The sequence below is a fragment of the Neolamprologus multifasciatus genome, chromosome 10, assembly GCF_963576455.1.
Source record: "Neolamprologus multifasciatus chromosome 10, fNeoMul1.2, whole genome shotgun sequence".
Classification (NCBI taxonomy): domain Eukaryota; kingdom Metazoa; phylum Chordata; class Actinopteri; order Cichliformes; family Cichlidae; genus Neolamprologus; species Neolamprologus multifasciatus.
Genome location: NC_140448.1, coordinates 10,772,169 through 11,060,526, shown reverse-complemented (window position 1 = coordinate 11,060,526; position 288,358 = coordinate 10,772,169). Strand labels below are relative to the sequence as shown.

At 39.5% G+C, this 288,358-nt stretch overlaps 1 protein-coding gene and 2 long non-coding RNA genes across 6 annotated transcripts; 2 read left to right on the top strand and 1 right to left on the bottom strand.

Moving 5' to 3' along the window:
* Nucleotides 1–163,653: 163,653 nt before the first annotated feature.
* abr (ABR activator of RhoGEF and GTPase) lies at nt 163,654–287,511 on the bottom strand. 4 transcript variants are annotated; one of them, XM_085173636.1, is made up of 23 exons: nt 286,423–287,511; nt 238,621–238,793; nt 229,729–229,827; nt 227,731–227,916; nt 221,720–221,827; nt 220,434–220,494; nt 216,056–216,108; nt 215,250–215,390; nt 214,823–214,944; nt 211,904–212,072; nt 209,515–209,634; nt 209,170–209,245; nt 208,957–209,061; nt 206,390–206,464; nt 200,550–200,647; nt 200,319–200,450; nt 169,300–169,359; nt 168,779–168,888; nt 168,468–168,607; nt 166,635–166,769; nt 166,374–166,479; nt 166,060–166,213; nt 163,654–165,014 (listed from the first exon to the last, which is right to left on the bottom strand). In XM_085173636.1, the coding sequence occupies exons 1-23, from the start codon at nt 287,237–287,239 to the stop codon at nt 164,925–164,927; spliced, it is 3,330 nt and encodes a 1,109-aa protein (XP_085029762.1). In that variant the 5' UTR covers nt 287,240–287,511; the 3' UTR covers nt 163,654–164,924. The 4 variants fall into 4 exon arrangements, with proteins under 4 accessions (XP_085029762.1, XP_085029764.1, XP_085029765.1 ...); XM_085173638.1 differs by lacking the exon at nt 286,423–287,511 and adding an exon at nt 264,791–268,583; XM_085173639.1 differs by lacking the exon at nt 286,423–287,511 and adding an exon at nt 255,518–259,989.
* Nucleotides 173,881–180,220, top strand: LOC146509634 (uncharacterized). The gene is made up of 2 exons (XR_014876281.1): nt 173,881–179,053; nt 179,200–180,220. It is a non-coding gene; the product is annotated as an uncharacterized LOC146509634 (long non-coding RNA).
* On the top strand, nt 186,040–196,059 carry LOC146509633 (uncharacterized). Its single transcript, XR_014876280.1, has 2 exons — nt 186,040–189,197; nt 190,245–196,059. It is a non-coding gene; the product is annotated as an uncharacterized LOC146509633 (long non-coding RNA).
* Nucleotides 287,512–288,358: the final 847 nt, after the last annotated feature.

The following is a 288,358-nucleotide window of genomic DNA, read 5'->3' as shown; positions in this document are numbered from 1 at the left end:
TCATTTAATTTTGCTTAGCAAAGTACTTGTAACTCTAATAATTAGTAAGAGTATATTTCTTATCTTCTATTGGTCATCTGACCTGATAAACTTCAATGAACATTATAACACAGGAGTGATTGTCTCTAAAAATGGGCTCCTGCACACTTGCAACATTTTTCCATCACAACTTATGGATGATGAATGATTTGATTAAAGCTGTGAAAACATTACTGATAAACTTCATGTGATATTACATTAAAGCCAATTTCCTATTAAAATCAGGGACTTTTGAGCAGTAGTGTGTACTGTATGTTTGTATGTAACTGTGTCTGACCTGGATTTTATCACCAGTTTCAAATAAGAATTTTCTTTAAAGTCTGTCTTTAAATACAAATGAAGTTCAACTTTAGCAAGGCTGATGGTAAACTGGCCCTAACAAGTCCACTTTATTGCGTGCTCATTGACTTTCTCGTATCAGAGATTTTTAACGTGTCCACTTTATACATGCTTATTAATCTATCACGCTTATCAGTGGCTCATGGTTGCTTAAAGCCTATGTCTGAACTTGAGCACAGAGCCAGAGCATCATTCAATCCTACCTGCTGCCTATCTTGGCAGCAGCTCAAGGATGACAAACTCCACTTTCTCTGCATCAAGACAGCTCATAACGTTTTAACAGTCTCTCCTGATAGTCTCATATCATCTGCTCTAATCAATAACCGTACACTATAATTACAATGTAGACTACAGCTCAAAAGTCTGAGGTGAATTAGAAATGTCTTGTTTTCTGAATAGACTCGAATTTAGTCTCATATTGAATCACAGCAATTAATCAAAAGAGTAAATAATCATATAAATGCTTAATATTAACACTGATCACAAATCATGAATGATTTTAATAGAATATCTACAGAGGTGTTCAGAGACCCATTTTCAGCAATAATCCCTCCTGTGTTCAGTGGTACATTGTCTTATCTAATGCAAGTTTAACACATTAAAGCCAAACTTATCATTCAAAACAGCTTTTTAAGAGATTTTAGCACAAACTCAAACTATTGTGGTGATTAAAGAAACAATAAATGTGTCTGGATCATCCCAGGTTTTGTTTTTAACCTCATTAAACCAAGTTTACATTTTCCTCTAAAGGGGCTGCAACACCCAGCTGCACAAAACCTTCACTTTTTTTAACAGTTTCACTCTTTGAATATTTTTCATTTCTTACCATCAGAATTCTCCAAAAGATTTTTAGAAGAAATTATTTTCTTTCATGCATCACCAACTGAACTTTTTATGTAAACATCTCAAGTTCCAACCTAACCTCATTTAATTTTGCTTAGCAAAGTACTTGTAACTCTAATAATTAGTAAGAGTATATTTCTTATCATCTATTGGTCATCTGACCTGATAAACTTCAATGAACATTATAACACAGGAGTGATTGTCTCTACAAATGGGCTCCTGCACACTTGCAGACATTTTTCCATCACAACTTATGGATGATGAATGATTTGATTAAAGCTGTGAAAACATTACTGGTAAACTTCATGTGATATTACATTAAAGCCAATTTCCTATTAAAATCAGGGACTTTTGAGCAGTAGTGTGTACTGTATGTTTGTATGTAACTGTGTCTGACCTGGATTTTATCACCAGTTTCAAATAAGAATTTTCTTTAAAGTCTGTCTTTAAGTACAAATGAAGTTCAACTTTAGCAAGGCTGATGGTAAACTGGCCCTAACAAGTCCACTTTATTGCGTGCTCACTGACTTTCTCCTATCAGAGCTGTTTAACAAGTCCACTTTATACATGCTTATTAATCTATCACACTTATCAGTGGCTCATGGTTGCTTAAAGCCTATGTCTGAACTTGAGCACAGAGCCAGAGCATCATTCAATCCTACCTGCTGCCTATCTTGGCAGCAGCTCAAGGATGACAAACTCCACTTTCTCTGCATCAAGACAGCTCATAACTTTTTAACAGTCTCTCCTGATAGTCTCATATCATCTGCTCTAATCAATAACCGTACACTATAATTACAATGTAGACTACAGCTCAAAAGTCTGAGGTGAATTAGAAATGTCTTGTTTTCTGAATAGACTCAAATTTAGTCTCATAATGAATCACAGCAATAAATCAAAAGAGTAATTAATCATATAAATGCTTAATATTAACACTGATCACAAATCATGAATGGTTTTTAATAGAATATCTACAGAGGTGTTCAGAGACCCATTTTCATCAATAATCCCTCCTGTGTTCAGTGGTACATTGTCTTATCTAATGCAAGTTTAACCCTTTAAGGCCTACCATAGAACCAAGTCCGCCAGAGCTTTTTTTTTTTTTTTTTACATTTTGTAGAGCCATTTTTATGGAGCATTTCAAGTTGCTATACATTAATACAACCATTACAGCCTAAATTTTAATAATATGTACGCATTAATTGCATTGTAATTACATAAATTGCAAAAAATTGTAATAAACTACAAAAAATTGAAAATCGTTTTGTTTTTTTTAAAGATATATTTCTAGTTTGAGGCTTATCCCTCAAAATTGTAAATACAAAAAAGTTGAACAAAATAGTTTCCCACCGCAGGAAATTTATTTTGAGTGTCTTCATAGTTTTACTTTTGAAATACACCAATTTTTTATACACTGCAGGAAAAACGCAAATAAAGTGCAAATTTGCAAAAAAGCAGCATATGCATCAAAATAAACTATTTCCAGCAGTGCAATATGAGTCCTAAGCATCCCAGAAACGACACAGAAAGTCATAAAGTCAAACATAACTCTTAAAAACACCAGTATAGGCTCATGAGGCCCTGATGGTAAAAAACTGCATTTCCGTTACTCAACATGTAACACAGTGATCAGCAGAGAAGAAAGAAAATAACCCATTTCAACATTTCTAGTTCAGATCAAAATTATTGTTCTGATTAAGGAAACAGTAAATTTGGCCACATTATTGTCCTGATCCTCCAATTTTCCCTTTCCAATGTGACTAAATAAAATTCAACTTGTTTTTTTTTTAATAAAAACAGATGCAGACCCAGATATTTCTGGCAGTAAGAATCCTCCAACAACCTTTCAAGAGAAAATTTTTTTGTCTTTCTTCAATTTTGAGACCAACTGAACCCACAAACCTTAAGCTCCAGACCCCAAACTAACCCAATTTAATGTTTCCTTAATCAGCACAGTAATTTGTAACTCTTTGTGTGTTATGTTTACTCACAGTTTTGATGCTTGCTTCCTTGACTTGATCCACGATTAGCTCTGCACCATCGCTCTGCTGTTTTTTTCCTCATGCTTCTCCTTCATGCGTCCTGTCCTCAAATATAATCCAACCTGCCTCCTCGTTTCCTCCTTGACTTGTATTAGCAAAATTTCCAGTTAAATTAGGAGAAGTCCAGAAAAGTTTTCCTGCTTCAAAAGCTCTTCCAGTTGGCTGTCTTCTTGTCCTCCTTCAAATGTGCATTTTTCTACATTTGTATTTATTTGACTTCATATTGCCATGACAACACAACACAGAGCATCATGGTAGATTAAGGCAGGTGGTTCTCTCCTGTGCAGAAATGCTGCTGTTCCATAGTGATGTAAAAGTATGTTAATAATCTTTAAACAGACACTCACTGATCCTGTAAGAGCAGGAATTTAACTACAAACCCTCACAGTCCCCATCAGTATCATTCATTCTGCTCTGCCGCAGTGGTCACAGTGGCTGATTTATGTACGTTAAGCCCCATAGAAATCCATTGATGTTCAGTGAGTCCTTTTGATACATATTTAGACCTTGATAATTTTCAGGGTGCACGAGTGTTATATCTCCATGTCATCCTAAACATTTTACCAACATGTAAAAGGGATACGTCCATAAGATTTTGATTTGTTTAATTTTAATTTAAACTTGTTTTATTCTGAATAAATGTGTAAGATGGCCCTCAGGCCTCTAAATCCACGTCCAGGTTTGGGTGACTACTTGGATTAGGGGAGTATTATTTAGAGCAATGTTTGTCACTTTGGTTAATTGCTCAACTCGGGCCATTTTTGTTCAGTCTTTTTCTAACTGAACTTTCACATTTAACATGCTAACTGAAGCCTGTAGAGTCTGAGATGTAGCTCTTTTATTTTCTGTATTGTACAGTCGGACTTAGGGGTGAATTTGCTGGGATTGGTGACTGTGTTGCATGTTTTGAATAATCTTCTTCAGAGTAGACTTTACGTGTAAGCTGATAGTGAATGAAAAAAAAGTATAAAAAGCTGCTGTGGTTTTAACGTTCCAAGAGAGGTAATGCACATAATGCAGAGACGAGCGCACGGAGGATATCCAAATTCTAGGAAGGCAGCCTGCTGCTGTACACAGGCGGATTCTTCTCAGTCATATTCTTAACAACTTGACTGTTTTCTCAAACCACTCAAAGAGTGCTGTTTCCATTCTGGGAAGTCTACTCATTGGTGTAGGTGGCTCTTCAAATTATAAGGAGCTATATATGAGCAGCTATATTAGCTTTGTCTTAACATATGTTAAATAGTATAATTTCCTGTTTTAAAATGTATGATGGCTCAAAATTCAAACCTTAAAAATTAAAACCCTGAATCATCACCACTTGTGTGAACTACAAGGGTGCCATCATTTTTCTTTTCAATCCATTAAGTGCCACATTTTACACACTGACCAAGAAAGGAAGTAAGCTCTTCATGGTGACCCCAGAAATTTTAATGTATCACTTTCTAGCATACGGCTGACACTGCTCGACCTCTTACAGTGCAGTATAAGAGTCCCGCCACAAGGAGACACTAAAGGCTTTCAAACCAACAGTTTCTGCTTCCAAAGCGGCACCAACCGTTAATAGTGGACATTGGTTGCACACAGATGTTTTGCTTTGGCACAAGCTTAAACAATTGAGTTGAATTAACACAAGTTATTCATATTCAATAAACCTGTGCAATTTGTCTTGATAAAATATGATTGAAACGTATTTTGGTGAAGTAATTTGAGCTTCTGGAATATTTTAATCCTTCACAATTTTCACACTTTATTCCAACACTATTCAGATCAGAATCAGAATCAGAATCGTGTTTATTGGCCAAGTATATGTGCAGACACATACAAGGAATTTGGTTCCGGTAGATGGTGGCTCTCAAGCACAGCAATGTAAATCACTCACTCACTCACACACACACACACACACACACACACACACACACACACACACACACGTTTCTATATATACATTACACATACATACACAAAGCTGTGTAAACCAACTATAAATAACTAATCTAAACTTATATACATAAAATACAGAAATGAATGAGGTGGAATGAATACTACAGAATGTACATAAGGTGCAGTTGCAGTCTGGCAGTGGGAGCAGTGTGACAGGTCAACTGTTTAGAAGGGAGATGGCGAGGGGAAAGAAACTGTTCCTATGTCTGGTGGTCCTGGTCTGCAGGCTTCTGTACCGTCTGCTAGAGGGCAGCAGATCAAAAAGTCTGTGTCCAGGGTGTGAGGGGTCTGTGATGATTTTTCCTGCCTGTTTCCTGGTTCTTGAGAGGTGCAGGTCCTGGATGGAGGGCAGGGGGGGTGCTGATGATTCTTTCTGCTGCCCGTACAGTCCGCTGCAGTCTGCCCCTGTCCTGTTTAGTGGCTGCACCATACCAGACTGTGATGGAGGAGCACAGAACAGACTCAATGACCGCAGTGTAGAACTGGATTAGCAGCTCCTGTGGAAGACTGTACTTCCCCAGTTGTCTCAGGAAGTACATCCTCTGCTGGGTCTTTTTGAGGATGGAGTTGATGTTGGTCTCCCACTTCAAGTCCTGGGAGATGGTGGTACCCAGGTACTTGAAGATCTTCACAGTCGACACAGGGCTGTCTGATATGGTGAGGGGGGGCAGGGTTGAGGGATGTCTCCTGAAGTCCGCTGCATCTGTTGCTGGCTGACCTCCTTCCTCATCTGTCTCCTCTTCCATCTCGCTTTGGTCACCCACTGCTGCGCTTGGCCCTGGACTGTCTTCAGAGATAGAGGAAATTAGGACAGGAGGGCTAACGGAAGGCCTCTGTCCTATCACCTCATCCATGAGGGCAAACCAGGGCCAAGTAGCAGCAGTGGGCTTCCCACTGACTCCCTCACCTGACCCTGGACACTTGCAATCCTAAAGGCAGAGGAAATCAGAAATGACAGACAAATATAAACAATACAACTTTTAGTAAATGTACATTTATTAAATTTCATTCTTAAAAATTATCTTCTTGACAGCACACATACTTTGTATCTTTTCTTTAAGTTGTCCCACTTCTTTTCGGCCTGCAACGGGGTGACTTTCCCTTGGAGGCCCATCTTCTCGAGAATAGTCCTGATCGCACACAAAAAAATAAGAGAAGAGAGAAAACCATAACAACTATGATAATCCCTAAATCCAAAAGTTTTCACAGCAGAACACAAGAGGAATATCGTCTGGACATCACAGGTTCTGTACAGAATGAGGGTTATTGAAACCGTACTCAGATGAATATGATGTGTAAATTGATTTATTCGTGTACCTCCATCCCACAGTTGCTGAATTTTTTACCCCGGTGAAGAGGTGATCATTTTCTCCTCTAGTTTTAATGAAGTCTGCCGTTTGCTCTTTGGTCCCTATAAACATATCACAAAAAAGTTGATTGGGAAAAATGTAAGCGCCAATGAAAAACCGCAGGACCCACCATACAAGCTAGTTTACGGACACTTTTTATGAAGATTGTTTAAATAAATATTACAAGTCTATGCAAATTCACAACCCTAACAACATAACCGCTATAAAAATTTAACTTTTGTACCACCAGATTTTCATATACTTACATTTAAAAGTGTATTCGTCTCCTGGTTTATCTTTTTGTGTCGCCATCGTTACGTGAATGAAGTTCTGTGCAATGAATTCTGGGCCGGTAAGCTATCGAGCTGGTGGGGTGACAGACGTCACCGAAAACATCGAAGCACTTTTGCAAATATGCGATATCTTGACAAACCGAGCAGATATTTGAAGTTTACACACCCACATTCTCGCCTGAAAATATGTTAAAAGTTTATTTTGTGACCCAGAAAGATTAATAAGAGTAATTTTAAAACTTAGTAGCGGCCGCCATTGCCAGAAACTGGAGCTTGGCTGGGCCGCGCTATGAATTCTGGGATATGGTGGGCCACGAAGGACACACCCGACCCATCCTTCAAATTCGGGGAAAAGGAGGACGCATTTGTCGGCTGCATTTGGAGGAGTCTACGAATTTGGACAGCCTTCTGTGCGTCGCTGTGACGTAATCGTCTACAAATACGGCCTCAGGAGGATGCAGCCCATCAATTTGGACACAACCTCTGTCTCTCCCTCCCGCTCTGTTCCTGTGCTACTGTGACTGTAACTACCGCCCCTCCCCCCTCTTCCCAGCGCAAGCACAAGGCTCACGTGCGGGGTGAAGCGGAAAAAAGTGCGAGAGAGAGGGTGAGAGAAAGAGAGAGAGAGGGAAAAAAAACACGGCTTGCGATAAGGAGCCGCATTGCTCGCGTCAAATATCCGGCTCTAAGAGCCATTTTGTTCGGGACTGACCCATCACTACTTAGTTCATATATTATGAAAGTTCATATGTATTGAAATCAACTCCCCACACCTAACATCTGCACCTTCCGTAAAATTTTCGTCTGGGCTCTTAGCTTTTAGCTGCTCACTTTTCTATAAAAAAAACCAGTAAATTTTACTGAGAGACGTTTAAATAAGATTTTTAAAGCTGTGGGGTTATTTTTAAGTAAGATGAGCTGAGAAGGAGCAGCATGCACGCAGAGGACCGGTGATATGAAAGCTAGGCTAATAATGGCTAGCTAGCGAGTTCATAAACCTGATGCTAAACTGAGAGAAGGCACAAAAACAGTTTGAATAAGAGTAAACATTTGTTCACCAATTCAGTGTAATACCTAAAAGAATCACAGAAATGTCAACAATAATCTCTTGAGCTGAAGCTTCGCCAGCTGCACCCGTTTGCTCAACATATTCCAAAAAAAACATGCATGCCATGAACAGCCACCGCACTACCTGCTGCCTAGTGATGTGCGGATCGATACTGAAATATCGATTCTTCCGATACCAGTCATATATGTTCTATGGTAAATGGTCTGTATTTGTATAGCGCTTTACTTGGTCCTAAGGACCCCAAAGCGCTTTACACTATACACAATCATCCACCCACTCACACACACATTCACACACTATAAAAAACAACTTTTTTTGGGACTGTACTGCGGTGGCCCTGAGAGGCCAAACGGACTGCAACTTAAAAAAACACCAGCAATAAGAAAAGCCCTACAAAAGCACACAAAACACAACGGAAATAGGAAAAACTACAACAGAAATAGGAAAAACAAAGCAGAAATAGGAAAAAAACAGATTTCCAAAAGCACAAGGGAAGTGTTTCTGGGGAGACAATAATCCGACGGAACAGTTGCAGGAACCAAAATATGCTAAGAATTGCGCTGGGAGACACTTAAAAGAAGTGGAGGATCTATCGGTTTTGGAAAGAAACAGAGGAAAGAAAAGATGAGAGGTAAGTGTGTTAGCCTGACTATTAGCCTAAAAATCCATCATCATATGAATGATGATAAAACACGCCTACCATGTTTTGGGTTCCTGCAACTGGTCCGTCAGGTTATTGTCTCCCCAGAAACACTTCCCTTCCTCTTGTCTTTTTCCTATTTCCGTTGTGTTTTATGTGCTTTTGCAGCATTTTTCTTACTGCTGGTCGCAGTCCGTTTGAACTCTCAGGGCCACTGTACTTTAACCTGTGTCTGACTTTCTTTCAATGCTCGATCCATCGCAGGGGGTTTGCATGCCTCAGTGACCCTAAAAGCTAGATCATCATCAGCGGAAACTTAGCCTTCAGGTGTTGGTCAGGTCTTAGGGTAGAGGCCTGACAAAGTGCAATCCAATTACATGACAAAAACAGTTATCTGGAGCACCCCACCAAATCAACCGCCCTTAAGTGTTAAGTCCCCAGTTTATCATTTCTGCAAAGAGATATTGCTGCTCAGTTTTAACAGATGTTTTTAAATTTTTTGATTTTTGCTGCTTTGAGAGCCATGAAGAAACTAGCATTTTAATCTTTTCTTTTTTTCAGTTTTATTGGAGAGAAGGCCAGCATTTCCTTAGCAGATGTCTTAGAATGAAGCCATAACATTATAGGACATAGGAGAGTGAAAACATTTTGTTTTGTGTGCGAAAATGTGATTCGGATGTCGTATAATCTAATTAATGATATCGTCATTTCTTCCATCCATCATAACATTTTGACTTTGTAGTAACAAAAACATTTAATAAAGACACCTGCTTATCGGTTCCACTTGCATTTTAGCTACAACTAGCTGATTTCAGGTCATACACCAGGGGAGGAAAATGGTAGCGCAGTATACAACCTGGATATTGAAATTACATTTTTTTATTGCACAAAAGGACAAGAGAGATTTCTTTCATTAGAAACCACAGCATTTTTTATCATGTAGAGAAAACTGAGACATACTGTTGAAATTGCACTTCTTTTTCCAATATTGAGATAGCTCAGAAGTGAAATGTGCAGTTCAACTACTTTACACCAGAGATTTTCACTTGTGCATGTATGTAGCCCTCAATGTAAAAATCTGGCTTAAACAGTGTAAAGACAGTGTATGGGATGGAATTCGTGAAACATCTGTGTACATCATATTGGATTCAGATGTGTAAATCCACAAAAAGCAGTAAACCTCAGATCAAGATCAGCTGATCACAGACTGTATACAGGTTTCAGTTCAAGGAGACAGATTATTGTAAGTAGCCTCTTGACAGCTTAGTATTGACATATGTTTCTCTCTCTAAATTACATTGGAAATACAGTAAAGGCTCACAGTCAGTGTGACAGGAAACAGAAGCACAGAGTTTTAGAAACCCGTGCAATGTGAAAGCCCTTTTTTCTGACAGTTGGAGCTACCCTATGAGCAAGCACTTGGGGATGGTGGGATGGGAAAAAAAATCCTTTTAAGAAACCTTTGGCAGAATGAGGCTCAAGAACGAGCAACTGGTTGGCGATGACAGAAATGACAAAATAAGAAACAAATCAAGAGCATACGAGGACAGGACAAAACACATGATGGGAGGAAGAGGACCAACGTTACTGACACGCAGTAGTGATATATTAACACACTGAGAGTAAAAGACAGAAGTGCTCAGTGCATGATGGGAAGTTAATCAGCAGTTGTGGCCTATAACAGCATAACTAAAGGATGGGACAGGGTCAGCTGATCCAGCTGTAGTTTTAAGATTGATCAAAAAGGAAAGTTATGAGTTTAATGTTAAAAGACGAGAGCGTTTCTGGTTAAACAGGACAGGAACAGGAAAGCTGAAGGCTCAGCCTCCCATTAGACTCATTAGACCTCACCAGAGTGAACAACTTTCTCTGCAGCAACACAACTCATAACTTTTATTCACACCCTGTCCTGATACTTCTGTTTCATCTGCTATAAACAATAACTATACACTATTATTGCAATCTGGACTACAGCTCAAAAGTTTGTAGAGAATTAGAAATGTCTTATTTTCTGACAACAGTAAAAATCTTTTTGATGTTTTACTAAATTATTCAGAAGCGTAAAGAAATATAAATAATTAATGGTAACACTTATCATAAATCACAAATGAGATTTAGTGGAATATCTACTAAGTGTTGTTTATACAACGTCGGTCTCTCCGATTCTTTTTGTCTTGGTAGAGATCACGCAGAGATGTTTCCAAATTTCACACAACCCATTTTCCTTACAGATGCATCTGGAGATCAGCACACTGCATCCTGTGCAGTCCTACTCTAAAGGCTGATCTGAAGAGTTTCACACAACCGTTACAGTTATAGTCTCTGGTCTCCAATTTCTACAGTAAACACCCCACAATGGAAAAACACTGGTAAAGTGGCCAGGGGTGCTGACACCCTGACCCCCATCTCCTTTTAAATCAAATCAAATCACTTTTATTGTCACATCACATGTGGAGGTACACTGGTACAATACATGCGAGTGAAATTCTTGTGTGCGAGCTTCACAAGCAACAGAGGTGTGCAAAAATACAATACCATAAGAACAAGCAAAATATAAGAATGGCTAAATCTGAGAGTTACATGAATAAATATATGTACAATATAAGAGTGTATGCATATTACTGAATGTGTATACTAAATATGTTTTTCTATGTGTGTATATATGTGTGTGTGTGTGTGTGTGTGTGTGTGTGTGTGTGTATATACATATTTTACAAATGAAATAGAGTAAACAAAATAAAATATATAAAATATACAGAGGTTGGTAGTTGGATATTGTGCAAAACAAGTGACATTTATATACAGTGTGGAGTGCATAATGTTGAAGTTCCAGTAGTGAAGGTGAGGTGTCTATGAAGTGTTCAGCAGTCTGATGGCCTGGTGGAAAAGGCTGTCTCTCAGTCTGCTGGTACGGGACCGGATGCTGCAGAACCTCCTTCCTGATGGAAGTAGTCTGAACAGTTTATGGCTGGCGTGACTGGAGTCCTTGATGATCCTCCCCGCTTTCCTCAGGCACCGCTTCCTGTAGATGTCCTGGAGGGAGGGAAGCTCACCTCCAATTATCCATTCAGAACACCGCACTACTCTCTGGAGAGCTTTGCGGTTGTAAGCGGTGCTGTTGCCGTACCAGGTGGTGATGCATCCAGTGAGGATGCTCTCAATGGCACAGCGATAGAAGGTCCTGAGGATGCGGGGGCTCATGCCGAATCTTTTCAGTCTCCTGAGAAAGAAGAGGCGCTGCTGCGCCTTCTTCACTGTTTTGTTTATGTGTCCTGACCACGTAAGATCCTCAGCCAGATGTACACCAAGGAACCGGAAGCTACTCACTCTCTCCACAGCAGCGCCATTGATGGTGATGGGGATGTGTACTCTGCACCTCCGGAAGTCCACTATCAACTCCTTTGTCTTTGCGACGTTGAGGGTGAGATGGTCGTCTTGACACCAGTGGGTCAGGGTGCTGACCTCCTCCCTGTAGGCCGTCTCATCACTTTTGGTGATAAGACCCACCACTGTAGTGTCATCCGCAAAGGGTCCAGTGAGTCGGGTAGTGCAGAGCAAACGAAGTCCCTGACCAGCTTCTTGAAGCATTTGCTCACGATGGGGGTCAGGGCTACAGGTCGCCAGTCGTTCAATGAGGAGATGGTGGCGGATTTGCACAGGTCTGCACAGAAACAGAGAGTGAGCAAAGGCAAGAACTGATGGAAAATGTGACATGATTGTGGCATGATACGTTATCTTGGTAATGCAATGATCTGGTTGTTTAGAAGCCAGCATGAAGACCTCGTGAGGAACAGGCGAGTAATCAGCTGATTGTTCACAAGTGACTGAGGGACAGGAAGGTGGAGGAGCATCCCCTAAAAAAGACAAGCACACGGACAACAACACAGGCATACACCGAAAGAGGAGAGAGAGAAAGAAGAAGGCCAGCAAAAGAGGGCAAGGGAACCATGACATCTACAGAGGCCCATTTTCATTTGGTACATTGTGTTACCAGATGTCAGTTTGTAATGTTAGATCCCAACTTGTCAGTCAAGAAACCTTTTTCCAAAGATATCAGCACAAACCAAAATCATTGTGCGGATTAAAAAAAGTAAATTGTGTAAATAATGTTTGTAATCTGATTAAATCAGATGTGTTCCTGGTTTAGAACCATGTGATCTGTCAACATAGGAGTGATTGTTACTAAAAATGGGCCCATGTATAACTGTGGAGACATTTCCTGATGCATCATGGGTGATTTAACATAAATGATTCATTAAACACACATCTGTGAAAACATTTCTGATAACCTTTTTGTTATATTACGTTAAAGTGAATGTAAATTATTAATAAAAGGAGAATGTTTGAATCTGACCACAAACTTTTGAGCAGTAGTGTGTGTTGTATGCATGTGTCTGTCTGTATCTGATCAGGATTATGTCATCAGTGTCAAAAAAAAGGCTAATTTTTTTTAGCTGTGTCTATCATCAAAATTGAGTTGGAGTGTTTTAACTCTGACAGCAAGCTCTCCCTAACAAGTCCGCTTTATTGCGTGCTCATTGATTAAATTAAACCACTTAAATTAAAGAAACAATAAATGTGTCTGGATCATCCCAGGTTTTGTTTTTAACCTCATTAAACCAAGTTTACATTTTCCTCTAAAGGGGCTGCAACACCCAGCTGCACAAAACCTTCACTTTTTTAACAGTTTCACTCTTTGAATATTTTTCATTTCTTACCATCAGAATTCTCCAAAAGATTTTTAGAAGAAATTATTTTCTTTCATGCATCGCCAACTGAACCTTTTATGTAAACGTCTCAAGTTCCAACCTAACCTCATTTAATTTTGCTTAGCAAAGTACTTGTAACTCTAATAATTAGTAAGAGTATATTTCTTATCATCTATTGGTCATCTGACCTGATAAACTTCAATGAACATTATAACACAGGAGTGATTGTCTCTAAAAATGGGCTCCTGCACACTTGCAGACATTTTTCCATCACAACTTATGGATGATGAATGATTTGATTAAAGCTGTGAAAACATTACTGATAAACTTCATGTGATATTACATTAAAGCCAATTTCCTATTAAAATCAGGGACTTTTGAGCAGTAGTGTGTACTGTATGTTTGTATGTAACTGTGTCTGACCTGGATTTTATCACCAGTTTCAAATAAGAATTTTCTTTAAAGTCTGTCTTTAAATACAAATGAAGTTCAACTTTAGCAAGGCTGATGGTAAACTGGCCCTAACAAGTCCACTTTATTGCGTGCTCATTGACTTTCTCGTATCAGAGCTGTTTAACAAGTCCACTTTATACATGCTTATTAATCTATCACGCTTATCAGTGGCTCATGGTTGCTTAAAGCCTATGTCTGAACTTGAGCACAGAGCCAGAGCATCATTCAATCCTACCTGCTGCCTATCTTGGCAGCAGCTCAAGGATGACAAACTCCACTTTCTCTGCATCAAGACAGCTCATAACTTTTTAACAGTCTCTCCTGATAGTCTCATATCATCTGCTCTAATCAATAACCGTACACTATAATTACAATGTAGACTACAGCTCAAAAGTCTGAGATGAATTAGAAATGTCTTGTTTTCTGAATAGACTCAAATTTAGTCTCATATTGAATCATAGCAATTAATCAAAAGAGTAAATAATCATATAAATGCTTAATATTAACACTGATCACAAATCATGAATGATTTTAATAGAATATCTACAGAGGTGTTCAGAGACCCATTTTCAGCAATAATCCCTCCTGTGTTCAGTGGTACATTGTCTTATCTAATGCAAGTTTAACACATTAAAGCCAAACTTGTCATTCAAAACAGCTTTTTAAGAGATTTTAGCACAAACTCAAACTATTGTGGTGATTAAAGAAACAATAAATGTGTCTGAATCATCCCAGGTTTTGTTTTTAACCTCATTAAACCAAGTTTACATTTTCCTCTAAAGGGGCTGCAACACCCAGCTGCACAAAACCTTCACTTTTTTAACAGTTTCACTCTTTCAATATTTTTCATTTCTTACCATCAGAATTCTCCAAAAGATTTTTAGAAGAAATTATTTTCTTTCATGCATCACCAACTGAACCTTTTATGTAAACGTCTCAAGTTCCAACCTAACCTCATTTAATTTTGCTTAGCAAAGTACTTGTAACTCTAATAATTAGTAAGAGTATATTTCTTATCATCTATTGGTCATCTGACCTGATAAACTTCAATGAACATTATAACACAGGAGTGATTGTCTCTAAAAATGGGCTCCTGCACACTTGCAACATTTTTCCATCACAACTTATGGATGATGAATGATTTGATAAAACCTGTGAAAATATTACTGATAAACTTCATGTGATATTACATTAAAGCCAATTTCCTATTAAAATCATTGAATTTTGAGCAGTAGTGTGTACTGTATGTTTGTATGTAACTGTGTCTGACCTGGATTTTATCACCAGTTTCAAATAAGAATTTTCTTTAAAGTCTTTTTTTAAATACAAATGAAGTTCAACTTTAGCAAGGCTGATGGTAAACTGGCCCTAACAAGTCCACTTTATTGCGTGCTCATTGACTTTCTTTTATCAGAGCTGTTTAACGTGTCCACTTTATACATGCTTATTAATCTATCACGCTTATCAGTGGCTCATGGTTGCTTAAAGCCTATGTCTGAACTTGAGCACAGAGCCAGAGCATCATTCAATCCTACCTGCTGCCTATCTTGGCAGCAGCTCAAGGATGACAAACTCCACTTTCTCTGCATCAAGACAGCTCATAACTTTTTAACAGTCTCTCCTGATAGTCTCATATCATCTGCTCTAATCAATAACCGTACAATGTAGACTACAGCTCAAAAGTCTGAGGTGAATTAGAAATGTCTTGTTTTCTGAATAGACTCAAATTTAGTCTCATAATGAATCACAGCAATAAATCAAAAGAGTAAATAATCATAGAAATGCTTAATATTAACACTGATCACAAATCATGAATGGTTTTTAATAGAATATCTACAGAGGTGTTCAGAGACCCATTTTTCGCAATAATCCCTCCTGTGTTCAGTGGTACATTGTCTTATCTAATGCAAGTTTAACACATTAAAGCCAAACTTATCATTCAAAACAGCTTTTTAAGAGATTTTAGCACAAACTCAAACTATTGTGGTGATTAAAGAAACAATAAATGTGTCTGGATCATCCCAGGTTTTGTTTTTAACCTCATTAAACCAAGTTTACATTTTCCTCTAAAGGGGCTGCAACACCCAGCTGCACAAAACCTTCACTTTTTTTAACAGTTTCACTCTTTGAATATTTTTCATTTCTTACCATCAGAATTCTCCAAAAGATTTTTAGAAGAAATTATTTTCTTTCATGCATCACCAACTGAACCTTTTATGTAAACGTCTCAAGTTCCAACCTAACCTCATTTAATTTTGCTTAGCAAAGTACTTGTAACTCTAATAATTAGTAAGAGTATATTTCTTATCATCTATTGGTCATCTGACCTGATAAACTTCAATTAACATTATAACACAGGAGTGATTGTCTCTAAAAATGGACTCCTGCACACTTGCAGACATTTTTCCATCACAACTTATGGATGATGAATGATTTGATCAAAGCTGTGAAAACATTACTGATAAACTTCATGTGATATTACATTAAAGCCAATTTCCTATTAAAATCAGGGACTTTTGAGCAGTAGTGTGTACTGTATGTTTGTATGTAACTGTGTCTGACCTGGATTTTATCACCAGTTTCAAATAAGAATTTTCTTTAAAGTCTGTCTTTAAATACAAATGAAGTTCGACTTTAGCAAGGCTGATGGTAAACCGGCACCCAGCCATGATGAATTCTGCATTATTAAGTGATAAGAACAAGTAATCTGATGTCCTGTAATCATTATGACGCTATAATTTGAGATACAATAAAAGATACAATAAATAAAATAAGTTTTTGTACAAAGTATCGGTATCAGATCAGTATCGTCGATACTACCCTGAATTTTACTTGATATTGGATCGGAAAGAAAATCAGTGGTATCGCACATCACTACTGCTGCCACTCCTCCATTGGCCACAGCAGCTGCGGCTGCTGTTCCAACTAAGGTGAAACCAACAGCCCCCAGGACAATAGGAGCAGAGATCACTGCTGTACCTGAGACCAGGAAGAAACATTTGCTTACTGATCATCAGGATGCTTCACAATGAATACATGTGTTGATATGTATGACTTTACCTATGAGTTTTAGAGATAAAAAATAAATAAATAAGCAAATAGGTTTGTTACCTGCCCGGCTGTGATGGCTAAGGCTGTCACTGAAACACAAGAAAGAAAACAAAAGATCTTACCACAGCTCAGTCTGGAAATAAAACATTTTCTGTAATGCTAGAATCATGAACTCATATGATGTAGAGATGATTTGAAAAAGGCAGCTGTACTCACATAGACCCAATGTTCCACTCAGGGTGAGGAACCTAAGATTGGACTGTGTCTTAAACAGAAGTGTGAGCATCAGCTGTTATTTCCTGGATGATGAAACTGAATGGGCGTCACTGGGTCTGTGAAGTAAATAAACTTCCTTTAGTCGTCAAAGAACAAGTGATTGTGAGGCTGGATCTCAGGGGGTTTTGACATATTTATTTATTTAATGTTTTTTATTATGTATTTCACACACAGGTTTTATTTAAAGGATTTTTCTTTCTATTTTAATCCTTATGTTAAATCACTTGCTTAAAATAAACACAAACAAAAAGGAGGTTATGATACGGAGCGTGTATGAACGTTATTTGGGTCACTGAAAATGTGTCTGTATTATGTGTGTCCTTTCTTTGGGGTGTGTATGTAACAGAAGAAAGACCACAGGTACCAATTAGTGTAGAATTTCCTCACATACCTTGATTCTAGTTTAATCTTGTTAAGAAAAATAGTGAGAAACAGAAATGGAAATAAAATGGGTGAGCATAAAAGGCTTATCACAGCAGACACAAGAGCAGAAGGTGAGATGAGTTATAAAAACAACCAACGTTTGAGAAGCCCTGGACAGGAGATCCTATGAAATGGCAGCACTGGAGATCATGACAAGACACAGTTTCAGGAAAGTTTATTAAACTGCATTTAATCCCAAGACTTCGTGAATTGTCTTTTTTTTAAATAACTTGGCTTACCCTGTTTGGTTTTGTTAATATTGGCAATAGTGCGAAGTACTATTGTTGGGTTCGAATATATTTATTATATAGGCCATCCGGTTATGATAAATGTCATGTTTTGAGTTGTTAGAATCTGATGAGCATTATTTTATTTTATTTTTGTTGTCTAGTTTCCCCCCTGAGAGATTACCACCTTAACATGGTCAGGCGGTGTGATGGCTGCAGTTACAGCCACACAGTGGTAACATTAGTGTAGAGGCTTACACACAACACCACATTCACATTTGTCTTTCTTTAAATATAAGGTTTAATTTACAAGATAATAAATAACTGGTTTTGGTCTCAGTTAGGTTTTTGTGTGTTTTACCCCTTTTTGTGATTTTTAAGTTTCCCCCTTTGTCTTGTTTAGTGAGGTCAGTTTGTTTGAGGTATCAGTATGAGTTCTGTTATTTTGACCTCTTTTATGGGCCCAAGATTTTGATTTTTTTGCATAATTTAACCAACTATGTTGTTGGGTTAAATAAAAAACAACTTTTTTTGGGACTGTACTACGGTGGCCCTGAGAGGTCAAACGGACTGCAACTTAAGAAAACACCAGCAATAAGAAAAGCACTACAAAAGCACACAAAACACAACAGAAATAGAGGGAAACAAAGCAGAAACAGGAAAAAACAGATTTCCAAAAGCACAAGGGAAGTTTTTCTGGGGAGACAATAATCCGACGGACCAGTTGCAGGAACCAAAATATGCTAAGAATTGCGCTGGGAGACACTTAAAAGAAGTGGAGGATCTATCGGTTTTGGAAAGAAACAGAGGAAAGAAAAGATGAGAGGTAAGTGTGTTAGCCTGACTATTAGCCTAAAAATCCATCATCATATGAATGATGATAAAACACGCCTACCATGTTTTGGGTTCCTGCAACTGGTGCGTCAGGTTATTGTCTCCCCAGAAACACTTCACTTCCTCTTGTCTTTTTCTTATTTCCGTTGTGTTTTATGTGCTTTTGCAGCATTTTTCTTACTGCTGGTCGCAGTCCGTTTGAACTCTCAGGGCCACTGTACTTTAACCTGTGTCTGATTTTCTTTCAATGCTCGATCCATCGCAGGGGGTTTGCGTGCCTCAGTGACCCTAAAAGCTAGATCAGCGGAAGCTTAGCCTTCAGGTGTTGGTCAGGTCTTAGGGTAGAGGCCTGACAAAGTGCAATCCAATTACATGACAAAAACAGTTATCTGGAGCACCCCACCCAATCAACCGCCCTTAAGTGTTAAGTCCCCAGTTTATCATTTCTGCAAAGAGATATTGCTGCTCAGTTTTAACAGATGTTTTTCAATTTTTTGATTTTTGCTGCTTTGAGAGCCATGAAGAAACTAGCATTTTAATCTTTTCTTTTCTTCAGTTTTATTGGAGAGAAGGCCGGCATTTCCTTAGCAGATGTCTTAGAATGAAGCCATAACATTATAGGACATAGGAAAGTGAAAACATTTTGTTTTGGTGCGAACTCTTCCTCTAAAATGTGATTCGGATGTCGTATAATCTAATTAATGATATCGCCATTTCTTCTTCCAGAAAATATGCAGGGCTTGCAATCATTAAAATACTGAAACCATCATAACATTTTGACTTTGTAGTAACAAAAACATTTAATAAAGACACCTGCTTATCGGTTCCACTTGCATTTTAGCTACAACTAGCTGATTTCAGGTCATGCACCAGGGGAGGAAAATGGTAGCGCAGTATACAACCTGGATATTGAAATTACTTTTTTTTATTGCACAAAAGGACAAGAGAGATTTCTTTCATTAGCAACCACAGCATTTTTTTATCATGTAGAGAAAACTGAGACATACTGTTGAAATTGCACTTCTTTTTCCAATATTGAGATAGCTCAGACATGAAATGTGCAGTTAAACTACTTTACACGGGAGATTTTCACTGGTGGCATGTATGTAGCCCTCGATGTAAAAATCAGTTTAACATCTGTGGCTTAAACAGTGTAAAGACAGTGTATGGGATGGAAATTATGAAACACCTGTGTACATCTTGTTGGATTCAGATGTGTAAATCCACAAAAAGCAGTAAACCTCAGGTCAAGATCAGCTGATCACAGACTGTATACAGGTTTCAGTTCAAGGAGACAGATTATTATAAGTAACCTCTTAACAGCTTATTGACATATGTTTCTCTGTTTCTCTAAATTACATTGGAAATATATTAAAGACTCGCAGTCAGTGTAACAGGAAACAGAGGCACAGAGTTTTAGAAACCCGTGCAATGTGAAAGCCCTTTTTTCTGACAGTTGGAGCTACAACTGCAACATCCTCAGATTGGCACCATTAAACAGGATACATCTCTAAATTAGAAAAGGATGATGATTGAGCGAGTGTACAGTGACAGCAATAACCTAACACAGCCGTTTTCATAAAGCTAAAAACTAAACTTCTCTTTTTAACAGGAAGTTGTTACTTTGGTGCCATTACATAGTTTTTTAAAAGTATGTCCTCATACGGAGTATAAGTATGGACAAAATAGTTTTATTTTATACTATCAAGCAATAAAGAGGTCATTGTTTAACAAAAACAGTTTTATATCTCCATGTAGAGCGTAGGATCTCAGTACATTAATTTTTCTATGACTGAATTATTCATATATACGTGTGTGTGTTTTAAGGACTTGGATAATCAATAAATGGAAAAAGAATAAACCAGACAATGAAACAATGATCTTTTATGAGTGTTTATTTTTAAACCAGACAAAATGATTAAATTAGCAACTAAATATAACAGCTGCTGGCTATGCTTCTAATTTCTGGTTGATATTGTCCTATTTTTTTAGGCTGGATGTCCAAAATGGGTGAGACGACTTTAGGTTTGAATCGAGTTTAATTTGAGTACATTTGATTTATATAGCACCATTTTACAATAATAATTGTTAAATATAATAAATAAAAGACCTAGAAAATAATAGAGACAAAACCCTAACAATTAAATAATCCCCTATGAGCAAGTACTGGGGGATGGTGGGACGGAAAACCCCCCCTTTTAAGAAACCTTTGGCAGAATGAGGCTCAAGGACAAGCAACTGGTTTGGTATGACAGAAAAGACAAAATAAGTAAAAAATCAAGAGCATTCGAGGACAGGACAAAACACATGATGGGAGGAAGAGGACCAACGTTACTGATACGCAGTAGTGATATATTAACACACTGAGAGTAAAAGACAGAAGTGCTCAGTGCATGATGGGGAGTTAATCAGCAGTTGTGGCCAATAACAGCATAACTAAAGGATGGGACAGGGTCAGCTGATCCAGCTGTAGCTATAAGATTGATCAAAAAGGAAAGTTATGAGTTCAATGTTAAAAGACGAGAGCGTTTCTGGTTAAACAGGACAGGGACAGGAAAGCTGAAGGCTCAGCCTCCCATTAGACTCATTAGACATCACCAGAGTGAACAACTTTCTCTGCAGCAACACAACTCATAACTTTTATTCACACCCTGTCCTGATACTTCTGTTTCATCTGCTATAAACAATAACTATACACTATTATTGCAATCTGGACTTCAGCTCAAAAGTTTGTAGAGAATTAGAAATGTCTTATTTTCTGACAACAGTAAAAATCTTTTTGATGTTTTACTAAATTATTCAGAAGCGTAAAGAAATATAAATAGTTAATGGTAACATTTATCATAAATCGCAAATGAGATTTAGTGGAATATCTACTAAGTGTTGTTGAGACAACGTCGGTCTCTCCGATTCTTTTTGTCTTGGTAGAGATCACGCAGAGATGTTTCCAAATTTCACACAATCTTTTTATTACCCATTTTCCTTACAGATGCATCTGGAGATCAGCACACTGCATCCGGTGCAGTCCTACTCTAAAGGCTGATCTGAAGAGTTTCACACAACAGTTACAGTTATAGTCTCTGGTCTCCAATTTCTACAGTAAACACCCCGCAATGGAAAAACACTGGTAAAGTGGCCAGGGGTGCTGACACCCTGACCCCCGTCTCCTTTTAAATCAAATCAAATCACTTTTATTGTCACATCACATGTGGAGGTACACTGGTACAATACATGCGAGTGAAATTCTTGTGTGCGAGCTTCACAAGCAACAGAGGTGTGCAAAAATACAATACCATAAGAACAAGCAAAATATAAGAATGGCTAAATCTGAGAGTTACATGAATAAATATATGTACAATATAAGAGTGTATGCATATTACTGAATGTGTATACTAAATATGTTTTTCTACATGTGTGTATATGTGTGTGTGTGTGTGTGTGTGTGTGTGTGTATACATATTTTACAAATGAAATAGAGTAAACAATAAAATAAAATATACAGAGGTTGGTAGTTGGACATGTGCAAAACAAGTGGCATTTATATACAGTGTGGAGTGCATAATGTTGAAGTTCCAGTAGTGAAGGTGAGGTGTCTATGAAGTGTTCAGCAGTCTGATGGCCTGGTGGAAAAGGCTGTCTCTCAGTCTGCTGGTACGGGACCGGATGCTGCAGAACCTCCTTCCTGATGGAAGTAGTCTGAACAGTTTATGGCTGGCGTGGCTGGAGTCCTTGATGATCCTCCCCGCTTTCCTCAGGCACCGCTTCCTGTAGATGTCCTGGAGGGAGGGAAGCTCACCTCCAATTATCCGTTCAGAACACCGCACTACTCTCTGGAGAGCTTTGCGGTTGTAAGCGGTGCTGTTGCCGTACCAGGTGGTGATGCATCCAGTGAGGATGCTCTCAATGGCACAGCGATAGAAGGTCCTGAGGATGCGGGGGCTCATGCCGAATCTTTTCAGTCTCCTGAGAAAGAAGAGGCGCTGCTGCGCCTTCTTCACTGTTTTGTTTATGTGTCCTGACCACGTAAGATCCTCAGCCAGATGTACACCAAGGAACCGGAAGCTACTCACTCTCTCCACAGCAGCGCCATTGATGGTGATGGGGATGTGTACTTCTCTGCACCTCCGGAAGTCCACTATCAACTCCTTTGTCTTTGCGACGTTGAGGGTGAGATGGTCGTCTTGACACCAGTGGGTCAGGGTGCTGACCTCCTCCCTGTAGGCCGTCTCATCACTTTTGGTGATAAGACCCACCACTGTAGTGTCATCCGCAAAGGGTCCAGTGAGTCGGGTAGTGCAGAGCAAACGAAGTCCCTGACCAGCTTCTTGAAGCATTTGCTCACGATGGGGGTCAGGGCTACAGGTCGCCAGTCGTTCAATGAGGAGATGGTGGCGGATTTGCACAGGTCTGCACAGAAACAGAGAGTGAGCAAAGGCAAGAACTGATGGAAAATGTGACATGATTGTGGCATGATACGTTATCTTGGTAATGCAATGATCTGGTTGTTTAGAAGCCAGCATGAAGACCTCGTGAGGAACAGGCGAGTAATCAGCTGATTGTTCACAAGTGACTGAGGGACAGGAAGGTGGAGGAGCATCCCCTAAAAAAGACAAGCACACGGACAACAACACAGGCATACACCGAAAGAGGAGAGAGAGAAAGAAGAAGGCCAGCAAAAGAGGGCAAGGGAACCATGACATCTACAGAGGCCCATTTTCATTTGGTACATTGTGTTACCAGATGTCAGTTTGTAATGTTAGATCCCAACTTGTCAGTCAAGAAACCTTTTTCCAAAGATATCAGCACAAACCAAAATCATTGTGCGGATTAAAAAAAGTAAATTGTGTAAATAATGTTTGTAATCTGATTAAATCAGATGTGTTCCTGGTTTAGAACCATGTGATCTGTCAACATAGGAGTGATTGTTACTAAAAATGGGCCCATGTATAACTGTGGAGACATTTCCTGATGCATCATGGGTGATTTAACATAAATGATTCATTAAACACACATCTGTGAAAACATTTCTGATAACCTTTTTGTTATATTACGTTAAAGTGAATGTAAATTATTAATAAAAGGAGAATGTTTGAATCTGACCACAAACTTTTGAGCAGTAGTGTGTGTTGTATGCATGTGTCTGTCTGTATCTGATCAGGATTATGTCATCAGTGTCAAAAAAAAGGCTAATTTTTTTTAGCTGTGTCTATCATCAAAATTGAGTTGGAGTGTTTTAACTCTGACAGCAAGCTCTCCCTAACAAGTCCGCTTTATTGCGTGCTCATTGATTAAATTAAACCACTTAAATTAAAGAAACAATAAATGTGTCTGGATCATCCCAGGTTTTGTTTTAACCTCATTAAACCAAGTTTACATTTTCCTCTAAAGGGGCTGCAACACCCAGCTGCACAAAACCTTCACTTTTTTAAGTTTCACTCTTTGAATATTTTTCATTTCTTACCATCAGAATTCTCCAAAAGATTTTTAGAAGAATTTATTTTCTTTCATGCATCACCAACTGAACTTTTTATGTAAACGTTTCAAGTTCCAACCTAACCTCATTTAATTTTGCTTAGCAAAGTACTTGTAACTCTAATATTTAGTACGAGTATATTTCTTATTATCTATTGGTCATCTGACCTGATAAACTTCAATGAACATTATAACACAGGAGTGATTGTCTCTAAAAATGGGCTCCTGCACACTTGCAGACATTTTTCCATTACAACTTATGGATGATGAATGATTTGATAAAAGCTGTGAAAACATTACTGATAAACTTCATGTGATATTACATTAAAGCCAATTTCCTATTAAAATCAGGGACTTTTGAGCAGTAGTGTGTACTGTATGTTTGTATGTAACTGTGTCTGACCTGGATTTTATCACCAGTTTCAAATAAGAATTTTCTTTAAAGTCTGTCTTTAAATACAAATGAAGTTCAACTTTAGCAAGGCTGATGGTAAACTGGCCCTAACAAGTCCACTTTATTGCGTGCTCATTGACTTTCTCCTATCAGAGCTGTTTAACAAGTCCACTTTATACATGCTTATTAATCTATCACGCTTATCAGTGGCTCATGGTTGCTTAAAGCCTATGTCTGAACTTGAGCACAGAGCCAGAGCATCATTCAATCCTACCTGCTGCCTATCTTGGCAGCAGCTCAAGGATGACAAACTCCACTTTCTCTGCATCAAGACAGCTCATAACTTTTTAACAGTCTCTCCTGATAGTCTCATATCATCTGCTCTAATCAATAACCGTACACTATAATTACAATGTAGACTACAGCTCAAAAGTCTGAGGTGAATTAGAAATGTCTTGTTTTCTGAATAGACTCACATTTGATTTCATGTTGAATCACAGCAATTAATCAAAAGAGTAAATAATCATATAAATGCTTAATATTAACACTGATCACAAATCATGAATGATTTTAATAGAATATCTACAGAGGTGTTCAGAGACCCATTTTCAGCAATAATCCCTCCTGTGTTCAGTGGTACATTGTCTTATCTAATGCAAGTTTAACACATTAAAGCCAAACTTATCACTCAAAACAGCTTTTTAAGAGATTTTAGCACAAACTCAAACTATTGTGGTGATTTAAGAAACAATAAATGTGTCTGGATCATCCCAGGTTTTGTTTTTAACCTCATTAAACCAAGTTTACATTTTCCTCTAAAGGAGCTGCAACACCCAGCTGCACAAAACCTTCCCTTTTTTAACAGTTTCACTCTTTGAATATTTTTCATTTCTTACCATCAGAATTCTCCAAAAGATTTTTAGAAGAAATTATTTTCTTTCATGCATCACCAACTGAACTTTTTATGTAAACGTCTCAAGTTCCAACCTAACCTCATTTAATTTTGCTTAGCAAAGTACTTGTAACTCTAATAATTAGTAAGAGTATATTTCTTATCATCTATTGGTCATCTGACCTGATAAACTTCAATTAACATTATAACACAGGAGTGATTGTCTCTAAAAATGGGCTCCTGCACACTTGCAGACATTTTTCCATCACAACTTATGGATGATGAATGATTTGATAAAAGCTGTGAAAATATTACTGATAAACTTCATGTGATATTACATTAAAGCCAATTTTCTATTAAAATCAGGGACTTTTGAGCAGTAGTGTGTACTGTATGTTTGTATGTAACTGTGTCTGACCTGGATTTTATCACCAGTTTCAAATAAGAATTTTCTTTAAAGTCTGTCTTTAAATACAAATGAAGTTCAACTTTAGCAAGGCTGATGGTAAACTGGCCCTAACAAGTCCACTTTATTGCGTGCTCATTGACTTTCTCCTGTCAGAGCTGTTTAACGTGTCCACTTTATACATGCTTATTAATCTATCACGCTTATCAGTGGCTCATGGTTGCTTAAAGCCTATGTCTGAACTTGAGCACAGAGCCAGAGCATCATTCAATCCTACCTGCTGCCTATCTTGGCAGCAGCTCAAGGATGACAAACTCCACTTTCTCTGCATCAAGACAGCTCATAACTTTTTAACAGTCTCTCCTGATAGTCTCATATCATCTGCTCTAATCAATAACCGTACACTATAATTACAATGTAGACTACAGCTCAAAAGTCTGAGATGAATTAGAAATGTCTTGTTTTCTGAATAGACTCAAATTTAGTCTCATATTGAATCACAGCAATTAATCAAAAGAGTAAATAATCATATAAATGCTTAATATTAACACTGATCACAAATCATGAATGATTTTTAATAGAATATCTACAGAGGTGTTCAGAGACCCATTTTCAGCAATAATCCCTCCTGTGTTCAGTGGTACATTGTCTTATCTAATGCAAGTTTAAAACATTAAAGCCAAACTTATAATTCAAAACAGCTTTTTAAGAGATTTTAGCACAAACTCAAACTATTGTGGTGATTAAAGAAACAATAAATGTGTCTGGATTAGGGGTGGGCGATATAAACGATATAAGATATAAACGAGATAAATTTGGCCAACGATAGATTTTGACTATATCGGTCTATTGCGAAAGCGCATGTTGATGATGTCATCAAGCTGCACCTGTTTTGGTCGAAAGCATGCAGCAGCTAAAACCATTATCATCTGCAAATTATGCCGGGCGACAGTCATAGCAAAGAGATGAAGCACTTTTAAAATAAGGGGAAAGCCAAAAACTGCGCTTCCTCCACTTCCGTAACATTGATTCATTAATGTTGAATTCTCTCGCAGCTGCTCTATTCCCATATTGTTGCAGTATATTAATAACTAACCTTGTATTGTGGATGAATAATCTCAGTTGTTCTCCTGACTGAAGTTTGGGCCGTGTATAGCATCCTGCTATGCGATTGCATTTGTCCCTGACCACCAGAATATCTCACGTTAACTTTTAATGAGTGGAAAAAAATTGGCGTTCATCCTCCAGCTTCACTGTGCTAATGTTATGCTAACATAGCTGTGTCGCTAGCAATCACGTAGCACAACATGTTTAGGTGGAATCTAGCGAGCTAACGAGCTAACTTCCTGTTAACTTCTAACTCCATTAAATGTAATAAATTCTGTTTTCATGGATGCATGGATGTTAAACTTAATTATTACACCTGGTAAAACAACAACGCTGATGATTTAATTAAAGATAAAAGAATTTAGACCATTTTTAACTCTCAGTATTCATTTGACTTTGGGAGCTGAAATTGACAGTGTTTTGGACCCAGATTACTCCACGAAGCTCCTCACTACGGCAGCCGTAATGCTCTAACAATCCATCAAGCAGTGCGGCTTACCAAAGTTGAACTAAAACATTTTTAACAGATTTCTGCACGCCCAAATCGGTTTGAGGTCAGTAAGCACAACCAGAATTCATACATAAGGAATACTCTTGATTTTTGAGAAAATTAAAGGATTTTAAGTGTTCCTTATAGTGTGGAAAATACATTATACAGAAGAAAATAATATATCGTGATATATATCGTTACTGCACATGCTTCAAATTATATCGCGATATGAATTTTAGGCCATATCGCCCAGCCCTAGTCTGGATCATCCCAGGTTTTGTTTTTAACCTCATTAAACCAAGTTTACATTTTCCTCTAAAGGGGCTGCAACACCCAGCTGCACAAAACCTTCACTTTTTTAACAGTTTCACTCTTTGAATATTTTTCATTTCTTACCATCAGAATTCTCCAAAAGATTTTTGGAAGAAATTATTTTCTTTCATGCATCACCAACTGAACCTTTTATGTAAACGTCTCAGGTTCCAAACTAACCTCATTTAATTTTGCTTAGCAAAGTACTTGTAACTCTAATAATTAGTAAGAGTATATTTCTTATCATCTATTGGTCATCTGACCTGATAAACTTCAATGAACATTATAACACAGGAGTGATTGTCTCTAAAAATGGGCTCCTGCACACTTGCAGACATTTTTCCATCACAACTTATGGATGATGAATGATTTGATTAAAGCTCTGAAAACATTACTGATAAACTTCATGTGATATTACATTAAAGCCAATTTCCTATTAAAATCAGGGACTTTTGAGCAGTAGTGTGTACTGTATGTTTGTATGTAACTGTGTCTGACCTGGATTTTATCACCAGTTTCAAATAAGAATTTTCTTTAAAGTCTGTCTTTAAATACAAATGAAGTTCAACTTTAGCAAGGCTGATGGTAAACTGGCCCTAACAAGTCCACTTTATTGCGTGCTCATTGACTTTCTCCAGTCAGAGCTGTTTAACGTGTCCACTTTATACATGCTTATTAATCTATCACGCTTATCAGTGGCTCATGGTTGCTTAAAGCCTATGTCTGAACTTGAGCACAGAGCCAGAGCATCATTCAATCCTACCTGCTGCCTATCTTGGCAGCAGCTCAAGGATGACAAACTCCACTTTCTCTGCATCAAGACAGCTCATAACTTTTTAACAGTCTCTCCTGATAGTCTCATATCATCTGCTCTAATCAATAACCGTACACTATAATTACAATGTAGACTACAGCTCAAAAGTCTGAGATGAATTAGAAATGTCTTGTTTTCTGAATAGACTCAAATTTAGTCTCATATTGAATCACAGCAATTAATCAAAAGAGTAAATAATCATATAAATGCTTAATATTAACACTGATCACAAATCATGAATGATTTTAATAGAATATCTACAGAGGTGTTCAGAGACCCATTTTCAGCAATAATCCCTCCTGTGTTCAGTGGTACATTGTCTTATCTAATGCAAGTTTAACACATTAAAGCCAAACTTATCATTCAAAACAGCTTTTTAAGAGATTTTAGCACAAACTCAAACTATTGTGGTGATCCAAGAAACAATAAATGTGTCTGGATCATCCCAGGTTTTGTTTTTAACCTCATTAAACCAAGTTTACATTTTCCTCTAAACGGGCTGCAACACCCAGCTGCACAAAACCTTCACTTTTTTTAACAGTTTCACTCTTTGAATATTTTTCATTTCTTACCATCAGAATTCTCCAAAAGATTTTTAGAAGAAATTATTTTCTTTCATGCATCACCAACTGAACTTTTTATGTAAACGTCTCAAGTTCCAACCTAACCTCATTTAATTTTGCTTAGCAAAGTACTTGTAACTCTAATATTTAGTAAGAGTATATTTCTTATCATCTATTGGTCATCTGACCTGATAAACTTCAATTAACATTATAACACAGGAGTGATTGTCTCTAAAAATGGACTCCTGCACACTTGCAGACATTTTTCCATCACAACTTATGGATGATGAATGATTTGATTAAAGCTGTGAAAACATTACTGATAAACTTCATGTGATATTACATTAAAGCCAATTTCCTATTAAAATCAGGGACTTTTGAGCAATAGTGTGTACTGTATGTTTGTATGTAACTGTGTCTGACCTGGATTTTATCACCAGTTTCAAATAAGAATTTTCTTTAAAGTCTGTCTTTAAATACAAATGAAGTTCAACTTTAGCAAGGCTGATGGTAAACTGGCCCTAACAAGTCCACTTTATTGCGTGCTCATTGACTTTCTTTTATCAGAGCTGTTTACAAGTCCACTTTATACATGCTTATTAATCTATCACGCTTATCAGTGGCTCATGGTTGCTTAAAGCCTATGTCTGAACTTGAGCACAGAGCCAGAGCATCATTCAATCCTACCTGCTGCCTATCTTGGCAGCAGCTCAAGGATGACAAACTCCACTTTCTCTGCATCAAGACAGCTCATAACTTTTTAACATTCTCTCCTGATAGTCTCATATCATCTGCTCTAATCAATAACCGTACACTATAATTACAATGTAGACTACAGCTCAAAAGTCTGAGGTGAATTAGAAATGTCTTGTTTTCTGAATAGACTCAAATTTAGTCTCATATTGAATCACAGCAATTAATCAAAAGAGTAAATAATCATATAAATGCTTAATATTAACACTGATCACAAATCATGAATGATTTTAATAGAATATCTACAGAGGTGTTCAGAGACCCATTTTCAGCAATAATCCCTCCTGTGTTCAGTGGTACATTGTCTTATCTAATGCAAGTTTAACACATTAAAGCCAAACTTATCATTCAAAACAGCTTTTTAAGAGATTTTAGCACAAACTCAAACTATTGTGGTGATCCAAGAAACAATAAATGTGTCTGGATCATCCCAGGTTTTGTTTTTAACCTCATTAAACCAAGTTTACATTTTCCTCTAAACGGGCTGCAACACCCAGCTGCACAAAACCTTCACTTTTTTTAACAGTTTCACTCTTTGAATATTTTTCATTTCTTACCATCAGAATTCTCCAAAAGATTTTTAGAAGAAATTATTTTCTTTCATGCATCACCAACTGAACTTTTTATGTAAACGTCTCAAGTTCCAACCTAACCTCATTTAATTTTGCTTAGCAAAGTACTTGTAACTCTAATATCTAGTAAGAGTATATTTCTTATCATCTATTGGTCATCTGACCTGATAAACTTCTATTAACATTATAACACAGGAGTGATTGTCTCTAAAAATGGACTCCTGCACACTTGCAGACATTTTTCCATCACAACTTATGGATGATGAATGATTTGATTAAAGCTGTGAAAACATTACTGATAAACTTCATGTGATATTACATTAAAGCCAATTTCCTATTAAAATCAGGGACTTTTGAGCAATAGTGTGTACTGTATGTTTGTATGTAACTGTGTCTGACCTGGATTTTATCACCAGTTTCAAATAAGAATTTTCTTTAAAGTCTGTCTTTAAATACAAATGAAGTTCAACTTTAGCAAGGCTGATGGTAAACTGGCCCTAACAAGTCCACTTTATTGCGTGCTCATTGACTTTCTTTTATCAGAGCTGTTTACAAATCCACTTTATACATGCTTATTAATCTATCACGCTTATCAGTGGCTCATGGTTGCTTAAAGCCTATGTCTGAACTTGAGCACAGAGCCAGAGCATCATTCAATCCTACCTGCTGCCTATCTTGGCAGCAGCTCAAGGATGACAAACTCCACTTTCTCTGCATCAAGACAGCTCATAACTTTTTAACATTCTCTCCTGATAGTCTCATATCATCTGCTCTAATCAATAACCGTACACTATAATTACAATGTAGACTACAGCTCAAAAGTCTGAGGTGAATTAGAAATGTCTTGTTTTCTGAATAGACTCACATTTGATTTCATGTTGAATCACAGCAATTAATCAAAAGAGTAAATAATCATATAAATGCTTAATATTAACACTGATCACAAATCATGAATGATTTTAATAGAATATCTACAGAGGTGTTCAGAGACCCATTTTCAGCAATAATCCCTCCTGTGTTCAGTGGTACATTGTCTTATCTAATGCAAGTTTAACACATTAAAGCCAAACTTATCATTCAAAACAGCTTTTTAAGAGATTTTAGCACAAACTCAAACTATTGTGGTGATTAAAGAAACAATAAATTTGTCTGGATCATCCCAGGTTTTTTTTTTAACCTCATTAAACCAAGTTTACATTTTCCTCTAAAGGAGCTGCAACACCCAGCTGCACAAAACCTTCACTTTTTTTTAACAGTTTCACTCTTTGAATATTTTTCATTTCTTACCATCAGAATTCTCCAAAAGATTTTTAGAAGAAGATTATTTTCTTTCATGAAAAACTGAAAAACCAACTGAACCTTTTATGTAAACGTTTCAAGTTCCAACCTAACCTCATTTCATTTTGCTTAGCAAAGTACTTGTAACTCTAATAATTAGTAAGAGTATATTTCTTATCTTCTATTGGTCATCTGACCTGATAAACTTCAATTAACATTATAACACAGGAGTGATTGTCTCTAAAAATGGGCTCCTGCACACTTGCAACATTTTTCCATCACAACTTATGGATGATGAATGATTTGATAAAAGCTGTGAAAATATTACTGATAAACTTCATGTGATATTACATTAAAGCCAATTTCCTATTAAAATCATTGAATTTTGAGCAGTAGTGTGTACTGTATGTTTGTATGTAACTGTGTCTGACCTGGATTTTATCACCAGTTTCAAATAAGAATTTTCTTTAAAGTCTGTCTTTAAATACAAATGAAGTTCAACTTTAGCAAGGCTGATGGTAAACTGGCCCTAACAAGTCCACTTTATTGCGTGCTCATTGACTTTCTCCTGTCAGAGCTGTTTAACAAGTCCACTTTATACATGCTTATTAATCTATCACGCTTATCAGTGGCTCATGGTTGCTTAAAGCCTATGTCTGAACTTGAGCACAGAGCCAGAGCATCATTCAATCCTACCTGCTGCCTATCTTGGCAGCAGCTCAAGGATGACAAACTCCACTTTCTCTGCATCAAGACAGCTCATAACTTTTTAACAGTCTCTCCTGATAGTCTCATATCATCTGCTCTAATCAATAACCGTACACTATAATTACAATGTAGACTACAGCTCAAAAGTCTGAGGTGAATTAGAAATGTCTTGTTTTCTGAATAGACTCACATTTGATTTCATGTTGACTCACAGCAATTAATCAAAAGAGTAAATAATCATATAAATGCTTAATATTAACACTGATCACAAATCATGAATGATTTTAATAGAATATCTACAGAGGTGTTCAGAGACCCATTTTCAGCAATAATCCCTCCTGTGTTCAGTGGTACATTGTCTTATCTAATGCAAGTTTAACACATTAAAGCCAAACTTATCATTCAAAACAGCTTTTTAAGAGATTTTAGCACAAACTCAAACTATTGTGGTGATTAAAGAAACAATAAATTTGTCTGGATCATCCCAGGTTTTGTTTTTAACCTCATTAAACCAAGTTTACATTTTCCTCTAAAGGAGCTGCAACACCCAGCTGCACAAAACCTTCACTTTTTTTTAACAGTTTCACTCTTTGAATATTTTTCATTTCTTACCATCAGAATTCTCCAAAAGATTTTTAGAAGAAGATTATTTTCTTTCATGAAAAACTGAAAAAACCAACTGAACCTTTTATGTAAACGTTTCAAGTTCCAACCTAACCTCATTTCATTTTGCTTAGCAAAGTACTTGTAACTCTAATAATTAGTAAGAGTATATTTCTTATCTTCTATTGGTCATCTGACCTGATAAACTTCAATTAACATTATAACACAGGAGTGATTGTCTCTAAAAATGGGCTCCTGCACACTTGCAACATTTTTCCATCACAACTTATGGATGATGAATGATTTGATAAAAGCTGTGAAAATATTACTGATAAACTTCATGTGATATTACATTAAAGCCAATTTCCTATTAAAATCATTGAATTTTGAGCAGTAGTGTGTACTGTATGTTTGTATGTAACTGTGTCTGACCTGGATTTTATCACCAGTTTCAAATAAGAATTTTCTTTAAAGTCTGTCTTTAAATACAAATGAAGTTCAACTTTAGCAAGGCTGATGGTAAACTGGCCCTAACAAGTCCACTTTATTGCGTGCTCATTGACTTTCTCCTGTCAGAGCTGTTTAACAAGTCCACTTTATACATGCTTATTAATCTATCACGCTTATCAGTGGCTCATGGTTGCTTAAAGCCTATGTTTGAACTTGAGCACAGAGCCAGAGCATCATTCAATCCTACCTGCTGCCTATCTTGGCAGCAGCTCAAGGATGACAAACTCCACTTTCTCTGCATCAAGACAGCTCATAACTTTTTAACAGTCTCTCCTGATAGTCTCATATCATCTGCTCTAATCAATAACCGTACACTATAATTACAATGTAGACTACAGCTCAAAAGTCTGAGGTGAATTAGAAATGTCTTGTTTTCTGAATAGACTCACATTTGATTTCATGTTGAATCACAGCAATTAATCAAAAGAGTAAATAATCATATAAATTCTTAATATTAACACTGATCACAAATCATGAATGATTTTAATAGAATATCTACAGAGGTGTTCAGAGACCCATTTTCAGCAATAATCCCTCCTGTGTTCAGTGGTACATTGTCTTATCTAATGCAAGTTTAACACATTGCAGCCAAACTTATCACTCACTCACTCACTGATCAGAAACAGTATGCAGCTGGAGTATTTCTGGATCTCAAGAAAGCATTCGACACAATCAATCACGACATATTAATTAATAAACTGGAACGGTACGGGATCAGGGGGGTTGTACTGCAATGGGTGAAAAATTATTTAAGTGACAGGAAACAATTTGTGAAGCTGGGTGTCCATTCCTCATCATGCTTGGACATTGCTTGTGGTGTTCCACAAGGCTCTGTACTGGGTCCAAAATTATTTATTATTTATATAAATGATATTTGTAAGGCATCTGATATATTAAAATTAGTATTATTTGCAGATGACACAAATATTTTTTGTTCTGGGGGGAATCTAAAGGAGCTGCTGGATACAATTACTTCAGAAATGTGCAAAATTAAAAAATGGTTTAAGAGGAACAAACTATCGCTAAATCTAAGTAAAACTAAAATAATCTTATTTGGGAATTCCCTTAGAAATGCACAAGTGCAGATTCATATAGATGGTGTGGAAATTGAAAGAGTACTTGAACATAAGTTTCTTGGTGTGATTATAGATGATAAATTAAACTGGAAGTCTCATATTAATCATATACATAACAAAATTTCAAGAAGTGTCTCAATCTTGAGTAAAGTAAAACACATTCTGGACCACAAATCACTCCACATTCTCTATTGTTCCCTGATTGCACCATATTTAAATTACTGTGCAGAGGTGTGGGGCAATACTTACAAATGTTCGCTATCATCAATCTTTATATTACAAAAAAGGGCCATAAGGATAATCCATAAAACTGCTTACAGAGATCATACAAATCCACTATTCTTAAAATCAAAAATTCTAAAATTCACAGATCTGGTTCATTTTCTCACTGCACAAATTATATATAAAGCAATAAATAACCTGCTTCCTGACAATATTCTAAAAATGTTTTCTGAAAGGGAACGGGGATACAATTTGAGGGGGGAATTAAATTTAAAACATCCTCGTATCCGTACAACATTAAAAAGTTTTTGCATCTCTGTGGGTGGAGTGAAGCTGTGGAACAGACTAAGTAAAGATATAAAGCAATGTCCGAGCATGGCACAGTTTAAAAAGCGGTTTAAGGAGATGGTTTTTACAGGGTACAGGGAAGAGGTAGAGATTTGATAGGGTGTTCTTGTCTAATATTTTCTTATGTGTGCGGGTGCACAGGTATGTTGGTATGGGTATATATATATATTTGTAGGTTGTGTATCCTTTGAGGTGTTACTGGGGTTATTGAAAATGTGTATATGTGCGTATGTGTATATATGTATGTATGGATAGATAGAAACATATATGTATATATATATATATATATAAAAAAAAAAGAATAATAATTAAAAAAAAAAAAACACATGACATATAATGTACTTGCAAGGAGGTATTTCTGTAGTCTATAGATGACTAGATAGTGGAAAAGGGGTGGGATTAAATAAGCTCTTGTTTCTTCCTGCTCCTTTTTGAACATGAAAGTTATTTGTAGTTGTGGCTGCTCGTTTTCTCTTTGTTTTGCTTTGTTTATTTGTCTCTTTTAATTCTATGTTGTTGTACTTTATTAACATGTTCAAAATAAAGATTCAATCAATCAATCAATCAATCAAACGTATCACTCAAAACAGCTTTTTAAGAGATTTTAGCACAAACTCAAACTATTGTGGTGATTAAAGAAACAATAAATGTGTCTGGATCATCCCAGGTTTTGTTTTTAACCTCATTAAACCAAGTTTACATTTTCCTCTAAAGGAGCTGCAACACCCAGCTGCACAAAACCTTCACTTTTTTAACAGTTTCACTCTTTGAATATTTTTCATTTCTTACCATCAGAATTCTCCAAAAGATTTTTAGAAGAAATTATTTTCTTTCATGCATCACCAACTGAACCTTTTATGTAAACGTCTCAAGTTCCAACCTAACCTCATTTAATTTTGCTTAGCAAAGTACTTGTAACTCTAATAATTAGTAAGAGTATATTTCTTATCATCTATTGGTCATCTGACCTGATAAACTTCAATTAACATTATAACACAGGAGTGATTGTCTCTAAAAATGGGCTCCTGCACACTTGCAGACATTTTTCCATCACAACTTATGGATGATGAATGATTTGATCAAAGCTGTGAAAACATTACTGATAAACTTCATGTGATATTACATTAAAGCCAATTTCCTATTAAAATCAGGGACTTTTGAGCAGTAGTGTGTACTGTATGTTTGTATGTAACTGTGTCTGACCTGGATTTTATCACCAGTTTCAAATAAGAATTTTCTTTAAAGTCTGTCTTTAAATACAAATGAAGTTCAACTTTAGCAAGGCTGATGGTAAACTGGCCCTAACAAGTCCACTTTATTGCGTGCTCATTGACTTTCTCCTATCAGAGCTGTTTAACAAGTCCACTTTATACATGCTTATTAATAGAAGGTAGAAGGACACTTCTCCAACTCCAACCCCCGACGCATGTGGCAAGGACTCCAGACCATTACAGACTACAGGACCACCAAACCCTCCCCCGCATCCTCTGATGTCTCCTTCCTCAACGAGCTCAACAACTTTTATGCTCGTTTTGAGCGAGGGAATCCAACAACCACAACCAAAGCAGACATGACGCCACACCACCAACCTCTGACTCTCTCCCCCACCGATGTAGGAGCGGTGCTGAGCAGGATCAATGTCCACAAGGCTGTAGGTCCTGATGGCATCCCCGGGCGTGTTCTCAGAGCGTGTTCTGGGGAGCTTGCAGGAGTGCTCACAGACATATTCAACCTGTCCTTGGCCCACGCTGTGGTACCGGCCTGCTTCAAATCCACCTCCATCATCCCGATACCCAAAAACTCCAACCCATCAAGCCTCAACGACTACCGCCCAGTAGCACTCACCCCCATCATCACTAAGTGCTTAGAGCAGCTGGTCCTAGCACACTTCAAATCCTGTCCCCCCCCCCCCCCCCCCCCCCCCCGGACCCCCACCAATTCGCATACCGCCAGAACAGGAGCACAGAGGATGCAGTCTCCATCGCACTGCACTCTGTCCTCTCACACCTGGACAACAACAACACATACGCCAGAATGCTGTTTATAGACTTCAGCATTCAATACAATCCACCCCTCACAACTCATCAGGAAACTGACAGACCTGGGCATCAGTTCCCTCATCTGCAAATGGTTACTGGACTTCCTGACCAACCGCCCCCAACATGTCCGGCTGGATAACCGCTGCTCATCTACAATTACAATGAACACCGGTGTACCACAAGGCTGTGTGATGAGCCCCTTCCTCTACTCCCTCTTCACCCACGACTGCAGACCTGCTGATGGTTCCAACACCATCATTAAGTTTGCAGATGACACCACGGTGTCATCAGTGATCATCATCATCATCATCATGTCATCATCGGTCCTCATCAGTGACAACGATGAGGCCGCCTACAGGGAGGAGGTGGATCGTCTGGCTGAGTGGTGCGACAGAAACAACCTGCTGCTTAACACAGAGAAGACCAAGGAGCTCATCGTGGACTACAGGAGGAATGCTGACCCACATCCACCCATCCACATTAAGGGGACGGCTGTGGAGCGTGTGAGCAGCTTCAAGTTCCTGGGAGTCCACATCTCCGAGGATCTCATCTGGACGACCAACTGCTCCAAGCTGGTCAAGAAGGCTCACCAGCGCCTCTTCTTCTTGAGGACTCTGAGGAAGAACCACCTGTCCTCAGACATCCTGGTGAACTTCTATCGCTGCACCATCGAGAGCATCCTGACCAACTGTATAACAGTCTGGTACGGGAACTGCTCTGCCTCGGACCGGAAGGCGTTGCAGAGGATTGTGAAAACTGCCCAGCGCATCGCCAGAGCACCACTTCCTGCCATAAAAGACATCTACAGGAAGCGGTGTCTGAAAAGGGCTGGGAAAATCATCAAAGACCACAGTCACCCATCACATGGACTCTTCACCCTCCTGCCCTCTGGGAGGCGCTACAGGAGCCTCCGGACTAAGACCACCAGGTACCGGAACAGCTTCTTCCCCACAGCTGTCAGACTCCTGAACTCTGCCCCCTGACATCTGACCCAAATTAAACTCATGGACTGAACATACACACACCCACAACCACCTACACACACACACAATGGACAACTGTACCCTCAAACACACAATAATAACATGGACTGAACCACCACTCACAACCACTATCACTTTATATAGCCTCTGTGGAAATTATCCACATATCTCACTTATCTTACCTGCACTACTGTATAGTTCTGTGTAAATACTCATTCTGTACATACGATAATTTTTAATCCTACAACTGTTTATAACTTGCATAGTTCACATTTCTGTATAACTGTATATCTCAGATTTCTGTATAGTTTTTTATTTCATATTTATATCCTGTTCATAGCCTGTACATACTTATAGTTATAGAATAATCATAACATACTTCATACCGTGTACATTATAACATACCATAATAGACCCATTTCTGTAATATACTTACATATCTATATTATTGCTAATATATATTGTAATATATCTATATCATGGCTAAAGCACTTCTGGATGGATGCAAACTGCATTTCGTTGCCCCGTACCTGTGACATGTGCAATGACAATAAAGTTGAATTCTATTCTATTCTATTCTAGTCTCATATCATCTGCTCTAATCAATAACCGTACACTATAATTACAATGTAGACTACAGCTCAAAAGTCTGAGGTGAATTAGAAATGTCTTGTTTTCTGAATAGACTCACATTTGATTTCATATTGAATCACAGCAATAAATCAAAAGAGTAAATAATCATATAAATGCTTAATATTAACACTGATCACAAATCATGAATGATTTTAATAGAATATCTACAGAGGTGTTCAGAGACCCATTTTCAACAATAATCCCTCCTGTGTTCAGTGGTACATTGTCTTATCTAATGCAAGTTTAACACATTAAAGCCAAACTTGTCACTCAAAACAGCTTTTTAAGAGATTTTAGCACAAACTCAAACTATTGTGGTGATTAAAGAAAGAATAAATGTGTCTGGATCATCCCAGGTTTTGTTTTTAATCTCATTAAACCAAGTTTACATTTTCCTATAAAGGGGCTGCAACACCCAGCTGCACAAAACCTTCACTTTTTTAACAGTTTCACTCTTTGAATATTTTTCATTTCTTACAATCAGAATTCTCCAAAACATTTTTAGAAGAAATTATTTTCTTTCATGCATCACCAACTGAACCTTTTATGTAAACGTCTCAAGTTCAAACCTAACCTCATTTAATTTTGCTTAGCAAAGTACTTGTAACTCTAATAATTAGTAAGAGTATATTTCTTATCATCTATTGGTCATCTGACCTGATAAACTTCAATTAACATTATAACACAGGAGTGATTGTCTCTAAAAATGGGCTCCTGCACACTTGCAGACATTTTTCCATCACAACTTATGGATGATGAATGATTTGATAAAAGCTGTGAAAACATTACTGATAAACTTCATGTGTAACATTAAAGCCAATTTCCTATTAAAATTAGGGACTTTTGAGCAGTAGTGTGTACTGTATGTTTGTATGTAACTGTGTCTGACCTGGATTTTATCACCAGTTTCAAATAAGAATTTTCTTTAAAGTCTGTCTTTAAATACAAATGAAGTTCAACTTTAGCAAGGCTGATGGTAAACTGGCCCTAACAAGTCCACTTTATTGCGTGCTCATTGACTTTCTCCTGTCAGAGCTGTTTAACAAGTCCACTTTATACATGCTTATTAATCTATCACGCTTATCAGTGGCTCATGGTTGCTTAAAGCCTATGTCTGAACTTGAGCACAGAGCCAGAGCATCATTCAATCCTACCTGCTGCCTATCTTGGCAGCAGCTCAAGGATGACAAACTCCACTTTCTCTGCATCAAGACAGCTCATAACTTTTTAACAGTCTCTCCTGATAGTCTCATATCATCTGCTCTAATCAATAACCGTACACTATAATTACAATGTAGACTACAGCTCAAAAGTCTGAGATGAATTAGAAATGTCTTGTTTTCTGAATAGACTCAAATTTAGTCTCATATTGAATCACAGCAATTAATCAAAAGAGTAAATAATCATATAAATGCTTAATATTAACACTGATCACAAATCATGAATGATTTTTAATAGAATATCTACAGAGGTGTTCAGAGACCCATTTTCAGCAATAATCCCTCCTGTGTTCAGTGGTACATTGTCTTATCTAATGCAAGTTTAAAACATTAAAGCCAAACTTATCATTCAAAACAGCTTTTTAAGAGATTTTAGCACAAACTCAAACTATTGTGGTGATTAAAGAAACAATAAATGTGTCTGGATTAGGGGTGGGCGATATAAACGATATAAGATAGAAACGATATAAATTTGGCCAACGATAGATTTTGACTATATCGGTCTATTGCGAAAGCGCATGTTGATGATGTCATCAAGCTGCACCTGTTTTGGTCGAAAGCATGCAGCAGCTAAAACCATTATCATCTGCAAATTATGCCGGGCGACAGTCATAGCAAAGAGATGAAGCACTTTTAAAATAAGGGGAAAGCCAAAAACTGCGCTTCCTCCACTTCCGTAACATTGATTCATTAATGTTGAATTCTCTCGCAGCTGCTCTATTCCCATATTGTTGCAGTATATTAATAACTAACCTTGTATTGTGGATGAATAATCTCAGTTGTTCTCCTGACTGAAGTTTGGGCCGTGTATAGCATCCTGCTATGCGATTGCATTTGTCCCTGACCACCAGAATATCTCACGTTAACTTTTAATGAGTGGAAAAAAAATTGGCGTTCATCCTCCAGCTTCACTGTGCTAATGTTATGCTAACATAGCTGTGTCGCTAGCAATCACGTAGCACAACATGTTTAGGTGGAATCTAGCGAGCTAACGAGCTAACTTCCTGTTAACTTCTAACTCCATTAAATGTAATAAATTCTGTTTTCATGGATGCATGGATGTTAAACTTAATTATTACACCTGGTAAAACAACAACGCTGATGATTTAATTAAAGATAAAAGAATTTAGACCATTTTTAACTCTCAGTATTCATTTGACTTTGGGAGCTGAAATTGACAGTGTTTTGGACCCAGATTACTCCACGAAGCTCCTCACTACGGCAGCCGTAATGCTCTGACAATCCATCAAGCAGTGCGGCTTACCAAAGTTGAACTAAAACATTTTTAACAGATTTCTGCACGCCCAAATCGGTTTGAGGTCAGTAAGCACAACCAGAATTCATACATAAGGAATACTCTCGATTTTTGAGAAAATTAAAGGATTTTAAGTGTTCCTTATAGTGTGGAAAATACATTATACAGAAGAAAATAATATATCGTGATATATATCGTTACCGCACATGCTTCAAATTATATCGCGATATGAATTTTAGGCCATATCGCCCAGCCCTAATCTGGATCATCCCAGGTTTTGTTTTTAACCTCATTAAACCAAGTTTACATTTTCCTCTAAAGGGGCTGCAACACCCAGCTGCACAAAACCTTCACTTTTTTAACAGTTTCACTCTTTGAATATTTTTCATTTCTTACCATCAGAATTCTCCAAAAGATTTTTGGAAGAAATTATTTTCTTTCATGCATCACCAACTGAACCTTTTATGTAAACGTCTCAGGTTCCAACCTAACCTCATTTAATTTTGCTTAGCAAAGTACTTGTAACTCTAATAATTAGTAAGAGTATATTTCTTATCATCTATTGGTCATCTGACCTGATAAACTTCAATGAACATTATAACACAGGAGTGATTGTCTCTAAAAATGGGCTCCTGCACACTTGCAGACATTTTTCCATCACAACTTATGGATGATGAATGATTTGATTAAAGCTGTGAAAACATTACTGATAAACTTCATGTGATATTACATTAAAGCCAATTTCCTATTAAAATCAGGGACTTTTGAGCAGTAGTGTGTACTGTATGTTTGTATGTAACTGTGTCTGACCTGGATTTTATCACCAGTTTCAAATAAGAATTTTCTTTAAAGTCTGTCTTTAAATACAAATGAAGTTCAACTTTCGCAAGGCTGATGGTAAACTGGCCCTAACAAGTCCACTTTATTGCGTGCTCATTGACTTTCTCCTGTCAGAGCTGTTTAACAAGTCCACTTTATACATGCTTATTAATCTATCACGCTTATCAGTGGCTCATGGTTGCTTAAAGCCTATGTCTGAACTTGAGCACAGAGCCAGAGCATCATTCAATCCTACCTGCTGCCTATCTTGGCAGCAGCTCAAGGATGACAAACTCCACTTTCTCTGCATCAAGACAGCTCATAACTTTTTAACAGTCTCTCCTGATAGTCTCATATCATCTGCTCTAATCAATAACCATACACTATAATTACAATGTAGACTACAGCTCAAAAGTCTGAGATGAATTAGAAATGTCTTGTTTTCTGAATAGACTCAAATTTAGTCTCATATTGAATCACAGCAATTAATCAAAAGAGTAAATAATCATATAAATGCTTAATATTAACACTGATCACAAATCATGAATGATTTTAATAGAATATCTACAGAGGTGTTCAGAGACCCATTTTCAGCAATAATCCCTCCTGTGTTCAGTGGTACATTGTCTTATCTAATGCAAGTTTAACACATTAAAGCCAAACTTATCATTCAAAACAGCTTTTTAAGAGATTTTAGCACAAACTCAAACTATTGTGGTGATTAAAGAAACAATAAATTTGTCTGGATCATCGCAGGTTTTGTTTTTAACCTCATTAAACCAAGTTTACATTTTCCTCTAAAGGGGCTGCAACACCCAGCTGCACAAAACCTTCACTTTTTTTAACAGTTTCACTCTTTGAATATTTTTCATTTCTTACCATCAGAATTCTCCAAAAGATTTTTAGAAGAAATTATTTTCTTTCATGCATCACCAACTGAACTTTTTATGTAAACGTCTCAAGTTCCAACCTAACCTCATTTAATTTTGCTTAGCAAAGTACTTGTAACTCTAATAATTAGTAAGAGTATATTTCTTATCATCTATTGGTCATCTGACCTGATAAACTTCAATTAACATTATAACACAGGAGTGATTGTCTCTAAAAATGGACTCCTGCACACTTGCAGACATTTTTCCATCACAACTTATGGATGATGAATGATTTGATAAAAGCTGTGAAAATATTACTGATAAACTTCATGTGATATTACATTAAAGCCAATTTTCTATTAAAATCAGGGACTTTTGAGCAGTAGTGTGTACTGTATGTTTGTATGTAACTGTGTCTGACCTGGATTTTATCACCAGTTTCAAATAAGAATTTTCTTTAAAGTCTGTCTTTAAATACAAATGAAGTTCAACTTTAGCAAGGCTGATGGTAAACTGGCCCTAACAAGTCCACTTTATTGCGTGCTCATTGACTTTCTCCTATCAGAGCTGTTTAACAAGTCCACTTTATACATGCTTATTAATCTATCACGCTTATCAGTGGCTCATGGTTGCTTAAAGCCTATGTCTGAACTTGAGCACAGAGCCAGAGCATCATTCAATCCTACCTGCTGCCTATCTTGGCAGCAGCTCAAGGATGACAAACTCCACTTTCTCTGCATCAAGACAGCTCATAACTTTTTAACAGTCTCTCCTGATAGTCTCATATCATCTGCTCTAATCAATAACCGTACACTATAATTACAATGTAGACTACAGCTCAAAAGTTTGAGGTGAATTAGAAATGTCTTGTTTTCTGAATAGACTCACATTTGATTTCATGTTGAATCACAGCAATTAATCAAAAGAGTAAATAATCATATAAATGCTTAATATTAACACTGATCACAAATCATGAATGATTTTAATAGAATATCTACAGAGGTGTTCAGAGACCCATTTTCAGCAATAATCCCTCCTGTGTTCAGTGGTACATTGTCTTATCTAATGCAAGTTTAAAACATTAAAGCCAAACTTATCATTCAAAACAGCTTTTTAAGAGATTTTAGCACAAACTCAAACTATTGTGGTGATTAAAGAGACAATAAATGTGTCTGGATTAGGGGTGGGCGATATAAACGATATAAGATAGAAACGATATAAATTTGGCCAACGATAGATTTTGACTATATCGGTCTATTGCGAAAGCGCATGTTGATGATGTCATCAAGCTGCACCTGTTTTGGTCGAAAGCATGCAGCAGCTAAAACCATTATCATCTGCAAATTATGCCGGGCGACAGTCATAGCAAAGAGATGAAGCACTTTTAAAATAAGGGGAAAGCCAAAAACTGCGCTTCCTCCACTTCCGTAACATTGATTCATTAATGTTGAATTCTCTCGCAGCTGCTCTATTCCCATATTGTTGCAGTATATTAATAACTAACCTTGTATTGTGGATGAATAATCTCAGTTGTTCTCCTGACTGAAGTTTGGGCCGTGTATAGCATCCTGCTATGCGATTGCATTTGTCCCTGACCACCAGAATATCTCACGTTAACTTTTAATGAGTGGAAAAAAATTGGCGTTCATCCTCCAGCTTCACTGTGCTAATGTTATGCTAACATAGCTGTGTCGCTAGCAATCACGTAGCACAACATGTTTAGGTGGAATCTAGCGAGCTAACGAGCTAACTTCCTGTTAACTTCTAACTCCATTAAATGTAATAAATTCTGTTTTCATGGATGCATGGATGTTAAACTTAATTATTACACCTGGTAAAACAACAACGCTGATGATTTAATTAAAGATAAAAGAATTTAGACCATTTTTAACTCTCAGTATTCATTTGACTTTGGGAGCTGAAATTGACAGTGTTTTGGACCCAGATTACTCCACGAAGCTCCTCACTACGGCAGCCGTAATGCTCTGACAATCCATCAAGCAGTGCGGCTTACCAAAGTTGAACTAAAACATTTTTAACAGATTTCTGCACGCCCAAATCGGTTTGAGGTCAGTAAGCACAACCAGAATTCATACATAAGGAATACTCTCGATTTTTGAGAAAATTAAAGGATTTTAAGTGTTCCTTATAGTGTGGAAAATACATTATACAGAAGAAAATAATATATCGTGATATATATCGTTACCGAACATGCTTCAAATTATATCGCGATATGAATTTTAGGCCATATCGCCCAGCCCTAGTCTGGATCATCCCAGGTTTTGTTTTTAACCTCATTAAACCAAGTTTACATTTTCCTCTAAAGGGGCTGCAACACCCAGCTGCACAAAACCTTCACTTTTTTAACAGTTTCACTCTTTGAATATTTTTCATTTCTTACCATCAGAATTCTCCAAAAGATTTTTAGAAGAAATCATTTTTCTTTCATGCATCACCAACTGAACCTTTTATGTAAACGTCTCAAGTTCCAACCTAACCTCATTTAATTTTGCTTAGCAAAGTACTTGTAACTCTAATAATTAGTAAGAGTATATTTCTTATCATCTATTGGTCATCTGACCTGATAAACTTCAATTAACATTATAACACAGGAGTGATTGTCTCTAAAAATGGACTCCTGCACACTTGCAGACATTTTTCCATCACAACTTATGGATGATGAATGATTTGATAAAAGCTGTGAAAATATTACTGATAAACTTCATGTGATATTACATTAAAGCCAATTTCCTATTAAAACCAGGGACTTTTGAGCAATAGTGTGTACTGTATGTTTGTATGTAACTGTGTCTGACCTGGATTTTATCACCAGTTTCAAATAAGAATTTTCTTTAAAGTCTGTCTTTAAATACAAATGAAGTTCAACTTTAGCAAGGCTGATGGTAAACTGGCCCTAACAAGTCCACTTTATTGCGTGCTCATTGACTTTCTCCTGTCAGAGCTGTTTAACAAGTCCACTTTATACATGCTTATTAATCTATCACGCTTATCAGTGGCTCATGGTTGCTTAAAGCCTATGTCTGAACTTGAGCACAGAGCCAGAGCATCATTCAATCCTACCTGCTGCCTATCTTGGCAGCAGCTCAAGGATGACAAACTCCACTTTCTCTGCATCAAGACAGCTCATAACTTTTTAACAGTCTCTCCTGATAGTCTCATGTCATCTGCTCTAATCAATAACCGTACACTATAATTACAATGTAGACTACAGCTCAAAAGTCTGAGGTGAATTAGAAATGTCTTGTTTTCTGAATAGACTCAAATTTAGTCTCATAATGAATCACAGCAATAAATCAAAAGAGTAAATAATCATATAAATGCTTAATATTAACACTGATCACAAATCATGAATGGTTTTTAATAGAATATCTACAGAGGTGTTCAGAGACCCATTTTCATCAATAATCCCTCCTGTGTTCAGTGGTACATTGTCTTGTCTAATGCAAGTTTAACCCTTTAAGGCCTACCATAGAACCAAGTCCGCCAGAGCTTTTTTTTTTTTTTTTTACATTTTGTAGAGCCATTTTTATGGAGCATTTCAAGTTGCTATACATTAATACAACCATTACAGCCTAAATTTTAATAATATGTACGCATTAATTGCATTGTAATTACATAAATTGCAAAAAATTGCAATAAACTACAAAAAATTGAAAATCGTTTTGTTTTTTTTAAAGATATATTTCTAGTTTGAGGCTTATCCCTCAAAATTGTAAATACAAAAAAGTTGAACAAAATAGTTTCCCACCACAGGAAATTTATTTTGAGTGTCTTCATAGTTTTACTTTTGAAATACACCAATTTTTTATACACTGCAGGAAAAACGCAAATAAAGTGCAAATTTGCAAAAAAGCAGCATATGCATCAAAATAAACTATTTCCAGCAGTGCAATATGAGTCCTAAGCATCCCAGAAACGACACAGAAAGTCATAAAGTCAAACATAACTCTTAAAAACACCAGTATAGGCTCATGAGGCCCTGATGGTAAAAAACTGCATTTCCGTTACTCAACATGTAACACAGTGATCAGTAGAGAAGAAAGAAAATAACCCATTTCAACATTTCTAGTTCAGATCAAAATTATTGTTCTGATTAAGGAAACAGTAAATTTGGCCACATTATTGTCCTGATCCTCCAATTTTCCCTTTCCAATGTGACTAAATAAAATTCAACTTGTTTTTTTTTTAATAAAAACAGATGCAGACCCAGATATTTCTGGCAGTAAGAATCCTCCAACAACCTTTCAAGAGAAACATTTTTTGTCTTTCCTCAATTTTGAGACCAACTGAACCCACAAACCTTAAGCTCCAGACCCCAAACTAACCCAATTTAATGTTTCCTTAATCAGCACAGTAATTTGTAACTCTTTGTGTGTTATGTTTACTCACAGTTTTGATGCTTGCTTCCTTGACTTGATCCACGATTAGCTCTGCACCATCGCTCTGCTGTTTTTTTCCTCATGCTTCTCCTTCATGCGTCCTGTCCTCAAATATAATCCAACCTGCCTCCTCGTTTCCTCCTTGACTTGTATTAGCAAAATTTCCAGTTAAATTAGGAGAAGTCCAGAAAAGTTTTCCTGCTTCAAAAGCTCTTCCAGTTGGCTGTCTTCTTGTCCTCCTTCAAATGTGCATTTTTCTACATTTGTATTTATTTGACTTCATATTGCCATGACAACACAACACAGAGCATCATGGTAGATTAAGGCAGGTGGTTCTCTCCTGTGCAGAAATGCTGCTGTTCCATAGTGATGTAAAAGTATGTTAATAATCTTTAAACAGACACTCACTGATCCTGTAAGAGCAGGAATTTAACTACAAACCCTCACAGTCCCCATCAGTATCATTCATTCTGCTCTGCCGCAGTGGTCACAGTGGCTGATTTATGTACGTTAAGCCCCATAGAAATCCACTGATGTTCAGTGAGTCCTTTTGATACATATTTAGACCTTGATAATTTTCAGGGTGCACGAGTGTTATATCTCCATGTCATCCTAAACATTTTACCAACATGTAAAAGGGATACGTCCATAAGATTTTGATTTGTTTAATTTTAATTTAAACTTGTTTTATTCTGAATAAATGTGTAAGATGGCCCTCAGGCCTCTAAATCCACGTCCAGGTTTGGGTGACTACTTGGATTAGGGGAGTATTATTTAGAGCAATGTTTGTCACTTTGGTTAATTGCTCAACTCGGGCCATTTTTGTTCAGTCTTTTTCTAACTGAACTTTCACATTTAACATGCTAACTGAAGCCTGTAGAGTCTGAGATGTAGCTCTTTTATTTTCTGTATTGTACAGTCGGACTTAGGGGTGAATTTGCTGGGATTGGTGACTGTGTTGCATGTTTTGAATAATCTTCTTCAGAGTAGACTTTACGTGTAAGCTGATAGTGAATGAAAAAAAGTATAAAAAGCTGCTGTGGTTTTAACGTTCCAAGAGAGGTAATGCACATAATGCAGAGACGAGCGCATGGAGGATATCCAAATTCTAGGAAGGCAGCCTGCTGCTGTACACAGGCGGATTCTTCTCAGTCATATTCTTAACAACTTGACTGTTTTCTCAAACCACTCAAAGAGTGCTGTTTCCATTCTGGGAAGTCTACTCATTGGTGTAGGTGGCTCTTCAAATTATAAGGAGCTATATATGAGCAGCTATATTAGCTTTGTCTTAACATATGTTAAATAGTATAATTTCCTGTTTTAAAATGTATGATGGCTCAAAATTCAAACCTTAAAAATTAAAACCCTGAATCATCACCACTTGTGTGAACTACAAGGGTGCCATCATTTTTCTTTTCAATCCATTAAGTGCCACATTTTACACACTGACCAAGAAAGGAAGTAAGCTCTTCATGGTGACCCCAGAAATTTTAATGTATCACTTTCTAGCATACGGCTGACACTGCTCGACCTCTTACAGTGCAGTATAAGAGTCCCGCCACAAGGAGACACTAAAGGCTTTCAAACCAACAGTTTCTGCTTCCAAAGCGGCACCAACCGTTAATAGTGGACATTGGTTGCACACAGATGTTTTGCTTTGGCACAAGCTTAAACAATTGAGTTGAATTAACACAAGTTATTCATATTCAATAAACCTGTGCAATTTGTCTTGATAAAATATGATTGAAACGTATTTTGGTGAAGTAATTTGAGCTCCTGGAATATTTTAATCCTTCACAATTTTCACACTTTATTCCAACACTATTCAGATCAGAATCAGAATCAGAATCGTGTTTATTGGCCAAGTATATGTGCAGACACATACAAGGAATTTGGTTCCGGTAGAAGGTGGCTCTCAAGCACAGCAATGTAAATCACTCACTCACACACACACACACACACACACACGTTTCTATATATACATTACACATACATACACAAAGCTGTGTAAACCAACTATAAATAACTAATCTAAACTTATATACATAAAATACAGAAATGAATGAGGTGGAATGAATACTACAGAATGTACATAAGGTGCAGTTGCAGTCTGGCAGTGGGAGCAGTGTGACAGGTCAACTGTTTAGAAGGGAGATGGCGAGGGGAAAGAACTGTTCCTATGTCTGGTGGTCCTGGTCTGCAGGCTTCTGTACCGTCTGCTAGAGGGCAGCAGATCAAAAAGTCTGTGTCCAGGGTGTGAGGGGTCTGTGATGATTTTTCCTGCCTGTTTCCTGGTTCTTGAGAGGTGCAGGTCCTGGATGGAGGGCAGGGGGGGTGCTGATGATTCTTTCTGCTGCCCGTACAGTCCGCTGCAGTCTGCCCCTGTCCTGTTTAGTGGCTGCACCATACCAGACTGTGATGGAGGAGCACAGAACAGACTCAATGACCGCAGTGTAGAACTGGATTAGCAGCTCCTGTGGAAGACTGTACTTCCCCAGTTGTCTCAGGAAGTACATCCTCTGCTGGGTCTTTTTGAGGATGGAGTTGATGTTGGTCTCCCACTTCAAGTCCTGGGAGATGGTGGTACCCAGGTACTTGAAGATCTTCACAGTCGACACAGGGCTGTCTGATATGGTGAGGGGGGGCAGGGTTGAGGGATGTCTCCTGAAGTCCGCTGCATCTGTTGCTGGCTGACCTCCTTCCTCATCTGTCTCCTCTTCCATCTCGCTTTGGTCACCCACTGCTGCGCTTGGCCCTGGACTGTCTTCAGAGATAGAGGAAATTAGGACAGGAGGCCTAACGGAAGGCCTCTGTCCTATCACCTCATCCATGAGGGCAAACCAGGGCCAAGTAGCAGCAGTGGGCTTCCCACTGACTCCCTCACCTGACCCTGGACACTTGCAATCCTAAAGGCAGAGGAAATCAGAAATGACAGACAAATATAAACAATACAACTTTTAGTAAATGTACATTTATTAAATTTCATTCTTAAAAATTATCTTCTTGACAGCACACATACTTTGTATCTTTTCTTTAAGTTGTCCCACTTCTTTTCGGCCTGCAACGGGGTGACTTTCCCTTGGAGGCCCATCTTCTCGAGAATAGTCCTGATCGCACACAAAAAAATAAGAGAAGAGAGAAAACCATAACAACTATGATAATCCCTAAATCCAAAAGTTTTCACAGCAGAACACAAGAGGAATATCATCTGGACATCACAGGTTCTGTACAGAATGAGGGTTATTGAAACCGTACTCAGATGAATATGATGTGTAAATTGATTTATTCGTGTACCTCCATCCCACAGTTGCTGAATTTTTTACCCCGGTGAAGAGGTGATCATTTTCTCCTCTAGTTTTAATGAAGTCTGCCGTTTGCTCTTTGGTCCCTATAAACATATCACAAAAAAGTTGATTGGGAAAAATGTAAGCGCCAATGAAAAACCGCAGGACCCACCATACAAGCTAGTTTACGGACACTTTTTATGAAGATTGTTTAAATAAATATTACAAGTCTATGCAAATTCACAACCCTAACAACATAACCGCTATAAAAATTTAACTTTTGTACCACCAGATTTTCATATACTTACATTTAAAAGTGTATTCGTCTCCTGGTTTATCTTTTTGTGTCGCCATCGTTACGTGAATGAAGTTCTGTGCAATGAATTCTGGGCCGGTAAGCTATCGAGCTGGTGGGGTGACAGACGTCACCGAAAACATCGAAGCACTTTTGCAAATATGCGATATCTTGACAAACCGAGCAGATATTTGAAGTTTACACACCCACATTCTCGCCTGAAAATATGTTAAAAGTTTATTTTGTGACCCAGAAAGATTAATAAGAGTAATTTTAAAACTTAGTAGCGGCCGCCATTGCCAGAAACTGGAGCTTGGCTGGGCCGCGCTATGAATTCTGGGATATGGTGGGCCACGAAGGACACACCCGACCCATCCTTCAAATTCGGGGAAAAGGAGGACGCATTTGTCGGCTGCATTTGGAGGAGTCTACGAATTTGGACAGCCTTCTGTGCGTCGCTGTGACGTAATCGTCTACAAATACGGCCTCAGGAGGATGCAGCCCATGAATTTGGACACAACCTCTGTCTCTCCCTCCCGCTCTGTTCCTGTGCTACTGTGACTGTAACTACCGCCCCTCCCCCCTCTTCCCAGCGCAAGCACAAGGCTCACGTGCGGGGTGAAGCGGAAAAAAGTGCGAGAGAGAGGGTGAGAGAAAGAGAGAGAGAGGGAAAAAAAAACACGGCTCGCGATAAGGAGCCGCATTGCTCGCGTCAAATATCCGGCTCTAAGAGCCATTTTGTTCGGGACTGACCCATCACTACTTAGTTCATATATTATGAAAGTTCATATGTATTGAAATCAACTCCCCACACCTAACATCTGCACCTTCCGTAAAATTTTCGTCTGGGCTCTTAGCTTTTAGCTGCTCACTTTTCTATAAAAAAAACCAGTAAATTTTACTGAGAGACGTTTAAATAAGATTTTTAAAGCTGTAGGGGTTATTTTTAAGTAAGATGAGCTGAGAAGGAGCAGCATGCACGCAGAGGACCGGTGATATGAAAGCTAGGCTAATAATGGCTAGCTAGCGAGTTCATAAACCTGATGCTAAACTGAGAGAAGGCACAAAAACAGTTTGAATAAGAGTAAACATTTGTTCACCAATTCAGTGTAATACATAAAAGAATCACAGAAATGTCAACAATAATCTCTTGAGCTGAAGCTTCGCCAGCTGCACCCGTTTGCTCAACATATTCCAAAAAAAACATGCATGCCATGAACAGCCACCGCACTACCTGCTGCCTAGTGATGTGCGGATCGATACTGAAATATCGATTCTTCCGATACCAGTCATATATGTTCTATGGTAAATGGTCTGTATTTGTATAGCGCTTTACTTGGTCCTAAGGACCCCAAAGCGCTTTACACTATACACAATCATCCACCCACTCACACACACATTCACACACTATAAAAAACAACTTTTTTTGGGACTGTACTGCGGTGGCCCTGAGAGGCCAAACGGACTGCAACTTAAAAAAAACACCAGCAATAAGAAAAGCCCTACAAAAGCACACAAAACACAACGGAAATAGGAAAAACTACAACAGAAATAGGAAAAACAAAGCAGAAATAGGAAAAAAAACAGATTTCCAAAAGCACAAGGGAAGTGTTTTCTGGGGAGACAATAATCCGACGGAACAGTTGCAGGAACCAAAATATGCTAAGAATTGCGCTGGGAGACACTTAAAAGAAGTGGAGGATCTATCGGTTTTGGAAAGAAACAGAGGAAAGAAAAGATGAGAGGTAAGTGTGTTAGCCTGACTATTAGCCTAAAAATCCATCATCATATGAATGATGATAAAACACGCCTACCATGTTTTGGGTTCCTGCAACTGGTCCGTCAGGTTATTGTCTCCCCAGAAACACTTCCCTTCCTCTTGTCTTTTTCCTATTTCCGTTGTGTTTTATGTGCTTTTGCAGCATTTTTCTTACTGCTGGTCGCAGTCCGTTTGAACTCTCAGGGCCACTGTACTTTAACCTGTGTCTGACTTTCTTTCAATGCTCGATCCATCGCAGGGGGTTTGCATGCCTCAGTGACCCTAAAAGCTAGATCATCATCAGCGGAAACTTAGCCTTCAGGTGTTGGTCAGGTCTTAGGGTAGAGGCCTGACAAAGTGCAATCCAATTACATGACAAAAACAGTTATCTGGAGCACCCCACCAAATCAACCGCCCTTAAGTGTTAAGTCCCCAGTTTATCATTTCTGCAAAGAGATATTGCTGCTCAGTTTTAACAGATGTTTTTAAATTTTTTGATTTTTGCTGCTTTGAGAGCCATGAAGAAACTAGCATTTTAATCTTTTCTTTTTTTCAGTTTTATTGGAGAGAAGGCCAGCATTTCCTTAGCAGATGTCTTAGAATGAAGCCATAACATTATAGGACATAGGAGAGTGAAAACATTTTGTTTTGTGTGCGAAAATGTGATTCGGATGTCGTATAATCTAATTAATGATATCGTCATTTCTTCCATCCATCATAACATTTTGACTTTGTAGTAACAAAAACATTTAATAAAGACACCTGCTTATCGGTTCCACTTGCATTTTAGCTACAACTAGCTGATTTCAGGTCATACACCAGGGGAGGAAAATGGTAGCGCAGTATACAACCTGGATATTGAAATTAAATTTTTTTATTGCACAAAAGGACAAGAGAGATTTCTTTCATTAGAAACCACAGCATTTTTTATCATGTAGAGAAAACTGAGACATACTGTTGAAATTGCACTTCTTTTTCCAATATTGAGATAGCTCAGAAGTGAAATGTGCAGTTCAACTACTTTACACCAGAGATTTTCACTTGTGCATGTATGTAGCCCTCAATGTAAAAATCTGGCTTAAACAGTGTAAGACAGTGTATGGGATGGAATTCGTGAAACATCTGTGTACATCATATTGGATTCAGATGTGTAAATCCACAAAAAAGCAGTAAACCTCAGATCAAGATCAGCTGATCACAGACTGTATACAGGTTTCAGTTCAAGGAGACAGATTATTGTAAGTAGCCTCTGGACAGCTTAGTATTGACATATGTTTCTCTCTCTAAATTACATTGGAAATACAGTAAAGGCTCACAGTCAGTGTGACAGGAAACAGAAGCACAGAGTTTTAGAAACCCGTGCAATGTGAAAGCCTACTTTTTTCTGACAGTTGGAGCTACCAGCAATAACCTAACACAGCCGTTTTCATAAAGCTAAAAACTAAACTTCTCTTTTAACAGGAAGTTGTTACTTTGGTGCCATTACATAGTTTTTTAAAAGTATGTCCTCATACGGAGTATAAGTATGGACAAAATAGTTTTATTTTATACTATCAAGCAATAAAGAGGTCATTGTTTAACAAAAACAGTTTTATATCTCCATGTAGAGCGTAGGATCTCAGTACATTAATTTTTCTATGACTGAATTATTCATATATACGTGTGTGTGTTTTAAGGACTTGGATAATCAATAAATGGAAAAAGAATAAACCAGACAATGAAACAATGATCTTTTATGAGTGTTTATTTTTAAACCAGACAAAATGATTAAATTAGCAACTAAATATAACAGCTGCTGGCTATGCTTCTAATTTCTGGTTGATATTGTCCTATTTTTTTAGGCTGGATGTCCAAAATGGGTGAGACGACTTTAGGTTTGAATCGAGTTTAATTTGAGTACACTATGAGCAAGCACTTGGGGATGGTGGGATGGGAAAAAAAAATCCTTTTAAGAAAACCTTTGGCAGAATGAAGGCTCAAGAACGAGCAACTGGTTGGCGATTGACAGAAATGACAAAATAAGAACAAATCAAGAGCATACGAGGACAGGACAAAACACATGATGGGAGGAAGAGGACCAACGTTACTGACACGCAGTAGTGATATATTAACACACTGAGAGTAAAAGACAGAAGTGCTCAGTGCATGATGGGAAGTTAATCAGCAGTTGTGGCCTATAACAGCATAACTAAAGGATGGGACAGGGTCAGCTGATCAGCTGTAGTTTAAGATTGATCAAAAAGGAAAGTTATGAGTTTAATGTTAAAAGACGAGAGCGTTTCTGGTTAAACAGGACAGGAACAGGAAAGCTGAAGGCTCAGCCTCCCATTAGACTCATTAGACCTCACCAGAGTGAACAACTTTCTCTGCAGCAACACAACTCATAACTTTTATTCACACCCTGTCCTGATACTTCTGTTTCATCTGCTATAAACAATAACTATACACTATTATTGCAATCTGGACTTCAGCTCAAAAGTTTGTAGAGAATTAGAAATGTCTTATTTTCTGACAACAGTAAAAATCTTTTTGATGTTTTACTAAATTATTCAGAAGCGTAAAGAAATATAAATAATTAATGGTAACACTTATCATAAATCACAAATGAGATTTAGTGGAATATCTACTAAGTGTTGTTTATACAACGTCGGTCTCTCCGATTCTTTTGTCTTGGTAGAGATCACGCAGAGATGTTTCCAAATTTCACACAACCCATTTTCCTTACAGATGCATCTGGAGATCAGCACACTGCATCCTGTGCAGTCCTACTCTAAAGGCTGATCTGAAGAGTTTCACACAACAGTTACAGTTATAGTCTCTGGTCTCCAATTTCTACAGTAAACACCCCACAATGGAAAAACACTGGTAAAGTGGCCAGGGGTGCTGACACCCTGACCCCCATCTCCTTTTAAATCAAATCAAATCACTTTTATTGTCACATCACATGTGGAGGCACACTGGTACAATACATGCGAGTGAAATTCTTGTGTGCGAGCTTCACAAGCAACAGAGGTGTGCAAAAATACAATACCATAAGAACAAGCAAAATATAAGAATGGCTAAATCTGAGAGTTACATGAATAAATATATGTACAATATAAGAGTGTATGCATATTACTGAATGTGTATACTAAATATGTTTTTCTATGTGTGTATATATGTGTGTGTGTGTGTGTGTGTGTGTATATACATATTTTACAAATGAAATAGAGTAAACAAAATAAAATATATAAAATATACAGAGGTTGGTAGTTGGATATTGTGCAAAACAAGTGACATTTATATACAGTGTGGAGTGCATAATGTTGAAGTTCCAGTAGTGAAGGTGAGGTGTCTATGAAGTGTTCAGCAGTCTGATGGCCTGGTGGAAAAGGCTGTCTCTCAGTCTGCTGGTACGGGACCGGATGCTGCAGAACCTCCTTCCTGATGGAAGTAGTCTGAACAGTTTATGGCTGGCGTGGACTGGAGTCCTTGATGATCCTCCCCGCTTTCCTCAGGCACCGCTTCCTGTAGATGTCCTGGAGGGAGGGAAGCTCACCTCCAATTATCCATTCAGAACACCGCACTACTCTCTGGAGAGCTTTGCGGTTGTAAGCGGTGCTGTTGCCGTACCAGGTGGTGATGCATCCAGTGAGGATGCTCTCAATGGCACAGCGATAGAAGGTCCTGAGGATGCGGGGGCTCATGCCGAATCTTTTCAGTCTCCTGAGAAAGAAGAGGCGCTGCTGCGCCTTCTTCACTGTTTTGTTTATGTGTCCTGACCACGTAAGATCCTCAGCCAGATGTACACCAAGGAACCGGAAGCTACTCACTCTCTCCACAGCAGCGCCATTGATGGTGATGGGGATGTGTACTTCTCTGCACCTCCGGAAGTCCACTATCAACTCCTTTGTCTTTGCGACGTTGAGGGTGAGATGGTCGTCTTGACACCAGTGGGTCAGGGTGCTGACCTCCTCCCTGTAGGCCGTCTCATCACTTTTGGTGATAAGACCCACCACTGTAGTGTCATCCGCAAAGGGTCCAGTGAGTCGGGTAGTGCAGAGCAAACGAAGTCCCTGACCAGCTTCTTGAAGCATTTGCTCACGATGGGGGTCAGGGCTACAGGTCGCCAGTCGTTCAATGAGGAGATGGTGGCGGATTTGCACAGGTCTGCACAGAAACAGAGAGTGAGCAAAGGCAAGAACTGATGGAAAATGTGACATGATTGTGGCATGATACGTTATCTTGGTAATGCAATGATCTGGTTGTTTAGAAGCCAGCATGAAGACCTCGTGAGGAACAGGCGAGTAATCAGCTGATTGTTCACAAGTGACTGAGGGACAGGAAGGTGGAGGAGCATCCCCTAAAAAAGACAAGCACACGGACAACAACACAGGCATACACCGAAGAGGAGAGAGAGAAAGAAGAAGGCCAGCAAAAGAGGGCAAGGGAACCATGACATCTACAGAGGCCCATTTTCATTTGGTACATCGTGTTACCAGATGTCAGTTTGTAATGTTAGATCCCAACTTGTCAGTCAAGAAACCTTTTTCCAAAGATATCAGCACAAACCAAAATCATTGTGCGGATTAAAAAAAGTAAATTGTGTAAATAATGTTTGTAATCTGATTAAATCAGATGTGTTCCTGGTTTAGAACCATGTGATCTGTCAACATAGGAGTGATTGTTACTAAAAATGGGCCCATGTATAACTGTGGAGACATTTCCTGATGCATCATGGGTGATTTAACATAAATGATTCATTAAACACACATCTGTGAAAACATTTCTGATAACCTTTTTGTTATATTACGTTAAAGTGAATGTAAATTATTAATAAAAGGAGAATGTTTGAATCTGACCACAAACTTTTGAGCAGTAGTGTGTGTTGTATGCATGTGTCTGTCTGTATCTGATCAGGATTATGTCATCAGTGTCAAAAAAAAAGGCTAATTTTTTTTAGCTGTGTCTATCATCAAAATTGAGTTGGAGTGTTTTAACTCTGACAGCAAAGCTCTCCCTAACAAGTCCGCTTTATTGCGTGCTCATTGATTAAATTAAACCACTTAAATTAAAGAAACAATAAATGTGTCTGGATCATCCCAGGTTTTGTTTTAACCTCATTAAACCAAGTTTACATTTTCCTCTAAAGGGGCTGCAACACCCAGCTGCACAAAACCTTCACTTTTTTTAAGTTTCACTCTTTGAATATTTTTCATTTCTTACCATCAGAATTCTCCAAAAGATTTTTAGAAGAATTTATTTTCTTTCATGCATCACCAACTGAACTTTTTATGTAAACGTTTCAAGTTCCAACCTAACCTCATTTAATTTTGCTTAGCAAAGTACTTGTAACTCTAATATTTAGTACGAGTATATTTCTTATTATCTATTGGTCATCTGACCTGATAAACTTCAATGAACATTATAACACAGGAGTGATTGTCTCTAAAAATGGGCTCCTGCACACTTGCAGACATTTTTCCATTACAACTTATGGATGATGAATGATTTGATAAAAGCTGTGAAAACATTACTGATAAACTTCATGTGATATTACATTAAAGCCAATTTCCTATTAAAATCAGGGACTTTTGAGCAGTAGTGTGTACTGTATGTTTGTATGTAACTGTGTCTGACCTGGATTTTATCACCAGTTTCAAATAAGAATTTTCTTTAAAGTCTGTCTTTAAATACAAATGAAGTTCAACTTTAGCAAGGCTGATGGTAAACTGGCCCTAACAAGTCCACTTTATTGCGTGCTCATTGACTTTCTCCTATCAGAGCTGTTTAACAAGTCCACTTTATACATGCTTATTAATCTATCACGCTTATCAGTGGCTCATGGTTGCTTAAAGCCTATGTCTGAACTTGAGCACAGAGCCAGAGCATCATTTAATCCTACCTGCTGCCTATCTTGGCAGCAGCTCAAGGATGACAAACTCCACTTTCTCTGCATCAAGACAGCTCATAACTTTTTAACAGTCTCTCCTGATAGTCTCATATCATCTGCTCTAATCAATAACCGTACACTATAATTACAATGTAGACTACAGCTCAAAAGTCTGAGGTGAATTAGAAATGTCTTGTTTTCTGAATAGACTCACATTTGATTTCATGTTGAATCACAGCAATTAATCAAAAGAGTAAATAATCATATAAATGCTTAATATTAACACTGATCACAAATCATGAATGATTTTAATAGAATATCTACAGAGGTGTTCAGAGACCCATTTTCAGCAATAATCCCTCCTGTGTTCAGTGGTACATTGTCTTATCTAATGCAAGTTTAACACATTAAAGCCAAACTTATCACTCACTCACTGATCAGAAACAGTATGCAGCTGGAGTATTTCTGGATCTCAAGAAAGCATTCGACACAATCAATCACGACATATTAATTAATAAACTGGAACGGTACGGGATCAGGGGGGTTGTACTGCAATGGGTGAAAAATAATTTAAGTGACAGGAAACAATTTGTGAAGCTGGGTGTCCATTCCTCATCATGCTTGGACATTGCTTGTGGTGTTCCACAAGGCTCTGTACTGGGTCCAAAATTATTTATTATTTATATAAATGATATTTGTAAGGCATCTGATATATTAAAATTAGTATTATTTGCAGATGACACAAATATTTTTTGTTCTGGGGGGAATCTAAAGGAGCTGCTGGATACAATTACTTCAGAAATGTGCAAAATTAAAAAATGGTTTAAGAGGAACAAACTATCGCTAAATCTAAGTAAAACTAAAATAATCTTATTTGGGAATTCCCTTAGAAATGCACAAGTGCAGATTCATATAGATGGTGTGGAAATTGAAAGAGTACTTGAACATAAGTTTCTTGGTGTGATTATAGATGATAAATTAAACTGGAAGTCTCATATTAATCATATACATAACAAAATTTCAAGAAGTGTCTCAATCTTGAGTAAAGTAAAACACATTCTGGACCACAAATCACTCCACATTCTCTATTGTTCCCTGATTGCACCATATTTAAATTACTGTGCAGAGGTGTGGGGCAATACTTACAAATGTTCGCTATCATCAATCTTTATATTACAAAAAAGGGCCATAAGGATAATCCATAAAACTGGTTACAGAGATCATACAAATCCACTATTCTTAAAATCAAAAATTCTAAAATTCACAGATCTGGTTCATTTTCTCACTGCACAAATTATATATAAAGCAATAAATAACCTGCTTCCTGACAATATTCTAAAAATGTTTTCTGAAAGGGAACGGGGATACAATTTGAGGGGGGAATTAAATTTAAAACATCCTCGTATCCGTACAACATTAAAAAGTTTTTGCATCTCTGTGGGTGGAGTGAAGCTGTGGAACAGACTAAGTAAAGATATAAAGCAATGTCCGAGCATGGCACAGTTTAAAAAGCGGTTTAAGGAGATGGTTTTTACAGGGTACAGGGAAGAGGTAGAGATTTGATAGGGTGTTCTTGTCTAATATTTTCTTATGTGTGCGGGTGCACAGGTATGTTGGTATGGGTATATATATATATTTGTAGGTTGTGTATCCTTTGAGGTGTTACTGGGGTTATTGAAAATGTGTATATGTGCGTATGTGTATATATGTATGTATGGATAGATAGAAACATATATGTATATATATATATATATATAAAAAAAAAAAAGAATAATAATTTAAAAAAAAATATACACATGACATATAATGTACTTGCAAGGAGGTATTTCTGTAGTCTATAGATGACTAGATAGTGGAAAAGGGGTGGGATTAAATAAGCTCTTGTTTCTTCCTGCTCCTTTTTGAACATGAAAGTTATTTGTAGTTGTGGCTGCTCGTTTTCTCTTTGTTTTGCTTTGTTTATTTGTCTCTTTTAATTCTATGTTGTTGTACTTTATTAACATGTTCAAAATAAAGATTCAATCAATCAATCAATCAATCAAACGTATCACTCAAAACAGCTTTTTAAGAGATTTTAGCACAAACTCAAACTATTGTGGTGATTAAAGAAACAATAAATGTGTCTGGATCATCCCAGGTTTTGTTTTAACCTCATTAAACCAAGTTTACATTTTCCTCTAAAGGAGCTGCAACACCCAGCTGCACAAAACCTTCACTTTTTTAACAGTTTCACTCTTTGAATATTTTTCATTTCTTACCATCAGAATTCTCCAAAAGATTTTTAGAAGAAATTATTTTCTTTCATGCATCACCAACTGAACCTTTTATGTAAACGTCTCAAGTTCCAACCTAACCTCATTTAATTTTGCTTAGCAAAGTACTTGTAACTCTAATAATTAGTAAGAGTATATTTCTTATCATCTATTGGTCATCTGACCTGATAAACTTCAATGAACATTATAACACAGGAGTGATTGTCTCTAAAAATGGGCTCCTGCACACTTGCAGACATTTTTCCATCACAACTTATGGATGATGAATGATTTGATCAAAGCTGTGAAAACATTACTGATAAACTTCATGTGATATTACATTAAAGCCAATTTCCTATTAAAATCAGGGACTTTTGAGCAGTAGTGTGTACTGTATGTTTGTATGTAACTGTGTCTGACCTGGATTTTATCACCAGTTTCAAATAAGAATTTTCTTTAAAGTCTGTCTTTAAATACAAATGAAGTTCAACTTTCGCAAGGCTGATGGTAAACTGGCCCTAACAAGTCCACTTTATTGCGTGCTCATTGACTTTCTCCTGTCAGAGCTGTTTAACAAGTCCACTTTATACATGCTTATTAATCTATCACGCTTATCAGTGGCTCATGGTTGCTTAAAGCCTATGTCTGAACTTGAGCACAGAGCCAGAGCATCATTCAACCCTACCTGCTGCCTATCTTGGCAGCAGCTCAAGGATGACAAACTCCACTTTCTCTGCATCAAGACAGCTCATAACTTTTTAACAGTCTCTCCTGATAGTCTCATATCATCTGCTCTAATCAATAACCGTACACTATAATTACAATGTAGACTACAGCTCAAAAGTCTGAGGTGAATTAGAAATGTCTTGTTTTCTGAATAGACTCACATTTGATTTCATGTTGACTCACAGCAATTAATCAAAAGAGTAAATAATCATAGAAATGCTTAATATTAACACTGATCACAAATCATGAATGATTTTAATAGAATATCTACAGAGGTGTTCAGAGACCCATTTTCATCAATAATCCCTCCTGTGTTCAGTGGTACATTGTCTTATCTAATGCAAGTTTAACATATTAAAGCCAAACTTATCACTCAAAACAGCTTTTTAAGAGATTTTAGCACAAACTCAAACTATTGTGGTGATTTAAGAAACAATAAATGTGTCTGGATCATCCCAGGTTTTGTTTTTAACCTCATTAAACCAAGTTTACATTTTCCTCTAAAGGAGCTGCAACACCCAGCTGCACAAAACCTTCCCTTTTTTAACAGTTTCACTCTTTGAATATTTTTCATTTCTTACCATCAGAATTCTCCAAAAGATTTTTAGAAGAAATTATTTTCTTTCATGCATCACCAACTGAACCTTTTTATGTAAACGTCTCAAGTTCCAACCTAACCTCATTTAATTTTGCTTAGCAAAGTACTTGTAACTCTAATAATTAGTAAGAGTATATTTCTTATCATCTATTGGTCATCTGACCTGATAAACTTCAATGAACATTATAACACAGGAGTGATTGTCTCTAAAAATGGGCTCCTGCACACTTGCAGACATTTTTCCATCACAACTTATGGATGATGAATGATTTGATAAAGCTGTGAAAATATTACTGATAAACTTCATGTGATATTACATTAAAGCCAATTTTCTATTAAAATCAGGGACTTTTGAGCAGTAGTGTGTACTGTATGTTTGTATGTAACTGTGTCTGACCTGGATTTTATCACCAGTTTCAAATAAGAATTTTCTTTAAAGTCTGTCTTTAAATACAAATGAAGTTCAACTTTAGCAAGGCTGATGGTAAACTGGCCCTAACAAGTCCACTTTATTGCGTGCTCATTGACTTTCTCCTGTCAGAGCTGTTTAACAAGTGTCCACTTTATACATGCTTATTAATCTATCACGCTTATCAGTGGCTCATGGTTGCTTAAAGCCTATGTCTGAACTTGAGCACAGAGCCAGAGCATCATTCAATCCTACCTGCTGCCTATCTTGGCAGCAGCTCAAGGATGACAAACTCCACTTTCTCTGCATCAAGACAGCTCATAACTTTTTAACAGTCTCTCCTGATAGTCTCATATCATCTGCTCTAATCAATAACCGTACACTATTATTACAATGTAGACTACAGCTCAAAAGTCTGAGATGAATTAGAAATGTCTTGTTTTCTGAATAGACTCAAATTTAGTCTCATATTGAATCACAGCAATTAATCAAAAGAGTAAATAATCATATAAATGCTTAATATTAACACTGATCACAAATCATGAATGATTTTTAATAGAATATCTACAGAGGTGTTCAGAGACCCATTTTCAGCAATAATCCCTCCTGTGTTCAGTGGTACATTGTCTTATCTAATGCAAGTTTAAAACATTAAAGCCAAACTTATAATTCAAAACAGCTTTTTAAGAGATTTTAGCACAAACTCAAACTATTGTGGTGATTAAAGAAACAATAAATGTGTCTGGATTAGGGGTGGGCGATATAAACGATATAAGATAGAAACGATATAAATTTGGCCAACGATAGATTTTGACTATATCGGTCTATTGCGAAAGCGCATGTTGATGATGTCATCAAGCTGCACCTGTTTTGGTCGAAAGCATGCAGCAGCTAAAACCATTATCATCTGCAAATTATGCCGGGCGACAGTCATAGCAAAGAGATGAAGCACTTTTAAAATAAGGGGAAAGCCAAAAACTGCGCTTCCTCCACTTCCGTAACATTGATTCATTAATGTTGAATTCTCTCGCAGCTGCTCTATTCCCATATTGTTGCAGTATATTAATAACTAACCTTGTATTGTGGATGAATAATCTCAGTTGTTCTCCTGACTGAAGTTTGGGCCGTGTATAGCATCCTGCTATGCGATTGCATTTGTCCCTGACCACCAGAATATCTCACGTTAACTTTTAATGAGTGGAAAAAAATTGGCGTTCATCCTCCAGCTTCACTGTGCTAATGTTATGCTAACATAGCTGTGTCGCTAGCAATCACGTAGCACAACATGTTTAGGTGGAATCTAGCGAGCTAACGAGCTAACTTCCTGTTAACTTCTAACTCCATTAAATGTAATAAATTCTGTTTTCATGGATGCATGGATGTTAAACTTAATTATTACACCTGGTAAAACAACAACGCTGATGATTTAATTAAAGATAAAAGAATTTAGACCATTTTTAACTCTCAGTATTCATTTGACTTTGGGAGCTGAAATTGACAGTGTTTTGGACCCAGATTACTCCACGAAGCTCCTCACTACGGCAGCCGTAATGCTCTGACAATCCATCAATCAGTGCGGCTTACCAAAGTTGAACTAAAACATTTTTAACAGATTTCTGCACGCCCAAATCGGTTTGAGGTCAGTAAGCACAACCAGAATTCATACATAAGGAATACTCTTGATTTTTGAGAAAATTTAAGGATTTTAAGTGTTCCTTATAGTGTGGAAAATACATTATACAGAAGAAAATAATATATCGTGATATATATCGTTACCGCACATGCTTCAAATTATATCGCGATATGAATTTTAGGCCATATCGCCCAGCCCTAGTCTGGATCATCCCAGGTTTTGTTTTTAACCTCATTAAACCAAGTTTACATTTTCCTCTAAAGGGGCTGCAACACCCAGCTGCACAAAACCTTCACTTTTTTAACAGTTTCACTCTTTGAATATTTTTCATTTCTTACCATCAGAATTCTCCAAAAGATTTTTGGAAGAAATTATTTTCTTTCATGCATCACCAACTGAACCTTTTATGTAAACGTCTCAGGTTCCAACCTAACCTCATTTAATTTTGCTTAGCAAAGTACTTGTAACACTAATAATTAGTAAGAGTATATTTCTTATCATCTATTGGTCATCTGACCTGATAAACTTCAATGAACATTATAACACAGGAGTGATTGTCTCTAAAAATGGGCTCCTGCACACTTGCAGACATTTTTCCATCACAACTTATGGATGATGAATGATTTGATTAAAGCTCTGAAAACATTACTGATAAACTTCATGTGATATTACATTAAAGCCAATTTCCTATTAAAATCAGGGACTTTTGAGCAGTAGTGTGTACTGTATGTTTGTATGTAACTGTGTCTGACCTGGATTTTATCACCAGTTTCAAATAAGAATTTTCTTTAAAGTCTGTCTTTAAATACAAATGAAGTTCAACTTTAGCAAGGCTGATGGTAAACTGGCCCTAACAAGTCCACTTTATTGCGTGCTCATTGACTTTCTCCATGTCAGAGCTGTTTAACAAGTGTCCACTTTATACATGCTTATTAATCTATCACGCTTATCAGTGGCTCATGGTTGCTTAAAGCCTATGTCTGAACTTGAGCACAGAGCCAGAGCATCATTCAATCCTACCTGCTGCCTATCTTGGCAGCAGCTCAAGGATGACAAACTCCACTTTCTCTGCATCAAGACAGCTCATAACTTTTTAACAGTCTCTCCTGATAGTCTCATATCATCTGCTCTAATCAATAACCATACACTATAATTACAATGTAGACTACAGCTCAAAAGTCTGAGATGAATTAGAAATGTCTTGTTTTCTGAATAGACTCAAATTTAGTCTCATATTGAATCACAGCAATTAATCAAAAGAGTAAATAATCATATAAATGCTTAATATTAACACTGATCACAAATCATGAATGATTTTAATAGAATATCTACAGAGGTGTTCAGAGACCCATTTTCAGCAATAATCCCTCCTGTGTTCAGTGGTACATTGTCTTATCTAATGCAAGTTTAACACATTAAAGCCAAACTTATCATTCAAAACAGCTTTTTAAGAGATTTTAGCACAAACTCAAACTATTGTGGTGATCCAAGAAACAATAAATGTGTCTGGATCATCCCAGGTTTTGTTTTTAACCTCATTAAACCAAGTTTACATTTTCCTCTAAACGGGCTGCAACACCCAGCTGCACAAAACCTTCACTTTTTTTAACAGTTTCACTCTTTGAATATTTTTCATTTCTTACCATCAGAATTCTCCAAAAGATTTTTAGAAGAAATTATTTTCTTTCATGCATCACCAACTGAACTTTTTATGTAAACGTCTCAAGTTCCAACCTAACCTCATTTAATTTTGCTTAGCAAAGTACTTGTAACTCTAATATTTAGTAAGAGTATATTTCTTATCATCTATTGGTCATCTGACCTGATAAACTTCTATTAACATTATAACACAGGAGTGATTGTCTCTAAAAATGGACTCCTGCACACTTGCAGACATTTTTCCATCACAACTTATGGATGATGAATGATTTGATTAAAGCTGTGAAAACATTACTGATAAACTTCATGTGATATTACATTAAAGCCAATTTCCTATTAAAATCAGGGACTTTTGAGCAATAGTGTGTACTGTATGTTTGTATGTAACTGTGTCTGACCTGGATTTTATCACCAGTTTCAAATAAGAATTTTCTTTAAAGTCTGTCTTTAAATACAAATGAAGTTCAACTTTAGCAAGGCTGATGGTAAACTGGCCCTAACAAGTCCACTTTATTGCGTGCTCATTGACTTTCTTTATCAGAGCTGTTTACAAGTCCACTTTATACATGCTTATTAATCTATCACGCTTATCAGTGGCTCATGGTTGCTTAAAGCCTATGTCTGAACTTGAGCACAGAGCCAGAGCATCATTCAATCCTACCTGCTGCCTATCTTGGCAGCAGCTCAAGGATGACAAACTCCACTTTCTCTGCATCAAGACAGCTCATAACTTTTTAACATTCTCTCCTGATAGTCTCATATCATCTGCTCTAATCAATAACCGTACACTATAATTACAATGTAGACTACAGCTCAAAAGTCTGAGGTGAATTAGAAATGTCTTGTTTTCTGAATAGACTCAAATTTAGTCTCATATTGAATCACAGCAATTAATCAAAGAGTAAATAATCATATAAATGCTTAATATTAACACTGATCACAAATCATGAATGATTTTAATAGAATATCTACAGAGGTGTTCAGAGACCAATTTTCAGCAATAATCCCTCATGTGTTCAGTGGTACATTGTCTTATCTAATGCAAGTTTAACACATTAAAGCCAAACTTGTCATTCAAAACAGCTTTTTAAGAGATTTTAGCACAAACTCAAACTATTGTGGTGATTAAAGAAACAATAAATGTGTCTGGATCATCCCAGGTTTTGTTTTTAACCTCATTAAACCAAGTTTACATTTTCCTCTAAAGGGCTGCAACACCCAGCTGCACAAAACCTTCACTTTTTTAACAGTTTCACTCTTTGAATATTTTTCATTTCTTACCATCAGAATTCTCCAAAAGATTTTTAGAAGAAATTATTTTCTTTCATGCATCACCAACTGAACCTTTTATGTAAACGTCTCAAGTTCCAACCTAACCTCATTTAATTTTGCTTAGCAAAGTACTTGTAACTCTAATAATTAGTAAGAGTATATTTCTTATCTTCTATTGGTCATCTGACCTGATAAACTTCAATTAACATTATAACACAGGAGTGATTGTCTCTAAAAATGGGCTCCTGCACACTTGCAACATTTTTCCATCACAACTTATGGATGATGAATGATTTGATAAAAGCTGTGAAAATATTACTGATAAACTTCATGTGATATTACATTAAAGCCAATTTCCTATTAAAATCAGGGACTTTTGAGCAGTAGTGTGTACTGTATGTTTGTATGTAACTGTGTCTGACCTGGATTTTATCACCAGTTTCAAATAAGAATTTTCTTTAAAGTCTGTCTTTAAATACAAATGAAGTTCAACTTTAGCAAGGCTGATGGTAAACTGGCCCTAACAAGTCCACTTTATTGCGTGCTCATTGACTTTCTCCTGTCAGAGCTGTTTAACGTGTCCACTTTATACATGCTTATTAATCTATCACGCTTATCAGTGGCTCATGGTTGCTTAAAGCCTATGTCTGAACTTGAGCACAGAGCCAGAGCATCATTCAATCCTACCTGCTGCCTATCCTGGCAGCAGCTCAAGGATGACAAACTCCACTTTCTCTGCATCAAGACAGCTCATAACTTTTTAACAGTCTCTCCTGATAGTCTCATGTCATCTGCTCTAATCAATAACCGTACACTATAATTACAATGTAGACTACAGCTCAAAAGTCTGAGGTGAATTAGAAATGTCTTGTTTTCTGAATAGACCCACATTTGATTTCATATTGAATCACAGCAATTAATCAAAAGAGTAAATAATCATATAAATGCTTAATATTAACACTGATCACAAATCATGAATGATTTTAATAGAATATCTACAGAGGTGTTTAGAGACCCATCTTTAGCAATAATCCCTCCTGTGTTCAGTGGTACATTGTCTTATCTAATGCAAGTTTAACACATTAAAGCCAAACTTATCATTCAAAACAGCTTTTTAAGAGATTTTAGCACAAACCCAAACTATTGTGGTGATTAAAGAAACAATAAATGTGTCTGGATCATCCCAGGTTTTGTTTTTAACCTCATTAAACCAAGTTTACATTTTCCTCTAAAGGGGCTGCAACACCCAGCTGCACAAAACCTTCACTTTTTTTAACAGTTTCACTCTTTGAATATTTTTCATTTCTTACCATCAGAATTCTCCAAAAGATTTTTAGAAGAAATTATTTTCTTTCATGCATCACCAACTGAACCTTTTATGTAAACGTCTGAAGTTCCAACCTAACCTCATTTAATTTTGCTTAGCAAAGTACTTGTAACTCTAATAATTAGTAAGAGTATATTTCTTATCATCTATTGGTCATCTGACCTGATAAACTTCAATGAACATTATAACACAGGAGTGATTGTCTCTAAAAATGGGCTCCTGCACACTTGCAGACATTTTTCCATCACAACTTATGGATGATGAATGATTTGATTAAAGCTGTGAAAACATTACTGATAAACTTCATGTGATATTACATTAAAGCCAATTTCCTATTAAAATCAGGGACTTTTGAGCAGTAGTGTGTACTGTATGTTTGTATGTAACTGTGTCTGACCTGGATTTTATCACCAGTTTCAAAGAAGAATTTTCTTTAAAGTCTGTCTTTAAATACAAATGAAGTTCAACTTTAGCAAGGCTGATGGTAAACTGGCCCTAACAAGTCCACTTTATTGCGTGCTCATTGACTTTCTCCTATCAGAGCTGTTTAACAAGTCCACTTTATACATGCTTATTAATCTATCACGCTTATCAGTGGCTCATGGTTGCTTAAAGCCTATGTCTGAACTTGAGCACAGAGCCAGAGCATCATTCAATCCTACCTGCTGCCTATCTTGGCAGCAGCTCAAGGATGACAAACTCCACTTTCTCTGCATCAAGACAGCTCATAACTTTTTAACAGTCTCTCCTGATAGTCTCATATCATCTGCTCTAATCAATAACCGTACACTATAATTACAATGTAGACTACAGCTCAAAAGTCTGAGGTGAATTAGAAATGTCTTGTTTTCTGAATAGACTCACATTTGATTTCATGTTGAATCACAGCAATTAATCAAAAGAGTAAATAATCATATAAATGCTTAATATTAACACTGATCACAAATCATGAATGATTTTAATAGAATATCTACAGAGGTGTTCAGAGACCCATTTTCAGCAATAATCCCTCCTGTGTTCAGTGGTACATTGTCTTATCTAATGCAAGTTTAACACATTAAAGCCAAACTTATCACTCACTCACTGATCAGAAACAGTATGCAGCTGGAGTATTTCTGGATCTCAAGAAAGCATTCGACACAATCAATCACGACATATTAATTAATAAACTGGAACGGTACGGGATCAGGGGGGTTGTACTGCAATGGGTGAAAAATTATTTAAGTGACAGGAAACAATTTGTGAAGCTGGGTGTCCATTCCTCATCATGCTTGGACATTGCTTGTGGTGTTCCACAAGGCTCTGTACTGGGTCCAAAATTATTTATTATTTATATAAATGATATTTGTAAGGCATCTGATATATTAAAATTAGTATTATTTGCAGATGACACAAATATTTTTTGTTCTGGGGGGAATCTAAAGGAGCTGCTGGATACAATTACTTCAGAAATGTGCAAAATTAAAAAATGGTTTAAGAGGAACAAACTATCGCTAAATCTAAGTAAAACTAAAATAATCTTATTTGGGAATTCCCTTAGAAATGCACAAGTGCAGATTCATATAGATGGTGTGGAAATTGAAAGAGTACTTGAACATAAGTTTCTTGGTGTGATTATAGATGATAAATTAAACTGGAAGTCTCATATTAATCATATACATAACAAAATTTCAAGAAGTGTCTCAATCTTGAGTAAAGTAAAACACATTCTGGACCACAAATCACTCCACATTCTCTATTGTTCCCTGATTGCACCATATTTAAATTACTGTGCAGAGGTGTGGGGCAATACTTACAAATGTTCGCTATCATCAATCTTTATATTACAAAAAAGGGCCATAAGGATAATCCATAAAACTGGTTACAGAGATCATACAAATCCACTATTCTTAAAATCAAAAATTCTAAAATTCACAGATCTGGTTCATTTTCTCACTGCACAAATTATATATAAAGCAATAAATAACCTGCTTCCTGACAATATTCTAAAAATGTTTTCTGAAAGGGAACGGGGATACAATTTGAGGGGGGAATTAAATTTAAAACATCCTCGTATCCGTACAACATTAAAAAGTTTTTGCATCTCTGTGGGTGGAGTGAAGCTGTGGAACAGACTAAGTAAAGATATAAAGCAATGTCCGAGCATGGCACAGTTTAAAAAGCGGTTTAAGGAGATGGTTTTTACAGGGTACAGGGAAGAGGTAGAGATTTGATAGGGTGTTCTTGTCTAATATTTTCTTATGTGTGCGGGTGCACAGGTATGTTGGTATGGGTATATATATATATTTGTAGGTTGTGTATCCTTTGAGGTGTTACTGGGGTTATTGAAAATGTGTATATGTGCGTATGTGTATATATGTATGTATGGATAGATAGAAACATATATGTATATATATATATATATATAAAAAAAAAAAGAATAATAATTTAAAAAAAAATATACACATGACATATAATGTACTTGCAAGGAGGTATTTCTGTAGTCTATAGATGACTAGATAGTGGAAAAGGGGTGGGATTAAATAAGCTCTTGTTTCTTCCTGCTCCTTTTTGAACATGAAAGTTATTTGTAGTTGTGGCTGCTCGTTTTCTCTTTGTTTTGCTTTGTTTATTTGTCTCTTTTAATTCTATGTTGTTGTACTTTATTAACATGTTCAAAATAAAGATTCAATCAATCAATCAATCAATCAAACGTATCACTCAAAACAGCTTTTTAAGAGATTTTAGCACAAACTCAAACTATTGTGGTGATTAAAGAAACAATAAATGTGTCTGGATCATCCCAGGTTTTGTTTTTAACCTCATTAAACCAAGTTTACATTTTCCTCTAAAGGAGCTGCAACACCCAGCTGCACAAAACCTTCACTTTTTTAACAGTTTCACTCTTTGAATATTTTTCATTTCTTACCATCAGAATTCTCCAAAAGATTTTTAGAAGAAATTATTTTCTTTCATGCATCACCAACTGAACCTTTTATGTAAACGTCTCAAGTTCCAACCTAACCTCATTTAATTTTGCTTAGCAAAGTACTTGTAACTCTAATAATTAGTAAGAGTATATTTCTTATCATCTATTGGTCATCTGACCTGATAAACTTCAATGAACATTATAACACAGGAGTGATTGTCTCTAAAAATGGGCTCCTGCACACTTGCAGACATTTTTCCATCACAACTTATGGATGATGAATGATTTGATCAAAGCTGTGAAAACATTACTGATAAACTTCATGTGATATTACATTAAAGCCAATTTCCTATTAAAATCAGGGACTTTGAGCAGTAGTGTGTACTGTATGTTTGTATGTAACTGTGTCTGACCTGGATTTTATCACCAGTTTCAAATAAGAATTTTCTTTAAAGTCTGTCTTTAAATACAAATGAAGTTCAACTTTAGCAAGGCTGATGGTAAACTGGCCCTAACAAGTCCACTTTATTGCGTGCTCATTGACATTCTCCTATCAGAGCTGTTTAACAAGTCCACTTTATACATGCTTATTAATAGAAGGTAGAAGGACACTTCTCCAACTCCAACCCCCGACGCATGTGGCAAGGACTCCAGACCATTACAGACTACAGGACCACCAAACCCTCCCCCGCATCCTCTGATGTCTCCTTCCTCAACGAGCTCAACAACTTTTATGCTCGTTTGAGCGAGGGAATCCAACAACCACAACCAAAGCAGACATGACGCCACACCACCAACCTCTGACTCTCTCCCCCACCGATGTAGGAGCGGTGCTGAGCAGGATCAATGTCCACAAGGCTGTAGGTCCTGATGGCATCCCCGGGCGTGTTCTCAGAGCGTGTTCTGGGGAGCTTGCAGGAGTGCTCACAGACATATTCAACCTGTCCTTGGCCCACGCTGTGGTACCGGCCTGCTTCAAATCCACCTCCATCATCCCGATACCCAAAAACTCCAACCCATCAAGCCTCAACGACTACCGCCCAGTAGCACTCACCCCCATCATCACTAAGTGCTTAGAGCAGCTGGTCCTAGCACACTTCAAATCCTGTCTCCCCCCCCCCCCCCCCCCCCCCCCCCGGACCCCCACCAATTCGCATACCGCCAGAACAGGAGCACAGAGGATGCAGTCTCCATCGCACTGCACTCTGTCCTCTCACACCTGGACAACAACAACACATACGCCAGAATGCTGTTTATAGACTTCAGCATTCAATACAATCCACCCCTCACAACTCATCAGGAAACTGACAGACCTGGGCATCAGTTCCCTCATCTGCAAATGGTTACTGGACTTCCTGACCAACCGCCCCCAACATGTCCGGCTGGATAACCGCTGCTCATCTACAATTACAATGAACACCGGTGTACCACAAGGCTGTGTGATGAGCCCCTTCCTCTACTCCCTCTTCACCCACGACTGCAGACCTGCTGATGGTTCCAACACCATCATTAAGTTTGCAGATGACACCACGGTGTCATCAGTGATCATCATCATCATCATCATGTCATCATCGGTCCTCATCAGTGACAACGATGAGGCCGCCTACAGGGAGGAGGTGGATCGTCTGGCTGAGTGGTGCGACAGAAACAACCTGCTGCTTAACACAGAGAAGACCAAGGAGCTCATCGTGGACTACAGGAGGAATGCTGACCCACATCCACCCATCCACATTAAGGGGACGGCTGTGGAGCGTGTGAGCAGCTTCAAGTTCCTGGGAGTCCACATCTCCGAGGATCTCATCTGGACGACCAACTGCTCCAAGCTGGTCAAGAAGGCTCACCAGCGCCTCTTCTTCTTGAGGACTCTGAGGAAGAACCACCTGTCCTCAGACATCCTGGTGAACTTCTATCGCTGCACCATCGAGAGCATCCTGACCAACTGTATAACAGTCTGGTACGGGAACTGCTCTGCCTCGGACCGGAAGGCGTTGCAGAGGATTGTGAAAACTGCCCAGCGCATCGCCAGAGCACCACTTCCTGCCATAAAAGACATCTACAGGAAGCGGTGTCTGAAAAGGGCTGGGAAAATCATCAAAGACCACAGTCACCCATCACATGGACTCTTCACCCTCCTGCCCTCTGGGAGGCGCTACAGGAGCCTCCGGACTAAGACCACCAGGTACCGGAACAGCTTCTTCCCCACAGCTGTCAGACTCCTGAACTCTGCCCCCTGACATCTGACCCAAATTAAACTCATGGACTGAACATACACACACCCACAACCACCTACACACACACACAATGGACAACTGTACCCTCAAACACACAATAATAACATGGACTGAACCACCACTCACAACCACTATCACTTTATATAGCCTCTGTGGAAATTATCCACATATCTCACTTATCTTACCTGCACTACTGTATAGTTCTGTGTAAATACTCATTCTGTACATACGATAATTTTTAATCCTACAACTGTTTATAACTTGCATAGTTCACATTTCTGTATAACTGTATATCTCAGATTTCTGTATAGTTTTTTATTTCATATTTATATCCTGTTCATAGCCTGTACATACTTATAGTTATAGAATAATCATAACATACTTCATACCGTGTACATTATAACATACCATAATAGACCCATTTCTGTAATATACTTACATATCTATATTATTGCTAATATATATTGTAATATATCTATATCATGGCTAAAGCACTTCTGGATGGATGCAAACTGCATTTCGTTGCCCCGTACCTGTGACATGTGCAATGACAATAAAGTTGAATTCTATTCTATTCTATTCTAGTCTCATATCATCTGCTCTAATCAATAACCGTACACTATAATTACAATGTAGACTACAGCTCAAAAGTCTGAGGTGAATTAGAAATGTCTTGTTTTCTGAATAGACTCACATTTGATTTCATATTGAATCACAGCAATAAATCAAAAGAGTAAATAATCATATAAATGCTTAATATTAACACTGATCACAAATCATGAATGATTTTAATAGAATATCTACAGAGGTGTTCAGAGACCCATTTTCAACAATAATCCCTCCTGTGTTCAGTGGTACATTGTCTTATCTAATGCAAGTTTAACACATTAAAGCCAAACTTGTCACTCAAAACAGCTTTTTAAGAGATTTTAGCACAAACTCAAACTATTGTGGTGATTAAAGAAAGAATAAATGTGTCTGGATCATCCCAGGTTTTGTTTTTAATCTCATTAAACCAAGTTTACATTTTCCTATAAAGGGGCTGCAACACCCAGCTGCACAAAACCTTCACTTTTTTAACAGTTTCACTCTTTGAATATTTTTCATTTCTTACAATCAGAATTCTCCAAAACATTTTTAGAAGAAATTATTTTCTTTCATGCATCACCAACTGAACCTTTTATGTAAACGTCTCAAGTTCAAACCTAACCTCATTTAATTTTGCTTAGCAAAGTACTTGTAACTCTAATAATTAGTAAGAGTATATTTCTTATCATCTATTGGTCATCTGACCTGATAAACTTCAATTAACATTATAACACAGGAGTGATTGTCTCTAAAAATGGGCTCCTGCACACTTGCAGACATTTTTCCATCACAACTTATGGATGATGAATGATTTGATAAAAGCTGTGAAAACATTACTGATAAACTTCATGTGTAACATTAAAGCCAATTTCCTATTAAAATTAGGGACTTTTGAGCAGTAGTGTGTACTGTATGTTTGTATGTAACTGTGTCTGACCTGGATTTTATCACCAGTTTCAAATAAGAATTTTCTTTAAAGTCTGTCTTTAAATACAAATGAAGTTCAACTTTAGCAAGGCTGATGGTAAACTGGCCCTAACAAGTCCACTTTATTGCGTGCTCATTGACTTTCTCCTGTCAGAGCTGTTTAACAAGTCCACTTTATACATGCTTATTAATCTATCACGCTTATCAGTGGCTCATGGTTGCTTAAAGCCTATGTCTGAACTTGAGCACAGAGCCAGAGCATCATTCAATCCTACCTGCTGCCTATCTTGGCAGCAGCTCAAGGATGACAAACTCCACTTTCTCTGCATCAAGACAGCTCATAACTTTTTAACAGTCTCTCCTGATAGTCTCATATCATCTGCTCTAATCAATAACCGTACACTATAATTACAATGTAGACTACAGCTCAAAAGTCTGAGATGAATTAGAAATGTCTTGTTTTCTGAATAGACTCAAATTTAGTCTCATATTGAATCACAGCAATTAATCAAAAGAGTAAATAATCATATAAATGCTTAATATTAACACTGATCACAAATCATGAATGATTTTAATAGAATATCTACAGAGGTGTTCAGAGACCCATTTTCAGCAATAATCCCTCCTGTGTTCAGTGGTACATTGTCTTATCTAATGCAAGTTTAAAACATTAAAGCCAAACTTATCATTCAAAACAGCTTTTTAAGAGATTTTAGCACAAACTCAAACTATTGTGGTGATTAAAGAAACAATAAATGTGTCTGGATTAGGGGTGGGCGATATAAACGATATAAGATAGAAACGATATAAATTTGGCCAACGATAGATTTTGACTATATCGGTCTATTGCGAAAGCGCATGTTGATGATGTCATCAAGCTGCACCTGTTTTGGTCGAAAGCATGCAGCAGCTAAAACCATTATCATCTGCAAATTATGCCGGGCGACAGTCATAGCAAAGAGATGAAGCACTTTTAAAATAAGGGGAAAGCCAAAAAACTGCGCTTCCTCCACTTCCGTAACATTGATTCATTAATGTTGAATTCTCTCGCAGCTGCTCTATTCCCATATTGTTGCAGTATATTAATAACTAACCTTGTATTGTGGATGAATAATCTCAGTTGTTCTCCTGACTGAAGTTTGGGCCGTGTATAGCATCCTGCTATGCGATTGCATTTGTCCCTGACCACCAGAATATCTCACGTTAACTTTTAATGAGTGGAAAAAAATTGGCGTTCATCCTCCAGCTTCACTGTGCTAATGTTATGCTAACATAGCTGTGTCGCTAGCAATCACGTAGCACAACATGTTTAGGTGGAATCTAGCGAGCTAACGAGCTAACTTCCTGTTAACTTCTAACTCCATTAAATGTAATAAATTCTGTTTTCATGGATGCATGGATGTTAAACTTAATTATTACACCTGGTAAAACAACAACGCTGATGATTTAATTAAAGATAAAAGAATTTAGACCATTTTTAACTCTCAGTATTCATTTGACTTTGGGAGCTGAAATTGACAGTGTTTTGGACCCAGATTACTCCACGAAGCTCCTCACTACGGCAGCCGTAATGCTCTGACAATCCATCAAGCAGTGCGGCTTACCAAAGTTGAACTAAAACATTTTTAACAGATTTCTGCACGCCCAAATCGGTTTGAGGTCAGTAAGCACAACCAGAATTCATACATAAGGAATACTCTTGATTTTTGAGAAAATTAAAGGATTTTAAGTGTTCCTTATAGTGTGGAAAATACATTATACAGAAGAAAATAATATATCGTGATATATATCGTTACCGCACATGCTTCAAATTATATCGCGATATGAATTTTAGGCCATATCGCCCAGCCCTAGTCTGGATCATCCCAGGTTTTGTTTTTAACCTCATTAAACCAAGTTTACATTTTCCTCTAAAGGGGCTGCAACACCCAGCTGCACAAAACCTTCACTTTTTTAACAGTTTCACTCTTTGAATATTTTTCATTTCTTACCATCAGAATTCTCCAAAAGATTTTTGGAAGAAATTATTTTCTTTCATGCATCACCAACTGAACCTTTTATGTAAACGTCTCAGGTTCCAAACTAACCTCATTTAATTTTGCTTAGCAAAGTACTTGTAACTCTAATAATTAGTAAGAGTATATTTCTTATCATCTATTGGTCATCTGACCTGATAAACTTCAATGAACATTATAACACAGGAGTGATTGTCTCTAAAAATGGGCTCCTGCACACTTGCAGACATTTTTCCATCACAACTTATGGATGATGAATGATTTGATTAAAGCTGTGAAAACATTACTGATAAACTTCATGTGATATTACATTAAAGCCAATTTCCTATTAAAATCAGGGACTTTTGAGCAGTAGTGTGTACTGTATGTTTGTATGTAACTGTGTCTGACCTGGATTTTATCACCAGTTTCAAATAAGAATTTTCTTTAAAGTCTGTCTTTAAATACAAATGAAGTTCAACTTTAGCAAGGCTGATGGTAAACTGGCCCTAACAAGTCCACTTTATTGCGTGCTCATTGACTTTCTCCAGTCAGAGCTGTTTAACGTGTCCACTTTATACATGCTTATTAATCTATCACGCTTATCAGTGGCTCATGGTTGCTTAAAGCCTATGTCTGAACTTGAGCACAGAGCCAGAGCATCATTCAATCCTACCTGCTGCCTATCTTGGCAGCAGCTCAAGGATGACAAACTCCACTTTCTCTGCATCAAGACAGCTCATAACTTTTTAACAGTCTCTCCTGATAGTCTCATATCATCTGCTCTAATCAATAACCGTACACTATAATTACAATGTAGACTACAGCTCAAAAGTCTGAGATGAATTAGAAATGTCTTGTTTTCTGAATAGACTCAAATTTAGTCTCATATTGAATCACAGCAATTAATCAAAAGAGTAAATAATCATATAAATGCTTAATATTAACACTGATCACAAATCATGAATGATTTTTAATAGAATATCTACAGAGGTGTTCAGAGACCCATTTTTAGCAATAATCCCTCCTGTGTTCAGTGGTACATTGTCTTATCTAATGCAAGTTTAACACATTAAAGCCAAACTTATCATTCAAAACAGCTTTTTAAGAGATTTTAGCACAAACTCAAACTATTGTGGTGATTAAAGAGACAATAAATGTGTCTGGATTAGGGGTGGGCGATATAAACGATATAAGATAGAAACGATATAAATTTGGCCAACGATAGATTTTGACTATATCGGTCTATTGCGAAAGCGCATGTTGATGATGTCATCAAGCTGCACCTGTTTTGGTCGAAAGCATGCAGCAGCTAAAACCATTATCATCTGCAAATTATGCCGGGCGACAGTCATAGCAAAGAGATGAAGCACTTTTAAAATAAGGGGAAAGCCAAAAACTGCGCTTCCTCCACTTCCGTAACATTGATTCATTAATGTTGAATTCTCTCGCAGCTGCTCTATTCCCATATTGTTGCAGTATATTAATAACTAACCTTGTATTGTGGATGAATAATCTCAGTTGTTCTCCTGACTGAAGTTTGGGCCGTGTATAGCATCCTGCTATGCGATTGCATTTGTCCCTGACCACCAGAATATCTCACGTTAACTTTTAATGAGTGGAAAAAAATTGGCGTTCATCCTCCAGCTTCACTGTGCTAATGTTATGCTAACATAGCTGTGTCGCTAGCAATCACGTAGCACAACATGTTTAGGTGGAATCTAGCGAGCTAACGAGCTAACTTCCTGTTAACTTCTAACTCCATTAAATGTAATAAATTCTGTTTTCATGGATGCATGGATGTTAAACTTAATTATTACACCTGGTAAAACAACAACGCTGATGATTTAATTAAAGATAAAAGAATTTAGACCATTTTTAACTCTCAGTATTCATTTGACTTTGGGAGCTGAAATTGACAGTGTTTTGGACCCAGATTACTCCACGAAGCTCCTCACTACGGCAGCCGTAATGCTCTGACAATCCATCAAGCAGTGCGGCTTACCAAAGTTGAACTAAAACATTTTTAACAGATTTCTGCACGCCCAAATCGGTTTGAGGTCAGTAAGCACAACCAGAATTCATACATAAGGAATACTCTCGATTTTTGAGAAAATTAAAGGATTTTAAGTGTTCCTTATAGTGTGGAAAATACATTATACAGAAGAAAATAATATATCGTGATATATATCGTTACCGAACATGCTTCAAATTATATCGCGATATGAATTTTAGGCCATATCGCCCAGCCCTAGTCTGGATCATCCCAGGTTTTGTTTTTAACCTCATTAAACCAAGTTTACATTTTCCTCTAAAGGGGCTGCAACACCCAGCTGCACAAAACCTTCACTTTTTTAACAGTTTCACTCTTTGAATATTTTTCATTTCTTACCATCAGAATTCTCCAAAAGATTTTTAGAAGAAATCATTTTTCTTTCATGCATCACCAACTGAACCTTTTATGTAAACGTCTCAAGTTCCAACCTAACCTCATTTAATTTTGCTTAGCAAAGTACTTGTAACTCTAATAATTAGTAAGAGTATATTTCTTATCATCTATTGGTCATCTGACCTGATAAACTTCAATTAACATTATAACACAGGAGTGATTGTCTCTAAAAATGGGCTCCTGCACACTTGCAGACATTTTTCCATCACAACTTATGGATGATGAATGATTTGATTAAAGCTGTGAAAACATTACTGATAAACTTCATGTGCAACATTAAAGCCAATTTCCTATTAAAATCAGGGACTTTTGAGCAGTAGTGTGTACTGTATGTTTGTATGTAACTGTGTCTGACCTGGATTTTATCACCAGTTTCAAATAAGAATTTTCTTTAAAGTCTGTCTTTAAATACAAATGAAGTTCAACTTTAGCAAGGCTGATGGTAAACTGGCCCTAACAAGTCCACTTTATTGCGTGCTCATTGACTTTCTCCTGTCAGAGCTGTTTAACAAGTCCACTTTATACATGCTTATTAATCTATCACGCTTATCAGTGGCTCATGGTTGCTTAAAGCCTATGTCTGAACTTGAGCACAGAGCCAGAGCATCATTCAATCCTACCTGCTGCCTATCTTGGCAGCAGCTCAAGGATGACAAACTCCACTTTCTCTGCATCAAGACAGCTCATAACTTTTTAACAGTCTCTCCTGATAGTCTCATGTCATCTGCTCTAATCAATAACCGTACACTATAATTACAATGTAGACTACAGCTCAAAAGTCTGAGGTGAATTAGAAATGTCTTGTTTTCTGAATAGACTCGAATTTAGTCTCATATTGAATCACAGCAATTAATCAAAAGAGTAAATAATCATATAAATGCTTAATATTAACACTGATCACAAATCATGAATGATTTTAATAGAATATCTACAGAGGTGTTCAGAGACCCATTTTCAGCAATAATCCCTCCTGTGTTCAGTGGTACATTGTCTTATCTAATGCAAGTTTAACACATTAAAGCCAAACTTATCATTCAAAACAGCTTTTTAAGAGATTTTAGCACAAACTCAAACTATTGTGGTGATCCAAGAAACAATAAATGTGTCTGGATCATCGCAGGTTTTGTTTTTAACCTCATTAAACCAAGTTTACATTTTCCTCTAAAGAAGCTGCAACACCCAGCTGCACAAAACCTTCACCTTTTTTAACAGTTTCACTCTTTGAATATTTTTCATTTCTTACCATCAGAATTCTCCAAAAGATTTTTAGAAGAAATTATTTTCTTTCATGCATCACCAACTGAACCTTTTATGTAAACGTCTCAAGTTCCAACCTAACCTCATTTAATTTTGCTTAGCAAAGTACTTGTAACTCTAATAATTAGTAAGAGTATATTTCTTATCATCTATTGGTCATCTGACCTGATAAACTTCAATGAACATTATAACACAGGAGTGATTGTCTCTAAAAATGGGCTCCTGCACACTTGCAGACATTTTTCCATCACAACTTATGGATGATGAATGATTTGATTAAAGCTGTGAAAACATTACTGATAAACTTCATGTGATATTACATTAAAGCCAATTTTCTATTAAAATCAGGGACTTTTGAGCAGTAGTGTGTACTGTATGTTTGTATGTAACTGTGTCTGACCTGGATTTTATCACCAGTTTCAAATAAGAATTTTCTTTAAAGTCTGTCTTTAAATACAAATGAAGTTCAACTTTAGCAAGGCTGATGGTAAACTGGCCCTAACAAGTCCACTTTATTGCGTGCTCATTGACTTTCTCCTGTCAGAGCTGTTTAACAAGTCCACTTTATACATGCTTATTAATCTATCACGCTTATCAGTGGCTCATGGTTGCTTAAAGCCTATGTCTGAACTTGAGCACAGAGCCAGAGCATCATTCAATCCTACCTGCTGCCTATCTTGGCAGCAGCTCAAGGATGACAAACTCCACTTTCTCTGCATCAAGACAGCTCATAACTTTTTAACAGTCTCTCCTGATAGTCTCATGTCATCTGCTCTAATCAATAACCGTACACTATAATTACAATGTAGACTACAGCTCAAAAGTCTGAGGTGAATTAGAAATGTCTTGTTTTCTGAATAGACTCAAATTTAGTCTCATAATGAATCACAGCAATAAATCAAATGAGTAAATAATCATATAAATGCTTAATATTAACACTGATCACAAATCATGAATGATTTTAATAGAATATCTACAGAGGTGTTCAGAGACCCATTTTCAGCAATAATCCCTCCTGTGTTCAGTGGTACATTGTCTTATCTAATGCAAGTTTAACACATTAAAGCCAAACTTATCATTCAAAACAGCTTTTTAAGAGATTTTAGCACAAACTCAAACTATTGTGGTGATCCAAGAAACAATAAATGTGTCTGGATCATCGCAGGTTTTGTTTTTAACCTCATTAAACCAAGTTTACATTTTCCTCTAAAGGAGCTGCAACACCCAGCTGCACAAAACCTTCACTTTTTTTAACAGTTTCACTCTTTGAATATTTTTCATTTCTTACCATCAGAATTCTCCAAAAGATTTTTAGAAGAAATTATTTTCTTTCATGCATCACCAACTGAACTTTTTATGTAAATGTCTCAAGTTCCAACCTAACCTCATTTAATTTTGCTTAGCAAAGTACTTGTAACTCTAATAATTAGTAAGAGTATATTTCTTATCATCTATTGGTCATCTGACCTGATAAACTTCTATTAACATTATAACACAGGAGTGATTGTCTCTAAAAATGGACTCCTGCACACTTGCAGACATTTTTCCATCACAACTTATGGATGATGAATGATTTGATAAAAGCTGTGAAAATATTACTGATAAACTTCATGTGATATTACATTAAAGCCAATTTCCTATTAAAACCAGGGACTTTTGAGCAATAGTGTGTACTGTATGTTTGTATGTAACTGTGTCTGACCTGGATTTTATCACCAGTTTCAAATAAGAATTTTCTTTAAAGTCTGTCTTTAAATACAAATGAAGTTCAACTTTAGCAAGGCTGATGGTAAACTGGCCCTAACAAGTCCACTTTATTGCGTGCTCATTGACTTTCTCCTGTCAGAGCTGTTTAACAAGTCCACTTTATACATGCTTATTAATCTATCACGCTTATCAGTGGCTCATGGTTGCTTAAAGCCTATGTCTGAACTTGAGCACAGAGCCAGAGCATCATTCAATCCTACCTGCTGCCTATCTTGGCAGCAGCTCAAGGATGACAAACTCCACTTTCTCTGCATCAAGACAGCTCATAACTTTTTAACAGTCTCTCCTGATAGTCTCATATCATCTGCTCTAATCAATAACCGTACACTATAATTACAATGTAGACTACAGCTCAAAAGTCTGAGATGAATTAGAAATGTCTTGTTTTCTGAATAGACTCAAATTTAGTCTCATATTGAATCACAGCAATTAATCAAAAGAGTAAATAATCATATAAATGCTTAATATTAACACTGATCACAAATCATGAATGATTTTTAATAGAATATCTACAGAGGTGTTCAGAGACCCATTTTTAGCAATAATCCCTCCTGTGTTCAGTGGTACATTGTCTTATCTAATGCAAGTTTAACACATTAAAGCCAAACTTATCATTCAAAACAGCTTTTTAAGAGATTTTAGCACAAACTCAAACTATTGTGGTGATTAAAGAGACAATAAATTTGTCTGGATTAGGGGTGGGCGAGATAAACGATATAAGATAGAAACGATATAAATTTGGCCAACGATAGATTTTGACTATATCGGTCTATTGCGAAAGCGCATGTTGATGATGTCATCAAGCTGCACCTGTTTTGGTCGAAAGCATGCAGCAGCTAAAACCATTATCATCTGCAAATTATGCCGGGCGACAGTCATAGCAAAGAGATGAAGCACTTTTAAAATAAGGGGAAAGCCAAAAACTGCGCTTCCTCCACTTCCGTAACATTGATTCATTAATGTTGAATTCTCTCGCAGCTGCTCTATTCCCATATTGTTGCAGTATATTAATAACTAACCTTGTATTGTGGATGAATAATCTCAGTTGTTCTCCTGACTGAAGTTTGGGCCGTGTATAGCATCCTGCTATGCGATTGCATTTGTCCCTGACCACCAGAATATCTCACGTTAACTTTTAATGAGTGGAAAAAAATTGGCGTTCATCCTCCAGCTTCACTGTGCTAATGTTATGCTAACATAGCTGTGTCGCTAGCAATCACGTAGCACAACATGTTTAGGTGGAATCTAGCGAGCTAACGAGCTAACTTCCTGTTAACTTCTAACTCCATTAAATGTAATAAATTCTGTTTTCATGGATGCATGGATGTTAAACTTAATTATTACACCTGGTAAAACAACAACGCTGATGATTTAATTAAAGATAAAAGAATTTAGACCATTTTTAACTCTCAGTATTCATTTGACTTTGGGAGCTGAAATTGACAGTGTTTTGGACCCAGATTACTCCACGAAGCTCCTCACTACGGCAGCCGTAATGCTCTGACAATCCATCAAGCAGTGCGGCTTACCAAAGTTGAACTAAAACATTTTTAACAGATTTCTGCACGCCCAAATCGGTTTGAGGTCAGTAAGCACAACCAGAATTCATACATAAGGAATACTCTCGATTTTTGAGAAAATTAAAGGATTTTAAGTGTTCCTTATAGTGTGGAAAATACATTATACAGAAGAAAATAATATATCGTGATATATATCGTTACCGCACATGCTTCAAATTATATCGCGATATGAATTTTAGGCCATATCGCCCAGCCCTAGTCTGGATCATCCCAGGTTTTGTTTTTAACCTCATTAAACCAAGTTTACATTTTCCTCTAAAGGGGCTGCAACACCCAGCTGCACAAAACCTTCACCTTTTTTAACAGTTTCACTCTTTGAATATTTTTCATTTCTTACCATCAGAATTCTCCAAAAGATTTTTAGAAGAAATTATTTTCTTTCATGCATCACCAACTGAACCTTTTATGTAAACGTCTCAAGTTCCAACCTAACCTCATTTAATTTTGCTTAGCAAAGTACTTGTAACTCTAATAATTAGTAAGAGTATATTTCTTATCATCTATTGGTCATCTGACCTGATAAACTTCAATGAACATTATAACACAGGAGTGATTGTCTCTAAAAATGGGCTCCTGCACACTTGCAGACATTTTTCCATCACAACTTATGGATGATGAATGATTTGATTAAAGCTGTGAAAACATTACTGATAAACTTCATGTGATATTACATTAAAGCCAATTTCCTATTAAAATCAGGGACTTTTGAGCAGTAGTGTGTACTGTATGTTTGTATGTAACTGTGTCTGACCTGGATTTTATCACCAGTTTCAAATAAGAATTTTCTTTAAAGTCTGTCTTTAAATACAAATGAAGTTCAACTTTAGCAAGGCTGATGGTAAACTGGCCCTAACAAGTCCACTTTATTGCGTGCTCATTGACTTTCTCCTGTCAGAGCTGTTTAACAAGTCCACTTTATACATGCTTATTAATCTATCACGCTTATCAGTGGCTCATGGTTGCTTAAAGCCTATGTCTGAACTTGAGCACAGAGCCAGAGCATCATTCAATCCTACCTGCTGCCTATCTTGGCAGCAGCTCAAGGATGACAAACTCCACTTTCTCTGCATCAAGACAGCTCATAACTTTTTAACAGTCTCTCCTGATAGTCTCATATCATCTGCTCTAATCAATAACCGTACACTATAATTACAATGTAGACTACAGCTCAAAAGTCTGAGATGAATTAGAAATGTCTTGTTTTCTGAATAGACTCAAATTTAGTCTCATAATGAATCACAGCAATAAATCAAATGAGTAAATAATCATATAAATGCTTAATATTAACACTGATCACAAATCATGAATGATTTTAATAGAATATCTACAGAGGTGTTCAGAGACCCATTTTCAGCAATAATCCCTCCTGTGTTCAGTGGTACATTGTCTTATCTAATGCAAGTTTAACACATTAAAGCCAAACTTATCATTCAAAACAGCTTTTTAAGAGATTTTAGCACAAACTCAAACTATTGTGGTGATCCAAGAAACAATAAATGTGTCTGGATCATCGCAGGTTTTGTTTTTAACCTCATTAAACCAAGTTTACATTTTCCTCTAAAGGAGCTGCAACACCCAGCTGCACAAAACCTTCACTTTTTTTAACAGTTTCACTCTTTGAATATTTTTCATTTCTTACCATCAGAATTCTCCAAAAGATTTTTAGAAGAAATTATTTTCTTTCATGCATCACCAACTGAACCTTTTATGTAAACGTCTCAAGTTCCAACCTAACCTCATTTAATTTTGCTTAGCAAAGTACTTGTAACTCTAATAATTAGTAAGAGTATATTTCTTATCATCTATTGGTCATCTGACCTGATAAACTTCAATGAACATTATAACACAGGAGTGATTGTCTCTAAAAATGGGCTCCTGCACACTTGTAGACATTTTTCCATTACAACTTATGGATGATGAATGATTTGATTAAAGCTGTGAAAACATTACTGATAAACTTCATGTGATATTACATTAAAGCCAATTTTCTATTAAAATCAGGGACTTTTGAGCAGTAGTGTGTACTGTATGTTTGTATGTAACTGTGTCTGACCTGGATTTTATCACCAGTTTCAAATAAGAATTTTCTTTAAAGTCTGTCTTTAAATACAAATGAAGTTCAACTTTAGCAAGGCTGATGGTAAACTGGCCCTAACAAGTCCACTTTATTGCGTGCTCATTGACTTTCTCCTGTCAGAGCTGTTTAACAAGTCCACTTTATACATGCTTATTAATCTATCACGCTTATCAGTGGCTCATGGTTGCTTAAAGCCTATGTCTGAACTTGAGCACAGAGCCAGAGCATCATTCAATCCTACCTGCTGCCTATCTTGGCAGCAGCTCAAGGATGACAAACTCCACTTTCTCTGCATCAAGACAGCTCATAACTTTTTAACAGTCTCTCCTGATAGTCTCATGTCATCTGCTCTAATCAATAACCGTACACTATAATTACAATGTAGACTACAGCTCAAAAGTCTGAGGTGAATTAGAAATGTCTTGTTTTCTGAATAGACTCAAATTTAGTCTCATAATGAATCACAGCAATAAATCAAATGAGTAAATAATCATATAAATGCTTAATATTAACACTGATCACAAATCATGAATGATTTTAATAGAATATCTACAGAGGTGTTCAGAGACCCATTTTCAGCAATAATCCCTCCTGTGTTCAGTGGTACATTGTCTTATCTAATGCAAGTTTAACACATTAAAGCCAAACTTATCATTCAAAACAGCTTTTTAAGAGATTTTAGCACAAACTCAAACTATTGTGGTGATCCAAGAAACAATAAATGTGTCTGGATCATCGCAGGTTTTGTTTTTAACCTCATTAAACCAAGTTTACATTTTCCTCTAAAGGGGCTGCAACACCCAGCTGCACAAAACCTTCACTTTTTTTAACAGTTTCACTCTTTGAATATTTTTCATTTCTTACCATCAGAATTCTCCAAAAGATTTTTAGAAGAAATTATTTTCTTTCATGCATCACCAACTGAACTTTTTATGTAAATGTCTCAAGTTCCAACCTAACCTCATTTAATTTTGCTTAGCAAAGTACGTGTAACTCTAATAATTAGTAAGAGTATATTTCTTATCTTCTATTGGTCATCTGACCTGATAAACTTCAATGAACATTATAACACAGGACTGATAGTCTCTAAAAATGGGCTCCTGCACACTTGCAGACATTTTTCCATCACAACTTATGGATGATGAATGATTTGATTAAAGCTGTGAAAACATTACTGATAAACTTCATGTGATATTACATTAAAGCCAATTTCCTATTAAAATCAGGGACTTTTGAGCAATAGTGTGTACTGTATGTTTGTATGTAACTGTGTCTGACCTGGATTTTATCACCAGTTTCAAATAAGAATTTTCTTTAAAGTCTGTCTTTAAATACAAATGAAGTTCAACTTTAGCAAGGCTGATGGTAAACTGGCCCTAACAAGTCCACTTTATTGCGTGCTCATTGACTTTCTCCTGTCAGAGCTGTTTAACAAGTCCACTTTATACATGCTTATTAATCTATCACGCTTATCAGTGGCTCATGGTTGCTTAAAGCCTATGTCTGAACTTGAGCACAGAGCCAGAGCATCATTCAATCCTACCTGCTGCCTATCTTGGCAGCAGCTCAAGGATGACAAACTCCACTTTCTCTGCATCAAGACAGCTCATAACTTTTTAACAGTCTCTCCTGATAGTCTCATATCATCTGCTTTAATCAATAACCGTACACTATAATTACAATGTAGACTACAGCTCAAAAGTCTGAGGTGAATTAGAAATGTCTTGTTTTCTGAATAGACTCGAATTTAGTCTCATATTGAATCACAGCAATTAATCAAAAGAGTAAATAATCATATAAATGCTTAATATTAAAACTGATCACAAATCATGAATGATTTTTAATAGAATATCTACAGAGGTGTTCAGAGACCCATTTTTAGCAATAATCCCTCCTGTGTTCAGTGGTACATTGTCTTATCTAATGCAAGTTTAACACATTAAAGCCAAACTTATCATTCAAAACAGCTTTTTAAGAGATTTTAGCACAAACTCAAACTATTGTGGTGATTAAAGAAACAATAAATGTGTCTGGATCATCCCAGGTTTTGTTTTTAACCTCATTAAACCAAGTTTACATTTTCCTCTAAAGGGGCTGCAACACCCAGCTGCACAAAACCTTCACTTTTTTTAACAGTTTCACTCTTTGAATATTTTTCATTTCTTACCATCAGAATTCTCCAAAAGATTTTTAGAAGAAATTATTTTCTTTCATGCATCACCAACTGAACCTTTTATGTAAACGTCTCAAGTTCCAACCTAACCTCATTTAATTTTGCTTAGCAAAGTACTTGTAACTCTAATAATTAGTAAGAGTATATTTCTTATCATCTATTGGTCATCTGACCTGATAAACTTCAATGAACATTATAACACAGGAGTGATTGTCTCTAAAAATGGGCTCCTGCACACTTGCAGACATTTTTCCATCACAACTTATGGATGATGAATGATTTGATAAAACCTGTGAAAATATTACTGATAAACTTCATGTGATATTACATTAAAGCCAATTTCCTATTAAAATCATTGAATTTTGAGCAGTAGTGTGTACTGTATGTTTGTATGTAACTGTGTCTGACCTGGATTTTATCACCAGTTTCAAATAAGAATTTTCTTTAAAGTCTGTCTTTAAATACAAATGAAGTTCAACTTTAGCAAGGCTGATGGTAAACTGGCCCTAACAAGTCCACTTTATTGCGTGCTCATTGACTTTCTCCTGTCAGAGCTGTTTAACAAGTCCACTTTATACATGCTTATTAATCTATCACGCTTATCAGTGGCTCATGGTTGCTTAAAGCCTATGTCTGAACTTGAGCACAGAGCCAGAGCATCATTCAATCCTACCTGCTGCCTATCTTAGCAGCAGCTCAAGGATGACAAACTCCACTTTCTCTGCATCAAGACAGCTCATAACTTTTTAACAGTCTCTCCTGATAGTCTCATATCATCTGCTCTAATCAATAACCGTACACTATAATTACAATGTAGACTACAGCTCAAAAGTCTGAGGTGAATTAGAAATGTCTTGTTTTCTGAATAGACTCAAATTTAGTCTCATAATGAATCACAGCAATAAATCAAAAGAGTAAATAATCATATAAATGCTTAATATTAACACTGATCACAAATCATGAATGATTTTAATAGAATATCTACAGAGGTGTTCAGAGACCCATTTTTAGCAATAATCCCTCCTGTGTTCAGTGGTACATTGTCTTATCTAATGCAAGTTTAACACATTAAAGCCAAACTTATCATTCAAAACAGCTTTTTAAGAGATTTTAGCACAAACCCAAACTATTGTGGTGATCCAAGAAACAATAAATGTGTCTGGATCATCCCAGGTTTTGTTTTTAACCTCATTAAACCAAGTTTACATTTTCCTCTAAAGGGGCTGCAACACCCAGCTGCACAAAACCTTCACCTTTTTTAACAGTTTCACTCTTTGAATATTTTTCATTTCTTACCATCAGAATTCTCCAAAAGATTTTTAGAAGAAATTATTTTCTTTCATGCATCACCAACTGAACCTTTTATGTAAACGTCTCAAGTTCCAACCTAACCTCATTTAATTTTGCTTAGCAAAGTACGTGTAACTCTAATAATTAGTAAGAGTGTATTTTTTATCATCTATTGGTCATTTGACCTGATAAACTTCCATTAACATTATAACACAGGAGTGATTGTCTCTACAAATGGGCTCCTGCACACTTGCAGACATTTTTCCATCACAACTTATGGATGATGAATGATTTGATTAAAGCTCTGAAAACATTACTGATAAACTTCATGTGATATTACATTAAAGCCAATTTCCTATTAAAATCAGGGACTTTTGAGCAGTAGTGTGTACTGTATGTTTGTATGTAACTGTGTCTGACCTGGATTTTATCACCAGTTTCAAATAAGAATTTTCTTTAAAGTCTGTCTTTAAGTACAAATGAAGTTCAACTTTAGCAAGGCTGATGGTAAACTGGCCCTAACAAGTCCACTTTATTGCGTGCTCACTGACTTTCTCCTGTCAGAGCTGTTTAACAAGTCCACTTTATACATGCTTATTAATCTATCACGCTTATCAGTGGCTCATGGTTGCTTAAAGCCTATGTCTGAACTTGAGCACAGAGCCAGAGCATCATTCAATCCTACCTGCTGCCTATCTTGGCAGCAGCTCAAGGATGACAAACTCCACTTTCTCTGCATCAAGACAGCTCATAACTTTTTAACAGTCTCTCCTGATAGTCTCATATCATCTGCTCTAATCAATAACCATACACTATAATTACAATGTAGACTACAGCTCAAAAGTCTGAGGTGAATTAGAAATGTCTTGTTTTCTGAATAGACTCAAATTTAGTCTCATAATGAATCACAGCAATAAATCAAAAGAGTAAATAATCATATAAATGCTTAATATTAACACTGATCACAAATCATGAATGGTTTTTAATAGAATATCTACAGAGGTGTTCAGAGACCCATTTTCATCAATAATCCCTCCTGTGTTCAGTGGTACATTGTCTTATCTAATGCAAGTTTAACCCTTTAAGGCCTACCATAGAACCAAGTCCGCCAGAGCTTTTTTTTTTTTTTTTACATTTTGTAGAGCCATTTTTATGGAGCATTTCAAGTTGCTATACATTAATACAACCATTACAGCCTAAATTTTAATAATATGTACGCATTAATTGCATTGTAATTACATAAATTGCAAAAAATTGCAATAAACTACAAAAAATTGAAAATCGTTTTGTTTTTTTAAAGATATATTTCTAGTTTGAGGCTTATCCCTCAAAATTGTAAATACAAAAAAGTTGAACAAAATAGTTTCCCACCACAGGAAATTTATTTTGAGTGTCTTCATAGTTTTACTTTTGAAATACACCAATTTTTTATACACTGCAGGAAAAACGCAAATAAAGTGCAAATTTGCAAAAAAGCAGCATATGCATCAAAATAAACTATTTCCAGCAGTGCAATATGAGTCCTAAGCATCCCAGAAACGACACAGAAAGTCATAAAGTCAAACATAACTCTTAAAAACACCAGTATAGGCTCATGAGGCCCTGATGGTAAAAAACTGCATTTCCGTTACTCAACATGTAACACAGTGATCAGTAGAGAAGAAAGAAAATAACCCATTTCAACATTTCTAGTTCAGATCAAAATTATTGTTCTGATTAAGGAAACAGTAAATTTGGCCACATTATTGTCCTGATCCTCCAATTTTCCCTTTCCAATGTGACTAAATAAAATTCAACTTGTTTTTTTTTTAATAAAAACAGATGCAGACCCAGATATTTCTGGCAGTAAGAATCCTCCAACAACCTTTCAAGAGAAACATTTTTTGTCTTTCCTCAATTTTGAGACCAACTGAACCCACAAACCTTAAGCTCCAGACCCCAAACTAACCCAATTTAATGTTTCCTTAATCAGCACAGTAATTTGTAACTCTTTGTGTGTTATGTTTACTCACAGTTTTGATGCTTGCTTCCTTGACTTGATCCACGATTAGCTCTGCACCATCGCTCTGCTGTTTTTTTTCCTCATGCTTCTCCTTCATGCGTCCTGTCCTCAAATATAATCCAACCTGCCTCCTCGTTTCCTCCTTGACTTGTATTAGCAAAATTTCCAGTTAAATTAGGAGAAGTCCAGAAAAGTTTTCCTGCTTCAAAAGCTCTTCCAGTTGGCTGTCTTCTTGTCCTCCTTCAAATGTGCATTTTTCTACATTTGTATTTATTTGACTTCATATTGCCATGACAACACAACACAGAGCATCATGGTAGATTAAGGCAGGTGGTTCTCTCCTGTGCAGAAATGCTGCTGTTCCATAGTGATGTAAAAGTATGTTAATAATCTTTAAACAGACACTCACTGATCCTGTAAGAGCAGGAATTTAACTACAAACCCTCACAGTCCCCATCAGTATCATTCATTCTGCTCTGCTGCAGTGGTCACAGTGGCTGATTTATGTACGTTAAGCCCCATAGAAATCCACTGATGTTCAGTGAGTCCTTTTGATACATATTTAGACCTTGATAATTTTCAGGGTGCACGAGTGTTATATCTCCATGTCATCCTAAACATTTTACCAACATGTAAAAGGGATACGTCCATAAGATTTTGATTTGTTTAATTTTAATTTAAACTTGTTTTATTCTGAATAAATGTGTAAGATGGCCCTCAGGCCTCTAAATCCACGTCCAGGTTTGGGTGACTACTTGGATTAGGGGAGTATTATTTAGAGCAATGTTTGTCACTTTGGTTAATTGCTCAACTCGGGCCATTTTTGTTCAGTCTTTTTCTAACTGAACTTTCACATTTAACATGCTAACTGAAGCCTGTAGAGTCTGAGATGTAGCTCTTTTATTTTCTGTATTGTACAGTCGGACTTAGGGGTGAATTTGCTGGGATTGGTGACTGTGTTGCATGTTTTGAATAATCTTCTTCAGAGTAGACTTTACGTGTAAGCTGATAGTGAATGAAAAAAAGTATAAAAAAGCTGCTGTGGTTTTAACGTTCCAAGAGAGGTAATGCACATAATGCAGAGACGAGCGCATGGAGGATATCCAAATTCTAGGAAGGCAGCCTGCTGCTGTACACAGGCGGATTCTTCTCAGTCATATTCTTAACAACTTGACTGTTTTCTCAAACCACTCAAAGAGTGCTGTTTCCATTCTGGGAAGTCTACTCATTGGTGTAGGTGGCTCTTCAAATTATAAGGAGCTATATATGAGCAGCTATATTAGCTTTGTCTTAACATATGTTAAATAGTATAATTTCCTGTTTTAAAATGTATGATGGCTCAAAATTCAAACCTTAAAAATTAAAACCCTGAATCATCACCACTTGTGTGAACTACAAGGGTGCCATCATTTTTCTTTTCAATCCAATTAAGTGCCACATTTTACACACTGACCAAGAAAGGAAGTAAGCTCTTCATGGTGACCCCAGAAATTTTAATGTATCACTTTCTAGCATACGGCTGACACTGCTCGACCTCTTACAGTGCAGTATAAGAGTCCCGCCACAAGGAGACACTAAAGGCTTTCAAACCAACAGTTTCTGCTTCCAAAGCGGCACCAACCGTTAATAGTGGACATTGGTTGCACACAGATGTTTTGCTTTGGCACAAGCTTAAACAATTGAGTTGAATTAACACAAGTTATTCATATTCAATAAACCTGTGCAATTTGTCTTGATAAAATATGATTGAAACGTATTTTGGTGAAGTAATTTGAGCTCCTGGAATATTTTAATCCTTCACAATTTTCACACTTTATTCCAACACTATTCAGATCAGAATCAGAATCAGAATCGTGTTTATTGGCCAAGTATATGTGCAGACACATACAAGGAATTTGGTTCCGGTAGATGGTGGCTCTCAAGCACAGCAATGTAAATCACTCACACACACACACACACACACACACACACACACACACACACACACACACACGTTTCTATATATACATTACACATACATACACAAAGCTGTGTAAACCAACTATAAATAACTAATCTAAACTTATATACATAAAATACAGAAATGAATGAGGTGGAATGAATACTACAGAATGTACATAAGGTGCAGTTGCAGTCTGGCAGTGGGAGCAGTGTGACAGGTCAACTGTTTAGAAGGGAGATGGCGAGGGGAAAGAAACTGTTCCTATGTCTGGTGGTCCTGGTCTGCAGGCTTCTGTACCGTCTGCTAGAGGGCAGCAGATCAAAAAGTCTGTGTCCAGGGTGTGAGGGGTCTGTGATGATTTTTCCTGCCTGTTTCCTGGTTCTTGAGAGGTGCAGGTCCTGGATGGAGGGCAGGGGGGTGCTGATGATTCTTTCTGCTGCCCGTACAGTCCGCTGCAGTCTGCCCCTGTCCTGTTTAGTGGCTGCACCATACCAGACTGTGATGGAGGAGCACAGAACAGACTCAATGACCGCAGTGTAGAACTGGATTAGCAGCTCCTGTGGAAGACTGTACTTCCCCAGTTGTCTCAGGAAGTACATCCTCTGCTGGGTCTTTTTGAGGATGGAGTTGATGTTGGTCTCCCACTTCAAGTCCTGGGAGATGGTGGTACCCAGGTACTTGAAGATCTTCACAGTCGACACAGGGCTGTCTGATATGGTGAGGGGGGGCAGGGTTGAGGGATGTCTCCTGAAGTCCGCTGCATCTGTTGCTGGCTGACCTCCTTCCTCATCTGTCTCCTCTTCCATCTCGCTTTGGTCACCCACTGCTGCGCTTGGCCCTGGAGTGTCTTCAGAGATAGAGGAAATTAGGACAGGAGGCCTAACGGAAGGCCTCTGTCCTATCACCTCATCCATGAGGGCAAACCAGGGCCAAGTAGCAGCAGTGGGCTTCCCACTGACTCCCTCACCTGACCCTGGACACTTGCAATCCTAAAGGCAGAGGAAATCAGAAATGACAGACAAATATAAACAATACAACTTTTAGTAAATGTACATTTATTAAATTTCATTCTTAAAAATTATCTTCTTGACAGCACACATACTTTGTATCTTTTCTTTAAGTTGTCCCACTTCTTTTCGGCCTGCAACGGGGTGACTTTCCCTTGGAGGCCCATCTTCTCGAGAATAGTCCTGATCGCACACAAAAAAATAAGAGAAGAGAGAAAACCATAACAACTATGATAATCCCTAAATCCAAAAGTTTTCAACAGCAGAACACAAGAGGAATATCGTCTGGACATCACAGGTTCTGTACAGAATGAGGGTTATTGAAACCGTACTCAGATGAATATGATGTGTAAATTGATTTATTCGTGTACCTCCATCCCACAGTTGCTGAATTTTTACCCCGGTGAAGAGGTGATCATTTTCTCCTCTAGTTTTAATGAAGTCCTGCCGTTTGCTCTTTGGTCCCTATAAACATATCACAAAAAAGTTGATTGGGAAAAATGTAAGCGCCAATGAAAAAACCGCAGGACCCACCATACAAGCTAGTTTACGGACACTTTTTATGAAGATTGTTTAAATAAATATTACAAGTCTATGCAAATTCACAACCCTAACAACATAACCGCTATAAAAATTTAACTTTTGTACCACCAGATTTTCATATACTTACATTTAAAAGTGTATTCGTCTCCTGGTTTATCTTTTTGTGTCGCCATCGTTACGTGAATGAAGTTCTGTGCAATGAATTCTGGGCCGGTAAGCTATCGAGCTGGTGGGGTGACAGACGTCACCGAAAACATCGAAGCACTTTTGCAAATATGCGATATCTTGACAAACCGAGCAGATATTTGAAGTTTACACACCCACATTCTCGCCTGAAAATATGTTAAAAGTTTATTTTGTGACCCAGAAAGATTAATAAGAGTAATTTTAAAACTTAGTAGCGGCCGCCATTGCCAGAAACTGGAGCTTGGCTGGGCCGCGCTATGAATTCTGGGATATGGTGGGCCACGAAGGACACACCCGACCCATCCTTCAAATTCGGGGAAAAGGAGGACGCATTTGTCGGCTGCATTTGGAGGAGTCTACGAATTTGGACAGCCTTCTGTGCGTCGCTGTGACGTAATCGTCTACAAATACGGCCTCAGGAGGATGCAGCCCATGAATTTGGACACAACCTCTGTCTCTCCCTCCCGCTCTGTTCCTGTGCTACTGTGACTGTAACTACCGCCCCTCCCCCCTCTTCCCAGCGCAAGCACAAGGCTCACGTGCGGGGTGAAGCGGAAAAAAGTGCGAGAGAGAGGGTGAGAGAAAGAGAGAGAGAGGGAAAAAAAACACGGCTCGCGATAAGGAGCCGCATTGCTCCCGTCAAATATCCGGCTCTAAGAGCCATTTTGTTCGGGACTGACCCATCACTACTTAGTTCATATATTATGAAAGTTCATATGTATTGAAATCAACTCCCCACACCTAACATCTGCACCTTCCGTAAAATTTTCGTCTGGGCTCTTAGCTTTTAGCTGCTCACTTTTCTATAAAAAAAAAACAGTAAATTTTACTGAGAGACGTTTAAATAAGATTTTTAAAGCTGTGGGGTTATTTTTAAGTAAGATGAGCTGAGAAGGAGCAGCATGCACGCAGAGGACCGGTGATATGAAAGCTAGGCTAATAATGGCTAGCTAGCGAGTTCATAAACCTGATGCTAAACTGAGAGAAGGCACAAAAACAGTTTGAATAAGAGTAAACATTTGTTCACCAATTCAGTGTAATACCTAAAAGAATCACAGAAATGTCAACAATAATCTCTTGAGCTGAAGCTTCGCCAGCTGCACCCGTTTGCTCAACATATTCCAAAAAAAAACATGCATGCCATGAACAGCCACCGCACTACCTGCTGCCTAGTGATGTGCGGATCGATACTGAAATATCGATTCTTCCGATACCAGTCATATATGTTCTATGGTAAATGGTCTGTATTTGTATAGCGCTTTACTTGGTCCTAAGGACCCCAAAGCGCTTTACACTATACACAATCATCCACCCACTCACACACACATTCACACACTATAAAAAACAACTTTTTTGGGACTGTACTGCGGTGGCCCTGAGAGGCCAAACGGACTGCAACTTAAAAAAACACCAGCAATAAGAAAAGCCCTACAAAAGCACACAAAACACAACGGAAATAGGAAAAACTACAACAGAAATAGGAAAAACAAAGCAGAAATAGGAAAAAAAAACAGATTTCCAAAAGCACAAGGGAAGTGTTTCTGGGGAGACAATAATCCGACGGAACAGTTGCAGGAACCAAAATATGCTAAGAATTGCGCTGGGAGACACTTAAAGAAGTGGAGGATCTATCGGTTTTGGAAAGAAACAGAGGAAAGAAAAGATGAGAGGTAAGTGTGTTAGCCTGACTATTAGCTAAAAATCCATCATCATATGAATGATGATAAAACACGCCTACCATGTTTTGGGTTCCTGCAACTGGTCCGTCAGGTTATTGTCTCCCAGAAACACTTCCCTTCCTCTTGTCTTTTTCCTATTTCCGTTGTGTTTTATGTGCTTTTGCAGCATTTTTCTTACTGCTGGTCGCAGTCCGTTTGAACTCTCAGGGCCACTGTACTTTAACCTGTGTCTGACTTCTTTCAATGCTCGATCCATCGCAGGGGGTTTGCATGCCTCAGTGACCCTAAAAGCTAGATCATCATCAGCGGAAGCTTAGCCTTCAGGTGTTGGTCAGGTCTTAGGGTAGAGGCCTGACAAAGTGCAATCCAATTACATGACAAAAACAGTTATCTGGAGCACCCCACCAAATCAACCGCCCTTAAGTGTTAAGTCCCCAGTTTTATCATTTCTGCAAAGAGATATGCTGCTCAGTTTTAACAGATGTTTTTAAATTTTTGATTTTTGCTGCTTTGAGCGCCATGAAGAAACTAGCATTTTAATCTTTTCTTTTTTTCAGTTTTATTGGAGAGAAGGCCAGCATTTCCTTAGCAGATGTCTTAGAATGAAGCCATAACATTATAGGACATAGGAGAGTGAAAACATTTTGTTTTGTGTGCGAAAATGTGATTCGGATGTCGTATAATCTAATTAATGATATCGTCATTTCTTTTTTTCTTTTTTTTTTTTTTTTTTTTTTGCCTGTCCCATTTGGCTCTTTTGCCATCAGAATTATTGTCTAAAGGCGAAGAAAGATGCCCAACGGATTTTCTTTACCAAATTGACCATCCCAGCTTTGCCGAATGGTCCATTTGATTCACCTTTTATTCTTTATTTTATTTTCACTTGCTGAATACGGGACAGACTTGACTGGGGGAAAGAAAAGGGAGAAAGAAAGAGGGAAAGAAAAACAGTTGAGAAGAGGGACGGGGGAGAAGGGCAAAAAAAAAAAAAAAAAAAAAAAAAAAAAAAAAAAAAAAAAAAAAAGAAAATACATATATCGATCACCTGGATCACCTGTTGAGAAAGAAAAAAGAAAACAAGCAGAAGAAAACGAGAGTAATACAATAAACCACATCACAATGATATATGGGAATATGACAGTAAATACTAAATATTAAACATTATTGTGCAGCACGTAAGATCGACAGCACAGTGTGCATTGAGGTAGGAGCCAAAAAGGGTGTAGTTTGTGTGTGTGATCACCCGTGTGTACACCTGTGAGCATGGACGCGCTTGTTTTCTTAAAAGGTTCCCTCATGTAATGATCTGCTAGAGGGTGTGGGGGGCCACTGCCCCGTCCTCCAGGGCATGAGCAGGTATGGAGGAGATCAAAACTCCAGACATCCGTTGGAGCTACCCTATGAGCAAGCACTTGGGGATGGTGGGATGGGAAAAAAAATCCTTTTAAGAAACCTTTGGCAGAATGAGGCTCAAGAACGAGCAACTGGTTGGCGATGACAGAAATGACAAATAAGAAACAATCAAGAGCATACGAGGACAGGACAAAACACATGATGGAGGAAGGGACCAACGTCTTAGACACGCAGTAGTGATATATTAACACACTGAGAGTAAAAGACAGAAGTGCTCAGTGCATGATGGGAAGTTAATCAGCAGTTGTGGCCTATAACAGCATAACTAAAGGATGGGACAGGGTCAGCTGATCCAGCTGTAGTTTTAATTGATCAAAAAGGAAAGTTATGAGTTTAATGTTAAAAGACGAGAGCGTTTTCTGGTTAAACAGGACAGGAACAGGAAAGCTGAAGGCTCAGCCTCCCATTAGACTCATTAGACCTCACCAGAGTGAACAACTTTCTCTGCAGCAACACAACTCATAACTTTTATTCACACCCTGTCCTGATACTTCTGTTTCATCTGCTATAAACAATAACTATACACTATTATTGCAATCTGGACTACAGCTCAAAAGTTTGTAGAGAATTAGAAATGTCTTATTTTCTGACAACAGTAAAAATCTTTTTGATGTTTTACTAAATTATTCAGAAGCGTAAAGAAATATAAATAATTAATGGTAACACTTATCATAAATCACAAATGAATTTAGTGGAATATCTACTAAGTGTTGTTTATACAACGTCGGTCTCTCCGATTCTTTTTGTCTTGGTAGAGATCACGCAGAGATGTTTCCAAATTTCACACAACCCATTTTCCTTACAGATGCATCTGGAGATCAGCACACTGCATCCTGTGCAGTCCTACTCTAAAGGCTGATCTGAAGAGTTTCACACAACCGTTACAGTTATAGTCTCTGGTCTCCAATTTCTACAGTAACACCCCACAATGGAAAAACTGGTAAAGTGGCCAGGGGTGCTGACACCCTGACCCCCATCTCCTTTTAAATCAAATCAATCACTTTTATTGTCACATCACATGTGGAGGTACACTGGTACAATACATGCGAGTGAAATTCTTGTGTGCGAGCTTCACAAGCAACAGAGGTGTGCAAAAATACAATACCATAAGAACAAGCAAAATATAAGAATGGCTAAATCTGAGAGTTACATGAATAAATATATGTACAATATAAGAGTGTATGCATATTACTGAATGTGTATACTAAATATGTTTTTCTATGTGTGTATATATGTGTGTGTGTGTGGTGTGTGTGTGTGGTGTATATACATATTTTACAAATGAAATAGAGTAAACAATAAATAAAATATATAAAATATACAGAGGTTGGTAGTTGGACATTGTGCAAAACAAGTGGACATTTATATACAGTGTGGAGTGCATAATGTTGAAGTTCCAGTAGTGAAGGTGAGGTGTCTATGAAGTGTTCAGCAGTCTGATGGCCTGGTGGAAAAGGCTGTCTCTCAGTCTGCTGGTACGGGACCGGATGCTGCAGAACCTCCTTCCTGATGGAAGTAGTCTGAACAGTTTATGGCTGGCGTGACTGGTGAGTCCTTGATGATCCTCCCCGCTTTCCTCAGGCACCGCTTCCTGTAGATGTCCTGGAGGGAGGGAAGCTCACCTCCAATTATCCGTTCAGAACACTGCACTACTCTCTGGAGAGCTTTAGCGGTTGTAAGCGGTGCTGTTGCCGTACCAGGTGGTGATGCATCCAGTGAGGATGCTCTCAATGGCACAGCGATAGAAGGTCCTGAGGATGCGGAGGCTCATGCCGAATCTTTTCAGTCTCCTGAGAAAGAAGAGGCGCTGCTGCGCCTTCTTCACTGTTTTGTTTATGTGTCCTGACCACGTAAGATCCTCAGCCAGATGTACACCAAGGAACCGGAAGCTACTCACTCTCTCCACAGCAGCGCCATTGATGGTGATGGGATGTGTTACTTCTCTGCACCTCCGGAAGTCCACTATCAACTCCTTTGTCTTTGTGACGTTGAGGGTGAGATGGTCGTCTTGACACCAGTGGGTCAGGGTGCTGACCTCCTCCCTGTAGGCCGTCTCATCACTTTTGGTGATAAGACCCACCACTGTAGTGTCATCCGCAAAGGGTCCAGTGAGTCGGGTAGTGCAGAGCAAACGAAGTCCCTGATCCAGCTTCTCGAAGCATTTGCTCACGATGGGGTCAGGGCTACAGGTCGCCAGTCGTTCAATGAGGAGATGGTGGCGGATTTGCACAGGTCCTGCACAGAAACAGAGAGTGAGCAAAGGCAAGAACTGATGGAAAATGTGACATGATTGTGGCATGATACGTTATCTTGGTAATGCAATGATCTGGTTGTTTAGAAGCCAGCATGAAGACCTCGTGAGGAACAGGCGAGTAATCAGCTGATTGTTCACAAGTGACTGAGGGACAGGAAGGTGGAGGAGCATCCCCTAAAAAAGACAAGCACACGGACAACAACACAGGCATACACCGAAAGAGGAGAGAGAGAAAGAAGAAGGCCAGCAAAAGAGGGCAAGGGAACCATGACATCTACAGAGGTCCATTTTCATTTGGTACATTGTGTTATCAGATGTCAGTTTGTAATGTTAGATCCCAACTTGTCAGTCAAGAAACCTTTTTCCAAAGATATCAGCACAAACCAAAATCATTGTGCGGATTAAAAAAGTAATTGTCGAAGTTTGTGATGAATAATGTTTGTAATCTGATTAAATCAGATGTGTTCCTGGTTTATAACCATGTGATCTGTCAACATAGGAGTGATTGTTACTAAAAATGGGCCCATGTATAACTGTGGAGACATTTCCTAATACATCATGGGTGATTTAACATAAATGATTCATTAAACATACATCTGTGAAAACATTTCTGATAACCTTTTTGTTATATTACGTTAAAGTAAATGAAAATTATTAATAAAAGGAGAATGTTTGAATCTGACCACAAAATTTGAGCAGTAGTGTGTGTTGTATGCATGTGTCTGTCTGTATCTGATCAGGATTATGTCATCAGTGTCAACAAACGCTCATTTTTTCTTTAGCTGTGTCTATCATCAAATTGAGTTGGAGTGTTTTAACTCTGACAGCGAACTCTCCCTAACAAGTCCACGTTATTGCGTGCTCATTGACTTTCTCCTGTCAGAGCTGTTTAACCGTGTCCACTTTATACATGCTTATTAATCTATCACGCTTATCAGTGGCTCATGGTTGCTTAAAGCCTATGTCTGAACTTGAGCACAGAGCCAGAGCATCATTCAATCCTACCTGCTGCCTATCTTGGCAGCAGCTCAAGGATGACAAACTCCACTTTCTCTGCATCAAGACAGCTCATAACTTTTTAACAGTCTCTCCTGATAGTCTCATATCATCTGCTCTAATCAATAACCGTACACTATAATTACAATGTAGACTACAGCTCAAAAGTCTGAGGTGAATTAGAAATGTCTTGTTTTCTGAATAGACCTCGAATTTAGTCTCATATTGAATCACAGCAATTAATCAAAAGAGTAAATAATCATATAAATGCTTAATATTAACACTGATCACAAATCATGAATGATTTTAATAGAATATCTACAGAGGTGTTCAGAGACCCATTTTCATCAATAATCCCTCCTGTTTTCAGTGGTACATTGTCTTATCTAATGCAAGTTTAACACATTAAAGCCAAACTTATCATTCAAAACAGCTTTTTAAGAGATTTTAGCACAAACTCAAACTATTGTGGTGATTAAAGAAACAATAAATGTGTCTGGATCATCCCAGGTTTTGTTTTTAACCTCATTAAACCAAGTTTACATTTTCCTCTAAAGGGGCTGCAACACCCAGCTGCACAAAACCTTCACTTTTTTTTAACAGTTTCACTCTTTGAATATTTTTCATTTCTTACCATCAGAATTCTCCAAAAGATTTTTAGAAGAAATTATTTTCTTTCATGCATCACCAACTGAACTTTTATGTAAACGTCTCAAGTTCCAACCTAACCTCATTTAATTTTGACTTAGCAAGTACTTGTAACTCTAATAATTAGTAAGAGTATATTTCTTATCATCTATTGGTCATCTGACCTGATAAACTTCAATGAACATTATAACACAGGAGTGATTGTCTCTAAAAATGGGCTCCTGCACACTTGCAGACATTTTTCCATTCACAACTTATGGATGATGAATGATTTGATTAAAGCTGTGAAAACATTACTGATAAACTTCATGTGATATTACATTAAAGCCAATTTCCTATTAAAATCAGGGACTTTTGAGCAGTAGTGTGTACTGTATGTTTGTATGTAACTGTGTCTGACCTGGATTTTATCACCAGTTTCAAATAAGAATTTTCTTTAAAGTCTGTCTTTAAATACAAATGAAGTTCAACTTTAGCAAGGCTGATGGTAAACTGGCCCTAACAAGTCCACTTTATTGCGTGCTCATTGACTTTCTCCTATCAGAGCTGTTTAACAAGTCCACTTTATACATGCTTATTAATCTATCACGCTTATCAGTGGCTCATGCTTGCTTAAAGCCTATGTCTGAACTTGAGCACAGAGCCAGAGCATCATTCAATCCTACCTGCTGCCTATCTTGGCAGCAGCTCAAGGATGACAAACTCCACTTTCTCTGCATCAAGACAGCTCATAACTTTTTAACAGTCTCTCCTGATAGTCTCATATCATCTGCTCTAATCAATAACCGTACACTATAATTACAATGTAGACTACAGCTCAAAAGTCTGAGGTGAATTAGAAATGTCTTGTTTTCTGAATAGACTCAAATTTGATTCTCATATTGAATCACAGCAATTAATCAAAAGAGTAAATAATCATATAAATGCTTAATATTAACACTGATCACAAATCATGAATGATTTTAATAGAATATCTACAGAGGTGTTCAGAGACCCATTTTCATCAATAATCCCTCCTGTGTTCAGTGGTACATTGTCTTATCTAATGCAAGTTTAACACATATTAAAGCCAAACTTATCATTCAAAACAGCTTTTTAAGAGATTTTAGCACAAACTCAAAACTATTGTGGTGATTAAAGAAACAATAAATGTGTCCTGGATCATCCCAGGTTTTGTTTTTAACCTCATTAAACCAAGTTTACATTTTCCTCTAAAGGGGCTGCAAACCCAGCTGCACAAAACCTTCACTTTTTTAACAGTTTCACTCTTTGAATATTTTTCATTTCTTACCATCAGAATTCTCCAAAAGATTTTTAGAAGAAATTATTTTCTTTCATGCATCACCAACTGAACTTTTATGTAAACGTTTCAAGTTCCAACCTAACCTCATTTAATTTTGCTTAGCAAAGTACTTGTAACTCTAATAATTAGTAAGAGTATATTTCTTATCACTATTGGTCATCTGACATGATAAACTTCAATTAACATTATAACACAGGAGTGATTGTCTCTAAAAATGGCTCCTGCACACTTGCAGACATTTTTCCATCACAACTTATGGATGATGAATGATTTGATTAAAAGCTGTGAAACATATACTGATAAACTTCATGTGATATTACATTAAAGCCAATTTCCTATTAAAATCAGGGACTTTTGAGCAGTAGTGTGTACTGTATGTTTGTATGTAACTGTGTCTGACCTGGATTTTATCACCAGTTTCAAATAAGAATTTTCTTTAAAGTCTGTCTTTAAATACAAATGAAGTTCAACTTTAGCAAGGCTGATGGTAAACTGGCCCTAACAAGTCCACTTTATTGCGTGCTCATTGACTTTCTCCTAGTCAGAGCTGTTTAACAAGTCCACTTTATACATGCTTATTAATCTATCACGCTTATCAGTGGCTCATGGTTGCTTAAAGCCTATGTCTGAACTTGAGCACAGAGCCAGAGCATCATTCAATCCTACCTGCTGCCTATCTTGGCAGCAGCTCAAGGATGACAAACTCCACTTTCTCTGCATCAAGACAGCTCATAACTTTTTAACAGTCTCTCCTGATAGTCTCATATCATCTGCTCTAATCAATAACCGTACACTATAATTACAATGTAGACTACAGCTCAAAAGTCTGAGGTGAATTAGAAATGTCTTGTTTTCTGAATAGACTCAAATTTGAGTCTCATAATGAATCACAGCAATTAATCAAAAGAGTAAATAATCATATAAATGCTTAATATTAACACTGATCACAAATCATGAATGATTTTAATAGAATATCTACAGAGGTGTTCAGAGACCCATTTTTAGCAATAATCCCTCCTGTGTTCAGTGGTACATTGTCTTATCTAATGCAAGTTTAACACATTAAAGCCAAACTTATCATTCAAAACAGCTTTTTAAGAGATTTTAGCACAAACTCAAACTATTGTGGTGATTAAAGAAACAATAAATGTGTCTGGATCATCCCAGGTTTTGTTTTTAACCTCATTAAACCAAGTTTACATTTTCCTCTAAAGGGGCTGCAACACCCAGCTGCACAAAACCTTCACTTTTTTTAACAGTTTCACTCTTTGAATATTTTTCATTTCTTACCATCAGAATTCTCCAAAAGATTTTTAGAAGAAATTATTTTCTTTCATGCATCACCAACTGAACCTTTTATGTAAACGTCTCAAGTTCCAACCTAACCTCATTTAATTTTGCTTAGCAAAGTACTTGTAACTCTAATAATTAGTAAGAGTATATTTCTTATCATCTATTGGTCATCTGACCTGATAAACTTCAATTAACATTATAACACAGGAGTGATTGTCTCTAAAAATGGGCTCCTGCACACTTGCAGACATTTTTCCATCACAACTTATGGATGATGAATGATTTGATTAAAGCTGTGAAAACATTACTGATAAACTTCATGTGATATTACATTAAAGCCAATTTCCTATTAAAATCAGGGACTTTTGAGCAGTAGTGTGTACTGTATGTTTGTTTGTAACTGTGTCTGACCTGGATTTTATCACCAGTTTCAAATAAGAATTTTCTTTAAAGTCTGTCTTTAAATACAAATGAAGTTCAACTTTAGCAAGGCTGATGGTAAACTGGCCCTAACAAGTCCACTTTATTGCGTGCTCATTGACTTTCTCCTATCAGAGCTGTTTAACAAGTCCACTTTATACATGCTTATTAATAGAAGGTAGAAGGACACTTCTCCAACTCCAACCCCGACGCATGTGGCAAGGACTCCAGACCATTACAGACTACAGTACCACCAAACCCTCCCCCGCATCCTCTGATGTCTCCTTCCTCAACGAGCTCAACAACTTTTATGCTCGTTTTGAGCGAGGGAATCCAACAACCACAACCAAAGCAGACATGACGCCACACCACCAACCTCTGACTCTCTCCCCCACCGATGTAGGAGCGGTGCTGAGCAGGATCAATGTCCACAAGGCTGTAGGTCCTGATGGCATCCCCGGGCGTGTTCTCAGAGTCGTGTTCTGGGGAGCTTGCAGGAGTGCTCACAGACATATTCAACCTGTCCTTGGCCCACGCTGTGGTACCGGCCTGCTTCAAATCCACCTCCATCATCCCGATACCCAAAAACTCCAACCCATCAAGCCTCAACGACTACCGCCCAGTAGCACTCACCCCCATCATCACTAAGTGCTTAGAGCAGCTGGTCCTAGCACACTTCAAATCCTGTCTCCCCCCCCCCCCCCCCCCCCCCCGGACCCCCACCAATTCGCCTACCGCCAGAACAGGAGCACAGAGGATGCAGTCTCCATCGCACTGCACTCTGTCCTCTCACACCTGGACAACAACAACACATACGCCAGAAATGCTGTTTATAGACTTCAGTTCAGCATTCAATACAATCCACCCCTCACAACTCATCAGGAAACTGACAGACCTGGGCATCAGTTCCCTCATCTGCAAATGGTTACTGGACTTCCTGACCAACCGCCCCCAACATGTCCGGCTGGATAACCGCTGCTCATCTACAATTACAATGAACACCGGTGTACCACAAGGCTGTGTGATGAGCCCCTTCCTCTACTCCCTCTTCACCCACGACTGCAGACCTGCTGATGGTTCCAACACCATCATTAAGTTTGCAGATGACACCACGGTGTCATCAGTGATCATCATCATCATCATCATCATCATGTCATCATCGGTCCTCATCAGTGACAACGATGAGGCCGCCTACAGGGAGGAGGTGGATCGTCTGGCTGAGTGGTGCGACAGAAACAACCTGCTGCTTAACACAGAGAAGATCAAGGAGCTCATCGTGGTCTACAGGGAGGAATGCTGACCCACATCCACCCATCCACATTAAGGGGACGGCTGTGGAGCGTGTGAGCAGCTTCAAGTTCCTGGGAGTCCACATCTCCGAGGATCTCATCTGGACGACCAACTGCTCCAAGCTGGTCAAGAAGGCTCACCAGCGCCTCTTCTTCTTGAGGACTCTGAGGAAGAACCACCTGTCCTCAGACATCCTGGTGAACTTCTATCGCTGCACCATCGAGAGCATCCTGACCAACTGTATAACAGTCTGGTACGGGAACTGCTCTGCCTCGGACCGGAAGGCGTTGCAGAGGATTGTGAAAACTGCCCAGCACATCGCCAGAGCACCACTTCCTGCCATAAAAGACATCTACAGGAAGCGGTGTCTGAAAAGGGCTGGGAAAATCATCAAAGACCACAGTCACCCATCACATGGACTCTTCACCCTCCTGCCCTCTGGGAGGCGCTACAGGAGCCTCCGGACTAAGACCACCAGGTACCGGAACAGCTTCTTCCCCACAGCTGTCAGACTCCTGAACTCTGCCCCCTGACATCTGACCCAAATTAAACTCATGGACTGAACATACACACACCCACAACCAGCCTACACACACACACAATGGACAACTGTACCCTCAAACACACAATAATAACATGGACTGAACCACCACTCACAACCACTATCACTTATATAGCCTCTGTGGAAATTATCCACATATCTCACTTATCTTACCTGCACTACTGTATAGTTCTGTGTAAATACTCATTCTGTACATACGATAATTTTTAATCCTACAACTGTTTATAACTTGCATAGTTCACATTTCTGTATAACTGTATATCTCAGATTTCTGTATAGTTTTTTATTTCATATTTATATCTGTTCATAGCCTGTACATACTTATAGTTATAGAATAATCATAACATACTTCATACCGTGTACATTATAACATACCATAATAGACCCATTTTCTGTAATATACTTACATATCTATATTATTGCTAATATATATTGTAATTATATCTATATCATGGCTAAGCAACTTCTGGATGGATGCAAACTGCATTTCGTTGCCCCGTACCGGTGACATGTGCAATGACAATAAAGTTGAATTCTATTCTATTCTATTCTAGTCTCATATCATCTGCTCTAATCAATAACCGTACACTATAATTACAATTGTAGACTACAGCTCAAAAAGTCTGAGGTGAATTAGAAATGTCTTGTTTCTGAATAGACTCACATTTGAGTTCATATTGAATCACAGCAATTAATCAAAAGAGTAAATATCATATAAATGCTTAATATTAACACTGATCACAAATCATGAATGATTTTAATAGAATATCTACAGAGGTGTTCAGAGAACCATTTTCAGCAATAATCCCTCCTGTGTTCAGTGGTACATTGTCTTATCTAATGCAAGTTTAACACATTAAAGCCAAACTTATCATTCAAAACAGCTTTTTAAGAGATTTTAGCACAAACTCAAACTATTGTGGTGATTAAAGAAACAATAAATGTGTCTGGATCATCCCAGGTTTTGTTTTTTAACCTCCATTAAACCAAGTTACATTTTCCTCTAAAGGGGCTGCAACACACCAGCTGCACAAAACCTTCACTTTTTTAACAGTTTCACTCTTTGAATATTTTTCATTTCTTACCATCAGAATTCTCCAAAAGATTTTTAGAAGAAATTAGTTTCTTTCATGCATCACCACTGAACCTTATATGTAAACGTCTCAAGTTCCAACCTAACCTCATTTAATTTTGCTTAGCAAAGTACTTGTAACTCCTAATAATTAGTAAGAGTATATTTCTTATCATCTATTGGTCATCTGACCTGATAAACTTCAATTAACATTATAACACAGGAGTGATTGTCCTCTAAAAATGGGCTCCTGCACACTTGCAGACATTTTTCCATCACAACTTATGGATGATGAATGATTTGATTAAAGCTGTGAAAACATTACTGATAAACTTCATGTGATATTACATTAAAGCCAATTTCCTATTAAAATCAGGGACTTTTGAGCAGTAGTGTGTACTGTATGTTTGTAATGTAACTGTGTCTGACCTGGATTTTATCACCAGTTTCAAATAAGAATTTTCTTTAAAGTCTGTCTTTAAAATACAAATGAAGTTCAACTTTAGCAAGGCTGATGGTAAAACTGGCCCTAACAAGTCACTTTATTGCGTGCTCATTGACTTTCTCCTGTCAGAGCTGTTTAACAAGTCCACTTTATACATGCTTATTAATCTATCACGCTTATCAGTGGCTCATGCTTGCTTAAAGCCTATGTTCTGAACTTGAGCACAGAGCCAGAGCATCATTCAATCCTACCTGCTGCCTATCTTGGCAGCAGCTCAAGGATGACAAACTCCACTTTCTCTGCATCAAGACAGCTCATAACTTTTTAACAGTCTCTCCTGATAGTCTCATATCATCTGCTCTAATCCAATAACCGTACACTATAATTACAATGTAGACTACAGCTCAAAAGTCTGAGGATGAATTAGAAATGTCTTGGTTTTCTGAATAGACTCGAATTTAGTCTCATATTGAATCACAGCAATTAAATCAAAAGAGTAAATAATCGATATAAATGCTTAATATTAACACTGATCACAAATCATGAATGATTTTAATAGAATATCTACAGAGGTGTTCAGAGACCCATTTTCAGCAATAATCCCTCCTGTGTTCAGTGGTACATTGTCTTATCTAATGCAAGTTTAAAACATTAAAGCCAAACTTATCATTCAAAACAGCTTTTTAAGAGATTTTAGCACAAACTCAAACTATTGTGGTGATTAAAGAAACAATAAATGTGTCTGGATTAGGGGTGGGCGATATAACGATATAAGATAGAAACGATATAAATTTGGCCAACGATAGATTTTGACTATATCGGTCCTATTGCGAAGCGCATGTTGATGATGTCATCAAGCTGCACCTGTTTTGGTCGAAAGCATGCAGCAGCTAAAACCATTATCATCTGCAAATTATGCCGGGCGACAGTCATAGCAAAGAGATGAAGCACTTTTAAAATAAGGGGAAAGCCAAAAACTGCGCTTCCTCCACTTCCGTAACATTGATTCATTAATGTTGAATTCTCTCGCAGCTGCTCTATTCCCATATTGTTGCAGTATATTAATAACTAACCTTGTATTGTGGATGAATAATCTCAGTTGTTCTCCTGACTGAAGTTTGGGCCGTGTATAGCATCCTGCTATGCGATTGCATTTGTCCCTGACCACCAGAATATCTCACGTTAACTTTTAATGAGTGGAAAAAAATTGGCGTTCATCCTCCAGCTTCACTGTGCTAATGTTATGCTAACATAGCTGTGTCCGCTAGCAATCACGTAGCACAACATGTTTAGGTGGAATCTAGCGAGCTAACGAGCTAACTTCCTGTTAACTTCTAACTCCATTAAATGTAATAAATTCTGTTTTCATGGATGCATGGATGTTAAACTTAATTATTACACCTGGTAAAACAACAACGCTGATGATTTAATTAAAGATAAAAGAATTTAGACCATTTTTAACTCTCAGTATTCATTTGACTTTGGAGCTGAAATTGACAGTGTTTTGGACCCAGATTACTCCACGAAGCTCCTCACTACGGCAGCCGTAATGCTCTGACAATCCATCAAGCAGTGCGGCTTACCAAAGTTGAACTAAAACATTTTTAACAGATTTCTGCACGCCCAAATCGGTTTTGAGGTCAGTAAGCACAACCAGAATTCATACATAAGGAATACTCTCGATTTTTGAGAAAATTAAAGGATTTTAAGTGTTCCTTATAGTGTGGAAATACATTATACAGAAGAAAAGAATATATCGTGATATATATCGTTACCGCACATGCTTCAAATTATATCGCGATATGAATTTTAGGCCATATCGCCCAGCCCTAGTCTGGATCATCCCAGGTTTTGTTTTAACCTCATTAAACCAAGTTTACATTTTCCTCTAAAGGGGCTGCAACACCCAGCTGCACAAAACCTTCACTTTTTTAACAGTTTCACTCTTTGAATATTTTCATTTCTTACCATCAGAATTCTCCAAAAGATTTTAGAAGAAATTATTTTCTTTCATGCATCACCAACTGAACCTTTTATGTAAACGTCTCAAGTTCCAACCTAACCTCATTTAATTTTGCTTAGCAAAGTACTTGTAACTCTAATAATTAGTAAGAGTATATTTCTTATCATCTATTGGTCATCTGACCTGATAAACTTCAATTAACATTATAACACAGGAGTGATTGTCTCTAAAAATGGGCTCCTGCACACTTGCAGACATTTTTCCATCACAACTTATGGATGATGAATGATTTGATAAAGCTGTGAAAACATTACTGATAAACTTCATGTGATATTACATTAAAGCCAATTTCATATTAAAATCAGGGACTTTTGAGCAGTAGTGTGTACTGTATGTTTGTATGTAACTGTGTCTGACCTGGATTTTATCACCAGTTTCAAATAAGAATTTTCTTTAAAGTCTGTCTTTAAATACAAATGAAGTTCAACTTTAGCAAGGCTGATGGTAAACTGGCCCTAACAAGTCCACTTTATTGCGTGCTCATTGACTTTCTCCTGTCAGAGCTGTTTAACAAGTCCACTTTATACATGCTTATTAATCTATCACGCTTATCAGTGGCTCATGGTTGCTTAAAGCCTATGTCTGAACTTGAGCACAGAGCCAGAGCATCATTCAATCCTACCTGCTGCCTATCTTGGCAGCAGCTCAAGGATGACAAACTCCACTTTCTCTGCATCAAGACAGCTCATAACTTTTTAACAGTCTCTCCTGATAGTCTCATATCATCTGCTCTAATCAATAACCGTACACTATAATTACAATGTAGACTACAGCTCAAAAGTCTGAGATGAATTAGAAATGTCTTGTTTTCTGAATAGACTCGAATTTAGTCTCATATTGAATCACAGCAATTAATCAAAAGAGTAAATAATGATATAAATGCTTAATATTAACACTGATCACAAATCATGAATGATTTTTAATAGAATATCTACAGAGGTGTTCAGAGACCCATTTTCAGCAATAATCCCTCCTGTGTTCAGTGGTACATTGTCTTATCTAATGCAAGTTTAAAACATTAAAGCCAAACTTATCATTCAAAACAGCTTTTTAAGAGATTTTAGCACAAACTCAAACTATTGTGGTGATTAAAGAAACAATAAATGTGTCTGGATTAGGGGTGGGCGATATAAACGATATAAGATAGAAACGATATAAATTTGGCCAACGATAGATTTTGACTATATCGGTCTATTGCGAAAGCGCATGTTGATGATGTCATCAAGCTGCACCTGTTTTGGTCGAAAGCATGCAGCAGCTAAAACCATTATCATCTGCAAATTATGCCGGGCGACAGTCATAGCAAAGAGATGAAGCACTTTTAAAATAAGGGGAAAGCCAAAAACTGCGCTTCCTCCACTTCCGTAACATTGATTCATTAATGTTGAATTCTCTCGCAGCTGCTCTATTCCCATATTGTTGCAGTATATTAATAACTAACCTTGTATTGTGGATGAATAATCTCAGTTGTTCTCCTGACTGAAGTTTGGGCCGTGTATAGCATCCTGCTATGCGATTGCATTTGTCCCTGACCACCAGAATATCTCACGTTAACTTTTAATGAGTGGAAAAAAATTGGCGTTCATCCTCCAGCTTCACTGTGCTAATGTTATGCTAACATAGCTGTGTCGCTAGCAATCACGTAGCACAACATGTTTAGGTGGAATCTAGCGAGCTAACGAGCTAACTTCCTGTTAACTTCTAACTCCATTAAATGTAATAAATTCTGTTTTCATGGATGCATGGATGTTAAACTTAATTATTACACCTGGTAAAACAACAACGCTGATGATTTAATTAAAGATAAAAGAATTTAGACCATTTTTAACTCTCAGTATTCATTTGACTTTGGGAGCTGAAATTGACAGTGTTTTGGACCCAGATTACTCCACGAAGCTCCTCACTACGGCAGCCGTAATGCTCTGACAATCCATCAAGCAGTGCGGCTTACCAAAGTTGAACTAAAACATTTTTAACAGATTTCTGCACGCCCAAATCGGTTTGAGGTCAGTAAGCACAACCAGAATTCATACATAAGGAATACTCTCGATTTTTGAGAAAATTAAAGGATTTTAAGTGTCCTTATAGTGTGGAAAATACATTATACAGAAGAAAAGAATATATCGTGATATATATCGTTACCGCACATGCTTCAAATTATATCGCGATATGAATTTTAGGCCATATCGCCCAGCCCTAGTCTGGATCATCCCAGGTTTTGTTTTTAACCTCATTAAACCAAGTTTACATTTTCCTCTAAAGGGGCTGCAACACCCAGCTGCACAAAACCTTCACTTTTTTAACAGTTTCACTCTTTGAATATTTTTCATTTCTTACCATCAGAATTCTCCAAAAGATTTTTAGAAGAAATTATTTTCTTTCATGCATCACCAACTGAACCTTTTATGTAAACGTCTCAAGTTCCAACCTAACCTCATTTAATTTTGCTTAGCAAAGTACTTGTAACTCTAATAATTAGTAAGAGTATATTTCTTATCATCTATTGGTCATCTGACCTGATAAACTTCAATGAACATTATAACACAGGAGTGATTGTCTCTAAAAATGGGCTCCTGCACACTTGCAGACATTTTTCCATCACAACTTATGGATGATGAATGATTTGATTAAAGCTGTGAAAACATTACTGATAAACTTCATGTGATATTACATTAAAGCCAATTTCCTATTAAAATCAGGGACTTTTGAGCAGTAGTGTGTACTGTATGTTTGTATGTAACTGTGTCTGACCTGGATTTTATCACCAGTTTCAAATAAGAATTTTCTTTAAAGTCTGTCTTTAAATACAAATGAAGTTCAACTTTAGCAAGGCTGATGGTAAACTGGCCCTAACAAGTCCACTTTATTGCGTGCTCATTGACTTTCTCCTAGTCAGAGCTGTTTAACAAGTCCACTTTATACATGCTTATTAATCTATCACGCTTATCAGTGGCTCATGGTTGCTTAAAGCCTATGTCTGAACTTGAGCACAGAGCCAGAGCATCATTCAATCCTACCTGCTGCCTATCTTGGCAGCAGCTCAAGGATGACAAACTCCACTTTCTCTGCATCAAGACAGCTCATAACTTTTTAACAGTCTCTCCTGATAGTCTCATATCATCTGCTCTAATCAATAACCGTACACTATAATTACAATGTAGACTACAGCTCAAAAGTCTGAGGTGAATTAGAAATGTCTTGTTTTACTGAATAGACTCGAATTTAGTCTCATATTGAATCACAGCAATTAATCAAAGAGTAAATAATCATATAAATGCTTAATATTACACTGAATCACAAATCATGAATGATTTTAATAGAATATCTACAGAGGTGTTCAGTAGACCCATTTTCAGCAATAATCCCTCCTGTGTTCAGTGGTACATTGTCTTATCTAATGCAAGTTTAACAGCATTAAAGCCAAACTTATCATTCAAAACAGCTTTTTAAGAGATTTTAGCACAACTCAAACTATTGTGGTGATTAAGAAACAATAAATGTGTCTGGATCATCCCAGGTTTTGTTTTTAACCTCATTAAACCAAGTTTACATTTTCCTCTAAAGGGGGCTGCAACACCCAGCTGCACAAAACCTTCACTTTTTTAACAGTTCCACTCTTTGAATATTTTTCATTTCTTACCATCAGAATTCTCCAATAGATTTTTAGAAGAAAATTATTTTCTTTCATGCATCACCAACTGAACCTTTTATGTAAACGTCTCAAGTTCCAACCTAACCTCATTTAATTTTGCTTAGCAAAAGTACTTGTAACTCTAATAATTAGTAAGAGTATATTCTTATCATCTATTGGTCATCTGACCTGATAAACTTCAATGAACATTATAACACAGGAGTGATTGTCTCTAAAAAATGGGGCTCCTGCACACTTGCAGACATTTTTCCATCACAAACTTATGGATGATGAATGATTTGATTAAAGCTGTGAAACATTACTGATAAACTTCATGTGATATTACATTAAAGCCAATTTTCTATTAAAATCAGGGACTTTTGAGCAGTAGTGTGTACTGTATGTTTGTATGTACTGTGTCTGACCTGGATTTTATCACCAGTTTCAAATAAGAATTTTCTTTAAAGTCTGTCTTTAAATACAAATGAAGTCAACTTTAGCAAGGGCTGATGGTAAACTGGCCCTAACAAGTCCACTTTATTGCGTGCTCATATGACTTTCTCCTGTCCAGAGCTGTTTAACAAGTCCACTTTATACATGCTTATTAATCTATCACGCTTATCAGTGGCTCATGGCTTGCTTAAAGCCTATGTCCTGAACTTGAGCACAGAGCCAGAGCATCATTCAATCCTACCTGCTGCCTATCTTGGCAGCAGCTCAAGGATGACAAACTCCACTTTCTCTGCATCAAGACAGCTCATAACTTTTTAACAGTCTCTCCTGATAGTCTCATATCATCTGCTCTAATCAATAACCGTACACTATAAATTACAATGTAGACTACAGCTCAAAAGTCTGAGGTGAATTAGAAATGTCTTGTTTTCTGAATAGACTTCAAATTTAGTCTCATAATTGAATCACAGCAATTAAATCAAAAGAGTAAATAATCATATAAATGCTTAATATTAACACTGATCACAAATCATGAATGATTTTAATAGAATATCTACAGAGGTGTTCAGAGACCCATTTTCAGCATAATCCCTCCTGTGTTCAGTGGTACATTGTTCTTATCTAATGCAAGTTTAACACATTAAGCCAAACTTATCATTCAAAACAGCTTTTTAAGAGATTTTAGCACAAACTCAAACTATTGTGGTGATTAAGAAACAATAAATGTGTCTGGATCATCCCAGGTTTTGTTTTTAACCTCATTAAACCAAGTTTACATTTTCCTCTAAAGGGGCTGCAACACCCAGCTGCACAAACCTTCACTTTTTTAACAGTTTCACTCTTTGAATATTTTTCATTTCTTACCATCAGAATTCTCCAAAAGATTTTTAGAAGAAATTATTTTCTTTCATGCATCACCAACTGAACCTTTTATGTAAACGTCTCAAGTTCCAACCTAACCTCATTTAATTTTGCTTAGCAAAGTACTTGTAACTCTAATAATTAGTAAGAGTATATTTCTTATCATCTATTGGTCATCTGACCTGATAAACTTCAATGAACATTATAACACAGGAGTGATTGTCTCTAAAAATGGGCTCCTGCACACTTGCAGACATTTTTCCATCACAACTTATGGATGATGAATGATTTGATTAAAGCTGTGAAAACATTACTGATAAACTTCATGTGATATTACATTAAAGCCATTTCCTATTAAAATCAGGGACTTTTGAGCAGTAGTGTGTACTGTATGTTTGTATGTAACTGTGTCTGACCTGGATTTTATCACCAGTTTCAAATAAGAATTTTCTTTAAAGTCTGTCTTTAAATACAAATGAAGTTCAACTTTAGCAAGGCTGATGTGAAACTAGCCCTAACAAGTCCACTTATTGCGTGCTCATTGACTTTCTCCTGTCAGAGCTGTTTAACAAGTCCACTTTATACATGCTTATTAATCTATCACGCTTATCAGTGGCTCATGTTGCTTAAAGCCTATGTCTGAACTTGAGCACAGAGCCAGAGCATCATTCAATCCTACCTGCTGCCTATCTTGGCAGCAGCTCAAGGATGACAAACTCCACTTTCTCTGCATCAAGACAGCTCATAACTTTTAACAGTCTCTCCTGATAGTCTCATATCATCTGCTCTAATCAATAACCGTACACTATAATTACAATGTAGACTACAGCTCAAAAGTCTGAGATGAATTAGAAATGTCTTGTTTTCTGAATAGACTCAAATTTAGTCTCATATTGAATCACAGCAATTAATCAAAGAGTAAATAATCATATAAATGCTTAATATTAACACTGATCACAAATCATGAATGATTTTTAATAGAATATCTACAGAGGTGTTCAGAGACCCATTTCAGCAATAATCCCTCCTGTGTTCAGTGGTACATTGTCTTATCTAATGCAAGTTTAAAACATTAAAGCCAAACTTATCATTCAAAACAGCTTTTTAAGAGATTTTAGCACAAACTCAAACTATTGTGGTGATTAAAGAAACAATAAATGTGTCTGGATTAGGGGTGGGCGATATAAACGATATAAGATAGAAACGATATAAATTTGGCCAACGATAGATTTTGACTATATCGGTCTATTTGCGAAAGCGCATGTTGATGATGTCATCAAGCTGCACCTGTTTTGGTCGAAAGCATGCAGCAGCTAAAACCATTATCATCTGCAAATTATGCCGGGCGACAGTCATAGCAAAGAGATGAAGCACTTTTAAAATAAGGGGAAAGCCAAAAACTGCGCTTCCTCCACTTCCGTAACATTGATTCATTAATGTTGAATTCTCTCGCAGCTGCTCTATTCCCATATTGTTGCAGTATATTAATAACTAACCTTGTATTGTGGATGAATAATCTCAGTTGTTCTCCTGACTGAAGTTTGGGCCGTGTATAGCATCCTGCTATGCGATTGCATTTGTCCCTGACCACCAGAATATCTCACGTTAACTTTTAATGAGTGGAAAAAAATTGGCGTTCATCCTCCAGCTTCACTGTGCTAATGTTATGCTAACATAGCTGTGTCGCTAGCAATCACGTAGCACAACATGTTTAGGTGGAATCTAGCGAGCTAACGAGCTAACTTCCTGTTAACTTCTAACTCCATTAAATGTAATAAATTCTGTTTTCATGGATGCATGGATGTTAAACTTAATTATTACACCTGGTAAAACAACAACGCTGATGATTTAATTAAAGATAAAAGAATTTAGACCATTTTTAACTCTCAGTATTCATTTGACTTGGGAGCTGAAATTGACAGTGTTTGGACCCAGATTACTCCACGAAGCTCCTCACTACGGCAGCCGTAATGCTCTGACAATCCATCAAGCAGTGCGGCTTACCAAAGTTGAACTAAAACATTTTTAACAGATTTCTGCACGCCCAAATCGGTTTGAGGTCAGTAAGCACAACCAGAATTCATACATAAGGAATACTCTCGATTTTTGAGAAAATTAAAGGATTTTAAGTGTTCCTTATAGTGTGGAAAATACATTATACAGAAGAAAATAATATATCGTGATATATATCGTTACCGCACATGCTTCAAATTATATCGCGATATGAATTTTAGGCCATATCGCCCAGCCCTAGTCTGGATCATCCCAGGTTTTGTTTTTAACCTCATTAAACCAAGTTTACATTTTCCTCTAAAGGGGCTGCAACACCCAGCTGCACAAAACCTTCACTTTTTTAACAGTTTCACTCTTTGAATATTTTTCATTTCTTACCATCAGAATTCTCCAAAAGATTTTAGAAGAAATTATTTTCTTTCATGCATCACCAACTGAACCTTTTATGTAAACGTCTCAAGTTCCAACCTAACCTCATTTAATTTTGCTTAGCAAAGTACTTGTAACTCTAATAATTAGTAAGAGTATATTTCTTATCATCTATTGGTCATCTGACCTGATAAACTTCAATGAACATTATAACACAGGAGTGATTGTCTCTAAAAATGGGCTCCTGCACACTTGCAGACATTTTTCCATCACAACTTATGGATGATGAATGATTTGATTAAAGCTGTGAAAACATTACTGATAAACTTCATGTGATATTACATTAAAGCCAATTTCCTATTAAAATCAGGGACTTTTGAGCAGTAGTGTGTACTGTATGTTTGTATGTAACTGTGTCTGACCTGGATTTTATCACCAGTTTCAAATAAGAATTTTCTTTAAAGTCTGTCTTTAAATACAAATGAAGTTCAACTTTAGCAAGGCTGATGGTAAACTGGCCCTAACAAGTCCACTTTATTGCGTGCTCATTGACTTTCTCCTAGTCAGAGCTGTTTAACAAGTCCACTTTATACATGCTTATTAATCTATCACGCTTATCAGTGGCTCATGGTTGCTTAAAGCCTATGTCTGAACTTGAGCACAGAGCCAGAGCATCATTCAATCCTACCTGCTGCCTATCTTGGCAGCAGCTCAAGGATGACAAACTCCACTTTCTCTGCATCAAGACAGCTCATAACTTTTTAACATTCTCTCCTGATAATCTCATATCATCTGCTCTAATCAATAACCATACACTATAATTACAATGTAGACTACAGCTCAAAAGTCTGAGATGAATTAGAAATGTCTTGTTTTCTGAATAGACTCAAATTTAGTCTCATATTGAATCACAGCAATAAATCAAAAGAGTAAATAATCATATAAATGCTTAATATTAACACTGATCACAAATCATGAATGATTTTAATAGAATATCTACAGAGGTGTTCAGAGACCCATTTTCAGCAATAATCCCTCCTGTGTTCAGTGGTACATTGTCTTATCTAATGCAAGTTTAACACATTAAAGCCAAACTTATCATTCAAAACAGCTTTTTAAGAGGATTTTAGCACAAACTCAAACTATTGTGGTGATTAAGAAACAATAAATGTGTCTGGATCATCCCAGGTTTTGTTTTTAACCTCATTAAACCAAGTTTACATTTTCCTCTAAAGGGAGCTGCAACACCCAGCTGCACAAAAACTTCACTTTTTTAACAGTTTCACTCTTTGAATATTTTTCATTTCTTACCATCAGAATTCTCCAAAAGATTTTTAGAAGAAATTATTTTCTTTCATGCATCACCAACTGAACCTTTTATGTAAACGTCTCAAGTTCCAACCTAACCTCATTTAATTTTGCTTAGCAAAGTACTTGTAACTCTAATAATTAGTAAGAGTATATTTCTTATCATCTATTGGTCATCTGACCTGATAAACTTCAATGAACATTATAACACAGGAGTGATTGTCTCTAAAAATGGGCTCCTGCACACTTGCAGACATTTTTCCATCACAACTTATGGATGATGAATGATTTGATTAAAGCTGTGAAAACATTACTGATAAACTTCATGTGATATTACATTAAAGCCAATTTTCTATTAAAATCAGGGACTTTTGAGCAGTAGTGTGTACTGTATGTTTGTATGTAACTGTGTCTGACCTGGATTTTATCACCAGTTTCAAATAGAATTTTCTTTAAAGTCTGTCTTTAAATACAAATGAAGTTCAACTTTAGCAAGGCTGATGGTAACTGGCCCTAACAAGTCCACTTTATTGCGTGCTCATTGACTTTCTCCTGTCAGAGCTGTTTAACAAGTCCACTTTATACATGCTTATTAATCTATCACGCTTATCAGTGGCTCATGGTTGCTTAAAGCCTATGTCTGAACTTGAGCACAGAGCCAGAGCATCATTCAATCCTACCTGCTGCCTATCTTGGCAGCAGCTCAAGGATGACAAACTCCACTTTCTCTGCATCAAGACAGCTCATAACTTTTTAACAGTCTCTCCTGATAGTCTCATAGTCATCTGCTCTAATCATAACCGTACACTATAATTACAATGTAGACTACAGCTCAAAAGTCTGAGGTGAATTAGAAATGTCTTGTTTTCTGAATAGACTCAATTTAGTCTCATAATGAATCACAGCAATAAATCAAATGAGTAAATAATCATATAAATGCTTAATATTAACACTGATCACAAATCATGAATGATTTTAATAGAATATCTACAGAGGTGTTCAGAGCCCCATTTTCAGCAATAATCCCTCCTGTGTTCAGTGGTACATTGTCTTATCTAATGCAAGTTTAACACATTAAAGCCAAACTTATCATTCAAAACAGCTTTTTAAGAGATTTTAGCACAAACTCAAACTATTGTGGTGATTAAAGAAACAATAAATGTGTCTGGATCATCGCCAGGTTTTGTTTTTAACCTCATTAAACCAAGTTTACATTTTCCTCTAAAGGGGCTGCAACACCCAGCTGCACAAAACCTTCACTTTTTTTAACAGTTTCACTCTTTGAATATTTTTCATTTCTTACCATCAGAATTCTCCAAAAGATTTTTAGAAGAAATTATTTTCTTTCATGCATCACCAACTGACACTTTTTATGTAAACGTCTCAAGTTCCAACCTAACCTCATTTAATTTTGCTTAGCAAAGTACTTGTAACTCTAATAATTAGTAAGAGTATATTTCTTATCATTCTATTGGTCATCTGACCTGATAAACTTCAATGAACATTATAACACAGGAGTGATTGTCTCTAAAAATGGGCTCCTGCACACTTGCAGACATTTTTCCATAACAACTTATGGATGATGAATGATTTGATTAAAGCTGTGAAAACATTACTGATAAACTTCATGTGATATTACATTAAAGCCAATTTCCTATTAAAATCAGGGACTTTTGAGCAAGTAGTGTGTACTGTATGTTTGTATGTAACTGTGTCTGACCTGGATTTTTATCACCAGTTTCAATAAGAATTTTCTTTAAAGTCTGTCTTTAAATACAAATGAAGTTCAACTTTAGCAAGGCTGATGGTAAACTGGCCCTAACAAGTCCACTTTATTGCGTGCTCATTGACTTTCTCCTGTCAGAGCTGTTTAACAAGTCCACTTTATACATGCTTATTAATCTATCACGCTTATCAGTGGCTCATGGTTGCTTAAAGCCTATGTCTGAACTTGAGCACAGAGCCAGAGCATCATTCAATCCTACCTGCTGCCTATCTTGGCAGCAGCTCAAGGAAGACAAACTCCACTTTCATCTGCATCAAGACAGCTCATAACTTTTTAACAGTCTCTCCTGATAGTCTCATATCATCTGCTTTAATCAATAACCGTACACTATAATTACAATGTAGACTACAGCTCAAAGTCTGAGGTGAATTAGAAATGTCTTGTTTTCTGAATAGACTCGAATTTAGTCTCATAGTTGAATCACAGCAATTAATCAAAAGAGTAAATAATCATATAATGCTTAATATTAAAACTGATCACAAATCATGAATGATTTTTAATAGAAGATCTACAGAGGTGTTCAGAGACCCATTTTAGCAATAATCCCTCCTGTGTTCAGTGGTACATTGTCTTATCTAATGCAAGTTTAACACATTAAAGCCAAACTTATCATTCAAAACAGCTTTTTAAGAGATTTTAGCACAAACTCAAACTATTGTGGTGATTAAGAAACAATAAATGTGTCTGGATCATCCCAGGTTTTGTTTTTAACCTCATTAAACCAAGTTTACATTTTCCTCTAAAGGGGCTGCAACACCCAGCTGCACAAAACCTTCACTTTTTTAACAGTTTCACTCTTTGAATATTTTTCATTTCTTACCATCAGAATTCTCCAAAAGATTTTTAGAAGAAAATTATTTTCTTTCATGCATCACCAACTGAACCTTTTATGTAAACGTCTCAAGTTCCAACCTAACCTCATTAATTTTGCTTAGCAAAGTACTTGTAACTCTAATAATTAGTAAGAGTATATTTCTTATCATCTATTGGTCATCTGACCTGATAAACTTCAATGAACATTATAACACAGGAGTGATTGTTCTCTAAAAATGGGCTCCTGCACACTTGCAGACATTTTTCCATCACAACTTATGGATGATGAATGATTTGATAAAAGCCTGTGAAAATATTACTGATAAACTTCATGTGATATTACATTAAAGCCAATTTCCTATTAAAATCAGTGAATTTTGAGCAGTAGTGTGTACTGTATGTTTGTATGTAACTGTGTCTGACCTGGATTTTATCACCAGTTTCAAATAAGAATTTTCTTTAAAGTCTGTCTTTAAATACAAATGAAGTTCAACTTTAGCAAGGCTGATGGTAAACTGGCCCTAACAAGTCCACTTTATTGCGTGCTCATTGACTTTCTCCTGTCAGAGCTGTTTAACAAGTCCACTTTATACATGCTTATTAATCTATCACGCTTATCAGTGGCTCATGGTTGCTTAAAGCCTATGTCGAACTTGAGCACAGAGCCAGAGCATCATTCAATCCTACCTGCTGCCTATCTTAGCAGCAGCTCAAGGATGACAAACTCCACTTTCTCTGCATCAAGACAGCTCATAACTTTTTAACAGTCTCTCCTGATAGTCTCATATCATCTGCTCTAATCAATACCGTACACTATAATTACAATGTAGACTACAGCTCAAAAGTCTGAGGTGAATTAGAAATGTCTTGTTTTCTGAATAGACTCGAATTTAGTCTCATATGAATCACAGCAATAATCAAAAGAGTAATAATCATATAAATGCTTAATATTAACCACTGATCACAAATCATGAATGATTTTAATAGAATATCTACAGAGGTGTTCAGAGACCCATTTTAGCAATAATCCCTCCTGTGTTCAGTGGTACAATTGTCTTATCTAATGCAAGTTTAACACATTAAAGCCAAACTTATCATTCAAAACAGCTTTTTAAGAGATTTTAGCACAAACCAAACTATTGTGGTGATCCAAGAAACAATAAATGTGTCTGGATCATCCCAGGTTTTGTTTTTAACCTCATTAAACCAAGTTTACATTTTCCTCTAAAGGGGCTGCAACACCCAGCTGCACAAAACCTTCACCTTTTTTAACAGTTTCACTCTTTGAATATTTTTCATTTCTTACCATCAGAATTCTCCAAAAGATTTTTAGAAGAAATTATTTTCTTTCATGCATCACCAACTGAACCTTTTATGTAAACGTCTCAAGTTCCAACCTAACCTCATTTAATTTTGCTTAGCAAAGTACGTGTAACTCTAATAATTAGTAAGAGTGTATTTTTTATCATCTATTGGTCATTTGACCTGATAAACTTCAATTAACATTATAACACAGGAGTGATTGTCTCTACAAATGGGCTCCTGCACACTTGCAGACATTTTTCCATCACAACTTATGGATGATGAATGATTTGATTAAAGCTGTGAAAACATTACTGATAAACTTCATGTGATATTACATTAAAGCCAATTTCCTATTAAAATCAGGGACTTTTGAGCAGTAGTGTGTACTGTATGTTTGTATGTAACTGTGTCTGACCTGGATTTTATCACCAGTTTCAAATAAGAATTTTCTTTAAAGTCTGTCTTTAAGTACAAATGAAGTTCAACTTTAGCAAGGCTGATGGTAAACTGGCCCTAACAAGTCCACTTTATTGCGTGCTCACTGACTTTCTCCTAGTCAGAGCTGTTTAACAAGTCCACTTTATACATGCTTATTAATCTATCACGCTTATCAGTGGCTCATGGTTGCTTAAAGCCTATGTCTGAACTTGAGCACAGAGCCAGAGCATCATTCAATCCTACCTGCTGCCTATCTTGGCAGCAGCTCAAGGATGACAAACTCCACTTTCTCTGCATCAAGACAGCTCATAACTTTTTAACAGTCTCTCCTGATAGTCTCATATCATCTGCTCTAATCAATAACCATACACTATAATTACAATGTAGACTACAGCTCAAAAGTCTGAGGTGAATTAGAAATGTCTTGTTTTCTGAATAGACTCAAATTTAGTCTCATAATGAATCACAGCAATAAATCAAAAGAGTAAATAATCATATAAATGCTTAATATTAACACTGATCACAAATCATGAATGGTTTTTAATAGAATATCTACAGAGGTGTTCAGAGACCCATTTTCATCAATAATCCCTCCTGTGTTCAGTGGTACATTGTCTTATCTAATGCAAGTTTAACCCTTTAAGGCCTACCATAGAACCAAGTCCGCCAGAGCTTTTTTTTTTTTTTACATTTTGTAGAGCCATTTTTATGGAGCATTTCAAGTTGCTATACATTAATACAACCATTACAGCCTAAATTTTAATAATATGTACGCATTAATTGCATTGTAATTACATAAATTGCAAAAAATTGCAATAAACTACAAAAAATTGAAAATCGTTTTGTTTTTTTTAAAGATATATTTCTAGTTTGAGGCTTATCCCTCAAAATTGTAAATACAAAAAAGTTGAACAAAATAGTTTCCCACCACAGGAAATTTATTTTGAGTGTCTTCATAGTTTTACTTTTGAAATACACCAATTTTTTATACACTGCAGGAAAAACGCAAATAAAGTGCAAATTTGCAAAAAAGCAGCATATGCATCAAAATAAACTATTTCCAGCAGTGCAATATGAGTCCTAAGCATCCCAGAAACGACACAGAAAGTCATAAAGTCAAACATAACTCTTAAAAACACCAGTATAGGCTCATGAGGCCCTGATGGTAAAAAACTGCATTTCCGTTACTCAACATGTAACACAGTGATCAGTAGAGAAGAAAGAAAATAACCCATTTCAACATTTCTAGTTCAGATCAAAATTATTGTTCTGATTAAGGAAACAGTAAATTTGGCCACATTATTGTCCTGATCCTCCAATTTTCCCTTTCCAATGTGACTAAATAAAATTCAACTTGTTTTTTTTTAATAAAAACAGATGCAGACCCAGATATTTCTGGCAGTAAGAATCCTCCAACAACCTTTCAAGAGAAACATTTTTTGTCTTTCCTCAATTTTGAGACCAACTGAACCCACAAACCTTAAGCTCCAGACCCCAAACTAACCCAATTTAATGTTTCCTTAATCAGCACAGTAATTTGTAACTCTTTGTGTGTTATGTTTACTCACAGTTTTGATGCTTGCTTCCTTGACTTGATCCACGATTAGCTCTGCACCATCGCTCTGCTGTTTTTTCCTCATGCTTCTCCTTCATGCGTCCTGTCCTCAAATATAATCCAACCTGCCTCCTCGTTTCCTCCTTGACTTGTATTAGCAAAATTTCCAGTTAAATTAGGAGAAGTCCAGAAAAGTTTTCCTGCTTCAAAAGCTCTTCCAGTTGGCTGTCTTCTTGTCCTCCTTCAAATGTGCATTTTTCTACATTTGTATTTATTTGACTTCATATTGCCATGACAACACAACACAGAGCATCATGGTAGATTAAGGCAGGTGGTTCTCTCCTGTGCAGAAATGCTGCTGTTCCATAGTGATGTAAAAGTATGTTAATAATCTTTAAACAGACACTCACTGATCCTGTAAGAGCAGGAATTTAACTACAAACCCTCACAGTCCCCATCAGTATCATTCATTCTGCTCTGCTGCAGTGGTCACAGTGGCTGATTTATGTACGTTAAGCCCCATAGAAATCCACTGATGTTCAGTGAGTCCTTTTGATACATATTTAGACCTTGATAATTTTCAGGGTGCACGAGTGTTATATCTCCAATGTCATCCTAAACATTTTACCAACATGTAAAAGGGATACGTCCATAAGATTTTGATTTGTTTAATTTTAATTTAAACTTGTTTTATTCTGAATAAATGTGTAAGATGGGCCCTCAGGCCTCTAAATCCACGTCCAGGTTTGGGTGACTACTTGGATTAGGGGAGTATTATTTAGAGCAATGTTTGTCACTTTGGTTAATTGCTCAACTCGGGCCATTTTTGTTCAGTCTTTTTCTAACTGAACTTTCACATTTAACATGCTAACTGAAGCCTGTAGAGTCTGAGATGTAGCTCTTTTATTTTCTGTATTGTACAGTCGGACTTAGGGGTGAATTTGCTGGGATTGGTGACTGTGTTGCATGTTTTGAATAATCTTCTTCAGAGTAGACTTTACGTGTAAGCTGATAGTGAATGAAAAAAAAGTATAAAAAGCTGCTGTGGTTTTAAACGTTCCAAGAGAGGTAATGCACATAATGCAGAGACGAGCGCATGGAGGATATCCAAATTCTAGGAAGGCAGCCTGCTGCTGTACACAGGCGGATTCTTCTCAGTCATATTCTTAACAACTTGACTGTTTTCTCAAACCACTCAAAGAGTGCTGTTTCCATTCTGGGAAGTCTACTCATTGGTGTAGGTGGCTCTTCAAATTATAAGGAGCTATATATGAGCAGCTATATTAGCTTTGTCTTAACATATGTTAAATAGTATAATTTCCTGTTTAAAATGTATGATGGCTCAAAATTCAAACCTTAAAAATTAAAACCCTGAATCATCACCACTTGTGTGAACTACAAGGGTGCCATCATTTTTCTTTTCAATCCATTAAGTGCCACATTTTACACACTGACCAAGAAAGGAAGTAAGCTCTTCATGGTGACCCCAGAAATTTTAATGTATCACTTTCTAGCATACGGCTGACACTGCTCGACCTCTTACAGTGCAGTATAAGAGTCCCGCCACAAGGAGACACTAAAGGCTTTCAAACCAACAGTTTCTGCTTCCAAAGCGGCACCAACCGTTAATAGTGGACATTGGTTGCACACAGATGTTTTGCTTTGGCACAAGCTTAAACAATTGAGTTGAATTAACACAAGTTATTCATATTCAATAAACCTGTGCAATTTGTCTTGATAAAATATGATTGAAACGTATTTTGGTGAAGTAATTTGAGCTCCTGGAATATTTTAATCCTTCACAATTTTCACACTTTATTCCAACACTATTCAGATCAGAATCAGAATCAGAATCGTGTTTATTGGCCAAGTATATGTGCAGACACATACAAGGAATTTGGTTCCGGTAGATGGTGGCTCTCAAGCACAGCAATGTAAATCACTCACACACACACACACACACACACACACACACACACACACACACACACACACACGTTTCTATATATACATTACACATACATACACAAAGCTGTGTAAACCAACTATAAATAACTAATCTAAACTTATATACATAAAATACAGAAATGAATGAGGTGGAATGAATACTACAGAATGTACATAAGGTGCAGTTGCAGTCTGGCAGTGGGAGCAGTGTGACAGGGTCAACTGTTTAGAAGGGAGATGGCGAGGGGAAAGAAACTGTTCCTATGTCTGGTGGTCCTGGTCTGCAGGCTTCTGTACCGTCTGCTAGAGGGCAGCAGATCAAAAAGTCTGTGTCCAGGGTGTGAGGGGTCTGTGATGATTTTTCCTGCCTGTTTCCTGGTTCTTGAGAGGTGCAGGTCCTGGATGGAGGGCAGGGGGGGTGCTGATGATTCTTTCTGCTGCCCGTACAGTCCGCTGCAGTCTGCCCCTGTCCTGTTTAGTGGCTGCACCATACCAGACTGTGATGGAGGAGCACAGAACAGGACTCAATGACCGCAGTGTAGAACTGGATTAGCAGCTCCTGTGGAAGACTGTACTTCCCCAGTTGTCTCAGGAAGTACATCCTCTGCTGGGTCTTTTTGAGGATGGAGTTGATGTTGGTCTCCCACTTCAAGTCCTGGGAGATGGTGGTACCCAGGTACTTGAAGATCTTCACAGTCGACACAGGGCTGTCTGATATGGTGAGGGGGGGGCAGGGTTGAGGGATGTCTCCTGAAGTCCGCTGCATCTGTTGCTGGCTGACCTCCTTCCTCATCTGTCTCCTCTTCCATCTCGCTTTGGTCACCCACTGCTGCGCTTGGCCCTGGAGTGTCTTCAGAGATAGAGGAAATTAGGACAGGAGGCCTAACGGAAGGCCTCTGTCCTATCACCTCATCCATGAGGGCAAACCAGGGCCAAGTAGCAGCAGTGGGCTTCCCACTGACTCCCTCACCTGACCCTGGACACTTGCAATCCTAAAGGCAGAGGAAATCAGAAATGACAGACAAATATAAACAATACAACTTTTAGTAAATGTACATTTATTAAATTTCATTCTTAAAAATTATCTTCTTGACAGCACACATACTTTGTATCTTTTCTTTAAGTTGTCCCACTTCTTTTCGGCCTGCAACGGGGTGACTTTCCCTTGGAGGCCCATCTTCTCGAGAATAGTCCTGATCGCACACAAAAAAATAAGAGAAGAGAGAAAACCATAACAACTATGATAATCCCTAAATCCAAAAGTTTTCACAGCAGAACACAAGAGGAATATCGTCTGGACATCACAGGTTCTGTACAGAATGAGGGTTATTGAAACCGTACTCAGATGAATATGATGTGTAAATTGATTTATTCGTGTACCTCCATCCCACAGTTGCTGAATTTTTTACCCCGGTGAAGAGGTGATCATTTTCTCCTCTAGTTTTAATGAAGTCTGCCGTTTGCTCTTTGGTCCCTATAAACATATCACAAAAAAGTTGATTGGGAAAAATGTAAGCGCCAATGAAAAACCGCAGGACCCACCATACAAGCTAGTTTACGGACACTTTTTATGAAGATTGTTTAAATAAATATTACAAGTCTATGCAAATTCACAACCCTAACAACATAACCGCTATAAAAATTTAACTTTTGTACCACCAGATTTTCATATACTTACATTTAAAAGTGTATTCGTCTCCTGGTTTATCTTTTTGTGTCGCCATCGTTACGTGAATGAAGTTCTGTGCAATGAATTCTGGGCCGGTAAGCTATCGAGCTGGTGGGGTGACAGACGTCACCGAAAACATCGAAGCACTTTTGCAAATATGCGATATCTTGACAAACCGAGCAGATATTTGAAGTTTACACACCCACATTCTCGCCTGAAAATATGTTAAAAGTTTATTTGTGACCCAGAAAGATTAATAAGAGTAATTTTAAAACTTAGTAGCGGCCGCCATTGCCAGAAACTGGAGCTTGGCTGGGCCGCGCTATGAATTCTGGGATATGGTGGGCCACGAAGGACACACCCGACCCATCCTTCAAATTCGGGGAAAAGGAGGACGCATTTGTCGGCTGCATTTGGAGGAGTCTACGAATTTGGACAGCCTTCTGTGCGTCGCTGTGACGTAATCGTCTACAAATACGGCCTCAGGAGGATGCAGCCCATCAATTTGGACACAACCTCTGTCTCTCCCTCCCGCTCTGTTCCTGTGCTACTGTGACTGTAACTACCGCCCCTCCCCCCTCTTCCCAGCGCAAGCACAAGGCTCACGTGCGGGGTGAAGCGGAAAAAAAGTGCGAGAGAGAGGGTGAGAGAAAGAGAGAGAGAGGGAAAAAAAAACACGGCTCGCGATAAGGAGCCGCATTGCTCCCGTCAAATATCCGGCTCTAAGAGCCATTTTGTTCGGGACTGACCCATCACTACTTAGTTCATATATTATGAAAGTTCATATGTATTGAAATCACTCCCCACACCTAACATCTGCACCTTCCGTAAAATTTTCGTCTGGGCTCTTAGCTTTTAGCTGCTCACTTTTCTATAAAAAAAAACAGTAAATTTTACTGAGAGACGTTTAAATAAGATTTTTAAAGCTGTGGGGTTATTTTTAAGTAAGATGAGCTGAGAAGGAGCAGCATGCACGCAGAGGAACCGGTGATATGAAAGCTAGGCTAATAATGGCTAGCTAGCGAGTTCATAAACCTGATGCTAAACTGAGAGAAGGCACAAAAACAGTTTGAATAAGAGTAAACATTTGTTCACCAATTCAGTGTAATACCTAAAAGAATCACAGAAATGTCAACAATAATCTCTTGAGCTGAAGCTTCGCCAGCTGCACCCGTTTGCTCAACATATTCCAAAAAAAAACATGCATGCCATGAACAGCCACCGCACTACCTGCTGCCTAGTGATGTGCGGATCGATACTGAAATATCGATTCTTCCGATACCAGTCATATATGTTCTATGGTAAATGGTCTGTATTTGTATAGCGCTTTACTTGGTCCTAAGGACCCCAAAGCGCTTTAACACTATACACAATCATCCACCCACTCACACACACATTCACACACTATAAAAAACAACTTTTTTTGGGACTGTACTGCGGTGGCCCTGAGAGGCCAAACGGACTGCAACTTAAAAAAAACACCAGCAATAAGAAAAGCCCTACAAAAGCACACAAAACACAACGGAAATAGGAAAAACTACAACAGAAATAGGAAAAACAAAGCAGAAATAGGAAAAAAACAGATTTCCAAAAGCACAAGGGAAGTGTTTCTGGGGAGACAATAATCCGACGGAACAGTTGCAGGAACCAAAATATGCTAAGAATTGCGCTGGGAGACACTTAAAAGAAGTGGAGGATCTATCGGTTTTGGAAAGAAACAGAGGAAAGAAAAGATGAGAGGTAAGTGTGTTAGCCTGACTATTAGCCTAAAAATCCATCATCATATGAATGATGATAAAACACGCCTACCATGTTTTGGGTTCCTGCAACTGGTCCGTCAGGTTATTGTCTCCCCAGAAACACTTCCCTTCCTCTTGTCTTTTTCCTATTTCCGTTGTGTTTTATGTGCTTTTGCAGCATTTTTCTTACTGCTGGTCGCAGTCCGTTTGAACTCTCAGGGCCACTGTACTTTAACCTGTGTCTGACTTTCTTTCAATGCTCGATCCATCGCAGGGGGTTTGCATGCCTCAGTGACCCTAAAAGCTAGATCATCATCAGCGGAAGCTTAGCCTTCAGGTGTTGGTCAGGTCTTAGGGTAGAGGCCTGACAAAGTGCAATCCAATTACATGACAAAAACAGTTATCTGGAGCACCCCACCAAATCAACCGCCCTTAAGTGTTAAGTCCCCAGTTTATCATTTCTGCAAAGAGATATTGCTGCTCAGTTTTAACAGATGTTTTTAAATTTTTTGATTTTTGCTGCTTTGAGAGCCATGAAGAAACTAGCATTTTAATCTTTTCTTTTTTTCAGTTTTATTGGAGAGAAGGCCAGCATTTCCTTAGCAGATGTCTTAGAATGAAGCCATAACATTATAGGACATAGGAGAGTGAAAACATTTTGTTTTGTGTGCGAAAATGTGATTCGGATGTCGTATAATCTAATTAATGATATCGTCATTTCTTTTTTTCTTTTTTTTTTTTTTTTTTTTTTTGCCTGTCCCATTTGGCTCTTTTGCCATCAGAATTATTGTCTAAAGGCGAAGAAAGATGCCCAACGGATTTTCTTTACCAAATTGACCATCCCAGCTTTGCCGTAATGGTCCATTTGATTCACCTTTTATTCTTTATTTTATTTTCACTTGCTGAATACGGGACAGACTTGACTGGGGGAAAGAAAAGGGAGAAAGAAAGAGGGAAAGAAAAACAGTTGAGAAGAGGGACGGGGGAGAAGGGCAAAAAAACAAAAACCAACAGAATAAGCAGAAAAAAAAAAAAAAAAAGAAGAAAAAAAAAAGAAAATACATATATCGATCACCTGGATCACCTGTTGAGAAAGAAAAAAGAAAACAAGCAGAAGAAAACGAGAGTAATACAATAAACCACATCACAATGATATATGGGAATATGACAGTAAATACTAAATATTAAACATTATTGTGCAGCACGTAAGATCGACAGCACAGTGTGCATTGAGGTAGGAGCCAAAAAGGGTGTAGTTTGTGTGTGTGATCACCCGTGTGTACACCTGTGAGCATGGACGCGCTTGTTTTCTTAAAAGGTTCCCTCATGTAATGATCTGCTAGAGGGTGTGGGGGGCCACTGCCCCGTCCTCCAGGGCATGAAGCAGGTATGGAGGAGATCAAAACTCCAGACATCCGTTGGAGCTACCCTATGAGCAAGCACTTGGGGATGGTGGGATGGGAAAAAAAATCCTTTTAAGAAACCTTTGGCAGAATGAGGCTCAAGAACGAGCAACTGGTTGGCGATGACAGAAATGACAAAATAAGAAACAAATCAAGAGCATACGAGGACAGGACAAAACACATGATGGGAGGAAGAGGACCAACGTTACTGACACGCAGTAGTGATATATTAACACACTGAGAGTAAAAGACAGAAGTGCTCAGTGCATGATGGGAAGTTAATCAGCAGTTGTGGCCTATAACAGCATAACTAAAGGATGGGACAGGGTCAGCTGATCCAGCTGTAGTTTTAAGATTGATCAAAAAGGAAAGTTATGAGTTTAATGTTAAAAGACGAGAGCGTTTCTGGTTAAACAGGACAGGAACAGGAAAGCTGAAGGCTCAGCCTCCCATTAGACTCATTAGACCTCACCAGAGTGAACAACTTTCTCTGCAGCAACACAACTCATAACTTTTATTCACACCCTGTCCTGATACTTCTGTTTCATCTGCTATAAACAATAACTATACACTATTATTGCAATCTGGACTACAGCTCAAAAGTTTGTAGAGAATTAGAAATGTCTTATTTTCTGACAACAGTAAAAATCTTTTTGATGTTTTACTAAATTATTCAGAAGCGTAAAGAAATATAAATAATTAATGGTAACACTTATCATAAATCACAAATGAGATTTAGTGGAATATCTACTAAGTGTTGTTTATACAACGTCGGTCTCTCCGATTCTTTTTGTCTTGGTAGAGATCACGCAGAGATGTTTCCAAATTTCACACAACCCATTTTCCTTACAGATGCATCTGGAGATCAGCACACTGCATCCTGTGCAGTCCTACTCTAAAGGCTGATCTGAAGAGTTTCACACAACCGTTACAGTTATAGTCTCTGGTCTCCAATTTCTACAGTAAACACCCCACAATGGAAAAACACTGGTAAAGTGGCCAGGGGTGCTGACACCCTGACCCCCATCTCCTTTTAAATCAAATCAAATCACTTTTATTGTCACATCACATGTGGAGGTACACTGGTACAATACATGCGAGTGAAATTCTTGTGTGCGAGCTTCACAAGCAACAGAGGTGTGCAAAAATACAATACCATAAGAACAAGCAAAATATAAGAATGGCTAAATCTGAGAGTTACATGAATAAATATATGTACAATATAAGAGTGTATGCATATTACTGAATGTGTATACTAAATATGTTTTTCTATGTGTGTATATATGTGTGTGTGTGTGTGTGTGTGTGTGTGTGTGTGTATATACATATTTTACAAATGAAATAGAGTAAACAAAATAAAATATATAAAATATACAGAGGTTGGTAGTTGGATATTGTGCAAAACAAGTGACATTTATATACAGTGTGGAGTGCATAATGTTGAAGTTCCAGTAGTGAAGGTGAGGTGTCTATGAAGTGTTCAGCAGTCTGATGGCCTGGTGGAAAAGGCTGTCTCTCAGTCTGCTGGTACGGGACCGGATGCTGCAGAACCTCCTTCCTGATGGAAGTAGTCTGAACAGTTTATGGCTGGCGTGACTGGAGTCCTTGATGATCCTCCCCGCTTTCCTCAGGCACCGCTTCCTGTAGATGTCCTGGAGGGAGGGAAGCTCACCTCCAATTATCCATTCAGAACACCGCACTACTCTCTGGAGAGCTTTGCGGTTGTAAGCGGTGCTGTTGCCGTACCAGGTGGTGATGCATCCAGTGAGGATGCTCTCAATGGCACAGCGATAGAAGGTCCTGAGGATGCGGGGGCTCATGCCGAATCTTTTCAGTCTCCTGAGAAAGAAGAGGCGCTGCTGCGCCTTCTTCACTGTTTTGTTTATGTGTCCTGACCACGTAAGATCCTCAGCCAGATGTACACCAAGGAACCGGAAGCTACTCACTCTCTCCACAGCAGCGCCATTGATGGTGATGGGGATGTGTACTTCTCTGCACCTCCGGAAGTCCACTATCAACTCCTTTGTCTTTGCGACGTTGAGGGTGAGATGGTCATCTTGACACCAGTGGGTCAGGGTGCTGACCTCCTCCCTGTAGGCCGTCTCATCACTTTTGGTGATAAGACCCACCACTGTAGTGTCATCCGCAAAGGGTCCAGTGAGTCGGGTAGTGCAGAGCAAACTAAGTCCCTGACCAGCTTCTTGAAGCATTTGCTCACGATGGGGGTCAGGGCTACAGGTCGCCAGTCGTTCAATGAGGAGATGGTGGCGGATTTGCACAGGTCTGCACAGAAACAGAGAGTGAGCAAAGGCAAGAACTGATGGAAAATGTGACATGATTGTGGCATGATACGTTATCTTGGTAATGCAATGATCTGGTTGTTTAGAAGCCAGCATGAAGACCTCGTGAGGAACAGGCGAGTAATCAGCTGATTGTTCACAAGTGACTGAGGGACAGGAAGGTGGAGGAGCATCCCCTAAAAAAGACAAGCACACGGACAACAACACAGGCATACACCGAAAGAGGAGAGAGAGAAAGAAGAAGGCCAGCAAAAGAGGGCAAGGGAACCATGACATCTACAGAGGCCCATTTTCATTTGGTACATCGTGCTACCAGATGTCAGTTTGTAATGTTAGATCCCAACTTGTCAGTCAAGAAACCTTTTTCCAAAGATATCAGCACAAACCAAAATCATTGTGCGGATTTTAAAAAGTAAATTGTCGAAGTTTGTGATGGATAATGTTTGTAATTTGATTAAATCAGATGTGTTCCTGGTTTATAACCATGTGATCTGTCAACATAGGAGTGATTTTTACTAAAAATGGGCCCATGTATAACTGTGTAGACATTTCCTAATACATCATGGGTGATTTAACATAAATGATTCATTAAACATACATCTGTGAAAACATTTCTGATAACCTTTTTGTTATTTTACGTTAAAGTAAATGAAAATTATTAATAAAAGGAGAATGTTTGAATCTGACCACAAAATTTTGAGCAGTAGTGTGTGTTGTATACATGTGTCTGTCTGTATCTGATCAGGATTATGTCATCAGTGTCAACAAAACGCTCATTTTTTTTTTTAGCTGTGTCTATCATCAAAATTGAGTTGGAGTGTTTTAACTCTGACAGCGAAATCTCCCTAACAAGTCCACTTTATTACGTGCTCATTGACTTTCTCCTATCAGAGCTGTTTAACCAGTTCACTTTATACATGCTTATTAATCTATCACGCTTATCAGTGGCTCATGGTTGCTTAAAGCCTATGTCTGAACTTGAGCACAGAGCCAGAGCATCATTCAATCCTACCTGCTGCCTATCTTGGCAGCAGCTCAAGGATGACAAACTCCACTTTCTCTGCATCAAGACAGCTCATAACTTTTTAACAGTCTCTCCTGATAGTCTCATATCATCTGCTCTAATCAATAACCGTACACTATAATTACAATGTAGACTACAGCTCAAAAGTCTGAGGTGAATTAGAAATGTCTTGTTTTCTGAATAGACTCGAATTTAGTCTCATATTGAATCACAGCAATTAATCAAAAGAGTAAATAATCATATAAATGCTTAATATTAACACTGATCACAAATCATGAATGATTTTAATAGAATATCTACAGAGGTGTTCAGAGACCCATTTTCAGCAATAATCCCTCCTGTGTTCAGTGGTACATTGTCTTATCTAATGCAAGTTTAACACATTAAAGCCAAACTTATCATTCAAAACAGCTTTTTAAGAGATTTTAGCACAAACTCAAACTATTGTGGTGATTAAAGAAACAATAAATGTGTCTGGATCATCCCAGGTTTTGTTTTTAACCTCATTAAACCAAGTTTACATTTTCCTCTAAAGGAGCTGCAACACCCAGCTGCACAAAACCTTCACTTTTTTTAACAGTTTCACTCTTTGAATATTTTTCATTTCTTACCATCAGAATTCTCCAAAAGATTTTTAGAAGAAATTATTTTCTTTCATGCATCACCAACTGAACTTTTATGTAAATGTCTCAAGTTCCAACCTAACCTCATTTAATTTTGCTTAGCAAAGTACGTGTAACTCTAATAATTAGTAAGAGTATATTTCTTATCTTCTATTGGTCATCTGACCTGATAAACTTCAATGAACATTATAACACAGGACTGATAGTCTCTAAAAATGGGCTCCTGCACACTTGCAGACATTTTTCCATCACAACTTATGGATGATGAATGATTTGATTAAATCTGTGAAAACATTACTGATAAACTTCATGTGATATTACATTAAAGCCAATTTCCTATTAAAATCAGGGACTTTTGAGCAGTAGTGTGTACTGTATGTTTGTATGTAACTGTGTCTGACCTGGATTTTATCACCAGTTTCAAATAAGAATTTTCTTTAAAGTCTGTCTTTAAATACAAATGAAGTTCAACTTTAGCAAGGCTGATGGTAAACTGGCCCTAACAAGTCCACTTTATTGCGTGCTCATTGACTTTCTCCTGTCAGAGCTGTTTAACAAGTCCACTTTATACATGCTTATTAATCTATCACGCTTATCAGTGGCTCATGGTTGCTTAAAGCCTATGTCTGAACTTGAGCACAGAGCCAGAGCATCATTCAATCCTACCTGCTGCCTATCTTGGCAGCAGCTCAAGGATGACAAACTCCACTTTCTCTGCATCAAGACAGCTCATAACTTTTTAACAGTCTCTCCTGATAGTCTCATGTCATCTGCTCTAATCAATAACCGTACACTATAATTACAATGTAGACTACAGCTCAAAAGTCTGAGGTGAATTAGAAATGTCTTGTTTTCTGAATAGACTCAAATTTAGTCTCATATTGAATCACAGCAATTAATCAAAAGAGTAAATAATCATATAAATGCTTAATATTAACACTGATCACAAATCATGAATGATTTTAATAGAATATCTACAGAGGTGTTCAGAGACCCATTTTTAGCAATAATCCCTCCTGTGTTCAGTGGTACATTGTCTTATCTAATGCAAGTTTAACACATTAAAGCCAAACTTATCATTCAAAACAGCTTTTTAAGAGATTTTAGCACAAACTCAAATTATTGTGGTGATCCAAGAAACAATAAATGTGTCTGGATCATCGCAGGTTTTGTTTTTAACCTCATTAAACCAAGTTTACATTTTCCTCTAAAGGGGCTGCAACACCCAGCTGCACAAAACCTTCACTTTTTTAACAGTTTCACTCTTTGAATATTTTTCATTTCTTACCATCAGAATTCTCCAAAAGATTTTTAGAAGAAATTATTTTCTTTCATGCATCACCAACTGAACTTTTTATGTAAACGTCTCAAGTTCCAACCTAACCTCATTTAATTTTGCTTAGCAAAGTACTTGTAACTCTAATAATTAGTAAGAGTATATTTCTTATCATCTATTGGTCATCTGACATGATAAACTTCAATTAACATTATAACACAGGATTGATTGTCTCTAAAAATGGACTCCTGCACACTTGCAGACATTTTTCCATCACAACTTATGGATGATGAATGATTTGATAAAAGCTGTGAAAATATTACTGATAAACTTCATGTGATATTACATTAAAGCCAATTTCCTATTAAAATCAGGGACTTTTGAGCAGTAGTGTGTACTGTATGTTTGTATGTAACTGTGTCTGACCTGGATTTTATCACCAGTTTCAAATAAGAATTTTCTTTAAAGTCTGTCTTTAAATACAAATGAAGTTCAACTTTAGCAAGGCTGATGGTAAACTGGCCCTAACAAGTCCACTTTATTGCGTGCTCATTGACTTTCTCCTGTCAGAGCTGTTTAACAAGTCCACTTTATACATGCTTATTAATCTATCACGCTTATCAGTGGCTCATGGTTGCTTAAAGCCTATGTCTGAACTTGAGCACAGAGCCAGAGCATCATTCAATCCTACCTGCTGCCTATCTTGGCAGCAGCTCAAGGATGACAAACTCCACTTTCTCTGCATCAAGACAGCTCATAACTTTTTAACAGTCTCTCCTGATAGTCTCATGTCATCTGCTCTAATCAATAACCGTACACTATAATTACAATGTAGACTACAGCTCAAAAGTCTGAGGTGAATTAGAAATGTCTTGTTTTCTGAATAGACTCAAATTTAGTCTCATAATGAATCACAGCAATAAATCAAATGAGTAAATAATCATATAAATGCTTAATATTAACACTGATCACAAATCATGAATGATTTTAATAGAATATCTACAGAGGTGTTCAGAGACCCATTTTTAGCAATAATCCCTCCTGTGTTCAGTGGTACATTGTCTTATCTAATGCAAGTTTAACACATTAAAGCCAAACTTATCGTTCAAAACAGCTTTTTAAGAGATTTTAGCACAAACTCAAACTATTGTGGTGATTAAAGAAACAATAAATGTGTCTGGATCATCCCAGGTTTTGTTTTTAACCTCATTAAACCAAGTTTACATTTTCCTCTAAAGGGGCTGCAACACCCAGCTGCACAAAACCTTCACTTTTTTAACAGTTTCACTCTTTGAATATTTTTCATTTCTTACCATCAGAATTCTCCAAAAGATTTTTAGAAGAAATTATTTTCTTTCATGCATCACCAACTGAACCTTTTATGTAAACGTCTCAAGTTCCAACCTAACCTCATTTAATTTTGCTTAGCAAAGTACTTGTAACTCTAATAATTAGTAAGAGTATATTTCTTATCATCTATTGGTCATCTGACCTGATAAACTTCAATGAACATTATAACACAGGAGTGATTGTCTCTAAAAATGGGCTCCTGCACACTTGCAGACATTTTTCCATCACAACTTATGGATGATGAATGATTTGATTAAAGCTGTGAAAACATTACTGATAAACTTCATGTGATATTACATTAAAGCCAATTTCCTATTAAAATCAGGGACTTTTGAGCAGTAGTGTGTACTGTATGTTTGTATGTAACTGTGTCTGACCTGGATTTTATCACCAATTTCAAATAAGAATTTTCTTTAAAGTCTGTCTTTAAATACAAATGAAGTTCAACTTTAGCAAGGCTGATGGTAAACTGGCCCTAACAAGTCCACTTTATTGCGTGCTCATTGACATTCTCCTATCAGAGCTGTTTAACAAGTCCACTTTATACATGCTTATTAATAGAAGGTAGAAGGACACTTCTCCAACTCCAACCCCCGACGCATGTGGCAAGGACTCCAGACCATTACAGACTACAGGACCACCAAACCCTCCCCCGCATCCTCTGATGTCTCCTTCCTCAATGAGCTCAACAACTTTTATGCTCGTTTTGAGCGAGGGAATCCAACAACCACAACCAAAGCAGACATGACGCCACACCACCAACCTCTGACTCTCTCCCCCACCGATGTAGGAGCGGTGCTGAGCAGGATCAATGTCCACAAGGCTGTAGGTCCTGATGGCATCCCCGGGCGTGTTCTCAGAGCGTGTTCTGGGGAGCTTGCAGGAGTGCTCACAGACATATTCAACCTGTCCTTGGCCCACGCTGTGGTACCGGCCTGCTTCAAATCCACCTCCATCATCCCGATACCCAAAAACTCCAACCCATCAAGCCTCAACGACTACCGCCCAGTAGCACTCACCCCCATCATCACTAAGTGCTTAGAGCAGCTGGTCCTAGCACACTTCAAATCCTGTCTCCCCCCCCCCCCCCCCCCCCCCCCCCCCGGACCCCCACCAATTCGCATACCGCCAGAACAGGAGCACAGAGGATGCAGTCTCCATCGCACTGCACTCTGTCCTCTCACACCTGGACAACAACAACACATACGCCAGAATGCTGTTTATAGACTTCAGTTCAGCATTCAATACAATCCACCCCTCACAACTCATCAGGAAACTGACAGACCTGGGCATCAGTTCCCTCATCTGCAAATGGTTACTGGACTTCCTGACCAACCGCCCCCAACATGTCCGGCTGGATAACCGCTGCTCATCTACAATTACAATGAACACCGGTGTACCACAAGGCTGTGTGATGAGCCCCTTCCTCTACTCCCTCTTCACCCACGACTGCAGACCTGCTGATGGTTCCAACACCATCATTAAGTTTGCAGATGACACCACGGTGTCATCAGTGATCATCATCATCATCATCATCATCATGTCATCATCGGTCCTCATCAGTGACAACGATGAGGCCGCCTACAGGGAGGAGGTGGATCGTCTGGCTGAGTGGTGCGACAGAAACAACCTGCTGCTTAACACAGAGAAGACCAAGGAGCTCATCGTGGACTACAGGAGGAATGCTGACCCACATCCACCCATCCACATTAAGGGGACGGCTGTGGAGCGTGTGAGCAGCTTCAAGTTCCTGGGAGTCCACATCTCCGAGGATCTCATCTGGACGACCAACTGCTCCAAGCTGGTCAAGAAGGCTCACCAGCGCCTCTTCTTCTTGAGGACTCTGAGGAAGAACCACCTGTCCTCAGACATCCTGGTGAACTTCTATCGCTGCACCATCGAGAGCATCCTGACCAACTGTATAACAGTCTGGTACGGGAACTGCTCTGCCTCGGACCGGAAGGCGTTGCAGAGGATTGTGAAAACTGCCCAGCGCATCGCCAGAGCACCACTTCCTGCCATAAAAGACATCTACAGGAAGCGGTGTCTGAAAAGGGCTGGGAAAATCATCAAAGACCACAGTCACCCATCACATGGACTCTTCACCCTCCTGCCCTCTGGGAGGCGCTACAGGAGCCTCCGGACTAAGACCACCAGGTACCGGAACAGCTTCTTCCCCACAGCTGTCAGACTCCTGAACTCTGCCCCCTGACATCTGACCCAAATTAAACTCATGGACTGAACATACACACACCCACAACCACCTACACACACACACAATGGACAACTGTACCCTCAAACACACAATAATAACATGGACTGAACCACCACTCACAACCACTATCACTTTATATAGCCTCTGTGGAAATTATCCACATATCTCACTTATCTTACCTGCACTACTGTATAGTTCTGTGTAAATACTCATTCTGTACATACGATAATTTTTAATCCTACAACTGTTTATAACTTGCATAGTTCACATTTCTGTATAACTGTATATCTCAGATTTCTGTATAGTTTTTTATTTCATATTTATATCCTGTTCATAGCCTGTACATACTTATAGTTATAGAATAATCATAACATACTTCATACCGTGTACATTATAACATACCATAATAGACCCATTTCTGTAATATACTTACATATCTATATTATTGCTAATATATATTGTAATATATCTATATCATGGCTAAAGCACTTCTGGATGGATGCAAACTGCATTTCGTTGCCCCGTACCTGTGACATGTGCAATGACAATAAAGTTGAATTCTATTCTATTCTATTCTAGTCTCATATCATCTGCTCTAATCAATAACCGTACACTATAATTACATTGTAGACTACAGCTCAAAAGTCTGAGGTGAATTAGAAATGTCTTGTTTTCTGAATAGACTCACATTTGATTTCATATTGAATCACAGCAATAAATCAAAAGAGTAAATAATCATATAAATGCTTAATATTAACACTGATCACAAATCATGAATGATTTTAATAGAATATCTACAGAGGTGTTCAGAGAACCATTTTCAGCAATAATCCCTCCTGTGTTCAGTGGTACATTGTCTTATCTAATGCAAGTTTAACACATTAAAGCCAAACTTGTCACTCAAAACAGCTTTTTAAGAGATTTTAGCACAAACTCAAACTATTGTGGTGATTAAAGAAAGAATAAATGTGTCTGGATCATCCCAGGTTTTGTTTTTAATCTCATTAAACCAAGTTTACATTTTCCTATAAAGGGGCTGCAACACCCAGCTGCACAAAACCTTCACTTTTTTAACAGTTTCACTCTTTGAATATTTTTCATTTCTTACAATCAGAATTCTCCAAAAGATTTTTAGAAGAAATTATTTTCTTTCATGCATCACCAACTGAACCTTTTATGTAAACGTCTCAAGTTCAAACCTAACCTCATTTAATTTTGCTTAGCAAAGTACTTGTAACTCTAATAATTAGTAAGAGTATATTTCTTATCATCTATTGGTCATCTGACCTGATAAACTTCAATTAACATTATAACACAGGAGTGATTGTCTCTAAAAATGGGCTCCTGCACACTTGCAGACATTTTTCCATCACAACTTATGGATGATGAATGATTTGATTAAAGCTGTGAAAACATTACTGATAAACTTCATGTGTAACATTAAAGCCAATTTCCTATTAAAATTAGGGACTTTTGAGCAGTAGTGTGTACTGTATGTTTGTATGTAACTGTGTCTGACCTGGATTTTATCACCAGTTTCAAATAAGAATTTTCTTTAAAGTCTGTCTTTAAATACAAATGAAGTTCAACTTTCGCAAGGCTGATGGTAAACTGGCCCTAACAAGTCCACTTTATTGCGTGCTCATTGACTTTCTCCTGTCAGAGCTGTTTAACAAGTCCACTTTATACATGCTTATTAATCTATCACGCTTATCAGTGGCTCATGGTTGCTTAAAGCCTATGTCTGAACTTGAGCACAGAGCCAGAGCATCATTCAATCCTACCTGCTGCCTATCCTGGCAGCAGCTCAAGGATGACAAACTCCACTTTCTCTGCATCAAGACAGCTCATAACTTTTTAACAGTCTCTCCTGATAGTCTCATATCATCTGCTCTAATCAATAACCGTACACTATAATTACAATGTAAACTACAGCTCAAAAGTCTGAGGTGAATTAGAAATGTCTTGTTTTCTGAATAGACTCACATTTGATTTCATGTTGACTCACAGCAATTAATCAAAAGAGTAAATAATCATATAAATGCTTAATATTAACACTGATCACAAATCATGAATGATTTTAATAGAATATCTACAGAGGTGTTCAGAGACCCATTTTTAGCAATAATCCCTCCTGTGTTCAGTGGTACATTGTCTTATCTAATGCAAGTTTAACACATTAAAGCCAAACTTATCATTCAAAACAGCTTTTTAAGAGATTTTAGCACAAACTCAAACTATTGTGGTGATTAAAGAGACAATAAATTTGTCTGGATTAGGGGTGGGCGATATAAACGATATAAGATAGAAACGATATAAATTTGGCCAACGATAGATTTTGACTATATCGGTCTATTGCGAAAGCGCATGTTGATGATGTCATCAAGCTGCACCTGTTTTGGTCGAAAGCATGCAGCAGCTAAAACCATTATCATCTGCAAATTATGCCGGGCGACAGTCATAGCAAAGAGATGAAGCACTTTTAAAATAAGGGGAAAGCCAAAAACTGCGCTTCCTCCACTTCCGTAACATTGATTCATTAATGTTGAATTCTCTCGCAGCTGCTCTATTCCCATATTGTTGCAGTATATTAATAACTAACCTTGTATTGTGGATGAATAATCTCAGTTGTTCTCCTGACTGAAGTTTGGGCCGTGTATAGCATCCTGCTATGCGATTGCATTTGTCCCTGACCACCAGAATATCTCACGTTAACTTTTAATGAGTGGAAAAAAATTGGCGTTCATCCTCCAGCTTCACTGTGCTAATGTTATGCTAACATAGCTGTGTCGCTAGCAATCACGTAGCACAACATGTTTAGGTGGAATCTAGCGAGCTAACGAGCTAACTTCCTGTTAACTTCTAACTCCATTAAATGTAATAAATTCTGTTTTCATGGATGCATGGATGTTAAACTTAATTATTACACCTGATAAAACAACAACGCTGATGATTTAATTAAAGATAAAAGAATTTAGACCATTTTTAACTCTCAGTATTCATTTGACTTTGGGAGCTGAAATTGACAGTGTTTTGGACCCAGATTACTCCACGAAGCTCCTCACTACGGCAGCCGTAATGCTCTGACAATCCATCAAGCAGTGCGGCTTACCAAAGTTGAACTAAAACATTTTTAACAGATTTCTGCACGCCCAAATCGGTTTGAGGTCAGTAAGCACAACCAGAATTCATACATAAGGAATACTCTCGATTTTTGAGAAAATTAAAGGATTTTAAGTGTTCCTTATAGTGTGGAAAATACATTATACAGAAGAAAATAATATATCGTGATATATATCGTTACCGCACATGCTTCAAATTATATCGCGATATGAATTTTAGGCCATATCGCCCAGCCCTAGTCTGGATCATCCCAGGTTTTGTTTTTAACCTCATTAAACCAAGTTTACATTTTCCTCTAAAGGGGCTGCAACACCCAGCTGCACAAAACCTTCACTTTTTTAACAGTTTCACTCTTTGAATATTTTTCATTTCTTACCATCAGAATTCTCCAAAAGATTTTTGGAAGAAATTATTTTCTTTCATGCATCACCAACTGAACCTTTTATGTAAACGTCTCAGGTTCCAACCTAACCTCATTTAATTTTGCTTAGCAAAGTACTTGTAACACTAATAATTAGTAAGAGTATATTTCTTATCATCTATTGGTCATCTGACCTGATAAACTTCAATTAACATTATAACACAGGAGTGATTGTCTCTAAAAATGGGCTCCTGCACACTTGCAGACATTTTTCCATCACAACTTATGGATGATGAATGATTTGATAAAACCTGTGAAAATATTACTGATAAACTTCATGTGATATTACATTAAAGCCAATTTCCTAATAAAACCAGCAAATTTTGAGCAATAGTGTGTACTGTATGTTTGTATGTAACTGTGTCTGACCTGGATTTTATCACCAGTTTCAAATAAGAATTTTCTTTAAAGTCTGTCTTTAAATACAAATGAAGTTCAACTTTAGCAAGGCTGATGGTAAACTGGCCCTAACAAGTCCACTTTATTGCGTGCTCATTGACTTTCTCCTATCAGAGATTTTTAACGTGTCCACTTTATACATGCTTATTAATCTATCACGCTTATCAGTGGCTCATGGTTGCTTAAAGCCTATGTCTGAACTTGAGCACAGAGCCAGAGCATCATTCAATCCTACCTGCTGCCTATCTTGGCAGCAGCTCAAGGATGACAAACTCCACTTTCTCTGCATCAAGACAGCTCATAACTTTTTAACAGTCTCTCCTGATAGTCTCATGTCATCTGCTCTAATCAATAACCGTACACTATAATTACAATGTAGACTACAGCTCAAAAGTCTGAGGTGAATTAGAAATGTCTTGTTTTCTGAATAGACTCAAATTTAGTCTCATAATGAATCACAGCATTAAATCAAAAGAGTAAATAATCATATAAATGCTTAATATTAACACTGATCACAAATCATGAATTATTTTAATAGAATATCTACAGAGGTGTTCAGAGACCCATTTTTAGCAATAATCCCTCCTGTGTTCAGTGGTACATTGTCTTATCTAATGCAAGTTTAACACATTAAAGCCAAACTTATCATTCAAAACAGCTTTTTAAGAGATTTTAGCACAAACTCAAACTATTGTGGTGATCCAAGAAACAATAAATGTGTCTGGATCATCCCAGGTTTTGTTTTTAACCTCATTAAACCAAGTTTACATTTTCCTCTAAAGAAGCTGCAACACCCAGCTGCACAAAACCTTCACTTTTTTTAACAGTTTCACTCTTTGAATATTTTTCATTTCTTACCATCAGAATTCTCCAAAAGATTTTTAGAAGAAATTATTTTCTTTCATGCATCACCAACTGAACTTTTTATGTAAACGTCTCAAGTTCCAACCTAACCTCATTTAATTTTGCTTAGCAAAGTACTTGTAACTCTAATAATTAGTAAGAGTATATTTCTTATCATCTATTGGTCATCTGACCTGATAAACTTCTATTAACATTATAACACAGGAGTGATTGTCTCTAAAAATGGACTCCTGCACACTTGCAGACATTTTTCCATCACAACTTATGGATGATGAATGATTTGATTAAAGCTGTGAAAACATTACTGATAAACTTCATGTGATATTACATTAAAGCCAATTTTCTATTAAAATCAGGGACTTTTGAGCAGTAGTGTGTACTGTATGTTTGTATGTAACTGTGTCTGACCTGGATTTTATCACCAGTTTCAAATAAGAATTTTCTTTAAAGTCTGTCTTTAAATACAAATGAAGTTCAACTTTAGCAAGGCTGATGGTAAACTGGCCCTAACAAGTCCACTTTATTGCGTGCTCATTGACTTTCTCCTATCAGAGCTGTTTAACAAGTCCACTTTATACATGCTTATTAATCTATCACGCTTATCAGTGGCTCATGGTTGCTTAAAGCCTATGTCTGAACTTGAGCACAGAGCCAGAGCATCATTCAATCCTACCTGCTGCCTATCTTGGCAGCAGCTCAAGGATGACAAACTCCACTTTCTCTGCATCAAGACAGCTCATAACTTTTTAACAGTCTCTCCTGATAGTCTCATATCATCTGCTCTAATCAATAACCGTACACTATAATTACAATGTAGACTACAGCTCAAAAGTCTGAGGTGAATTAGAAATGTCTTGTTTTCTGAATAGACTCAAATTTAGTCTCATATTGAATCACAGCAATTAATCAAAAGAGTAAATAATCATATAAATGCTTAATATTAACACTGATCACAAATCATGAATGATTTTAATAGAATATCTACAGAGGTGTTCAGAGACCCATTTTCAGCAATAATCCCTCCTGTGTTCAGTGGTACATTGTCTTATCTAATGCAAGTTTAACACATTAAAGCCAAACTTATCATTCAAAACAGCTTTTTAAGAGATTTTAGCACAAACTCAAACTATTGTGGTGATCCAAGAAACAATAAATGTGTCTGGATCATCCCAGGTTTTGTTTTTAACCTCATTAAACCAAGTTTACATTTTCCTCTAAAGGGGCTGCAACACCCAGCTGCACAAAACCTTCACCTTTTTTAACAGTTTCACTCTTTGAATATTTTTCATTTCTTACCATCAGAATTCTCCAAAAGATTTTTAGAAGAAATTATTTTCTTTCATGCATCACCAACTGAACCTTTTATGTAAACGTCTCAAGTTCCAACCTAACCTCATTTAATTTTGCTTAGCAAAGTACTTGTAACTCTAATAATTAGTAAGAGTATATTTCTTATCATCTATTGGTCATCTGACCTGATAAACTTCAATGAACATTATAACACAGGAGTGATTGTCTCTAAAAATGGACTCCTGCACACTTGCAGACATTTTTCCATCACAACTTATGGATGATGAATGATTTGATTAAAGCTGTGAAAACATTACTGATAAACTTCATGTGATATTACATTAAAGCCAATTTCCTATTAAAATCAGGGACTTTTGAGCAGTAGTGTGTACTGTATGTTTGTATGTAACTGTGTCTGACCTGGATTTTATCACCAGTTTCAAATAAGAATTTTCTTTAAAGTCTGTCTTTAAATACAAATGAAGTTCAACTTTAGCAAGGCTGATGGTAAACTGGCCCTAACAAGTCCACTTTATTGCGTGCTCATTGACTTTCTCCTGTCAGAGCTGTTTAACAAGTCCACTTTATACATGCTTATTAATCTATCACGCTTATCAGTGGCTCATGGTTGCTTAAAGCCTATGTCTGAACTTGAGCACAGAGCCAGAGCATCATTCAATCCTACCTGCTGCCTATCTTGGCAGCAGCTCAAGGATGACAAACTCCACTTTCTCTGCATCAAGACAGCTCATAACTTTTTAACAGTCTCTCCTGATAGTCTCATATCATCTGCTCTAATCAATAACCGTACACTATAATTACAATGTAGACTACAGCTCAAAAGTCTGAGGTGAATTAGAAATGTCTTGTTTTCTGAATAGACTCGAATTTAGTCTCATATTGAATCACAGCAATTAATCAAAAGAGTAAATAATCATATAAATGCTTAATATTAACACTGATCACAAATCATGAATGATTTTAATAGAATATCTACAGAGGTGTTCAGAGACCCATTTTTAGCAATAATCCCTCCTGTGTTCAGTGGTACATTGTCTTATCTAATGCAAGTTTAACACATTAAAGCCAAACTTATCATTCAAAACAGCTTTTTAAGAGATTTTAGCACAAACCCAAACTATTGTGGTGATTAAAGAAACAATAAATGTGTCTGGATCATCGCAGGTTTTGTTTTTAACCTCATTAAACCAAGTTTACATTTTCCTCTAAAGGGGCTGCAACACCCAGCTGCACAAAACCTTCACTTTTTTTAACAGTTTCACTCTTTGAATATTTTTCATTTCTTACCATCAGAATTCTCCAAAAGATTTTTAGAAGAAATTATTTTCTTTCATGCATCACCAACTGAACTTTTTATGTAAACGTTTCAAGTTCCAACCTAACCTCATTTCATTTTGCTTAGCAAAGTACTTGTAACTCTAATAATTAGTAAGAGTATATTTCTTATCATCTATTGGTCATCTGACCTGATAAACTTCAATGAACATTATAACACAGGAGTGATTGTCTCTAAAAATGGGCTCCTGCACACTTGCAGACATTTTTCCATTACAACTTATGGATGATGAATGATTTGATTAAAGCTGTGAAAACATTACTGATAAACTTCATGTGATATTACATTAAAGCCAATTTCCTATTAAAATCAGGGACTTTTGAGCAGTAGTGTGTACTGTATGTTTGTATGTAACTGTGTCTGACCTGGATTTTATCACCAGTTTCAAATAAGAATTTTCTTTAAAGTCTGTCTTTAAGTACAAATGAAGTTCAACTTTAGCAAGGCTGATGGTAAACTGGCCCTAACAAGTCCACTTTATTGCGTGCTCACTGACTTTCTCCTATCAGAGCTGTTTAACAAGTCCACTTTATACATGCTTATTAATCTATCACACTTATCAGTGGCTCATGGTTGCTTAAAGCCTATGTCTGAACTTGAGCACAGAGCCAGAGCATCATTCAATCCTACCTGCTGCCTATCTTGGCAGCAGCTCAAGGATGACAAACTCCACTTTCTCTGCATCAAGACAGCTCATAACTTTTTAACAGTCTCTCCTGATAGTCTCATATCATCTGCTCTAATCAATAACCGTACACTATAATTACAATGTAGACTACAGCTCAAAAGTCTGAGGTGAATTAGAAATGTCTTGTTTTCTGAATAGACTCAAATTTAGTCTCATAATGAATCACAGCAATAAATCAAAAGAGTAAATAATCATATAAATGCTTAATATTAACACTGATCACAAATCATGAATGGTTTTTAATAGAATATCTACAGAGGTGTTCAGAGACCCATTTTCATCAATAATCCCTCCTGTGTTCAGTGGTACATTGTCTTATCTAATGCAAGTTTAACCCTTTAAGGCCTACCATAGAACCAAGTCCGCCAGAGCTTTTTTTTTTTTTTTTACATTTTGTAGAGCCATTTTTATGGAGCATTTCAAGTTGCTATACATTAATACAACCATTACAGCCTAAATTTTAATAATATGTACGCATTAATTGCATTGTAATTACATAAATTGCAAAAAATTGCAATAAACTACAAAAAATTGAAAATCGTTTTGTTTTTTTTAAAGATATATTTCTAGTTTGAGGCTTATCCCTCAAAATTGTAAATACAAAAAAGTTGAACAAAATAGTTTCCCACCACAGGAAAATTTATTTTGAGTGTCTTCATAGTTTTACTTTTGAAATACACCAATTTTTTATACACTGCAGGAAAAACGCAAATAAAGTGCAAATTTGCAAAAAAGCAGCATATGCATCAAAATAAACTATTTCCAGCAGTGCAATATGAGTCCTAAGCATCCCAGAAACGACACAGAAAGTCATAAAGTCAAACATAACTCTTAAAAACACCAGTATAGGCTCATGAGGCCTTGATGGTAAAAAACTGCATTTCCGTTACTCAACATGTAACACAGTGATCAGTAGAGAAGAAAGAAAATAACCCATTTCAACATTTCTAGTTCAGATCAAAATTATTGTTCTGATTAAGGAAACAGTAAATTTGGCCACATTATTGTCCTGATCCTCCAATTTTCCCTTTCCAATGTGACTAAATAAAATTCAACTTGTTTTTTTTTTAATAAAAACAGATGCAGACCCAGATATTTCTTGCAGTAAGAATCCTCCAACAACCTTTCAAGAGAAACATTTTTTGTCTTTCCTCAATTTTGAGACCAACTGAACCCACAAACCTTAAGCTCCAGACCCCAAACTAACCCAATTTAATGTTTCCTTAATCAGCACAGTAATTTGTAACTCTTTGTGTGTTATGTTTACTCACAGTTTTGATGCTTGCTTCCTTGACTTGATCCACGATTAGCTCTGCACCATCGCTCTGCTGTTTTTTTCCTCATGCTTCTCCTTCATGCGTCCTGTCCTCAAATATAATCCAACCTGCCTCCTTGTTTCCTCCTTGACTTGTATTAGCAAAATTTCCAGTTAAATTAGGAGAAGTCCAGAAAAGTTTTCCTGCTTCAAAAGCTCTTCCAGTTGGCTGTCTTCTTGTCCTCCTTCAAATGTGCATTTTTCTACATTTGTATTTATTTGACTTCATATTGCCATGACAACACAACACAGAGCATCATGGTAGATTAAGGCAGGTGGTTCTCTCCTGTGCAGAAATGCTGCTGTTCCCTAGTGATGTAAAAGTATGTTAATAATCTTTAAACAGACACTCACTGATCCTGTAAGAGCAGGAATTTAACTACAAACCCTCACAGTCCCCATCAGTATCATTCATTCTGCTCTGCCGCAGTGGTCACAGTGGCTGATTTATGTACGTTAAGCCCCATAGAAATCCACTGATGTTCAGTGAGTCCTTTTGATACATATTTAGACCTTGATAATTTTCAGGGTGCACGAGTGTTATATCTCCATGTCATCCTAAACATTTTACCAACATGTAAAAGGGATACGTCCATAAGATTTTGATTTGTTTAATTTTAATTTAAACTTGTTTTATTCTGAATAAATGTGTAAGATGGCCCTCAGGCCTCTAAATCCACGTCCAGGTTTGGGTGACTACTTGGATTAGGGGAGTATTATTTAGAGCAATGTTTGTCACTTTGGTTAATTGCTCAACTCGGGCCATTTTTGTTCAGTCTTTTTCTAACTGAACTTTCACATTTAACATGCTAACTGAAGCCTGTAGAGTCTGAGATGTAGCTCTTTTATTTTCTGTATTGTACAGTCGGACTTAGGGGTGAATTTGCTGGGATTGGTGACTGTGTTGCATGTTTTGAATAATCTTCTTCAGAGTAGACTTTACGTGTAAGCTGATAGTGAATGAAAAAAAGTATAAAAAGCTGCTGTGGTTTTAACGTTCCAAGAGAGGTAATGCACATAATGCAGAGACGAGCGCACGGAGGATATCCAAATTCTAGGAAGGCAGCCTGCTGCTGTACACAGGCGGATTCTTCTCAGTCATATTCTTAACAACTTGACTGTTTTCTCAAACCACTCAAAGAGTGCTGTTTCCATTCTGGGAAGTCTACTCATTGGTGTAGGTGGCTCTTCAAATTATAAGGAGCTATATATGAGCAGCTATATTAGCTTTGTCTTAACATATGTTAAATAGTATAATTTCCTGTTTTAAAATGTATGATGGCTCAAAATTCAAACCTTAAAAATTAAAACCCTGAATCATCACCACTTGTGTGAACTACAAGGGTGCCATCATTTTTCTTTTCAATCCATTAAGTGCCACATTTTACACACTGACCAAGAAAGGAAGTAAGCTCTTCATGGTGACCCCAGAAATTTTAATGTATCACTTTCTAGCATACGGCTGACACTGCTCGACCTCTTACAGTGCAGTATAAGAGTCCCGCCACAAGGAGACACTAAAGGCTTTCAAACCAACAGTTTCTGCTTCCAAAGCAGCGCCAACCGTTAATAGTGGACATTGGTTGCACACAGATGTTTTGCTTTGGCACAAGCTTAAACAATTGAGTTGAATTAACACAAGTTATTCATATTCAATAAACCTGTGCAATTTGTCTTGATAAAATATGATTGAAACGTATTTTGGTGAAGTAATTTGAGCTCCTGGAATATTTTAATCCTTCACAATTTTCACACTTTATTCCAACACTATTCAGATCAGAATCAGAATCAGAATCGTGTTTATTGGCCAAGTATATGTGCAGACACATACAAGGAATTTGGTTCCGGTAGAAGGTGGCTCTCAAGCACAGCAATGTAAATCACTCACACACACACACGTTTCTATATATACATTACACATACATACACATACATACACAAAGCTGTGTAAACCAACTATAAATAACTAATCTAAACTTATATACATAAAATACAGAAATGAAATGAGGTGGAATGAATACTACAGAATGTACATGTACATCCTCTGCTGGGTCTTTTTGAGGATGGAGTTGATGTTGGTCTCCCACTTCAAGTCCTGGGAGATGGTGGTACCCAGGTACTTGAAGATCTTCACAGTCGACACAGGGCTGTTTGATATGGTGAGGGGGGGCAGAGTTGAGGGATGTCTCCTGAAGTCCGCTGTCATCTTTACAGTTTTAAGAGTGTTCAGCTCCAGATTGTGCTGACTGCACCAGAGTACCAGCCGCTCAACTTCCTGCCGGTATGCAGACTCATCACCATCCTGAATGAGGCCAATGACGGTGGTGTCATCTGCAAACTTTAGGAGTTTAACAGCCAAGTTCTTGGAGGTGCAGTCATTAGTGTAGAGGGAGAACAGTAGTGGTGAGAGGACACATCCTTGAGGGACACCAATACTGAGGGACCAAGCTTCAGAGGTGATCTCCCCCAGCCTCACTTGTTGCTTTCTATCTGTCAGGAAGCTGGTGATCCACTGACAGGTAGCTGGTGACATGCTGAGCTGGGAGAGTTTGGAAGAGAGAAGTTCAGGCACGATGGTGTTAAAAGCCGAACTAAAGTCCACAAACAGGACCCTGGCATAAGTTCCCGGGCGTTCGAGGTGTTGCAAGATGTAATGCAGCATGTTCACTGTATCATCCACCGACCTAGGCAAACTGCAGAGTGTCCAGCTGGTGGCCTGTAATATCCTTCAGATGGGCTAGCACCAGTCGTTCGAAGGGTTTCATGACCACAGACGTCAAGGCGACAGGTCTGGAGTCATTCAGTCCTGTGATGGTGGGTTTCTTGGGAACAGGGATGATGGTGAAGCGTTTGAAGCAGGAGGGAACTTCACACAGCTCCAGGGATCTGTTGAAGATGCGAGTAAAGATGGGAGCCAGCTGTTCAGCACAGGTTTTGAGGCAGGAGGGTGAGACACCGTCTGGTCCGGGGGCTTTCCTGGGCTTCTGTTTCTGAAATAGTCGGCTCACATCCTCAGTGTGTATTCTGAGTTTCAGGGAGGAGGAAAGGGGGGTGAGAGGTGTGATGGAGGTCGTTGAGTCTGGAATGGGGAGGGTGGTGGTGGTCGTTGAGTCTGGATTGGGGAGAGTGGTGGTGGTCGTTGAGTCTGGATTGGGGAGGGTGGAGGTGGTCGTTGAGACTGGATTGGGGAGGGTGAAGGGGGGAGAGGTGGAAGGTGTGTTGGGGTCAATGTCTGAAGCAATGTCTCTGGGGAGGGGAGGGTGAGGTGTGGGAGTCTGTCCGTCTCAAACCTGCAGTAGAATGTGTTTAACTCGTTGGCCAGGTCTTTGTTTGCTTCAACAGTGGGTGGGGGGCGTCTGTAGCTGGTGATTTCCTGCAGGCCCCTCCATACTGACGCAGGGTCGTTGGCTGAGAGACGTTCTTCCAGCTTCTGGGAGTAGATCCTTTTAGCTGCTTTGATCTCCTTGGTCAGTGTGTTCCTGGCTTGCTTGTACAGGGCCCTGTCACCACTTCTGTAGGCGTCCTCCTTGGTCTTACGAAGATGTTGGAGTTTAGGAGTGAACCATGGTTTATTGTTGTTGTATGTGCAAAAGGTCTTTGTTGGCACACACACATCTTCACAAAAACTGATGTATGATGTCACAGTGTCCGTGAGCTCATCCAGGTTATCAGATGCAGCTCCAAAAACAGTCCAATCAGTGCAGTCAAAACAGTCCTGCAGTTCCTGCTTTGCTGCGTTAGTCCACTTCTTCACAGTTTTGACTACAGATACAAATATATATTGATAAATGATAAATGATAAATGTTTACCAGTCCACATGTTTACCAGTCCACAGTGATTATTATTTGTTTTAATAAAATTAAAACAAATAATTAAAAACACTTAAAAACACTCACAAATATATTTTTAGAGATGACACATTTGTCTTAACCTGGTTATGCTGTACCATCCAGATGAAGACATGAGCCAAAGAGCCTTTAAGTTTAATTTAATGAACTTACCTTTTCCTACATATAAGAAATAATCTGGTGTGAAGTAAATCGGGTTTTGTATATCTGTAGCCTCAGATGAGCATGAAATTTCAGTTTTGACCTGCTTAACAGCAGTCTCAAATATTAAAGTCTTGGTGTTACAAAATCAATTAACGAATGCAGCAACTGAAATATGACGCCAAAGGCCACTCTTAATACAGACAGATGAGGATGTGCCTGAAATGTTTGTTAAAACAAATAACTGGACCTTACTTGTTAAGCTCAATGTTCTCAATGTCACATGGAGAAATAAATGTTTTTTCCCTAATAAATATACATTATGTTTTAGGTCTAAAGTGTCTAAAATCTGGAGTTTTGGAACTTTCCATGTGGGATAACAAAATTAAAAAATAAACAAAAAGAACCACTCCAAAAAACAAGTGATACATGTGATGAAAGACTGGCATAATTTGATTCATAAGACTTTATTTGATATTCACATACTGTAAGCAGAAAACAGCTTTAACAAAGCAAACTTTGTGGAAAGGACTAACCCCAAGCTTATCCATCTTTTCCTGTAAAGAAAAAAAAAAATCAAACCAAAGTAATAAATTACAGATCTATTCAGCTTGATATAAAAGTTATTGTTAACAGTACCAAATTTATGGAACACATGTCATGTGGAATAAAAACTGTCTCTGGCCTGAAATGGATAAAAATAAGGGTGCAAACCTTTATTGTTTTGATGGACAGAAGTGTGTGTTATACAAAACCATTTTAATGAAAAGAAAATCAATTCTGAATCAGTTCTATACACCATAACACTGTTGTTCTGCATTCAAAGACAATAAAATATTAACATAAAAAGCAAGCATAAAAAGTGGGTGTACAAGAGTTGCACATAAGCAAAATACTTGTTCAGCACAGTAGAAACTTTTCACTTCTGAGTTATCAAATATCCCTTTTTTTTCATTCCAGTGAACAAAGTCATTAAGGAATCATCTCAGCCTTCATTTAACAAGCAGTTTCCATTAGTAAGTCAAAGGTATGTGTAGCCCAGATAAAAAAAACAACACATTTACACTACTGATAAAGAAGAGTGAGTATTTATTCTCTTTATTTTAACTGTTCACATCAACAAACTGTCATATTTCCTATGACCATTGAATGCACCTCTCAGGTCACCCCACGTGAGGGCACCTAGCTCAGCGACCAATCAGAGCCTATGCAAGCCGCATTGACCCTGTCAGGCAGGAAGTGAGGTGAAGGCGCATGGTTCTCCTGGGTTTTCTCATCTCAGCAACAGGAGTGGAGGCATCTGCTACTCAAACCGAGAAACACAGGGAAGAAAGAGAGGAAAAACTCAGGATTGAGAGGAAGGAAAGCCAGCATACGTACCTGCTGGAAGTCTGCAGTCGAGTGGCTGGATGAAGGAGAGAAGCAACGTCGGCTAACCACTCACCGTTCATCTGGAGAGCTGCTGCAATTCTGACACCAATGTGTGTTCGGCTTTGTGAAACAGAGCAACAGTCAGGTTTTTGGAGGGGACAGGAAAAGTCCAAGGACCAGGACGAGATTCCGGTCGTGATAGATGGTGAGCCAACCACGTTGAGGACAATTCACCCTGAAGAAGATACACACCCACACACTCATACATACATTCCAATTACACTCACAATGACCTTTGAAGTTGGCTGTTGTCAACATAACTTGAATTCTTAAAGAATTCTTATTGTGAATTCTTATTGTGCTGTAATTCACCTTTAAGTCTCTAAAGTTGGTTACAGAAGTGGCGAGCCAGCCAGGAGCCATTTGGTTTGAGCATCAATATTGAGGCAATGACCAGTATGGATTTCATACAAAAGTCTGCTGTCAAAATACCTAATGCAGTTGTTGTCGCTGGGATAACACAGGTATCTAAAAAAAGATGAACAGGTCATTGACTTTCTGAAACGTGTTGTGGAAATTTATTAACAAAGCCTGCAGACACGATGAGCAGTTAAAACCCAACACTTTATTTCCCATGCATGAGGAGAGACGTCAGTCAGGGGGCACTGAAAGTTGTCTCTGACAATGAACAGTTCAGGTCCCTTTTAAACACTGTCACAGAACAAAAGGCTTTTACAGTTGCAGTTCACACCTTGGCTCTATACAGAAAACTCTCTATCACCTGTGTGAATCTCCCCCACTCTGGGGTCGAGTCTTCCTGTGTGAGCTTCCGTCTCCAGGGAGACATTCACCAGTTTCTCACCGTCTGTTTCCCAGCGTGAATGAGGTGTGAACCAGACATACTAAACTAAATAACATGAAAGCATTTCATCAAGACAATACATTAAAGGACAATACGCTAAAGAGAAATCCCACAACAAACGGTATGGTAAAATTGGAAGAGTCCTTTTTGTTGTTGATTCACTGTCCGACTTCTACCAAAACCTGATCGTTGAATATTCTAGCAGTTCAGCCTTAGAAGGGCCTTGAGGCGACATTTGTTGTTATTTGGCGCTATATAAATAAAATTGAATTGAATTGAATTGAAGGTTTAGAACCTCGCTTACCATACACGTACACAGCACAAGCTAACCACAGCATTGTCTATGAAATTAAAACACTCAGTAGCATGTATACTACCAAGTTTGGGAGTAATGTTACGAAGACCTACTTAGCTGAACTCAAGGAGCTAGCTAAGCTGAGTGGCAAAGACTATGGTGAGGTGTTGAAGGAGATGATGTGTCAGATTGGGGAGGATGTTGAAGCCATGCGACCTACCACTGAAGAACCTTCTCCCACGTATGTCGAGACCACTGTCGTATCTCCGCCCGCTCCTAAAGAGCAACAGTGTCACACCTTACATCCAGATGTTACACCAAGTGATATTGGTGCCACTGATCATGTCCCCCTCACCAATGGGAGGAGAGCAGCGTCGCTTTCATTAAGTGACTTGAACCCACCTGACATTCAGAAGGTCGTGGTAGAGCATATCGTACGAAGGCAAGATGTCAAACACATCCAGTCCCAGGTTAGACTCCATTCCTTCTCCGGTAAGGTTCCCAGACCTAACAACAAAACTGATTATGACACGTGGCACACACAAATTAACCTGCTCCAAAATGACCCCAGCATGTCCCCCTGCAAATATCCAGAAAGATCCATGAGAGCCTGCTCCCACCAGCAGCTGATATAGTTAAGAGTTTATGGCCTGAGTCACCACCTGTGACTTATTTGCAGCTTCTAGATTCAGCCTTTGGCACTGTAGAAGATGGGAAGGAGCTTTATGCTCAATTCCTGAACACCGTTCAAGATCCAGGTGAGAAATCATCCATTTACCTTTACCAGCTTCAGCTAGCATTAAACAGAGCCACGAAGAGGGGGGAGTCGCATGTGAAGAAGTGGACAAACATCTCCTTAAACAGTTCTGCAGGGGATGTTGGGACAACGCCCTACTCAGCGCCCTGCAACTTGAACAAAAGAAGAGCAGCCCACCCCAATTCTCAGACCTCTTGTTAATGATTGGCTCTGAGGAAGATCGACAGCAAGCAAAAACTAGTCGTATGAGAAAACACATTGGCACCACAAAGCAGTGCACTTAGTTACAGTTCCCGGGTGCACATGTTTGTCAACCAGTGGAGAAACATGAGAGTAGCATCGCTGCTATTGAGGATCTGAGAAAGCAGGTGGCGAGTCTGCAAAGTCTAACTACATTCATGTCATAGAAAAAAACAAAGTTTGCTAACAGCAAGTGATCTGCAGGGAAGCCGCACAGTAAGATGTCAAAGCAGAGCTGTTTGCACTAAAGTAAAAAGCACCATCACTTCATGCGGATACCCTCTCGGCACCAGCTGCGGTCGCAAGGCTGGAGCCGAACAAAAACACCCTGATACGGACTGTGTTTAGACTGCTCCTTCCTATTCCATGCAAGGCCACCTGGGTTGGCTGGAAGACTGTTTACTTAGCCTAGCAGGGCGAAGGACACTGTCTCAGCTGAACTCTGGACACGCACACACATACATATACACTGATATGCACACACTCATCCCCCCTCCCTTTCCAAACGCCTTCGACGCTTGTTCCCTCCTGGGAACACGGCGGGTCTGAGCCCACGCTGGAATGGTAGCGCTGGGCAGGATGGCTGCTGTGTTTGCTTCGGATTACTCCTCACCCCCCACCAAACTCTGTGGCTTGTCACGTGTTCCATAATGTTGTGTTGTGGACATTTATGTGCTTTTTTTGTGCAGAGGAGTTTTTTTGTTTCCTGTTCTCATGCTGTCCTCCTAGGAGCCCAGCATGAGTAGAGGTCTCTTTTTTTTCCTCTTGTACTTTCCCATTGTACTGTATATTTCAGTGTTTTTTTCTGTAACGCTACCGATCTCTGACCTGTATCCCCATGTGATGTCTGTGTTGTGTGTGTAAGGTCAGGGGGGTCCTATTTCACTGCAGGGCAACGTAACTTACGAATGTGGGTTGGGGTGGTGAAATACCCCATCGCAATTACTTAGGGGTCACAGAGTACCCACGGAGCATGGAGCGCCCGCAGTCCTCGCGGAGCCCGGTTTACGCGTAACGTGGGGCCCATCTGGCTAAGCGCTCGCCAGTGAGGCGCAGGAAAACCGAGGAGAAGGAGGAAGGAGGACAAGGAGGAACGGAGAGTCCGAGGTCCTGGAGGTCCTAGAACGACGACGACGATGATGATGACGATGATGGTGTGAAGTTGAGAGTTGTTGCTGCGCCGCTTGGGGGTCTCTCCAGATCCCAAGGTTTGCCATCGTAACTTACGAGTTTGGGTTGGGGTGGTGAAATACCCCCCCATCGCAACTACTAAGGGGTCGGCAAATACCCCCGAGGTGATGAGACAGGGGTAGCAAAATACCCCACCACGACATCGGTAAAGGTAGCAATATACGAGTTACTAAGCGTGTCGGGGTTGCGGACAAATAGCCAGCCAGAAAGACAGACAGGAGCGCACACCACCGACAAGGACATGTCCCGCACCAGGCCGTGGGAGCCGAGGAGGGATTCAGGCGTAGCAGCTTCAACAGCATCAACATCTGTGTCAGCATCGCAAACTTCTCGGGGAAACCGCAGCTCCTTCAGCGGAAGAAACTTAGGCGCATCGAGCACTGCTGCTGCTGCTCCTGCTACTCTAGGGCCCTTGCCCTTCGTCCCGTTTCGCGACAAGACCCCCACCCTCCCTCACTGAGCCTCCGCACAAGGTCTAGCTGCACTGCGGCCCACGAGGGCGGGGTGGGGGTCCGCGTGACCCCACTCCCTGAGCTTTCCTTTTTTTTTTTTTTCGTCCAGGCCCGGGACTGCACAAGGGTTAAACGCTGCATCGTCATACTCTCTCATGCACTCCATATTATCCATTGTTGATCTGTTGCTGTCACGGACATCGCACACGCTTATGTCATTGTCATGAGGCACTCTCACAAACAAAATCACAACGGTTTAGTAACGCAGTAACGCAGCGTGCTTGTGGGAAAGTAACAGTAATCTAATTACTTTTTTGCAATAGTAATCCCTTACATTACTCGTTACATGAAAAAATGTAATAGGATTACAACATGTTACTGCCCATCTCTGCCTGTGTCTGTTAGACCTCGACACAAAGAAGCGGCACAACTAATGTGTCTATGCGAGCTAATTTGCACCGGTGGCCCGGCCATATATTTTTAATGCACCTTCTCAGATTAATTCACTGTGTGTCGTGTCATCAGTTAACCCTTTGCGTGCCAGCTGTGGCACGAGTGCCCAAGGTTGCTGACCCCTGGGTTAGATGATCTCAGCCCTCTTTTGGGATCATACATATTGAGGAGTTAGTTTAAATAACTGAGAATCTTAAAATCGATAAGATATTTTACAGGGAGCCAGTGTAAATTTGCTAAAACTGGAGTGATGTGTTCATACATTCTAACACCTGTTAAAAGACGTGCAGCTGCATTTTGGACTAACTGCAAGCGATGGAGAGATGAGTATAGACCCTGTGCACGAGAAAATGCTAACTTCCTGTTTTAAGACCAGATGTAGGGTTATACTGTACTATTGCTGTGTGATTTATTACTATTACTGAAGGTTACTCGCCATACCAATACCAACTAGATGTTTAAATCTTAATATAAAATGAGTAACCGTAGGGTGGACATTAGGTAAGGCTGCACTTTTTGCAGTGATCTTGTATAGAAAACTATTCTGGCGTATATAAAACAGGTCCGCTGATCCGAAACCGTAGTAAAGGGACCTCTGGCTAATGCGTGGGGTTCATGTCGGGCTCGTAGCTGAAAACTAGCTTTACTTTGTTGTCTGGGTCAACTTTGCTAGTGAGAGAGGAGTTGAAAGGCTGCTCCAACTGAACTTATTGGTTCAGAGAAAAACACGGAAAAAGTGTACAGCCGAGTCTTAATAGCTTACTTACAACTAGAGATGGACCGATCCGATATTACGTATCGGTATCGGTCCGATACTGACCCAAATTACTGGATCGGATATCGGCAAGAAATAAAAAAATGTAATCGATCCATTAAATATCAAAAAAGCACCTCACAAAACTACACAGCGTAACTCGGCTCATAACCGTAGCATGTTGCAGCAGTGTGCATCACTTGATAGAGCGGCTGTGTGTATTTGTAGCCTAGCTAGCAAACCAGCATTTCATCTCCAAGGAAGTTATCCCAGAGAGAAGTAAAGCAAGTGTGTAAGTTCATCTCTGAATGTCTGTAAAGCATTCCCACGTTAAGCTTAACAACAGATATATGGAGCGACTGCCTCTCTCTCTCTCTCTCTCTCCTGCTGCTACTTCAATCGTGAAACTGCTTAATGATCAGCTGATCGGCTTTTCTGTCTCGAGTCCGTCTCTCTTCTTTGTTTTTGGCCCACTTCTCACCAGAAAGAGGAAACCAGCGGCTGAACAACAGCAGCACGTTTAAGCTTGATAAGCTGTTGTTAGAATTTATTTAATATTACTTCCTAGACCAGGATCCTTTTCTACGCAGCTGACGGCTGGTAACTGTGCAGGGGCGGATCTAGCAAAGTTTAGCCAGGGGGGCCGATAGGGCATAAACAGGGAAAAGGGGGCACAAAGACATACTTTTCTTTCTTATTCTCATTTAAAATGTCTAGCTTTTAATAAATAATTATCTGACTCTTACACCCAAAGTTTTAATCTGATGTAAAATATATAGAAGTCCATTACTGTATATAGCAACTGTTAAGTCTAATATACCCTAGTAAGCTATAGTACTTTTTCCTTTGGGAACATACCATCTGTCTGCAATTCTGTTGAAGAAAGATGTTGAATCTATTTAATTATTCTTGAAAAATAATTTATTTTTGTGCATTTTCCCCCTGCATCAAATTAAAGTTGATTACTTGATTTTTGGCAGTGGTTATTATTATATTTACATGCTTCCATCTCCCGTTTCTGCTCGGTGACGACCCCTCGCTCACAGACACATAACAGTATGGCAGTCCATTCTCCCTGCAGCACGGACTACACCACCCATGAGGCTACATTCTTTAGGGCGATGCCTGTAACACTCTGCCTATTGCCTTCATATTAAATCATTTTTGTGAATAATTTTTTTAAATATTTCTTCACGTCATTAAGCAAGCCGCAAGTAGGGGTGACATGGGCCGCGAGATTGAGACACAGACATTAGAGCAGTGGTTCTTAACCTGGGTTCGATCGAACCCTAGGGGTTCGGTGAGTTGGTTCGGCAGAGCCTCCGCCATGACATGCACGGCTCATTTTGTGCAGAGAGACAAGATACTAACACTCATTGGGCAGAGGTTCCCAAAGTGGGGGACCATTGCAGGGGGGAGCGGTATGAAGAAAAAGAAAAAATGGAGGGACAGTAACTGCGTGTTTATATGTAAGCATGTAAAAACTGCAATTAGTAACAGTATTTTGTCTCAATTTGTCATTGTTGTAGAAATTGATGTCATGTAAGATTGTCTTGTAAAACAAAGAAAACAAAAAAAAGTTTGGGAACCACTGTCATAGGGGATGGTTTGTTGAGATTTTGTCGCTCAAACTACAGGGTCGTGACCTTAAGCAGGTCTAGGTGGTGTGGAGGTTAGCCGGACAACTTGTAGGCAGTCAGTTAAATAGAACAACAGATCTTTATTAGGCATTAATACAACAAGACCATACCAGCCAGGTCTCCACGGCTCTACTCTGTCCGTACATACACGTGCGAGGTTAGGTAGTCGCTGGTGCCAGCACATTACAATGGTACGGTCTCTCCTGGACAGATACACGAGCAGCATGTAATGGCTGCCACTACACTCACACACTAGGAGTCTACAACTACTACAATAGTAGGACAACACCCCCTAGCGGTGCTATATCCCAATAATAAGGGTTGTTACATCAAGCCAAACCTTTGTAAGCCGCAAAGACCATCAAACTCAGAAGTGAGTGGTTGTTAAATGGGACAGTGTAGCCTGCAACAGGGATATTTTGGACAGCATTGTTTGAAAGAGACAGGAGGATTTTTTTTAATATCTATATTAATAATGCAGTATAACTTACATTAAATATATTATGTAGTTGTATATTGTATGTATATTATGTATATTATGTAGAGAACAGAACAAAAGGCAAAAACATCCAAAGAAGAGTTTTGAATGTTCTTCAGGAAACCTGGAGAACTATTCCTGATGACTGCCTAAAGAAATGACAAGAAAGCTGCCTGCGAGAGCTCAGGCTGTGTTTAAGGATAAAGCTGGTCACATTAAATGTTGACTTTGAAGCTCATTAGAACAGTACAAACTCTGTTTTCCCCCCCCCCCCCCCCCCTTATTTCCTGTATTTATCTTTGTTTTTTTTAAGGGGTTGCTCATGACCTTTGGACATTACTATAGCTATCAAAAGAACATCCTGGAGTGTCTTCCCTTTTTCTCTCAGCTCATTTCAGCACAGAGTTTTACTGGACCACCAGGGGGAGCCATGTGTACTGATAGAGAACTATTCCTGAGAGTTGAGCGCACTGATGTGGCTGATTCAGGTCAGTGTTACGGTACAGTGATGCAGAATGAAGTCACAGCTCACACAGAGTCTGGGAAAGGCAAGCGTCAGTGTTTTTGTCCCGTGCCTGATATTACCATCATTTTACCATGTGACAGTTTGACATGAAAACATTATGATGCCATATCCAAAAGATAATTTTGAGTTACTGCAGTTGCAGGAAGCTGGTGCTAAAGCAGACCTGTAAGCAGAGACGGACACAAGGTGAGAGTGTTTTGATAAGTTTTATTTTACTAAAAAAAAAATGGGGAGAAAGTTCACATTAACATTTAGCCTTAATATTACAGTATATTGAAATTCTTCTCAAAGGAAGTAAAATACAACATTTTATTTTCTTTTAACCTTATATTAAAAATATCAAATAGTACTCATCTAGCAGTGCTTGCAGTATTTTAAGATATGCTGCAGGCTTGATAGCAGAAAGGTTGGCTTTATACAGAGCACAGAGGGTTTTCTTTTATGCAGTTATGTATTTATTTACCTTTTTTCTTTGCTTTGCAGAGACAGCCTACCTTTTTGTTATCTGGCCTAGTTTGATTGACAAGCTGAACATGCAATGAGGGCAACTACATAAAATCATCCTACAGATTATACCAGTGCAGTAAGACACTTGGAACAGGCTTGCAATGCAACAACAAAAAACCAAACAAACCAAAAAAGCTAAATGTTCCATTCGTTGTGTTCTCTCCAAACAACCGTCATGTCACAGGGTGCCCTCTCTCCTCTACAAAGTGATCTGAAATGAATTCTGGGTGTATTTTCAGTACAGCTTACCAACCATGGACATGGTGAATAAGAAAAGTAGACTAAAAAATAACATCACTACCTGAATAAACTTCAAAAAACACACTCCTTAGAGCATTTCTCTAGTTGCACAGAACTGTACAGGCACACGTATTATATATATTTAAAATAAATAGGGCTAATTTGGCCGAGACTCAGTGAGGAGGGCACTTCTCTCTTGCTTGTCAGTACAGAGAGAAGGAAAAGAAAAATTCCAGCCATTTACTGGGATGGCCGTTTTCTATAATTCTTGTGTTCCCTTAAACACGCAAGTACACACACACGTCATGTACATCCACACTGTCATTCAGACACATTGGCCTCCTCCTACCACACACACACACAGAAAGCCCAGGGAAGGAAACAAAAATCAGGTGCTAAACATGTAAATGCCTTTATTTGTGGAATGCCTCTGACCAAGAAAACAAAAACAGAAAGTAGAGTTTGAGTCGACTGGTTTTTCAAATCATCAAACCAGAACTTGGCAAAGGGATGACAACACCCCACACGCCGAGGCATGATCCTGCGCCACTGCGCCAGGCTGTGGCCTCCAGACCCTTGTCCCCTCCCATTTTCCCCACAGTGGTCCCATAACTCCCTGTCTTCTTGCCAGTGGGAAGCGGCTGGGCTCTACAGGACACGACACATGACTATTAAGACGCCCCGGAAATCTCCTTCATGTGCCCGGCTCCATCTCCTCACAGGACTGGGTGTGGTAGGGTCGGGTGGATGTGGGGTTTAAACGGAAGGGAGATGTGGAAGGGGAGGGCTGGGGGTGGGGGATTGGGGGGCTGTACAGTTGAGACGAGCTGCCTGCTGTGGGCGAGGGAGAGCTGAGGCAGGATTACTGACTGCTGGGGACCAATGTTTGTATGGAGTCTCTCACTCTCTCTCACTCTTTCATCTCCAGGTGAAGCCCTGTGGGAGGTGGCCGGGGATTAAACATCGGTGGAGAAGTAGAGTGTGTTTCGCTTCAGCTCAGCATAGGAGATGGGAGGATGCTGCAGGTAGTAGAGCAGCACCTGGACCTAAGAGAGGAGAAAACAAGGCTGTATGAGTACAGCTTCTGCTGGAACAATTTGCGCTTGGATGAGGGTGAACATGATCATTCTGGATTTTGTGACAGAAACATTACAACCAACATATTATTTTTTTAAAATATGGAAGCAGATATGGCTCATGAGCAGGCTGCTGTGATGTGCTTTGCTTTAAAATATCTCTGAATTTTTACATTTATTTTTACATTTTTACAATTTACAGGGCAGACAACTTGCTGCTGATCTAAAAATGAGTAAGGAAAGGTTGTGGCAGTAAGCCATGGACGGAAAGTCACCTTTGACCATTATTAAAAAGAAAATCAGCATCATAAACATAGATGAATCAATCAATCTAATGTTCTTCCTCTCTCTGCTCCACAAATTCCCCTTAATCTCCGCTTTAATAACCAGTTTTATCATAAGGGCACATGTCTGGTTAATGCTGTCGCAGCTCATCAGGAAAATCACCTCCTAGTGAGAATGTTGCCACTTTGCTAGGTGGAGGGTCTCTAATTAAAAAAACAAAACAAAAAATACAAAGGAATCCATCACTAATTCACCCAGATTATACTTCGATTACATGCAGGATGAAGCACTGGCCTCATCTCTCTAACATGTTGCATTCTTAATGCAGTAAACATTTAGACTTTAAATAAGCCTCGGTGTAAACACTGGGCTTCACTGTAATGGACAGATAGGACCGTGCATGTGCACTCTGCCCCCATTTATGATGATTTACTCTGGATGTTATTTATTCTGCCAAGCGGAGCTATTTGTGAACAGGAAACACATCTCTTTGCAGAGATGAATGGATAGCCTGCAGTCTAAATACAGCTGGGGTGGGTGGGGGTCAGTGACATTGGTCACTGGGTGATGTGGGAGTGAAATTCATCTGCAGATCACAAGCAGCAGCTGTGATACGCACATACGCACCAATTTAACATCGACTACTTGTACCTGCTAGGCCAATCGATTTTTTTTAATCTCAATTAACAAAGTGCAGCTTTGTATTCAACTTTCAAAAACATCCATGCACCTGTGCCATGACGTCATGTGACCAGATGTCAGAGGCGGAGGTGATGTGCTGTCCCTTCGCGCTCTCTGACTCTGAGGGCCTGAGCAGAGTGGGGCCGAACACGGTGGCCAAGTTATGAAGGGACATCTTGTTGATGGGCTCCTTCTCAGCCACCCTGCAGAAACAACAACCAACAGGCACCGTTAGATTCTCTGTGATGAGCTTAGTCTCATGTATAAAAGTGACTGGAACAGGTTAAACATTTTTGTAAGTAAGAAGCGAATAAGTACGATTAAAGAATAACAAAAAGTGTGTGTATTTGCGAGTCTGTGTACCGTTTGAGGTGCTCCAGCAGCGTGAGGAAGGTCATGATGTTGGGGTCAGGCAGCGAGCGCAGGAGGTGCATCATGCAGTTCTCCTTGGCTGCTGGGTCTGAGAGAGCTGTGAGAGAGGGAGGAAGATGTCAGATCCAATTATGGCAAGACGGCTTTCTAACAGTTCTCATCTTCTCCAGTTGGTCAACTGTAACTCACTTTGGCAAAAGTCTAAACACACACACACTTCCTGGAATGAATGTAAGAGCTCAAAAGTCACACCTATGCCCTCCATGAAGGCGGGGTAGAGGCGGTCAGTGAGGAGAGGCTCCGGCAGCTCCCTGAAGTACAGCTTCAGCGTTCCTGCAATGGCGTTGATGTCCATGTCGCTCAGCATCACCAGGATATCTTTGGTATCTGCAAGTCAGACACAAACACTCATCACATTATTCAAGTTTTACACTTGATCTCCGCTTCCTCCGTCTCCAGGACTGAGGCGATCTCTTAACGACCCCGCATGCATTGGTGTTTGACTTTTGTTTGTCACATCAGAGTGGATGCTCAGTCACATCTCAATGAAGTAAAAGCAGCTGTGACCACAAAGACTCTTATGCAACAGGAGACCTTGAACACGATACAGCTGCTGCTCCTCATCTGTCCTGGATTGCCTGACTGTCAGTTTTCACTAATCCCTCATCTAGAGTGCTAAAGCAAAGACCTCGGTTACTAAAAACCCGGCTGCAGAATTTTTTTTACATCTAAAAGCAGCATAAGGTGCTACATTTTTAGGAAATTACTGAGAAAAAATGGGGTATGGTGGGATTGTAATGCGGGGCAGCCGGTTTTGTGTTAAACCTATCGCCTTACTGACTCTCACATGACCCAAGTTCAGGACACATACAATAAAAGACAAATGGTGATTTTTTTTTTTTTGCTGTGTGGATCATTTTATAATGTTTGCCAGTAACATCTGTAACCTGGTTGTTCATACGTGATTCCTGCTCAACAGAGTGAGCGAATTAATCGCTGTGCTGGAAAACAGAGTGAGCCCTGCAGAGTGTCCTCATACAGTCTGTCTGCGGTTTCCTGTCAGTTTCAGCTGTTCGCTGCAGTGAGACCAGTGTTTTTGACAATGTGCAGAGTGCACTGGGCGTCTCACAGATTTTTAACAGCAAAGTGCAAGAACACAGACAGATGACTCATGTATTCTGCTGAAAATCAGTATAAGCCTTCACTGATACTGAACTATTGTTCTTGTGTCTGTATCTGACCAGCTTCAGAGGAATGTTTTTTTCTTTGTTAAGCCACTTCACGCCAATCTGTGAATCACTCAAGCATAAAAAAGGCATCTAACTCAGGGGATGAACCATTGTTGTGTCTACACATAACAGACAACTTAGCAAAGAGTTTTTTATATCTTTGGCTCTTTAGGTACTTTGTTGCTAGCTGCATTTGGAAAAACACAATTTGCCCCCATTTCTTTAGTTAATCCATCTACTGTTCACTGAAGCTTCATCAGAAATGGTCTAAGTAGAAGGATGACTGTTGCTGAGGTATGCCAGATTACACAAGAATTGAACTGAAAGTCAGCAGCAACATCTTTAGGACGATGCAATACTATCAGTCATAGACTGGCCTCCCTAGATTGTGGATCTCGACATTACTGACGCAATGTGGGATCATCTTGTCAGAGAACATCCAAAGAAGAGCTTTGAGTGTCCTTTAAGAAGCCTCTTCCTACTATTCCTGGGACTTCTTAGAGAAATTACAAAAAGGCAGCTTAAAGTAAGAAAGTTCAGGCTCACATGAAGAATAAAGGTGGTCATAACAAATATTAACTTTTAAGTTTCAGAATCGTACAAACTCTGTATTTTGCTGTATCTTTGCCTCTCAATAAATTATTGCTATTTGGAATTTTCCTAGAACAAAAGAAATGAGCTGTGGCTCACGACTTTTGCACTGAAGTGTATAAATCTAAATGTCATTGCACACATTCTGCATCACAGAATGACGTCTACTGCATTGCAAAGAGAAAGAACAATAAACGATATTGTCGTGCAGTAAAGACGATGGGAGGAAGAGTGTGTCACACAGAGACAGTGAATGGAGTCTTACTGGTATCGAATGCTGATTTGAGGGCCTGGATATCAGTGGCCACCCCTGAGATCCTGTAGATTCCCACTTCATCGATCCCCCTCTTCTCCACCTCCTCAATGCACTGACGGACTATGTAAGGCACCTTGGAGCGCTCGCGCCTGTGGACACGCACAGCAGTTATTTTCTGATGACTGAACTGGGCTTGCACATCTTCATCACAGGCGCCATGAAAACAGTTGTTTCTTTTCATGAGACGGAATGTCTCATTCTATCATTTAGACACATGAGCTCTGAGCCCTTTTCAGTCCCAACAACAGGATCAAGCTTACTTTGTAACAACGTTGATTTTGACTCCAAACACGCCACTCTGTTTTTTGGACGGCGTTCTCTTTAAGCTGAGGTCTCGACTTGTAAACTTCATGGAGAATTCCACTTTAATCTGAGGAGGAACAAACAACATTAAGAAGGTAAAATGGAAACTCTGGGATTGTTATGAGTGTTTTTTTATTAATTTTATTTCTATGTCTGGTTTCTGCTATCTTATTACTATCTTTACTATCTTATTACTATATTTATATTTGTATTGTACAGCACTTTGGTCTACCAGGTGTGTTTTTAAAGTGCTATATAAATAAATAAATAAATGATGATGATCTTTAAGCTAATCATTTTAATATATGGAGAAAAAGTAAAAGAAAAGAAAAATTTGTGGAAAAAAGTTTATGGAAAAAAAAATAAATCAAGATTTCCTTTGTATATATTTAGTTATTCTATTCAAAATTCTGTCTGTACAAATCTCCGACCTTGAAGGCTTTATTTACTGGACTAGTCCAAGCTCTCAGATACTTACCCCATTCATCTCTATGACATCCATGTGCCAGTTCTTGGACTGCACAGTCTGAGGATCCAGCTGAAAGACACAACACAAACAGAAACATGGTTGTTAACATTTTTGAGAAGCCTAAATAAGGACGTGACTAAATTCATACTGGGATTTTCCCAGGAACAGAAAAATTGCTTAATCACATCATCAGTGAGCCGTCGCTCCCTTTGACAACTCGACATTTCTCAATACAACACACAGAGAGGAAGAAAAAAAAAAAGCCTGGCAACACTACCTGTACATTTCCTCGAAACCTGCTCACTTAATTCCAGCGTACCCACGGTGGGTGTTGTGACCAAACCGGACTTTGCCACCAGGGAAATTCTTTTCCCACATAAATCCTCAGGAATGTTTGTACTTGTAGTACGGAAATAGTCTGCTTTTATGCTTTTGTCTGTCTCTAAATAAAACCTGAGAAAGCCTTAAATTTCCATTCTAAGACAGAAAGTGGTGAAGTAAAAGTAACCGTCCTCGTGTGTTTGACAGAGAAATGCCGATCTAACCTCTTTACATTTCACTAAAGAAGAATCCCAGTGATGCACGCAGTAAGACATTCAAGTATGATCTGACACCTTTGGGTTTTTGTAGCTACAGAGAATTAAAACATAATTAAAACAACTGAAAAATATCTCCAAAATTATAACCACATGGACCTCAACGTTCGGTTTTATTGGAGGATAAAATAAGGAAACTGGAGACATGACTGCACTACCCGAAGCCCAGGCAAAGTAATGCTTGTAACCCCGGGCTCTAACGTAGATGCTGGACAATAAACTGAAGGCAGTAAGTTTATTGTCCCACAACTTTTTTGCTTCTGCTGCTCTTGTACGCGTTCAGCAGTCTCTCAGGCGTCGAACGAGGGCTCCAGATTGACTGAGACACTTCTCCTCGTTCACCGCACATATTCTCAAAGCGTGGCTCTCACGTCTCTCAGTGAGACAGCACAGACAGCTTGTTGTTGTTTTAAGTCTCCTGGAGTCTGCGCCCGCTGTGCGAGGCCACAACAGCTAATGCCTTTTTTATAGTTTCAGCATCTGCACTACTCAGTTATGTCATCGCAACCCTGCACAGCGATGTGCTCAACGTAGAGGAAAATTACTCTTGCTGGGTGAGCGCAGGGGTAGCACGCTCCTCTTATTGTCGGCATTAAAAGTTTTTAGTGAGTGTATTTCATTACCTCGTAAAAAGGCCATTTGGCACCGGTTTCACGCATTCCTATTATCGCTAAAGCCTGTTTTCCCAGCAGTGTTTGGGCTTCAGACGAGGGACAGGTAATCACTGCAATCGGTGCTTTACACAGCAACTGCCGAGAAGGGAACCGGGCAAAGATCCAAGGCTCACTGATGACGCCTCTTTAAGCCCCCCTGAAGTAAACTAATTGAAAAAAATAAAAATAAATATCCTACCCATTTCCTCCTTATTACTCTGCTCATTTCTAAAAATCCTGATTAAAAATGAATGTACTCAAATAGGGTTGTAAAAACAAAGAGGGTCCATTACAGCCATTTGTATACTCAGTGACCCTGTCCAAGCCTGAATCCACAACTGGGCCGTTTATTAAAAAATAGCTGAGAGGAACTTGCTCCCCCACTCGCCTGCTTCCCTGAGAAATGAGTTTGAGAGGAGGCCTGCATGAAGCAAGCTTTCATTTACTTTATAGTATTTCATTCAGAATAAAGCACAAAATGTCAGCAGGAGGGATGGCACTGCAAGACGCGGTTTGTGACTTTGCGGAGGATGAGTTCAGTCAGCTGGTCTAACAGCAGAGGGAGGATTTAAGGTTTTATTCCGAGTGACAGCTCGCAGTCAGGGAACCTTCAGGAAGATGGCAGGAGGTAACAGAGCTGAGACTTGATATGAGAGACGTAAAGACTAAAAAAAGAAGTTTGCTCCCATATAAAAGAACCCAGCTTTTATATGGGAGCAAGTGTGCGCACCGAGTATGAGGTACAGCCAGTTTACTTCCATCCGGCCGTATATGTGCACATCCCACTAACCTTGTACTCTGTGTGCTTAAACACACTAACCCTCATTTATCTGCTCTCCTGCATGTTTGAGGGTATTGAAATGAACATAACAGGAAGCATGTGGCCGCCGTGTGATTTGGTCAATTTGCAGAAACCTACAGAAAAGTCACGGTTGATTTGAGTATCCTTTTTCCTGCATGTTGCTGGACTCTAGGTCAGTCATGCAGAATACAGGCTTTGGTATCATGACTAAGAGTCTCCAAATAAAGAAGCAGGCAGACATGAGCCGGGACGTACATGCAGTTTGAACAGAGTACAGGCTGTGCTCTACTCAGACTGATCTGCAAGATCAAAGCTGATAAGTCATTCTTTTGTGCTACTAAATGGTTTCTTTTACACCGACAGGGCAGAATGTGGTTATCAGTCACACAGTATTACTCAGACTTGTACTCTGGATTTCATTTTACATTTCAAGAAAAAAAAAAATCTTGTTCCCGCCCAGTTTTGAACCGGGGGACCTTTGCATGTTAGGCAAACGTGATAATGACTACACTACGGGAACTAACTGAGAGCCCTCCCCCCTCCCCTCTGGAAATATAATCCCGCCCTCCACCCTGCTGTGGATCTGAGACTGACAGCAACAACACAGGGGGCAATCAAGGGTCTGCATCCCCTCTGGAGCTGCACAAGCCTCAACACATGCAGCGCTACAAAGAATCTTGATGCATCGGTGTACATCATGCACAATGCTCCCCGTGCACAGGGATCCCTCTTTCCTGTCCACAGGAACACTATACATGAAAGCATTTTCATCTGACAAGCGTGACCGATGCGGGTCTGTGAAAGGACAGTTGTTTGCAAAACTACGTTTCAGTTAAGTGCAAAAAGAAAATCTTGCTCAGACGTGCAAATCTGTCACCAATATGAACATTTAGTATCACATGCTGCTCAGATTTAGTACAACTAAAGAGTGGTGTTTGGACACTTGTTTGTTTTGTGTAATTATAAATTTATGTAAAAGCAAGAGCTGAATAATGCAGACCAAAGAGAAGAAAAACAGCAGCAGACGCATGAACCAAACAGTCAGGTACAAAGTGATGTGTAAAGCCAAACTAATGAAATCTCTATAGACTTAATTATCTTATTGTTGCTGTGCTTGGAGAGGTAATGCGTGCTGGCGACAACACCGCAAAAAGCATAACTTGATCTTTTGATATGCTAAATTAATGAATCGCTGTTTAATTTGTCTTTTGTGTTTCATCACACTTTTTCACCACTGCTTCTCTGCCTGATTAAATATTCATTCAGCTGCAGAAAGCTTTTTATTAGTCCTTTAATTAGAACGTGGTGCTAACTGCGCGGCTCCTTGGATTTAGCAGGATTACAGGAACCGTGTGCACAGTGACTGAACCTTTATTTCATTTTTTTTTTCCTTTTTAATTTCCAGCTAACACATCCTGCAGCAGCAAAGTTGCTCCTGCTCCATAAGCAACAGGACTATTTTTGGATTCATGAACCATAATGTTTATATGACTCTTTACTCAACAGCTGCTGATGTCAACGAGGCCATGGGAGGTCTTTGACTCAGTTGCCATGTTGCCTTCTGCCATCTCTTCCTAGTTTGGGCCAATCGGCAGGGATTTTCAACTGAATGAGAGTTGTGATTTGCAGACTAGTCTTTTATCTCTGCCAGCAGTGTGTGATTCTCATCCAGCGCCTGTAAGCAGCGACACACAGATGAGTACTACACTTACGCAACACCATCCTTGCCTGCAGCAGAGCGGAGCACTGATACTGAAACGCAGAAAAACAAAAAGGGGTGGACTATTCCTTTAATATTCAAAGTCAAAAACAAACACCTCCTTTATTTTCCTTAAAATACCCTTATGATCTGTTTTTTATGATTTCTTCATTGTGCTGCAGCATGAACGTGCTCAGGAAAAGACTGAAATCTCTTCAAATTCACGTGATTTCAGGAACTAACTTTGTTATTGACCAGTGTCATCTCTCGTTTCCACATGGAGGAGAGACACAGTCAAAGACTACTTTGTTTCATTTACTTTGACATTTTATCATTTAAATGCACTATTCCCACCGTCCAAAGTCTGTAAACTGTAGCCACGGCAACTAACCTCCTAGCTAATGTGAAAAAAAGAACTGGAGTAAGATTCAACTGAGCAACTATGCGAGTTTGTTTTCCTGAATATTTAGTAACTTTTCATCGCATTACTTTTGCTGCTCAGGCTCACAGCATGTGCTTTATGTTTACCAGCAGTGACAAATACACTTTTAGTGACCATATCTTTATAGATACCTGCATGCAAGGGGCAAAAATAAAGTGCACAACACGTGATTAATAGCACATCCCCAAAATCTCAGTCCGTAATTAGATTATTAATGCCTTTGTGTCACTGTAAGGAGATTAAAGGCTATTTGCATGCTGCCTGCTGCACAGCCAGAAGCAAGGGGGTCACTGTGGGCATCAACCTGAGAATGCTTTACTGACCTGCCACTCCCCTCCTGGAGCCCATTAACCAATCACAGATCTTGCACACGGGGGGGGGGGGGGGGGGGGGGGGGGGGATGAATTGGGGCCAATAAAGGGCCATGCCCTCCGGTGGAGACAGGAGGAGATTTATGTGGCCTATATAAAAAGGCCATTAGGGGAGTAGATGGCATTTTAGGTACACAGAAAGGATGAAACGCTAATATCTTGTCTGCACTAATCAACATACTAAAATGGAGAGTATAATTTCCATAGGGGAGCTGAAATGCTGCAAGGGTAAGAGGTAGGATGAGCGAGTGGGAGGGAAGATGATAATGGTCGGATGCGATTCTCCTCGATGGCTTAGTCTGCATTGTTCTCTGCACTAAGCTGGCTAAAAGTCCACAAAAAGGAGGGGAAAACAGAACACAACACAAAAGCTATAACCCCACATCCCAGCATCAAGGCTATTTGCTCCTTGGTTGCGACACATCAAATATATTGTGTCTAGTTCTACAGCAATTAGCGTTTTCCAGCCAGCTTCCCATCTCATCACACTGTGTCTTAATTAGGCGCTGCTTCGGGCTCACGTAGGGAGCACAATTCCCTGGTGTACTTCCGTGCCCTCACCTATCCTTTTCATTCCTCTAAACACCCAGTAAATAACATGATGCATGCCACAGATGCACAGACAGAAACAAGTAGCAATATGCCCTAAAGTCTGCTTTCCCTGGCCCCAACAATTATGATTCAAATTTCTAAACGCATATCTGCATGATTTAATTTTAAAAGCATGCACAACAGAGTATTTCAGTTGCACACACACACTGCTTAACCAAAAACTACGAATGAAGCCTTTACAGAAAACAGAACTATTCAAAAAATCCATGCGTGCCTCCGCTGTGTTATGGTTTTAGATTATATCAGTGGATAGTTAAACATCATCGAGAGCAATCACCAGCATGTTGCAATGAAACACATGACCGAGGGAAAGAAAGGGGGGGGACTGTAGAAAGACTGATAGGATCAAAAGGCAACCAAGATTAGAAAAATGACAACACACAAAAAAAGAAAGAACAAGTGACAAGAATTAAAGGATGAACCTTACAGAGCAGATGGGTGAACAGGGATTTCGGCACGGTGTGAGTGCAGGGTGGCAAGATACCAAAAAGACTTATTGCCAAAGCTGAGAAATTTGGACAGCAGCGAGACAAAGGGACTTCCTCCTCTAGTGCCTTGACATTAACACGGTGGTACCTGTGTACAGAGAAATAATGTATGTAATCACTGTTTTATTCCGCTCAGAATAAAAGAGTGGTCAGCTTTCCTCAGGCTCGTGCTGAATAATGGAAAACATGGAAGCAAAGGTCAGCCTAAATCTGACTCTTTGTTACGAACACAGTTACTATGCACACAAATTACAGCTCAAAACGCTGTTGATGCTGAAGAAGAGGAGGGCTGTGCAAGAACGTGGTCACCCCCTCCAGATAAATAAATACCTAAAAATTCCTCTGCATTACTCCGTTTCAGCTGTGTGTGCAGAGGTGTGCACTGAATCACAGAACCTTTGCTGCTCAGCCAAATGAGTCACAAACCAGAAACTGCATTTAAACTACGTCGCAACACCACGAAAGGCCAGTTGCAGACACTACAAAGAAAGGGATAATAACTGGCTGCATACCAAAACGACATCACGCAAACATTCCAGATGTGTGTCTCAGAGACAATATGGAGTAATATGACACTTAATAAACAGAAGAAGAAAAAATCGTTGCTTTTAAATGCCAAAGAGGCGTCATTATCACAACTGAACAGCAGAGGGAGACATTCTGATCGTCAAACAACATGATATAGCTGCTTTTTAGTCATCACTAGTAGCTTCTTTTTTTTTTTTTTAAAGGAGAAAAAAAGGCTTGTGGATATGAAGACTGATGGAGGGGAGAGGGCAGGGAGCAGGAAATTATTATTTCATATTATTAAACAGAGTGCTTTTAGAGCGATCGTGAATTCCTATCTTAATTAAATCGTCGCACAGTCCCGTTTCATGTCGGTTCCATTTTTTCAAATATTAACATCTTCTCACAAGTTATTCACAAGTGAGTGTAACCGATCCTGCATCAAACTCCAGTGCAATTCAGGATTAATCAAGAATATTCAATACTTTTTAAAGCTCAAATATTAAAGTTAGTAATAGAGATGCAGATTCTACCAGGATAAAAAAGGGAAATAAACCCATATCCTTATTTCTGGGTCACATTTTAGCCATCACTGTCATCACTAGCTACATTCAGTCATCTGACCTTTCAGAATAGAACAATAGTCAACTCAGAAATAAAGACACCCATTAAGAGAGCACAAGGACACAGAAAGGGATGAACTGAGGATAAAAGAGAGGGAGAACCAACAGATGGAAGTGACACAGTGATAAATAGAGGATGAAAAAAAGATTAAAGAGCAAAACCACAGCTTGTGTGTGTGTGTGTACATATGTTAACCAGAAACCTTTTGTCTGAGCAGCTTGCTGCGGACGCGGCCCCATAGCTTGGCCCCAGTGTTGCTGTGCCTCTTGTGCACAGGGGTCTGTGGCTGGCTGGACAGATTGTGCTGATTCTGATCCACGCAGCAGTGCTGCTCCAGACGCTCACACACCGAGTTCAAGTTTACATCCGATACCAAGATCTCCGTCATGCCAAAGCCTGTGAATTCCTCTCCCACCGAAACACAGGTGGAGGAAGAACACCGCGGACGATGAAGAGGATGGGAGCACGGATCCCCACGGAAGCTCTTAGTGATCAGTGAGTCGCTTCAGCAATCAAGTTTCAGAAAAAGACTCTGAAATTCACTTCAAAAGAGGAATGAGTGATGAGGAGGAGGAGAAGAAGTAGAGAACGATGCTGCCATGGTGTCCTTGATAAGCCTGATAGTAGGTCCACGCTGATGCCCCTCTCTGTGAGTTCGCTCCACAGTCAGCTGCCAGCATCTCCTCAGTGTGCGATCTGACTTCCACAACAGCAAGCACACATACAGAGCGACTGAGCGAGAGAGAAAGAGAGAGAGCGCGAGAAGAGGGAGGGAGAGGGGGGGGTGAATGGGCTCCCGCTGTCAGTGAGCAGCTCTGCTTCTCCAGATGTTGATGGACACACCTCCAAAGAGAGAGAAGGGAGGGGAGGAGGGCACAATAAACAGTCAATGAGAAATGAGGGGGGAGAGAGGGTGAGAGAGAGAGAGAGAGAAGGAGCAAAGGCTAAATGCTGGACTCTGTTTTGTTCAGTGCTTTGACCCCTTGTCAACCTTTCCCAGAGTCGGCCAGCATGCTCAGGAAGTGAGTAAACAAAGAACTGTGACGATGAGAAAGAGACAGTGAGAGCATGAAACACAGACAAGTAATACCTGTGTCGCCAAAAACATGACTTGAAACACAGAGGCAGACCTCTAAGAAGCTCTAAAGGCTCCTATGTTGTCGTATCCTTTTAAAATCTGACAAGAAATATCTTTCCTCTCTCCCCCTCTTCTCTGTGCCTCCCTCTGCAGATGACTTCTCCTCCCGCATTCTTACAGTTCTCCGATTTCCACCGTCTACTCTCTGCAAATGCGTGCGCAATTTTTCCACTACAATGCTCGACACTTTTCACCGTGCCTGTATGCTAACATTGGAAAGTCACTCAAAGACATCCACACGCACGCTCACACCCCGGGAGACACGGCCAGCGAATCTCCATGTTTATTCAACAGGACAGCCAGAGCTGGCTGCTCTTAAGAGAAGGATTCCTCTGTATAATGGATCGATATGGGGCAAGGGAGGATGTGTATGCCTGTCAAACTCCATCTCCATCCACCGTGTCCCATCCCATTTGAATTAGAGAGGGGGGGTTGTGCTGGTGGAAAAGGTTACAGACATGAGGCTGCATTTTAAAACCCCCAGACTGGTAAGATGCACCGTCTACTGGGCTGAAATGTCTTTGTGATTCAGAGACAGTATCTGCGAGGAAATAATTATAATTTAGTTACCTTCTGCTAAAGCGGTTTTTCGCCACAGTTTTTAGCAACAAATTGGACTCATCCCATCATCACAAGGCGTCTCAGCTAACAGCAGACAGCCTGATACCATACTGTAAAAACATGTGGGTTAGAATGTGTTCTGTGGTGATGATAAAACACTAAAGTGGGAGCAGGACGGCCAGCATGTCTCGCTTTGTGACCGAAAGTGTAGTACAGAGGGGGTGGTGGTGGAGGAGACCTCCGTCAACCCTCGCCACAGACTATTTTTAACTCTCAGAATTCGTAACTATGAAGCATACACACTCTATGCGTCATATCGTGGAAGGAATGTCTGGGAAAACCATGTTTTTAAAATGGGAGGGGAAAAAAACCCCACAGGGCGACAGGAAATCTTTTTGGGCAACGCACTGAAAGAATCGTACATTGAACTGTAGCTTGTTTGATTGATTTCTGCTTTCACAGCATCCAGAAGAGAAAATAAAGACTAAAACAAGCAGAAAAATAAACTACAATCAGCAAGTGTCATCATATGTGATGGGAGCTTTAAAATTAGTACAAGCAGCAGAGGCCAAGATACCCTGAGTGTCTGCAGTCTAGTCCTAAAATGATTTCACATCATCATTGAAACAATTCTAAATCTTTCATTAGAACCTCGTGGCTCGAATTCTTACTACTTTCAGATCATACACCTGCAGTCTGGTTCATGGGGAAAGCTTCAAGTTTCAAGCTCAAGCCAAGAAAGCTTTTCACACTTTGGAAAATCCCCCCAGAGCTGCTTTCACAGGCCGAGCAGCAGCAATCTTCGCTCGCAAGATCAGTCAAGTGCGTCTTTAGTCGTCCAACTTCAGTACAGGATGAGACAAAAAAACGAATTCCTCTCATTTCCAATTGAAACCCAACATCATCATCATTTATTTATATAGCACTTTAAAAACACACCTGGTAGACCAAAGTGCTGCACAATACTAATATGCACATAGTAATAAAACCAGACATAGCAATAAAAAAAAAAAAAAAAGTCAGTTACCCACAGAGTTAAAAGCCATGTAGCCTGTCTAACATGGAGAGGAAGGTTATTCCAAAGCATCGGCGCTGCAACAGAGAACGCTCGGTCTCCTCTAAGTTTCAGCCGTGACTTTGGGACCGAAAGCAGCAACTGCTCAGCTGACCGAAGAGAACGAGTGGGGACGTGGGGCTTCAACAAGTCAGACAAATAAACAGTTGCCAGACCATTTAGAGATTTAAAAACCAATAAAAGGATTTAAAACGGGTCCTAAATTCAATTGGAAGCCAGTGTAGAGAGGCCAAAATCAGAGTGATGTGATCAAATTTCCTTCTGCCAGTTAAAAATCATGCCGCAGCGTTTTGCACTAATTGCAAGCGTGACAAAGTGCCCTGCCCAACCCCTATTAAAAGAGAATTGCAATAATCTAAACGTGAGGTAATAAAGGCATGAATAACACCTTTGCTTAACTTTCGTTAAATGTCTGAGGTGATAAAATGCTGATTTTACCACCCCGTTTACGTGGTCATCAAAGATAAGTGCAGAATCAATTTTAACTCAGAGATTTGTGATCGAACTCTTTAGTTGGGAAGTCAAAGCTGCAAGAGCAACATCTGGAGTATAAGAAAAACGATTTGGGCCAAATAAAATCGCTTCTGTCTTCCGATCATTAAAATTTAAAACTTTTTTGCCATCCATGCTTTGACATCAGTAAAGCAGTCAAGCAGAGGTCGAGTTGGGAGACTATCAGAATTACTAAAAGGTAAATAGAGCTGGCAGTCATCTGCATATAGATGGAATGGCACTTTATGTTTTCGGAAAATCGCGCCAAGAGGCAAAAGGTACAGTGAAAACAATAACGGCCCAAGAATAGATCCCTGTGGCACACCCCAAAGCAGAGGGGCCACAGAGGATGAAGCCGACCCCAACTTAACACAAAAGGTCCTATTTAAGAGATAGGACTTTAACCACACAAGAGCCGAACCAGAAATTCCCACACAGTGCTGTAAGCGGGAGATCAGCAAATCGTGATCCACTGTGTCAAATGCAGCGCTCATGTCCAACAAGACCAGCACTGCATATTTACCACGGTCTGTCGCTATCAGGATGTCATTCATAACTTTTACGAGGGCTGTCTCCGTACTGTGAAATGGCTTGAAGCCGGACTGAAAGATTTCTGACAATTTAGAGTCATTCAAGTAGTCCATCAACTGAGTATAAACAATCCTTTCCAGAATCTTACTAAGACAGGGAAGCTTAGAGATGGGTCTAAAATTTGATATGACTGAACTGTCTAAGCCCGGTTTCTTAATTAAAGGATGTATGACTGCATGCTTAAATTCCCTAGGTACTTGACCAGACAAAAGACTAGTATTAATAATGTTCAGAATGTGTGGTCCGATGATAGGAAATACCTTTTTAAGAAAATGGGGAGGAACATGAGGACACCTGATTGCTTATTTTTACTGGCTTACAGTCACAAAACATGAAGCATTAACAATAAAAGCAAACAGATGTTCATAAATGAAGCCTGCTGCAAACTGTGTTATTGAGAAGGTTCATGTTGTCCGATCTCAGATTCCAGATCTCATTCAAGCTTAAAAATAACCGAATGTGAGGAAAAGTTAGTTTTAATCCATGATTAAAATTTTGCTTTAGTTTTGTTTTTCGTTTTGTTTGTTTGTTTTTTTTGGGGGGGGGGGAGAGAGCAGATTAATGGTCTATTAATGGTCTGTGTCCATGTCTGCAGAGTATAATCACAGTAAGAGAGGGGCAGCCAATTAGAAGGAAGCTGGCTTTCAGGGAGGGGCTCTTAAAGAGACAGGAGCTAAAACTATTTAGCTCCTACAGCGATCACAGTTTAATGATAAATAATATGGTGACAGGCTCAAATAAGCCTTATTTTCTTTCTTGGTACCATACAACTACAGTTTATGGCTGCAAGCAAAATTTAGCTTCATGTGTTGTGATATTAATTAGTGTGATCATCATCCAGCTTGTAGCTGTCACTTAGACGATGCTGTTCAGGAAACGTTTCACACTTTATGGATAGCGCTATCTGCTTTCCAGTCATGTCTCATCTTCACTTTGCAAATTTTTGACCTTTGGCTTCTCTTTGAAGTGTCAAAAAGCCCCAAAGTCAAAAGATACTGACAGCAGAGGAGTAGAGTAACAGCAGGTGTTCATCACCCATCACGTCAAATACATTCATGCAGCGAGCTCACACGCGCACACAGAGTTGCCAGTGTTGCACTCTCTCTTGTGTTGGCTCATAAGTTATTTATGGCTGCACACTATATGCCGACATGTTAGCACAGAATACCTGTGGGTTTACACAACTCAGCACACATCAAAAACTCCAAGCAGTTCTGCACACAGACCTCCTCCATTCCCTCCAAAACTCAAACCGACTCCATACGTGGCATTTAAATGCAAAAATAATAACAGGCTGTCGATGTACCAGAATAATATTTTTCTCAATCATGTCAAAAGCAAAACTATTTGTTTCTGTGGTTTTATTGCTCGGTTTTGCTGTGCGTAAGAACAGTGGAATAATGGCTCCCAATTTTCCTTAAAAAACACACACACACACACACAAAAAAACAGGACCTTGCATAGATAGATACGTACTGTAGAGATAAATTAACTGTATGAGATGATGAATTGTGTGGGGCTTTGAGCTTAGGAAACATGGGAATGATAAAAAGACGAAAGATGCATGCAGGGGAGGAGGAGGAGGAGGAGGGCGCCCAACGGGGAGATAAGATTAAGAATTCTTGTGAGAAGAGTAGAAAATGTAAAAGTACATGAAAGAAAAGACATGAGTAATGAGCAAAGGTCTCAATGCTAAAATAAATGTGTTTTTTATGTGAGGTGACTGTGGGGGATATGTTTGCCTTCTTTTACTCTCTCCGTCCATCTAACACCCACAAATTGTTGTTTTTATGATTTAACTGAGATATATAATAACACTGCTGGCACTCAGTCAGAGGTTCAGCACACACTTTTATTTAAAATGATCTTAATTTAATACCATTTGGCTACCACATGAAAAGGTGAAAAAGCAGAAGGTTGAGTCCCGAGTGCTTGTGCTCTGACATCATGGCCAGCCCTGGCTCTTAATTATAGATGCGCCGGGTGGCACAGCCCCTCGTAAAGCTGCTCCACATGAGCAGACGAGGGAGGGGGGCTGCTGAACGAGGCCCTCGTTTACGAACTCCACCTAGTTGTGTAGTTGCTGCCTGACAAGCACTGCGATTCTGTTGACTGTGCGATTCTAGGGCCTCTAGTGCTGCGGCCTTCAGCAAACCTCTGCCAATCACACACACCTTCAGGAGCCAGAGACAAATTAATGATCAATCGCAGGGCTGAGCCGCTCTGACATGAATATGGAGCAGCTTTGAATCCATGCCTGCCTAATGAACGCGGGGCGGTCAGTCTGTCAGTCTGCTGTTTTAGCGGGTTTAGTGTGTGCTGTGTGTAATAAGCTCCTGCTGAAGTCTACAAAACAGCTACAGCTGCTGCAACAATCTACCTTTAAATTCCAGCAGGAGCTCCTTCTGAAGAAAAATCACTATTTTCTATTGGAGATGTGGAGCAGTTTGCTTTTGGCTTTAAAGTGAATAAGAAGACCTGGCTGAGCTGGCTGCCAAAAGCTACTACAGGGGTCTGGGTGTAGTCTACCCTAGACACCCCAAAAACCACCTCCTGCCCTCTGTTTATACTTTAAACTATCCTATTAAATAAAGTAAAAAAAAAAAAAAAAGACAAAAAGAAGGTTTCACTTTCATGTATGAACAGTAACTAAAGCAGGAGAAAATTACCTTAGCTTCCAATAAACACTAAAAGTAGGGGAGTTATACATAAATAATTAATTACCAAATAAGAAGCTCAAATCTCTTCCAATGTCAGTCGACCCTTTTAATAAAAACCTGGGGAATTTTGCTACACAGCTGTACAGCTAACAGAGATTTGGACTTACAGTTAAAGCTGTATTGTATTTTTTAACATTTTCAAAGGTTTAGTGGAGTTCGTATTTTCATTAATTTCATGTTTTTTTGGTAAGGTTTTTTTTAGGACATTCACTATTTTAGTGCTTTCACAAAAACAAAAACAAACCCTTCACCAAAGTGCAGGCAGGCCATTAACCTTTATAGTTTTCTATTTTGGCTGTCACGATGGGGACACACACACACGGGTTTGTTGTTTGTTCCAGCCTGCAAACACAGCAAGAGCAGGTTACACAGGAAGCTGGCATCTGAGAATGTGCGTATGTGTACATCCATATTTTGGCCACACCTCGGTTGATCCCCAAAGCAGCTGACAGTGGAACAAAGGTGATTGTTGGGGAATATCAATCACGTGCATCTTTCTTAGGCCAGCGACCGGCTGACATCAGTGGCCGGGTGGCTGCGATAGCTAGAAACCACACTGCGAGCGGATAATTCAATCAGGGTTAATTCGATGGGTCTGCAAGTATGTTTACAGGATGATCCGCTCCACCTCTTTGATCTCTCCTGCTCTCTTATGGAGGAAGAAGGGGAAATGGGGTAAAAAAAAAAAAAAAAAGGTTTGTGTGTGTGTGATGGGGGCTTTCGAGGGTAAGAGTGAGAGTGCTAAGATGAGAGTGCAAAGGCGGGAGGAGGTTTGGCTCGGTGGGAAATCACAGCCTTAGGGTGCACTGCAGATTATTCCTGCATCTCTTTCATCTGAGCCATTGGGGGCATCCTCCGATTAACCACTCCATCACTTATTAAGCACTTTGGAACAAAAGTGGTGAAGGAGACAGAGGAGGGAAGGAAAAGGAGCAAAGAAAAGGCTTAGCTTGAATCTGTGTGTGTGTCTTTGGGCGTGGCTGAAGAGAGGTAAAGCGTGTTTTTGTGCTCTTTCAGAGTCAGCATATTCATGGTGTACATATTAATAGATTGTGGTACATCTAGCAGAAGAGTACTGTGAAGTGTGATCAGTACACGTAGATGCACAACGGTAAGGACACAGAAACAAAGTGAAGGAGAGGAAGGAAAAGAGGTTGAGAGGAAGGGTGATGCAAGAACAAATGGTGAAGCAGTAATGCTGCACTCTGCATCACAAACCTCCGACTAAACAATGAGATCACACCCTGTATACACGCAGTTCTTCATGTAATCATATATATATATAATTATATATATAATTTCTCTCTGTTTAATGCTTGTCTCTTTATTTATCCTAATGTCTGTGTCCATAATTCTTCATTGTGGTTTCACATGATCCGAGTCACTCCGATGTCCACCAATGACAGGAATGACACGGCAAAGATCTTGCAATATCTCAAACTCTTTGTGTTACATACATCCACCTGAAAAAAAAAAAGCTAAAGGCAGAACATCAGATGCAAAATCAACTCTAAGAGTAAACTGTGCCGTTCCCTGGCTCAGAGTGTATTTGTTCATCAAACACAAGATAATCATTTTTCCTCAAAAAGGCAAACAGCAAATCCTCTTTGGTGGAAATAATTACAGCAAAACAACACAGTGAACTTTTTCTTTAATTACAACTGATTCCCCTCCTACCGTCTCTAGAAAGAAATGACTGCATAAAGTCTGAGCAGAGCTTTGCGTTTGCCTGAAATAAACATAAAATAAAGTCAAAGCTGCACAAGGCAAATTTATATTTTTTTAAACCCAGAAAAGAACTTTGTGGAACAGTTCCTAACTACTAAAGCACCATAATATCAGGGGACCACATAACCCGAGGGGTCTGGGTCTATTTTTTTCCTTTTGTGGTAAGCAGGTGAGGACGTTGTGATAAGAAGTCTTTGCACATCCTTAACATGTCCACATTTTGCAGGATGGAGATCATCCACCCGTCTGAGTGTCTGTCACACCTGGAATAAGCTTGATCTTTAAAACTGCACTTTGCTAAGATGTACAGCCAGTGGAGGATGACACATTCCCCCTGTTTTGGTAACTATTCCCGATATAGAGCTTGGTGTTGGGTGTGATTTCATCATATGAGCCAACCTGCCCTTTGGTGGGATGTGGATGGGCACCCACTATGTTGAGGCTGTGATCTCAGTGTTGTGATCTCTGCTAGTCTGGAGACAAGGCTGTGTTACATCTGAACATTGTGACCCAGTTTCAGGATGAAGAGAGCGCAGCCTCACAGAACGGTGCTGCTGACCTGCTTCAATAATTCACGCTTAAGTGTATAACCGTGGCTGAATGGACGCGGCCACCTGGAAAGATTACACGGCCGGGGCAGGAAGCTGGTGGGAATTACAGAGAGGAAGAGACGACAGTATCAGAAAGTATAACAGAACTGAGATTTCTTAGTTTTTTAAAGGAAAACATGATTGTTTTGGGCAGAGGGTGGATAAGAAAGTGCTTTAAACCAGCGGTCCCCAACCTTTTTTGCACCACGGACCGGTTTATGCCCGACAATATTTTCACGGACCGGCCTTTAAGGTGTTGCAGATAAATCCAACAAAATAAAACTAGTGCCGGTACCGAAAAAAGAAGATTTATTCATAACACACGTGAAAAGACCCAGGAAACCCAAGTTAACGATAAAGACGATAACAAAATAACGCTGAAAACTGATAAAAACCCTGAAAACCATACATTTCACACCTGAGCCTCAACTCTCGTGGCCCGGTACCAAACAACTCACGGACCGGTACCGGTCCGAGGCCCGGGGGTTGGGGACCGCTGCTTTAAACAATACGCACGAGTTAGCCTGCTGCTTTTTTAAGAGGTCTGATCAATAATGAAGAGGAGGAGAGGTTTGATGCTATGCGGACGGCAGACAGCCCGGCTCATGCTTTCAGTCTCTCATGGTCAAACAGAACACCTACATCTTCTGCTGAGCAGCATGTGTGCACGTGCATATCACCTCTCTGCTGAGGCAACATTACTACTACATTAATTATTCATAAACTCTCACAGAGTCACCATTTTCCAGCACATGCTACGTTTGTTACACTTCCCACTCCCACACAGCATTTATGAGAAATTTACTTACCAGCAAAGTTTCTCAGCACTTTTTTAAACAATTACTTTGTGATTTTATACAGAGCAGGCATTAGCTCCATTAACATAGTGTTTCTATGTGGCTTTTTATTTGTACCCCTTTTGATATGCACATTAGAGCTACACAGTACGTACTAATAGACTGGGGCAAAAGCCACTAAGTCTTCAAAAAATGCTAAATTAAGCACTGTAATTATGATAAAGGCCTGGCCTGCAATTTCTCATAATCATTATCAGAACAAATGAGGCCGAGTTGGTGCAAAAGCAGGCTAACAACTGAGAGCACACCTTAATGAAGAACACAAAGTCCCCATCACGAAAAGATCAGTTTTGTAAGCTCTGATGTTTTAGTTCCTGGAAAAGCAGGTCAACTCTCCTGTAACACACACATCCATCATCGCTTTCCCACTTTCAATTCTCGATAAGCAGCGTTAAAAAAAATCAGTTTGAAGAAAAGCCATTAACTCGTAGTGATAAATCAATTAGTTAATCAACAGAGAAGCCACCAGCTTAAGCTCCCAGTGGCTTTGTTGCAATGATGACCGGCCTTTGTGTTCAGAAAATCATCTCGGACTAAAAGCGTCGTCTCTGATGCAGAAAACTGCTCTCCAAATCTCTCTCTCTGCTTTGATCCTCAGGCTTTTTTCTCCTTCCTCCTTCCTAATCGTAGATAAACAAGACAAAGCAGAAACTAAAGAAAGAGTGCTTTCTACTAATGATTGACATAAAGCAGCCAGTGGCACAAACAGGGAGGCTGGACTGTGGCGGCTTCTCTTTAACCAGAGCTGATCCGCCTCCTTCACGCTGCCTGACTGAAACACTGTTGGGTTTGCTGGGCGGAGAGAACAAGATACAAGTAGGCAGAGATGTAATCAACCCAAACAACTCCTCCGCAGCTCTTAGAACACACACACACACACACACACACACACACACACACACACACACACACACACACACACACACACACACACACACACACACACACACACACACACACACACACACACACACACACACCTACCTCTCCTGGCTATTATACAACACACAGTACATAATTCAAACAATTTGTGACTGTGAAACAGACTCTTGAGATCCCCTCCCTCATGAACGCCCACTCGCTCTTTGAAAGCAGGACTAACAGAGGAAACAGGTACACTCTAGAGCCAGAGCCTCCGTCGGATCGAAACATTTTCTGATTGTGCCAGGGACGCTTTTTAAAAAGATTGCTCGGCTGAATTTAACATGGCACGCTGGTTATGCAACAGGCTGCTGCAAGCAAAGCAACGCAGAGAAACTGGGAGCTGAAGAGAACAGTGCCATCCTCCAAGGTTATTAAAGGTGCGCTGTCTCTATGTCCATTGTGGACATGCTGTCAGTCTATCACAGAGCCAAACTGGTGCATGTTAGTGGGTACAGTTTAGTGACACTTTAACTTTTACTTCAACCACTGATGTGTTACATGTGGTGTCAGCTCAACATTAGATAGCTAACAGTAATGGCCTCATCATTTACACAGCTGAGAAGTCCAAACCATCCTCACAGGGAGGTCTGGAGGGGAGACGCTTCTTCTATGTGAAAACAATTACATCACTTTTAGCCTAATTTGTAGAGGTGGGACTCACCATACATCCCACGATACGATATTATCACAATACTTAACGCACGATACGATATTATTGCAATTTTTTAAAAATATTTTGCAATATTTAGATTCTGTACATAAAGGTCAACTTTATCAATATTCATTTTATCTAATGTCAAAGTCTCGCACTCAGTCTCTCATTTCAGTCAGTTTTATTGTTGACAAACTGAACGGTTTGTATTACAGTCTAGTCCAACTTAACTGAATGCAACCATGTGGTACAATTATAGCTATTCTGAACTATGAAATTTATGAAAACTATGCAGCCCCTTCAGCAACTGAAGAATTTGAAAGTAAATTAAAACAAAATATAATTTTACATTACATAAAAAAGTTTTAAACTTAATTAAAATAAAACATGTCTAAAATTAAAATAAGTAAACTGTCATATTTATTGCTGCCAAAAAAAAAGTTAAACACATTTGGACAGTGAAGGAATGTCAGGATTGTTGCTCAGAAAAAGGATCAACATGCTCTGAAGTCAGAGCATGTTCCAGTCCACAAAATCTTTTTTTGTAACAAAATATTGATTTCTGCTGTCCCTGTATTGATACATTATTAGCAAACAAAATATCACGATACTACACAGTATCAATTTTTTCTCCCACCCCTACTAATTTGTGGTGACAAACGGGCCCCGGCATCGAGATCTCAGGTCAGGAAGCCCATAAAAAGAGTTTACGTTTTTACGGCTGTGGAAGGGTCAAACAAAACGTCAGTTTAACCGTTATCAATATATATTTATATAGTTTTAACTCATTACGGAGCGAGGATATCTGCCAAGCAAGAAGCTAAGCACCTGCTGTGGAGTGTCCAGCTGTCAGCTGGCTGCAGCTCAGTACAGTAGAAATTGGAAGGGAACAGCATCATTAGCTGTGATTACAGACTCTAAAACATTAACACCACAAAGTCTGATTTTAAAAAGTCGAATTTTTTAAAAATAAAAACAAATAAAGGACGGAGTAGGATGCATCATATTTGTTAAAAAATGGGAAAAATTTAATGAGGGATTCTGTGCTTAGTACAGGAGCACTAGGGTTCATGTGGACAGCAGAGGAAAAGGGAAGCTTCCCTCCTTCGCCTTGGGACAGGAAGTCATAAAGCAGGATCAAACGCCTGGCACTGCTTACAGTCGAGCTATATGAGGAGCATAATGTCACGAGAGATCAAGGACTCAACAGAAACTCAAGCCGCTGCAATAATCAAAGTTATCAAATCTTGATCCTTCAGGTGGCGGACAGTTTGCAGGGAGAAGCCGTCTGAGCACTACGCTCTTTAACTGCACACTTTCCCGTGCATGTACATGGAGAAAGCTTGTCCCCCTCTGATTACTGGAGTGGAAGCAATATGGAAAGGTCATCAGGACGTGCTGAAATGCAAAAAGGGGGGAAAAAAAAAAGAAGAAGAAAACTACACATACAAAAGCACAAAGGTTTGGGCTGTGACCGCTAACCGCAGCATCAAACACCTTATGAGTAAAAAGCATGTAGAAATCCACATTTTACAACAGTTACATTCTTAAACAGCAACAATAGAAAAAAGTTTTTAATCAAAGACACATAAACAAAATCCTTAAATCTGTTTTCCCTTCTGAAGTTTAATCAGTAGTCAAGCTCTTAATACTATTTGGAGCCATTTGTTTTCTTAAGCTATGTTCAGCCATAAACCAGACATCGTAAAAAATATCATCACCACTGTTCATCAGATTATGCCTCCATTCGGGGTCAAAGGTCAAAGCTTGCATAAATCTACAGATGTGTTATACAAAATAGGGCTGGGCGATATATCGAGTTTTTTAAAAATATCGATATATTTTTATATGAGATATAAGATGTGACAGTATCTTTTATATCGATATAGTCTATGTTACGTTATAATTATAGTTGTGGAGCCACAAGTTTGCCTCTCTTTTGTCTTTACGCAACGGTACTCGGCCTCGCCTCTCCTTCACTGAACACAACTCCCCCTCCCTCCCCCATTGCTTCACCTGCAGGCAGCGACAAGATGGACACGGCAAATCTCCGTTAACGAGGTACTGCGCATCGCCCCGTGCGTGCTGTGGGGCTGGACGGCGTCAACGTGTTAACGAGCTAACCACGCTAACGAGCTAACCACGCTAACGAGCTAACCACGCTAACGCCATGTACGGCCTAAAATCCTTTCATTCTCTCAAAAATTGACAGCGCGCCTTATGTATGAATTCTGGTTGTGCTTGATGGCCGCGAACCGATTTTATGTGGTACACGGCGCTCAGCAATCTGTCAAAAAATGTTTTAGTACGACTTTGGTAAGTTACGGAGCTGCACCGGCTTGATGGATTGTCGGAGCATTACGGCTACCGAGGAGCCTCGCGGAGTGATACGTACTGTGCTTCAACGTAATATTACCTTATTGTGTGTGTATAAGGACAATAAATGGCACCTGTTAAGAGACATGGTTACAAAGAGGATTTCAAACTCCAGGCTGTCAGTCACACAGTAGAAGTTGGGAACAGAGCAGCTGTGAAATCTGCCCTTGTTATTATGCTCAGCGTCTTTTAGTTTACATTTTGACTGCACAATTGTGAGCTCTTTGTTATGCACAAAAACAACATAGTTTTCTTTTATTTATGGAGCATTATTATTTAATAAATGCTCATAATTTATTTTTGAGTAGTTTTTTTCATGCTTTTCGTGTCATGCTTTGACTAAGAACTCTCTTTTTGTTCTTACCTTGTGGCTTTAAAAAAATATCGAGATATATATCTTATATCGCCATCCAGCTAAAAAATATCGAGATATGAATTTTGGGTCATATCGCCCAGCCCTAATACAAAAGTGCTATTTTAAAAGGGCTGACGTTCACTTTAAACCTCACTAGAAGCCTTGAAAGAATGCAGTAACAGCCAGAAGGTTTCATGTCCACTCGCTCTCCCCTCCGTCTCACAGGCATAGTCAGTGTACGTGTTTGTGACTGGAGGCTCAGGAACAAACTTAGATCACTAAGAGCTCAGCAGATGCCCGTGTAACACTCCAGCATGCAAAAAGTGCACACAGTAACCCAAAAATAACAGCTGCATTACCTCAAGCTACTGATTAAGAGTCAGCTACTGTTTCATCTTCAGACGCTGCAGAGGAAACACAAGCTTTTTAAAAATGAGTCACCAACCAGAGACGTGTAAAATTGAGTAACCTGGTATGATCACATCTTAGAAATTACGAGAAATCCAGCAGCAAAAGTGTGATTAACAGAAGCACTGCATACCTTCATGAGAACGTTTCAGGTTTTACGTGCTTACAGAGAAAGTGTGAGAGCTGCTGGGGCATATAAAAAGTGATCTGACGGCTTACAGAGGCATACGCACAGACAGACTAAGAAACTTAAGGACAAGGAGCACCTTTAGGGAGGAGAACAGAAAACTGCACTGTTCTTAAAGAAGGCTCAAAAATTGGTGGAAATTTGTAAGAGGAAAATACAGACAGACACCATCAAAATCTCTCATGAGCATCAGGGCTGGGCCATATCATACCGTTCACGGTAATACCGGTGTAATGTTGGGCAACGACAAGAAAATGAAATATTGCGATAGAATATGGGTAAAACGCGCATGCGGAGTGCCTTTGTTTTCATACGCGCATAGCCTAAAAGGTACGGCGGCGACGGAGAATGACAAGGACGAAAGCAGATCGTTGAGTGAAACAGATGAACCAGAATTGGTTTGTAAAAATGCTGCAACTTCAGTGGTGTGGAACTGGTTTAGCTTTCGTCCATCAGATAGACAACAAAGCACTATTTTTGGTAGTGCATGTTAGCGGGCCGTCGTTATGACCGTGTTTTTTGGAAAATATGGCACACTTAAAATCAATCCTTTGATTTTTCTGAAAATTGACAGTGCCCCTTATAATCCCGTGTGCCTTATGTATGAATTCTGGTTGTGTTTACTAACCTGGAAACGATTTTATGTACACGGCGCTCAAAAATCTGTCAAATGTTTTAGTACGACTTTGCTTAGCTACGAAGCCGCACCACTTGATGGATTGTCGGTGCATTACGGCTATCGTAGGCAGGAGCCTGGCAGAGTGATACGCACTGTGCTTCAACATAATATTACCGCATTGTGTGTGTATAACCTCTTTTTAAGTTTTGTGGATATTATACATGGTTATGCTGAGGATATGTCGGCCGGTTTCCACTGGAAATGCCTTTTGGTTAAACTGTCAGCAAGGAATTTGCATTTGCACTGTTACATTTTTATATAACTTTAATGCACATAAAAAAACAGCTGCTTGTTTAAGTGAAAATACATTGATTTTTTTTTTTTTGCACTAATAAAATTGTGGAGTTGTAAAGTATTTTGTCTAGTGTCAATTATATCGTCAGTTATATCGTCATCGCAAATTTTCAAATCTATATCATGATAAATATTTTTGGTCATATCGCCCTGCTCTAATGAACATGATGGTCATGTTTGTGATTTTCTCACAGCTTCTTGGGAAAGGCCTCCTCAGTTTGCTCAAATATCACATAGTATTGTGCTCCCTATGCATGAACTGCACGAAATGTTGATCAGGGAGGTTTTGTACTACCTTCAGCTCCCAGCAGTGTTCCAGAATGGAAAACAGGGACATCCAAAACCTCACTGACACACTATACTACCTAACAGATTCTTAGGGATGCTGGGGAAACGTTTAGTGAAACACTGCAAAGCAGTAACAAAGTCCCGGGGAAGAGTGGTGAACAGGGAGGTCACACTGCAGTAAAAGTATCTCCTGGTTCTTTAAAAGCTGCCTGGGACAAAGCTGTAAATATACAGCCTGATGTCCAACACTGACCTCTGTAGTATCTCATAAAAGCACAGGAACATGCACAAAGTATAATACAAAAAGCTTTATTTATAACTCCACATATTCATTTCTGATGCAGACCAGTACTTAGAATCTCTTAGAAGAAACCAGACCTCGTACAGTGGGCATCACCCATTCTCTGTAATGAAGTGCAGAACCGCTGTGGGTAAATTCTTGCTCAAGCATCAGTCTCCAGTTGTGGACATGTGGAAATTATTCAAGTTCCTGCACAATCATCAGGTCTAAACAAACAAAAGAGGAGGGCATTTGAACAATGCAGAGTCTTGTTCAAGCTACAGCTTCATAACTGTTCGACCTGATCAGCCATCTTTCCCAGGGTAACATGGGGTTCACAATCAGCCCAGAGCAACTGGCAGCCACACGTTTTACCGCTGTAAGAACAGCTCGGGTCCCTCGGCTGACCACTTGAAAGCCAGAATAGGCTCTCCTAGCTGGGACACAGCGTGTAGCTGAGGCTCATTTACTTTAATGCTTGTCAGAAGACTGCCAACAACAACAAGAGGGAAAGGGAGAAAGTATCTTGGTCTCACTGGGGTTTGGGGGATTTAACAAAAAAAAAAGAAAGAAAAAAAAAAAAAAAGAGTTGCAGCTGGTTTTCAGAGCCTTGTTTCTGTCAGAGATGTGAAATCTGATTAAGAACGAAGGCAGAGAGACACTGTGGGGTGTCTCTGTAAAGCTGGCTCATCAGTCGGCCAAGGACAAAGGGGGACAATGAGGAAGGGCAGAAAAATCCTTTTTCACTTTGTTGTAGAGATTTAGATGAGAAAATCAATTCTCATACTGGTGCACTGATTACAAGAGTGCAGCCAACAGCTGTTTCGTGTAGGATAGAAATAAAGATTATGGAAAATCACTGTCTGGTTTTAACAGAACACACAAAAAAATTGAGCAGAACTTCTGATTTACCACCACCATGTTTAAAGTCACGTTCAGTCTCTGTAGCTCACATGCATCATGCTACCCAAATACCTCCTTTGCAACTAAGTACTTTAGAGTTTTGCCACTTGATTTTAAACACACATAAACAGAGATGAGAAAAGCCCAGAACTGTACACAGGGCTGGGCCTCACAATGTGCTGGCAGGCAGAGTCAAGCATGAAATGGGCTTTATCCCTCAGAGAGTCAGGCGGGGACGTGATGAGAGGACTGAGGTGATTCGCTGCCCCGAGCCCCCACCCCAATGTCATCTGCTGTGTATAATTCCACAGCTCGAGAACAGCCAGGAGATGTGTGTATGTGAGATATGAGAAACCTGAGGCCTGAACTAGAAAGTCCTATAATACAAAAACAAATCGGGGGAACAGAGGTTTTAAATGAAATTACTCTGATATAGACTACAAAATCTCTTTTGTCAGCATTTACTGGCTTGGTAGCAGTGGCTGGATAAGAGCTGGCTGTCAGAAACACAGCAGCGTAACAAAGACAACGAGAGGCTGGGGTGTTAACTAGAAGTCTACTTGTCATTACTAATGACCGCTTCTTACTTCTCTTTCTGTTCTTGCCTCCATCTGCAGTGTTATTCTCTCCATGTATCAGGCCACGATGTTACTTGGCACCAGAAACAATGAGAACAACACAGGGAAGTTTGATCAACAGCTACAACAACTGATCACGATTTGCTAAAAAGAAAAAAGAAAAGAAAAAAACCCAGGCTCTTGAGGTTGGACAAGAGGCTCTCATCCCGATCATGATTTTCTGGCGATGCAGCGTTCGTGGCCTCTCATGTTTGAGTGTTCAAACATGACACTCTTTGTATTATCTGAAAGCCCCTTTAGACTGTTACCAATTATTCCTGAACCCTGATCTCTTTTATGAGACAAAAGGGTGGTAGCAACTGCACAGAGAAATTCACGGTTCCTCTCTGGAGAGCATTTCATTTCTCAGGCTGTGATGAGATCCTTTGTTCTCACTTTAACTCCCAGCATCACATAATTGGCCACCATCTGGGACTCTCTCATTCCTATTCTTTTGCTCCATGTCATTCTCTTCTGTTTCCCTCCGACCGCCTTTACCACATGTGCTACATATGCATGTTTTCATGGTAGGAAATCAAATATCTGTTGTCAATGCCTAATTCTTTCCTGAAGGATTATGTAATGTTATAATGAGGAACAATTACTGAACTAGCTTGCCCTCGACATTTCGACGGTTCATTGGAAACCAGTGCATTTGTACTTTTTAGCAAGGGGAAAAAAAGAAAGGTACAAATGTGGCAGAGGGCAATGTGAAGGGGTCCCAAAGAGAACCTCTGGCCTTTAAGTGGCCTTTTCACATTCTCGCTTTATTCTTCCACTGTCCTTATCCATCCGGTACCCCTTCTGCTTTACATGGATCACCGTTTACTTTCTTTTCTAGCTGAATCAAATCTCTGCCCAACGCCCACAACTAGCGCAGATAGCAGCAGCTGACGCTTTTCCTTCTGACATCTCTTTTCTTGTAACTTTCTAGATTCAGAATCAAATCTGAGATGGGCTGCCATAAAACTTTGTAAGCACATTCATGTTCCCCTAAAAATTAATTATAATAACTTTGGCGGTTGCTCAAATTGTCTAGCTCCATTATCCAAATTAAAAAGACTTTAGCCTCATCTGTACTTTGTTTTCGCTGCTAATCAGTTAATGGTACTTTGGCATGCTAAACTAGGACTGTAATAACACAACAAACAACATTATATCTGTTAAGTATCAGCATGTGCAGCCATAACCTCTTTGCATTTTCTAAGCAGTGTAAAGACCACAGCATATAACTGTAGATAAAAGATGGGGCTTGTCACCCACTAGATTGTCGATCTTAAACTTGAGTGCTTCAAATGTCGCCATCCTAGCTTTTAAATCCAGACGTCACTGTTATTTAAACAAGTGTCCTCCTGACACATTCTTTTCTAGGCCTGGCATTAGACTGGAAACAATCTCAGATATTATTTCGCGACTTACAAACTGAATGGAAGGCTACTACACGATTAGCATCATGCCATTAATACTTAAGGACATCTCGGCCTTCGGTTTGCATGAGAGCAGTCCAACATTACAATTCCTAATTTTTGCTTTTCTTTCTAGTCTAGACTGTCCAAGAAAAACCCAACAAAAAAGCATCAAGCTTGATGAAAAATGGTGATCAAATGTGACCATTTTTTGTAACATACACTCAAACTATATTTGGCAGGTCTGGGGTTTTTCCTATTCTACTCCCAGAGAGAAGATAGATAGGGAAAAAATGGGGGTATCTGCACATTCGCATGATCTGAGAGTGCGTGTAGTTATTTAGGGCATGTATATCCCAAGTGGCAGGGAGTGAATGTTTTAAGAGGGAACAAAGGCTGTCTAAGTGAGGGCTGTGACGGAGGAGCTTCTTTGTGGAAAGATGACAGGGAAAAAATAAAAATCCATCAAAAAGCTGCTATCAGCTCCACTGATCAAGGATCGTCTGATGAGGAAGTCGGCTTAATTGGGGCCCATCAATAAAAAAAAGTGCCATATGCTCAAACACAGAGACCATGAGATATGAGACTCATTAAAAAAACATGGCTTAAAAACTGCAAAGGGAAGAAACATAATAAAATAAGTAGGCTTAGGAGTAAGAGAGCAAATGAGCACTGGGACTATCTTTGTTAAGCAGTGAACATCCACACTCCCCACCCCAATATACAACACCAGGCCAGACAAAGGAGGTATAAGCTAATAAATGCCAGGTAATGTAGCCGGCTGAAGTTATTGATATCGTTTACAATGTATTAGCCTGTCACCCAGCTGTGTGTGTGTATGCGAGTCTGTGGTTTTCCCCCCAGGGGGGCTGAACACACACAGTGGAGTCCCATCTGTTAGCGTTGATGACAGCAGTGTGTGTGTGGATGTGTATAGCCACAGGGGCTGTGTGCGTGGTGGAAACATGACAAATCGCAGCCCTAAAGGACAGGGCACAACAATAAAATAGATGACACCATCTATTAGACACTAATTAATATTAATATCTACACACTGACACATGGAAACACACACCTTCATTAAAACCACTGAGCTTTGAGTTAAAAACTAACATTGCATGAAATACCACCACCTTGCACCGCCCAGAGGGAAGATGTGTTGGAAAAAACATGCATTCTAGGAGAAAAAAGCCTAGAAGAGTCCGAGGCCCAATTCCCATAAAAACAAATAATAGGAGAACCTAATTTTATTCCTGGGAGTGTTAATAACATGCTAAGCAGCACCAGAATGTAGAATTTACCCCCATAATAATAAGAAATGAAAAATGGAAAAATCTCCCTACGCTTGCTTACACTTCTTCACTGTTTACATCATAGTGTGCATACTTCTAAATACACTCACCAGGCTGTATTTCATTCTAATGAGAGCTTTATGTTGGCATCAAGTTTGATGCAGTACTTGAGAGATGAGATCAGAGCTCGGGGCTTGAGCTTTCTACACTGGCACATTTCCACCGGTCAAGAAGTTTTACTGCTACGATCAGCCGGCTACTATCCCAAACAATGGCACTTTGACCAATAAACCCTCAACCTTTGCATCTAATGCTTCATAGTGATGAAAGACCTCAGGCTCTTAAGTGGGAACTTGAGTGCACGTGGATGCTCACCTCAAACTTTACAACCCCTTTGCACCCGGAGCTTTACAGTAATGCCGGCCTAATGTGTGTGCACCCCTGTCCGGCTCCGCGGCTTCGGAGAGGGAGGCGAGAGCTGCCGGGAACAAACAACATCATCACTGCTCTCCTTCTGTACCTAATGCCCAACTTCTCTGGCTCCCATTATCTCCAGGAGACTGCTCAAAACTATCAGGTTATTGCTTTTCGCGGCTTCACAACGCCGCACTCTGCGTCGTCTGTGTCGAGATAAGGGGCTGCCACGCGCTCAAACCAATAACAACAACCCCCAGCGTTGTGCGGTGTTGAAGGGATGATGGGAACAAGTGGGGAGGGAGAGGGCTGAAGTAGTGAGGAGATTATTAGAGCTGTTACATGACTCTTGAGAGAACACGAAGCTCCTCTATAGAAAGAACATCGAGGAGGAGGCGGTTCAGTGCAGCACCACATGGTGTTGGATGGGATCGCTTTAGTGACAGACTCGAAACAACATCAACCTCGGTTTGATATTTTTAAAAATGTGACACAGACTTGAGAAAATCCTGTGACTTGCGATGCAAATTTGCATCGAAGTATTGATAGTAGGTGTAAGTCCCATTTAATCCAATAAAACTGTCATCGTGTCAGCATGCTAATGTGATTGTGAAGGAAGCCTCACAGAAATCAGCATTTTAAAGTAACTTCAAGCCTCAAATAACCAACTTCCTTTTATTTTCAACTCATCTTTGAAAACTTGTGCTTGTGCAAGATGATTGAAGATGTCAAACTAGAGTCTTGGGAAGCACAATACCTGCAGTAGGATCCCATTTCCTCAATTAAAGCCCTGATAGGTGGGAAATGGAGACCGACTAATGTAGTCATATAGAGCTGGGAGCTGGTGACAAATTCCTCCTCAGATAAGCCAAGTAATTAAACCCAAACAAGGTGAGCCCAGAGGAGGCTGAGATGGGCTGCACAAGTGTTATCAGATGAAAGGACTGGTGAAGCAGGGCGATATGATGCGTTTCTGCCGCTCAGCCTACCCGGTTACATAAGTGGCCCTCTGAAGACGACTATTGCAAGTTACAGCTGACACATAAAGGGCAAACTTGCACAGTGCATGAGGTAGAGGATGGTTTAGAGGCCAAGCGAGTGTCTGCACTCATAACCAGTGAAAAGTTTATAATTTCAAAAACATCCATGTATTGGAGCTTTTAAAACTAAGTGCCATTGGTTGGAGGCAAACAATTCAAGCACTTGAGGCAAGGTCCATTTTCTCAATCACCTGCTTTCAGACACTTTAAGAATGAATTTGTGTTTCCAGTTTGAAAGACAGGAGGGCTGCAGCTCTGATTTTGTTTCCGTTTAGTGTGGGATTAGCAACACGACCTCAGAGTTCAGAGTTTATCTGCTTCGGGGATGTCAGCCCAAATGGAAATAAAGCAATTCAATCAAGTCACCTTAATTCCCACAGTTAACATGTGCGTGTACACTGGCGGAAATCCCACATAATGTACCTCCTTACAAGTCTGTATCAAAAAATGCTTTCTTGGTACTATCATAACAAAATCTCTGGCTCGAATCGTACCACGATCTTATGACGATAGAGGCGATCAACTTTCTCAACAAAGTAACCACAGCGGATTTAGAAAAAAGAAAAAAACTTCCCTCTCGATATGCCCTTTTACGGTCAGTCAGTATTCCACAAGCTTTTTAAATAAATCACAGGGTCTCCAGAGAGCAAAGCAAAACACTGAAGGCTCCTTCTCAACCCGGCTTCAGGAAAGCAAACAGCTCAGGTCCTGCTCTCTATCTGTGGGCTCTGCAGGACTCCTTCGTGGCTGTAATAAACATATGATATCAGAGTCTAACACAAGTGCCACCATGTCTGAAGCATTCATGAACATTTAAAGAATGACAAGAAACCAACTAATAAGCAGTCAGACCATAAATCCTCCTGTTTTAGGACACATATGTTGTTTCATTAAGAGACTAAAGCAGCAGTGTTGTGCTCAGGATCAGGGCCTTTGCGTTCAGTGGATGCACTGTTGACAGGTTCACCCACAAACCTACTATGTATAACATATTCACAGTATTTTCACCCTCCATGCGTCTGGGACAGAACATGCCATTCTATCCGCCTTACTAAACCTCCACCCCTCCCCCCCCAGCAAAAGCATGTGGCGTATTTGTTTATTTTCTGCGGGGGGGGGGGGGGGGGGGGGGGGGGGTCTGCCTGATGTTGGCTTGAAATTGATGTTCCCAGTAACGTTTCAGTAGCAGCAGCATCATCATCCGCCTCAGGTTTTAGAGTTAAGTCACAATGTTGCAGAACTAATGACCTGATGTAGCTTCTATTCCATTGTATGTTAAACCAGCACTAAAATCTCAGTCTTAAAAGTTTAACTACTCACTGCCTGATATTGAAGCTGTCGATAAGGCACAAAAAGATGCCATTTCAGGCAGGGTGTTTTGCTTTCAAAGCCAACACTGAAGGACGTAAAGCATCAAAATGAAAGAGAAAAGACTGGAAAGATCTAGTGACAAACAGGAAATGCTGTAACAAACAACAAACTTCAAAGCCCCTTTAAGAGACTGCGGGAACTTGGGTCTGAGGAGAAACATATCCGCTCATTCACATAAGATTTATAAGATATTTTTGAGACGCATTCCTCCCCTAAAAATCCAACTTTACAAACGTGACTGATGTGTGTCCCACTTTCCTGATAACAGAGGAGGGAGGATTGACTTGTATTCCTGTTTATTCCTGATGCAACTTGTAACAGATGCTGTGTATCAACTACGAGTATTATGCTGCATGCAGCAGCCACAAACAAAACTTTAACTGCTTAGTCCAGAGTCAAAAGCAGGATTATAAATAACCATAAACTCACCTCTGGCATAGACACCCGGCACTTGAGAGAAATTGAAGATAACGGCGTTTAAAAGCCCTCCGAGTTGACCCACTTTCATAATGTGAAGTTTGATCGATTACAGGGCACCAGAGGAGGAAACTACAACAGCTGCAATTTGGAGAAAACTGACAGGAGTCAAGCTTCACTTGACCAAATAGATTTTTTTGAAGACGTTCTGGAAAAAATGGAAATGTGACACCTCTGTAGGCTTTTCAGCAAAAACTAAACAGTGAGTGGAGAACGGCATTTTGCCTCAATACCAAGAAACCGCAGATTCCACTGTGGAGGCCGTATCTAGTTAATGAGACTGAAAGGGAGTTTTATGGAGACATTTCTCACAATAAGACAGGGGGAACCCCCCTTAAATAAACTCTCCTTCACACTATTAATCCAACCAGCATCATTAGAGGTAACCACTACAAACCATACAATTGTGTGCAGAAGCTAGACAGCTAATTAAAATGAGTCATATGGTGGAAAATCTTCCCCCAAGAGGACACAGACGTCTCTCTTTGTGCATGGTCTATTTTACAGCCGTTCTCCTACCTGGACTTGCCCTTTGCCCATGATCTTGTCCACAATCTCATTGTCGTCTTTGTTCAGCATGCTTTTGTCGTAACACTTCTCGTAGCACAGGATCCGAAGGTACTGGGAGCCCTCCAACTCGATCTCAAACTCCTGTGCAGTGACACGGATGTAAACAAGGAGAAGAATGAAGATGAAAACAGCACAGTTAAAAAAAATATGAAAAGAAAAAAAGATGTCATTGCGACTGACTTCATTCCACTGAGGCTCTGTGGTGTCCCTGAAGACTCGGGTCTTGGCCTTGCTGACAAAGTATCCAAATGAGTCTACTTCGAGAGTGCAGTATAGATCTGAAAGCACAGAGTGTAGACAGGTCGGTGAGATGAAACAACAACAGAGTATGACAGACAAAATCTGAAGCACTGGAGAACACTTAAAAAAAAGAAGATCAAACATATTGTAGATGTTTAAAAATGACTAAAACATGCTGTTACACATGTTTAACTGCCACAGATGGGTGTTGGACAGATACATTTATCGTTCCCTGTGTGGAAATTTGATAGCAGCAGAAGATACTTGACATTTCAAAGCACCATATAAAAACAATCACATGAACATAAGATGTAAAGCACACAATATACAGACACTTTTCCTCTCCGAGCATCTTAGGGATGATTTTGGCCAGACCAGCTTCCAATGAAAGAGATGTGGATTCTTTTTGCACTGCGACCGATTGATTGATTTACTGGAAAAGGTCAAATATATATAGCATCAATCCTCCAATGGAACTGCCTGATATTTAAATATACATTTTTGAGTCTTCAAAAAATAAATAAAATAAAATGTTTTCCCTTGAAGCCATAATGATGTGTTAACATAATAACCAACAGCCAAAAATCCATTAAAAAACTCAACTTAAGACACAAGACTTGTCTTATGAAAAGAAAGAAAACAACTAAATATGAGGGAAGCTGTGAACAGTGAATGTTGGAATCACCATAAGAGCACAGCCAAAAGTGCAAACATGTATAAAAGTATCACAAATGTGCAATTAAAAGGTGAAAAAAGCCCTCCAATTTGTCGATATGCTACCGTTTGACAGCAGACAGGCATCAATCTCCTCCCTGTGTACACAATCAGCACCAGCAGCCCCTCGCCACTCTTAACATCCTCATACCGCAGCAGTAACCCGCCCCCCTTCCCTCCTCTGGGATCAGCTCACACTCTGCTCTTACACAGAGCAATTAAGTCTGTTAATGTGTTTCTTTAAATGCTCCTGAAACCATTCCTGCAGACTGTGCTACCAGCTGTCTGTAAACCGTCTCCACTACATCCCCTATGTTGGACTTAACCCCTCGGGTTAACTTCCACTAGACAGCATGATGGATGGGTGAGTGGTTTGACCTTTCACCGGGACAGTCACTAAGATTAAGCAAGAGAGCTGAATGGCAGGGGAGTGGGTTTAATTACATATGCAATAAAATTAAAAAGACATTAGTTTAAACAAAAAAAAAAAAGTCATAAGCAAAGTCATCATCACAATCACAAGATTTAAGAGCCTGACACGAGCCGGGTTATGAGAGGATACCAACCACATCACCTGGATGAGCTGCGACTGGAGAAAACGTGCACATGTATCTATAGAATAAAAAGGCGCGTACAGTATAAAGGAATGTCGTTCCATCTGTTTTTATTCCCCCTTTGTTTGTTTTCTCAGCATCCTAAAAGGTTTTGCCATAATCACTCCCAGTTAGGAAGAGATTAGCGGTGGTGGTACGAGGGAAGTTCAATGAAGGGGAATTCAGCGCGACCATCTGGGGGATATTTAAAAAAAACATGAAGCAGTTATTGCACGCTTCCGCTATGTACGGAAGCATAACAGCTCACGGCTGTCACTTCTGATTTGACATCTGGAAAAATCCTTAAACTACCTGTCACAGTCTGCTTCATTAAAGAGGCGGCAACATTCTGATGGTTGCAATGAGCGATTCAACCGGTTCTTTGTGTGCAACTCTAATGTGATTTTATCCTCTTCGTTTCATCTAGCCCTGGAGTAGAGAAGCGTATTCATAGTCCTGAGCAGCTCCCAGTTTTCTCTGGAAGTTGATTTCCTCTCCAGCTGAAATGGGTTTATGTGCCCAGACCTAAAATTCAAACAAGGCCATGGAGAGCATATTTTGAGAGGTCTTTGTGTCCTCACAGTGGATCCAAGAGGGCTTTGAGAAGTAGGACAGACTAAAAGAGGCCTGGAGTTTTCATTTTTCTGGCAGGTCGCCACCAGGCTCAGAGTATGAGGGGGATTTATTGGTCAGCATGGGGTCTCTGACCCCTAAATACAGGGTTAATGGATACCATCCTTTTCCATCTCAATTAGCTGTGGGCTGTAGCCCTTGTGGGGCGCGTATGTTCTTATACAGCAGGCTAATCTTTGCCCGAGGCTGCGCCGAATGCTGGTTCAAACTGTTGGTTCACAGAATCAGGAGACGAGTGATAATCAGTTCAACTAACTAGTGTCTCAGCAGCTACAGATCGCAGTCACCAAAACCGCTGCTTCAGGACAAAATATTCTTCTCAGACTACAAAACATAATAAGCAGGGAAATGCCATAATTCAACTGTTTAAACAGAACCCAGAAGAAGAAAACTAATAAAAGCCTGACATAGAGCGACTGAGAATACATGCAGCCATGGCTGGATTGGATTACACAGAAATACAGTCTTGAGAACGTGTGAACACTTTCAGCAGTGGTTTGAATTTGAGCCTTACAGGAAAAACGTCAAAAAGCAGAAACGTCAAAACGAAACAAAAATTTTAAAAATGCCAAGTAGGTGCTTTAACTGTGCAGTGACCGTAAAATAAAATTTAAAAATGCACCTTTCTCTCATCTTCTAATGTGGATCTGTGCCCCCACCCTATGCAGAAAGTGCAGTTCTATAGGTGTGTATTGAGCTAACTGTTGCATCTTTTTGAAGGGAACGACATGCGAACACTCACACATACAAACAAATGAAAATAAAGCAAGAATAAAATGACATGACATGTTTTTTGCTTCTCATCTAGGTCAGTATTTCCATAGATTTTTTTTTCTATCTGAGTTTTTGGGAGACGCTCAACTCCCAGCTTTTCCCTCTGTGACCCAGTTTGACTAACTTTGCCCTGGGCTGCGCTTCCAAGCCCTTTCCCACTGGGGGAAGATTGTTGTGGCATAAATAACAGCTTCAGTAAAATCTTCGACTACATGCTTACTTGATTTTTTTGATTTGAAGGAAAAAAAAAAAAAAAAAGGAGGGGGAGGGGGCAAGAGAAAGCCTACTGTGGAGCATTCAGTGCCCACTTAACCTGACACAGTGAATAATGACTGCTGTTTCAGATCATTACACATTTCCATTCTAATATGAAAATAATCACCATTCGCAATAACAGAAACCACATGCGCACACACGATTATGCAAAAGAGGAAATTGCTGCAAAATCCTCGCACATTGAAATCTGAAATGCCAGAGACGATAAAGTAGAGTACCGACAACGCAACTGGAACCGCACTGAAGCTTTAACACAGGCTGGAACATCGCCACACAAAACCTGTACACAAACCGAATCCCATCATTAAGCTACATCTGGAGGGGCTTTGTAATTTTAGTCATTTGTGGTATTGGAGGAAATTCTACAAGCAGAGGAATACAGTGTGTCTCAGTGATCTCTGTATGTGTTTGAAACCCCAGAGAAACTGTGCCGATGCTGGACAGGTTTTAAAAACTAAATACGAATATTTAAAAAAGCTATAGGAAGCAATTGGCAAAGATGGACTCTGTACATCCATCCTGATGTTAGTCAGACATATTCACCATAAAAGGGGTGTATTATATTACTAAGGGTTTATTTAATTTGAGCTATTATTTGATTTCTTTTGTTGAACTTTCAAATGAAATAAAACTGTTGTTGCTGAATTGATCACTTAACCTTTAGTGCAGTTAAGCCTTTTCTATAAAATGAACTCCAGACTGATGGACGACAAGAAGAGAGGTGGATAAAATGATGCATCCATCATGCCTCCTTCTACTATGTAAGTCTCTGGGGGATGTATTTTGATGTGGGGTGCTTCAGTTGGTCAGGTCCAGCTTCATCTGGATATACTGCATGACCAGATTTTTCCATCTTTATCCTCTGACAGTACAGGAATATTTCAAGAACACAATAAAGGAATTCATCGCGCTCAAATTGTGAAAGAGTGGTTAAGGAGACCTCATTTTCTCACATGCACCGGCCACCGCAGAGTCCAGACCTCAACCCCATTGAGATTTTTTGGGATGTGTTATGTAAGACTTCATGTTCTCCCATCATCAATGCAAAACTCTGAATGGAAACAAACGTTGTGACATTGCCAAAGTTTATTAGGGACTCGAATGTTACAGGCGATCTGGGGAAATTTTGGAGCATGTGACTGTTTTTGTTTTGCAGGGCAGAGTATGATTTCAGACACTACACTTTCCTCATTCTTCTTTTTTCGACTGCTTCCTTTAGGGGTCACCACAGCGAATCATTTGCCTCCATCTCACCCTCTCCCTCCAAACTGCTCATTCCTTCTCTCCATCATATCAGTCACCTCCCTCCCTTTACTAGTCACAGTCCCTACATTTAAAGGTGTTTTTGTTTACATGGAGACTCAGAACCCACAGCAGTTCAAAACTAGACTTTTGGAGTAACCTATCAGAATTGAATTCCAATATAAAGTATTAAAAGATTGGTATAACCATACTGAAGAGATTGCCTAATCCTGAAATCACAGCAATAAACCTTACAAAATAAAATATGAATAATGAACACATGCCACTGGAAATACATCATCAGGTATAGTAGTTAAATTTACTTCAGTGACACACACACACATAAACAGTGACCACCCACCCATTTATCTACCACAAGTAAAAGGACTTAAACCTGTGTAAACACACATTAGAGGACCTGTACAAATGAATGAAATCAGATATAAGTTATGGATGGCTGAAGCTTCACTTCAACTCCAATAATTAAATCTGATAATTAATAATTTGACTCTTGTCCTCATTTAGAGCACTTGTCTGTGTAACAGTAGTGTTATATATCATCAAGGTCAGCACTTCTCTCACGGCATCCCCGTAAACCTCCCTCATCATCATCATGAACACCACGGTCCCAAACAAGTCCAGCACATCCTCCATGCCTCCATCGCTTGCATGCCCCACCCTGGATCTGTACGCTCCACTGGAGATACTAACATCAAAACTGTATCAGTAAAACTACCAAAGTTGCTTACACACACACACACACACACACTCCATAGAGCCTTTAGCTCTCTGCGCTCCATTGAGGATCAAACAGGCTTTCAGGAGAGAGTGCTTTCCAATCCATTAACTGGGAAATTCTTGTGGGCCAGCACTGAAGGCTGTCATGGTAACTGAGGAAATCATTTCTCACTCTCCATCTCTTCTCCTGATATTCGATATTTGAATTGGTGCTTGAGCAACACGGGGCACGAAGTGTACCGGAGCAGCAGCTGTCCACCGCTGACACATCTGAAACAGCCTTTGTGGAGGTTCAGCCAACGTCAAGCTCGGTAGATAACACACAAGCATACACACGCACACAGCTATACAAAGAAACATTTGTGCAAGGTAAGGCAATAGCATAGTGTGTGAACAAAGACGAGTGGTATTACAATTGCCAGCTGTCCACTTCTGAATGCTGCTGTTTGTGATTTTGACGTTCCTTCTTCTTCAATGTGCCTTCAGCATCTTTGTCACTTGTGATGTCTGCTTAACAAAAACAACCACAGGAATCCCACTTTGGCTTCAACGCTTCCTCTGAGACAACCTCATTCGCTCCCTCTCTCTCTCTCCCTCTCTCTCTCTCTCTCTTGATTTTTCCTTCCTTTGCATCTTGGCCATGTGATGATGGAAACTGCATGTGCCGGCTGTGATGATTGACTGGGTCATGTGTTTTGCTGGCAGACAAGTATATGCGCAGCCGCTATGTGTAAGCAGATGCTGAGCCAGAGTGTGCGCACAAGTGCAGTTAGAGGGGGGAAAAAAAGAAGCCGTTTCTGGCAGACTTACTGGCTGACTGCTCGAATCCTTTGGCAGAGTGGACAATCACATGCAGAAAGCCGTACAGGCCAGGAGTCTCCTCATCTGGAAAACAAGCACACAGAGCAGTTAGAGCAGCACGGGTGCACATATGGGAGTCCGTGCACAAAAAATCAGCAGGGTAATCAGAAGTCACTGCAAACTATAAAATGTATGATCCTCCGGCATGCTGTCTTTATCTCTGCGATGATATTGTAAAGAAAAAAGATAAACTGTGAGAGAAAGAAACAAAGGAAAAGGAACTCGTCTCATGGAGCATGAGCTCTACCAGCAGGTTTCATTTCATTTCTGCTGCATCTCGTACATTTTTTTTTCCTGTACTGCCTGATCACTAAATGCTAATGATGATACTAGCTCTCTCTCTCGAGCTTATCCTATTTTGCACCTGTGTGCAGGCTGTTAGTCTTTCTTATCACTGACAGCTGTGGTATTATTTTCTATCTGTTGCAGACTCGTTTACTGGCACTGACACTAAACTTGCTTCTGTTGTTTCCAACAGCAGGACTTTAATGCTACATGCTCTTTCACTTTTTGTGAACGAGTCTCTTTCCCTTCATTGGAAGCAGGTCAGCTCACGTGGCCATTTAGAGCACCTTTTCCCCTCTGTCGGCTCATGAATTAGTGGTATTCATCGAGGTAAAATGAACCGTTCAAATATGTGTGAAGTTTGAAAGTTCACTGTTAAAGCGTGTGTCGCCACATCCAGATCCATTCAAACTAAAATTGCTCAGTGGGGCAGATTAGTGGGAACCCTAGTGGGTTTTTGTATACTTTCTTGGGTGGTCCGAACTGGAGATTACATTCTTATTGTTTTTAATCATTCATTTGAGTGTTTTTGTTCTCATTCCCTCCAGCAGTCAGTTATCAACATTTGAGAAGAGACAGATTAAACTTCACATGACTTCAGAAAAAAACTGAATAAAATGAAATCAGGGAAACAGCTGAGGAAACAACTATTGGAAGATCTGAAAAAAAATTAACCGTTATTACAGCCTTTTGCCAGATTGGCATCAGACCACACATTAGCAGTGCACAGACATCTGCCATCGAAACTGAGCTGGCCTTCGAATAGAGATCGTGGGTGGACCTCTTTTTTACATACACCCCTCTTTGTACCGCCGACAGAAACATGAAGAGGATACAGTCCTGCTTTGGTTGAGGCCTGTGAAGCCCGGCTGCTTCCTGGTAAATAAACTAGGGTGGAGGGCAGCAGGACCACTGTGAGCTCCACTGTAGGCAGCTGAGAGGAGAGCAGTCAGCCCTCGGGATTGACTGTGCGTGTGTGTTTTATATAACTAACAGGGGAGTTTCACAGAGAGTCGGTTCATAGGTTCAGCATCATAGCAGACCGACTGCCCTTTCTATCTATTATGCTCAATGGAAAACCATGAACTAATATGTGATAACTGATGATTATTCAGTGGAGTCAAATGAAAGAGTGAGTATTTAAGTCATCCATCCTCTTAAGTATGAGAGACATTCCTCCACCAGCTGGTCTCCATTTAAACCCCTGCTGTGCTCCCTGCATCACATGTCAGGATGGAGGTGTGTGTGTGTGTGTGTTTATTCTAGCTTCGTAATGAGGAGCGGGTCAAAAGTCTAAGACAACGCAGGAGTTGAAGTCTGATTTAAAACACAGGAATCTCAGTAAGCTCTCACAGAAAGCAGCAGGAAGATAACATGTAAGGAAAAGTCCATCAAAGCAGTGAGAAGAACCCGTTTAGGGAAAGCAAACAGAGTTAATTCTCTTATTAAAACCATGTCAAGTGGTGCAAATGCATTTTTAACAGTAATCTGTCTGTATGTCATGTTGTGTATCCATGTGTGGTGTCACGTCTGACTTACTTATCTGTTATTTTGACAGCCTGACGCCGTGTTAAATGTTAAATAAAAAAACAGAGAATCAGACATAAAGTTCAGTTGCACTCAAATAAAACACCTCGTTTGGGGGGGTGGGGTAAAGCACACCACAAAATATGCTACCACTTAAGCGTCACTTGTCATTCTGCTGACTACTTTGAAAATACAAAACTAAAATCCCTCTGAAAATGACTTTAAATCTATTGGACATCAAACACAGAGATTCTAATGCACAGAAAGGAAACGCGACACAAAAACATCAGGACAGCGTGCCTTTCAGTGTAAGAGCTCTGTGTCTGTGCATGTGTATTGTCTTTGTGTGTGAGAGACCCTCTTGCCATCTGAGCAGATCAGAGTAGATGGAGCAGATGGCTTTAATGTCCCGTCCCCCCCCCCCCCCCCCCCCCCCTGTGAGAGTGGCTGCAATGAGGAGATCGGGAGGAAAAAACAAACATATAGAAGCTGCGAGCACGCCACCGACACACTGCGCGGCACTGACTGCTCCGAGCTAGATGAGAAACATATTGTAGCCTAAATTTATCTCCTGCAAGGCCCCCCTAACTTATTATGTGGCTTTTTAGTGCTCAGAGTGTAACAGGCACTTTTGTGTGAAGTTAAATTCAAAGCAGAGGGAAGAGGGAGAGGGAAACAAAAATGATCCTGCTCGTGTTTCTTACCGTCTTTGTTACCGGTGACAGGAATGTTGTGGACCGTTCGGAGTTTGAAACAAGAGCTGGTCAATACTTGGAGCTCTACAGAACTTAACACGCATGACTGGAGGTCTGGAAGAAAAAGGAAGGAAATAAATATCATAAACATCATATAGGGAGGTGGGGGTCAAACCTTTATGTTTCTGTGGAGCAGTGTTTGAAAAGTGAACACATTCGTACCTTTCTTTTGGAGTTTCTGAATGCTTTCCCTCCACTCTGACCTCTCGTAGTCAGAGGATAGCAGGAACAGGTAGCTCTATACACACACACACACACACACACACACACACACACACACACACACACACACAGTTAGCAATTACAACCAAAATAGCTGGAAAAAATCCTCACTAGCACACATCAATCGGAATGATGGGAAATTCTCTGATGCTGTTTTGGGGGATTCAAACTTTAAATCTGTAACAGCAGACTCTTTGAAAGCAAAATGTGTCCCTCTAGTGGTGAAACCTGCACAGTGCAGTGACACAAATGGAGCCAGTAACAGATTAAGAATGGCCAGAATACCTTTCCATGCTTGTTGTGGATGCGAAAGGGGATGGTGGGGGAGTGCAGGAGCAACCAGGACTCCTGCTCGTTCATCTTCTTCCTGAGACGCTCCACACGGCTCTGACCCTTCGGTGCTTTCTGCACAAGGACACGGAAAGGAAAAGAGACTGTTTGAATCTCACTGATTGCTGAAACTTACTCATTAAAGTAAAAGAGAGTAAAACCCCGAGCACTGCTGTGCAGCATCCGAAACAGTCACAATCTTTTCCTGATTGTGACAGTGAGACTTGTACTTCTCCTCTGACTCATCTCAGGTTCGACACATACAGAAGACACTTATATTTTTAGATTCAGTGTGACTTACAAAATGAGGGTCGAGGTGCAAGGTGGGGGGTGGGTGATGGGGGGGTGATATGATCTGACTTTGAGAGCCCTTGCTCTAAGTTATAAGACGGATTTCCTTTTGTATCCATTTCATTGAACATTGGGTTTTACTGTGAGACTAAATATCTGGAGCTACTTCAGCTAGAATCGTATTTTTCCATTAACAAACAGAATGAAGCAGATGTAGCAGACGCCTGACATGATGGAAAACAAGACAGTCACACTGAGTGTACCGTCAGCTTTATGGATCTCATTAAGTTATTTTAATGACAACATGACTGACAGTTAAAACATCTTTATTTGTACGGCACAGTCATGTTTAGCCTACAAAAACAAAAAGCCTCCAACGCAGACAAGTCTCCGTCAGGGAGTTTCAGAGACGTAACACCAAACTTCCACCTCCAAAGTGTCATATTCCAGTATTGGCTACCTAACAACCTAACAAGTTTAGTGGCTAAACAGGGTGTGAACGTATGAAGACGTCAGAAGCTGGTGCCCTTTTGTCCCTCAGTGTTTGTCGAGTTTAAATTTAACCAGAGCATGATAATCATAAGGCAGTGCACCGGTTACAGAGAACAAGAGAGTAACGCACAAAGAAGAAAAACATATGCAGTAAAATCTAGTTCCTCATTTAAACCAGGAGATTTAGTGGCCTGTCTTTGGTTAGGTTTCTATTGTCGCCTCTTCGTATGAAAAGCGGGGCGTGAAAGATTAAACTGCAGCTGATTAGTGGTTTCTGTTACATCTGCAAAGCGGTTGCAGTGATCACACTTGTAGGACCTCTTGGGTTTTAGACCCAACCCTGTCTGGTTGTGTTTGGATGGAGGTGGCTACATAAAATTCATTAACTGTTCAAGTGAAGATCTTTCAATAACACCAGAATTTCTATTATTAATGAGTTGGATTTCTTTTGCTTCTCTTCTGTACGTCATGACAAAAATCAAACCACCCATCGTCTATATTTTTAACAACATCCAAATTGAACTTTAAAGTGAGGACTACTCAGCGTTGCCTAAATTGAAATTGTTCATATTTTCCAGCAAAGTGTCTATAAGCTGCTTTCCAGCAAGCTCCATACTGTGAGAGTCTTTATATATAATTCATGGAGCAGTTTCTTGACGTTATTAGAGGAAAACAAATTCATACACAGCCCCAACCCTCACCAGGAAGCAGTGAGTCAGAGCCTGCCTGGATACAATCAGCTCGATCTCTCCCGGCATTCGCCTCCTGCGACTCCACATACCAGCCGTGGTCACTCACTGTGCCCCGGGTGGGCGAGTTTTAACGCCGTGAGAGGGGAATAACAGGAACTCTGCGCTCCTGAAGCCTTTAAACGCAGCTATGGCTGCGGGGGTGGATTACTGTGTACTTGTAACATCTTTTATTTCAACCTCAAAACGACAACTGAGCATTTCAGCATGTGCTAAACAAAACAGACTCATACCGTGGCACACACAAGTCACAGTTTAAATCTGGATCAGCACTTTTGCCACTCATACTCAAGGAAAAGGCAGCTGTCCTCAGTTTCAGGATGTTTATTATTCATACTTGGACTTGTTTTTCTGCTTGTATTCACTCACACAATAGTCACAATTCATTTAGTAAAGTCTGCGAAAAAATGAAGTAACGGGTCACAAAGCTTTGATATGACACCGAACTTCTGATTTGCTTCTTATTTATTTTTATTTCTTAAATAAAAAGAATCCAGCTGATGATTAAAACTAAAAGAAGCTCATTTTAAAAGAACCAAGTTCTCCTAATTGTGTGGCTCTTGGCCTCAAATGTATTTGTTTTATGCATATGTTAGAATTTAAAGATGAACATCAAAAAGCTCCTGTTATTCATAACAGGACCAGCAACTTTTCTTACTCTAAAGCCTAGAACTGGGCTCCAAACCCTGAATTTGTCCCTTTATTCTTTAATCCTGGATCATCTCAAAATTAAACCCAAGATGGCCGAATAAGCCATTGTAAGCCCCACAAATACATTGAATTGGGCTCCAAATGCCAGGAAAAAGGATTACCTTCTCTTTCTGTATCTCATTCTTTAAGACCGAGATCTTGATCTTCATCTCCTCAATCTCGTGCTCTGGCAGGACCTGGATGCTCGGGCAAGTGTCCGAGTCGTCCAGGGTTTGGAAAGTTAAGTCCGCTAGAGGGATGTACCACTTGCACTCATACTGCTGATGGCGACTGCAGAGAAACAGAGAGGATGGAAGGATACAAGAATGGAAATGGAAGAGAAGAAACAGAATTAGTCAAAATATAAAAATAAAAAAAATTCTCTTTTTCAATCATGACTGAACTGAATGGACGCACAAAACCGAAGCAAAGCGGTTTACAATTTGAAGCCGCACTAACAAATGTTACACTTTTCTATTCAAACGTGTGCTCATTTGACCTCATTTCTTTATAGCCCACTCATTCAAAGTCACATTAATAAAAATGATGAATGCACAACATTATTTCCACAGGGGCTGAGGACACTAATGTGCACCGTCTCTAATGAGATTTTAATTAACATTTCTGAGTGCTGCACAGTCGACTCATCGACGACATAATACCTTCATCAGACGGCTAGTTTAAGCAGCTTGATGTCACAATGAATCCACACTAAACAAGCATGTGTTAACACTACCAGCGTTCTACATATAAAACTTACTGTCAACTATATGCATTTATTTAAACAATCAAATCAAGCAATCAAACTTTAAATGTTTTAAATGTTCTCATTTCTGTGATATTCTCCTCTGCACGACTACACCTGAAAGGTGGAGCCACTGTGGACTGGGAGTGGTTCAATACTCTGGCTTATCTGGCCTGCATGTTAAAATGTCCTTGGGCAAAACAGGGAACACACGTAAAATGACAAATGAGATTTTACTGATCTCAGTGCAGCAGCTACTCGAAACACAGTTTATCTACTTTATTTACTGCACTCGTTTTTTTTCAGGCGTGCACTTTAACTGGAACTTCAAAGATTTGTTCAGCCATGTCAACGAAGGACTCTTGCTTCGTGTTTAGTCTCATGTTCCCACTCAAAGCTTTCGCAGTGATGCAATCGGCTCCCACCAGAAGGACTTTGTCATTTCTTCATTAATGAAGTACATTAATTTTACATCCTCCCGCTGCAGATTATGGTCCCCTGATCTTCTGCCCCACCCACCCACTCCATTATCAAGCCCTTCTTGGGTCTTTCGGGAAGTCCTTTTATGTTACAGACCACCGATTTGTTTCTGTTCTAATCAAACTCTGACACAGACTTAGAGAAACACAAAGAAAAAGGGGTGGAGCTAGGTTTGATACATGACTGAGAAGGAAATGAATAAATCACCATATCAAATCATGTGGTTCTTTAATGCCAGACAGCAAAGGTGGTGCATATATAAAGAAATGATGAATTATCCAAGGTGCAGAACGTACAGCGGGCAATCGTAAATCTGACTCATTCTAAAATAATAGAGTGCAGATAATCACGGCTTTTGGCAGGGATTAGGGCTCCTCAGTGACTAAAGTCAAGGTGATTGAGTTTCTGGATGGTTGCTCTGTTCTGTGTGTAAGCGCGTAGGCTGTAGGCAGCACACTGAGATAACAACCCAGACCATATAATAGCCCCATTTACAGGTTTGGTAGTTATGGCAACACTATGTGTTCCTCCAAGTGAGGGGCGGCTGCAATTGACACAGAGAAATGGCGAATGTCAACCAAAGCAGGCACCAATCAGACGAAGGGGAGGCGAGTCGGTGCTGTAAGCGTGACCCTCGATCTGCTGACATGTGTCAAAGATTGACACGCAGCAGCGCACACAAACACAAACACGAGCGATTTTTTTCTGTCACCTCTCTTTACTTTAACCCCTGCTCAGCTTGCACCCTGAAACACAACACCTTCATTTTTTTTTTTACTTACACCTTTTGTCTTATTTTTTTAAAATGTTTTTATTATTCACACATTTAGCATAACTCTGTCTTGCGTGTAGATCTGCTACTCTGCTGCACTGCTCAAAACAATACAGACAAAAATGCCTGCGAGTCTTTCTCTTTGTTACTGACGCTTCAAACACCACTGTGTTAGCCACAGCTGGAATCAGAGAGGGAGTGCGTCTTTCCGAAGTGATCCTTTCTGTTGCACGCCGGGTTTGACGAGCTGATGTGGAAGGAAAACTGCACGACACACGGGCAGAAACACAGAGAGGACGAAAAAGCGTGGATATTTAAAGAGGCAGAACCCAGTTCAACAGGCTTTATGAGCCTTAAGCTAAATAATAAAACGCATTGTTATGAAGCAGATAAATGTTTATGTTAATACTGGCATTTCTATCAATTTATAAAATGTAGCTTATTTAACGTAGCTTAACATCCTAAACTGTGCAAGGTGGACAGAGTGAAGTGACACAGTGAAATTTATATGTAAAAACATCGCTGACGCCCTCCATTTAGAGGCTTGTGCTCGTCAATGGAAATTTTTGAAATAGCACACGTTATATCCAGACTGAGTCTCATCATTTAGAAGTTGTTGAGCTGACTCTCTCAGAGTTTTGGAACTTTAGATCAGTGGCTGGGTGATTTTGAATTATTTCCCTTCACTTCCGCCTACATCTGTGCACATTTGCAGATTTAATGAAAGTACGTTGCTGTGACAGGGAGCAAATGAAAGAAAGAGGCCATCACCGCCCAAAGCTGCTTAAGCCTCGAATGAATATACCTACAGTCTGCTTCAAAAGAAAACTCTGTGACAGAGCCGTGTCACCCTGCATTTTTCTCTGCCCCGAGAATTAATAAGCGACTCCTGTGCCGCACCATCCACGCCCCGTCCCCATTCCACTTTCTGGCTTTTGCACATCATTTTAGCATTTTTCAGATGGGAATGGGGATGGGGGGGTGACGTTAACGATAATCGCGCTCACAGCTTTTCACACTGTCAGATGATAAAGGTGGACTCACCCCACAGCCGTCTTTTTCATCTTGGCACAGAGCAGCAGATCGGTGAAGAGGAAGACGTGCCGTAGCTTCCTGGAGCTTTCCGACACCTCCACCAGGAAGCCATCCTTCACCAGCTGACGGGCCTGTAACAGAACTCTGTGTTAACTGTTGTTGTGAATCGAAACATCATTGACATTGTGGATTAATAAGTTGACTTACTAAATTAACATATATATTACAGTTTGCTTTAGAGAGACGTGCATGTCTTTGTTTTTAACTTAAATGTTCCTTTTGGAGTTTTAAAGCAATGCAACCGTTTATTATAGTTTTCTCAAATTACCTAATAATATTTCATATGAGAGGAAAAGTGAAGACAAATGTTCTAAAGATATGAACATAAGTTCTCTTTACTTGACAAGATGTGTTGTAAGAACACACACACACAGACCTCGCCCTTGGGTGTAGTAACAGCAGTCCTGCGAGGGTCAATCTCCTCATTGATAGAGGAGAGGAAGTTCTGAGAAATCCGCAGAGCGTCCTGCAGGAGGGGGAAGTCCGGGTGGTCCTTTGGAGTGTGTTTCAGCAAATCCTGTGAAAGTACATTCAATCATCTAAAAATGTATTTACCACAAAGCAACTCTGACCTTTGTGAGCAGAGATTCAGATTTAGTTTCATCTTCTCTTCGAAAACGTCATCGCGCTGCACAAACACAGACTTCTTACAAACACTAAAACAATCTTGTTTCTCGGTTTCTTCTGTCAAAGATACTTTTTCTTACTTTCCTCCCAGATTAACATCAACCAATTTTCTTCTGTTTGTTTGCATACGTGACAAGAACATGACACACATGCTCATGCTGGATGCACAGAGCATCTTACTGTCAGCTTTCATGCAAACCTGTTCATGCATTACACTACAGCGACCACACTGGACACATCCAGAGATCTCTGCTTTGCTTCGCTGGCACTTTCTACACCATTATTTCTCTTCCAAGGAGGTAGGCTGATTTGGACTGAGAGGACTCAGCGATAAACATCAAAAAGCAGGCTTTAGGCTTAATTCTTGCACGTCTTTTTAATCTCAGGGATGTGTTTGCAACCTGCTCCAATTATTATTTGTTGTTTTTTTTTTATCTTGACATAGTTCTCAGTCTTTTCTCCACCCTAAAACACTAGAATTAAGACATTTCTGCCAGAACAGCTTTAGATTCAGCTGATCCTTGAAAGCCATGCAAGTGCAAGCTGTGTACTCACATGAAGAACCAGGGTGCTTCTGGTAACACGGTCAATCGGCTTGTAAAGGAGAGCTGTGGGAGAGAGAAGAGGAGGGCTCTGAGTCAGTGTTGCTTACAGGCAAATCAATACATGCAGACACACACAGTAGGTCACAGTTTCACCGCTCACACGAGGACAAAAATGTCCACTTTGGTTACTCTGAGCTAAACGCAGCTCTTACAGTCTGACTGCTGATGATTCTTAGGTTAACATTAAAGCCTAATGACGACGAGGTTCCTGCCTGAAGCAAGAAAAACACTTGATCATAAATAGCCTTGTAGGTGGGGTCAAGTAAAACACTGATTTCAATATGGGGGCAGCAAAGGTTTTTGCTACTGTTGTTCATCAGTTTAACAGCTGTACATATTCAGACTTGGACATAAAAGCAAACACAAACAACACATGCAGATGGATGCATCTATAAAAAGTGCAATAAGACTGCTTCCTGCCAACATGCCACCCTCAGTGCCTCTCAGTCAGAGTTTAAGCCTGTATCACCGCACTTGGCTAGATTCCCTGGGGAAGACTTTGCTGCTAAGGTGGTGTGAACAGCAGCAGCCGACATACATGACAGCTCTCTGTGACACACTCCCACAGACAGGGCAGAGTGAAGGATGGAGAGAAATAAAAGAAAAACAAATCACAGTGAGGAGATACGCAGGAGGAAAGATGGCAGACATGAGAACCTCTAAGAGGAGACAAAGAAGAAGCAAACAAGTCATGTAAGGAAATGACTTGTTTGACAAAATTACCTCAAGGTCTCAAAATAGCAAATATAATATCACACTACACATTCGATAAAGCACAGTAACACCCCTCTGCTCATGATCTAGAAACTGAGCGAATGTAATAAAAAAAAAAATCCCACAAGGTTCTAAACATTGTTAAGGTATCTGAAAAAGTTCCACTTATTGATCATGCTAATCTCCATTTATTCAAGTGAGAACAGAGTTAAAGCAGCTTATTTCTAAAGTGAAGAAGAAAAGCTGGCCCAGTGAAACAGAGAGGACTGATGTGTCTTCTGTATGCAGGCAAGCTTGCCCCACACTGACTGTGCTCTGCTCCCACAAAGAGATCTACAGGCGAAGCTACACTTCTATTTGAATTTTAAACTTTATCTATTTAAAGCATTCAATAACGCTCTCTTTATATGTACAGCGTTGTTCTGTCACTCGGATGCTTTGAAGTGTTTAGTCTTTCCGCCACACCTCTGCCTGCGACTTACGAAATTAGCACGAGAGCAGAAACCTACAGTGACTATTATCAGATCTACTGATGAAACACGTCATATTAACGCTCTACGCACACCCTCTGCTTTTAAAATATACACTGGCCCACATGAAGTGTATAGAGGGACTTTTAGAGGGACTTGCAGTTACTCTTTGAAGTTTCTCCAACGTTTGGTCATTAATGCCGCCTCCACTGAGGGTCATGGATCAGTGAACCAATACTGATACCTGCAGGAGGATTTACTACAGAGCCTGTATTGACTGCAAGGGCAGTGAATATCTAAGTTGTTGTGTGTGTGTGTGTCTGTGTGTGCGGTATGTTGGCAGTTTTGTATTTATTTCAATGCAGGGAGGATTAGATGACTTCAGGATGACTTGAGTATAAGTACTTAAGCACAAGTGCCAGGTTTTGTACAGTTTGTGTAAGTAAGCTGCTGTATTTTTTGTGCCATATGTTGTGTCGCATGATAAAACGATATCTGAGCTAAAAGCTAATGCTAGCATGCTAACATGCAGTGTAGCATGTTAGCATGATAATACTTCCTAATGACCACAAAACGCAAAGTATAGCTGGAGCTAAAACATGTGACACCGTCAAACTCCTTGGATCACAGGGCGACTGCACTGGTCACATGGTGGGAAGCAACCTGTCTCCAACAATTGTTACAACTCGACTGCAGTCACTTTTACACAGATTAGCAAAGGTTTGCAGGTAACTGTGATCTAATTTATAAACACGGACAGACGTTACAATCAATCCGAGTCGGTCTGAACCAATAATATTCAGACTGTATAGTATTCGTCATATACCAGTACTGCGCATTTAAATATCACAGTTGATCAATGATTAATACTCATTTATCAGGAAACTATGAAAAATTAGACACATTTTGATTATTTTGGGGTTAAATAAAGTCATCAAAGCCATCGGCAAAGCATGCAACATTTTTTTAACATTACAAGTTTCGATCAAAGGCTGTTTTAAACTCAAGATCACATTTTACTGCTTTAGAGTCAAGTCAAGTCTCTTTGCAATACTATGCAAGATAGGTTCATAGGTTATTAAGGATGAACCTATCAAGGAAGCTCAGAGATCTCCAACTTTACTTCTTTCTTTTTCTCATCTCGTTTTCCTCTAGTTTTTCAACCATGCAAACATAATAATTATATACAAGAGATTTGAATAATGAAGTTACTCTCCTGAATACAAAGATTAAGGATTGCCACCTGAATGCTAATGTAGACAGAAATATACTCAAGTTCTCTCCGAACGCAGGATTGACTCCACATCATGTGGAGTATCTGACTTGGATGTATTTTACAGACAAGGATCGAGTTAAAAGTCTAATCAAAAGTCAGGACGAGGGAGGATGAAGACACAAAGAGAGAGTGAGAATCAGATAGAGAGAGGGGGATTATTGGAAGTCGATGTCCTGTCCCAGTGAGGCGTGCCTGACTGGTAATTTTTCCAAGGTCGCTTCGATTACTTGGCTGATGGACAAATAGTTAATCTTTGCTAACGAGGTGCTTGACCATGTGAGCGAAGTGTTTGACAGGACTTTTAGTCCTCAGTTAGGACTGCCAGGTTTCAGGCCTCAGTATTTTGGCAAAACTCTCAGCTACCAATGCCAGCCATAAGCCTGTGAAGGAGGGTGAGAAGGACAGGACAGAACTGATAACACAGAAGGAAATAAAGAAGGATTAAGAGAAAGTGAGAAAATGGTCGTGTGTAGGACATGAGTCCCCATTTACATTTAAAATGTATCAGACTCTTGTTTGAGCAGGTATTTGTGTTTCTATCAACCTATCAGCCATTTACTGTAGCTGAGATCCTGTTAAATACTTTGGAAAGTTAAAAAAAAAAAGCTGATGGAGCAGAGAAAAGAAACAAGGGGAAAATAATAAAAGAAACAAAGAGAGTAGATAGAGGAGGCATTTGTTGCAAAGTTAAGGTAGAGAAACCCCTCGGCTGACCCACCAGGTAACTAATGTACTGTAATATAAACAGCAATCAAAGGAAGTGCCTTGGGTGTTGACGCACCCTGATTGTTAAGGGCATATGAGACTAGTTTCATGACACATAGCAGCCATGTGAAACTACAGCAAACCAAAGACGTCATTTTAAAATCATCTAAAACAGGAATGATGAGAAAAGAAAGAATAAAACAACTGCGACAGGTTGATTATTCCTCATCTGCAATGCATAAATTAACAGACACTTCACAGGTACATGCCACTGAAATCTGAACAATGAACACTCACCCAGCCACTCTCAGCCCAACAGAGTCGGACAGTCTACTCATCTTATCTGCTAATGACTGCGTACAGCTCTACCCACCAAACTGAACGCAATCCCCAAAACGGCCGAAGTTACCGAGGCGCCAGCAGAGTACAGGCACGTACCGCGATAGACAACCTCTCTCTCACACACACACACACACACACACACACACAGACCACACTTGTTCTGATCCTCTTGAGATAAGTATTCTGTACGAGGAGCAGCCTGGGGCCAGCAGTCCTTATACAGACTAAACGTGCCCAGCTTGTAAACAGACACAGAAAGACAGTCGTGTATGACAGCCCGAGTGAACGCCACACTCCAGAGGCTGATCACTCAAAAGCTCATCACAGGCATGCAAATGTTCAGAAAAAGCAAAATTCATCAGCAAGCATGAGCACAAAAGTCCAAACGTCAGTCTGACAGCTAATTAATAACTGCCTCCACGCAGTCTATCATAAGCGCCGTAAAAGCTGTAGATGTCCTCACAGATACCCGATGTCAAAAAGCGGGAAGCTCATAACATGCAGTCGTTACCGTATGTGCAGTTACAACACAGTCTGAGGACCAGAAGCACCTCCATATCCCTCTTCTCCTCTCCTCACTCTACACTCCTGCTCACTGCCTCCTTTCTCAGGCACAGAGAGAGAGAGAGCGAGAGAGAGAGAGAGAGCAGACTCACACATGCACCAGTTTGCCTCCCAGAGCTCACCACTGCATACACAAGAAGAAGAGGCAGGGCTGGAATCTTAAAACAGCAATCCAGCCTAGACAGACACACAGACACACACAGACACACACATACGCATGCATGCATGCATAGAGATACAAGCAACCACCAACTTACCCTCCATTGAACTAGTTGTTGTACAGTCTTTGGAGTCTTTAGGACCTTTTACTTTGAGGTTCTGAAAGAAATAAAAGAGTGGAATAATCAATTTAATTAATTGTGCGCACTCACAGGATTGTGCTGCACTTGCTTGGCTGAGGCTGAACTAATGGAAGTACAGGATCAGTGCATCCAACTGAGACAGCTGAAAAAGACTGGGCACGGGAACTTTCACAAGTTTCCCTTTAAGTAAATAATACCACCAACAAACCTCTACGGCAGGTCCCAAAAAGCTGATTTGACTCATCTGGACGGGAGGAACGGTACATTTGTATAATGCCTGAAAAGGTCAGTTTCTTGATCATTAATATGCAAATGACCACTGATCGAAGATTTGATCTGTGGAAATGAGTACCATTCACAGAGAGTTGGGGAATGGCTGCAATCACAGCATCATAAGATGGTGAAAGATGCACCCTTTGCTGGTGCATAAGATAACAGGGAGTGGAAAGTCTGATGCTTAAAAATGAAAGATGCCCATGCTCCTTAAAGGATGATGAAGATGGATAATCATAGTTAGATTCTGTAAGCACTTTCCTTTACTGTAATGTCTTTGCCTCTCGATCTTTGTTGAACAATCTATAACTATATCCTGTGTTGACCTAAGGCGTGAAAAGCTAGCATGTAAACAAGGGGCATGAGAGGTTGTGTTACTATCAGTCACTTCTGCCACAAACATTTTCAGCTAATTAACATCACTGACACCTTCCCAGCAATCCCGCACCTCCCCAAATACACACACTCTTTTGTTCTGAACGCTCAAAATATTCTCTGCGCTTCAAGTGCGTGTAGTCGTACCGCACAGTAAACTCAGACTAGCCTGGATGTTTTTTCTGTGAATGTAACCTCTCCTCGTTCTGTTACCTAATACGCTTGCTGGCTAACTGCTGTCCCAAGCACATTTGAACACAAATACCTCTTAACTGTGTTTTCAACAACGGTTCCTCAAAATAAGACCACATTTCCCATAAACACTGCTGTTTCCTGCCAAAAAGAGGACGTTTCGACTCGCTTGGTTTGTGTCGTCATCTATTTGTTCTCCTGTTCTCTTCGCTGAAGAGAATTCATATAATGGCTTAAGACCCTTGAGACCAGTGAAGGGGAGGTTTGATGGATCCTTATTATCACTGCGCCAAGTTTGATATGCTGATGTTAAAATGCAGTACATAGCAACAAAATGACATGTTTGCTATTTAAAAGTTCTCTTGTTACACGTTGTTTAAAATCATGGAGGTTGAACTCACCTCAGATATCTTCTGGAACTGGCTGTTGGCTTGGCTGCATTTCTCTGCCGTCTCCAGCGCCACCTTGTAGTTGTCCACAAAGGCCTTGTACACGCCCAGCTGGCTGGCCTGGAGGAAAGCAGAAGCAAAGACGTTCAGGAAACAACAACGAGAAGGTGTGAGGCAAACTAAGACAACGATGATGCCATTTAGTCTTCTCTCATTTTATTCAAATTGTTAAATGAACTCCGGAGACTCGGGAAGTCAACACAAGCATGTCATTGCACTGATGGCAACTAAAATAAAATTCAGCAAGCCCTACTTTGCATTCACCTTAAATGATCACTTCCAATTCAATTTAAATTCATTGAGTCAACACACAGTGTCTGATCACATTGCCATAAAGCCACTTCACTAGCAGCGCTTTGCAGTCCCTCCTGATTGAGTCCTCTCCTTCTCCATCCTCTTCTCTTTCATTAACAGCCCCTCTCTGCAGCACTGTATGTGCATTGTAACACAAGCTGCAGACCAGCAGTGCATGAATATGCATCCTGCTACAGCTATGCTTGAATGCCTAGGCTGAAGAGCTGACTGCATCCTATTAAAGCAATGAGATTGGATTCAGCTGAATAGAGTGCATGAGTAAGACTTTTGTCCTTAAACTCCATGTCCTCTTATTTTCATTTCCTCTCCTTCCTCTTCCCTTCGGAGTGAGAAGTAGAAAGTTGGGCTCAAAAGCAAAGACGTGAGGGAAGTGTGCGGCCTCATGCGGCATTTGAAACATGTTATAGCATCAATCGATGGAGGGAAACATCAGGACACAAATATGTGATTGTAGAATACTGATGACAAAACCGTCAAACCACGTAATGTGTGACACTGACTACAGATGAGTGAAACAAATGTCACCACGCGTGGATCGTCTATTTAAAACTGGAGACTATTTTATGTCAAACCAAAACTGTGGATGGAAAAGAGAAACCACAGTGTGTCATAGCTGAATTTCCAAAGATGGAGATTTGGCAGCTTGGCTGGAAAGAACAAACCAAGCAGAATGACGTTATGAGATTTCATGAGTTCAGTATGAAAGCGGCGTCGGTCACAGTCCAGACAAAACGCCCACGCTTTAGAAAACAAAAATCACAGGTCAAAGTGGCAGGACAGAAAACAACAGGTCGTGTTTGAAAGTGAACGTGGGAAGTAGAACATGAAGAAACACAGGAGAGAGACTTTTCAGCTGGTAGAAGAGCCTACGGACTATGTAAACCCACATGGACACGTTTGCCAGCTTAGAGGTGCCTTTTTTAAAAATTGCATGCAGCTTTGAGAGCAACACGAACCCTCAACTAAACACTGTAGTGAATCTTTTCAAAGCACTCGCCACTCTTTTAAAGCACAGCAAGCTATAAGCAACAAAGATCAACAGCACCAAAAGAACCATATGTAGTGAATGAAAACTTTATTATATGACATCAGTAACCAAACAATATGTCTTGTTCTTTTCCAAACAATGCCATCAATATGTGCAACGTCCTCCGTTTTCTACAGTGGCCCACAGTTTCCTCTATCGCCAAGATAAAATCTTCCTTCTTCAGTCAGTTGTGCGCAGGTGTGTGCAGAGTACCATCAAGTCAGCCACAACACTCACACTAAAATGGTGCAACCACTTTTGAGGTTTTGCTAACACGTGACCACAAACCACATGGCATTAAGTTGGCTGCCATTTTGTGACAATCGTGGTGACACTGTAGAATCATGTGAATAAGGCACCAGCCACACAGGCCTAGAAATGGGTATTCCCCAACCAGTTGTGAGCACTTGCTAGAGGTTGATGTAGTCGCTGGGGAAATGACTGGTCTAAAGTCCTAAAGCCAACCAGCCAGTGACCCCCCCAGTCGACCACCTTTTTCTCAATTAAAGTGACTGCTTTGGTCACTGGGTTCATAGTTTGATTGGACTTGTCCACAAACACTGTCCAGCTACTCTCTGAGCTGCAATAAAACTGTGAAAAGTGACGCAAACTGGAAATAATAACAATAATAACAATAATAATAATAATAATAATAATAATAATGGATTGCATTTTTATAGCGCTTTTCGGGACCCTCAAAGCGCTTTACAATTCCACTATTCATTCACTCTCACATTCACACACTGGTGGAGGCAGCTACAGTTGTAGCCACAGCTGCCCTGGGGCAGACTGACAGAAGCGAGGCTGCTATATCGCGCCATCGGCCCCTCTGGCCAACACCAGTAGGCGGTAGGTGAAGTGTCTTGCCCCAGGACACAACAACCGACACTGTCCGAGCCGGGGCTCGAACCGGCAACCTTTGGATTACAAGACAAACTGCCAACTGAGTTTTCCTCCAAAATAAAAGTTGTACCTTTTGAAACATGTTGGCTACAGCACTGAGGCATTTCTTCACATTTCACTACTGCTCGGCTAGAAGTTAGCAAGTATTTGCAGACAGACATGAAAAACTAAAGGGAACTGCTTACAACCAAAGCAATTACTTGGAAGTTTTTGGTACGGCATCTTCTTTCTAACAGATTTCACCCATGGAGAGCAAATAACCTCCACAAAGCACTAACAACCAGTTAGGGAATAGACATTTTCCCCTAGGAATCAGTGTTTGTCTCATATTCAATATAGCAGACAACTTTTGAACCACATGCTCTTGACCTTACGTAAAAAATTCTAATTATCTAGCAATTGTATAAGTTTTATCTACTTTCTTTAAGGTAGCCAACACTGTATTACCCTCTTCTTACTATTCTTTCCTAAATAAATTATAATAATGTAGAAATAAGTCTAAGGACAAGAGAAAAAAACCTATGAAGGTATACTTAATGCTAATAGTATGCTAATGCTACTACTCTACAAGGTGATAGAGTGTTAGCATGCTAAAGTCTACTACTGACAATGGTAAAATGCTTATCTGCCTGATCTAAAGCTGTTCTAGTGTTTACCACGTTTGCCTTCATAGTTTTATTCTATTATTCCTGACTGCAAGAGACGTTCATCCAAAATTCACAAAACCTTAGTTACATTCATAACTCTCAATTAGCATGCTAGCAACAGGCAGTTGCTTGTAGCTTCCTGGTCAGAAGAATTAAGCAAATCCAAAATTATCTTAGACTTGTTTTCTATCCGAGGATATAGTATAGTGATATCTATGGTTGAAGAAAAAAAAAAAAAGATTTCTGGTCCCATAGAAATCTATAGCAAAACATATTTCTGTCTTGATATCTGCAAATTTTCTGGTGAATTTAAAGACTCAGTCACTCATTTTAAGTCATGCTGAAAGAAAGAAATACACCATCAAGTAATATTATAAGTAATAAATATGATAAATAACTCAAGTCTGAATTGTAAATCTTGGTCGTACCATGTTTTAAAATAGAAGAATACTTGTGGTATGAAAACGCACGCTAATTGGCTAACGAGTTATCAATCACACGTCATTAGCATGTGGTTTCACAGTTAAACTTGCACTTTGTTACACCCAGTTTTTTTGCAGCCAAGAAAGTGATGGCAGAAACACCAACTTGAGGTTTTACAAATTGGGACTTTAAAAACATCGGGTGAAACCATGTTAGACAGGTACATCTTTGATATTTTCTGAGGTGTTAAACACGAGGGTGAACGCCCAACATAATGGGGAAACTAGCTTTGCTTGTATTTTTTCAGGTTTGCTCAAATTTTGATTAGGCTTAATTTAAAAGCAACTGAGCCTGGCTGCAATACTTAATGCCTGTGCAGAATCTGAGTAAGCTTCAGTTGCTGTGAAAATAACCAGCTACTAAAATCCATCAGCAAATATATGATTAAAAACATTATTATGTGGCTGCACTATACATAGTTAATATTGACTACTGTGTAAAAGATGGAGTTGTGGTACTGTTTTTATCAGCACCACATCCACACTAAATTGAACCTCTCCTACTTTGTGCCTCTAGAGCGACTAGGACTTTAATAATTCGCTCAGACAAATGCATCCCTTGCAGACACAGGCTATAGCTAAGCCTTTCTCTCATCTGAGAAAGGTGAAAAACAAACTTGGACCTGTAGCAGGTCTTTATCCCCGTCTCGGCCTGTTTTCTGTAACCCTGCCTGTCCTTGTTGCTCCAGTGGCACCCATACTGCTGACGAGGAGCAGCAGGGAGCAGACCAGCTAATTAAACTGCCATCTGCACTCTCACACAGCCACTCTGACTAATGTTTTGCTGAAACACGACATATTCATGTACGCACAAATACACACCACAGATGGGAACTGATGACTACACTAATAGGTGCTGCTTAGCGCTGGCTGTCCACAGTGAGGAGGGGTCTGTTGAATAGAAGTACTTAAACTCATAGGAGTTTAAACAACTGTATCAAAGCTGTGCTCATTTTCTCTCCTGTTAAATCTTTCACTAACACCAACATACTTTCATGTCTGAATATTCATCATTCCTTGTATTAATTAAAGTGCTTCATCAAATGTTTTAATCATAAAGATAAACATCAAGCTGTTAATGAAATATTATTATTAATATCCAAGCTTTAAAAATGTGCTATACAAGGGCGAAGTAAAAACTCTTAAAGTCTATTTAACGTTTTCTTCATCACAAACAAACACTGAGTTTCACACGTCTGACTAAGTCATGGTGAATAACAGTTGCTTACATCAAAAAGTACCTGAAAACCAAAACTGAAAATGAGATCTACTCCCTGAAGAGCTGTGTTTTTAATTAGAATGACCTTACCAGGTTCCTCAAAATGACACCATGAAAACATAAGGAAAACGAAGTTCTCACTTAGCTGTGGTGTGAAACCAAAGGGGCTGGTATGTGAACACATACATTCAACAGTGTGATAAATGCATATATACACTGATCAAGAACATTAAAGGAACTCTTAAATCACACATCGGATCTTAACGAATTAACCTCTTTCTAGTAGATGCACCGATGGTATAAATTTAAAAATCCTAAGTGATTTTCTGAAAAGTTGACCTCTGACATTAAGATTAAGGTCACCGGGATTTAAACTTGACCAAGATTTTTAGCAGCTGCATCCATGGTACCACTTTTAAAACCTTATGTCACATCTTTGTTTTCAATAGATTTTCAAAAAACTTGACCTCTGATGCTGATAAGTAATGACTGATCGCAGTCTAAAATGAGGCTGTATTACAGTAACAGGACTGAAAAGCAGGATCCAGTATATACTTGGTTTTGTTGACTTCTTGTGTCCAAGGCTCCCAGCTTTAGAGCAAAGCCCTGTTGTTACCAGCAGCTAAAATAAACTTAAAGCTTTCTGCTCCCGCTTTTCTAAAGACAGTTGGTGCTCTCGCAGAGTTTCCAGTCAAGGAAAATTACAAACCACAGTGTTACCACCTGTCTGCCCACAGTGGGTACACTCACAATGAAGGATCGGTACAAACTGTGCAGGTGTATATTTCAATGATAGCAGCCACTCCACAGCTTGTGTTCCCAAAACATTAAAACAGGTCCACCCAACTAAATCATTACTGATGGGTGCCTCAGCATTTTCACATACCCATACAGATTAATTTTATTCCACCAAGAAAACATTGTCCAGCATACGTACATACGCGGCGTTATGCGTCTATTCAAATCATATTATCCACTGCAAATCTGACAATACACCGCTCTAACCCACTTAGTGACGAGCCGAGGCCTGGAAACCGTCTAATTCCATACACAGGCACATTTACATGCACGTTACAGTGCCGCTGTTCCATTATGTACTGAAAGCACCTGTTTAATCCACTGCAAGTATGACAGCGTGATAGTTCAGAAGCTGCAACTTTTCTGCTAATGCGCCCAGGCCACAGTCGCGGGGGCACGGGCCAGTCACTTACGCACACTGAGTCTAATTCAGACAAGTGATTCACAAAGTACAAACAGTGAGAAGCCTGACAATTCTCCATTTAACAGCCATTTACATGTACCCTGCAAATGACGGAGAGCGAAATAAAAGATCCGCACACTGTCATTTGTGTCACCCACGTAAGACTCACCAGCTTCTGGAACAAATGTCCCACGGTGACCTTCTCGTCCCACTGCTGGATGCTGGGTAGGAGGGCGTCGTAGAACTCTTTGTGGATCTCGAAGATGTCCTGGATTTTGTAGAAGATGGTCTCTACCTGCTGGATGGTCAGGACAGGCTGAGAGGTCGTGGCTGTCGCTTTCAGGGGTCGCATGGGCTGGAGAGACAGGAGACTCAGGTAATAAGGGGGGCTGCCAAAACTCTAGCTTAAATTAGTCATATATAAAGTATGAGATTGATGAACACAGAAAATGTGTTAAAATCATCCATAACATCTGATCAGGCCAACAAAAAGGACCTATTAGGACCAGTGCCAGAAAGGGAACGTATAAATGCGTCACTCTGTGATAAGTATGTAATTCGAGCCTCTTTTCATCTGGGTGACAGTCTTCTCCTTTGTCTTGTTTGTACTCGGGCAGATTGCAGGCCAACTCAGTTAATCACTGTGATGTGTAGAGTGGTCATGTTGGGCGTGCGTGGGGAGGATGGCTCTGAATTACAGTGCAAACAGAATGGCTTTTTACGTCAGCTCTCAAGGGCTAATAATGAGTCACCCTCCTACTGTATTAAGGCACATGAGACAGGTTGGATTATTTTTAAAAGCACCGACAATCAATATGTCTGTCCTAGTCTATGTAAGACGGCAAAAGCAGTCGGCTGAAAATTCCTCATTAGATTTAACCAGAAAGGATTTGGAGACTAGTGGTCCTAAATTTCATCTCCTTGGTGGAAAATAATAGTCATCATATATCAAATCAGCTGGAGCAGCTGAGGTGATGTTTAAACACTTTTTAATGAACCCATGTTTATATCAAGAAAATAGGAAAGAGAGACTCTCTTGTGATCTACTTCCCAGTAAGTGTAAATGAACCAACACAGTACAGGAAGATAATTACTTCCTAGGCTGTTCCAAATTAATCACCATAATCATCCACATTGATTGGGATCGTCTTGTTACTTGGTTGTCTTACAAAAACAAACAAATAAATAAAATCATTACAAAATATTCTTAGAGTAAAAAAAAAATCCAGTCAAGAAGTTCAGAATAACGTTATTGTTTCAAATACCCTGGAGACATGGAATATGATTATGATACATTTCCAGATAAAGAAACATTTCTCTTTCTTAGGCCCAGAATGTGAAGACCCAATGTATGAAACCTGGGAGCAGGGGGGATCGGACCAGCTTATTAAGCTGTCTGATGTTGAAAGAATCCAGTATTTTGAAACACCGGGTTTCCAGGGATGCAGCCAGAGAGTAAGGTGTGACTATTCTGTTTGCAGCAAGTGTATTATTCTGCTGAAAGACATGAAAAAAAGACATAAAAACAAACGGCCCCAGTGCCTGTTTTAGACCTCCTCTGAATGACTGAGGAAGTGGAGGAGGAGAGGAACAAACTTTTTATTGGTGGATCTGCGAGATGAGTCGTTGTGTTGTCACCAAGAGCTCAAAGGGAAGGAACTGAGAGCCTGACCAGATTTCAGCAAGTGTTAGTGCAATCATTTGTTCTTACTGACTAATTGAAGCGTGTGTGTGTGTGTGTGTGTGTGTGTGTGTGTGTGTGTGTGTGTGTGTGTGTGTGTGTGTGTGTGTGTGTGTGTGTGTGTGAGAGGGGGGAGGGGGGGGTGTCTGGACCTGGTGAATTTCCACAATAATTGTTGTGCGCATTTGTATATCTTAATTTAGCATCTATCTGACTATATATTGGCCAAAGTAGAACATGTGGCCGGATCAGCAGGCTGTGAGACATAGCAACTTAGCATGAGGAAGTGTGGTTGGTTAGCATTGCAGTAAAGTGCAGCATCTGTGGTCCTGCTTTAAGTGTGGCCATCGACCACTAATAGTGTTCTGATAGTCTCACAGCTCACACCAATGCCTACAGCAGCAGCAGCACTCCAATGTTCATGCGGTTATATGAGCCTTGATACATTGTTTCTGCTTCTTGTCTGTCTTTGTCTGAGTGTCTCACCAGTAGCAGGGCCTCCAGCTGGTTAATGTAGATCTCCTCGCTGGCCAGGAATCCAGACAGCACCAGTCTCTTCATCTCCAGTCCTTTCTCGATGTCTCCCTGCAGGATAAAACAGACCTGGCTGTAATATGCTTTTAACGGCACATGAAAGCACCCTGACTCTATTTCCTGCAATGGTGCCAGTGGAACAGTCACATCAGGTAAACACAAGATTGATACAAACAGTCGTAAGCGTAAAAGAATGCGCAACCTATTAGAAATCTTATGAAAACATCTAAGTATCTCATTTCCTCTGTAAAACTATTTGTGATGACTCCAGGCAAATGTTGCATTTTGACGTCAACGTCGGGGAAGTCAACATCCTATTGATGTCTGAGAAACACAGACCAAGGCACACTCATAGTGTACTGTTTACATTTTGTGGGAACTTATATTAAAGCAAAATTACCAGGTTTCAAAAGAGGGACTTCCAACATGATCACAGAAGACTTCATCTTTCTTCACATTATTCTCACTTTTGGCCGTTCCCTCGTCATAAAGGACTGCCCTGCTCCACATTTTATGATTTGGCCAGTGGGAATCGCATAGTTACTCCTGATACTAATGCAATACACAACAATGGCATAGTGATACAGTGACTCTGTGGTAGATGACACTTGCATGACAATCAAAATGTCACAATATCTGTGTAGGTGAAGTAAAAATATTTGAAAAGGAATTATGGTTTTGTATACTGGACTGTGGAGTGCACAGGTGTATCAAACAGAAAAATGTTTCAAAGTTTCACTTTCAAATTTCGAATTGCTTTAAGTCCGCAGCAGTTCGCCAGTAATGATCGGAACACGTACTATGAGAAAGAAGGGGGGGGGGGGGGGGGGGGGGGGGGGGGGGGGTTCATGAGTTTCATATGGTTAGCCAGCAGCATAGCAACAGCAGTGGTTTCAGTGACGCCAGACTCGCAAAAGTATGCGACAAGTTTGATTAGCATATGGACATATGCTCTGTTTTGTATGTTAATTTCATATTCAGCCATTCATCCAGCAATTCTCTTCCACTAAGACAAATTAGGGTAGCCCATGCGGGAGGCTGAAGCCTATCCCAGCTATCACAGGGCGAGAGGCAGGGTACACCCTGGACAGGCTGCCAGTCTGTCACTACACAGAGGCAGACAACTGTTCACTCATTCATTCATTTAGAAGCAACAATTAAGATAAATCCATTCACTTTAAAAATATGTTTTTTAAAGATATTTTTCTTTACTTTTAAGTTATCTAAGGTATATTGCATTGCACCTTATCTTAATAACCTTATAGTACCATATCACCCCATTAGAGCACGTCGCTCTCGCACTGCAGGCCTACTTGTTGTTCCTAGAGTATTTAAAAGTAGAATGGGAGGCAGAGCCTTCAGTTTCCAGGCCCCTCTTCTGTGGAACCAGCTTCCAGTTTGGATTTTGGAGACAGACTCTCTACTTTCAAGATTAGGCTTAAAACTTTCCTTTTTGCTAAAGCATATAGTCAGGGCTGGATCAGGTGACCCTGAATCCTCCCTTAGTTATAATGCAATAGGTGTAGACTGCTGGGGGATTCCCATGATGCATTGAGTTTTGCCGTTTCAGTCACCTTTCTCACTCAACATGTGTTAATAGACCTCTCTGCTGAATCACACTTGTTATTAATCTCTCGCTTTCTTCCACAGCATGTCCTTCATCCTGTCTTCCTTCTCTCACCCCAACAGGTCGCAGCAGATGGCTCCGCCCCTCCATGAGCCTGGTTCTTCTGGAGGTTTCTTCCTGTTAAAAGGGAGTTTTTCCTTCCCACTGTCGCCAAAGTGCTTGCTGATAGGGGGTCATATGATTGTTGGGTTTCTTCTCTGTATTTATTGTAGGGTCTACCTTACAATATAAAGCGCCTTGAGGCGACTGTTGTTGTGATTTGGCGCTATATAAATAAAATTGAATTGAATTGCATTGCATACCTTATCAGTGTAGCTGGTTAGGTATATTGCTGTATTGACATTTTTCCCTTACTGAAGAGATAAATACCGATAAACTCCAGAAATTGTCATTTAAATACGACATGTGTGTCTTAAAGAAGGCCAAAGAACAGCTGTGAGACCAGAGATTAATTATTAATTCCACCAAGTCCTTACAATGTTATCAGCACTCCAGGACTGCCCAGCAAGACGAGGAAGGAGGCATGACCTCATCATTTAACCCAATCACGGCTGACATGCACGTTCCAACACTGATGTTATCCCTCAGGCAGGAAATTATACTGCACATCAAGGTTCAGTATTTACCGTATGTGTTATAGTATATGCCATTTACACGTGCTCCTTTATTAAGAATGCTGAAGACTATATAGATAACAAACACTTGCGATGTGATGACTGCAAAGGGCCTATTTTGAGGCCTGTCACACATTGGCAGTTTTTCCTCAGCTAACCGTGACAGTGTAAAGTAAATCAGTCCGAGAGGCATGGATGATTTCTATTGATCATTTTTCTGTTGGTTAAATAAACTGTCAAGGAAGTCCTTACTGACACTTACTTGCATTTACGTTAATATGAGGGATTAATGCAGCACGTGGCCAGAAATGTGTTTAGTTTAATCCTCTGAGCCTTTCTCTTTGCTCATATTCTTTTAAAAGAACCTAAAGCTCAAAACTAAAGCCAGAAATGAGACACACTTAACTAAGAGAAAAATCTTTGATGTGATGTGAATTACTGCTGGTCAACATTTATTTTAAACACCGAGAGTGTCTCCAGTCACTGTGTTCTTATTAAAATGATATCTCAGAATAGCTGAGGTCTAAAATATGACATCATAACCCACAAAAGGTGTCCTGTCCTTTTGACTAACCAAAACGCTGCAGAAATATTCAGTTCATTTTTTAAGTAACAAATAAGTCATAACTCAACAGAAAAAAAAAAGACAGGAAAAAGGAATATTTTCCCTCTGCTGTGTACAAAGAGCTACTGTGTGGCGAGAGGGCAAGACGAGGAATCCATGAGAGGTGATTTTTTTTTCCCACAGCAACCTGCTCTGTGAGTCACAACTAGGCTTTTCACACAGACAAACACTGCGTGCTTTCCTGCGTTGCCCTCTGCCCTCTGATCCTCTGATAAAAGAGCTGATATCTTGAATGGGCAGAGAAAGTTTAAAGTAGCTCTGCTTTTTATCAGTTGATCTGCAGGGAGGAGTACACACAGAGGCGCACAAACACAGAAGTTAGCATGAGAAACAGAAAGCGGCCGGCTTTAAAAAGCAGCAGCACCGTGTGCACACACATGCGCTGCAGAGCCGCTGCCTCATCAGGCCACGCTGACACACCAATGGCTGTCACTCTCACACTCTTACACACACACACACACACACTTTTGCAGCACAGATGGCTCTGAGAAGAAGCACACGTCATGCCACAAACACACCAATACACTGACTGGGATTTTCCATTTTGAAAGGCAGTATTGCAAAAGTGTGTACGTATGTGTATGTTCGTGTGTGTGTTTGTATGTGCGTGTGTGCGCGCGCTTTTTCCTCTGCATCCAGCTCCTCTCCAGCTCATGCCTCACCTTGAACTGCCTATGTGTCGTAGTAATGGGCTCCAGCTCCCCATCTCCATATTCAGACTCCTCCTCCTCCTCCTCCAGAACCCTGTCCAAGTAGCACAGCACCTCCTCCTCTTCCTCCTCCATGGTTCTGTCTTTCCTTTCCTTTCTTTCACCTCCTTCTCTCCTCTTTTCTGCCTCCTATCTCCTTCTACGGGGCCTGCCTGGACACATCAGTGTTTTCCCTTTAGATCAAGTCGTCTGGACACCGAAAGACAGAAAGAGAGAGGACCCCGCCTACTCAACCCCACCCCCTTCCTCTGCTGGGCTTCCTGGTGTTTGTGTGTGCTCTATATATGTGTGTGTGTGTGTCTGTCTTTTTGTGTGTGTGGCCACTGTTCCACCTCAGTCGATGAGGTCTGCCCTCCCTCTACAGCCGCCCCTCCCCTCCCCACAAATGCTATCCAGCCACTTCCTTGATGGCTACAGACTCTTTCTGTTAGGGCTACGCTGGGAAAGTCAGTCTTCTCTTGTCCCTTATTTCTTTCTTCCGTTCTCTTCGGGGCAAAAAGCCACTTCCTCATCACACAAACAGTCTCGCTCTCTCACTCTCATCAGCGCACGCTACAGGGTTGATTTCTCTCCCTTTCTTTCTGTCCATTGTCTCTTTATCGATCTGCTGAAAGCCTTGGACGTTGAGCCAGGGCCAGCTAATGTGCTGCAAGCGAGGCTGATTCCAATTACAGGTCACATAGATCGCTGGGCACACAGTTATAGCAGCTTCAAAGGCAAAGCACAGAAATAATACACTAAAAAAAGAAGAAGAAAAAAACGTGTGCAGCAACACAAAGACAGAAAATCAATAACTGTGGTTACTGGAAATATAATTAAACCAAAAATATAAATAATCTACACGCAAACATCCAAGTTTAAGTTGCTGCATATTTATGAATGAATACAATTCACTTCCCATGCCCTTTCACCTGTTCCTGACCTTGACTTGTCATTTTAGAGGAAGGGACACCCCCAACTGCTCTATGAACCTCCTTAATGTATATTTGTATTTATTTCGAGGTCAAAGCACAATCTGTCCTAAACTTGTCTTCTGAAGGAAAAGTATGATTTTAGAGCGTAATACAAAAAAAATAAAACAAAACAAAAAATTTAAGTTCTGTATTTAACTCTTAGTCATGTTGAACACATGGAGCCGTCAGCCCTCTCACTTTAGCAGATGAAAGGTCTCTGCAAACTCAGCGGAAAGAGAACACGGCTGTACAGCGGTGTGTGATAAGAGCCACAAAATCTTTTAGCAGCAGCAGCATCACAAGTGAATTCTTAACAAGCAAGTTTTCACAGCAGCTCCTCAAATTCATTCAGGTGCTGAAAAGTGTAAATACACAGATGTAAAATAAAAAATGTTTTAAAGATGGCTGCAGACACTCCTGACCTCCACTGTGCATATAAACAATGATTTCAATTTGGATTCATCACTCAAAAAGACCTGTTGTTATTGATTTGTTCTTGCGTAATGTGGCATAAATTAAGCCATCCTTAATTTCCCTTCCTTAAGAACGGCTTGTCGACAGCCTCCATTACTTCTGATGAGGCTTCAATAAACAGTAGATGGATCAACTGAAGGACTGCATTCATATCTCAGGTCCTGTGTCAGGCCTTTGCCACTGCTTAATTTTTTCCTGTTTCTTAAGACCATGACTTTCAGTTACTGTTCCTCTCCTACAAATATAGTTTTAGGTCTGCCACGTCTTCTTTGTTCCGCCACTTGTCAAGTTTCCTCGATTTTATTTTAGGGACACTGCAAATCACACTGTGCAAATATGAAAATAACGTTTTAGCTAATAGCTCTTTGGGAATTACCTCATTGGTGCAAAAATACTATTTTGTGTCCATCAAACTATGCTGCCTTTGGCAATTTCACAGATTCAACTAAAGAAATGGGAACAATTGATGTGTTTTTACCACAGGCTGTTAAGTAAAGATACAATTTAAACCTGGCTCTTTGTCACTACTAACTCATTCGGTGAATAAATGTTGTATTTATGCTTGAATGATTCACAGGTTAAAAAGCAATGGAGAAAAACATAAGCAAACAAGGGATTGCTTAAGAATTTTGCACAGCACCATAGAAAAACGAATTAAGTCCTCTGATTATTATTATTAATAATAATAATAATAATAATAATAAGCTGATCATAACTCATCACTGAAAAGCTACTTTATACAAAACTTTAACATACAACTGTACACAGAAAACAGCTGAGCTTGTCCACGTTGAGCAATCTCATCCTAGCAGAGACGATGATCAGGGAAGAACTAAAAAGAAAACAACAGTATCTTACTGAGGATCCTCTGTGGCTGAAACCATTAATGTACCAGCACTATGAACAATTCACTTCCTATTTCTTATATTTTAAACAGTCAAACCATCTTTTCTGTTCTTATCCCAGCTAGCCACTAGATGGAGACACATCTTCATTTACAGGAGCTGCCCTAGCTCAGAGTCACTCACAATTAATACAGCTGAATAATTCATCAATCAGCTCCATTGAAGCCTAACAAGACCACTGTTTATTTACAATACTGTGTTCATGCATGGATAGTGCAGTGATATTGCTTGGATCTAATGTAAGACAGAGCAGGCAGACTTCAAAGAGGACGGTAAAGCAAGTGGAAGGTCGAGACAATCCAGCTGTGGTCATTTATACATTAATACAGAAAGAATATACGATCATTTCTGTTGTGTATGAATTTAAAAAACAACATTTTGATCTAAAGATGTAAAGCAATGCTGTTGTCATTGAGTATTAAATTTTTCAGTGGATAAAAAGGCTGCTGACATGTGAATGAAATTCTACCAGCTTTTTTTTTTCTCTGTGTCTGTGAGAAGGTCAGTTCAGGTCAGGGTCAACTCGGCTCCCGCTGAGCCTCCATGGGCTACGCCCCTTCACACAGTCACATTCTTTTAAGTGGGCACCGAGTGACAGTCATCCAAACACACATAGCCGGGAGACATAAAGGGGGGGAATGTGACGGGACTACAAGCCCTGAAACATGACGATGAACACATTCAGAAAATATTCTGAATTCTGAAAGCATCAGGAGAGCGTTCACATCAGCTGTTCTGAGCGATTTGTCTGACTTAAGTGTGAAAATCCACTGAAAACACCAAGTGTTTCATATTTCCAGCAGCAGATAATTTGGAAAAAAAAAAAAAAAAACACAGGAAAGACTGTCACCTACAGCATTCCTGTTCTAAATTATGCACTGTAGATATACAGGAAAGATTTTCAACAGATTGCTTAGACTTCCCTCACCCCCACCACCTCCGCCAGCTCAGTCGGGGGGGCACTGAGAATTCCCAAGCCAGCCAAGAGACACAATCTCACCAGTGAGTCCTATGTCTTGGCCAGGGCCTCCTCTTTCCTAGGTGAGGTATGCACAGGAGTCTAGAAGGCTTCCTAGATGCCCGACCTACCTCAACTGGGAAACAGGAATCTCATTTCTGCTGCTTGTATCCAAGATCTCATTCTTTCAGTCACTACTCAGAGATCATGACCACAGGCGAGGGCAGGAACGTAGATTGACCAGTAAATCGACAGCTTCACTTTCATGCTCAGCTCTGTCTTTACCACAGCAGACTGGTACAGTGACCACATCGCAGTGGACACCAGCCCAATCCATCCGTCAATCTCATGTTCCACTCTCCCCTTACTCATGAACAAAACCCCAAGATACTTAAACTCCTCCACCTGGGACAGTAACTTGTCCCAGATCCTTTGCAAACAGTAAATGTGAAATCCTGAGGCCATCAAAGAAGAGACCCTCCACCTCTGACTAGATATTCTGTCCATAAACACCATCAACAGAACTAGTGTTAAAAGACAGCCCTTGATCAGCTTCCCACCCACACGGAACTAGTCCACGCATACATTGCAGAGATGTGTCAGCCAGGACGGCCCTACAGCATCTAGAGCCTTCATGAACTGAGGGAAAATCTCACCCAACCCAAATGCCTGTTTAACTATATCAGTGGCTTCACCGCCGAGTCGTCCCCCTCCTCCCCAGACTCTGCTTCGAGTATAGAATACACTGAAGTGCTGTTTGGCAGCACTTCAGTGTATTCCATTTATATTCAAGCTAGCAGACGGTTGCTGTCGTACCCCATCTGGGTCAGTGGTCATTTCCAACTGATGTGAATACACATCCTGCAGTGCGCTTCAGGGAGCTCCTGTGGCAAAATGTACACTGGGTCAATATCTGTGGCTAATATCAGAAAGAAAACTGGCATATTATCTTACAGTTCAGAATGCAAGAGCCACTGAACACTTCATTTAAACTGTGTCCAATATTTTTATATACATTTCTCCTATATACCCAGTTATGTTTACTGGGTTGTGTGGTGAATGATCTTTTCTTCAACATTTTTGTTTTTAATATTTATCCAAAACCATGCTAGTCCATTCATTTTCTTCCACGTATTCAATTCAGGGTTGTAGGGCAGCTGGAGCCTACACCATCACCCCTCACAGGTCATCATCCCAGCTGTCACTGGGCAAGAGGCAGGGTACATCCTGGACAAGTCACCAGTCTGTCCCAGAGACAGACAACCATTCATGCTCACATTCACACATATGGCCAGTTTAGCTAACCCATGGATGTGTGTGCAGACACGGGAGCACTAAAAACCTTTGTGCCGTGAGGTAACAGTACTAACCACCACGACATGCCTTAACTGTTCCCTTCTGTCAATAATTTCAATTACTACAATTGGATGAATTCTCAAATATTACTTCCTAGTTGCACAACAATTGTTCTCTTGGCATTATTAACAAAGATTGTATCGATCCTCTTTACACTCCTTACACTGCAAAGTCCTCTGCAAAGCTAGACTGCGTACCACACTGCTGGGTGAGTCACTTCAGGACAGCTACTGTGGCTCTGGACAGATTTTTTTACTTGTTTGTGATTTCATCTCAAACTCTACATAGAAAAGTTGATTATTGCGTGTCAAACTTTGGACTTCCAAGCAACCCTGTGCTGCCAGTTCCAGCAGCAAACAACAAGTAAACAACACCAACACCGTAAACAAGTACATTTGATAATCAAATCATGGCTGATCTATTTTAAGTGATTTACACCACATCTACTACCGACCTGTCACTTCAAAATAAGGTGACATGGTGTAGACAGGAAATGTGAACCATTGTGTGTGTGTGTGTGTGTGTGTGTGTGTGTGTGTGTGTGTGTGTGTGTGTGTGTGTGTGTGTGTGTGTGTGTGTGTGTGTGTGTGTGTGTGTGTGTGTGTGTGTGTGTGTTTCTTACCCCAGCCAGCAGAGGTGTGGGCGACACGGTTTCTCCATCTGGCCCTTGGGGCGCGCAGAGCTGGGGTGACATGGTGGGCGATTCATCTATAAAGGGCAGCGTTTCTGAGCCATCCTGGGACTTGCCGTCCTCTCCTGCGTCCCCCTCGTATCCATCTGTGTTGTAGTTAAAGTCTGGAGAACAGGACACAGAAAAAGACAAATATGCTGATCAGCAAATCACCCCAAAGAACAAAGCAATCACTCCACTGACATTTGTTTTCATCACCACTTGGAACAGTCCAGCACTTCCTCAATACAGCATTAACTGCTCCATTCTGCTACATAACCTTGAGTTGAGGGGTTATATGAATAAATGCCAGAAGAAAGCTTTTCCAAAACATGATGTGTGGGTGAAGCTGACCACTGTGTTACCCTATGAATATAAAAAGTCAACATTCATATTTTATTTGGCAAGATATTGTTATAAAATGTTGTCATAATTACCGTATGAATTCTTAAGTTATGGTGTATTTAGTGCAAGAAACATTAATGATCATCAGGGATCAAATTATTCAAAGCACTTGCTGAGGTGGTCTGGTACACATCTGACCATATTTAGGTTGTCGTGTATGTACAGTATAACCCTCTTTGTACTGCCATTAAACAGCCAGAAATGCCCCAAATTGAATTTTCTTGGGACATTTTGTTGTTTTTATAGATCTTCAACTTTGACTCCCAAAATCTAATGAGTACATTATTGTGTGCAAGTGAATCTTTGTCCCAGATTTAGACAAATCCACTCAAGCAATCCACTCATGCCCCTGGCCATGAGTGTCACCAGGGCAAACTATGGTTTACATTTTATAAGCCAGAGCCAAGCAATGAATCAGCTGGCTGTTATTCTCAACCCATATTAGCCATCTAATTATTTTAATATTAACAATCTATGAGTAAGTTAAAATCGAAAAGGAGACACTCTTCAAATATTTTATGTGTTTTTGCACTGCAGCTTCACTGTTGCCAACACTTGTTTGAAACGCCACAATGACAACGACCTGCGGATCAGGTCAGGAGAGTCGTTTTTCCAACCAGCACGGCAATTTAATAAATACATTTCAAGAGCAATATATAGATTCATCTTATAAATTTAATGAAAAAGAAGAAGAAGAAATATTCAAACAAGCCAATGTTAATAAATTAAAAAATAAAAACAACTACTATTATAGATGCTAATGCTTTTTTGAATAACCATCTGTGATTAGATTATAATTCTATTTTGGTTTGCTAGTTTCACTATTTGTGATACTGCAGTCTTATTTCATATTGTGGGAGTATTGAGGTCCTGTGACAACGCTCGTGTTCAGGCCCGAGTAGCAGTGACAGCTACAGTAGAAAGAAACGACAATGACACTTAAATGACTCCTGTCCTGCCTTCAAAGGAGCACTGGTCAAGAAAACAGTGGAATAACAAAAAGGCAGGGGAGATATAAAAAGCCAGTGTCGGATCCTGTAGGAGAAAAGAGAGATGTGGACTGTTGCTGTGGATGATAGACTACAAAGTACGATACATATGCAAAACTAAAAGAGAGGGAAGTAATTATCCAGTTACATTTTCCAGGATGTTGTTCTATTTAGCTTTCTGATACAGTGAAGCATCTTTAAGGAACTCGGAATAGGAGGAGGAAGCTTGTAGCTTGTGAAGCTATCACAAAAAAAGCAGAGCCAAGTAATTGAAAAGCAGGTTATGTGGGAGGTGTACAGGTGTCCCTGTCTGCTTACATATAACGTGCAGTGAGAAGACAACAACATTTGATTATTACTGTGTTCAATTTATCCCCATGTGCTTGAGAGGGCATGTATGTGTTTGTATCAGTGCGTAAAGGATAGAAAACTCTAACAAGCTTTGGACAAGAACTAATTGAAAAATAAAAGCAGGGATCTATCCCCACTGGGAACACATGCACACAATCACTGGACCACCCACATGTCAATCAACTCCCAATCCCTCCCCACCCATCTGTTAGCTTGTGTGTGGACCATGGAGAGTCACAGTTACCATATGGGTTGCTTGTAAATGGTGCACGTGGGTCTTTGACTCAGTGAAGCAAGTACTGATTATGCGAAGTGCTGCTAGATGGCAAGAGTGCATTATGGTGATTAGTGTGAAGAAGGCAGTTAAAAACACTAATGTAAACTCATTTGTCCAACTCCAACTGCGCTGTGATCGTGCCATAGAAAAGATCGGCTCTTCCAATATGCACCTGTGCATGCATTCGGTTTTCTTTTCTCAGTCTTTCCATCTCTTCTCTCTCTCTGACTCCTCCGAACACCTTCTGGCCTGCTGTCCGGCTCGTTTTCGCTAATCTGCTTAAATTGCGTGAGTGTATGTAAGAAAAAAAAATACAGGGAACTCCCAAGACACTTAGCCAGTGCTAAAGCACTCAACAATGTGCAAATCCTCAAATTTCCTCACAGCTTATGGCTGGTGTTTTGAAGCTTAACTGCGAGTTGGAAGGACGGATGGATAACTCAGAAATACTCAACAAAAACACTTGAGTCTAGACAAGCACAGAGGTTTCCTCCTCTTTTTAAAAAGAAGTTGCCCGTGACTCACGCCTATTTGCAGAAACACCAACACGCAGAAGAAACCATTCACAAATATATTCCCGGCTGTGCCAAGCAGAGAGCCAGTCGATTAGAGAGAGCAGAGCTGGAGCAGTGGAGACAAAGCACAACCAGTGGGCTCACAGTAAACTCTGCTCCGTTTGGCTCCGTGCACTTCTGTGCTTACTTACAGCTGCCTGAGCTGACACACATTTGTTTATCTGATAATGGTGAACACGACGTGCGCTAAGCTAATGTGTGCCAATAGAACCAACTGGTGTTTGTATGAATCACTCAGAGCAATTCACTGTGAGTGGTCAATATTTGTACTCGTTATCTGTGATTAGCCACATTAATGCAGAACACAGAAAGAAAAGAAAAGGCTATTGTGAACACGTCTCTTTCTCTTTCATCCTGCTGCTGTTGCTTTGCCTTTCACTGATGAGATCAGACCAAGATGCAATACACATAATTGAGGACATTAAGGAAACATAAATAAAGGCTGTGCACAGATTACAGCCATACGTTAGCAGAAAACACCACGTCAGCGGTGACACTGACCATAAATTAGCCCTGTGGGGACATGCTGGACACACTGATAACTACTAGAGCACCAGCTGCAATGAGAGCACACCAACCACAAAGCTAATGAGTCACCACACCACACCTAGTGTTCTCATGTTAGCCATGTATACCTGTAAAGTTTCATACCTGTATCTTTCATTATTGCACTGCTGTTACTTTGGTAAAATCTGTCCACATTTAGAAATACAAACACTTGCCAAAGTACCTAAAAATACCTTTGTGGTAGATAGAAGTTGTCTCCATGACAACCTTTTGCCAAAATGAACAGAGACAAACAAAGTAAAAGACAATGAACTAAACTGAAAAAAGAAGATTTAATCATTACTTCCACATAGGAAGTTCAAATTTACCATTAGACAAACATTCAGTGTAAGTCATTTCTACAGTTTACAGAGTTCTTACTCTAAACTGCCAAAGCTACATTTCCATATCTGTACGGAAGACAGACAGACTTTTATCACACCATGATATTTACGGTCGTTTTTTCCTGATTTGAATATTCATATAACTGTTTGTATACTGCAAAGTTCACAATACAGGTCCTTCATCATAACATGTCTCGCATAGCCAGTGCTGATCACAGTGTACGTCGTGCCTAACGTGGGGGAATTTCTCTGAAAGCTGTAGATTACAGCACAAAGGGAAACAGTGTAAAGCAAAGATAGCACACAGTGTAAATGCAAATTACATTCTGACTTAAATGTAAGTTTAATTTGCTCAGATGATGATGTCCAAGAATCTGGAGCTGGTGCTGGAAACGCTGCTCACAATGTTTGAATGTGCGCGAATCAGAAGCAGGTCCGCACGTGCACATGATTATCTGCACACACTCTGAAAATCTAACATGTGGGCTACCTCAGTCAGCTAATGCATCCTGTTAATCCCCGTGCATGGTAAACAAACACACGAAAAGCAATTTTTCAGTAAAGAGGATTCATCAGCCCTAACCTGTTTATAACTGCTCAATAGGGAGGTCCCCACATGTGCATGCACCAATATTTTAGAGGATTAAAAAATGGGGACAAACTCTAAATGTCATGTGATTAAATAGGAGGTAGCTTTGGGGTCGAGGACTGTAGGGGAGAAAGAGCAGCGTTAGAAATCAGCCCAACACACCACCACACCACCGCAGAGAACATGTATGTGGGTGTAAACATTTCCACATTTTTACACACAGAGTAAAGAGCACACTCAAATTCTCACCTAACTCGCCATCACTGGAGAAGAGAGAACGAACAGCACACACTGCCTCAAAGAAGAAAGCCATAAGTGTTGCCTGACTAGAGAAAAAAAAATCCCCTTCAGTTAACGTTATCCATGTCACAGGCTACGTCCTACCTAAAAGACTCGCACCTGAACTCTCACTGATCCTGTCTTCCTCGGCTTCAGTACTTCCTCTTTTTTAAATCGCTCTGATAGACTTTATTTGAATGAGTGCTATGTTGTATTCAGGTACTGCACAGCCACATCCTATGAGGAAGCAACAGACACAAAGAGCAGTTTCTGTGTGGAAGCCGTAAAACGCCCAAAAAGCATCAGCGTCTCTTTGCATTTACTGGACAATATCCAGCTGGTCAGCAAAGACTGTCCTGTTATGCTTTATGGACATTGGAATCACTATTGTCAGTGTATGTTCATGAAGTTCAGATGCACTCTGTGCACTGTGCCAGGAACAAATCAAAACTGGATTTCTTGTTCACATATTTTAACAATTTGCAGCATGATTGAAAGCCAACTGCCCAAACTTAATTCTCAAGCTTAGAAGCTGCTATAGTGAAGCCAACTGTGGATTAGTAGAGTTTTCATATTTGGAAATTATTCAAATCACCATGTTTCTACAAGCTTCTATGAACGGGGCAAGCGTTTGAAGTGATGGAATGGCCTGTGACTGTTTTATACAACCATGTGAATATGTAATCTGGCTTTTTCCAGTCTAGGAAAAAAACTTTTAGCCACCTGACTGCTATCAAAGAAAAAGATACATCAAACAATCTCAGACTAATTTGTAAAAGCACATTGTAATCTAAAACGTCCATTAAAAATGAGATATTTTACCATCCAAACACAGCAAAAAGTAAATTTTTAGATGATGTAAGCAGCTCTCAAGACAAGCTGAGTGCCCAGCTTCAGTTCACTTGAATATTTCCTTTGGATTTCATCACTATCGGATCACTCATATCAGCAGCAGAGACTTGTACTCAACACACAACTTATACAATGTGAGGTGCTTTCCCTTATACAAATTTAAATGATATACCAAGTGACAAGGGTTCAGTGTTTTATAAATGAAAAGGTGACTTGATGATCAAGCCTAGCAAAAGGTTAAGAGCTACACTCATCCGAGAAAACATATTTTATGAAAAAGAGGATTTTAATAAAACCACAATGAAGCGGGGCGACGGACCTGAGCCAGAAATTCCACAAACATTCACCCGTTTGATGCTGTTCTGCGCTCCACATAATGCTTATTGAAACTAGTGTAGCCCAGGAGGAAACACAGACTCTCTCCTTGTGTCACTCACACCACAGACACATACACAGTTACTCATGTGCTCTGCTGTGTGTTGATTGGGTTAAATCAATGAGGCCTCAGTTAATAAGACATGGCTCCTTTCAAACAGGCACACATACACAGACACACACAGAGCACTAACTATGGGAGTCTGTGTTAAAGTCTGCAAAGGCCAAGTGTTTAAATCTGCCATCTGCATAACCAACTACCTCAGCAGTTTCAGAGCAAACAACTTCCACATGTGGTGGAAGAAAATCTATCACAGCGAATGCACTGAAAGGAATTCAAAACATTTGGAGAACAGAGCTGTAACTCAAATTTGAACAGTAGACTTTTTTTTTTAAAGGTATTTGAAATTAAAACTAAAATAACAGAAATAAAAAGGCGCAAATATGTCATTTCCTGCTAGAGGAATCAAAATGCAAAATGTGTTGCCATTAAATAGGTCAGGGATTACAGGCAGTGTCTGCTCTCTCCTGCAGCCATCTTATCACGCTGTTCTTTCTCTCTCATCGTTCCCTGGGTCTTCCAAAATAAAAGCTGTGTCTGTTTAAATGAGGGGGTCTTCCTCCTCACTGTCACCAGATGTGAACTCAAAAAGATTGTTGGTGTTTTACACTGGAGGGTCTTTACCTTAAAACAAAGGTTTTGTAAACGGGTACAGTATTTTTTAAAAACTATTGTTCCTGCACACGCAAAGAGCCTCTACAAAGAATCACTGCTGGAGTAAATAGATGGGTATATATGGTTTTAATTCCACACTGGGGAAATTCATTGGTGTGTGTGTGTGTGTGTGTTTGTGTGTGTCCCTAACCTAATGACCACAGCCCGGTGTCAGCTCACATTGCTGTAACCATTAACCCATCTTGACAGACAGCTCTAAATCCACCTGTCACACTCAATAAGCCATGATCACCATCCACGTTGATGAAAATGCTTTCTGTTGCTGTGGTGGTGTCAGGAGGTGAAACTGAACAGCCTGAGCAACACTAACTGATGGAGAATGCTTTCTGCATAGGTCTAGCACTCCTTCACACTAAATATAACCCTCTGCAGGGATGGTATGGATCACACACACACACACACACACAGACTATAAATGCACTCAAACAAATATCTATTGGGGTAAACACCCCAGCATATTTTCTATTTAACACTTTCTGCCCCCAAAGCAATTTTCTTTTTGTGTTAAGTGTTAAAACTATTATTGCAGATATAAAAAGAAGATATAAGAGAGAATTCATTCAAGTGTGCAAAGATTTTAACTGTCAATAACATATAATCACCTCCTATTTCCCGTGTCCTTTTGTTGGTCCCTCACCCTGCACAGAAGGGATTTGAGAAAAATCCCATCTCTAAATAAGTTCTTCAGTATAACAGTAAAGCCTGATAGCAGGCGTGAGAGCAGCATATTAATATTCTGAGTGTGTATGCCTTGTAACTACACAAGAAGGTGATTCCTTTTGTACAGGTGGAAACATTTTTGTCCACTTTCTATGAAGAAGGCTTTTATACGCTTCTGCTTATTTTGCGCAACATACAGTGGGGCAAAAAAGTATTTAGTCAGCCACCGATTGTGCAAGTTCCCCCACTTAAAATGATGACAGAGGTCAGTAATTTGCACCAGAGGTACACTTCAACTGTGAGAGACAGAATGTGAAAAAAAAATCCATGAATTCACATGGTAGGATTTGTAAAGAATTTATTCGTAAATCAGGGTGGAAAATAAGTATTTGGTCACCTCAAACAAGGAAAATCCCTGGCTCTCACAGACCTGTAACGTCTTCTGTAAGAAGCTTTTCTGGCCCCCACTCGTTACCTGTATGAATGGCACCTGTTTGACCTCATCATCTGTATAAAAGACACCTGTCCACAGCCTCAACCAGTCAGACTCCAAACTCCGCCATGGCCAAGACCGAAGAGCTTTCGAAGGACACCAGGAAAAGAATTGTAGACCTGCACCAGACTGGGAAGAGTGAATCTACAATAGGCAAGCAGCTTGGTGTGAAAAAATCAACTGTGGGAGCAATCATCAGAAAATGGAAGACATACAAGACCACTGATAATCTCCCTCGATCTGGGGCTCCACGCAAGATCTCATCCCGTGGGGTCAAAATGATCATGAGAACGGTGAGCAAAGATCCCAGAACCACACGGGGGGACCTGGTGAATGACCTGCAGAGAGCTGGGACCAAAGTAACAAAGGTCACCATCAGTAACACACTACAACGGCAGGGAATCAAATCCCGCAGTGCCAGACGTGTTCCGCTGCTGAAGCCAGTGCATGTCCAGGCCTGTCTGAAGTTTGCCAGAGAGCACATGGATGATACAGCAGAGGATTGGGAGAATGTCATGTGGTCAGATGAAACCAAAGTAGAACTTTTTGGTATAAACTCAACTCGTCGTGTTTGGAGGAAGAAGAATACTGAGTTGCATCCCAAGAACACCATACCTACTGTGAAGCATGGGGGTGGAAACATCATGCTATGGGGCTGTTTTTCTGCCAAGGGGACAGGACGACTGATCCGTGTTAAGGACAGAATGAATGGGGCCAAGTATCGTGAGATTTTGAGCCAAAACCTCCTTCCATCAGTGAGAAGTTTGAAGATGAAACGAGGCTGGGTCTTCCAACATGACAATGATCCAAAACACACCGCCCGGGCAACAAAGGAGTGGCTCCGTAAGAAGCATTTGAAAGTCCTGGAGTGGCCTAGCCAGTCTCCAGACCTCAACCCCATAGAAAATCTGTGGCGGGAGTTGAAAGTCCGTGTTGCTCGGCGACAGCCCCAAAACATCACTGCTCTTGAGAAGATCTGCATGGAGGAATGGGCCAAAATACCAGCTACTGTGTGTGCAAACCTGGTAAAGACCTATAGTAAACGTTTGACCTCTGTTATTGCCAACAAAGGTTATGTTACAAAGTATTGAGTTGTATTTTTGTTATTGACCAAATACTTATTTTCCACCCTGATTTACGAATAAATTCTTTACAAATCCTACCATGTGAATTCATGGATTTTTTTTTCACATTCTGTCTCTCACAGTTGAAGTGTACCTCTGGTGCAAATTACTGACCTCTGTCATCATTTTAAGTGGGGGAACTTGCACAATCGGTGGCTGACTAAATACTTTTTTGCCCCACTGTATATTGTTTGAATGGTGGATTTGCATATTAAACATGCCCACATTTTACTTCTATGAGAAGTAAAGGCTCAGGAATTTTTCTCCCTTTGTTCTGTCACAGGAGCCGTCCCTCATAAGGTTAACTCAGGCACACAAGCACACCTGCTGTTCAAATGTGTCGTTACAAAAAGGAGCCAATAAAAAGAAAACTACAGTCACGGAGGGTCACAGACCAGTTACCAGCCTTGAGGGAAAAATTCATATTCTTCGAACAGTTGTGAGTAGTTGCTGGAGGCTGATGACACTTGCTGTGAGCCAGTGATGACTGAAAGACCAGTCATCAGTCACTAGGTAAAAATGTGTATTCCCCGGCCATTTGGATAGTGGCTGTGGGAGGTTGCTTGCCATTATCATTAGCTATTAAACTTCTATTTTTCTTTAGAAGAAAAATCGATATGGCCTGTTTTCTCTGACAACCCAGAAGGCAGAAGATGAAATGATGCTGCAATTCCTCATATTTAACAGAAACAGAACTCCTGGTAGCTGCTATCAACATAGCTACTGTTAATTTTTCTCTAAGTCAACTCAGTGATAGTGACTCAATGTTCAAATCACAGATTCATATATGTGAATATGTATATTTCACATCGGAGAGTTCAACCAATAATCTGTCTTGAAGAAAATCTAAAAATGTAAAAATCACAAAATTGAAGAAAGAGGAATCTATGAAGTTGTAACTAGGGTGAATACAGATAAACTGCTTTCAGCTGGTTAAGCCACTGCTCTACTCTAGAGTGGAGGAGGAAACGCTACAGTTCCTACACTCGATTTCTTTCACATCCTGCCAGCTCTCCCTCTCTCTATGCACAATGTCTCAGAGCCAGGTCTGCCTGTGCACATTTGCATACTAATAAAGTCAGGGGGAAGAAAAGTTGCTGCTTCAGTGTGAGAATGCAATGTGGGAATCGTGCTGCCTACCTCAGCAATTTTGTCTTTAGAGAAGAGGGATTACATCATGCCCTACAGCCAGCTTACACTGTGTGGGCACAGAGAAGCAGCCCTGCAAACTGATTCTGTACAGAGAGCAGTGAATAAGCACACACACACACATTAAATTTTACAGCACAGATGTGTGTTCCTGAGCCAGGGCCCAATGTAGTCATTTCAAAAAGAGACTGTGTATGTGTGTTTGTGTTTTAGGTTGATGGCAAGATATTCCCCTGTGTCTCTAGAGCTTCTCTCAATAGATGTAAGTGAGCTCAGCCATAACAGATCCACTTCTCCAAAGATAAAGGAACGAGAGGAGACAAGGAAAACAAAAAGCCTGCTTCTTGTTTTCCTTGGACTTCCTGGACTTCCCGGCCTTATGTAGCCTTGACAGCATAACAGTACATCAGTGGCCTCACAGATGTATGGTCATTTTGTGTGTGTTGACAGTATACATGTGGGCTTTTAATTTCCCCAGTGACACACGTTGATTGATGATGGCACGACAGGGAAGTTTAAAAGTGTTACTCCATGCTACTCCACTTAACGTCAGTAGCAGCGACCTCGCATTATATTTGAAGGAGATACCCAGTGGGAATATGGTATCACTGGAAATCAGTTTCATTCTATGCAAATATGACAATGAGTCAAAATAATTGATGTAACTGGTCCTAATTTTATTAGCAAAGTTAGCTGACAACAGGCAGCTGTTGAGGCAGATGTGGAGTATCCTTTAATGGGCGTTGCTTCTCCTCTGAGCCTTCTCAACGGTGATCAGTGCAGCAAACATAGTGATCAGAAGCACCCATCCTCACCCACAAGCACACACACGGATGCTAAAACCGCAGATTTCGAAGTGTTACTTTGAAGCACTCAGAAGAGAACACGCCGCCAATTCCACATGTTCACACAGCGACAGATCAGCAGATGTCTGGATTGAGGATTAAATTGGAATTTTTTTTGAGCATGAATTCAGTACCTTGGCAATATTAGCATAAAAGTCCTTTACAATCCAGTCTTAACCTTGTGTAAGATAACACTGCTGATCAGTAAGCAGAGTGTAGCTTTTAAAGTAAAGTGTTAAAGAGTCTAAAGATTGCAAAAACATTCTAGAGTCACATATAAGTCAAATAATATCTGTTTGACAGCTAAGCTTGACATAAAAACTGGTCACGCAACAGGAAAATGATCTCAACTCTACAACAGAATGATTATTTTACTTTTTTAGTTTCCAATGACTGAACCTGTCTGAAATACAAGAGGTGTAAATGAGTCATGCAAACCTTCATCATACAGGAAAAACAAAACACTGATGGTGATCAAAATAAACATTTAGATTTGTAACTCTCGCCCTATGACAGCTGGGATAGGCTCCAGCGCCCCCCGCAACCCTGAAAAGGATAAGCGGAAGCGAATGGATGGATGGATAGATTTGTAACTTCAAATATAATTTTGCAAGCTTGCTCTTTTGCCACTTGGCTAGAAAAATCAGAAAGTATTCTATAAATGCAGACTTATGCTGCTACTGTGCACTGTGATTCTGTCCTGCGGTGAGTTTTCTGTCTGTTCTTGACAACCTGTAATGGGCCTTTTGCATTGTTGCACTGTGTCAGTATCACCATAACTACACCTGCATCTGACTAAAAAATAATTCCGAAACATTTCCATGGTTTTATTTAAGAAAACTGATTAATAACAATGAACTTTCTTTTTATTCAGACCCAAAATTTCAGCATGCACATTTTCCATTTCAACAAACAGAAGATTATCCCGCTTGATGTAATGCTACAAAATGCTAACTAAGCAAGCTGTGAGGAGCTGGTCTGTGACTCATCACTTAAGCTGGGGTCTTTGTTCCCATTTTTCCTGTATCCAGCCTGATTGCGATTATAATGATTGGCTACTCTCACCGCACTTACCACTGTGCTGAGGAAATGGGCTGAGCACACTTTAATGGAAAACAAGCTGCGAGACTCCCACATTAGTTAATAGAGAACGAGAGAAACGAGTAGAAGGGAGTCCAAAAGATCAGATTTAACGGAAAGATAACAGGAGAGCCTTGCCTTTTAAACGGAAAGCCCAACCACGTACAGGCACACAGACTTTCTGCGAGCAAACTGAGCAAGATATATATTAGACAAAGGACAGTGAGTGTGAAGCTGCTAGGTGGGAGGAAAACAGGAAGACCACAGAGAAGATTCATGTATGTAGTGAAGGAGGAATCACAGAGGGTTTGTATAAGAGAAGAGGATGCTAAAGAGGCAAGCCCTAAAGGGAGCAACCAAAAAAGAATATGCATTCTAACACAAATGTACTGGGATGAGGCTAATAAAGTGGTTCCCATTACCTGCTTCACAACCTGTGTGCACACATCCAGAGCACTTCCCTGCAGAGAAGGGTCCGATAACAGGCATGTCCCTTAATACCTCAAATGAGTGACAATTCTACTGCTGCATATCTTCATGTGCCATGTGCCTGTAGGCAGCAAGAGATAAGGACCCCCCCAACTACAGATTTACATGGGTAAATTGCTGTTATCCCCCCTCTAGCAAACCCCAAACCCACCAAACCAATGTTACCATGGCAGCCAGCTCCTATACATTGTAATTAGCTGGTTTAAATCCCCGAGGCTCGGACTAGCTGGAAACATCTCACTGCTTCCATAGATTAGGACAAGCACATGCACACGGGGCCCGAAGCTACTCCCCCAGTCCACATGGTGAAACGCACAAGAGGTCACATCCAAGTGCAGACACACCTACTGAACACACCCACACAAAAAAGATGCACCAACCAATGTTTTACAGTTCACTTCCCACATTCATGCCTGTGCTTGTAAGCAGGTGTGAAGAGATCAAGTAAAGCTGTACAGCGCCAACACACACACACACACACACACACACGCACACTGAGCAGTAGAGCAGCTCCACTGTGTGGGCATCTGGTCCCCTCTGCGTTTGTTTGTGGGCATGTGCTAATGGAAAGTGTATCAAACCGTGCAGTGAAACAAAGGCGCTACAATGAGCTACCTCAGGGCAGCCCCAGCAGAGACTGTAGTGTCTATTGCACTCTACGGCCCAATTAGAGGAATATGCTTCAGATTAAAAGCAGTGAGATTGATACACTTCAGGTGTATCACAGAAGCAGCAGTGTGCAGCTCAGACAGGCCCTGTAAAAGCTTCAGATCACCATAACATCCTTTGTGGTTGGTGTAGGTTTAAAAAGAAAAGGCTCACTATAGTACACATTTTGTGGGGAAAAAAAAATTTAATAAAAACTGCATTCCTGAAACTAATTAAGCCAAAAGGCAGTTTTCTAAAAGATCTGCTGGTTTACACGGAACATATATGCGGTCATGTATTGGAAACACCCTATTTTAAAACTGTAGTCAACTCCCTGCTGAAACATATTCTCGTGATTACTTTGAAATGTCAAAAATCCACTACCAGTCTGCCAAACCAGTGGGTACACATAAGCCTCACTGGTGCGAAAAAGCTTGCACCATATCCAACCAAATTTTTATGCATGTCTTTTTTACTTTCAAGCTTTCAGAGCTGCCGGGTTCTAAAACTAGACGCAGCTGGTTTAAACAAAGGGAAACCTAGGGAACTTAAAAATGAAGCCGACGAGGAAGTTGCACAAACTGCAGTTGCCACTTGAGGCTGCACTACCGTTAGATGTCAGTGTTAAAATGCCCAACTTTGTAGCATTTAAAAGCATATAGTTTTTGGCATCTATGGATAATTTTTGAAGGGCGAAAAGTTTTTATAACTCATCCAGCTGGATAATTGACTTTGGAGTGCAGCCACATTGATTGACAGGTGTCTTAACAAAGGCAGCTAGAGTTGACTGGCCTCTTCTAGCAGGCCTCACTAAAGCTTTTCCCTGTGTCTGTGCTGCTGGTAACTTTACGATCCCTTTGAATAGATCATCCGCCTTGATATCACTTTGGATTCGGGAGACACACACCATCTCTACTTTTAGATTAGGCTTAAAACTTTCCTTTTTGCACATAAAAGCATACAGTTAGGGATGGATCAGGTGACCCTGAATCCCTCCCTTAATTATGCTGCAATAGGTGTAGGTGGCTGGGGGATTCCCGTGACTCATTGAGTATTTCTTTTTCAGTCAACTTTCTCACTGAGTATGTGTTAATAAACCTCTCTGCATTGAATCATACTTGTTAATAATCTCTGGCTCTCTTCCACAGCATGTTTTTTATCCTGTCTTCCTTCTCTCACCCCAACCGGTTGCAGCAGATGGCCCCGCCCCTCCCTGAGCCTGGTTCTGCCAGTGGTTTCTTCCTGTTAAAAGGGAGTTTTTCCTTCCCACTGTCACCAAAATGCTTGCTCATAGGGGGTTGTTGGGTTTTTCTCTATATGTATTATTAACTTATTAACTTATAAACAGACCAAGCATTTAAAACATCTTGTGGGATAAAACCTTAATGAGCTTAAGCACAACACTTTATTAACAACATTGTTGTTAATAATAACAACAATGTTGAATTTTTAAAGTGTGAGAGTTTATTTGAAGTGAATAAACCAACCATGCATTTTTTACCAGCATGTTATTAAAATATAAGAAAAAGGTCAGATAACAATGTTAAAAAGTGCAGTTAGACTAAAAAGCTCACCAAGCACCAAAGAAACTGCACATTGGTGTGTAATACTGACACAATAGTGCAGAAGTAGGGATGCAACGATACCAATTTTTTCAAACCGATACAATACCGATACTTGGATCTGAGTACTTGCCGATACAGAGTACGAAAACCGATACTTCTACCACACACACACACACACACAAATGTAATGAATTGGAAGACAGGTTTTATTTATTCACTGCCGATAATAAATAATATCTTAATAAAAATGACCACAAAAAAATTTCAAGTGAAAAATAAGCACTTCTGTTAAATTATTGCAGAGTGTCCACATTGTAATTTAACAAAATATCACTGAACTATTGGCACTGTCTCGAGCTTTCAGAATAATAAACAAACAAACATAAATAAACACTTCTGTTTGGAATAAAATTAATTGTTGCAGAGTGTCCATATTGTAAACAAACAAAATAACGAAAGTATTTGGCATTAACAGACGAACTCCCCATCTGCCCATGGATCATCAGTCCACTGTGCCGTTAAACCAAGGACTGACGTTGCACACACTGCTTGTCTTTACCTCTTTAGAAAGTTTCGGCACCATTATCTCCCTGATGTGTGGGTGGCTGGGAATTTCATATCACGGTTCAAGTATGTTGAGAAGAATCCTACATTTTCCACAACCGGCATTGGCTGGTCATCCAGAGTGATAAAATGAGTCAGAGCCTCTGTTATTTTAACTGCCCGCGGATTTTCTCTTGACATTTTTCATCGCTTTTCCAAAACTTGAGTTAAATTTGGCTGTTCCGGTCCACACTGCTGACATTTTGTTTAGCCTAGCTACAGCAGCCTCTAGTTTCTTTTTTTTTATTTTTTATCTGGAGCTGCCAGTCTGACTCGTCTAACCCTGTGCCTGTTTAGCACGGGATGTCCCCCTAGTGGCCAATCTAAAAAACTACAACAAAAATGACAAGCCACCCTCTGATTAATGAAATAAGTTAGTATCGGTTCATGGTATCGGTTAACTTTTACGAGTATGAGTACACACACATTTTACAGTATCGCCCCGATACCTGATACCAGTATCGGTATCGGTGCATCCCTATGCAGAAGCTTTTTTTTTTTTTTTAAATCTTTAGTCATGACAAGTGCACCCTGTGGGATTTCATCTATTTGATGTACCACTGCATTATTTTGCTGGAACAATGGCTGACTCTGGTCCAACTGCGGTACAATTTTACTTTTCAGAAATACCTAATTAAGTGAAAGAGCCTAACTTATGTGCATCATATACAAAAAAGCAGCCAACCACAATATCATGTTGAGGCAGCCTGTCTACCCCCAGAGTTGAAGCGTGACTTTAAAGAAAAATACCCACACAAGAGGGGGGACAAATAAAAAAGGAAGTCAGTCTATTTGAAGTGGGTCCCCGTAGGTTTCTGTTCTCCGCTCGTGCTCACCAACCATTACCCTGCTTTATTTCTGCCAAGCTGTAAAAGCAAAAGCATGCCGTCCTGTTCTCTTGCTGTGCATGAATGCAAATGCACAGACTGTACAGACAATGAGGCTAACCTTAGCGCTTGCTGTAGAAGTTTATTTTTAAAAGATTTCTATTAAATGTGACCCTGGAAAGAGTGACAGGACAGATAAGAGAATTTGTGGATGCAGCACGATGTCTGATAAAGTGAGGAGCGCACTTGAAGCGCAAGGCCATCTGGCACTCGGAGAGGACAGAGGCCTCGTCGATATCACTCCATTGATTTTGAGTTTGGTCCTTCTATAAAAGGTTACAATTAAGAGGCGGAACAAAAAGGAGGATAGGGATTTAAAAGATGACCTTCCCACAGAAATCTGTAACTGTAATGATGCCAGTATTCTATTTATATTATTGAAGGAGATTTAAAAAAAAAAAAAAAAATAGAAGGTCACAGGTGAAACCAAATAAATAAAGTTATAGATATAAAGATATCTCAATTACAAATCATGGATCCACTATACAGTAGCTTACATGTTTGCCTAATTTTCTCATAAAAGTACAAACCTACAAATATCTTAGAATCATATATTTGACTGTAATCCCTCCATCTCATCAGTTTAAATATCTTTTAAAAGATTTAATAAACCACCACCTGCCTGAATAGTACTGTTCTCCTAGTCTACTTTCGCCATGCTTCATTCGGGGTTATTTAATGACAAAGAGCCACTTGGAGTGAATGGTTTCTTTGACTGTAACAGAAAGACAACTTCCTGAGGCCAGAAGGCCAACGCTTACTCTGGCCTTTAATTTTTAATGAAACAGACAAACACACACACGCGCGCAAACATGTAGCCAACACACACGCACCAGATACAAAGGACTACTTTTAAGGGTTTTACAGCTTGAGTCATACAGGCCAAATAAACACATACACAACTACATTTTTATACATGGTTACAAATGTGCTACAGGCCCATTTAAGATAACGTGATCTGATATATGACCTATATGCATTCGTTTACCTGAGTCTGGCAGGGTGACTGGTTGGTGCTCGAGTGCATCCATCAGCTCTCTTTACTCATAATGGCTTCATCTCGCTTTCCTGTCTCCTCCTCTCCTTCCCTTTTTCCCCTCCTCTTCTCTCTTCCGCTCGACTACCCTGAATGCTTAATGATGGTCCCTGCCTTCCGGAGCATGTAAACATGCCAGACGCACTATTGGCCGAGGCAGAGGAGTTCTTATGCGCTGATTGGCTGGGACAAGCCAGGCATGGATGGCAGAAGAAAAACAGGTTGGTGGTTACCATAGCCCTACAGGATGACTGCTGTCCATAGTAACACACACACACACACACACACCTACACACACACACACACACACACACACAGTCCTAGACCCTCAGGACATGGTGAAGGTCCCCACAGACACAGAACACAAACACACTCAGACACATGACACACCCTCTAACATCAAGCACAACAAAGGATTTCAGAGCTTGTGAAGATGGCAAGACGCTTGGCTAACAATGTAATTTAACTGTTAACAGCTGGATAATGACTCAGTTTAAGCTTTCTGATGACCAAAAATAACATCAAAAGTCAGTTTAATATATGTTCTCGTTGCTCTTTGAATTGATTTTGGAGTTAAATTGAATATTTCAAAAGAAACAGCAAGAAATTGGGGGGAAAACACAAGCTTCCACTTTCTTAAATTTTTACTTGAAAAATGTATCAACACCAAAAGCTCCAATATCAACAAAATATAACAAGAGCTCCCAGTCTTTCCAGTCTTGTTGCTAGGTCAGCTATCATAAATTTTAGTGTTTTTTTCCATAAGGCACTTAAATATCATGTCATTTGGAAAGATATGTTAAACCACGTCTCCCAGATAAACAAACATGTCATGTTCATAAACGGTATCAAATATGGACATAACTTAAACTTGCATTTCATTTAACGACCACTAGGGGGCCAATAGCTGTGGTTGCACATAGACTTATGGTCTTATAGAAGTCTATAGGAAACAGCTGTAAACTCTTTGCTGCTGAGTTTATGGGCTCAGCCAGTATATCAGTGAGTTAGGTCAAAATGATCAAAATACGTTACGTCAGTCTATCTGACATGTGTTTTGCAGAAATCGTGTTCAGGGACGAGGTAACATACTTAAGTTGTGCTATAATTAATTTGCCTTGTATATTCGCTTACAATTAGATGACCTCCAATGCAGATAACGTAGCTAACCTAATGTAGAAGGTGCTTATATGCATGCTGAAAACAGTTATAAACTCTTGGTAACCAAAATGAAATGCACAGTTACGTGGAATAAAATTATATGTCAAGCTTTATGAGTAAAGCTGGGAACCGTTGCGATGTAATGCAAGTGCACAAGTCTGTTTTATTTTTATTTTCCATGTGTACCTTTTTCTTTTTTAACCTTTAAGCTCCTATTAGAAGTTAAGATATGATCAAGCACCTGAAGCGCAGAGCCTACCGCCGAGTTTGCACTTCACTCACCAGCATTTAAGAGTGAAAGCTCTGTAAGCTGAAACTCTGCACACAGAAAATAAGTTTGATGTCATTTCACTACTGCAATAAAAGCACTTGGCTGCTTTTCAGCTCCAGTAATCGATGGCTTCTTCGTTTCAGTTTGTTTACTAGATGTAAAAGAGCCACTGAAACACACAACGCAGAGCAAAAAGCTTCATATATTATTCACAAGGTTGTCACTGAATGAACCCAGGCGGCCACGGTTACAGTGGAAACACCAGCTGGGTTACCAGTGAGTGAGCGAGCAGCTAGCGTTATGACACGGTGACAGATTTCCCCCCTTTGCTCCTTCCAGCTGGACTCACCTAAAAGGATGAGGTTTTAACCGTATCCATATTTTAAGGTTTAACCACTTCTTCACATTCACTCCAATCGTATATATCAAAGGTAATTCATCTCTCTTTCAGAACTGAGAACAGCATCCACATTATACATCATGTCCTCTAAAGTGGATCCTGACAAGGAGATTATAAATGTCTGCTAGATAAACGGTGAAACTGTTCTTTTCCCATTAATGTTTCTAGGATCTTGTATTCAGACACCCAAACCAGGGTGGAACATTGTGCAACTGTTATGGAGAAGCTAACATGATGCCCCTTACATAAAGGCTCACTCTTGAGGACACCCAATGGGAGGAAGATGTTTGAACACAAAGCAGAGTAGCGGTTTACTGAAGAAGCAGTAGAGATGACTGCATTACATAACAACAGTGCTTTTAGGCTGACTCAGATTCTTTCTTCCCTACTGTAAGTGTGCATGTGTGCGTGTGTCTGTGTGTGCATGTGAGAGAACAGCTCTAAATGCGTTTCTATAGCTACAGCACAGACTCATCCATTTATCAACATAATGGATGAGCTTGAACGGTAGAAAGAAAACAATGCGAGACTTCATATGAAGCACAGATGAAATTACACAACACGGCTCCACTCCTACCAAGCAAAACCACTTCTCTGCCTCCACTTTTAATGCACACAGAACGAGTGCATATCAGTGTGCTAGGAGCAGTAGTACCAAACAGTAGTATCTGAATTATTAATAATGGTCTGATCGGGTATTTATCTTTTGACTGTAGTCACAGCAGATTTATTGAAATGTAGTTATGAGTACAGTCTGATTTTAAATATCACAAAGGAACAAAGGCGACCCTGTTGCAGGTTCTTGAACCTGTTGCTGCACTACTTGTGACCTTTGCATCTGTTCAGGAATTTCCGCAATTTAAATGAAAAGCCCAGGCTCCAACCTTTTACCAACAATGAATGAATGTCATCCTCATAGTGAATTGGCGATTTAAGAGGCTCGCTTGGCTTGTATTGTGTAGTGTTCTCTCTGCAGTCGCACCATAGCTGACATGTTTGGAAACACTACCAGATCCCACTGATTTGGATGTGTTGCTGTTGGCATCGAGAACAGAGCTAGTGGCTATTCAAGCAGAGTGAGACTGAGAGCGAGAGAGCTGGGGAGTTTGGTCCAAATAGATTTGGAGGGAGTGATAAATGAGACATTCCCTGTTGTATTAACCTCCCCTATGAAATTCTACTGGGAAGCCATCCAAAATTACTTTGCTGTGCCCCAATTTGCTGAAGCAAGCCCTGTGACAGCCAACTAACTGCTAACATTAAACACTTAAAGACAGAACTGGGACTGCTGTTGGCCAGTAGTGAAGTCCATCCATTACAGTTTATATGCTGCTGAGGGAAACCAGACAACAAGACTGACAGTCTGTGAAAACCCAGTTTGATCAGGGATGTGAGGGTTGGGTAATTCTGGGCTGATACAGATGTGTAAAAAGATATCAAACCTTTTATGTATTCAGAGTTTTTGCAAACTATGGTGTTAGACAGGTATTAAAGCACGCTGGAATAATGTGGATCAGTGCTCCTGCAACTTCATTTAATGAGTAATTAAATGGGATATGCAGGTTAACTGCATACTAACATTCACGCAAAGTTATTAGAGCTGGGGGCAAAAGATCCGCTGTGGTGACCCCTAAAGGAAGCGGCAAAGAAGAAGACAACTGTCACCTGTCTGTCGTTTTCTCAAGAAACTGAGCCTACAACATACAGTTTAGAGTCAGCTAATATAATTCTCTTTATGTGCGGTGTTTCTGTGGAAACCTATTTGAGAGGAATCTTCAGCATCTGAGACTCAGTGTATGATTAGTCGGGAAAGGCAGCAGATTACTATCACCAGCAACATGTCATTTATTACTATCCACAAGTAGTGGCAGCAGAAACGAGAGACTGTGTAACCCATTTAACCCTCAACAAACAGCCAAATGGCCCACCATGACTCACACGGTAATATTTTTATAAGGTTTGCTGGGGCTGAAGTGACAGGATGTACCAAAAATGAGAAAAGATTTTTAATGCTCCCTCAGAGCTGCACATAAATTTGAGCCTTCCTCACTGCAGATTATGAAAATCATTTTTGACATATGTGCATGTCCGTGCACGTGCCACATCTGCTTTGCCAAGCCAAAATGCCCGTTTTCTAGCCATTACATAATCTGGCTTTCCTTTGATGTTGCCTTAGCAGCACGTGGAACCAAAGCGAGCCAGAGACAAGTCTAACTAATACTCTGAAGGTTACAGCGCAGGCTGGCAGCGAAGCAGCGGTCAGAGACCGTGTGCCACTCAGGCTGTGGAGGAGATAGTAACACTACAGTTCAGAGCTTTCTGTAAAAGTCAAAAAGAGGGAAATTATAATTGGCCAGTGGTTGATTCAGAGATACGTCCAGAGTAAGTTAGGTTAAAAGTGTGCAAAAGCTATATGGCTTGATTGGTGGATTATTAGCCCTGAAATGGGCAACATAAGGGTGTGCCTGCCTATTATTTCATGGCAGCTGGGAAAACTCCAGCCCTGAAAAAGCAGTTAAGGACATATATGGCTATAACTTCTGTTTAAATAATGAACAAAAAAAAAAAAAGAATTCGCTACTGGATTGATTTGTTTCAGGATACAAAGTTCTGTGTAAATAATCATACGATAATTTTTAATTCTATAACTGTTTACAACTTGCATAGTTCCCATTTCTGTATAGCTGTATATCTCATATTTCTGTAAAGGTCTTTATTTCATATTCTGTATAGTTTTTTTTCATATTTATATCCTGTTCATAGCCTGTACATATAGTTATAGCATATTCATAACATACTTCATACCGTGTACATATTACATACCGTAATAAACCCATTTCTGTAATATACTTACATATCTATATTATTGCTAATATATATTGTAATATATCTATATCATGGCTAAAGCACTTCTGGATGGATGCAAACTGCATTTCGTTGCCCTGTACCTGTGACATGTGCAATGACAATAAAGTTGAATTCTATTCTATTGTATTCAAAATTAGGAAAAACTGTTGCAAATTAAAAATGCCCTGGCACACAGAACAGTAAAAAACACATTGTAGGCCCAATTACTTTTAATTAAGGTTTCTAAAACATCAACATTTGCATTAGCGTGTAGTGTAATTAATTAACCAGTTGGTGTAAATATTAGCAAGCTTAATGAAAAGATTTTGGCCTATGAATGCTGCATGTGAAACTCAAGTTCATTACTGTCCACTCTGTCTCTTTGGTTTCCATTTTTCCCTTCTAGTCACAAGCATCTGGAAAGTCCACTGAATAACTTGTGTAACCAAGGTTTGAGGGTACGGCTTTTAAGAAACCGCTAGGCCACGTGGCTAATCGAAGAACAGTCCTATTTGATATTGGAAAGAATAGACGGATCTAAAAGTGGGACAAACTAGCACAGAAAAAATGAGCACCTATGCATCTGTGTGTCAATGGCACAGAGTTTCAACTGAAGCAACAAAGAAATAACCAGTGATCACCAGTGTGATCTGCAGTAGTGGGCTAACTGACGGAGTAAAGGGGGGTTAAAGACAGAAAATGGACACAGCATTAACAACAAAACGCCTCTAAAATCAGATCAGAGGTAGAAGAAAAACCCTTTTACTCTGCTGATGATTACATCAAAGTGATTATAAGAATCTGTGAGGAGCACATTTGAGAGGTCCTAATCAACCGTGTAGATTAGGACGATAGGAGGAAAAACAAGTAAAGAGGTGGAAACGGTGAGAGTTTTGTTGAAGTAATACACGCACACACACACACACACACTCCAACCAACAGCCGTCTGGGAGTCTACCACTTATACTGCTGACCGAACAAATGGATGACTGATGAGAAGTCTGAGCTGGTGATTCTGTTCATGTGCTTACATTGATGTGTGCGCAAAAGTTCTCTGTGCAGCTTTTATTACATTTAGCTTGCTTAGTCTGCGTATATCTAGGTTTGTGTTTTATGACTTTCATTATTAGCAGAATATGTAGTGAAACAGAGATGCCTGTGGAAAATGCTGTCTCAGTGAGCTGTGGTTCAGTCGTGCAGCTGAACAGAAAGACTTCAGCCTCTCTGGGGACAACGTAGCTGTGGCTTCCAGCATCCACTCCGCTTAGGACAGTTAAGGATGTGTGGTCACTGCTTAACACAGTCATTAGCACAGTTTCAGAGGCTGAAGAGAAAGGGCAATTAGAGCCATGTGCTTAGTAATCCACTGACAGGCAAAAGAGGGAGCTTCAATACAGTTTAGGGCAGGACTGGGTCATCTTTCATCATTAACAACCAAGTGTTTGTCACACAGACAGAGCTATTGTCAACTTGTGTTGCAACCTTTTGTAACCAAGTGGTAGAGTTGTATTAAGGAAGTATATAACCATTTTTGTAAACATTTCAAAGTAGTGGTGAATTCCCACTTCCCTTATCAGAGAAAGAGGGTCAGCTGAGCAGCCACACAGGCACACAAAGAGTACGAGGTGGATAAAGGGCAGGCGGAAATCAAAAGGATGATGAACTGACAGGTGCATAAAAAAGAGGATTGTGCCCTTTTCACTAACAATAGATCATAATAAAGCCGTGTTTCAATGCTTTTGTGATGGTAATAACCTGTCTGCGAGTGTACACATGCAGCCTCATACAGAATTTGAATGTGTTAAAGCACATCGGGTGTTAAATTCAGATGAACTCTGTTAACCAAAAGTAACAAACGTTAGAATAGTATAGAGCTATAGTATAGTATACTGTGCTGTCCCTGCTTTATTCCCCATCAACACACTTTGGAGACAGGTTTGCTTTGACAAATCTTTATAGCCATCATGTTTAGACTAAATCAAATCAAATAAAACTATATGCAAGTCCAAGAAAAATGGCTTACAGCATTTTATATGTAATACTTTAACATTGTTTTTCGGCTCCATGCTGTAGTGGTCAACATGTTTGACTTGCACACAAATGATCCTTTTTGACATCAGGGGGGAAAAAACAACAACAACAAAAAACACAAATACACACAGCCTCAGGAGGTTGCAAGCCTGGTCTTAGTGTTAGTCCTTAGCCCAAAAAATGGGACGCTGCATAAGGAAGGGCATAAATAAGTACTTTACTAAATCAAACAGGTCACTGTGGCATCCAATTGGGAAAAAGGGAGCAATAATATTTGTTTTAAGCTTTCCACTAGCCGTCTCAACCCACAAATGCACCTTCCACACTGAGCTAGCATTAGCTGATAGCTCTACCCTGCAGGGAGAGAAAAAACAAAAGAAAGGCAACAGTCAAAATACTAAACTCTAGACTTCAACACAGTAGCCCAAAAACCAGTGAGTTAAATAACGAGACTATATACCCACAGATTGGTTCTCAGATTTAGCATACATACACAAGAGTGGCATTTAGAGCAGGGCGATATGACCAAAAATATTTATCACGATATACATTTGAAAATTTGCGATAACGATATAACTGAAGATATAATTGACACTAGACAAAATACTTTACAACTCCACAACTTTATTAGTCCAAAAAAACAAAAAAAACAAAACAACATCAATGTATTTTCACTTAAACAAGCAGCTGTTTTTTGCATAAAGTTATATAAAAGTTTAACAGTGCATCATAGCTTAGCAAAGTCGTACTAAAACATTTGACAGATTTTTGAGCGCCGTGTACGACATAAAATCGTTTCAAGGTCAGTAAACACAACCAGAATTTATACATAAAGCACACGGGATTATAAGGGACACTGTCGATTTTCAGAAAAATCAAAGGATTGATTTTAAGTGTGCCATATTTTCCAAAAAACACAGTAATAATGACAGCCTGCTAGCATGCTCTACCAAAAATAGTGCTTTGTTGTGTATCTGACGGATGAAAGCTAAACCAGTTCCACACCACTGAAGTTGCAGCATTTTTACAAACCAGTTCTGGTTCATCAGTTTCATTCAACGATCCGCTTTCGCCCTTCTTATTCGCCATCGCCACCATGCTTTTTCCGCCATGTGCGTATGAAAACAAAGGCACTGCGAATGCGTGCTTTACACATATTCTATCACGATCGTTGCCCAACTTATACCGGTATTACCGTGAACGGTATGATATGGCCCAGCCCTAGTGGCATTCATCTTCTCAAGCTCTTGGCAGGAACGCAAAACGTGTCTTTCTGAAATAATCTAACAACTCTTTAAAGTCTCTCTAAAAACAAACAAACAAAGCTGATCAACATGATATAAACTATGGGTAGTCTACTTGTAACACCACAGCTTGGCATTTACGTTGGTATTACTCATTTCCACATCACATCAAGTTAAAAGGAAGCCCAAAAGCTTTACAATAAAGTACCACACCTTAAATTTGTGTGATACCCAAAGAGAACCACATTGCAGTACATTAACAACATTATCACTAATGCATAAATACCTTCACTGTCAGATACTGCAAGGTCTTGCTTAAGTATCTAATCGACAGCATCGAACAGAAACCACGTTTCCCCTTTCTGTTTTTCAGCATCTTTATCACACCCCCAACCACATCTCCATCAGTCTTTCCTGTTCACACCATGTCCGCACATTAAGATATAGTAACAAAAGTGGCAAAAGACAATTCTCAAAAGGCTATTTCATGCACCCAATACACCTAACACACACACACACGCAACACCTCAACAACACACAAACAGCTGTGACTGCATGGATGTGTGTACTGTTGCAAAGAGCTTCACACAGCCTCTGTTCTAAATTACAACAAGCAAAAACATAGTTCGTATTCACTTTATGTAAATCATCCAAACGCAAAAAAAAGAAAAAGGAAAAAAAGGTCAGACTAATTTAGGTGACAAACTAATGGGAGCAGTTTTGTCCGTTGTTTCATTAATCGACATCGTAACCTGAAAAGACACAGCTGACAGCTGCTCTCATGCAGTGTACAGTACGACGGGGGAGACTACAGCGCAGCATAAAGACTACAATAAGGAGTGGTTTAAAAATTCAGCATCAGACAGCTTGTGTCCTCGATAGGATGGAACATAAAGTTCTACCTCCAGGTTGTAAGCATGACTCACTCTGCCTCACACTATATAATCCCTGGGCTTTCCCATGCTTCTATGATTACTGGCCAGCAGAAAGCCTGACGGCAGTGGGCACGAGTTGTTGCCACTAAAAGAAGTGTGTGTGGTGGCCTTGGGTTGAATGCCTTGTTATAGACAGCCACAATAATGCACAATAATTGGAAGTCCGGAAAATGCAAAGTGTTCCCTGTGTGCAGATCGCTGGGGCTGTAACACGAACGGGCAGCGGATGAGATAGAGAAGAGGGGGGTGCGGGGCAAAACACGGAGAGGTAAAGCGCACAGATAAATGAGAAGTGATGAGTGGAGAGGAGTAAAGTGATGGAGGAGAGGTACGTACTGCTGTAAAGGGTGTCGATCCAGGAGAGCCGGGGCAGGCCGCGAGCACTGAGGGGCTCCATCCTCTTTTCCTCTCCCTGTCTCAGTCGCTCTCCCTCTTTCTTATGTCTTCAGTTCTTCTCTGCAGCTGCTTTTTGCGTTTCCTTGCTTCTTTTCTCTTATCCTTGAAACGCAGCCTTCATCTCGCTCGGAGAAGCAAGAAAAACCATTTGGGGAAAAATGTCAGAAGGCACCCCGGGGTCCAACAGGCTGACAAGCAAGAGAGCTGAAGAAGGAGCGAAAGACTGAGAGGTGTGCGTCTGTGTGTGTGAGAGAGAAAACAACAGGCTGGAGACGGACACCGCCGACCGTTGCTAGGGAAAGGGAGAAGCACTCATTCTCTCTCGCTCTCTCTTTGGCTTGCTCTCTCAGTCCCACCCACCCCTCCTCTCTCGCTCTCCTGATTCTGCGTGAATGCCTCATCAGCCTCACTCGCTGTCTCTCTCCCCCTCAATGACTGAAGCAGCGAGGTTTGCGAGATGTGAATCAACTGACAAAATCTCAGTTTCTCTCTTCATAAATGAAACCACTAAACCCACTAAAATCCAAAGTTGCTTTCACGATCTCCGTCTCTCCTTGCGCATTAGGTTAGCAGCTTTTTTCTTGCATGCAGATACAATTTGCTTACTCTGACTTTGTTGAGCACATCGCAGCTTGAATTTTTTATCTTGTTCTTTAAACGTAGGTAAATATTACTCAAGTTTTAAGAGAACTCTGCCTAAGAAAGTCAGTATTAAAACAATGTTGCAGCATGAAATGCTAAGATCAAAAAACAACTTTGTGTCAGGGGTTCAGAAAACATCCTAAATATTAGCCTATTTTATAACTGCTCAGACTGAGGCTTTTTCTAAAATATACAGGAAACGTATACAGCCAAAGAGAAACCACCCTTCAGAAAAAAAAACTGGGTTACCTTCCCCTGATAAAAGTTTAATGTTAAATCCACTGTGTGATTCTGTTTTGTTAATATAACAATAACAAAGGTAAGCATGAAAGGTCTTTCTGTGGTTTTATGAGGCAAACTAGTCGTAGCTGCACTACATGATGAGTTCAAGATCTCAGCCGCTCGGCTGGGACGCACAATTCACACTTTGTGTGAAACAGAGTCAGTCATTTAGTTCAGAGAGAGAGAGAGAGAGAGAGAGAAACCGAGAGAGTGTGACGGGTTCACTTGTCACGGTTTAAGCTAGTTCTGTTCCCGTGGCAACGAAGAACATGAAAGCAACGCACACATGTGCATGTGTCTGTGTATGTGCCTGCATACTGATGCTCTGTATAAGACGATATAATACAGACTCTATCATAGATGGCAATAGAAGAACCATGGAGCCGGTCTACTGTGTGCATCACCAGGAACAATAGCTAAAGAATATTTAGAATAAATGTCTGCAGCTCAGCCACAGCTGGATTTTCGAGGACTGAAACAGATGCATAGGGACTAAATAGTTCAAGTTATTTTGAGAAGTTAAAAGGATGGGGTCAACATTTATTCACTTTCAACCACTGTATCAGACTAGTTAAGGAATGTAAAGTGAGACACCTGCTCCAGTGTTTCAGAATAAACGACGGTGACAAAGAAATTATAGCATTTTATTGCATTAGAACCCAAAAAGAAGTTGGCATTTTCCACAATAGTGGCTGGGCTCTAGCGCAAAATCCAGGAAATCTTAATTTTTCAATATGCAATTAAAAATGTCATGCTGTGCTTTATTGATTTTTTTGAAATTAGCAGGCTTTAATGGGCACATTAGCACATTAGGTCTCCTGTTGCTCCCTGTTCCCAGAAAAAGACCTGGCAGCATTGCCACACAGCACTATTCCTCTTCGTCAGGCCCAGCGCCCGGCGAGTTTATTAAGGCATGTGCTACATAGGAGGCCAATCATCGGAGACGAGCATCGTGCCAGCGACAACAAAGCCTGATATGAAACGCTCCCCTCAAACCTCAGATCTCCTCCCCCTTCATCCTCCTCTAACCAGCATGGGGGAAGGAAAGATGGGAGGGTTGAGAGGCAGAAAAAAACTTCAATTAGGACACAAAGGCTGACAGGAGGAACCCCACAACTGCTCCCTGCCTCTTCCCCCAACCTCTGCAGGCAGAGCACCTGGCCCCGAGCTCTGCTCTTTGTTAGTCTACAGCACGTGTATGTGCCAGCTGGAGGGAACGTACACGAGTTAAACGACCTGGCATCCCATGAGCCTCTCTTGGTCGTGTGTGTGTGTGTATCTGTCTCAAGGCATTTAATGTATTCCTGCATGTGTTAATGTACATCAGGGTTATTAATGAATATAAATGTGTCATTGTGATGGTGGGAAAGCACACAGGCGTGACAAAAACCACACACAAACTCAAGGCGTACATGCACAAAACACATGGAATTATGTAAAGGGAAAGCCAAGCGGGCAGAGAAGAACACAGGGCTGGTGAGTGGCACTTCATCAAATATAGATTGATCTACTGTACAGCCTTACACCTCCTTTGTCTTAAATCTGGGCCAACAGAGACAGACACACAGACACACACAGACACACACAGATGATTTAGGGTTTTGAAAGCAAATCTGCCCACCTCCTCTTTCCAAATACCCCATCGTTCAACGGGGATAGCCAAACAAAGAGAGCACAGATGCCATGCTCAAAAACACAAACTGTATTTACACCAAACTGCGTGTTCTGAAGACATTCTGGAGCTTCACAAAGCTACATTTAGAAAATATGAATAAACAGTCAAACTGTGTAATAAAAACCCATTAGTAACCGTCTCTGAACCCTCCCAAACACACAATTTCAGTCTCTTCAAAGTTCAGCACGTCAGCAATGCGTTGTTCTCTATAAAGGTTAACTTTCAACAGCAGTCCTCTACTATGTGTCTGTGTGTGTGGTTGCTGGATAAGATCTAGATTAAGGCACTCATTTTCTTTAGAGATACACACTTTTTTCCCTCAAGACAGATCACGGATTGTGTTGGAGAGACACAATGTACCTTTGTGTCACAGACAACATCTACTCAGAGTTTCCCATTAATTGGACACTTTATTTAAACAATTACATGCTTGTGTGTTACAAAAAGGCCACACATCAGTAGCCAGCACAGCATGAAATGTAGACCACACATAAAAAAAACTGGATATTTAAAAAAGAAAAAAATCAATCTTTGCTTTTGATTAGGTGTGTCATCCCACTGTGAGCTAATGTGAACAAAGGACACTGGATGTAGATGTGTACTGTGTGATGCTCACAGGCATATTTAGGCCCTGCAGAAATCAATGGACATGCATTTGGGACAGCTTTTAACAGCTTGAACTGAAAGTAAGCTTTATAAACAGCTATTACAAAACATCAGAGAAAGCTGGAACTCAAAGTGGATAAAAAGCAAAAATTATGATGCTTTATAAAATTTAAAAGCTCATAAAACATCCCACAGCATGTCCTTTGAGTATACAACTGCACAATTAATTTCTTAATCATTCCAAAAGGTCTGCTGTAATCACTTTTTTAATTTTCCCTTTATCTTTTGCTTGGTTCGGTGTGTATTCACAACAAGGCTCTAACTAACAAGAACCTGATATATTTATTTTATTCCCCATTTTGTGACTGTTGTTTCCTGCACTTCACTTGAAATTTCAACAAAGATTTCCTGTCATGAAGAAGGAAGTTGCTGCAGTCGAACTGTGGTGTATTAGAGTGTGAGTGCGTAATTTGGCGGCACAGCATCCCACTAGCCAATCAAACTGCTATCCACTCCTCTCCCACCCCTCTATTCTCCCTTTTCTACCCAGATACCCCGGCCCCACCTCACTCCACCAACCCCAACCATATCCACCCCATTCTGCTCTTCGACCCCGACCACAGGCCTGCGGGGGTGACTGGGTGGAGGTGGCGGCATCTATGTGTGTGCGTGCGTCTGTGTGTCTGTGGTGCTACTCTTTCCCTTCAACCCCACTGGCTAACCACGGGAACGTGAACTGGCTGATGAAAATAAATTAAAACAATTAAAAAAAAAAAAAAAAGACAACGAGGACCAGGGTGGGAGTCTAAACCCTTCAACATCCTGATTGTTCAACAACCCCCCCACGCCCACACTTCCAGCATTCTTGGTTGATGTGCATATGTGAGTGGGGCTGCGCACGCAGGAAGCAGACAGCTGTGTTTCCAAATAAGTGAATTCAAACAAGCCTAATGAAGCACTGGAGCGAAACACACCTCACAAACATATATTAAAAAAAATGACAATAAGCACAGATGGAATTGGTGACATCAAAGCGAAAATATTCACTGAATTAAAGTGAACTCTTCTTCCAAATCACAGAGACTCTAAGTGGAAGCAACAATGATTCACATCTACAGATTAACTGCTACACACACATTATATTCGAATTTCACTGCAATAATGTCAGCGTTTTATTACCGTTAAATTAGTTATGATATATATGGATATAGATGCCAATCAATAAACTCACTACACTACAGTCGTCTACACTGTAAGGAAGTCCAAACATGCTCCTTGGAGACTGATGATGACATTTTCTCGAGATGTGTGTTTTTCCCACACATCCCTTTGTTTTGGGGGTTGGGGGAGATGGCAGCAGGGACGAGCAATGACGATGCATTATTAAAAAGCCCGGAGTGCACCACTGATGAATGTGCGCCTATTAAATGAGAATGTCTGAGATCATTGTTTTATTATGTGTCTGCTGGTCGCTTTATTTTGAAGTAAAATCAAGCGCAAAAATAAGTCATTTGTCTCTCGGCCGTTGTCATAATCACTGCTTTTTTCTCGGTCCAGCAGCTCAAGGTTTTTACCAGTCCTGAAATATGGTCAGAGTCATTCATCCAACACTCAGTTCTTTGACTCCATTCCTGCTCCCTCTGTGCTCCATGAACGTGTGTTATTAAAGTAACACCAACTCTTAACAGCCTTCTGTCCAATTCACAAAGCTTTTGCCTACACACACAAAAAAAGGCAACAGAACGCACGTGTGTGTGTGTGTGTGTGTGTGTGTGTGTGTGTGTGTGTGTGTGTGTGTGTGTGTGTGTGTGTGTGTGTGCGCATCACAGCATGTGCTTTGGCAGGCGAGATCCACTGTCACCTTATTTGTCCTGGATCTCACCCTTAACTCCTCCACCGTCCAATTATTTGGAACGACAGTGTCTAGCAGACCCCTGTGACATGTGTGTGTGTGTGTGTGTGTGTGTGTGTGTGTGTGTGTGTGTGTGTGTTGTGTTAACCCATTTATGATAAGATAGAGCTTCTTTAAATACAATCCTTGGCATGTTTGTGTCAAGGAGACAGGAAGAGAAAGGGACAAAGAGATGTGTGTGTGCGAGGGAAATGCTGTTTATCTGGTGTCTGTCCAATCACAGCTTGATTGAGATGATTTCCACATTGACCTCAATAGATCAAAGTGAATTCAGCTGGCATAGGATGAATATGCTCTGCCGCTAGTGCGCTCTCTGTTTCACTCACACACTCTAACACACACACACACACACACACACACACACAGTGAAAACACATGTGGATTTGTGCAGTTTGCAGATCATTAGTGGTTATTTCCCACATATACACAGGGAGCTTATTTTATGTGTGAAACCATCCCAGTGAGGTGACAACACAACGCTGCACAATAACACAGTTTGCCTGTTTGTTTGTACTCGACAAACCTAATTGTTGCTTAAGTTGTGCCGACAAAGTGCTAAGCCACCACCGGGTTAGCGGTAACAAAGACTAAAAGCACACGAGAACGTGGAAAGAGAGAACAGCAAAGAAATCTAAATTAAGAACTGCTGCACTCTAGTGTTTAGCGTCGGTCAACACAAGCTAAGACACCCAAACAAAGACCTTCACTGTGCACACTGGATGGAAATATTGTATGAAAAGATGAGAAAATAGCTGGGTGTGTATTTGTTATTAGACTCTGTGTCAGACAAACTACTGAGTCTGTGCGCAGCAGTAATGAGTGGAAAGGAGAACATCTTCAACAGCTCAAGTTTGAGCACAAACCCACTTAAAATCTCTGCTGATAACAGTATCTTAAGATGGCACTCCTGCAATTTAGTGTTGCCCATAAAACTTGAAGACTCACAGGGGGGACGTTAACAGAAGAACAGACAAAATCAAAACAAGAGAGATTGAAATATCCGTCAGTATCAGTCAAGCTCTTAAAAAGCTGGGACCTACAAGTTTCTGCAACAGTAAAAAGAATATCAGCTGAATACCAATCTAAGGCTTAGTGTGTTGTTTTGTATCATACCTGGATATATGACAGAATTACAGGAGCACTGCTGCACAAAGCCAGTGCCACAGGACCTGTCAGAAATACGACTGGCTCCTAGTAGTACACCAGGATTAAGCTTCAGAATGGATGTTGGGAAGATTTTTATAACTGTTTTCAGCTACAAAGCAGAGATTTACCATTTCCAATGAAGGAGAATGAATGAATGAATAAATGAATGGAAAGTGAAAGTACTGTGATTCTAGACTGTGTGTTGCTTGCTTATGTTCTGAAAAGTAAACCTGGTCAACCAATGAGATGTGAGAAACATGACATTATTTTCACACGATAGCTGATTTTAACAGTGGATGCAGTAATACTGATAATGGATACTGTCTTTCGCCACTAGCTCACAGACATAAATAAATACTATAAATACAATTTCTAAAACACATTTGATTTTATTGTTACATAAAACTGCATATTAGACAATTTTTAAAACCTACACTTTAAACTTGATGTAAAACAAGTTAAAAAATAAACACACAAATCATCAATTTTATGATTTGTTTTGCATTATCTGACCAAAAGTGACCTCTTGCATTGGTCTACCATTATGTATGCATTCATAGACTCCTGGCTTTATGTAGACCCTCCTTCATTCATGTTTCTTTCAAACACTAAAGGCGGTCTTAAAAATTTGATACATCTCAGCATATTATATCCTGCAGACATTGCCTTGATGAGCTCTGCAGATTCAGCATTACTTTCACTTGAATCATTAAACAAAGCAAAACCATTAAGATCACAACCTTACAAAAGAAACACTGCTGCTGTTAAGGATGTCCACATGAGGGTGCTGTAGCCATCTAGTCCACATCCAATGGACCACCTCCCACTGGTGGGAAATCCATCTAGCATTAGGTCTCATGCAGCATACCGAGATATTCAGGTTTTACATTCCAGGGCACTTTTTCTAGAACCAGAGCAGGTACTGAAAAGTGAACCAGCATTTTTGGAAGCTATGAGGTGTTATCAGTGGTTCACAACAACCTACTGCATTCTGTCAAAGAGAGATTTAAAAATCAAGGAATAATTCAAAATGTTAGGTGTCTGCTGCTCCATAAAGCTGCATAAATACAGCTACTGATACTGTGCAGCAGAGCTGAGTGTGCTTGATGGTTGAGCTTCAGAAAGCTTTGTTATCTAGTTTGCACTCCCCCGGAGTCAAGTTAACAGTATCATCAGGATAGAGTACACCCCCCCCCCCCCCCCCCCCACACACACACACACACACACACACACACACACACACACACACACACAAGAGAGGAAACCAAAGAGAGAGTGAAAGATGCTTTGTAGAACAGTAGCAGATCTCTCTCCGTTCATCCTGATAAGTTTGTTTTGTTTATTGATAAATGCATGGCCAGAGAACCAGAGAGCCCTGCCACACATTTTTGTACCTTTCTGCTTCAACTGAAAAATAAAACAAACCAATTATTATTAGCTGAACACACACTGGCATTGAGCTTTTTAGGCTTAATGAGGACTCATTACGCTCTTGTTTTGCATTTCATATGGTGGAGGATTGCAAACGTGGACAAGTTTTAAACAGCGAGGTCAACATGTGTGCAAGTAAAACTTGTGAGCCAAAGACTGTGCTCTGCCATGCCTGGCACACAGCTTCACACAGTAAACTGTGATGCTGTAAGCACAGCAGCCCCACCCATATTATATTTCGCTTTTATGAGGGGCAGCCAATCAAAGCTTATTTCAGACAGTAGATGAACTGGGAGAATGTACAAACAGCCGGCAAAAGATATTGATTATTTCCAAGAGCAATTTCATGCAAAGCTACTTTCAAAATGGGCCTTATTGAGGGTTACTATGCACAAAAGCACAAACTGTCCACACAAAGGGAAAGAGTCTAATAAATACAGATTATATGTTTCATTAGTTTTTTTGAGTTTTTATTGGTTTTTAAAGTCTACTTTAAATTTAACTATCCATCCATCTTCATCTGCTTTATCCGGGGCCGGGGTCGTGGGGGCAGCAGCCTAAGCAGAGAAGCCCAGCCCTCCCTCTCCCCAGCCACCTCCTCCAGCTTATCCGGGGGATCACCAAGGCGTTCCCAGGCCAGCCAAGAGATATAATCTCTCCAGCGTGTCCTGGGTCTGCCCCGGGGCCTCCTCCCGGTGGGACATGCCTGGAACACCTCACCCAGGAGGGACCCAGGAGGCATCCTTGTCAGATGCCAGAACCACCTCAGCTGGCTCCTTTCGATGTGGAGGAGCAGCGGCTCTACTCTGAGCCCCTCCCGGATGGCCGAACTTCTCACCCTATCTCTAAGGGAGATGCCAGCCACCCTTCGGAGGAAGCTCATTTCCGCCGCTTGTATCCGCGATCTCGTTCTTTCGGTCACTACCCACAGCTCGTGGCCATAGCTGAGGGTAGGGACGTAGATCAACCGGTAAACTGAGAGCTTCGCTTTTCACACTCAGCTCCCTCTTCACCACAACAGACCGGTGCAGCGTCCGCATCACTGCAGCCGCAGCACCAATCCGTCTGTCGATCTCCGGCTCCCTTCTCCCATCACTCGCAAACAAGACCCCGAGATACTTGAACTCATCCCCGACCCAGAGTGGGCACTCCACCCTTTTCCGGCTGAGAACCATGGCCTCAGATTTTGAGGTGCTGATCCTCATTCCCGCTGCTTCACACTCGTCTGCGAACCGTTCCAGTGCGAGCTGGAGGCCTTCACCCGATGAAGCCAACAGAACCACATCATCCGCGAAAAGCAGAGATGAGATTCTGAGGCCACCGAAGTGAAAGCTCTCCGCCACTTGGCTGCGCCTAGAAATCCTGTCAATAAAAATTACGAACAGAATCGGTGACAAAGGGCAGCCCTAAATTTAACTAATTGATCGAATTTACTTCATTTATTGTTTTTTCACAAGTTTGAATGTGTAGTTTTAGTTAAGTATAATAATTTTGGTATATGTTAACTTACTTAATTTTACGCTTGAATAAATCAATCCCTACTTGCTTTTGGGGGGGCGTGTTTTTGTTTGCATACAAAAATTTTGTATGCAGGAAATCCCAGTATAATAGGGTGTGTTGTGTGAGAAAAAATGCACCAACAAGTGATCGTTACACATGAGAACACAGCATAACACCATGAAAACTCAACAGCACCAACAGTACACCAGGTTAAAGTCTCGTCAATATAGAGAAATCACGTCAACTGTGTAGTAACGAATAAAATAACTTAGAAAAAGAAAAAGAACATAGTCAAGGAAAGTTACACAATTAGCACGGCCTTAAATTAAATCCTTGGAGCAAACAGCGCTGTCAGCGACGTGCTCTCAGTTCCTTTGCCAAGACCTCACGGCTAAAAGAGCAATTATGACAGAGCCCCAACAGACAGCGTCTGATTCTTCAAGACTGAACCAACAGCCTGAATAAAGCAGGAGGAGTGATCCTCCTCCAGGTATAATGCTACATCGACTCCTTTAACCACTGACCCGCAGGTTCTGGGTATCTCGGGTTTCCAAATGGGACTTTACACAGCGACACTTTATACCCAACAGAAGCCACTCCTGTGACTTGTGAAGAGTAATTCCCTCCACACCCCCTCATGTATCTCTACCACGGACTTTGCATTCCTGGCAAATGCTGTGAACGTTTAGATCAAGTGGTTCAAAATGCAAAACGTTTCACCTGCTAATTGTCCATCTGTTTCCATCTCCGCTCGGCAAGAAGAAGAAGCGAAAGTGATGACTGTGGAAAATGATGTCCTTAAGAAACTGCAAACTGAGAATCTGGGTAAAGGGTGTATTAACGCCGTTGCACTTCAGTGAATGCCAATGTTTCTATTCATTTTTGGTGTGCAGCTGAAAACAAACAAACAAATGCCTTGAGGTCACAGGAGGAAACAACCGATTGGGGTTGGGGGATGGGAGATGCAAGTTTAGGTCATGAGAACATGTCCTGGCAGGTGAGAAGGCTAAAAGCCTCCTTATTATTGAAGTCTATGAAAACACGCATATATTTTCAGGTTTAAACAAGGATCCCATCTGACACAGTAACACCATCAACACGAGGACTTCGCACACCAGCAGGTTGAATGTAACAGTGTTTTCGCAGCTCTATTATTGTCAACCTACATATCTGAAATTTGGAAGTGGTTACTGAAAATTATATTCTCATAACATGCTCACTAAACTGTGGTAATGCCCTGCTATAAAATAAAAGAGGGCAGACCACATATGTCGCTAGTCCATTTACCAGAAATTAAGCTTTCTAAACATGTGGTTATGAGATGCTGCATGAAGAAAAAAGGAACATTGTTTTCTCAAGTTTTGTTCTCCCTTTTAGCCAAAGTCCAAGTCTGCAGACGTCTTCTGCATTTAGCTTCTGTGTGCAACATAGGATTGTGAAACGGGGTATCATTTACAAGGTAGAGTAAATCCAAATCCCTCAATTTCCTGCTTCTGCTGGATTAAAACTTGACAACTTCACAATACAGCCCGCTCACTGCGAATGAGTTCACTTGTAAAAATACCCTGATGCCACACGGCTGGTGCACAAATTATGTCAAGACTGAAAGAGTGATCAAATCTGACAGTCGCTGTAGTGTCTGTGTGAAATCTCTAATAAACTAACTGATAAATTCAGTTAAATATGTACAACTGTAAAAAAACAGCCAAACTGGTGTTCAGTCTAACATAATAGAGCATCACAACTGACTGTAGTTTGAAGGATGTTGTTTCGGCACCTGTTAATAAGTTTAATCGATAAACACAATATAAATTCTAACTCCCTTACATCAGTATTCTTGCCTAATCTTTAACACTTATATTTCATAATGCATTTTCCATTTCATGCCAAGCGTCACGTTTTTACAAGCAGTGGTGCTCGTGCTGATTCAAAAAATAAAAAACGGAATTAGGGTAATATGGATTTTGCTTCATAGCAAAGTTCAGGTTATTACATTATTATAAGCACATAGTAGCGTTGCGCCACAGCTGAGCAACAACAAGCTTCTTACTAGTTCACTTCCCCAATATTTTCGCCCTTTAAACTACCTCAAAATCTTTAACATCATCAAGTCAAAAATCTCTAAAAGGTCTGATTATGAAATAAAACCTCATGTATTGATCCCAGTTAGGGGAATTTTTTGGCATCGTAAAATAAAAACCAGGCTTCTATAAATGAATCTACAAAATATAGCTTTCATTCAGAGCAAATGGAAAGTGAAACACATTTCACAGCAATTCTTCTTTGGTTTTTGGGTCACTTCGTTCTATCAAACTACAATTCATACTACATAATGTCTTGGGTTTTTTTTTGTTTTTTTACTTATTATTTACGTGTAGGAACTGAAAGCAGCAGTCTCAACAGATTACATAACTTGCAGCAGGATTCAGAGAAGTGAACATTAAGTACCAGGCTGACAGCGTTTTAGAAGCATGCAGGGCTCTGTGGGTCCACTATGCACCCTGGTGTCTTACCACATTCACACACACCACACTGGGGTCTCCATGGCAGCCATATCTGTCAGCCAATCATAAGTGACCTGCCTCTGAGTGTCTCTGATTTTAGATTTAGAGCAAGTTGGGTTTTTTTTGTTTTTTTGTTGGGTTTTTTTTTTGGGGGGGGGGGGGGGGTTCCCCCCACTTTTGTTAATGTTAATAAAAGAGTTGCACTGTTTCTATGTCAGCATGCAAATCGCACCTATATTAAGACTGATGAGAGATATTTCCTTGGAAAAACTCTTGAATTGGCAGGATTTTCTCTTCTTATTTACCATACGTGACAGTAAATTTAAAAAAAAAAAAAAATCGCTTTTGGACACTAGTTGGAAAGAATAACAAGGAAATGACATTTTAAATATCAAATTATTCTAAGCTACTTTCATACTACATTAAAGTACACACAAATGGTTCTCTCCTTTCAGCTATATGAATCAGTTAACTGACAGGAAAACCACAACTTTCAGGCTCTCCTAGATCGTGCAGGTGCTCATCTTGATTTCAACTGAGAGAAATTCATGTCTAGAAGTGAGCCTGCACTTCCTGTCCATGCATTCCCCTGTGTTAAAATCCTGCTGAGCGCAATAATGTGAAATGAAACTCGGTGAGAGAGATAGCGTCGTTGTTTGTCTCCGTGTTTGTTTAGAAATGGGTTAAATGGGGGTGAAAGTAAGGAGTAATTCAGCTCAGCCCTGTCCCACAGGACATGGAAAGAAATCACTTATTACTGACTTGAGAGCACAGGGTTTTTTTTTCCTAGATTACATAAACTTTAGAAAGGTTAGCCTCTTCCTTCTCTTCTTAATGAGGAAATCTTTCTCACATAGTTGTGTCCCTGTAACAAACCCCTGAGAGGGCCACACCTTTTTTTGTTTAAATGGTAAAAATGGTAAATGGCCTGCATTTGTATAGCGCTTTTCTAGTCCTTAACGACCCCAAAGCGCTTTACACTACATTCAGTCATTCACCCATTCACACACGCATTCACACACTGGCGATGGCAAGCTACATTGTAGCCACAGCTGCCCTGGGGCGCACTGACAGAGGCGAGGCTGCCGGACACAGGCGCCACCGGGCCCTCTGACCACCACCAGTAGGCAAAAATATGGGGTTAGTATCTTGCCCAAGGATATTTGGCATGCAGCCAGGAGGCAGCCTGGGATTGAACCACCGACCTTCTGATTAGTGGCTGACCTGCTCTGCCACCTGAGCTACAGCCACCCTAAGTTCATTTAAGACGAACAAACAAGTCCAGGGAGCAACGTACACCTGCACCCAAAACGGTAAGCTAGTGAAAAATTAGGAAACAAAAGCAAAGATTGGATCCTGGAGTCATATTATTAGAATAATGCACACAATGGTGCTACTAACCTTTTTTTTTTAAATTACAAATTTAACATGCTCTCCATTTGAAATAATACACCGAACACTAAAGCCCAATGTAATGACCCCCAAATCATCTTGATGTTTCAAAGACTACTTTCACTTCTCACAGGTAGTGGTTTTCACCTAGAGGACATTGCATCACAGGGCTTTGGTTCACACGGGGCTTTGTGTCAGGTGACAACAGCTGAAGTGCGTCATTTGAAAGTGGGATTGCACTGAGAAAAATTCTGCTATGTCGAAAAAAAAAAAAAAAACAACAGAAAAAGAACACCACAAGTCACCGAGGCCGAGTTAGGTTTAACTAGCACAGAGGGGAAAGACGTTACACGTGCAGGTTACAAATTATGGTTTTGCGCATGACGGTGCAAACGTAGTGGTGTCTTACTTGCAGCATGGCAACAACTTCAAATAACATAAAACCTTCTTCACCCACAGAAGAGGAAGAGTTCTGCAGCAGATGCTATGGCCCCCACAAACTGCATATAATGTAGCCACGAGCAGAGTCTTGATGTCAAGATTATAGTTTCAGTTTGGTAAGAAATAGACACTACTGAGACAAACCGAGACATCTACAAAACATTTTTTACCATTTAATGCATTTAATTGATGGATCGGTAAAACATTAACAGCATCATCCAAAGCATCTTCAGCAGTGCCTAAAACCTGTGTGCACTATTACCTCTGTAACAATCTTTATAAAGCAGCACTTCACTTTGACTTTTGCCTGCATGCATGCACTTGTGCACACGCTGTGCTAGATGTATGAGCGCCAAGCAGCATTCGGCTTTCTTATTTGCATTGCATGTCCTGACTGTGCATTTCACGTCTCTGCTATAGAGCTAAGGTCAAGGCTTTTGCAAACAAATACAAATTTTCAGGCCCACATCCATCTCACAAGCAGGCAATGATGCTGCAAAACCCACACCTCCTCCACCATCACAGATACATCCTGCCTGCTTCCCCGCGACGCATTCATCACCAAGGTAACACAGGAACAAGTTGAACCATAAATAGGATTTTAGCTTTGAGGACTTTGACATGGATTATTTGAGTGCTTCTACTGTGAAGAGATTTCAGATTTGATGGATATAAAAAAAATATATATAAAAAAACCCCATAAGGGTAAATCATTGAACACGATATATTCAAGATATTGATGGTGACACCTAATATGTTTTTCCTTGTTATATTCCTTATATATAAAGGTTCCAATGCAGACTGGCTACTAATCATGTGACACAAGCTCAGACTGCTCTAAAACACCCAATTCCAGGCATTTTTTCTACTGCTGAATCTGCATGACATCAAAGGAAGGAGATATTCCCAATATAGTCATCTCAGACACACGGCTCTGGCCGTGAGCACTGAAGTTCCACCCACTTGCTGTTTAAACCTTTTGCAAGTGACGACCTATTAGAAGAGAGCGGAGAAGACAGCAGACAAATGATGGGCTCCATTAATGCCCAGTATAGAATAAATAAAGATTACTTTGGACTGGGAACCATGTAAAACTAGTCTAGTAGAATTCAAGATTGAAAATACAGCACATGAAATGAGCAGAATAGTCTTTTTAAACATAGTAGGAATTGTAAATTTGAGACCTCAATTGGTCATTTGAGATAATCAATTGCCAACAAAAATAAATATTCATTTATTTTAAATATTTAAATATTCAATACTCATTTTTGATCTTTTATTTCACAGTTTTACCTTTTAATTCACAACAACTGCAGCAAAGTAAAACGATGCTTATGCGTTCAATGGTTATGTTTATGGATGCTTTCATACTTGTAATTGATTTAGGTTTAGGTTTGACTGTACCTGTGTCTATCTTAGCTCTGTTGCCTAGGAAATTAGTATGACGGGGCAGCATGTGGGGAGAGATTACACTGATTTTACACTGATCATAGTTTTAAGAGAAGAGCACAAGCTTCCATTTACGCCACTGAAAATGGAAACAACATGACAAGCACATTGTTCCAATGCTGCACATACTACTTGGGACAGGTCTGGACAAGTGCCGCTTATCTGGAATAAGAAACAGGAAATTCAAAGGAAAACTAGAAATGTGGGTGCCGTACTCAACAATTATTTCCTAATAGAGTGACAAAACATGCTTATTCCACGGGCTTCTTTTCTTACTTGATGATAAAACAGGTGAAATTTCTAATAAAAATAATAAGCATTTTCTTTATTGTGCCTTTTTTTTTTTTTTTTTTTTTGTGCAGTTAGATGTGAAAAGCCACATTAGAAGCATGACACGGCAAGCCTGCCTGGTGGGGAAACTGCAGTTCAATCAATCAATCAATCAATCAAGGCTTTATTCAGCACGTGCAGGTTACCCTGCAGTGAAATAGGACACCCACCCCCACCCCCGACCTTACACACACAACACAGACATCACATGGGGATACAGGTCGGAGATCGGTAGTGTTACAGAAAAAAAAACCCCACTGAAATATACACTACAATGGGAAAGTACAAGAGGAAAAAAAGAGACCTCTACTCATGCTGGGCTCCTGGGAGGACAGCATGAGAACAGGAAACAAAAAACTCCTCTGTACAAAAAAGCACATAAATGTCCACAGCACAACATTATGGAACATGTGACAAGCCAGTTAACCGTCAAAGAATAGTAGTATAAGAAACCCGCCAGATTTTTGGAGAAACTAAAGTTCATTTGCTCTGATGAGCAAATCTAAAGAGTGTAAGGTCAGTGGAGATGCTATTTTGAAATTTAGAGTACCTAGAAAATTATCAGAGTATGTCTTTTCGAGAAGGTTTTCATCCCAACAATAGATCTGCACCTCTTTTTGTCCATGTTTCCCTGAGAATCTCTGCAAAATTGGTGTTAAAAAAAGAAGAGCAGCTATAGGTACTTGTGATATATTTGAACACCATCACTAGGAGGGAAAGGACAGCAGTTACTGCTTCACTTAACAGGAATAACTTCTAACCAGTGTTTTGTCTCTGACATCAGCTTGCTGAACTTCTTACATGGAAAACTCCTTTCTTTAAAAGTTGTTGCTAGACTTTCTCAGAGCTTCCTGTTTCAAGTGCCCCCACAGCATTTCAGTGCAATTCACTACTTCTGTCTATCATGCAAATCAGCTTTATGGAATCTCAGTTAATGACTTTACCCTCATGCACTTTGACAGCAAGAGTTGCGATATAATTTTAGGGTCATTTTTGAATTTGCCCTTAGGCTGAACTTACCCAGGTTGGCCGTAAGCAGCCACCTGAAACCTACCTGAAGTCTGTCTGTGAAGGTTCTCAGTCATCCAGGTCATCGTAGTCAAAGGAGCTTGCAAAGAAAAGCATCTGGACTTCTTTAACTTAAAGAAGTCCAGACGCTTTATTTTGCAAGCTCCTTTGACTACCTGAAGTCTATTTCCCTTAATTTGAAGAGTTTATTTCCTTTATCTGTGTGTCCTGGTTAATGAAGAGCACTTAAAAACTTGGCACAGTCACAGTGCACCCTTCAAAATATCAAAGAAATCCCCAAACAAAACATAAGCCTCATTTACACCATTGTTTCTTTTTGTGGCATTATTTTTGATACGTTGGCTCCAAATATACAATATTTCACCAAAACATAAGGGCAAGGAAATCCTCCACTTGTATACCAAAGTCACTACTTAATGAAATCTCTGGCAACGCTTGCTAATTAGAGAGCCAATAAACTGACATGTTATTGAAATTGGAGAACAGATACACACAGGCTCCATAATCCAATGAATAAATAAATAATTTATGATTTTCTGCCTTTTTTCTCCTCAAATTACACAGACATTATCATATAGAGTCTTGAGTATTGGAGATGCTGAATACCTCCTGACCATCTAATTCCAATAACTGGAACTTATGATAATATTAAAATCCAATAATATTGATTATTATGGATTTGAAAGTTCGGCTAACGTCAGGATGAACGTTTTCCATGTGGCTGATCTATTTTTCCCCCATTTATTTAAACTATTAATATGATTGTATGTCAGTGTCATGTGCGATTTGTTATTCTTTATCGATACTGTCCAAATACTTCAAAAAGTACATGTACATTATTGTACATTTTGATATGGCATTCACTCAAAAGACTGAAACACCATAACGTCATGTCTTATCACTCAGTTTTTAGAGTTACCGTTATTCGCTTTAAGCATTTTTTAAACTACTGTTATAAATAATTATCTATGTCTAACAGTTAAAGAACTTCACATTTAAATACCTGACATCTTAAAAAAAAAAAGAAGGCGTTACACATCTGAATGTTTTCTTTCCTGAGCTGCCAGATGCTTAACAAAGATACGTGCAATAGACAACAGAAACAGGAAATAGCCCTCTCAGAGGGCTCCTTCTTCTGGCAATGCGACTAGAGAATTATGAACTCAATTAATATGCAGGTCGTTCAGCTTTCCTGCGAGATATAAAAACAATTTTCCTATGGAGATCAAAGCGGTTATAGGCTAAAAATAATCTTTTTTCCTTTAATATGCCTGCGCTCAGTAAAGATATTTCTGAATTACACTGCTTTAAATAGCTGGGAGAGCTAAAAACTGGACTGTGTTCATCACTTCTAGCAGGAGTATACTGTATGTTGGCATGTGCAGACTGGACTAAAGAAAATCAAATACCCGCAATGACTATATTGAATTCAAAGACCTATTTTATGAATTAAAAATAAATAAATTAAACAACAATGCTTACTGAAACACTGTCACAATAAGAATGGATTCCTTTCAGGTTTCAGACCAGCGGTGCTGCGAATCAGAGGTGAATCAGGAAGAATACTGAAAAACCACAGCGTTGGACAAAGACTCACATGACCTGATGGATGACCGCTTCCTAGGAAATGCACACTACACAAAGGCATCAATATGAGCAACACCCCTGGCATTCGCCAACAGCTTGTGCGTATGTGCAAGTGGGAGTAAGGGGGCACTTCATCCCATAATGCTGAGTGACCAGAAGGGCAGATGACTGTTGTTGTTTAGATTATAAAAGGTGACCTTAAGCCCCTCTACATCCTCCCACAGGTTCACACACCCTCCCCATTGTTTTAGCCACAATTAAAGTCTTTCCACTGATTATCCCAGTTGTCAGAACAAAACATCAATATCCTGTTGGATAGCAAAGATGGAATAGATTAAGAGGCTTACAGTAAGTGGTTTTCCTTACTGACCCACAGGTTTATGGGAAAATGCATCCCCTGACCTGTTGCAATGGAAGAGCAAACAGCGTGTGATGGTGAAAAGCTCAGAGGTGTTTTCTGCTCTTTTTCTCAAGACCATCAATTCCTGTATTTCAGACACCAACCTGCCTCTTAACGCATAAGACCCCATTTAACAACGTCGAACACATTCGTGTGTCTTTGACACAAAACAGCTCTTAAAAGAAAATTTTCCATTTTTGCTTCAATGAATTTCAACTCCAAATGAAGCAAAGAGTAGTGCCACAGCGTCGGTACTTATAAAACAATGCCTGTTTGTTACTTCTCCATTTTTGGCTTCTGACCCAAACTTTAAAAACTGCCACTTTTCCAAATCCCTGCGCATCAGCCAAACCAGTCAGTAACCACCAAATCAATGAGCAGAGCCATAACAATGAAACTGTGAGCTTACAATTAGTGTCAAGCGTTCCATAATCCTTTCATATTTAAAAGAACAGAACAGACTAGGGAACTGGGGATGTGTCACAGTGTATTAAAAAAAAAAAAAAGCCTTCCTCAATCTATTCTCATGTTTAAGTTACTCATTCACTCCTGACTCATGACAAGCAAACCATCTCCATCAGTATTGCCAAACTTCTTAAAACAACACCACAGCAAGACATGACTCCAGTTTCCTGGATTAGTATTTAAATTATTACTTAAGATCAGAGTCTTTGCTTCCAAGTAAATTATTTTCTTAGAGTCCTGCCCTACAGTTTACGAGGGAATTTTTGACCACTATGAGCGCCTCTGATGAAAGGACGCCTTAAAGAAAATGTTCTGCGTCGCTTTTTGTTGACAGTTGGACGAGTGGTCCGATGGCATGTGTTGTAAATATGAAAGTAGACATAAAGGATGTTTGTCCAGTCCAGCACACAGACAGGAAATATGAGGAGACATATGCAAGGAACTGCAAGCACCTCTGCAGTTCAATATTTAGCACCTCTCACGCCTCAGATACAAAGTGTCACGGGCGAGTGTTCTCCACAAACCTTTTTTCTTTCAGAAAACATCTGTGCTTCGTCCCTTTTGTCTTTTATTCATATTTTGTCTCCCTTCTCTCTACAATTTCCCACTTTATTCTGCTTTCCTGTTTGGAGTTTTTAGAAACCACTGCCTAGCCCTTACCAGAAATTATACTGAGGCCTGTAAGAGTTTCTTACAGGCCTCAGACACAGGAAGAGACAATGTGCCACAAACGGCATAAAGACTTGTGGCAGTGACATAAAGTAGCTCAGTGCCAAGTTAAACAAATCTTAACTTTGAGGTGCGACCTTTAAGTGACTAACAACAGCACGGAAGAAAAATCTTGACTAACTTTAAACCACCTTGTAGCCTAAAGCTCATCACTGACGTTTCTACAAATAAAGACACAGCCCTAGCTAAAATAAGATAAGCTGACATTATATACGTTTACCAGAACCATGCATTGCAGCAGTGAGATGCACAACATGCACAGCCACCTCTATGCTGGTTTTCTGGTTACTCATGCAACTTGTGAGGTGTTTCAACTCCTGAACTCACTGCGTCAAACAGCACTTGCATGACATCAGAACAGGACTTTAAGTCCGTTTACAATAAATCCACTGACTAACATCCCAACATGCTCAATATGACTCATATCATAAAAGAAGCCACACTGTTCAGTGCATGTGGCTGTATCTATATTTACCACCAACTAAACTGAAGCTCCTTCAAGGGTGATGGGACACTATAGACCTCTTACATATCGCTGATATAGAAAGGGAACATTTTGTCTTCAAGGTCAATATAGACAATGTAGAGTACTTCACACAAGTGAAGATGGTTTCATTTAACCGGTAACCTTCTAATCTACATGATTAAAAAGCCAGTGGTATGCTCGAGTGGGGCTTTGCAAAGGAAATCCTGTCCTTATCTTTACACCTACTGCTTACCTTATCCTGCATTAGGTCTGTTATAACATTTGGTAGTTCTCCTTATGTCTGATATCTACAACACCACTTAGAGCATTTAGTTTATTATGGATCTGTTCCTCAGCCACACTTATACAGGGTTTTGTTTCATGAAATCCGCTCCATCCAGCAGAGTCGGGTAGTCATACGCTGATAAACATTTTCTTCTTGATCAAGCAAAAACAAAATTAATAAAGTAAAAGTACTGATCTGTTATGCAGATCTCTATTATTTGAAGGTAAATTCAGCTTAATATTAACTAGGGTTTGGAGTTACATGCAAGACACTTAGTAGAAATACAAGTCATGGCACAAATCTGACTTGTGTGAGAACATTGAAGAGCAGTTATTAAGAGAAGTTATTCTAGGCAACTGTGTTGCTTTATTGACCTTTGTTTTTTTTGGGGTTTTTTGGGAGGGATGTGGGGGGTGGTTATATTGGTAAATGAAACAACCTGAGCAACTAAGGCGTAAACATAAGTCAGAACACAGAAAAACATATTTCCAACAGAACAAGTGTGACATTTGATCTAAAGACCATACCCTTTGCTTTTTAAAGAATGGCATTTCCTTGACACGCCCCATTCAGGATGCAAAAATAAGCTACTGGAGACTACAGCAGAGAAACAGGTGTTTGCAGTGTGCATTTGTCCAGGACAATACTACAAATATTTTGTAACAGCACTCAGCAATTAGTTTGGCACATGGTAAACTTGTTTTTTCTCCGTGGGTGAATCTGAAAAGCTAAAATGGGGTTACATGAATACACCTCGTCTTGCGTTTTAAACAAATAAAGATCATCTCTAAACCAGGGACATTCGTGCTAAAATACAGACTGATTTTGTATAATTATCACTGACTAACATAAGTGCATTTGCATCTGCTGAGATTTCCTTTATTTTCACTGTGGAAGGAGGAAGTAAGAGCCAGAAACCGATGAATTGCATAACACTGCTGATCAGCTGTAAATGACTGAGTACTGGAACACAAAATCAATTGCAGTACTCACACTGGTTGCTTAAAAAAGCACCCTGCAAATAAAAACATGCCACATTTAATTCAGTTTGAAGTAAGTTGCTACTTGTAGATATGATTTATGGAGCCTTGTGTCTTCCCTTCCCTGACATCAGTGCCTTTGGCACGTTTAAAATGCTTGACTACAGATCCCATCTGGCCTTTACACTATAAATCCAGAATTAAAGCCTAGCTTAGCTGCCAATGATCTTCCAACCAGGCCATTTCATGTAGTAAAATCCAATTTACATATTGCACTTCTTATTTATAGCCATTACCGGCGGCAGTGGTGTTGACATTACCTGCGGAAGAGGAGTCATCGTGGTCGGAGCTCAAGTACCCATCACTCCTCCTCTCTGGGGTGCTGCACCCCGAGCCTCGGGAGGGTCTGCGTTGAATGTGGGGGAAGGACGGTGACAGTCTGCCATCATCGGAGTCAAACTCCCTGCTGTAGCGGAAAGGCCGCCGGCTGTCCCGGTGAGCGCTGGAAGTCTTCTGGCCGTCTCTTCCCGCGATCTTTGGTGCCAACAAGTTATTCCTGACGAAATTTTCATTCAGCTCCAAATCCTCATATTCCCGGTCGCTGCCTTCCTCGTTGTCATTCGCACGCTGGACGATGGCAGGGGCCGTGTCCACTCTACAAAACACGGGCTTCTGCGGCGGAACCGGGATAGGGACTGGTTTGCCCATCTTGCCGCTGAACCTGCCTCGCTCCCGGCCGAAGGAGCTGGTGAGTCCCGCTGTGTTGCTACCCGCAACGTGGTGCTTCATGCCACCGGGGTCCAGTGCCTTCATCCTCCCCTCGTCACGCTCGGCGTCCCGCCGCGGCGGTTTCCTGATATTCTCCGTTTTGGAAAAGGTCGACATGTCAGCGTTAAAGTTTTCATCTTTGCCTTCAAACCTTTCCGGGTCGTTTCTCTTCTGTCGGGCCACGGTGGTCTCCAGGTAAATCACCTTGAATTTCTCCTCTGCCAGAGCCTTCTGGAGCCTCTTCAGGTTGGCTTTGCATGTGTCCAGCTCGGACTCGATGTCCTCTACAGAGTTCAAATCCATCTGGGGTATTTCTCCGTCGGGAAATTCTTTCCTCCAGTGTTTTTCGAATTCCTCCTGCTCCCACATATTGATGTTCACGCGGGGCTTCACGCCCGTCGCAGTCTTGTCATGCAAGTCAGAAAATATTGAAGCTAACTGTTGTCTTCACCGACACTGTCGCGTAAATCCACGTTCCTTTCTCACTTGTTTTCCGGAAAAGAAAAAAACAAATAAACGGTATTAACTTGAGCACTTTCTGACCATCTTGCACCTCCTACACGTAACTGGCGCACGGCGCACTCCTGCGTCTAATGCAGACAAGTTTGCCACTACGCTGAAAAGTTTCGAGACTTCCTGTATCCAGACGTGGTGCGTTCAGGTGCCGCTGGGAGAATTAAAGCGGCCATGGTTTCGTGACAGCATTATCCAATCAATGCCGCGGATTCTGAAGTGGGTGTGGGCGGTATAGCCTGGTGGCAAAAGAAATGTTTAAAAACAAGCAAAAAGAAAAAAAAACCCAAATAATTAAAAAACAATTATTATAAGTATGAGGGCAGGGATGTTAGAATATTATAACTCATGACTAATATTTCCACATCGATTGCTCACACTGTATCTGCGGATAAACTAACCAGTTTTACTTGAACGCTATTCTTGAATTTCTATTCACACCTTATAATAATAATAATAACATAAAAAAAATCCGACAGGATCTGAATGCAACAAGCACTGCTAAAGGAAAGCAACCATGCTTGGTGGTGCACATTTAAAAGAAATTATATTCCAGATAAAGGTTGATCTGTTTGGTAGTTTGTATCTTTGCCAGTTCAGTCTATTGTGAAGAAACACTGCTGATCTAAATATACTGTCAACTTGTTTCTATTCTGTTGTTTGTGGTTTTCTATTTTAGCCACACTGGTGGTCTGTTGAACAAAGATGCTGAACAAATCTTGTTACAGTGTTGACACATTTGAAAAACCTTTAATGATATACAGGAAGCTCAAAAACCTGCAAGATGCTTTAAGTGACACAAAAAAATTAATTCCTCCTGACCACATTTCAGCTGCATACACAGGCACACTGGGCAGCATGTAATGTTGCAGACCAAGCAGACCTTGAAAGCAGATGTTTGGTTTGCTTCCCTATAGCTACAGGTTTCGGTGGTTTGACATTAAGGAAGGGACGGATGCACTTTTTTTTTTTAAT

Coding starts and splice junctions, on each gene's coding strand:
- abr (XM_085173636.1), bottom strand. CDS start 287,239: ATGTGGGAGCAGGAGGAATTCGAAAAACACTGGAGGAAAGAATTTCCC. Junction 227,917..229,728: donor AGCTGGAGGCCCTGCTACTG/GTGAGACACTCA, acceptor CTGTCTCTCCAG/CCCATGCGACCCCTGAAAGC. Junction 165,015..166,059: donor CACATGACGTCATGGCACAG/GTGCATGGATGT, acceptor CTCCTCTCTTAG/GTCCAGGTGCTGCTCTACTA.